Source organism: Ruditapes philippinarum, unplaced genomic scaffold, assembly GCF_026571515.1.
Source record: "Ruditapes philippinarum isolate M1 unplaced genomic scaffold, ASM2657151v2 ctg936_1_1_1_1, whole genome shotgun sequence".
Lineage (NCBI taxonomy): Eukaryota > Metazoa > Mollusca > Bivalvia > Venerida > Veneridae > Ruditapes > Ruditapes philippinarum.
Window position 1 is genome coordinate 1 of NW_026860785.1, and position 230,690 is coordinate 230,690.

Consider the following 230,690-nt stretch of genomic DNA (forward strand, 5'->3'; position numbering starts at 1 on the left):
CAGTATAAATAAATCACCATTGTAGGCCTCATTCAGATTTTACTTCTCTTTATTAGTCATTACGATATACTTAGATTACTTACATCGTGCATTACCTGTATACCTCCTCACAATCCGTCGGTTATCGTCCCATTATAACTAATTTAATCTTCATAACAATAAATCTATTAGTTTCTTTCTAAATTTGACCCTTAACATTGATCACAATTACAATTTGCTTCTTGCATTTTACCATTTATCTGTGTTAGTACACAGGTATATTTAGTTAAAACAACAAATAAATTTTTTTATGATCTTTATATATCTTTTGTTAAACGGTTTTTCAATTTCCCTTCCCAAAGGACCCCTGTCCACCAGAAGGTGTTATATTCACGACCAGCTTATTAGCTGCGGATCTCTACCTACGAGTGATCCCGTGCATTTAAATTTGTAATTGTATAAATAAAAATTTAGCCCCAATTTAAATCAATTAATTTTTTAAATTGCCATTACAATTAATTCATAGTGACTTTGTTTGAATACAGCTTTGTTTTTCCCCTTTAAATTTAAAGTCGCCGGTAAAAACCCGGGCGACTTTTTTGAAATAGTTTAATATTATACCTAGGGGAGAAAACCCCTTAAAAATTTTGAAAAAAAAGCATACCCATAAATTAACCCAATTAAAAAAAACAATTTTTTTTCCAGAATCAAAAAAAAAACCCAAACAAAATGATAACTTTCCCTCAGTGGAATAAAATATGAAACATATTGACGTTTTAAAAAAGCAACATTAAAATTTTCAAAAAATGAATCAAAACGTACCCCCGGGAAATTCATTTATAAATATTAGAAAACCTTTTATTTTTTTTCTATGTGTCAAGCATTGGCTATTTTATAATATATAAATCATGAATGATATTTGAAAATGACACTTTAGAATTATTTGGTTGTCTATTTTTTATGAGACCTTTTATATTTACTTATTTTATCTAATTTATAAACAAATGCTCCCTGGTCTTTCGTAGAATCACGTGACTACATGTTTATATATGTTGTATATCGTTATAAAATCTATTAAATAGTTACAGATTGCTGATAAGACAGGTAACTTGTTAATGGTGGTAACTGATAAGATGTAAATCATTGTAATTTTGTACAGATAATTACATAAGTTATTTTTCATTAATCATGTTCATACTTTATATCATTAGAGAAAACCTGTTTACATTTAAAAATTACATTTTCAAAACCTTTTCCTTTTCTTCTTGGTAAGGGTTTGACTTGGCCCTTTCTGTCAAACATTCGGACAAGAAAGTTCAATTTGTTTAGTTAAGGTTGAACATCCCAAAATAATGTTATGTTAAAAGGGCACATTTATTGAAATTTTATAAGGGTAATCTTTAAATTTCGATTTTCCCGTTTTTTTCCCGTCAGCGGGGGCCCAAAAGGGATGCTCGGGGCCCGGGAAAATCGTTTTTATATAATTGATACATAGAAAAAAAAAAAATTTAAACTAGTGTTTTTGTGTTTTATCCCCTTTAAAGGAAATTTAAATTAAATTTTTTTGGGGGACCCCGGTGGGGGGTTTCGTTTTTTGGGAATCCCTTTTTTTTTTTCCTTTTGGAAAGGGAGTGTTTATTTTACCAGTTAATTTCTGTTGTTTAAAAAGTTTTTTTTTTGTTCGAAAAAATCAAGTAAACAAATGTGTGTTATATTTTTTAATAATTTTAAATGAAAAAAAGAGGGGCATTTATTTTATTTTCACGAAAATTGCAGGTTTAAGTTTTAAACCACAGCTTGTCCCTTGGTTTTTAATGACAATACTAAAACCCGGATTTCAACATCGTTGTGGTCTAGATTGAGGCCGTATCAGTTCAGTTTCATTTCATTTATACATTTTCAAAAATTTTCTTACAAGAAGAAAGTTCACCTGCAATTGAGTATAAGGATAGGTAATGGAACTGTTGTAAAGATTATCCTAATTGATTTTATCCTTATTACATTTTATCTGTTGCGCAGAATGGTTGTTTTTACAAAGTGTACCAGTATCCGATGTTTGAAAGCTATCCGATTTTCTGCAATTACTGCTGACACATGGCCATCTATTTTTATGAATTCTTTACCATTAATTTGCATGGCTTGATAAAACTGAACCTGCAGCATTTCATAATTTTGCTGTTTAGGGTGTTCTTTTGGGTTTCAGGTTTTCTTTATTTTAAGGGGAAGTAACTTCATGTTTACTAAATTATTTGTTCTTTTCTGTCTATCTTACGGTATTACTTATAATACTATCTTTTGTTTTATATAATTCACCAGTTGTAAGGTCATCAAAAGCATGTTAATGTTAATGTTAGGATTTCATATTTATTTAATATAAACTGGGAATTATTAATTGTTATGTGCATACATGTATATCTTAGACAGTAGTATATTGATATGTTGAGACTTTATAATTTTTCTGCATTTAAAGAGATACAGTTATGTTTTATTATTATTAAAGGATGAGACTTTCATTAAAGTTATAAATGATAAAACATGTATTGATTTGAAAATGTCCTTAAAACTTGGATCAAGCCAATATAATTAATAAAGTCTCAAAAATCATATTCTGAATAGTTATTCTATTTTATTTTCTAACATGTGCATAGTTTGAAAAGGACAGCTTCTGTCTTATCTATTTGTAATGAAGAGACACGGTCTCAACCTCCAGGTCTCCTGAGTCAACGCGACAACAGACTGTACATAGAGTAGATTGTTACTTGCCCTTGAATAAATGTGTGCACTAAATTTATAGTGGGTGATTTGTGCCACATGAAAACCACATAGTACAAAAAAGTAACTGGGCGCCAGATGAAAACATGAAAATACAATCTACCACAAAGTGGTTTGTTTGTTGCATTTTCATGTTTTTTGCCCGGTGCCCTTGATGCAAAAATACAAATCAGCCTTCATAAAATTCTTATGTTGGTCACAGGTTAATGAGTTCTGGTCAAGCTCAAAGTTTTTCTCATCCTGTGACTGCATATAAGCATGAGTTCAATTTCCTATGCTCTGTAACATAAGAAATTCACGAACACAAATCGATATAGTGGGAAATATGTTGTGGTTTAGAAACTGTTTCATTATTAAAGAAAATGTGTAGCAGGCCGGATAGCTGAGTTGGTCTTCTGAAAGTCATGGGTTCGAGTCATGGTCAGGCAGTTTCAGTCAGAGTTTAGAAGTGGTTTTTCAATTGACACATGTTTGATTCATTTAACAGATTGCATTATTTGAAATGGACAAAGGCAGTATTGCATGATACTTTTAGATCTACAAAGGGCATTTGATACAGTTGAACACACTATACTGCACATGAAGAAGTTGTTTTTCTTCTTCTTCATGAAACTTCAAGCATCTGCCATATATAATGACATTCTTACATGGTTTAAGTCTTATCTCTGATAGTAGCTGGTTGATGTGGCTGGTACTCATTTCTACTACTGCTCTGAGTACCTATGCTGTCCCCCTGATGTTCATTTTAGGTCCTCTTTTATGTCTAATATATGTCAATTACATGTCTTCAACCCTAAGCAATAAGCTTTTATTATAATGCACAGGCACGAGTATCAGACCTTGGAAGAAAAAATATGGCCAGATTGATAAAAAAAACCTGTGTTCATCTTAAAAGTGTCAACAACCAAAATAAAATGTAAATAATGACCCCCTTTAAAAAATATACTTGAGATAGTATATTTTTAAAGGGGATCATTATTTACATTTTTGTTTTGGTTTTTATAAACACAGTTTTTTTATCAATCTGGTCATCTGGTCATATTTTTTCTTCCCAGGTCCGATACTCGTGCCAGTGATTATATGCTGATGACTCAGGAATCCTTGTGTCTCATAAAATAAATCTGAAGAAATTCTTTCTTATAGCATGAGTCTTATAAGATTGCTTAATTGACTATAAATTGTCTTTGCATCTTGGCAAGACAGAGTCTATTTTTTTTTGGTTTAAGTTTCAACTTAAACTGGCCCTAGCCTCCAGGTCACATGTAATGGTACTGCTATAAAGTACACATCTTTTGTTAAGTATTTAGGTTCAAATCTGGATCAAATTCTTTTGGCGTCGCCCTTTGATGCTTTGCATCAATGCTTTTCTTGTATATCGTATGTAACGATTGGAATACGTGTATTGATTTCAACTAAATTATATATTTTTTCTATAGCACATAATAATGATGTACAACACTTTTACAGTAAAATTGTATTGTTTCATGTAATGATTAAACATATATACTTTCATAGTCACTTTGCAAATATTCGATGATCGGTAATTATTTGTCGGTAATTATCTGAATCTGAACTAGTAACCTATACGGATTTCAATGTATGGTACAACAGTATATGTATTAAAGTATAATTACAAGAAGAAATTACCAGCATAGCACTTGCCTTACAAGCCTCAGTGGCAAACATTACTCAACTTATTGTTCCTCTTATTTTTTTATACTTGAACCATTAAACTTATATTTTCTTATATTTATGATAATACAATCATTTTTCTATCCGGCGACTTGATGCTTTAGCATCAAAATCTCTACTTGTTTAATCTGGGTTTGGTTATTAACAACGTGACTGTGTTATACCTATCATAGGGCTTTCCTTGTTGAAATTGACAAATAACTAAAAACAAACAACAAAAAAAACTTTTCATTGTGAAATTTAGATAATTTGACGTTTCATAACTTTATCATCATTACGCCTTCCTCATCCCAATTTTTTTTAGTAAAACACTTTCTTAATCTAACGATTTATCATTATGCCTTGTAACACCGCACTTTGGTGTCAAACGCACTTTGGGGTTGGACTCCAAAGTGCGTCACGCACTTTGGGTTCAAATTTTGACCCAAAGTGCGTTACACAGATACATACGCAATTTCTAACATCAGACAAACGACCGCACTTTGGGGTCATAAAAATCTAACCAATTAAAATGAATTTTAGTAATCTTTTCAAGTAATATGTTGTTGTTAATGCCAAGGGTTAACTTGGCGAAATATCGTCCGAACAACTTCGACCACGACAAGGACAAATACCACGTCTATATTTTTGCGACATTTAATTCGGCTCCGATCACTACGACTTCGATCACGACCACGACTACGTCTTCTACACCATTAACGACTACGAGTACAGTTATGACTACGATAACGACTTCAACTTATACGACTACCCACGACTTTTAGGAATTCGCCACAAACGATATTTTACAAAATAAAGATTGCGATATTGAAAAAAGACGTGGAATGGTCAAAGTATGTGCTACCGATTCATTTCCGAACGTTTTTATGTTTGTACTATCCTTAGTTTTCTTGAGGCTGCTAACTTCACAATTTTCGAAGCGTCAGAATGAAAAAAAAGATGTTATGATAAAGTTCAAACATCTTAAAAAGCAAAGATCACGATATTGAAAAAGAGGCATGGAATGATATAAAGAAGTGATACTTATGTTTTTCCGAACAATTTCATGTTTATACTATTCTTAGTTTTTTCTTAAGGCTGCTAGGCTGTCAACTTTAGGCTGTTAGGCTGCCAACTTTAGGCTGCCTAGGCTGCCAACTTCAGGCTGCTAGACTGCCAGGCTGCCAACTTCACGAACATGCGACAACATTTTGATCACTTATATCGTCTACTAATACATAAACAATCATTAAGATATTTGCACACTTGAGAATCATCTTATAGATTTGCGAATAATTTTCTTTATATTTGAAATCATTGCTCTGTCAAATTAAAAGATTTACCAAATTTCAGCGAAAAAAATAAGGCAAATTATACAAGTACTTGCGCTCTCGAAATATTTTATAGATAAGCAATTACAATGTAATGTCTTTGTATTTGAACTCATTGTTCTGTCCCAATCAGTCGTATATAATGTCTTTCATGACATTCAAATATAATACTCATACATATCTATGTAGTATATCTAATGCGGTTACAAACCACAAAAGAAGAAAGAAAACTTACTTTACAGGGTCAAGACGATCATATATATATATATTGATCCAAGTCCAAAATTTCTTTGCCAATTTTAAAAAATATCTGTAAATATTTTCAAAAAATTTGGGTTCAAGAAAAACAGGGCGGGTTTTTCATCAAACCCTTTTAGATCCCCTTAAATGAGCCGCTTTACACAAAAACCCAAATTTTTTTTTCTTCTTTAAAAAATATTAAAATCAAAGCCCTAAACCCCAAAAAAATTTAGGAAAATTTGGGATTTCGTTTTTAGACCGGAAAGTAGCGCCGATATATTTTGACTTATCTGATTACCGGGGGTCTGCCGGGCTTACCCGGTTTTTGTCGGCATCTATCTGGGGCCGGTTTCCGGGGCTCTGCCCCGGGGTCATCCGGGGCCTGCCGACAAAACATCCCGGGGGTGTGAAGGGGTTTTCAGCTTTTATTGATCTTCTTTGACGAAGACTTAACAGCTCTTTGAATACCGGTTAGGTCATCCGTTCGTCCACTTTTACTGTTCTGCATTATCCGTAATTTCAACTTCACTCTGCATGGATGGCCCCGGAGTTCATCAAGGTTGTTTTAAGTATGGACATTGGGTATCGCCGTAGTGTTACCGGGGTTATTGCGACTGCAAACAATATTTTCATCCCGGATCGTCTGGGGTGGTTCCTGGGCTTTGTCGGGATGCTGGTGAGAACGCTACACTGATAAATGTAAATGTTCAAGAATAGAACACATCTTGAACGCCTATTTGCAACAGATATTTTGAAACGCCAAAGACGCGTTTCCGTTTCTTAAATACTAGTGTTCAACTTTTGTCTCCAAACCGTTCATATACTAACGCCTTATGAACATCTAGGGTTCAAAATTTTAACGTTGACGTTAAAAATCTTAACACCAAACCCATTCCATTATAGAACATTGTTATGAACATTCAGGTGTTCTACTTTTAAATGCCAGACGCGTTCAAGTTCGATGCAACAGATATTGAACGCATAGAACATGTTCAAAATTAGGTATGTTAAAAGTTAGAACACTGATGAACACTTATGTTAACATTTGAACACCTGATAAAACAACAGATCTAAGTCATAAAACAAAGAATCATATTGAGATTTTTTAATTATTCTTTAGTTATTCACAATAACAAAATGAATAATGTTATCCAAATTTCTTATTATTTTCTAACTCTTAGCCTGATAAACAGTTATAAAGTAAAAAATGAAAAGATTTTAAGACTAACAATTATGATCAAAATGTAAAAAAATAAATACTGTTTTTACAAAGTTCTTTCAGTAATTTGTTTGTACATGTTAACATGAATCTTGCGTTTCCTATCAGACCACAAAAATACGAGTAATCACACAGCAACATAACCTGTCTCTCAATATCCTAGCATTGTTTCACTTATTGTTATTACATGTTGCATTTTTATGTGTTATATTCTTGTATGCATGAATGCAGTCTTCTTAACATAACACATGAATTAAGGATAATTTCCTAAATTTCTTCGCAAATACGAACTGCTGCGAGAGTACATAAACAATAATCAATATTCTATGTCGAAACACCAAAGGACAGTTGCTCTCCTCTGTAATGTATGTCATCAGTTTGTGCGGGGTGTTTTCATTTGTCTCCAATTTAGCAGGAAAATCACTATTCTTCACTATCCTGAAAAACATTAATGGAATTTATAAACATGCTGGTGATTTAAAGGCTTATAGTTGCTTCCTATGAGATAAATCATTCTTTACAGTTCTGATATAGAGAATAACAGCCTAAGTGGTTGACATACATGTAAATAATATATATTATGTTTAAGCATTATCTAACAATTTATCAGACACCATATTCAAGTAGATTATCTTAATACAATTCTGACATCACCAGAGCCATGCACAGTCTCACAAAGTCGATTTGAATCCGTAGCTACGACTCTTGTACGACACAATTTATTTGTGACACAATGTCAGGCCATCTTTGTAACAGTTATGGAATGTAAAATGATTTGATTAACAATAAAAGCTCATTTGGAAATGTTAGAAAATAAATATTTTCAACCTAATATTGTTTAAGGAAACAAACCTCAAAGATATGTATGGAAGTCTGGAACAGTTTCTGTAGATCTACAGTCTATAGTTCAAATCTTTCATCACTGCTTGAAACAACACTACTTACTCGCTATCCTATTAAAATATAAAGCAACAAAATATATCATACAAAGATCTATACACAATTTCTAAATAATTCGTTAATCTTTGCATTTAAATAGATCTAACCCCTACTCAGAAAAATCTACAATATCACATCTAGATCTTCTCCTTGTATAAAAGGAGAAACGTTAATAACTACAACAATATGACGACCAAGTTCTTTTCAGAAAAATAAAATAATTATGGATAAAAAAGAATGCTAAAGAAGTAAAAGTTAATACCGTTTTTTTTTTCTTCAATTTTAGTCATTGTTAGTGTAAAGTGTTCAGCTTGCGTTTCGCCAACGCTTACTTGTTGTTGTTGTGGTTGTTGTTGTTGTTGTGGTACTTGAATGACGTCAGAAATTGTAACACATTTATTTTTAGAAACGTTCTCAATTAGAACATTCGATGAACGCTACTGTTCACATCATGTTCCACTTAAAAATGTTTTAATTATTAAAGCACCATTACTTGTTAAATTGCGTAAATGTAACCCCAACTGACAATATATTGACCAAAAACCTTACCCAAGTAGTCAAAAACTCAAATTCTTTCATGTTGTCTAGTCAGAAGGACTACCATTGAACACTGACGTTCAAATGATAAGTGTTCAACTCGTAAATAGAACTCCTTTTCTGAACACAGGCATTCAAAATATAAACGCGCAATGTTTCAAAATTGAACAAGTGTGAACGCGTCAGGTGTTCTCATTTACAGTGTACTTAAATCGGTACTTTTAATCCCTATGGAAACCTTTTATAACTGGCTGATGCATAACTGTTGATCATAGAAATAAGTGCAATTAACATATGAAAAGTTGAGACATTTACCGTCAATTTGGACATTTATGAGCACCTAATTTGTTGCGACATTTTTCGTTAATTTTTGGACATTTATCGTTAAAGGAGTTTTGGACATTTATCGGCGATTGAGACATTTATCGTCAATTTTTGGACATTTATCGTCGTTTGGACATTTTTCGACGTTTGGACATATATCGGCGCTACATGCATAAAGCATAAAGATTTACAACCGTTTAAACACATTCTACTCGTACTTTAATCACTTTTCTTTATCCCTTTCATTTATGTATCATTACATGTATCATTTCATCTTAATAGAATAAGACCTTATATCATTTAGAGAAATGGAATTAACTATCAATAAACCAGAATAAAACCCATATGTCTCAAAAGTGTTACATGTACAACCACGCAGAAACTTAATTTCGAGTAATCCTTTTTGTTCTTTATCTAAACAAAAGATAAAGATAAAGAATCCTTGACAGCTTGACAAGGGGACAAAACATTATTATAGCCTTGCAGTTTCCAAAATACATTTAATATATTAATTATATAACGTGTTCTTAAAAAATCAAAATCAGAATTTTATCTAACAGGATTTATCTATGACGCTCTTAAACAAAGTTTCTCCCTCTCTCTCTCTCTCTCTCTCTCTTTAAAAATAATAATAAGAGGCGTGAAATAAGCATATCTATCAGAGTTATATAACTACAACTTTCTTTTAATATATAAAAATATAATTAAGACAGGTGAATGATATCAAAACGCAATGCTAGCCTATTGTAAAAAGAAAATTAGGTTGAAACAACAAACGTGAAAAAAAATCGTTGAAATAAATGAGAAGTACAGGATCAGCAGAAATTGTATGACATTATGTCGCATTTGTTTAAAAAATTCTCGACAAATTATTTCAACTTTCGTCATCACAAATAGCCCCAGCGAAATCCGTTCATTCTCAAGATTTCTTTTACAATTAAATAAATAACGGTAGGTTAATGTCTCCTTGATAATTGCAGATAATATAACATTTACATTTCAAATCTGTATCACAATAAAGTTAGAAGAGGCCAATGACACAAACATCATTCATATTGTTAAAAATAGCACGCTGTCTAACTTACGGTAATGAATTCCGTCAGGTCTTTGAATCTTATTAAATATTACACTTCCTAGACTATAAATTTGTAATATCAGGCACTATTTCTCAATAGAAAATGTATTATCTTATGTTCTTTTTGGCGTCTGTGGTATATAAAAAGAGGTTTAAGTACAAATGGAGTCAGGTACATTGCAAGGCGCCTTCTGTATGAGCCAACATTTTGTCTTGAAATATGTTTATATACACCAGTACATCTTGCGTTTCTTGTTAAAACTGTTACAGCTATAAGTTCATATCTTTATTTCAAATCAATTATTCTAATATGGCACTGTGAATAAGTGCAAAATGTCTCAACAAATATGTTCTGTTTAAGTTTTATATCCGTATGATAAAACAAGTAAGTTTAAAAAAACATTTAAAAAGGGAAAACAAGTTGGCGAAATAATATAGTCAAAACAAATGCCAGGAAGTATTGGCAACATGCACACCTTCCGAAGACTGCATATCTAATGTATCTCACATATTGAGATAAAATTATAATCATTTTACAAAATGAATGTCTGTAATTTAAATACTGGTTCTGTGCACCAGTCGTATTTTGATGATTTTAACATTTGAATATGATACAGTCACAGTAAACACATATCAATATCGTGTGAATTGAACCATTAGCTGCAAGACTGCTATGCATACTACACAACTTCATTAAAGCGATGCTGTTGTAAGATTGCAAACATTCTTATACTGTTGTATGTTTAGAACGATATATTGCACATGCACATAATTTTGTAGAAATACAAATTCACCAAGAAGTTAAATAATGGCATACAAACAAAATATGAACATGACAAAGAACATAGTTAACGTATAAATGCACATTGACATTTCCTTAAGACAATTCTAATGAGTTTCCCTAGCCCACGCAGAAGCTTGATTTGAGAGTACAAGAGGCCGAATCATGTTTTGTAAAGGTTAGCGTGTAATTTCTTTATCTAAATTATTTATCCTTGTTATTTTGATTTTGTCTCTGTGACATAGTATCATATTGTTTATTTTTGCTGCTGATACTGTTTTTATTTTACTTTTTTATTAGTTATGGTGTTGATGGTTGTGGTGGTCAACTTATATCGTTTTTTTACTTAATCATATAATGTTGCTGCTAATTAAGTAGCTTGTTTGTTTGTTTCCAGAAGGTATCAGATTTTTAAAGTGGTATCGATACATTGTTATAAGTTACGAAGTTTATTCTAACATTACACCTTCTACGAAACAAATATTGCAAAACCTTGAACTTCGCTACAATGTATAATGTCACTGATACGATTTATATACACTAAGAAGCCGGTTTCTGCTATAGAAATAATCATAGGTTATGAGCTACTAGATCTGTCATGAGGGACAAGAAAGCTGGGAGATTTGACACGCAGTGTCCCGATTTTTACCAGAAAGTTGCATTAATCCTCACAAACAAAAGAAACAACGTGAAAACCATGCATTGTCAAGGTTTGGGTAATGGAACAGGACAGCCTTTAAAAAACATGTTTCCTACATGCTAAAATTGTTATATTCAGCGCTATATTGGGAGATAAAACGTATGTTTTCATGTTTCGAATGTCATGTTTTTAAGGAATAATGACGGAAGCATACAAAAAGTTGTCAGGTACATCGCATGGCGCCTGAAAGCATACAAAAAGTTGTCAGGTACATCGCATGGCGCCTGAATTATGTGCCAAGACCTCCAATAATCAACCTAGAAAAATCTTAACATTTTACACGGGGATTAGCCAGCTCTCTCTGTATTTCCAAAATAAACTCAATGATGTATGTTCGTGCGAGGGGTGGTAGACATAAAGTTCATACGATTTAATGTCATTTTTGTAAAAATATTTACCAGACTTCGTTCGCCTTGATTTGGTGTTAATGCACTTTGTTTTATTATAAAATATATAAATTCTTAAGTTATAAAATTCATTAAATGACCGAATATGGACGTGTCCAATCTCTTTCAACAGCTTTATTGAACATGGGCAATGATGGTGGGGGGAAGGCATTAAGAATGACGAACCAGTTTCTTAAACCTAAACACAAATAACGAAACGCATTATATTACCAAACCATATTACCAAACCAAATGTATATTTTTATAAAGGAATAGCGCTTGTGCAATTTTCTTGTGCGTCATTACGGTATCTGCATAAATCTTGCGACTTTATTAAAAAAAAATTGTTAACATGGCCATCCCCCGCGGAATGTGTTTGCTCATTGGAAGAATGTATATGTACGAGCAGTAGTAGAGCAGAATAATTTAATTTTAAGAGGTCTTTTGGTAATAAAAACTGATAGCTGAAGTGATTACAGATTTGAAACTTATGTGAATACTGCTGGCTGAAAATAACAAAGGGCAATAACTGAAAAATAATGCAGGGTAGGTTATCATTCTTGAGTACTGCACTCCTCCTTAATGAGATCTATCCACCTATGAAGTTTCATTTTGACATCTCAAAGACTTTTTGAGTTATGCTCCACTCACGTAAAAAATTAAGTATGAAAAAATAAATAGGGCAATAACTCAAAAAAATTTAAGGGTAGAGTTATCATTCTTGTGCACTGCACACCTCCTGAGTGAGATAAATCCACCTATGAAGTTTCATGTTGATATCTCAAAGGCTTTTTGAGTTATGCTCTGGACAAAAATTAAGTTTGAAAAATAACAAAGGTCGATAACTGAAAAATTATGCAGGGTAGAGTGATCAATCTTGTGCACTGCAACCCCCTCAATATGATCTATCTACATATGAAGTTTCAAGTTGATACCTTAAATACTTTTTGAGATATGCTCTGGACAAAAATGTCGGACGGAAGGAAGGATTGACAGAAGGACGGACAGACGAAGACTATTTATATATCCCCTGCCGCCTTTCGTAGGGGAATAATAAGCTCTTGTGCTTATGCATAGGGAAATAATGCACAAATACAGGTTTTATTGTTATATATTATATCATTTTATACATATGGCATTAAGTTGATATGTAACAGTTTCTTATTGGTATCTTTTTTTTTCAATGATTATCTTCTTTATCTTATCTACAATGTGCTATCAATAGATCTTCAAAGAAAAAAACGCAAGTAAAACAACATTCACATAATCATATTAAAATTGTTTAATTCAGCTATTTTTGTCATTTGCCACAGTAAACAGATCTTTTAAAAATTAATCCTTACGCAGTAATTAATCTTGATGACTCAATAAACTTAATAAAAATGTGAAATACTTTTATAATAATACACATATTTTAAATACATGTTATGTACTCTTTAAATGCATAAATTCTGTAAGATGTTTCTAGTTGTCTACATATTATAGATGAATATATCCACTATCAGTTCTTAAATTGCTCAGACTGGTTCAGAGCCTTTTATTCCGAGTTTTTATTGGACCAGTCAGGATCTCATTTTAACTTCGGAGACTGGTTACTTAGACTGGTACAAGACTGGTTCAATGTAAATAAACTTAAGTTCATGTTTGAGCCTGATCACCACCTGCCTTCGACTGCTTGTCTGTCTCTTGGCCTTCCACAGTGTTTTCATCCCCCATATCTTCTTCCTATGATAAAAATAAACTTGTTAATTTTTTAAAAATTAAATTGTCATTTGGCAGGATTTCAACATCAAAATTCTAAAATTTGGCAGTTTAATTTACAAGGAAAGCAATATCAACTTTCAAATACTTTTTAAGTTTTCAAATCAAATTAAGATAAGGTTATTGATACTTCATTAAATTTATTTGTGTAGTATACACAATAGGCTTTCTTTGTATCAGTTTAAAACTTAATGCCTGCAGTTGAACAAACTAATCTTCAAACTTACGAAACAAATACATAAAGTTTAAGTCCTAAGTCGCTTGCAAGTTATTCACATGCAATACAAAAGTGTTCATCTTTTTTTTTCACTATTTTTAGTTTATACAAATTTATTTTAGTTTGATTGCCGTGGAAGAAATTAATAAGCTTATTGAAACGTTCTCATATCCATTCCTGGAACCAGCAAGTACATGTACAAAGCAATGAGTGTAAAGTTTCTTGCTCATGGAAACAACAGCTTGTCCCTGACATCACTTATATGCATGCAGTACTACCTCTATTATAGTAAGTATAATAGCCATCTATAATTGGTTGGTAAAACTTACTGCCTTTCTTTTGCGTTTGCCTTGATTTTTTATTCTTCTACTTTCTAACGTGTCACTATCTTTAGATTTTTTGGCTCTTGGTTTTGGTCCCCAGTTTTTCTCTGGGTTTGGTTGCCATCTTGTCAAATTCTGTGACCTTGATCTTGGATTAGCTTTATTATGAGTTTCAAAGTTCACCTCAATAGATGGTTTCTGACTGAGTATAGCATGACATGGTGATCCTGGTTCATTTTTCTTAATTGGGTTCTTTTCAATCCATGCCCTCAATATATCCTGCAAAAACAGTGTTTTATAATATAATTTACAAGATTGTGCAGGGTTAAAGTCAATACATTCTCAGCATATAGGAATAAGAACATGTCTTGTTTTCTTTTTCAATGAATCAAGATTATTTCAACAATCTTGGTAGATTGACACTTAAAGAAAATGTATCCATCTAAATCAAATTCAACATTTTTTAAAGAAAATTACATAAAAAACTTTGTTTATTCACATTGAGACTAGCAATTTTGCATTTTAACAAATCAAGAGATGATTTTTTAAATCAACTAGAACTGTGTCTAAAGGACACACATGCCCCCACTGTGCAGATGTGCTCGTAAACAAGAGCATGCATATCTGTATGGAAGTTTAAGCAAAATCTGCCATCCGGTTTAAGAGGAGTTGCGTTCATAAAATTTCTATTATGGTATATAGTGAAAAAATCAACAAAGGGCCATAATTCTGTTAAATTTGGTCGCAGCAAATATTCTTTCCTTTACTTCCATCTACACATTAAGGTTGTTCATCCCTGGAAGTTTAAGCAAAATCTGCCATCCGGTTTAAGAGGAGTTGCGTTCACAAAATTTCTATATGGTATATAGTGAAACAAGAGCCCGGTTTGAGACGGGTAATGCTCCCCAAATAGGTTTTGGACACAGGAAAGTACACCTCTTGTAGTTTCAGAGTTATGTCCCTGGAAAAAGTTCAAAGTGCAATAATTCCAAAATTAGGCAAGGCAGAGTTACTGTTCTTTGCACTGCACTTCTAATCAATGTGATCTATCAACCTACAAAAATTCTTGTTGATATCTCTTATTGTTTCCGAGTTATGTCCCGGACAACTTTAAAAAGTAAAAATAAACAAAGGGCAATAACTCCAGAATAGAGTAATGATTCTTGTGCACTGCACATCTACCCATTGAGAAATATCTACCTTCAAAGTTTCATGTTGATATCTCTTATAGTTTTACAGCTATGTCCTGGACAAGATTTTTCTAAAAGGGGAGATAATTCAAAAATGAGGCTTAACAGAGTTATGGTTCTTTTGCACTGCACTTCTACTCAATGAGATCTATCTATCTCCAATGTTTCATCTTGATATCTCTTATAGTTTTAGAGTTATGTTACGGACAAAGTTCAAAGTGTTAAAATTAACAAAGGGCAATAACTCCAAAATTAGGACAAAAAGAGTTTTTTTTATGCACTGCACATCTACCCATTGAGATCTATTCACCTACAAAGTTTCATGTTGATATCTCTTATAGTTTTAGAGTTATGTCCCAGACAAGATTTTTATATAAGGGGAGATAATTCAAAAACCGGGCAAAATAGAGTTATGGTTCTTTGACACTGCACTCCCCCTCAATGTCCTCTACCACTGTATGAAGTTTAAACAAATTATCTCCAAGGGTTTTCAAGTTATGTATGCTCCGGACAAGACAACGGACGGACAGACGGACGGAAGGACGGACGTTCCAACATTTTGGGTTTAGGGGCTATTTTCTTTGTTTTCTTAAGGGCTACTAGCCCATAAACCCTTTGATCACGGAATGAACCTATTGTTCTCTTTTGTTCTCTTTACTGTTATATAGCCCCTAAACTTAAAATGTTTGCTCGGATAGACGGACAAGGCGCCGACTATATGCTCCCACGAAATTTTTCGGGGAGCATAAAAATCAACAAAGGGCCATAATGCTGTTAAATTTGGTCGCAGCAAAAATTCCTTCCTTTACTACCATCTACACATTAAAGTTGTTCATCCCTGGAAGTTTAAGCAAAATCTGCCATTTGGTTTAAGAGGAGTTACGTTCACAAGATTTCGGGACGTACGGACGGACAAGTGCAACGCTATATGCTCCACACTTTGTAGGGGCATAAAAATAAGTTTTTTATCCTCATTTTAACAAGTTATTATAGTTCAAACAATCTAGATAGAGCTTCATCCAAAGATCATTTTATTTAACATCTCTTACATTAACCCACTATATGAGATGTTATGTAAAGGAAAATGTGGACGGACAGGTAAACAGACAACAGACTTTGAGTGATAACAAAGCTCATTTTCAACTTCCCTAAAAACATAGTGCTATATTATCTTAATATCTTTATAGTAGACAGTAGACAGGATATATATTGTAGATATTTTTTAAATCTTGTATAAGTAATGTTTATAGGCTTACCCAGATCACAGAGTTGGGAGCATCTGTTTTCAGTGAGTTTTTGCAGGCATGTGAAAATGATACCTTGTAACCAGCATTCAAAATGGCTGATCTGAAGTGAGAGAGCAAATTATTGTTTGTTACATAAAAAACAGTCTGCATGTGGAAACTGATTTTCATTTTGATAAATCAAGTGATGAAGTATTAAGCCTAAAGTTCAGTCAGAAAACTTCTTATTTCAAACCTCAAGATCATAATTGAGTTTTATGATTTTTTATGGTGTAAGAAATCTTTAAACTACAAAAACTGTCAGGTCTTTGGCTCCTGTTATCCACAAAAAATAAAAAACATTTTCAGACAAGCTAAAATATTAGAAAAGGTCCATAAAAATTGAACAAATGGAGGCTTCATATTATATAGTAAAAATTGGCATAGAAACTGATCCCAATTGTTTTTATTTTTAGGCATTTTCACCTTATTAATGTGTCAAGTAAAAATAATCTATAAAAACATTTATGAAAACAATACAACAGAATAGTTTACCACATTTGCATATGATCCAAAAAAATATTTTAAAAATATACAAAAAAATAGATAAACATAAGTGTTTAACTCATCAGCATCTAGCAGCCCAGGACAAATAACAACCTGAAAAGCACTAAACCGGACATCAAACGCACACAGGGTAGTAAACTGGAAGAACACAAAGAGCAAGAGAAAAGACAAACATTTTTGGAACCTAGTACAGTAGTCTTTTTCTTTTCCTGGCTGTATAAGGGAGATAACAATCATTATTTTAACTGATGATATTTTCAACAGTTGTCTCCCTTCAAGTACAAAGATGTTTTATAAATACCAGACAATTTTTAAACTTCATTTATAGAATCTCATGTGACAATTACACTTATACGGCGACTTTTCTGCTGAAGCATGAACCAACTCAGTATTAGCCTCTCAAAATGCAGCTATAAATTTCTACATGTACTCGTAAAATATTGAAAGGTGGATTGTAGAGCTGTCATCGATAGAGACCATACTGTTGATATTTTTTGTTGATCAATAATCAATACACATTTAAAACTTTTAAAGAAATGATAACTTTGATTAATTATTTAAATGTCTATAAATCATGAAAATTCATCTGAAAATATATACTTGTATAAAACTGAGCCGTTGTTACATAATGGACATATGACATAGCAGTGATCAGAAACAAATAATGCAAAGGACATAAATTATAAACACTGAGGACACAATATATTTGTATGAACAGAACATGCATTTTACTAAAATCATTTAAACAGGTATGAATTTTAAAGCAAATAATATACAAAAATTAGGAGTATTTATGATGATATTGATATATTGGTGTATCGCCGATATTCAACATCTGATATTGATGTATCGTCAATATGCTTTGCACTGAATCAATGACAGCTCTAGTTGAATTATTCATCATTATTCCTCAGAAATGGTTTTATTGTTTTCATTTAATTATTTCTCAAAAGAATTTTTTTGTGTTCTTTTTGTAGTATTCAAAAAGTTTATCATTGTCAATTTTTTGCTTCTGATAAATTCTGGCAATTACTACAATTAAAGTGATTTGGTGCAACTTATGTGGATGTCAAAATACTACTTTGCTAAGAATTTCCTATTATTATGACAAATAATTTCACTTTTAAAGCTACTTTCTTCAGGCTACAAGCATCTAAAATGCTCTAATACTGTTATTTAAACATTATAACTCATATTTGCTCTTTCTAAAGAACAAATGTTTTTTTCCTATCTGAAGCACAATGTGGCTTTCTATTATATGGATAACTTTGCAATCACTCTTATAGTGTATTTAAAGAAATATAACCAAATTATTTAATTTTACCCATGAAATATGGTGCTATATCAGTCAAATATATTTCATATTTTTTAAAATTAAATATGAAATATAAATATGAAAGTGGGCGGAGTCAAAACTCATATTTATTTTAAGGGACTTCTTTCGCCGTTTTGTTTGAAAAATCTGATAAATACAAAACAACTTTTTCTTGAATTTTGTTTTGAAAACTATCTAGCATGATAGAAAATGGTCTAACTAAGAAAATTAATCCGAACACCAATATCTTTAATTCAGTAATTAACGCTGTACAGACGTTTAAAGAGTTGTTCATGTGACGTCACAATGTAGCGCTAAATATCGCGTGCAAATCAAGACAATTATTATATCACTGCGCGCTTAAATTGCAGTTGCGTAGCAAGCAAAGGGGTTCGTTACCAGTTTTCTTTGATAATGAAATTAAATAAAAAGGTTATTTTTTTCGTTTTCGTGAAATATGGTATATATTTTCACTCAGCATGATAAAATGCCACATATTTTCACTTGCCATCCCGGCTCGTGAAAATATGTGGCATTTTATCATGTTTCGTAAAAATATATTCCATATTTCACTCAAACGAAAAAATATCCTCTTATTATTTATATCAGCGTACAAGCTGGTAGTAATTTTGTTCTTATTTTGCAATACCCTGTGCCTTTTTTGTTAACAAGAGCGATCAGTAATCACATGTGTCGCCTCATGATGGCCAATTTCATGTTGGGACAAATTTTGTGACAGACGGACAGACAGACGGACAGTGCACAACTAGACTAACCACTTTGTACTGATCATTCCTGTAAAATTTGGATAAAATTGCTCCAGTAGTTTATGAGGAGTAGTCCGGACAAGCTTTTGCGTATCTGGCAACACACAGAAAAAAACACCTTTTTATCAAAGGGCCATAACTCAGCCAAAAATCATTCAATCGGAAAACCCGTGCAATATGCGCAAGGACTTGAGCTACAGATCAATCCTGTAAAGTTTCATTGAAATTGCATAAGTGGTATAAGAGAAGTAGTCTGGACAAACTTTAAAAATAAAAATTATTAAAGGGCCATAACTCAAACAAAAATCATTGAACCGGAAAATGCTGACAATATGCACAACTAGACTTGGTACTGATCATTCCTGTAAAGTTTGGATGAAATTGCACCAGTAGTTTATGAGGAGTAGTCCGGACAAGCTTTTGTGTATCTGGCAACACACAGAAAAAGAAACCTTTTTATCAAAGGGCCATAACTCGGCCAAAAATCATTCAACCGGAAAACCTGTGCAATATGCGCAAGGACTTGAGCTACAGATCAATCCTGTAAAGTTTCATTGAAATTGCATTAGTGGTATAAGAGAAGTAGTCCGGACAAACTTTAAAATTAAAAATTATTAAAGGGCCATAACTCTGACAAAAATCATTGAACCGGAAAATCCTGACAATATGCACAACTAGACTTGGTACTGATCATTCCTGTAAAGTTTGGATGAAATTGCACCAGTAGTTTATGAGGAGTAGTCCGGACAAGTTTTGTGACGGACGGACGGACGGACGGACAGACAGACGGACAGACAGACGACGGAGAATTGACCCCTATATGTCGCCACTACTCCGTAGAGGCGACACAAAAATTGGTAACATGAGTGTGGCACTGCAAACATAGGAGAATTAAGAAAATTTATATTTTTAAGCAAACCAACATCACAGTTAAACTGGCAAGTATACTATTTGCTCACCTTACATCCATCATTTTTGGTGGGCAACAATGTAGGACCTGGTAGAGTCCATCAACTTCATAATAGAGAGGTACTTCAATCTCTTCTGACACAACAGACAGCATTCCTTCTATTCTATTTGCAGTATTGAACTTTTCTGACTCAGCTGCTGCCCTTCTAATGATCTTGTCAACAAAGTCTGTATCATGTAGGGGTCCTAAATAAATCGGTCCACCCATCTGATGTTGGAACCCACAATGTTCACAATTTTTACCGACAGGTGGTCCCCGCGATGGAATAAATTTATATGTGTCATTTTTCCCAGGCTGGGTATCACATAATGGCTGAACGGTATATGAGCTGCATCCAACACACTGATACACCATGCCTGTATGTGCTGCTGTAAATTTTGTTTGCAACTGCCCACTGTACACACGGACAAACAAACGGAAATAGAAATCCACACTAAGTGATAAAACAGGCACTATATATCTAGAGTAAGTTGCAGCATGTGATTCTATAGAGTGTAAAATTATTCTCAATGCCATTTCATGGCAAAATTTACTTCTCAGTGGTAAACCACCATACATTGAAAACGATTTTTCACCAAAATTTCCACAAAGCGTACCACCATCTGTGCATGTAATACATAGTAATCCCCCATCCCTGATTGACTGTACAGCTGCATCCAAAAAAGGACCTGCAGAACCATACGGATCTAGATCAATCACATCAAATCTATCATCCACTTTTTTATTCAGATACATTAACATAGCACAATCATTGTGACTAGCCTCTACAAGATTTTCTAGTTTATTTCTCTTGATATTCTTCTCTATCACCTCTACAGCATGTTTATCAAAATCATTGGCAATGATTTTCTTAACACCAGGAATCTCCAGTCCGAATCTCATTGATCTGAGCCCAGATGCAGACAGACCCTCCAGTATCTTCATGCCATCAGGGTGCTGTTGCCCGGCCACAAGAGGTTCTTCAGCATCTATTCAACAAAGATATATACTGATAAAAATAATAATACATGTATATACAGTGGCTATTTTATTCTTACAAGTGAAGACAACATATCTCAATGGATAACACATACAAAACATTTTTGACCTTGACCTTTGAGCTGGTGACCAGGGAAATACTACTGAAAGCTTAGTTGAGTCATTAATTTCACAAACGTATATCGAATTTTGTCCAACACTGCTAAAAAATTCATTTGCAAGTTTATCTAATTAATACACTCTTCTAGGAGGGGGGCAAAATATTAAATCATTGACAACTCATTTTGTTTATGAGCCTGAAAAATTTCTTCTTCAACAATCAAGCATTTACTGGTCACATACATTGTATCATAAGCATAATGAACTTACCTTACACCACAGAAAGTAAATGGAGTTCTGCAAATAATGAAGTACTCTCATAAATTTGGGCTTAACATTATTACCTTCAATTAATTCCTTCCCAGGATTCTCTTTTTGCCAAATCTTATGCCTCTTTTCTCTTGCTTGTTTAACATGTTCCTCAGCAAACTCTGACAGGATGGCTATGGTAAGGTCTCGGTTGAACTCTTGTACAGGGTTATAGAACACTGATGCTGGCTGGAGAACTTTAGCTTTGCCTTCTGTAACGAGGCTGAATTTTGTAGATAACCCTTCCATTTCAATATCTACATTCTCATTATTATCTACCTTCCATACTTCATCTGCCATGGTGCTACACTTCCTCTGTAACAATAAAAAGTAATCTCTCTATATTATTGCAGTAATTACAGTAGCATTTTTTCACTACAATGTTGTTTTTTTACAAATTTACAGATAATTCAGAAAATGTCAGAAGTATTTTACTTTCAGGTAGAAAAAAAACTGTTCTAAACTGTTAAGTGTTCATAATTTGTTCATTTAGCTGACTTATCATTACATCATAAACAATGAAAATACAGAAAACAAGACTGGAAATTAACACTCGCAAAATGCAAGTCGAAACAGACCAATGCGAGTAACTTTTCTTTACACAGGAACATTTTTGCGAGTGAAGCAGATAGTGATTAATATTAATAATTTCATAAATATAGATCGATATAACTTGGTAAAAAGAGATGAATTTTTAACAAAAATGGCATCCGTAATAGGGGTGGTTTCAGTACATTCAATAATTTTACTCTCCAAGCACGGAGAGGGTCAAGTAGACTCAAGCAGATTCTGGGATTGTTGAATTAATTTAATTGAAGGCAATTCTTTCGAAAATTATGCCTCAATTATTCAAATTTTGCTCTTTTTAAAACAAGAGCCGGTTGAACCGGGTGATGCTCCCCGAATAGGTTTTGGACACAGGAAGGTATACCTCTTGTAGTGTCAGAGTTATGTCACAGGTCAAGTTCAAAGTGTAAAAACAACCCAAATGTTGTGCACGACACATTGTCTCAATATGGTGATCATTTCTGTGAAATAGTTGTAAAATCAGACTTCAAATAAGGAAGTTATGGGCTAGACATGATTTTGCTGCAAGGTCATGCTGTGACCTTGACCTTCAAGGTAGCCACCCAAATGTTGCATGTGTCACATCGATTCAATATGGTGATCATCCCTGTGAAATAGTTGTTAAATCCGACTTCAAGGAACGAAGTAACTGGCCGAACGCGATTTTGCTGCAAGGTCATGCTGTGACCTTGACCTTCAAGATAGCGACCCAAATGTTGCGCGCTACACGTCATCTCAATATTGTGATCATTTCTGTAAAATATTTTTAAAATCTAAATTCAAATAACGAAGTTATGGGCCGGACAAGATTTTGATGCAAGGTCATGCTGTGACCTTGACCTTCAAAGTAGCGACCCAAATGTTGGGCGCGACACGTTGTCTTAATATGGTGATCATTTCTGTGAAATAGTTTTAAAATCTGACTTCAAATAACGAAGTTATGGGCTGGACAGGATTTTGCTGCAAGGTCATGCTGTGACCTTGACCTTCAAGGTAGCGACCCAAATGTTGCGCGCAACACGTCGTCTCAATATGGTGATTATTTCTGTGAAATAGTTTTAAAATCCGACTTCAAATAAAGAAGTTATGGACCGGACACGATTTTGATGCAAGGTCATGCTGTGACCTTGACCTTCAAGGTAGCGACCCAAATGTTGCGCACGACACGTCGTCTCAATATGGTGATCATTTCTGTGAAATAGTTTTAAAATCCGACTTCAAATAATGAAGTTATGGACCGGACACGATTTTGCTGCAAGGTCATGCTGTGACCTTGACCTTCAAGGTAGCGACCCAAATGTTGCGCGCGACACGTCGTCTCAATATGGTGATCATTTCTGTGAAATAGTTTTAAAATCCGACTTCAAATAATGAAGTTATGGACCGGACACGATTTTGCTGCAAGGTCATGCTGTGACCTTGACCTTCAAGGTAGCGACCCAAATGTTGCTCGCGACACGTCGTCTCAATATGGTGATCATTTCTGTGAAATAGTTTTAAAATCCGACTTCAAATAACTAAGTTATGGACCGGACACGATTTTGATGCAAGGTCATGCTGTGACCTTGACCTTCAAGGTAGTGACCCAAATGTTGCGCGCGACACGTCGTCTCAATATGGTGATCATTTCTGTTAAATAGTTTTAAAATCCGACTTCAAATAACTAAGTTATGGGCTGGACACGAGTTGGGACGTACGGACGGACGGACGGACAACCCGACGACTATATGCTCCCCCGAAATTTTTCGGGGAGCATAAAAAAACTAGAAATGTGTCATCATGCCACGGATGCCCCCGCATGCAGCCAAAATTTCAAATGTTATAATATTTAGTTCCAAATTTGTTTGCACAAATTATTTTTTTCATTCTAAGTTCAAAGCCCTTAAAACTTTTTAATGTTAACACAAACCATTTTTATACAATGTTCAAGGCACTGAAATTATTCAGTCTTAACCATTTTTATACAATGTTCAAGGCACTGAAATTATTCAGTCTTAACCTTTTAAAAATAGCATATTGCATATTTGTAGCCAACATAATGGCTATATACATTTCCACAAAAGTATGAGTGCTGAAACTGAAAGTTCAAAATTTTTCCAACATTCAGGAAAGATAAGTTTGTCTAAAATCATTGAACCACGACCAAATTCAAACTTAAACTGCTTATTCCTAAGATGTATCTATATTATTTTCAAAGTGAAAGGGACATAACTCTGCCAAAAAATCATCGAACCATGACCAAATTCCAACTTGACCTGCGCATTCCTTTGACATATCCATATGTCAATTTTGAGTTGAATATGTAACACTGTTGGGTTGATAATGAACAGAAACTGTAAATTTCATATCATTTTCAAAGTGAAAGGGGCATTACTCTGCCAAAAATCATTGAACCATGACCAGATTCGAACTTGGTCTGCGCATTCCAAAAACATATCCATATGTCAAATTTGAGTTGAATGTGTAATATTGTTGGGGAGATAATAAACAGAAACTGAAAATTTCATATTATTTTTAAAGTGAAAGGGGCATAACTCTGCTAAAAATCATCGAACCATGACCAAATTTGAAATTGACCTGCCCATTCCTTTGACTTATCAATATGTCAAATTTGAGTTGAATGTTTAATACTGTTGGGGAGATAATAAACAGAAACTGAAAATTTCATATTATTTTCAAAGTAAAAGGGGCATAACTCTGCCAAAAATCATTGAACCATGACCAAATTTGAACTTGGCCTGCGCATTCCTTTGACGTATCGATATGTCAAGTTTGAGCTAAATGTATTGTACGATTGGGGAGATAATGAACGGAAACTGAAAATTTCATATTATTTTCAAAGTGAAAGGGGCATAACTCTGCCAAAAATCATTGAACCATGACCAAATTTGAACTTGACCTGCGCATTCCTTTGACGTATCCATATGTCAAGTTTGAGTTGAATGTGTTGTACCATTGGGGAGTTAATGAATGGAAACTGAAAATTTCATATTATTTTCAAAGTAAAAGGGGCATAACTCTGCCAAAAATCATCGAACCATGACCAAATTTGAACTTGGCCTGTATTTTCTCATGACATATCAATATGTCAAGTTTGAGTTGAATGTGTTGTACCGTAGGGGAGATAATGAATGAAACTGAAAATTTCATATTATTTTCAAAGTAAAAGGGGCATAACTCTGCCAAAAATCATCAAACCATGACCAATTTCGAACTTGACCTGTATTTTCTCATGACATATCCATATGTCAAATTTGAGTTGAATGTGTTGTACCGTTGGGGAGATAATGAACGGAAACTGAAAATTTCATATTATTTTTCAAAGTAAAAGGTGGCATAACTCTGCCAAAAATCATCGAACCATGACCAATTTCGAACTTGACCTGTATTTTCTCATGACATATCCATATGTCAAATTTGAGTTCAATATGTGCAAGGGTTATTAAGATAATGAACGGAAACTGATGATGACGGAAGGACGGAATGACGGAACAGGGTAACACTATATGCCCCTGCCATTATATGGCGGGGGCATAATTAACTACACTGAAAACCTTATTTCCCAAACAGTCCAATGAGAAGGTATCCGCTCATATGATACTTGTGGAAAACACGGTTGAAAGTACAGAAACAATATAAAGGTATTATTACATTTGTATCATGACACTCGATATACATGCCAAAGCAAATAATTCTTACCACAATGTTAATTGTAGTTCTGGATAAGAGCAGCTGTGTTGAATTCAGCCCAGATTGATTGAAACACCTTCTGAATAAAACCTTTACCAACTGGTTCATACTATTTATGCCATACCTGTAAAGATTTGAATTTACTTGTGAACATTTGTTATAATTAATAAAACAAACATTTAAATAAAGCAATTTTGAAGAAATGCGGACAATAACTAAGTGGCCCCCAAGGTGAGGCCAATTTTTACTGCCGGTTCACGATTAATATAGCTTTTATAGATAGAGGCTACGAAGCAAATGCTACATGCCAAGTATCTAAGCTGTATATAAGTCTATATAAATCAAGTGACCCAAATGGGGCCAATATTGACAAAAAGGGGCATGATTAACATTAGTTTTGTATCTGGACCTCATAAGGTGAAACTGATGTTACATGCCAAATATCTAAGCTCTGAGCATTGTACAATGTTGTTTCACTTAATAAGAATTATCAAATTATTCAAGCCAGAATAGGTAACATGCACTGCAAAATTTGAGTTAGCAAATAAAGAAAGACATCAGAACTACAACTTATTCTGTCTAAAAGTCTGCCAAATTACTTCCCTTGCATATATCAGAAGCGCACATATTTATAATATTCATCTTGTTGACATTTGATTTTTTTTTCTAAAAAAAAAAAAACAATTTTCTAATAGTTTGTGTAAGTTCCTTGCTGTTTATATAAGGTTGTTAGGGGCCAGTTTCACAGACGGTCGGTCCCCAATCAGTCATTTAATTTTAAATTTACTCGCTGTTATGATCGGTTGTCATGCATGATTTTATTTCTGGTTTTCTGTGTAAACCGCCATTGGTGACAGAAAGCAAACTCAAACGGGGTTGGATCGGTGATAAAATGCTGAAATACTGTAAATCGGAGCTTAATCAGGCGTGACGCTGATTAATCAGTGTTTGATAGCTATTCATCAGTGGTTAAACACTTTCCGTCAGATATGGCCGGTGATTCATATTTGGTTATTTTTGTCCGATCGACGATATCGGTGATTAAGAGCTTGCATATCTTGTGATATAGGTTGCTGTCGGTTATTTGTAAAATATTTTCACCGATCCAGATTTTTAAACATGTTTAAAAATCGCAATCGGTAATTATAATCGCGGGTAATTTTTCACGGATGAAACTTATCTTTCCCCAATAGCAGTTGATAGGTGGGAAACAGGTGACCAAGTGATATCGGTGTTAAATACGTTGTCATCGGTTCACTCCATAATTTGGCTAAAAAATCTACCGATCAATCACCGATGGCTCTGTGTAACTGGGGTGTTATGGGCCGAAACGTCTAGGGGCCGATTTGGCAAAGGGGCCGATTTGGTTTCGGGCCGAAACGTCCTGTTTGCGTTCTTACAACCCAGATTGAAATTTTGGACAACACATATAAAATATCGACAATAAAAACTTACTGTACGTAGGTATTCGTTTAAATCGATTGAAATAAATATTGTCGTACATTCCATAAAATGCTTACATTTAGTCATTTACACAACATTGCAAAACTCATGCAACTTTCTTTTCGGATCACCTTGGGTATCATCCTAATTCGAAGTTTGACGAAGAGGGCCGAGAAGTTGCGATTGACGCAAAAATATTAAGATTAGCGAACTGGACACTGTAGTCGAATAATCGAAAAGAACACAGGGTTCAAATAATTATATAGAAAATATAAAAAGAAAGGTAGCTCTCATTATTTCAAACACTAAAAAACATTTAAAGGTTTATTTATACAAATGTAAAAATTTACTAAAAAGATCTTTCAGGAAAAATAAGGGCTTTTCACCCTATCAAAGGGGCCGAAATAAAGCCACATACCCAATCCAAAATAGCTTTTTTTCTCTTATTTCAGAAAAAAAAATCCATCAAAAATTTAACTATCACCATTTTTAGAAGGATTTAACTGTTTTGACTTGGTCGTGTATAAGATACATTTCAACTTTTATGACATTTCACTTACTTTCCAAAATGTTGAATAATATTCACCTTTTTATGCCAGGGGCCTTTTCCTATATTTTTACATGATATATTTACTTGTATAATTATACACACAATATAACATTTCAAATTTTACAGACATAACCATCAAGTATACATACAAATGTGTTAGGCCAATAGTTCTTACAGCATTATCGTGGGCCTTTTCTGAAGTACATGTAAAATGGAGAGAAAAAATATGAAGTCAGTCATAATAAAGCTTAAGTTATTTGAATGTAGTTTGTGATATCATACTTCAATGAATTTTAATTTTAAGTAATATTTCATGAACAAATTGTTGGTTCTAATTTTAATAAGTATATAATTTATTATGTTAATGAAAAGAAAAGATTTGGGGGCGTCCGTGGCCGAGTGGTTACAATAGTTCACGCTGAAGGTTCGAGCAAGCAATTAGCGTCGTCATATTCTACATGTGAGAAAGCACTGGGTAGCTAGCTTAAAGAACGTCGGTAATACTATTCAGGTGCCCGTTTGTGCCTGAAAAAATGTACAAAGGAGTACATGAGGTCTTCTTTGACCAGTAATTTAAATGAAAAATCGCCATTTGACCTATACTGTGTTGGTGCAACTATAAAACCCAACAAGAACATAACAAAAATAATGAATTAGACATTAAGGAAGTAGAAATGAAAATGAAATAATCAATAAACTATTAATTGTTATAATAACAGAAACTATCAAAAAATGCCTGCTCTTTTTAGTTCTGTCTCTTAACGTCGTATCTATGATATGCAGGTTTCATAACCATTGATCCCCTTTCAAAATTCCATTTTGTTTAGTTCTGCCCATCGTTTTCTCGTTAAGGGCTAACTCTTTATTTGGGGACCATACGCCCCTTTAACAGTGAAGGTTCCATGATGATAACCGCCGTATGAACACATCTGCGGATGTTTCAAAAACATTCTAAATCAAACATAATAAGTATGGTATTACAGACCTTGTCTGTATATTTTAACAAAAGCAATGGTTAGCAGGTCCATATGTTCTTGAGAAATTGGCATTTATTTGCGATAATCGGGGCTATATGTTTTACAAAAATCTTTTGTTGTGTCCGGCACAAACATTGTACAAAAAACAAATACATCAAAAATAAGATCAACAAGCTTGTATACATATATTTTATTTATTTAGTTTTGAATATACATTGTATGATCAACTATAATAGCTAGTCCAGAATTGCAAAATTCCTGATAATTGTAATAATTTAGATAATGTTATACTCCTTAGATTTTTATGTCTTCCAAGTTATGATTAAATTGCTTGTTATATATTTACATTTCAATTCATAGTAGAACATGCCTTATTTAGTTAGGCCATTGTTATTGATTAAATTGTTGTTCGGACTTTTAGAAAGCAAAGAAAATGTGCCCACCTAACCTTTATATTGTAGGTCTACTGTCTGTCCTTTGTCTGTGTATCTGTATCTAAAGTTATTTAATAAAGTTTATTGAATCGTAAAGTACTGATTACTTCATTCAATACACAAATATATACCGATACAAAGCTCACAATCTTTGCAAAAAAGTCAATTCTTTATATTGTACAATCCGCATGGTCGTGTTTCAGTGGGTTTTAAAATATATACACATATATATTATATTGATAGGAATAGTGATTGGTTGTGTGATTTATTTGTTTCCATCAATCAACATCTTATATAATGTAGTTCAAAAATGAATTTTAAACAAAATCTGACAAGGTTAGGTACTATGTATTACTTAAAAGTAATTAATTGATCGATTTAAAAACAAGGTATCCTATATAATTTGATTTTTTGTATGGTGATGCACTGTACGAGATCACGGTCGGTATAGAGAGTGATTATCATATGCACGGTAAAAATATCTGGGCTACCACATGTATGTGTAAGTTATCAAAATTAACAAGTGGAAAAAGGAAATCATCTTAAATGTTCGCACCCAACAGGTTGTTGTTGATGGTCAAGATTTTAAAGTCTACCTGTTCTCTCCGGCGTACCTCAAAGATCGATATCTGGACATTGTCTCATCTTATCTTAAATAAATGACCTTACTGACAGTGTTTAATAAGGGAAGGGTAAACCTTTCAAAAGTATCTCAACAGCCTTGAAAACCGGGAATTTGATTGGTTCAAGAGTTTGCTAAATATAAAGGCGTTGCAATAAGTAAAGATCTATCTTATAAATAATATAACAGCAAAAACAAAATACCAAGATTCATAAAAAGAATAGTCAAAACTTTCAACAAACAGGTCTTACGAATTTAACTGCTTATGAAACATATGAGAGCCCCAACTGTCAGTTAGATTACCTTTCTATGATTGTGGCATCCTTGTCGAAAATATCTGGTTTACAAAATAAAACAAGTTCATGCAAGTATCAGCTATCACAGATGTATATAATGACTACAATTTAATAAGTCATGTATCTTAGATGTTGCAAGATCTTAAATACAGTAGAGCAGTGATAAAACATCAGCTCTGTACATTACTCTTACTTTCCTGTTTAAAATCCAACACGAATTTGAGGCTGTAAAATGAAGATGTAGGAGAAGATACTCAGCCTGGATATCATTTTTAGTAAAATATCGAACGACCCGTTTCCTGAAGACCGCGTTGGAACCATTAGTTTTATTTCCGTGTTAGAAATCTTTTCGCTAATTACAAATCACGATCATTAAACGCATTTGTTTACAAAATGACCAGCACTAGAAATCCAACATGCATTCTTGTTTTAAGTGGGAAAAGAAAATCTGGGAAAGATTATTTAGCTGACTTGCTATTAAAAAGGTTAATATACACAAGAAGTATATCATTTTTAATTGACAATCAAGACGAGCGACTCTTTACTTTATCTGTAAAATTTTGAGTCCACTCGTCCCTTAATTAACTCGCCCCGTTTTCAACTCGACAACTCGTTACGTTGTCAACTTGTTCACTTACTCGTTACTTTTTTTTTATTTCATATAGTTGAAATATTATCAGAAAATTCCATCTTTGGTTCCAGAAGATTATGTATCTAAGGAGTGGAAAGTATACTAAATACACATGCAGATTGACAGTTTCCGAACTAGCAGACGACTAGTCCTATAATATAAGACGTTTCCGTTTGTACTATGTGCACTCCAACGTCTTATCGACTTCTTCATATGTTCCTTTAGCAAAACGCGCAACGATTTTGAAGCGCTGTATAAACCATCGTAATTTACTACAAAAACAATATTTTGAGTCAAAAGATATGCAGACAGTAAATGTAAACATTTTTGCATCAATTCACGAATTCGAAAACCTAGCTAAACGCCGTTTTCCGGTACTTTCTGTACATAGCTCTGGGGAATTCACCTAATGGAGTGTAATAGCGAAATCGATGTTTTCGGCCTTTTTTTTAAATTACATTGAAATAAAACAGTTATTTCTTTATAAGAAAATAATTAAATATCATTGTATGAATAATTCCATACAAAAAATAAAGTAAATACACAAGTTTACGCAGAAAATAACTTTATTTATTATGGAGGATTCCACTACGTCTGTTTGAATTTTATTGATTTTCATTATAAATAATTTATTTTTTTGAATTATTTGCAATAGATATTAAAGGAATATTGATTATTTTCAAAAACATCAATTTTATCACCTTTAACGCTTAAATAATATTAGAAAAATAGAAATATCACGTAACTGAATAATGTACCTCATTTGGTGTAATTCCCCAGAGCTAAAACGGTAACGTACCGGAAAACGGTGTTTAGCTAGGTTTTCGAAAAGGTCAATGTGCAACAAAAAAATAAATGACTCACCTTCGAATGTAAATAAATCCAATCCAATACAATTTATACCACTTTCACCGCTATATACATTTGGCTATTTTGCCTGTAAACATGTGGGTGGGTTTTGCTAAAGGAACTTATGAAGAAGTCGATAAGACGTTGGAGTGTACGTAGTACGAATGGAAATGTCTTATGTTATAGGACTAGCAGACAACAGGCTTTTCTTATCAGTAGAATTGCTAGTAAAGATAACTAATTGTGTATCTCACTGTATAAAACGTATGTAAAATGGTCTGACTTGTATTAGGTTTAACTGTAAATTTAAATACCTCCAGTGTCAAATAATGTCATGAAATATATACTGAGATGTAGCTAAGATTACAAGCTTTTCATTGGTGTAATAAATTTTAAAATCGAACATTAAATCGCCCCAAACTAGCAGTTTAAAAATGTCTTAATTTGCATTGTTTTGCATTAGAGATATTGATTTTACTCGAAGCTAAGGGAAACAACTCTTGTTTTTTCACTTGATATACCTCGGTTATTCACATAGTACATATAGAGACTGTCAATGGGTGTATTTACGATAATGCTTGCCCCCATGGCATAGGGCTGGTCCAGGACTACCTATAAAGGGAGACTATTGAGCTAATGGACTGGCCAGCTTAATAAACTGACTTAAATCCAAAAAAACACATTTGGAATGAATTTCAGCTTATCAGATGCAACCCAAAACCATCCAGGAGCTTGGAGTCATGTTGGCAATGGCCGAAATACCCGTTAGAACGATCAAAAACCTAATAGGGAGAATGAGAAGGCGCAGCCAAGCTGTCATTGATAGTCACGGGTCACAAACACTGTAATAAGTCTAAAACTATAAACAAAAAATCCAATTTTCAATGTTCGATGATTTTTGGCAGAGTTATGCCCCTTTCACTTTGAAAATAATTAGAAATTTTCAGTTTCCGTTTATTATCTCCCCAATAGTTGTACACATTCAACTCAAATTTGACATAAAGATACATCTTCCATGTCTTAGGAATAAGCAGTTCACTGGTTTAATGATTTTGGACAAAGTTATCTCTCTTGAATGTTGGAAAAATTTTGAAATTTTCGGTTTCAGCACTCATACTTTTATGGAAATGTATGTAGTCATTATTTTGGCTACAAATATGCAATTTACAAAAGGTTAACGCTGAATAGTATCAGTGCCTTGAACTTTGTATAAAAATGGTTTAATGTTTTAAGGGCTTTGAACTAAGAATGAAAAAAAGTCTGTGCAAATAAATTTGGAACTATCTAGTTTATTTTGAATTGATAATTACACTGTTTGCGATTTTTTATTAACGATCGAGCATGAAATTGAAAGAATATGTGGGGTGTCTGTGGCTTAGTGGTTAAGGTCTTTGACTTTAAACTACTTGCCCTTCACCGCTGTGGGTTTGAATTCCGACAGGGACATTGGATTCTTTCATAGCTTAATTTGAAACGTCAGTGATTCTGCTCTGGTTGCCGTTCGTGACTGACATAATTCAAGGAAGGCACCCGAGGTCTTCATCCACCAGTAAAGCTTGAACATCGCCATATCACCAATACTGTGTCTGTGTGACATAAAACCCAATCAAACAAACAATCAAACGAAAGTATATTTGATTTATTTTTATGCCCCCAGGCATATAGTAATTGAACCTTCCGTCTGTCAGTCTGTCCGAGCAAACATTTTTGGGTTTAGGGGCTATATAACAGTAAAGAGAACAAAAGAGAACAATAGGTTCATTCCTTGATCAAAGGGTTTATGGCCTAGTAGCCCTTAAGAAAACAAAGAAAATAACAAAGAAAATAGCCCCTAAACCCAAAATGTTGGAATGTCAGTCCGTCTGTCCGTACGAGGTTAACCTAGAACGGCAAGTTGGATTTTTCTTAAGTTCTACCTGTACCAATGGCTTCATAATTTACACACTTACTAATCCATACAAAGTATATAATCTGGGCAAGTTACATAACTATGGCTTCCATTTGCACCAAGTTATGGCCCTTTTCAGCACTTAAAAAATGAATAATGGTTAACCTAAACCGCTAAAACAGCAAGTTGAAAATATCTTATGTTCTATCTGAACTAATGGCTTAATAATTTTCACAATTACTTATCAATACAATGTACATGATATTGCCAAGTTATATAAATGTGCCATCCATTTTCCCAGTAATTTCCTTTTTTATCACTTTGAAAATAGGGCCTTGTATGGTTAACCTATTCCGCCAAGTTGGATTTATCAAAAAATTTCACCTAATTACTTAATTTATTTAATGATATCTTTCATATTTGGTAGGTGGATACCTTTAACGGTCCTCTAATTTTTTGTGGCATTAGGCGTCTCTAGGTCAAGGTCAAGGTCACTTGCTCATACAGCCTTTATTTTTAAGTTAATGTCTTTCATGTTTATAATAGTCATACCAAGGAAGGTCCTTTTCCTTTGGTAAGGGGTCATTTGGGTCAAGGTCACCAATGTCAAAAGTAGATTTTTTACACTTTTACAGGTGTATTAACCTTATTCTATCGACAGATGTCTTGTATATTTTGTAGGAACATAAAATTGAGGTATTCTCATTTGGATGGAGGTAGGGGTCAGTTGGGTCAAGGTCACCAGTGCTAAAAATAGATTTTTACACTTTTGCTCATACAGCCTTTATTTATTGACAGATTTGTATTATAATTGGTAGGAAGATAACTTACATGGTATTCTTCCTTTGGATGGAGTAAGGGGTCAGTTGGGTCAAGGTCAACAGTGCTAAAAATAGATTTTTACACTTTTGCCCATACAGCCTTTATATATTGACAGATCTATTTCATATTTTGTAGGAAAATAAGTTGCATGATATTCTTCCTTTGGGTGGAGTTAGGGGTCAGTTGGGTCAAGGTCACCAGTGCTAAAAATAGATATTTACACTTGCCCATACAGTCTTTATTTTAAATATTGTTACTGACAAGAATCTTAGGCGGGGGCATTTGTGTTTAACAAACACGTTCTTGTTTTTTATTAAAAGGCAAAACATTAGACATATTTTGATTTTTTTTTGCAGCTATGCATTTATGAACAATATCTTTAAGACTCTGGGCTTGACCATCATAAACTATAACAAGCCTGTAACATCTAATAAAATTATTGGACTAGAGTGTACATGTAGTGAGTGAACAGGTGAAAGTGAAATAACATCACATTTTTGCCATTTTCACAGTGTATGTAACAAGTCTACTTCCAATTTTTGCAAGACAGGTTAAAGTTAAAATATATAGTTCCCATGTAAGGTACACTGATCAGAAGTAAAACATGCTAGTAATCGCAGGACTTGGGACACATTGAATTGTATAAGCTAACAAGACAGGGCAGGGCACAGTGATTTGGATTATCTACTGTAATAATTCCTTTCAATTCTATAATTTACTTTGCATGAACGATTAATAATTTCGCACAGCCAAAGGAAGTTTTTGTAAATATCCATTGAAATTTACCTGTCAATTTATAAAAAGAGTGGGGCAGTCTTTTTATATTTTAAGCAGATTTATATTTTATCATAAACATTTTCCATTACCAACTATTGGTCAATCATCATAATTCTTTATAACAGTCAATCTTTTTTGAAATATATAGTCAATGCAGTTCAACTTGAAAATGAGCCTAAAGTCACTTTAATAAAGTTAATTGTTCTAATCTTTGAAGGTGAAGACTATTAAATCAAGTAACAATAAACATGTAAAATGTCATTTTTCCTGTAGTGGCGACAATAAAACTCATCTTAACTGGTCAAAGTGCACATACATGTAGATCAATATACATGTAGGTTTACCCTTGTTCACACTTAAATGACAAACCTGCTTTGTTGTATTTCTTATTAACTGCTATTTATCACACATTTAAAAGTGCGGCATTGACAAAGGACTCTGTACTGTACTGGCAACTAGTCTTAATTGGCATTAGGTCACTCTCATCTTTCAATTATTAGTAATTTATTATGACCTGTACCTTGGTATTTAATCAACAAGCATAAGAATTCTATCAATATTTACATGTATGTTTTCATATTGAATAAATCAAGATACAAATAATGCTGAAAATTTTGGCGAATGAAATGTATGAAATTAGAATTCAGTTAATGCTTGTTTGTTGTATTAATCATTACCATGCATTGCTTTTTTAGCTCACCAGAACCGAAGGTTCAGGGTCAGCTATTAGTATCAAAGGGGGATGCTCCGGCGTTCCTCATTCATTGTCATGCATCAACAATCGTTTTCTTCTTTGAAACTGCTGGGCAGATTTATTTTAAATTTGGTCTGTAACATCCTTGTGACAGTCACACTTGAATTTGCCTATGTCATTTCAATTGGCCCCATTTAGGGGTCAACAGAGCTAAAAATAGAAAACACTTTAAACATCTACTACAGAACTAATTGATAGATGATCACCAAACTTTGTCTGTAGCATTCTTGGGTAGTCTTTTATCAAGTTTGCTCATATTGATTTGATTGGCCCCTTTTAGATGGAGCTAAAGCTAAAAATAAAAATACATTTAAACGTCTATTTCTACAGAACTAATTGATGGATGATTACCAAACTTTGTCTGAAGCATTCTTAGGTACTCTTTTATCAAGTATGCTAATATTAATTTGATTAGCCCCTTTTAGGGGCCACTAAAGCTAAAAATAGAAAAAACTTTTGAACATCATTTCCTACTGAAATATCAAATTCATAGGTTTGTTTGTTTGTTTGTTTCATTTTACGCCTTTTCCCAACAGTATTTCAGTCATATAGGCGGGTAGTTTCCTAACCATCGTTCCTGGAGAGTTACACCAGTACTAGACTACCTTCCTCCGCGCTAAATTCATAGGTAGTCTTTTATCAAGTTTACTCATATTAATTCAATTGGCCCCGTAGCTTAAATGCCCCAGGTCATGGCATTTCTTCAAATTATTGTTTAAACATTTTCTATGGTAAAATTAATTTTTAGAAAATATTGACAATGGATAATTTCCAACACTGAAAAGAAGTTGTTTCTGGTGAGTGACTCAAGGCCATCATGGCCCTCTTGTAACGTTTTCTTTTTTTTTTTTTTTTTTTTTTTTTTTTTAGAATAATGCATTTATGGCTATTAACCTTTATTGGCTTTTAACCTTTTTTTACCTTATTTAGACATGATTTGATGGTTTTTCAGAGCGGGAATAATTGTAGCCGCATTCTCATATGCAGTTAAATGCTAATTAGTGGACGAAATAATAGGACAACCATCTTGCTTTTTGTCTCTTTAAATCAATAAAATCTAACCCGCGGACCTGACTAGCATACTAGCTATTGGAAAACAATATTTTTATCTTTTTTCGGTGAAGCTTGTGATCTTACATGTAAATTATAAGCATTAGAGTTGCGGCCAAATTTTCATATCTTAGTACTAGAACAGGAAAAGATAATTCAAAGACAATAAAAGGGGCTTATTAGTGAGTGTTTTGTTTAAAAGAACCAAATATTTTGCTTTTGATGTCCAGTGACAATATACTTTTGGTACAAAAATGTTGAGGGGCTTTAAAGTTCTTATTAATTATGCATCACTTAGATTTTTCATATGTCCTTTGTATAGACTTATTTGTTTAACTAATTTGGAGGCTTAGGTTGCTTTTTATGGAAATTTCTTAATGCTAAGTCCTAGGACTTATGACAAACGTTAGGACAATTTGATCACGCATTTATGAACTTAGGACTCTCCATGAAATGTTGCTTGTAGCATTAAATTAATTAAAAATGTAGTTATATCATTAATTTTATGTCTCGTTGTTTTTCTCTTTATTGTAGGCTTGGTTATGAAAGCTGTCAGGTATTACGATTGTCAGGCCCATTGAAGAAACAATATGCAGAGGTAAACCTGTGAACTGTTCATTGAACGCCATCTTTCCTTGTTGATCTTGTTGATCATATTTTATGATATTAACTTTTTAACTATATTATATGATGTCACTAAAAGTCCGCCCACGAAGCTCAACAGGGAGATCATATGATAATGTAATCCAGATGAAGCTGGGTAAATCCTCTGGTGAGGCAATATTTCTCCGTGACAATTAATCACGAATATGACATCATTGGTCATTACTGGTTAGTTATTAGGTGGATTGACGCCAGAGATAAGACCTAAAATATATTATAAGACCAGTGTTGTAGAACAGAAAAAAAATGAACTAACACACGAAGGAGATTATTTGTAAACTTAGTTCCTTCTTATAAGGTATTTTATTTCATCTACTGACGTATGATGAGTCAATTAGTTCATATCGTGTACCATAGATTATTAATCATATTTTTTTCTGTGACAATTTTGTTGTCTTAATTATATTATAACCTGATGGCTTATATAAATGTTATTTGGTATTTATTACTCTTTCCTGAAATTATAAAAACGCCCACGTTTGCGAACTGTTGACTGGTCAGTTGTTTCGACTCGCGTGCTCTGATGGCCTACGGCCTTGGACAACATTTCAAAACACTACCCACCTCAGGCCAACAGTTTGACTGTTCCCCAATCACATAATTTATGAAATAACTGTATACTATTTATTTATATATAATGATATTTATTATCCTCCATTCCTGCTTCTAATGATATTGTTGATAACATATTTTTCAGCAAGTTGGTAATTTAAATTATAAAGATTAGTTAGATTACAAAATATAACTTTACCTGGTTACCTATAGATGGTTTATGTTTGGAGTTTGTGACAAGCTCAGCAATCTTTGGCCAAAAATGGCTGGATATTAAAAATGGCAAATTATCTGGATGAAAATGATTTATTACCAGTTCCATGTGCAACATATCTGCTGAACCTTTTTACCTTTAAACTTGTTTGATTGTTAGCTGACGCAATGAAGTCAAAAATTGCTGAATGGAATATCTAAAAAATAAATGCCCAAAAGATGTCTTTAGACGCTTGTCTGTGTTCATACAAACATATTATCGATTCTTCAGTGGCTTTGAGAACAATAGGCAACTGTAAATTTTCTTTGATGCTATTCATTCATTAAGTTCATTTGCTGCTGTGTTTTCTCTTATGTAACTGACAGAACAATGGGAGAACAAAAGAGTAGCCACTTAAGTATTATTTCAGAGTTTTTTTATTTATTTGTCCATCTATTTGTCTGTCGGTTGATGTCCCCACAATAACTTGAAAAATATTAAATGTGCTGTCTACATACAAAGTAGGTGTTTAAATATGAGATCAAAGGTAATGGTCACAGTGACACAATGTAGAAACTTTGCCAGCTCAACAACTTGAGAAGAAATGACCAAGGTTAAGAAACTTGATAGGATGTTTTAAATTGTCAGTAGATGGCCCTTTTTTATTTAAAGTTTATTAGGTCAAAGAGCGAGGTGGCATTGAGTCTTCATAGAAAATCTTTTTCTGCTAAATAATATAAGAGAAACTGGGTCAGGATATTGTCTATGACATTTTGGTTCCCCCTGTCAATTTTTAAGTTCTGTTGGTTGGTCAAAGCCCCTGTAATGCTTACTGGAAAATCCTTGTCTTTCCAATGTCATAAGAGGGAGTTGGCCTGGTATAGGTCTGTGCAACTTGGTAGGGAGATTGCCCATTTCCAGTAGATGACTTTTAGTGATTCTGTTGTCATTAGGTCAATGTCATTGCCACATTGACACTGTGTGTCCTTGTCAGCTCTTTGACTTGAGAAGGATTAAGCTTAATTTTGGGACATTACTGTTGCTATGTTGATAACCAGACAAAGGTCACATTGACACAAAGTGTAAAATCTTTGTCCACTCATAAACCTGAGAAGAAAACACTTTTGTGAAATTTGGTAGAAAAATTGCCTATGGCAAGTTGATAAGTCTTATTAACTTTGAGGTCATTAAGTCAAATATCAAGGTCACAGAAACACTTGTGTAAAATCCTTGTCAGTTTAATGACTTATTCCTTGTTTAATTTTTCAATTGAGTACTATCTGATTTTAACAAGTTGCATTACTTGTCTCATGACAACACATATACATAATGCAATGACATGTTTAGCTCTTGCTTTAGTATGTTTTGTTTTAGACTGCACAAGATTTTTTTTTATTTTTAATAATGAAAAATAAATTTTAATTATTGTTTCCAAGTGATGCAAAATTTGTGAATTTAGTCATGAACTTTGATACTTATTTCAGGAAAAAGGATTAGATTATAAAGAACTCCTTAATTCGTCAAAATATAAAGAAAGTTACCGAGCTCACATGATCAAATGGGGTGAGGATAAACGTAACTTGGAGTCATACTTCTTCTGCAGGAAAACAGTAGAGGCAGCGGACATTTTAAAACCTTTATGGATTATTTCGGATGCAAGAAGGAAAACTGACATTAATTTCTTCAGAGAACATTATCCTGATGTTGTAACGTTTGTTAGAATAGAAGCATCTGAGAGTGTGAGACAACAAAGAGGATTTGTCTTCACAAAAGGTTTCCATCTATAATTTCTAGAAGTTTATTAGTATAATCATGCAAAAACAGAAATTGATTGATATTTTTTTGCATTGTTGAATTTGATTGGTAAAAGAATCATACAGATAATTGATGCATAAATTTGGAAATGTTCAAAATTCAATGCAAATGGTATTATCTTGCGATTATCAAATTTTCATTGGTTCAATTATACAATTATTACATTTGATAGGTAGTATCAAGAAATTACAGAAACTGATTGGTATCAAGCAATTATGCAATTTGATTGGTATTAACATGAAACTATGGTATTTGATTGGTGTTTTCATGAAGTTATGGAATTTGATTGGTACTGTCAATCAATATGTAATTTGATTGGTATTAATATGAAATTATTGACTTTGATTAGTATTATAAACATGAAATTATGTAATTTTATTGGTATTAACATGAAACTATGGTATATGATTGGTGTTTTCATGAAATTATGGAATTTGATTGGTACTGTCAATCAATATGTAATTTGATTGGTATTAATATGAAATTATTGACTTTGATTAGTGATTAGTATTAACATGAAATTATGGAATTTGATTGGTATTAACATGGAACTATGGTATTTGATTGGTGTTTTCATGAAGTTATGGAATTTGATTGGTACTGTCAATCAATATGTAATTTGATTGGTATTAATATGAAATAATGGACTTTGATTAGTATTATAAACATGAAATTATGTAATTTTATTGGTATTAACATGAAACTATGGAATTTGTATGGTTTTATCATGCAGTTTGTACTGTAACGCCATAATGGAATTTGTTAAGTCTTAACATCCAATTATGGAATATGATTGGTACTATCATGCAATTATTGAAGTTAGTTAATTAGTAAATAAGTATGGAATGTTCCAAATTCTATCGGAGGCGTTCTATTTTGAATATGAAATATAACTCACTTTTATCTCAATAATTTCAGTCCCCTACTGTTTTCACTGGAGGAATATATACACTCAGGTTTTATTCCATCTGTCAGGAAGACATCTGGATCCAGCCATAACTCAAAAAGTACAAAATCTAGGTTGATGATTCTTGGAATATGGGACCATAATGGCAATAAGACATTATTTATATAAGCATAAGATGTTATTTTATTTAGCAGAAAATGTAAATAAATAACTAATATTAAAGTTATGGAAATAGTAAAAATCATGAAGTTGGATTCGTATCTGCAATCATATGATAACCCTAAAAGTTTACATATGTTCCCTTTCCTGAACAAATTCCTTTCTAAAAAAAATTATGTCTACTCAGAAACAAATTGAGACAAATTGTTTGTAAGTCAATTTCCACTTAAATTGAAGATTGACAATCAGACAGCATAATGCTGGTGGGGAAGTGCTGCATATTGCCTGCGATACACTGACATGTTTACGGTAACTATTGCATTTATAAGATTAAAAGTTTATATTATTTTAGGTGTGGATGATGCAGAGTCTGAATGTGGACTGGACACAGGTATTGACTGGGATATTGTGATTCAAAATGATAATGATGAACAGGTGTTTAATACACAGGTTGAACAAATAGAGAAACATGTCAATAAAATGATGAATAGATGACGGACTTCAATGGGATTAACATAGTAACAGTAGCAGTAATGTGATCAAGATTAAGATAGACTCTGTCTTACAGGAACAGGAAATAAAACCATATTAACCAGGGATTGTGAAAAAATAAAGTGAAAAAATAGTGAAATAATAGTGAAAAAATAAAGATTGAAGTCGGGTATGAATTAAATCCTAGATCATAATACTTATATGCCCCATGTTTTTGTGAGAAAAGAATATCTTTTAATGTTGTTGTATTTTTATACCCCCAAAAACGAAGTTTGGGGGGGGGTATATAGGAGTCACCCGGTGGTCGGTCGGTCGGTCCAGACGTCCCTTGCATTTTCCTTGTCCAGACCATAACTTGAAGACTAATGGTTGGAATTCAATATAACTACATACAATGGTCAAGCACATTGAGAGGAAGTGCAGTGCACAAGAACCATAACTCTATCTTGACTAATTACAGAGTTATTGCCCTTTGTTACTTTTCCTTGTCCAGGGCATAACTTGAAAACTACTGGTTGGAATTCAAAACAACTTCATACAATTGTCAAACACAATAAGGGGAAGTGCAGTTCACAAGAACCATAACTCTATCTAAAGTAATTACAGAGTAATTGCCCTTTGTTACTTTTCCATTGCTTTCTTTTGTCCGGACCATAACTTGAAGACTTATTGTTGGAATTCATTATAACTTCATACAATGGTCAAGCACATTGAGAGAAAGTGCAGTGCACAAGAACCATAACTCCATCTTGACTAATTACAGAGTTACTGCACTTTGTTACTATCCATTGCTTTTTTTTGTCCGGAGCATAACTTGAAGACTAATGGTTGGAATTCAATATAACTTCATACAATGGTCAAGCACATTGAGAGGAAGTGCAGTGCACAAGAACCATAACTCCATCTTGACAAATTACAGAGTTATTGCCCTTTTTTAGCTCGACTATTCGAAGAATATGAGAGCTATTGTAGTCGCCCCGGCGTCAGCGTCCGCGTCGGCGTCTGCGTTGGTTAAAGTTTTTTGTAAAGTCAAATATCTCAATTATTACTTGAGATATTCAATTGAAACTTACAATACTTATTTATAGTAACAAGGTACATCAGATTGACAAGTTGGATAACTCTGCCTACAATATTGACAGAATTATGCCCCTTTTTAACTTAGAAATTTTGGTTAAAGTTTTTTGTAAAGTCAAATATCTCAATTATTGCTTGAGATATTCAATTGAAACTTACAATACTTATTTATAGTAACAAGGTACATCAGATTGACAAGTTGGATAACTCTGCCTACAATATTGACAGAATAATGCCCCTTTTTAAACTTAGACATTTTGGTTAAAGTTTTTTGTAAAGTTAAATATCTCAATTATTGCTTGAGATATTCAATTGAAACTTACAATACTTATTTATAGTAACAATGTACATCAGATTGACAAGTTGGATAACTCTGCCTACCATATTGACAGAATTATGCCCCCTTTGGAACTTAGAAATTTTGGTTAAAGTTTTTTTGTAAAGTCAAATATCTCAATTATTGCTTGAGATATTCAATTGAAATTTAAAATACTTATTTATAGTAACAATGTACATCAGTTTGCAAAATTGCATAACTCTGTCTGCAATATTTGCAGAATTATTTGCCCCTTTGAAACTTAGAAATTTTGGTTAAAGGTTAACGGTCTTCAAAGATATTTTCTTGAAACTTTACACATGCACTTAGGGTCATAATTGGAGGGTCATAATTGTATGTCACTGACCAAGTTCCATAACTCTATCTTGCATTAAGGCTGATTCATATCCCCTTTTCTACTTAGTCTCTTGGTTAATGTTTACATGCAAGTTTTACATATCTCAATAACTATTAAAGATATTTATCTAAAACTTCACATATGCATTTAGGGTCATAATTGTAGGTCACTGACAAAGATCCATAATTCAATCTTGCATTTAGGCTGATTTTTCTCCCCTTTTTCAACTTAGAAATTCATGGTAAAGTTTTGCTTGTAAGCTGTTATCTCAATAACTACTGAAGGGTTTGTGCCTTTTTTGGGACAATTTTATGCATTCATAATAATAAAGCAGTGATTTACTTGATAAAACATCTTAATAACAAGCCTTTGTACCTTTTCTGTCAAATTTATGTATTCATAGGTAATTAGTATTATTATACTCAATAAAAAAAACCTTGTGACATTACCTTCCGAATAGTCAAGCCAATTCTGTATAATTAGACTCTCTGTAAGGCCTATAACATGAATTTATAAAAAAAAAATTAGCCCTTTTGTGAACTTATAAAATTTAACAATATCAAGGCTCTTTTACTATCAAGCACTTAGAATAGTCGAGCGTGCTGTCCTACAGACAGCTCTTGTTACTTTTCCTTGTCCAGAGCAAAACTTGAAAACTACTGTTTAGAATTCAATACAACTTCATACAGTTGTCAAGGACATTAAAAGGAAGTGCAGTGCATAAGAGCCATAACTTAATTTTGACAAAATACAGAGTTACTGCCCTTTGATACTTTTCCTTGTCTGGAGCATAACTAACGTACTGGTTGAAATTCAAAACAACTTCATACAATGGTCAAGCACAAAAAGAGTAAGTGCAGTGCACAAGAACTATAACTCCATCTTCAGTATTTATAGAGTTATTGCCCTTTGTTCCTTTTTCTTTGTCTTTCTGGACTTATTACAGAGTAATTCAATAAAACTTCATCAATGGCCAACCACATTGAGAGGAATTGCAACATACAAGAACCACAACTATCTTTAATTGCCCTCAACCATAACTCTATATTTCTATTCTTGTACAAGATATTCTGTTACTAGTAACATCCTCATTTCCGAAGCGGTCTTGTGGGGGTATTAATCACATTTAGTGATAGTTCTAGTTTATTTTATTTTTTGTTACGCATTTAGTGGGGGTATTAATCACATTTAGTGATAGTTCTAGTTTATTTTATTTTTTGTTACGCATTTTCACATGGTCTTGTCACATTGTTGTCGGGTTGTTGGTCCATCCCTTCAGCAATTAAGGTATATCACAGGTGGCCAATGGGAAAAAGTGATGGTTCCAACAGAACACCATAAATTGTTGAAGGGAAAATGATAATAAACCATTCACATTTCAAAACAATGGTTTTCCAGGTTATATAACAGTTAAATATTGTATGATGTAAATGTGGAATGTATTGTTATTGAGTTAAATTGACATAGCTTATAAAATAAAAACATTAAAAAAAAAATGTATAAAATTTTAAAATGTATATGAAATTATTCTTATTTTTAGCTCACCAGAGCATTTTGAGCGAAGGCCATCACTAAAAAAATCTTGGTTTGCAGTTGTGTGACCAACGTTTTTAACAGTGAGTTGGAAGGTCAGGATTTTCTCTGATATTTAAGTGTTGATTCAAGGGGCATATGATTATTTTTTTATCCATAAAAAAATTGCATGCTCGGTGAGTCAAAAAAAAAATTGGAAGTCGTGTCAGTTTCATTGAGTTGGTGGGGCAACTACAAACCAACAATTTTTAGCTCGACTATTTGCTAAGAATAAGTAGAGCTATTGGAGTCACCCGAGCATCGGTGTCAGTGTCACTTATGTTAAAGTTTTTGTAATACCTCAAATATTGTATGTCCATTGACATATGGCTTTGAAACGATTGCAACTTGTTCACCATCATGACCCCAAACTGTAGACAGGAGGAGATAGCTCTATGAAGCATATGGTAGAATAATGCCCCTTTTTCAACTTAGAATTTACATTTAAGTTTGCATACCACCTCAGATATTTTCATATTCTATTGACATATCGCTTTGAAATTGAAGTTGAAATTTTATATTCTACTTTGAGAGCATAATAGGACTCTTACCAAGGCCTATAACTGTAACATGGATTTAAAGAGAAAATTTGCCCTTTTGTTTACTTAGAAAATTTTACATTATCAAGGCTCTTTAACTATCAAACACAAAGAATAGTCGAGCATTGCTGTCCTACCAACAGCTCTTGTTTAGTAATTGCATAAGAGATGAGCTTTTTTGGTGGCAAAAATTTTTGTTTTTATTCACATTTTCTATAAGCAGCATCTGCTAAACTGCATGGTGGATTTTTACCAAACTTCACAGGAATGATCCTTTACTGGCATTCAACAAAAAAATTATAAAGGATTTCAGTGTGATGCATAAGTAGGTCACAAGAGCTAAAAATAGACATGAAGAAATATACGTTTATTGTTAAGAAATTAAATTTTGGACATTAATTATCCCAGTTTCAATAACTATCAGTAATAATTGCTTGATACTATGTTTGTTTAATACACAAGCAGTTTGTATGGTCTTGGAAACCTGGTCACTGTCTTAAAATTATACATCTTGTCCATTAAATACGCTTCATACCTCAAAAATCTTACAAAATGAACTTCTGTTTGAAAGACTTTGATACCTGATAAAAGTACAATAAAAATTTCTGCTTATTAAACATGTTGAAAGAAAGAAAAACATATGTCACACATTATCATACATACAAATCAGGGAAGAATTTTGTTAATTTCTAAGCAAATATTTACTAATATTTAATAATTTTTATATGGTTGTCCGTCTTAGGACTACTGATCAAATCTGAGTAAGTCATGTCTAATAATCTCACAAGGATGGGTTTGAGTCGTATAAGTATCATAATTATAACGACTATGATAAGTGACGTAATTTCGTGTAGTATTTTAACACTGTATCCTAGCTATTAGTGATGATAGGGCTTAGTGCCGCTTATATAGAAAATAAGTTCAATGACAGTATTAATTAAAGTTCATCTTCAGCCCACTATACTAGCAAACTCCCAGACAGTCCCCTTTGCTTCTTTTTTTCCGACTGGAAAAGGCCTTCATGTACACCACACTGGATTGGCCTTCACTCAGAAATGACCTTGACTTTGAAGATCAACTGTTAGAAATTTGATAGATTTTTGCTATAATTGGCTCTAACTTTATTATTTATGCATGTATTGTCATCACAATTGGACGCAAAAATCTTTATCCTTGGACACAAAACTATTTTGACAAGACCTTCAAGTAGACCAGTTGATTATGATCTTTAGTCATACTTGTAAATGACATTGACCTTTAAGGCCCAATTTTTTATTTCCTTGAATATTGCATAAATTGGCTATAACTCTGTTGTTTATCAATGATTTTTTTCATTCTTGAACAGTGAACACATCTACATTAATGGCAATATGTCTTTAAGTAGATCATTCTCCATTTTACCTTGACTGGTAAATTATCCAAACTCAATGGTCAAATTATAGTTTATTCACATTTTTGCTATATTATACAGCCAAAATGATACTTGGTGATGTACAATGTATATGATTTTGCCAATAAATTATTTGACTTGACTTTACTCATGGCTATAATTGGCTTTAAATTTGTTCTAAACAAAAAGATTGTTTTTTTATATACTTGGGCACAACGATCCTTTGGACGAGAAGAAGATTTATTAGAAATTTACATTGACTGTAACTTGACCTTTGCACTATAGGTCAAATAAGTGCATTTTGTGACAATTTTTTTTGCAACGTCCCCATTACCGAAATAAATTTGAAATATTTGTAATTCAGTCAACGGGCTTATGGAATAAGTATTTATGCTCAAGTCAAAATGTTCATGCTATATTCATTATTGAACTATTCGTATTTTGCCAACAGTGGAAAATATATAATATCCCCCATTTACTTTTCATCCTGTAAGGGAGGTTACTCTTTTATTACCCTTATAGCTTAATTGATTTGCTTTCCTGTAGTAAACTTGTCATTATTTAAAAGCTTGTTCTCTTTTTAAGTTTTATTGCACTGGATCTCAGGTGAACGATATAGGGCCACCATAGCCCTCTTGTTTACGATTACAATATTTATGTATTTATATAAAATAATAATGTTTAAGGAATAACGAACTCTATGTATATTCAGTAGCGCTTTCAATGCTTTCTTCGCATATCTTCAGCCGAAACTTTAATAAACAAGAAACATATATATGTATATAAAGTCATATATTTAGATACCTGTGCTTTATGGTCGTATAAATTACAGAGTAAGGATATTTGCAACATGAACGGGTGCCAGGACTGTTGGTACACTGTTCCAGAGCTATGCGGACTGATTTCCCCTGCCTTTTACTCTTAATCAACCCGTACTTCCTCACCTCACTTCTCACTCCTTCCTATTAGTGATTGATCAAAACCTGACAGGCATCCTCCAAAATAGGCTGTGAGAGCAATTTGTATTAATTAGGACATATATGTGGCAGGTATTGGACAATGAATGAATGGTACTGATATTTACAATAATGGATAATTAGGAAATGCACTCTTTAGGAAATGTCGAATGCCACTTTGACCTTTGATTATTGAAACAGGAAATATGCGTGTATAATACAATTATAAATGTACTCTGTGAAATTAATTTTATATCTGCAAGTATCATGTGTAGGTGGTATTCAGTTAAGTTCAGTTCTACAAATTGTATCTTTTAATGGTTTCGCCTTAAATATGTCTCGCATATATACAATGTATAAGGTATTTGATAACCAATCTGTGAGATAACTTTTTAATATCATGGACATTACAATCATATGGGTCTTATCTTAGCAGCTGTTAGGCAGTTTAAATAGGTTGCCGAGTTGTTCATCTTAATGTTGTTTTACCTTTTTGGTCCCTTTAAGATCGTATATTACTGATTTAATACTGTTATTCTGGGGGCGGGATAGTCTTTGGATGGTGGTATAACTTTTTAATATCATGGACATTACAATCATATGGGTCTTATATTAGCAGCTGTTAAGTAGATTAAATAGGTTGCCTAGTTTTTCATCTTAATGTTGTTTTACCTTTTTGTTCCGTTTAAGATCGTATATTACTGATATAATACTGCTATTCTGGGGGCGGGGTATTTTTTATATTTAAATGCGTGTCTGCTTCACAACTAGTATGATGGAAAGGTTACTGGTACAATGTAGCGCCGTTTGACACTCAACTGTACAGGAACTTTTCCACTTTTTTTCTCGGATGTCAATTAAACTCTTTAAAAAATTTTTAAAAAAATGTATAATTCCTTAATGCAATTTACATTGATATAAATCTTAGTGGAATGGATGTTAACCAGTAACACGAGAGGGTCCATGGTAATGTTCCAAAATATTTTGACAATATAATTTAATATTATTAACATATTTAAAGTTGCACGCCTCCAGATGAGCCAAAGTATTTCAACAAAATCAATACTGAGAAAAATGTACTTAAACTTTAAGTTAGGTAAAACATTCAAGATCCAAATTATATTTTACATGTTAAATGCGATTTAAGACTGCTTTTCAAGTATATTTTATCACAATATTTCTACTGTGTTACTAAAGCAATAAGGGCTGATTTTGCATATGTTGACTACTTTTTGTAATTTTCTTGGAATGTAAGTGCCAATGCAATATATAAATTGCTTTGTTCACCTCACAATATTATACTTTTAAATAAAAGAAAATTAACATTAATCTGGAGGCGTGCTGCTTTAACGGCAGACCTTGTTGCTTTATTTATCAGCCACAAATCCAAACCCAACCAAAAATATTCTGATAGTTAACAAATTAGCAATGTGCATTTTATCTTTGAACTTTCATCATAATTATAATTTGACACAACTTCAGTTTTAAACGGATGAAGACGAAAATAACATATGCATATCATGATAAACAAAAATATATCTTGTGGTCTATAAGTTTTTCTCTAGTCTTGGTTCAATTTTTCATAACAAGTAAGTATAACAATTATTACAAATACTTATTCTATGGTGAGAGTAAAGATAAAGTAATATAAAGCATTCCATACTCCGACCAAATCTAGCACTTTTGCATCCTATGCATTCGATAAGAATATTGTCGAGTTTCCATTGTGTGGAGCGATGTCGGGAAGTTGAAAATACAATCGTTTCATTTTTAAGTAGCCCGGGGTTCTATGATATCACGTTGAAAAATATTTAAATATAGATATTTCATATGAATTTAAATATAGATATCATATCTGAATGAGATTTTTCTTGTTTTTAACAAGGGAACTCCTTCCATGACTGTTTGTCAAAGATTTATTTGAAAAGATCTCAATTAAAATTACATTTTTAAACCATTTCCATTTTCTGCCATTTTTGGTGATTTCACAGGAGGTTCCTGCAGTACCACGGATTTCCGGAAAATAAAAGTATGGAAGGATATATGTGTCATAGTCTTCGAATTAAGTTGTGAAAAACTTAAAAAAAATTAACTTTGTGTAAAATTCAAACAACATGAACAGACGATATGTCAGTATATGGCATTATAACATATACTAATTGACTGTGTAAAACATTTAAAGGAAACAGTAGATATAGTCAAATATGAAGATTTCATACAATAGTTCGATTACCGCATATATATTTATTATTCACAAAATTAAATTTATTGGCAGTTGCGCTATGCGATTTAGTGTGACAGTTTTTTAAAATATTAGCTAATCATGTGTTGCTTTTACTAGCTGCCGTGATATCATGGAACCCGTGATATCATGGAACCCGTGATATCGTATGAACTGAGTATAAATCAATCTTCTTCCTACCAATCTTCGACCCGACCTACTTTATACTGATTCTGACTGTTGAACTCTTCTTATAACTTAGAATGAGACTTACATAACCTACATTGGTGTAGTTTTATATTGAACAAGTTATCAAGTTTTCTGAAGATCATTTCAATGTTGATAACTTGATTTTTTGTTTCCAATAATGCAATGTATTCGTGAAAGTAAATGTCCTGTTCGTATATATATATAACTGTTTTTTAACACACCATGCAAAACCGGCCAAATTCTGTAGGGTTTCCCTATAGTTGAAATGCATTTGAATGAGCCGAAATATTTGATATATATGCATACATGTTAGAACACATTATCTGACTTAATTATTTAGAACATATATAATCTGACTTAGTCATTCAGAACACATTAGCTGCCATATCGGAGGGCATTCATATCTCATTTTCTGACATAGTTATTCAAAACACAGACGGCATTCATATCTCATTTTCTGACATAGTTATTCAAAACACATTAGCTGCCATATCGGAGGGCATTCATATCTCATTTTCTGACATAGATATTCAAAACACAGACGGCATTCATATCTCATTTTCTGACATAGTTATTCAGAACACATTAGCTGCCATATCGGAGGGCATTCATATCTCATTTTCTGACATAGTTATTCAAAACACAGAGGGCATTCGTAACTCATTTTCTGACATAGTTATTCAGAACACATTAGCTACCATATCGGAGGGCATTCATATCACATTGTCTGACATAGTTATTCAAACACAGAGGGCATTCGTAACTCATTTTCTGACATAGTTATTCAGAACACATTATCTGCCATATCGGAGGGCATTCGTAACTCATTTTCTGACATAGTTATTCAGAACACATTAGCTACCATATCGGAGGGCATTCATAACTCTTTTTCTAACAAAGTTATATAGTTAGTCAGAACACACAATATATATTTTAATTTGGTACCCGACTGAAACCATAAAAAATAACCAAGTATATATCTGTTTTTGTTTTGTTGTTTTTTTTCATGTGTGTCAGTCTTATCCGTCTTCCCTAGAGACACGCTAATACATGTTAAATGATTAGATATAGAAAATGAATAATAGAAGAACGTCAAAGTAAATACAACATATTAATCTTCTTAAATGTTTATTTGGGAGTATAAAATCAGTTAGAATCTTAATTAACAAAACTGGTCGATATGGTAATATAGTAGAAAATATATTGTATGAATTGTAACATTGAAGACCTAAAATGTATAAGATATCATTTCATCGCAATATTACTGGTAAAACATTACATTTCTATAGCCCACATAGAGTAAGATCTATATAACTTATGATCTATTTATTAACTTTTCTTTAGTATGTACAAAAGGCATTTGTAATAAGACATAGTAAACAACTTTATAATTATAATTTTTATGGTCGATCCCTATAACATTATAAAGATTTGTGTACTATTGCTTAACCATGGAAATTGTCTGTAATAGAATATTATCATATGGTCAGATGTACATTATCTTTTGCAAATGATTAAAGATTTTAATGTTGTGTATGTTTACAATGAAAGTTCTTTTATTTCAAATCAAAAATAGAAAAGTTTCCAAATCAATTTCTTTGTTTGTATTTGTCATTAAGTATAATTGTTAATTGTATTATGTAATTTCAATTTATTTTTTATATCTATTTATTATTATAGTTTCGTCAATGTACACAATAATACACTTTAAACATCAATAGAATATACAAAATATAGTACATTGCTATTTTGTATTATAATTATAAGAGACTTATACATATGGTAAAATGGTAAAAAAAAAGGAATGAAAAAAAAATCAAAAATAAATAAATAGAAGTACATATTACTAAGGTACTTAATATTTAGTACATTAAGTCTTAAAAGACTAATAACCGGCATTGAATGGAGGTACACGTGTTGGTTGAGGTTATTTGTTGTGGCTATCTTTTAATTTTTTTTTTAAAGATACAAGTATACTATATATGCTCAAATTTGATATTTAAAAATACTGATAAATGCTACACAGTCTTTTTGTAGATATATAATAAACATGTTTTGACTTCACACGAAGTACAAAATGTAGATAAGTAATTCTCACTGTAAGTGAACACACTATGAATATATAGTGTCATTTAAAAAAAGTCTGACAGTTCTTTAAAGAAAGGACCACGTGGTTCACTTGACACGTGGTAAGGAACGCAGATTCCCATACATTGTTTGCATGTTTTTTATTTAAATAATACATATATTCGGTACAAATAATATAGATTTCAATAAATTTCTGCAATGAAAATATTTTACTCAAAGATGAGCATATTATATCTTAAAATCATATATGTAGAAAAGAAATAGCATGCTTATCAAAGCCGGTGGCCTTGTGTCTGCTAGCCCTCTCGACAGCTTCGTAGACTTCAGAGATCAATCGGTCAAACTCAGTTTCGCCAATGTCTCTCAATATATGTAGAAATATCACAATTTAACAGATTACAGTAACTATCCTTCCAGTGGTTTAAAACTGAATGTACATTTGTTTAACTATACCTTAAGTTCTGACAAATTGTATAGGTACGGTGAAATCTTTATACTAGCTGCACCATTAGTTCCAATAGATTTTCAAAAGGTATCTTGGTTCTTCTCCACAATACACATTATTTTCCAAATTGATCGGTCATAAATTGTTACAAAATCAAGTTCATAATAAATAAAAAAAAACATCACGTCACAATATTAATAAGCTGTATATCAATACGTATTGCACGGATACGGTGTTACCATAGGAACCAACTTTATTTGTCTCTTCATATTGAGACAGGGATAAAAAAAAATATGTCTTTCGAGTAATTCATAAATGTCATGCAACATTTGCAGCAAAATATGTCATTTTCAAAAAGACGTGGATGATGTCTGCAGGTATGTTTAAGATATGCGAATCTGAAAACGATAGCTGATTGGCTCGCATGTTGATCACACTGATTCTCGTAGTAGGCTTTCATGTTTCTAACAAGAAATTAATATTTTCAATTTAAGTTAGATTATTGCAAGATTAACCATTTTTGTTTCAATGTCGGTAAAAAAAGTATTTCATTTTTTTAATTGTAGATTATTGGAGATTTTCCCCCATTTTTTATATATAAATTACATTTTAGAAGAGTTTCATACTTCTCCATTGTTTGATAATACTATATACATGTATTGTAAGTTGTTTTTATTAGAAAAACAATACAGACAAACATATCGGGGTAATTCAAATGACAACCAAAAAACGGTTGGCAATAATCAACTTCATTATTTAGCTCACTGTAGCTACGGAGCTGCTTATACAGGAACATATATTTTTATGTCTTTTCTGAAGAATGACCTGGTTGATCTCAACAAAAGTTACAAATGCGATACCCCTAGGTTCTTGGTGCTTTACAAAGTTATATGAGCCGCGTCACGACAAAAACAACATAGTGCGTTTGCGACCAGCATGGATCCAGACCAGCCTGCGCATCCGCACAGTCTGATCAGGATCCATGCTGTTCGCTTACAAACACTATAACAAGTAGAGAAACTGATAGAGAATAGCATGGATCGTGGTCAGACTGCGCGGATGCGCAGGCTGGTCTGGATCCATGCTGGTCGCAAACCCATTATGTTGGTTTTGTCGTGACACGGCTCATATATTAAAAGTTGAAATTTGGCCCGCCCTGGAAGTCGTTTAGTTTATATAGACTTGTATAGGAAAATACATTTTGTGAAGCTACAATGCCAAGATCTTAGATATACAAATGTATTGCTTGTAGTATTGCCGGATGAATCTCTACAATAGAGATATAAACCATGTCCCCCTGGGGTAAAAATATCTCTCCGTGGGGTCAATTAGTTTATAAAGACTTGAATAGTAAAACTGTCTTAAAATCTTCTATGTTCAGAATTTAAATGCTTCGCATGTAAAATCGCCATATGGTCCTCTACAATAATTATATAATTCATGTCTGCGGGGACAAAATTAGCCCCACCCTGGGGGTAACTTAATGTATATGAAAATGCATTAAAGACTTCTGCTATGAAGCTGCAATGCCACGAGTGAAGAAATTTTTCATGCAACATTACCTTGTTGTCCCCTACAAAAGTAATATAAATCAAGCCTCATAAATTCAAAATCACCAACCTGGGGTCATTTAATGTATTTAGACTTGTAACCTTGCCTGGGTGACATCTACAAAATTTGAATAAGTAATGCCCCTGAGGTCAAAAATGGCAACGCCCTTGTCACTCTGGTATAAGAAAACGGTCTTAAAAGTTTTCTTCTCTGAAAGTATAATGCCAATAGTTCAGATATTCTGCATGTTGCATCACCTTGAGGTCCTCTACAAACAATACACAAGTACAAATAATAACCATGTGGTCAAAATTGTCTGGGGCCATATAGTTTATATAGACTTTGACAGTAAAACACATTTAATTAAGTCATCTTGACTGTGTGAAATTAAAATCAGTTAAAGTTTCGCTCGGCATATCCTTACTTATCACAATCATCACCGAGAATGAATAAATTATTCAATACAAGATATCATTACCATGGAAGAAAAGCAATAACATATAAGCTTACATCAGGCGTATTTTGTTTTTAATATGTATACATGTGTTACTCTCCGTATTGGGTACAGATTTGTCCAATCATCAGCACCATTGGCTAGCTTTATTTCATCCAATCGCCATCAGTCAATTGCAAGTTGTCATCGAGAACAATTTTATCCAATCACTTAGTCACTGGCATTCTGTTTGGAAATACATAAATAAATTACTGACATTTGTAGATATTATATCGAAAAGCCATGGAGAGCACAACTAATTCCAGCAAAACTCTTCCGATGCTGAACCAGAGTGTCGTAAATGGTTTCATTCTGAACCAGAGTGTCGTAAATGGTTTCATTCTGAACCAGAGTGTTGTAAATGGTTCCATTCTGAACCAGAGTGTCGTAAATGGTTTCATTCTGTTTGTGACAGGACTAGCGGTTTTGATCGTTTGTTCCTATATATGTGCAATGCACATATTAAGACGTTGTAAAAGAATACCAAAGCAAAGCTCGAAGTTATATTTTAGTTACCTCCTCAGTGATTTTGTTGGAACTGTTCAAATTATTATATCGACGTTGGTAATAACTGGCTTCGGTATGGAGACGGATCTTGCCTATTGTATACGTATTGTATCTTTCGGAGTTTTGCATAACATCTCATCGGCATCAATAACTGCAGTCATTTTAGAAAGAGTTTTCACTTTAAAGGCTTCTCTGAGAAATCAGCATAAATTGAAAAGAATGAACATTACTATTTTTGTTGTATCTTTCTGGGTATTTCATATACTGGAAGCGTTGGCCTTGATGCTGATAAGATTTCATAATATTTGTAACTTTGAATGGTCAAACTGTGATTTACACGAAGTTATCAAAACAACGAAATATGCATGCGGTTTGACGATGATCGTATATGACGTCATTTTGATATGTGCAAATATAAGTATTATCAGGATAGCAAGGCGTCAATCTGTGAAAATAGCATCACTAACGCCAAGCGCTTATGTAACCCGATCCAACGAGAGTGTGAGCAGCCGACAACTTGCTGTCTTGAAGATAATTATTAATCTTGTAGCCTCGAATATACTTCTGAAAGCGCCAATTATCATCGTCATGGTAACCAGCACAATTGAACCAGCTTTACGAGACATCCCTGTAATGAGGTCATTCCGAGCCCTTGGCTACTTGTTTATTCAAGTGAATTCATTTATCAACTTATTTCTTTACATATGGAAAATGAAAGAATGCAAGATGAATCTTTTTTTAATTTTGTCAAAATTCTCAAAAAAGTTTGAACAAAAAGCTATTAGGCTTCGTTTCGAGATATTTGACATTCCAGTCTATGAAAATCGTTTTATGCCAGCAATAACAGCGGCGTCAGATCAACTTTGAATAATATATATGTTTTTACGTTGACACAACGTTGAATTAATAATGGTTTTGAACGTTTGAATCAGCGTATGATAAACCCTGTTTGGACTAAAGTTCAGATCTACTTAAATAATTTCTTGCATGCAGATGATAGATCTGATTGTCGTCGTATTTGTTTCGCCTTCAATGTGATTCGGATCAAAGTGACCTCCTGTTGGTGCCCGTCAGGTCTTAATGTGTAGCGTTATTAAGGCTCGATTTTAATCACATTGTGTTTAAATGGACATATTACCAGTACATTGAACACTGAGCTGACTTGAAATAATTACACTTAGCGAGTGCAGCGACCGTTGAAAAACATTCATTTCCTTCACTTTTTCATGATGAATAATTTACACGACAAATATTATTAGTTATATACGATTACATGTTTACTTAATATAGAATTCTAAACGATTACTAAACAGCAGATTATAAAATATTTTATAGATATATATGCAGTCACATTAATGCCTTTTTAGAAATTTCGTAAACAGTTTTCTTTAGCTAAAATCTTTTTTATAAGATTTTTTATAAGATTAAGAAAAGAAAAGTCTCAACAGTACAAATTTGTGTTATCAGAAGTCATAATGTGAAAATTGTTTTTAAAACATTAAAATGTTTTTTGTTATTGAAAAATTATGTTAGGTTTATCGCCCGAAATGCAAAAGTTACAAGATTTGTTATGTAAATTTTAGAACAGGTATGAATATTTTAGACAGATGACATTATGATATTATAAAATAAAGCAGACGACAGTTGAGTTATATAATTAAAATATTTGTATAATTAAAAAAACATGTCCCGCACTGTGAATGCGAGCAAGATTGACTGGGTCCTGACGCGAGTAACGACGATTGTTCCACGGTGAAAGCGCCAGAATGTTTCTCTACGAAAAGATCCAAACACATATAATATTTTTATTTCACAACCTTGAGCATTCAGAGATACACATTATCTGACCGGAAATTCCAGAAAAATGCGCACATCAAGCGCAATCAGACTGTGAATTTTTTATTGTAAAAAGTAGTTCAAAGATATTTTGCTGTTTTGATACTTGCAAAAGTCGATTTTGTATGAGTGTATATGTAAAATGTCTTTTTTTTCTCTAATTTAGGGAGGATAACTGTGTTCAAATTGAATTTTATTAATTAAATTAAAGATGCGTTATTGCTTGTAGTATTTATGCAAGAAAATTGTAATTGTATATTTTATGTTTTATAGATTAGCTGTGTTTTTTTTTAATAAAGTAACACTTCTACTATAGTATTTTCTGTGCATGTTCCTAAACGAGAACAAAATGTGACAGTGTTGCTCACAGAGGGCGAGCATGTTTAGCACAGACGACAACTAAGCTATTTTACTTACATTTCAAGATGACCTAAATAATATCTATAAATAATTGAACACTTTTAATAGAGTTCTCAAGTTGTTTCTTGGACATGTTTTAATCATGTTAATGTGTTGAAAATTTTGAAAACTTAAGCTTTACTAAGGAAAATCATGTCAACATTCATAGAGTATACACTAAGTGTACTATAAGCCTTACATTTCTTGTAACATCGTTGATGCTTTCTCCTCCTCAAATTGTATACTTTTGTTGATACAGTGTGGACGGGAAAGTCGCACAAATAACCTTGCTTCGTAGACTTGTGAACATGCATATCAATTATCTTATTTCGTTTTATTTCCTAAACCAAATACCGAGCCCTTAAAGTGATAATATTCAAACTTTTTCAAAAGCCTTTCACTCTTGATGTTTTGTTTTAGTTTAGTTTCCTAAATAGAGCTTATAGAGAAAATTATATGTATTTATTTCTGATTCATTGCTCTTGTTATCTGTTTAAGCGCGCTTTTCATCGGGCTTCAGTTGAAAGAGCGTTATATTATACTCTTGATAGTCTTCTACGAGACTATCGTATTATCTTAAGAATATGAAGAAAATTTTGTCTTATTAAAAATCATTTATTCAAGTTGCTGACGGCTTAAACAGGATAATATAGCCTGACGGACAAATATATTATTCGCCTAGCGCCTTGGCCTATATTACTCTCATCCATTCTATATTCTCCCTTATATCAGATAAGCAATATGTTTAACTAATACTACTATACAACTTTGAAGCATTTACGTGTTTACAAATTATTTTTCTAACCACTGTTCATAATTAAGCCCATGTCGTATGTGGGGAAGAATCTGTTTTGTGATCTAACTGTCGATTCGTGATGGCATTCTGTAGTCTGGTATGTTGGCCTTTTTTCTTTTGGGCTTCCTTGTCTCAGGTTTAGGAATGTCAAATGTATGAGACATAGAAATTAATAATTTACCACTTATTTCAGCAAACGTCAATTCGTCTGCCTTCAGAGCAACATCTCGGGCAAATACTTTAAATGTTCTTCCACCCTGCTTATACGGAACTTTACAAGCCCTTCTTACTCAATCACGTAGGGAAGGCAATCCTTGTGGTGTTCATAGGCTCCGTGACATATTGCTGCTTGAAATCACGCCTTTGAAGGCCAGGCTCCTGAAATATGAAATGTTTTCGTTGATTTACGTCCTCATGAAAACTGTTTTCGTTGAGCAACACACATTTTTGCGAAATAAGACCTTTTTTAGTTCTTCTAGCGTAGAAATTAAATAAAACTGGTATATTGATAGTATTGTTACATATTTCAAACATCAAGGAACATTAACAATGAATTTCATCGTTGAATATGTTACTTATACTAAAACTAAAGTATCAAAAAGCATGACACGTGTTTATTTTGCATAATATGTCTGTTTAACTAACAATAAATAAGACAAACAAAACAATAATGATATATATTTACCATTAAAGCACTTTCAACACAAAAGTTTTTAGAACAATCCATAAAGAAATCAGGACACGGGCATCTGCTCAAGAAATGTAAACAAACTTTCGCGCAACCTTCACATGTTTTCGTTGTGGAACATTTTTCGTTACTTGCACGATCGTTACATGTTATACAATAACTTGCAATTTTTCGTTTTGGATACTTTTGGATAGCTTTGTTGACAACGATATCCACAAACTTTACGAAGGGCCTTTGTATCACTGAAAATATTCAATAATTGTTCCGCGACAATACATTTTATTCAGACATTTATGTAACCAACTGTTTGTGTAAAGATAAAGAAAAACAATTGATTTTAATAAATCTACACAAGGGGTTTACTGAAAACTTTTTTGTAATATTCTTTATAAACCTTTTCGTCTGAATATACACATGACAAAATCAGTCAGTACGTCCGTGCCGTCCGATCAATCATCGTCTATTTAAGAAAAGCTTTCCTATAATGACAGCCAGTGCATGTATTTGTCATCCCAATTTTTCTTCAAATGTTACAATTCATTTCAATTCCATATATCATTCACTTGACGTCTTTTCCTTCATGTCGATAGATAAAGTTCATGATAATGTGGGGAGACTTTTGAAAGAGACATAGTTAGAAACTGTTTATTTTATCAATGACATATTTATCCTCTTTTTTTCTTACATTATGTATAAAAGATTAAATGACAATTTAAAGATAGTATATGTACCATGGAATAAGTAATATCACATAAATATGAAATCACAATCATTGAGAAATATGATAGACAAAAACAATAATAATTGTGCAGTGTATACTTTTTATGTACGATCAAAGAATACACATAATAAGTTTTGGTGTATTATTTTTACTTCAATGTCCACACCCTTTTTTCAGAAATCATGTCTTATCTAAAGTCTAAAGAGATTTTCTTCATGGTCAGTCCTTGTGCATGATGGAACATACATTTGAAATTTTAAGGATGGCGCAAGAAGACTGACATTTCTGATGGTTTGTGGTGCATTGTGAAACAATAACTATTTGTCCTCCGATGTTATATGTTCTTCTCCTTGTCTACTCAATTTTTAAAATTATACTTTTAAAATGAAACTTTTGCATGCATGTTACCAGAATAATATTTGTCAAAAAGAATTATTGAGTGTTAGAAAAATTATGGGAGTAAAGAGATAGAAATAAAAGCAAAGGTGGTGTATGCTGCAACATGTCGAGTAAGTAAGTGATATAATTTAGAATTACCTGAAAACGAAGAAACAGTCCGCCATATTGTCAGTACTAGTTACAACATGAGTCCCTACAAATGAGTAATATAACTTAAAAATCATGACTTATTGAACCCAACAATGAGTAACATAACTTAGCCATCATTACAGACTTACTGTTACCACAAATGAGTAACATAACTTAGCCATCATTACAGACTTTATGTTACCACAAATGAGTAACTTAACTTAGCCACCATTACAGACTTACTGTTACCACAAATGAGTCACATAACTTAGCCATCATTACAGACTAACTGTAACCCCCAATGAGTAACATAACTTGGCCATTATGACAGACTTACTGTAACAACCAATGAGTAACATAACCTGGCTATCGTGACATACTTACTGTAACCACCAATGAGTAACATCACTTGGCCATCATGACAGACTTACGGTAACCACTAATGAGTAACATAACTCGTCATCATGACAGACACACTGTAACCACCAATGAGTAACATAACTTGCCATCATGACAGACTTACTGTAACCACCAATGAGTAACATAACTTGCCATCATGACAGACACACTGTAACCACCAATGAGTAACATAACTTGCCATCATGACAGACACACTGTAACCACCAATGAGTAACATAACCTTGCCATCATGACAGACTTACTGTAACCACCAATGAGTAATATTACTCGGCAATCATGACAGACACACTATAACCACCAATGTGTAAGATAACTTGCCGTCATGACAAACTTACTATAACCATCAATAAGTAACATAACTTGTCATCATGACAGACTTATTATGACGATCTATGAGAATGATAAATTGGCCATTATGACAGACACACTGTAACCACCAATGAGTAACATAACCTGGCCATCATGACAGACTTATTGTAACCACCAATGAGTAACATAACTTGCCATCATGACAGACTTACTATAACCACCAATGAGTAACATAAATTGCCATCATGACAGACTTACTATAACCACCAATGAGTAACATAACTTGCCATCATGACAGACTTACTGTAACCACCAATGAGTAACATAACTTGCCATCATGACAGACTTACTGTAACCACCAATGAGTAACATAACTTGGCCATCATGACAGACTTACTGTAACTACCAATGAGTAACATAACTTGCCATCATGACAGACTTACTATAACCACCAATGAGTAACATAACTCGGCCATCATGACAGACTTACTATAACCACCAATGAATAACATAACTTGCCACCATGACAGAGTTACTATAACCACCAATGAATAACATAACTTGCCACCATGACAGACTTACTATTAACCACCAATGAGTAACATTTTAACTTGTCATCATGACAGACCATACTATAACCACCAATGGAGTAACATAACTGTCTTGCCATCATGACCAGACACACTATAAATTTCCACCAATGAGTAAACCAAACTTGCCATCAATGACAGACTTACTGTAACCACAAATGAGTAACAATAACTTGCCCATCATGACAGAAACCACTATAACTACCCAATTGACTAAAACATAACTTGCCATCATTGACAGACTTATTGTAACCAACAATGACTAACATAACTTGCCATCATGAACAGACTTATTGTAACCACCAATGAGTAAAGAAACTTGCCATCAAGCACAGACACCAGCTGTAACCACCCAATGAGTAACATAACTTGCCATCATGACAGAGCACACACTGTAAAACCACCCCAATGAGAAATACAAACCTGTAAACCCACCAATGAGTTACCCATAAGTTAGCCATCATGACAGACACACTGTAATCCACCAATGAGTAACATAATTTGCCATTCATGACAAGACACACTGTAACCACCAATGAGTAACATGATCTTGCCATCATGACAGCACATGACTGTAACCACCAAATGAGTAACCATAACTTGCCAATCATGACAGACACACTGTAACCACCAATGAGTAACCATAACTTGCCATCATGAAGACACACTGGTAACCACCAATGAGTAAACCAAACTTTGTGCATCATGACATACACACTGTAACCACCAATGAGTAACCAATAACCTTGCCATTCATGACAGACTTACACTGTAACGCACCAATGAGTAACATAACCCTCGCCATCATGACAGACTTACTATTACACCCAATGAGTAACATTAACTTTTGCCCATCCATTGACAGACTTATTGTAACCACCAATGAGTAACATAACTTTGGCCGTTCATGACAGACTTACTTATTAACCACCCAATGAGTAACATAACTTGGGGCCCATCATGACAGACTTAATTTGTAACCAACCAATGAGTAGTAACATAACTTGCCATCCATGAACTAGACTTACTATAACCACCAATGAGTAACATAACTTGCCCATCATGACAGACTTATTGTTACCACCAATGTGCTAACATAACTTGCCATCGATGACCAGACTTATTGTAACCACCAATAGTAACATAACTTGCCATCATGACATACTTATTGTAACACCAATGAGTAACAATAACTTTTGCCATCATGACCAGACTTACCTGTACCAACCACCATATGGAGTAACATAAACTTGCCATATGACACACACTGTAAAACACCAATGAGAATAAACTCTGGCCACGCATGACAGACTTACTATAACCACCAATGCATAAACATTTTTAACTTGCCACCATGACAGAGTTTCTATAACACCCAATGAATAACATAACTTGCCACCATGGACAGACTTACTATAACCACCAATGAGTAACCAAATTTGTCATCATGACATACACACACTGTTAACCACCAATGAGTTAACATAACCCTGGCCATCATGACAGACTTACTTTGTAACCACCAATGAGTAACATAACTTGCCATCATGAACAGACTTAACTGTAACCACCAAATGAGTAACATAACTTGTCCCATCATGACAGGAAACACTATAACCACCAATGACTAAACATAACTTGCCATCATGACAGACTTATTGTAAACCATCAATGAGTAAAAATAACCGGGCCCCATGACTATTTCTGTTTAATACCAAAGATTTAAAATAACCCGGCCCTTTATGACAACTTATTTTAACCACAAAGGTAAAAATTACTTGGCCCTTCCCTGACAGACTTACTGTAATACCCAATTTTTAATAACTTTGGGGCCCTCCCCTGACAACTTTCTGTAACTACCCACCTTTAAAATAAATTAAAAATCGTCATCCCTGACCCGACACACTGTTTAAAAACCCAAAAGGGGTAACATAACTTGTCATCATGACAGACTTTCTAAAAACCCCCTCCAAAGGAAAAAATTTTAAAATTTCCAAACAGACAGACACACTAAACACCAATGAATAACATATTTTGCCCCTCCCTACAAACCTACTTTTTAAAAACCCCCAAAGGTAAACATAACCTTTTCATCATTGACAGACTTTATATTAACCACCCAATGAGTAATTTTAAATTTATCATCTTACAAGACACACGTATAAAATCACCAATTGGAATAACATTAAAATAACCCGGCCCTCCATGACAGACCTACTGTTAACCACCAAAAAAGTAACATTAACCTGGCTATCATGACAAGACTTACTATTAACTACCAATGAGTAAACATACTTTGCCGTCATGACAGACTTACTATAACTACCACATGAGTAACATAACTTGGCCATCATGACAGACTTAACTATAAACCACCAATGAGTAACATAACTTGGTCCATCATGACAGACTTTACTGTATTCACCAATGAGTAATAATCATTACTCGGCAATCATTACAGAAAACACTATTATAACACCCAAAGTTTTAAGATAATCTTGCCGTATGACAGATTACACATGTACACACCCAATGCGTAGCATAAACTTGAAATCACTGGTAGACTTAAGTGTAACCACCCCATCATGAGTAACATTAAACTTGAGGCCATCAATTGACATTATACTATTACTGTAACCACCAATGAGTAAGATAACTGGGCCATCATGACAGACTTATCTGTAACCACCAATGAGTAACATAACTGGTCATCATGACAGACACTTACTTATTCCATGTAAACTACCAATGTAAGTAACAATAACTTGCCATCATGACAGACTTATTGTAACCACCAATGAGTAACATAACTTGCCATCATGACAGACACACACTGTATAACCACCAATGCGTAGCATAACTTGCCATCATGACAGACTTTACTGTAACCACCAATGAGTAACATAACTTGCCATCATGACAGACTTACTATAACCACCAATGAGTAACATAAATTGGCCATCATGACAGACACACTGTAACCACCAATGAGTAACATAACTTGGCCATCATGACAGACTTACTGTAACTACCAATGAGTAACATAACTTGGCCATCATGCAAGACTTACTGTAACCACCAATGAGTAACATAACCTGGCCATCATGACAGACACACTGTAACCACCAATGAGTAACATAACCTGGCCATCATGACAGACAATTATAACCACCAATGAGTAACATAACTTGTCGTCATGACAGGCTTACTGTAACTACCAATGAGTAACATAACTTGTCATCATGACAGGCTTACTGTAACTACCAATGAGTAACATAACTTGGCCATCATGCAAGACTTACTGTAACCACCAATGAGTAACATAAATTGGCCATCACGGCAGACTTACTGTAACCACCAATGAATAACATAAATTGGCCATCATGCCAGACTAACTGTAACCACCAATGAGTAACATAACTTGGCCATCATGCCAGACTTACTGTAACCACCAATGAGTAACATAAATTGGCCATCATGCCAGACTTACTGTAACCACCAATGAGTAACACAAATTGGCCATCACGACAGATTTATTGTAACCACCATTTGATCGCAGTAATTGCCATCATGGTAAGCTTGCTGGTAACAACATCGAGTAAAAATTGTCCATAACCATAAATTTGGAGGGACTTTAACCAAATAGGAACTATGACAACACAAGGGAGCTAACAAGCTAATATTTAATACCTTTCACTTTAGAACTGGTAAATAGTAACTTCCCTTCTGTTTCAATCTTATGAGGAAGTATATACTTTAAAGCAAGTATATACAGAAATCGCTGTATGTTTAAATGCATTATTTGCTGTAACAATTTTACATTCATAATTCGAGGACACTTAATGTTAAGAAAACACAAATGAAATATCTAAATATAAACAACCTGAGTACAAAGGCAAATGAAATGCGTAAGTATTATGTTCTATAATCTATCCCGAATCATAAAAGAAGTATTTTAAAATATAAAACATTTATTCACACGTAAAACATTGTATGCACATTTGCATGGGCGTGTTTCATTACCTTATGTAAACATTGTATTGTTATCAAAAGGTCTTTAAGTTGTATCAGTCTGTTCGCAAGTTTGGTAAATATTATATTTCTTTAAACTACCACTAAATGAATATACGGGCGCACCTTAGAAAACCTGGCTTCTCTAAAATGTGGTGTGGTGACAGGACCGTTTATGATATAATGTATTTTGAATATCTGTTACAAAATCAAAACATTTCACACTTACATATGGTAAATTTATAGAGAAATGTCCTGATATCTTTCTATACAAACGATTTGTTGCAGGGAAAAAAGGCCTAAAATTTAAGCGTAACATTGAAACCGAATATCAATGATTAATGAATCAAAATAATTCAGTTTTGTATCAATGTTAATAACTATTTCAATCTTTTTTTATTTTGGGGGGGGGGGGGGGGTAAATCAAGAAATTTCTCAAGAACATTCCATCATCTTATGCCGTTTCAAACTATCAACACTTTTATATATAACCTCAAACCATTTACATTTATATATGCCCTAGACGCATAAGAAGAAAATTAATATTAAATATAATTATATTTATGTCTCCCAAATTTTTTTTTGAGAAATATTGTTTCTGCCTACGCCGTCTTACTGTCTGTCCGTCCGTCCGATCTATCCGTCCGTCCGGTCGTCCGCATTAAGCTTTCCAGTCTTCACAGGTCAAGCTACTGGTGGGATTTCAACCAAACTTTACAGGAGTGATCAGTACCATTCCTAGCTGTGCACATCACCGACATGTTCTGCTCTGCTGCACAAAATGGCCACCAGAGTTAAAAAATGTCCGTCTGTCACATGTCAAACTGCGGGCGGGATTTCCACCAAATTTCACAGGAGTGATTAGAACCATAATCCTTTGTTTAGATAATAATTATTATCTGTTGAGACGCGATCAAAATTATGCAGAGCGGTCTTCGATAACTCCTGCAGAGAGCGGCCTTCCGTAGAGCAATAACTCCTGCAGAGAGCGGCCTTCCTTAGAACAATAACTTCTGTAGAGCGGCCTTCCGTAGAGCAATTACTCCTGCAGAGTGGCCTTCCGTAGAGCAATAAGTCCTGCAGAGAGCGGCCTTCCATAAAGTTATAACTCCTGCAGAGAGCGGCCTTCCTTAGAGCAATAAATCCTGCAGAGCGGCCTTCCATAGAGCAATAACTCTTGCAGAGCGGCCCTCCGTATAGCAATAATTCCTGCAGAGCGGCCTTTCGTAGAGCAATAACTCTTGCCGTGCGGCTCTCCGTAGAGCAATAACTCTTGCAGAGTGGCCCTCCGTAGAGCAATAACTCTTGCAGAGCGGCCCTCCGTATAGCAATTACTCCTGCAGAGCGGCCTGTCGTAGAGCAATAACTCTTGCAGAGCGGCCTTCCGTAGAGCAATTACTCCTGCAGAGTGGCCTTCCGTAGAGCAATTACTCCTGCAGAGTGGCCTTTCGTAGAACAATAAATTCTGTAGAGTGGCCCTCCATAGAGCAATTACTCCTGCGGCCCTCCGTAGAGGAAATACTCCTGCAGAGCGGCCTTCTGTAGCTATAGCAATAACCTATAACAAAAGAACCATTTCTTCCCAAAGCCGGACTAAAAATGATTTACCGATAACCTCTCCAGAACAACACCTCTCGGCAACAATCAACGTTTTCTCTCCCAAAAACGGTTGTTCTGCAGAGCCTGTATCGTTTATTTTATATTGATAATAACAAACATACAAGAAAGGTTTGATTTAGGAAGGGCTAAAGATTTACATATAAACGTATCTTTATAACACCAGAATAAAGGTTTGTTCTTAAAGTATTAAATACATGTAGTGTTGGAAATTATATAAAAAATAATTGATTTTATGTATGAACGTCATATGATTATATACAGTACAGGATGTTTCGTTTCTCGTGTGAAAATCAAAGTAAAGTTATGTTCACTTTCATCCTTTTCTAAATATAGTAGAGCAAAAGTAGCGACCAAATGCACTATGCTTCCCCTGACCTCGTGTCATTGTAATCTAGTACACCAACATAAACAACATACCATTTACTGATACCAGTTATCTAATCATTGTAAACAACACTAAAAAATCAGGTTTATATCGTAATCTAATTACTTTTAGTATTCTCAATGTTATTTTGGTTTAGTTCCGGCTGTCTGTATATATTTTTGTCGCAATATTGGTCGATTATTTTACTATAATATAGTCAAACCTTGAGTTTGTGCACTTCTAACCGACCATCGTTCCAGGCATGAAAAATAGTTACGTTTTAACAGATATACATATATTTGAACATACCAAACGAAATATCACAGTTTCTTTTGTTAACAAATTCAAATTGTTAAATTATATTATGGCAACATATCATCATTGTGAAGATATAACCGTGTAGGACAACATTTCATATGATCCTTTTGAACCGAAATATCGTACCCGTTCCGTGTTCGAGGTCCTTATCCGACCTTCCGCGGAGAGAACTGAGAAGTTGTGATTTGGCCATGCCATACTGTTCGGGAAAGCGGAATAAATAATCTGATTTATTTGCTTGAAGATACTCGAAAAACATCGTAACTTTACGTACAAATAATTGATTAATTATCTATTAAGTCGCTATTTTGCTCTTAGTACTGTCGACGTATATCTAACCCCAAAAATTACCAGACGTGAAATGACTAATAAGCACATTTAACGATAATATGCACAAATAAGAACTTTTTTGTCACATTTTTTGTAGCGATTTATTATCCGGAACACCTCGCCAATCATCAGTAATTAACTATTGAAGGTAGTTTTACAACGTGACTTTTGATGCAGAGGTAAATATTGAAATCAAATAGAAAATAAAGTGGGTTTTTTTTTTTTTTTGGGGGGGGGGGGGTAATAAATTGATAAAATTATATGTCCTGCAATCAAAATCAACTCGAAAACCACTGATATACGATTATAAACTACAAACAGGTTTATGTCGGTAATGTATATTCTATTTCTATATCTATGAATTCTCATCATATTAGTCGATTGAAACAACGTATAACTTAAAAAATACCGAATATACAACAATGCTAATCAATTAGTTATTATCTGTTTACATCTTTAAATAATGTTTTGTTGCCTACGTGAAATCGGAATATCATTTCATTCTGTGTATTCTTACTCTTGTGTCCGAGCTCCGAATTATAAAAAGGGACGAGAAGTTTTACCAGAATCTTTCACTCATAGTGTAACACACACTCGTGGACGTACAACTTTTGATGTCGTGCGTTTGCTCACACGCGCATTTCGTAATTCGCCATGTCAATAATAGCAACAATTCATTACATGCAGTATTATTTACTCATTTTGATCATTTAAGAGGCATATATACGTTTTTATATGCGCTCATTGAATATATTTCAAAAATGTGGAATGTATAATATAAACTATAGTATTTTTCGGGTTTCAGTGGGAAAAAAACTGTAGACATTTTAAATGCACGACAATTAAAAGCTCTCTGTGAAAAGAAAACATTTATTTAAGAGCGAAAATCGTTCACTGTCAGAAATGCATGCCTCAGAGTATACATTTACGATCAGTAGAATTTAACTTTTTATGCTAATGTATTAAATACTATTTTGATAATTGATCTGTATTAGTTGTTTAATCCTATGCCCTACTGAAATTGAAACTTGGCATGGATTGACACCACTATTATTACAGTTTAACCTCTGCAAATAAAATAATAATGGTTTAAATATATGTTATATAGTCATATTTATAGTGCATACACGTTTTGTAAGATGAGCAATACAAAAAAAAAATACGCGAGTACCTTGGAGAAATTTAAACATTAATAAACACAATCATGATAGAATTATCTCTCGTCTGCAATGCCTGTAAAATTGCCGTCATTGCCGTTCGAATCCGGACAAACATTTGATTTCGTGTTGACACGAAGATAAGAGTTCACCTGTATTACGAAACATGCGATGACAAAATAATATCTCAAGTTCATTGCACAAGTTGTTGATAGCAGTTAAATTGATAAAAAGCAAACGTATGTATTTGGGTCAGCCGTGAATGATGTAAAATGTATTTTGTAGCGGCTTTACCGAATCGTATGTTTGCTTTAAAACGATTTAAGATTTAACTGCCGATTAAAAATTCCACCACCCTTCTCAATAGGAGGGAATGTGCCTCTAATAATATTATTTTCAATGTAATATAAACTCTTTACTAATTGGGATTAAAGTGTTGACGCTAGACTAAATCGGCGCGTGACTTTAATATATTAATAGACCGATACAATTCGATTCTTTGATCCGTTCAATATAGTTATTTCTCGATATAATAGCATTACTGTGAACAACTCTTCAAGACAAATTAGTTGCAGAATTATTTACTTCTTATTTTTAATCTCACAACCGATATATAGGTAAAATAATGTAAAAAGATGCGAGGGACCCGTGTGTATTTACTTTGATAGTTTATGATTCGAATGGAAAATGCCGATAGAATTCGCTGATACGGTAGAAAATAGCTTAAAATCCAAAACCTGTTTTCTGCATAAGATAACCGACTAATATAAGAAATAGTTGTAAAAGTTCTCCAAATAGTGTCTAAAACGTCAAGTGAACAAGGGTTTACGTTGTGCTCAAGTGGAGTTGTGGACAATAAATTAATGTGTGCGAAGAAAGAAGTTACATTCGGGTGATAAGAGCACATTCTTCATAAATGAAAGAGTGTTAACTTGACGCGGATCATATTATGGAATATGATTTAGTGTCGACATATCCGTGTATCAGGATTAACTCCCGCCACAATAGGAATTTCGTTTTTGACATTTTTAAGATGCTGATTTTACAGAAATAAACACGAACGTACGTATGTTTGTTTTATTTTAAACTTGATTGATACAAAGCAGACAATGTTAAATGATATATAACAAGCTTGAATATACATATTAAATCAATTGCTTATTCAATTGATTAGATATAACTCGAGTACCTTAGGCTAAAAATATGTTTGCTTTTTATTTTACTTTTTCATTCGCCCGAAAATAATATATTTATTATTGATTTATACAGATATCTTAAGTAAATGTTGAAGGAGAACGATCACCTAAACTGGACATACTTATGTCATTGGATTACGTTTGGCTTTTGTTTAACTCCGACTTGTATGTCAGATCAGGTTGGCTTAACCGAAAGATTGATTAAATCATGAAATTTATATTTTGCATCAACTAGCTGTTTATAAAATTTTAGAAATATACTGTAACAAGTATATAAGAAGTAGGATAAATGTGTTACAAAGTCACAAGGTCACAACAAGTCTTTCTAGACATAGAATGGAAAGATAAGGAGTAAAGAGATATTGGTGAGGGGGTGGGGGATCTCTTACCACATAGAGGGTCAGAAAACACAGTTATATATCCCCCGCTTGTGACATATATATGAAACATTTTATAAACCAAACTTTATTAACAAATCCGGAGTAAAATAGGATTACATTGTTAATACTTTGATACGTGCAGCTCGAGTTATAATAACTTTATTACAATGTTTCTTCAAAGCCCTCAAATTACGACAGCATCCTAACGAGACCCATTCAACCATATTATTCAAATTCAATCCATTGTAAATGTCTTTTGAATGCTAATGTTGTTATTTATTTACTTATTTATTGCTTACTTATTTATTCATTCATTCATTTATATGAAAAGCATTATATATACAGTACTAGGATCAGAAAGAAGGTTGTGTGTGACCATGTGGGATACTTATCTGGAGGACGGCTGTGATCAGCCGACCCCTGACCATGAAAAAGAACACTGTATTTGATAAATCATAAATAAATTAATTACAAAGACACTTATATAATATAACTGCATACATGTATGTTTTTGTATACATGTATTTTGTAAACCATGTCATGATCGAGGGGTACTTGAATTGCCGATTAGTGTATTTACATAACACACCTGAAAGGCCATTAGAAAAATATAGAGTAAATAGTGACACAAGATCGATGCCAAAAATGTGAAAGGAATCTCTATATAGTAGGTTAATAGGATATAAGTCAAATAAAAAACATGCCGACATGTAAATAGTGAAAAAATGTTCCGACGCTTTTAACGCCCATACATAGTTTTTTGTAAAAAAAGAAATAAATAAACAAGAGAGCTAAGATGGCCCTTTTATCGCTCACCTGAAATAAGATTGCCATTACTTTCATTTGATGCTCTGGGTGTATAAGCATAACCGTACAGTGAAAGTTCATGTATTTTAGCTTAAATGACATTGACCCAAGCTAGAGTTCCATACACGGTACCAACATACCAAATATTTAAAAAAAAGTATAGATGATTTTTTCTCAAAATAGTAAAAATTTTTGCACGCTAAGGTGAGTTTAATCCCAATCGAATTGAAAGGGTTAATGCAAGTTGTCTGTGTATAGAAACTTGAGATATTGGTCATTATTAAAAGGCGGTACGTCTTATATCTGTCAGATGCAAAGAAAGAACGTTCGATGTTTCGTTAAATTTTCATAGCAATGTAATCAAATAAAAAGCAATTATTTTGTCTGTTTTTGCCTCTTATAGGGACCATAACTCTGTAACGCCAGACGGAAATCGATCCAAAGATTTCCGCTGAGCATGATAACAAACATTATGTCAATAGTGATCTTGTGTCTTTATACCACTGGAAACTCCAGCTTTCGGTCGTATTACCACTGGAATAATTATTTTGCCAAATTCCAGCATATTTTTTAACAGAGGGAGGGGGATAATTTCTGATCTTAATAAGATCCCGGACTTGCACATGACACTGATATGTCACGTCTCGGTACAAGTTTGACCCAGGTATATAGTCTGACTTAATATTGTTTTAGATAATATGTTTACAAAGAAATATTTTATGCAATTTTGCATGTCTGATACCGAATATAAATTTAAAAGTCAGTGAGTCAGTATTACGACTACCTATAAGTTTTGTTATCTTTCTAATTCCTTCTCAGCATGACTATTAAACATTTATTCTTTTATTTAGGATTTTGCAATATATGTATTTTGTGGTTTTTAAAGACTTTTATGATAAGCTCAACAGTTTTAAACAAGAAACTGTTTAAGAAATGAATGATGATATAAATTTTAACATAAGGTGCGGATAATGTTTTATAAAATACGATAACAAAAACTTCTGAATTTTAAAAGCTCATTTGCATGATGATTTGCCACCAGTTTACCACCACGCCACACCGCTAGCCATACGTCTGCATAAGGTTAAAGCTGTATGTTTGAAATCCCTTTGAGAAAACAATTCTAATGCAGAAAAAGTGTATTATGTTTATCTAGAGGGGTCAATTAAAACAATTACTTCCGGTCATGTTATCAGTGCATCATGTTACGATTAGACTTTCAACTTATATTTTTCTTACACAGCTGTGTGAAGGAAGACTGACAAATATTTTTTGTCGTCTGCTCACGTTTCTATTGTACTGCCAGCCTCTTCCCACCTCCTCACTCGCCAGCTACTTGACATCTCTTTCCCTCATCATAAATTGGGCAAAATTGTTTAAAATATATTAATTTTAGACAATTTACTACTGTGCATTCAGCGAAATGATTTTTCAAGTAGCTATTAAATATGCATTATGATTGTTGTCAGCTATTCACAAATGAGATTGTTTCGTTGGCAACATTATCATTTTAAAAACGAGATCATTATCATTTCAAGATGTATATATATTTTAATAAAAAGTTTGAAATGTAAGGTTTCAGTGTGGTTAGTTTATAAAATGATTATTCTCAATGATTCTGCATTGCGATGATGTTACGAGATCTTGTAATGATTTCGTAACCTACACCTGCCTCATTTCAACACCTTGTCACCAAGGATCGTACATAACAGTCGTTAATACTATTAATGATGGTCGTTTTAATTCTAATTCCTAGTATTGAGCAGTAGGACGGAATGTCCAAAATGTTGCGACTGCATACTATTTTCTCCCGCCAAAACTCTATTAAAGGCTCACGAAGTCTATGAAAATATTGCTAGCTTTCAAAAAGATTCTCATCGGTCATTTAGCTGAACCATCTTTGCTCTAAATTGGTATAGTGATTTTGTATGAAGAAATACTATTTTGTTTACATTTTTCTACATTTCCACTAGTATTGCACATTCAGTGCTACTCTCTTCAGGTAATTAATATCTAGCATGCTCTATTAAAAACATTATTAAACACATGTCTACCTTTTGATGAAAAGAAAAAAAATCATTTTTAAGGCTTAATGTGCATTTAACTGATTGTGTTGAGTCTACAGCAAAGTTTCATCCAATGGAATTATTGCATTTGACTACAATCTATCAACAGACTATCAACACTTTCGTCCGTATGTCTCCTAAGGTACTATCTAAAACTGTCTGTCTTCAAATCTAAACGTGCTTTTAAACATTTTTCGTTAAACACTCTACGATTAAAACCGTGATAGCACCCCTCATGGATATATTTAAGACTAAATAAAACAATTGCATGCATTTTATCCTCTACGAAAATCAATGATTATTATGCCATGAGCGTTCCTGAAGATTTCCAGATTCAATTTTGTTTACGGACTGTGTAATTAAATAGGTCTCTCTGAGATAGTGTTAAAAGGTGAACTCCACAACAAAGAGCGTTCGATCGTTCTCTCAATATTTTATATATATACCGTGATATCTTACTCATTAATTGAATCTATTTTCTACATGTTTTACTGCAATTACTAGTGGACACGCCTTTTTTGGAAAGTAAATATGTCATTCAGGTGTGGTCTAAATAATTAAAAATAATAAAAATGAATAATTGAATAAAACATTGAATGGCCAGCATCCAGTGTCAATGAGAATAGTTTTAATTGAAATTTGACCTTCCGTTTGACTTAAAACGGATATTAAGTGAGATTAAAATTATGTTACAGCTTTAAAAATCACTCATTTCTTTGCTATATTTTTGAAAGTTTATGTCACACTTGGAACATATTTATGAACTATCTTCGTTGACTGGATAAAAATTTGACAATTTAATCCCGGCATCATAATCACCGTTTGATGCCCGCTTATACTAAGAGTATATCTATAAATAATTTATATGCACACGAACGGAAAATTTAACAAAGTAAGTATCCTTTCGATTATACAAAAAGGTTAAAGGTCAATGTTATGTCGAGTCGGTGGTCATCATAATAATAATACAACTGGAAAACACACAACGTTACATTATAGATAAGTGATTGAATGATTTGAATAGAAACATAATACATATTAGTTTAATGGATATTTATATATCCAAAATAGCTCTTGTCTTAATTACATGATTTTAGTGATAATTCGTCACAGTGCTAGAACTTATGTCGCCACTTAAGTTGGAGAAGGGGGTAAGGTTTGTATACTATTGCCCGTGTCCATCCGTCCTGCTTGTCCGTCCGTACACTGACAAAACAACCAACAGATAAATGAATATTCAATGTCTTTTACAATATATAAAAGTGATTATGCCCTATTTCGACAACCTACAGAAAACGAGATTAAATTATTTCATCATCATCTAAACATACAACCAAATTGCTGCTATCTGGGGAACAGTCAATCAAAGAAATGCTTTTTCACTTGTCTCACATGTGTTACAACCAATCAAATAGCTGTTCTCTAGGACAACAGCCAATCAAATAAAGGATTCTTGACTCTTTTCTCATGGAGTTAGGACGAATCAAATATCTGTTCTCTTGGACATCAACCAATCAAATAAAGGGTTTTTCACTTGTCTGTCATGGCATAACAACCAATCAAAATTTTCATCTTTCATAACCAATTAAGGATTTCTCTTTTAGGAACATCTAATTAGACATTACCCAAGCCTGAAACATTTGTGTTGTGATTAGATGCGTTTTCGTGCATCATTTCTGTGAAGTCTAAAAAAGTTTTAAAATTCGTAAAAAGTTAATTGTGCGCTAAAATTCCGAAACGTTTTAATGCAAGATATCTAGACTTATGTCAGTACAATTTCTTTACAAACGTATTAATATGACGAGGTCACGCCCTTTGATACTTTATGTGTTTCTCGGTGACCCAAAACACCCTGGCAAAATATGTCATACAGTGTACCGCCATTAAGTGCCCGTCTACACCTATCCAAGTCTTGAATGCAAGTATCATATTCTCTTGTATTGGATAGTGTAGACACCCTACTTGAATGAGTTTTAAAGAGAAATTATGTGACATCCAAGAAGATAATTCCTTGCAAGAAAGTTAGAACTCGTTCTATTTTTCTACAAGTTTTTGGCTGTCAAGACACTGATAACACCGGTTTGACACAAAACATGTGCCCCGAAGGTGTGATAGTGTTGTTTTTTTATTATTTTCTGACTTTTTGTTGTGATTCAGTGTACATGTCCTTTGAATTTCAGTTAATGATTACAATGTCTTGGTCAAAGGAACAAATCAATACGCTGATACACAGAAGAGCAAAAAAAAAATAAAAAAAATAAAAATAAATACATTGTAAAAAAATAAACAAGAGCTCTTTTTCAAGTAGAGTCAAAGTGGATTTAAAATGATCTTGTGCATTTAGTGAATAAGTTTCATCAAACAAAATAAATTTTTGTCACATTTTTTCAATTTTAAAAAAGAATGAACGCATTTACTCCATTCTGTTTTAGCTAATTGCATCATTTTCCCCGCTTCTTTTCACATATTTTACAGAAACATGATAGTCTTGCAAAGACAAAGGTATAAATCGTGGGCTATCTTAATGAGACATTTCAGTAAAAATTGTGCCTGAAAAAATGTTGAAAGGGCCGTTTATTTAGCTTATCTAAATGTGACATGTAAGAAACTTGAATAGGTGTAGACACGGCCTAATACGATACTTTTAATATAACTGGATTCACGTTACGAGTAAAATGAAGCGACTGGTTGTCAAATTAGATAATCTTTTAATTGTCCCATTAGGCAAGAAATGGAAAAAGAAAATTTAATCGGGGTGATCTGTCGCCTTGACGAGACATTTTGCTTAAGAGAGATCATTTCCTATAGACGTGTAAATGACTTTTTTAAACAAATTGAAATACACTAATGAAGGAGAATAGCTGATGATTGTAAAACTCTTCTATCCATGTCTCTACCCCCTCTAGTTTCTAAAGATTGGCGGTTTTATAAAAGGCCTATTAAGCCTAAGAAACTACTTTTTTCATCTTTTCAGAAGCTTTTATTTTGTTGTCCTGCTATAATTTTCAAACAGTTATTCATGGACCATATAGCTGAGCGTCAATCAGTACAGTCTGTTCTAGATTGGAAGTCAAATATACTACTTCTGTTTTCATTGTTTACCTTTATCACAAAACTTATTTTATATTCAGTACTATTTTCTTCATGTAATAAGCATCTCGCATGTTCTAAATCCATTATTACATCAATATAAAACACATGATTGCCTTACAATTTAATCATTTCTGGAGTTTTTAGCTCTTATATTTTATCACTGAAATTTGAAAATGTACCAAAGATATTTCATACATATCATACTGTCATCTTTTATTTAAAACCACTATAATAATGTTTAAAATGTATGAAAACCACGCATGATTTCAGAGACAAAATTACAGTTTTAGGTGTGTGATACTTGTTCACTGTGTATTCATATATTACTTGTTCTTAATTAATTTTCTTTCCGTGAATTCAAAATAATTGATAATGTGAAATTGAGCTAACTTTACGAGAGTGAATTTTGAATTAAGATTTGTTTATAGAATGCTAGAATGTTTCGTCACAACTATGAGTTTTTATCCTTTATCTTAATTCAAAAATTTGCTCGCCGTTAAAGTACTTGAAATAGCGATAAGATATGTTTCATGCAATATTAGAAAGTTTGTAAACGCGATCATAGAGGGAGAAAAAATGAGGGAAAAAGAGAGTCATAATGGTCTTGAAAATAGAAGTATGAAAATTATAACAAGTGCGATATCAGATCAAAATTGCAAAAAAAATGACTTCTTTGCAGAATTGAGAAATATGTAATTTCCAGGTTTTGATTAAAGATATAATATAAAGATAGTTAAAACATATCTCTAAGCTATAACAACAAAATTTATAAGTAGTTATATTTCTTTGTATAAAGTTCTGTCATTTTCCATATTGTATTAACGTCACAATTAGGGAAGCGGTGTGTAGGAGATAATAAGTCTCCACGGGAAAGCGCATTAAGCCTTCTAAAGTTGTTTGTTTGTATATTTGGCTCGGTAACAATTTGACATACATGTAGTTTGAAAGCATATATTATGTTATGCAAATTTTTAAAGAAGCTGCACAGAATTCGTGTTAATTTCTAGGAAATGAAAAACGATTATTCTAAATTGTAAAACGTTTGTCAATTGTGCTTAAAGTGTGTTTTGCACTTTTTATTCAAAAAATAAACTTGTTATCCAAATATTAACTTGTCATGCAAAAATTGCTGCAACTCCGTAAGATTTTTTAATTTAGACGTACTGTGAACTAGCATCACTATAAAAAATGTATAGTGCATGACATAGCTGCTACAAGTACATTTTCCTTCAAATTGAATATTTGTTTGTTTGTTTGTTTGTTTGTTTGTTTGTTAGTTAGTTTTTGTTTGTTTTGTTTGTTTGTTGAAAATTTGTAACTTGACGTGAAGGCAAGCAACTTTAAGTCATTTTTACTTTTTATCTAACTTTTTTCTATCAAAGTTCCGAACCACCAGTTAGACATAAATAAATCATTTTGAGTTGTTTACAAAAGCGGGTATGACACGGATCACGTATTGTGTAATAAAATCGTTTAATTGCTATCATTTTCATTTTATATTCAATTTTATATACGCGTATGATGATTTACTATTAAACAAGATAACCGGGTAAAAAATTAATAATGGCTTAAATTGTGATAAATGGACTATCTATATGGTGTATAATCAGGGACATAAATCAAATTATGATGCCCCAAAGCCTTCGCTATTTTACATAAAATGGTAATAACCGATGTTCGTACTTTTATGACAAAAAACGGGTGACTCGAAATATTAACTGAATTATGGTATTAAAGTGTGACATTTTGACTGGCGCAGTCAATATTTGTAGGCAAATTGTCCTTTACAGGAATCAGATTTGAATAAACTGATAGTGTATTCCTTATTCGTCCTCAACAATTTTAGAAAATATATTGCGAGTTAAATAACCTATCCCGGAAGCAAGAAGAACACCATATGCTTTAACGATTTGATGAGCCCTTCATCAAGAAGAAAGAAAAAACACATTCTCGTGACTTCTGTTAATTTTGTACATGTACGTATCCAAATTTAGCAATTAAAGCAAATGGTAGTGACCGATTCCTGGACATTTTCTTTCGTACAGTGGAGAGAGAGTGTGTGTGTGTGGTTGTTTTCCCTTGCTTCAGCACCGCCCAAGTCACTGGGAAGATTATTTTCAGGAATAATTACACTTGTGACATTTTGATGACTGTGTACGTAAATCAAAAAAGTGAATAGTTGAGCCGCAGCTTTATTACTTTTTGAACAGCCCGTTCTTTCTAAAGATGAGTATGTATACGAATTCAACATAAAACATAAGAAGTTAATGAGAAGTTGAAATGCACAACTATTCACAATACACGTGATGAGATATATGTTTAATATAAGATATGGCTGTCTTAACGAAAAAAATCACCATATTTATAACCCGTTACTGGCGCACTGAAGTCTATTTTTTGTGCATTTTGGACACGATTTGCGTTATTTAAGTAAATTTAGGTGCCTTAAAGTAGTATAATATGTTGCATTATTTGTGAACAACATTTTCTAAACTTGCATCTTAAATAGCATATGTCTTGGGGCGTTCATTTTTTTCTGTAAAAAGGGGGGATCAATATTTATCTCCCTTTCTGTAGTTTATTACCATTGCATGAGATCCACAATCGTCATTACAAACCGTTCTGTTTGTTTTCTATCAATTAAAATTGATATCGAACGATCAATTATCTATTCAGATGGCTGATAAAGCCTTCGTTATGACAGGGCTTCTTTTTAATTTGTATTTTATTACGGTAATTTACATTGGAGAACATTTATCTCAGATTTGCTACTTTAGCCAAAAGGCGATTTATGATGATGACATGAAAAATCGTCACCCCCAAGATGTTTATCTTTTTATGAAGACCTAAAAACGACCATACCCTTTCTGTATCTTAAAATCAAAATTTCTTTCTATAAAATTGATATACATGTATATGTATATATAGTATCGGATATTAAATCAAATCAATGTATAAATTTTCCAGTCAGACTTAAACGCGCACGTAATTTTCGTGTTCACTGACGAGCCAGGCCTGCTAGGGAGACATTGCAAGGTATTGCACTCACACTATGTTATATAATGATAATCGACATAGTTTGTCTTCTTCCGTACGAAAATTTTTATTTGAATAAATGATGTCATATTTCGGCATTCCTGATAAGATAGACGATTATTTTCCTTCAAAAGACACAGAAAGTGGCGTTATATACTGAACTATATCAGTACTTTATTATTTTGATGTGTTTCTATTCACTGATATGCATCAAAAATGGTATATAGTTGTTTCTACAACAACAAATCTCAGTAGAGCATGGCTACAATATCATTTGGCAAATTTATATTCCTATCTATGGATACATAACTTTGCACGTGTCATCTTTTTCTGATTCTAAACTCGTTCGAATGACAGCTATAAGGTTTTTTTCCCTTTCTATAGATTTATGTTAAGATTTATTAACGAGAAAAAAAAACAACAACACCGCCATGCTCTATTCTTGTCTTTTGATTAAAACAGACACTGTCATACCTTTCATACCACTGATTAGATTCATTCTCCGTTTTTAGAATATGACAGGAAAACAATATTTGTCAATCTCATCATACATATTTCAGACTAATGTTTCAATTAATGAATCGCTAAAAATGAAAGCTAGATCTACCTGTTTGAAAGGTGTAATGAAAAAATATAATTATGACATTTGGTTAATACAATGCCATAGATGGAGATTGTCTAAAGATATGAATCATTAAAATGTCAAGAAATAATCCAAAATGAACACAATCGCCAGATCGTTTCATTCCGTTCTTGCTTTTTTAAACCAGTCATAGCACGGACACACGAACATAATGTGCAGATTAAATTAACGTTTATTTAAGGTATAACATGCATATATCGTTTAATTCGTGATTTATTTTCAATTGGAAAGCGCTTATTTGACAAGACCTTTATCTGTTCATCAAGTTTCTTAAGACCCCTTTTTTACTTGCTTTTTAAAAGATACGGAAGGTAGCGAAATACGTCGAATGTTTACGACTTTTTGATGGATGTGTTACCTTAATCTTAATCATATAAATTTTATTACCATATTGTAAACTGCTCTTATCAAATCATATTGTAACGAAATAATCGCCTGATGCATGATCGACACCAACTGTTTAATGTATTTTACAAATGTTTTACAATATTGTTCCTTGGGCTTATCAGTTACATGCTTGGTTATATCACGTAAAGAATGTATTTATTCAAATTACAGAACACATAGACTCAATTATCAAAAATACTTAAATGGCTTATTACATATTAAACGGTTGTTAAAATTTTCAAACATAAAATATTTCATAAATATGCGAACGTTAAATGCGTTTTTTTAAAAAAGAAATAGCGCACAAAACACTGCATTGTCATCAGTTTTATTGTTATACATATTTAAAGCTTTTAATGTAGGGGTAGGGGTGTACGATACAGTCAGAATTTAAGAGTATATAAAGGTCAACACCCGTTAATGTGTAGAGTAGAGCGCTGAACTGTTAATCGGACCTAAGTTCGATTCCCGCACGGTGCAGGTCACTTTCGTTGTAATTAGTTTATGAAATCCTTTCTACGGTCATTCGCACAATACCTCAGCTATGGCATGATGTACAAAAGTTAACCGTTCCTTGCGAAAGTGAAGGCAACTAGTACTGGTAAACTGGTAAATTCAATATAGTTTACTGCTCTGATCCGGGATGAAAACTACCACTACAATCACCACCAATGTATAGGGGTATAGAAAAACATTGTAGTTCAATAATCAAATCATATATATTTCAAAATCTGACAAATAAAATCTTTATCTCACGCCAGTGTTAACTATATTTGTTTACAGAATGTCATACAAATTACATTTTTGTAATGATAATCACTGTAAGTAGCGATTTTGAGCGAATCTGTGCAAACTGTCGAGATATGGATAGCACATATAAAACATGTCATATTATCTAAAATGTCTGTTGTTCTTATTATAATTTTGAAATATCAATTTATGTTTCGTGTTTATTAGACTCAGTACGGTTATTACGAAATTCGAGTTGCCAAAGCAAACTGTCTGCCTCATTTTAAGACCTGCCACTGTTATATAACATGAGGTGAATTTTTTGTCATCAATAAAATACTTACATTCTATGTGTTTTTGCTTTAATCGTTTTACAATCGAAACTGTATTTGCATATGTTGATCATCATAAACTATTTTAAAGATATCTTTTAAACATCGATTTTCTTGGGGGTGTTTTTGTTTGTTTTGAAAACGAAACTGTTATAATTGTTTTATCTTATGAAACCCTAATGCTGACACCATAATGCTGACACCATAATGATTTTCTACGGTCATGTATTGTGTTAGAGTATTTGCTTTTTCGACAATGCGAAAACAAAAAAAAAGTCAAACTATTTCGTCTTTTTTTTACATTTTAATTTTTCCCCGCATTGTTTCATTTCGGTATTGTTGCACCTTTGCAATGTTGCATTTTGTTTTGCGGCATTGTCGCATTTTTCGGACGAAACCCGTCTATTATCAGTTTGACTTCCTGTAAAATTAACAGGGAAGGACTGAATATAAGAAGAATTTTCATTGCATATTAAACAGACTTACTTCGGACGAGTATCTCTTGATTGAGTTCCGGTTATACAAATGTGATAATTCTGCACCGTCATAAACGTAACGTGAAGAAGCTTACACACAACAATGCGAGAATGACAGGCGAACACAAGAAACGTTTTATTGCTCTTATTGTGCCTGTTTTGTCATCATTTCGCATTTTCGACTCGAGAATGTGAAAATGCAAAAATACAAAGATGCGACAAGGTCAAACTTTGCCATAAATATTTTTGTGGTGTCGCATTTTCGCAAAGAAAAAGCGAAAATATGGCATAGCGTAAACCAGTCACAATAATTATGATGTAAATTTTAGAATAATGTAATAAACTTGTGTTTTACACCCTGTTAGGTCCCTGTTCTGTGAATACTTTTTAATATACTTACCTTTATTATGATTCAAAGTATCAAACACATTATATTTATCTGTTTATTTTCTGATTTTATCAAATCCATGACTCACATTGTACTTTCTCCTTCATGTTGTCTGATATTTTATAATGCTTTAGGGACTATTTATATTCTGACTAAGCGTATTAATATCTTCTTTTTGTTTTTCAGTATGCTCCTGGGTATAATCATCATAGGGTTTTGCTGTTGTATACTCACTTCCGGTACACAGGTAATTAACACCTTTATGAAAATATGATCTGAAACAATTTAAAAGTTGAACTTTATGTCCGTCCTATGCCTTTGTTTTAAATTTAGTTCCAGATTCTCCGTTCAAGAAATACGTTTCATCAATTTATGTTTGCGTAATAACATTCTATAGTGCAAAATAGAAAATTGATTTTCTGAAAATATATGGTTAACATAGAACTATGACTAGTGTACCAAAATCTAAAAAAAAAATATTTGTTTATAATTGCATGGCATTATCGTAGCATGTTCCTACTTGTTTTACAGGGTTTTATAAATTTTGAATATGTTTTCTTTAACTACCATCTAAAAGCTTTTTAAGTGGTGTTTATTGTTGTATTCGACAATTAGGGCAAATAGATGTACACTACCTCTTAGTTTGAACAGGGTCTTTCAAATAGAATATTTTATAATATTTCACGATGATATATGTTTAATTTGGTGCATTTTCAAAATGGCGCCGTTTTTCACAAGCAATCTATATTTTTCAACAGATTATGGCTTTAAAAACATTATTTTCTGAAATATTTATATATTTTTCTGAAGTTTAAAGTTTTTTAAAGAACATCATGTTGTTAGAACTTTCATTTTTACTCTTGTATTTAATTTTCATCCTTTTCTTGAACACTTGCATAATTTGCATATAGCAAACTATACCGAGTTATACCGTTGTACAAAGCGAGTAGGGTTTCCAGACCATTCTATTTGAAAGACCCTGCATGGTTTGAAAAAAAAAAAGAATCTGTAAGACAGCTATTTTTAACATTTTTAAGTCGCTGATAGTATTGATTTACGTTTGTATATTACATTTTTTCATTACTTTTGCTTTAAAAGGACATTGAATATATATATTATATTCTAATTCGAAATAAGATTTTTAAATCAAAGTTTCGTATTTACAAATATGCCAAATAGATCATTATCTAGATTTTGATTATTTTACAATCATAAAAGATCGGCTCTTTCCGTATACTTCGGATAACATGTCTCGTACGAGTACGTGGAACCCGAATTCTCCACTGCAATTCGCACGGGTTATAAGGCAGCGTTCGTTTTTGCGGGAAAGTAACACACTTTGTCTTTATCTGATTTAGAAGGGGAATTGACTATTGTCAGTTTTAAATTATCGGTTTTCTTTCTCCCACTGTATGAAAGAAATATATCTCTATTACTTTTGCCACAAAGGTGACACATGGAGGCCGCCATTTTACCATGTTCCAATATGTGTTGCATTAATTATAATGTCAGAGACCTATTGCGAAGCATAATATCCGAGGATTTCATATGATGGTGTGCCGTTTTTTGGTATTTTCATAGCATAGTTTTCTATTCGTAGAACTTACTGATTTGGATTTCAACATTTTATATATGTGATAGAATAGGCCTTCATTTTTTCTTCTTTTTTTTCCAACAGTAGGCTTCAAAATGTTTATTGATCATTTTAGAACAAATGGCACATTTATTTTGAACAACATCAGTTGACCCGGAGCAACACACAATATTTCATTAAATAAAATCTTATGGCTAAAAATATATTCATAAAGTGACACATGATCCCTTTTCAAGAAAGGTCCACATCTCTATGGTCTTGCTAGATTTTATTAGTGTACATATCGAGTGGTTTTTATTGTACTAGATATGCTCAACAATACCTTATAACATGTTGTATTTCGGTAAATGCAAAAATACCCGTGTTGTTCGTCGGTAACAGTAAATATCGTAACTCATGAAACACTTGGCAAAAAACATTCAATTTGTATTTGAATTGCGAATATTTATTTTTTTCTGATTTATTCAATAAATTATTTTCTCTTGAAAAACGTGTTTGCTCATCTTTAGGCGTGCAGCTTGATATTTTGTTGAAGGGTTGACCCACACGTTCACAAACCATTAGAAACGTGCCTGCCATTGACAAAATAGATAAACATTCCAAATTTATGCACAAAATTATAAACGATTTGCAGCATTCATGATTTGTATGGGCTAATTGTTGAATGTAAAACTTGAATCGTTACAAATCAGAAAGTGTGTGAAATAATATCATGCTTTAAGCTTTTCTTTAACATTTTTTTCCGAACACCACACCACCTCTTTTGAAACATGCATCTCTGTAATCAGCAGATATGTACAGCATTCAATCTTCTTCAGTGTCAGTTGACATGTAAACAATATAACATTTTGAAAATACATTCAGGTCAAAAACTTGAACACCCAATACTCCAGCTTCTGCGAAATTTAATCCAGCGTTCAATGTCCCGCTGTTTTGCTTAACGAGTCGTAAAATTTAAGATGACAACATGAAATGCGTCTGTAGGCGGGTCAGGCTAGTCACTTGATTGTGGTTAATTCAGCAACAAATTTGTCTAAGTGATTACTCCAATTTTTAAAACCCAGCACTTAAGCGTCCTTTTATACCATAAGCCTTGAGCTTCCGGAAACTTTAAACAACTAAAACATTCCAAAGAGTGAGCGTAATTATTTAACATGTGTTTCAAGCAATGAGGAGGAAATTTTTTGTCTAATTGTTTATCTATACGAAATTCAAATTCGTGAATCAGAGGAGTTTTTTTTTTTGCTTCTTAAAAATTGAAAATTCCTTACAAATGAAAGCCATGATCGTATCAAATGTAATAAATTAACTCTATAAAGATGAAAGACTGGTTTAGGTACAGGAACTATTTGACGTCTGTCGAAACAGCTGTGTTTACAAGCTAAAAAATATCGTATATTGACTCTAAAAATAATCATAAAGTTTTTTGCACTGGAAACGAGTGGCTTATAAGAAGTGTTCTCATACTTTCGTAAGAGGAAAAATGAAACCTGACAAGAAATTCGTGAAATGATGTAACACAATATATGTATTTTCTCTGATTTCTAGTTGTCAAATTATTACAATTTCACAGCCGCAAATTCTGCAATATAATTATGCAGAATTACAAATTGTTCTTCATAGTGCATCTACAAAATAATCGCAAAGTCTAAATAATTCGGAAATGCCGAGCAATATGTTTTTGACACTTCATTGTTTATAAAAGGTCCATACACCTTTTTGTATGAGTCAAAACTGTGACTGATGAAACCAAAAGAAGAGTATTTAATGGGACCTTGTTATGTGTGTACAGTGTACCTTGAATGAGACAAAAAAATCAAAGAGTAGAGCTGATTGATCGACCCAGCATAAGCCCACCACCAGCCTTACTTGTCGGCAATGTCGCCTTGTAGCCTTTAAATATGTTATATATTCTCGGGCGACTCGCTGCACATGACATGTTTGTATCTCGGATACTCAACATTCTAGAAGAAACAGCGTGGTTTATACCACAGCAACATATGTAATGCGGTGGCAAATGGCGGTTTTCTTATGTGTGTGGTTGATGGCTGCCCGTTATATAGATCTATTAGTTAAAATTTCAAAAGTCTTTCAAAATAACGGATTTACATTGAATAATGTAGGAACAAATGTTTAAAAAATCGTCTTCTACTTCTAAAGCTTCGATACTTTGCATGAGGCATTACCTAGTGGGCCTCAAATCATAGCCCCTTAGGTACTCATGTCCTAAAAGACAAATTTTACATACGGACTACTCTTAAGAACTGCAAGGCACAGACCTTTGATAATTTACATGAGTCACTATCTAACGGACCTTTAATTTATTTGTTCAAAGCATGACCCCTGAGGTCAAATTTACCTCACTACAGGAGTATATAGTTTAATATAGAGATATATAAAGAAAATATTTTAAAATTTAACATTCTTTTTCAAAATTGAAAGACGTAGATCTTTGACATTGTTCATAAGTCAGTGTCTTGTGGAGCTTTTCCTCTAATAATTTCTTAAAGTCATGAGTCCCAGGGTCAAATTGGGATTTATAGGTCAAATTGAAGAAAACCATATAACTTAATTATATTTCAGCTTCGTATTTAGTCGAATGGTGATATGCTGAAATATGACATTCACCGTCGAAAAATTAAAGACGCTATATTGCATAATTATGTCTTTGTTTTTTAATACAACAAATAATAAACTACTGCAATTCAGTACAATTTTGTGGTACTACAGCCTTGTTTGTTTGAACGTGCACTGTATAAAACAAGGTAACATGAGACCTAAATTTTTAGCTCGACTTTAATTTTTTTTATGAACAATAGAGGTATTGTTACAGTCATAGCGGTGTTGCAAACGTCATAACTTTTTAACTTCTTGGTGTATTGTCTTTATATTTGGCCACAACAACCCTTTAAGTAAACCACACTAATCTTGACCTTCATTCATAAATGACCACGAACTTCAATGTTAAATGTCTAAATTTTGCTTGATTTTTATTGATTTTTGCTATAAGTGGCTATAACTTTGTGATTTTTGAATCTTAAACTAGGATAGACCTTTAAGTTGACAAGACAGACCTTGGCTTTCACTCATATATGACCTTGACCTTGAAGGTCAAATTATTTTCTTTATTTTTTCTTGTAACTGGCTATGACTTTGTTATTTATGAATGTATTAACTTCATATTAAAACACAACATCTTTTAGGTCATGTATATGAAACTCAAAGTGAGTGGACTCATGTGTGGTATTGACATTGAAGGTCAAATTATTGAATTTTCACTGATTATTGGCTGTAATCTGCTAATTAATTAATGGATTATCTTCATACTTGGACAAAACGACCTTTTGAACTAGACTTTCTGAAAAGTTGAACTGACCTTGACCTTGAGCATAATATGACTTTGACAGTCAAAGTCAACTTTTTGAATGTGGTTGAAATTGTCATAATTGTGTTATTTATCTACGGATTCGATTTATATATGGACAAAACATCACTTGTAACCAAACAAACATGTTGAATGTGTCAGCCATGACCTTGACCTCTAAATGACCTTGACTGTCAAATGATTGAATTCTGCTAATATTTTCTTAACTTATCATTTATTTTTAGAAATGGTTCATACTTGGACAAAACAAGAAGTGTGACTAGACAGACCTATTTAAATTTTAAAAAATAGATCTAGTACTTTTTTTTCTTTAATTTTCTTTTTAAAGATTTGTTTAAACCTTTTATGTGTTTGCTTTTAGAAAAAGTAAAAAAATCGAGCGTTGCCCCCGCTCGGCGTAGGCTATTGTTAAATTTTCAACTGAAATAATTGCAATAAATATTAGTTGGAAAAGCGGGGTATCAAACTTGCGATCCCTTGATTAGTTGTCCACTGTCTAGAAACGCATCTCTTTTCTGTAATCGCAAAGAAATGACAAAAGTTTAATTGTATAAGCTTGCAATATATTATGATACAGTATTCGGAGGTATGAGCTACTAACAATAACAAATATACACTGACTCACTGAACTACTGCATTCGCTCTGAACCGCATATCATCCTAAGTTCATTACGAAACCAATCCGCGTAACATAAAATTATATTTGACAGTCCGTTCATTACTATCAACTTATATTCCAAATATAGACCAGCTAAAAAAACATATACATATTTGGCATTAAGAAATGTGTACATAGAGTTATGTATCAATCATATTTATTTTTTATTGCAATATACATGTAAGCTTAATTATCAGACGTCTCCCAAAGATTGTTATACATTATGTAAACTACGGAGGAAAATACGTTGAGTATATCAATCATGGTTTGTTTACTCTGATTTCCTGATTAACTAATACAGACATGCAAAAATCCCCGTGATTAATTTCTTTATTGATCATGTCTGTATAGATTTTAAGTATACAAATACTTTGATTTAATGATGTTTAAATTCCGCAACGTCTATACCACAGATATGCTGATTGCAATAACCTGCAATCTTGCATTTTATACAACGTGAAAACAGCAGAAAAAAGTAGCCGTAGTATAGTAAAATGATTGACAATCTACGATTAATGTCGTTTTGGAATTTGATATTTGTTTTATTGAAATCTGATTGGATTAATCCCTTTACATTCTGATAAGCCTTTGACATCACGCCCACCAGTATTGCACTGACGTGCAACTCAAAATTGAAGCTTGCTAAATCTATAACACAAATCCACTAGGATAAGGGTTAAAGCATTCTAAAAGAACAAGTTGGCACATAGCGTTTTTTTTCTACCTTTGCCAAGTACACACGCGAAGTTTTATGCAAAATATCTGAAATACAAAACAAACCCATATATTTTACAGTTAACTCCAGACACTTCGAGCACTACAGACAAATCTCGAGGGTTTGGACCATGGTCCCAGTGGTCGGATTGTCCAACATCTTGTGATATTTTACTCACCTCAAGAACACGATCTTGTCAACAATCTAGCAGGTGAGTGATATAGCTGACAAACAGTTTTGATATTTTCATTGCCACAGATCTATTTAAAGAAATGGGAATTAATTTACACAAACTAGAGCTCATCTTTTGATTTGTAATGTTTAATAACTTCTAAAAAATATTGAATATATCTAGTCTACCTCCTTGGTCAAACGATAATGGATGTTATTTTTTATAGTTTGACATTTGCCCGAGATGGTGGCTGAGTAATTCCATAGATGTTTGGGCGGGGAACGAACTGATGTAGAACATACCTTGAGGACAGTTATGTTTTCTATCTTGTGTTGGTTTTACACACACACACACAAAGAAACTTAAATAGTTTATGGCTTGCATGATTAGTATTGGGATTTACGGAAAATGGAACTTATTTGGTTTTACAGGCAAATAGTCATTCGGTTGGGTTGGGGGTCAAACATATTACCCACACCCAATATGTGTATGTCTTTAAGATCTCCCTGAGGCAGTGGCGACGTTTTAGTTCATTTGGAAAAAAAGAATGATAAACTATTTGTTTTCCAGTTCTAACCAGTATCGACAAGATCAAAGAAACTGTATTGGGGTTCGAAAACAATACAAACTTTGCAAAACTACGGTATGTATATCTTTTTGCTTATTGGGTTAATTGGCTCCTAAATGTGTTATCCTCTGCCTATCAATTTTTTAAATAAAAATCGTAACTGTCATGCTTTGGGAATTTTACTTGCATTGTTACAATAGTTTTCATGACATGATTGCAACACGAAACGAATGTACGGTATTATAAATAAATAATTTTTTTTTCATGGAACGATTGTAATGATTGTTTCATGACACTATTGTACGCTATCTTTTCATGAAGCAGTTGTACCATCATTACATGGTTGATTTATGAAACTATTGTACGGTATCATTACATGATTATTTCATGAAAAGATTGCACGATATTTCATTACATGAAACAGTTGTACCATCATTACATGATTGTTTTATGAAACTATTGTACGGTATCATTACATGATTGGTTAATTTTTATGAAACTATTGTACGGTATCATTGCATGAAACAGTTGTACCATCATTACATGTTTGTTTTATGAAAGGATTGTACAGTAGTATAATTACATGATTGTTTTATGAAACTATTGTACGGTATCATTGCATGATTGATTAATTTTTATGAAACTATTGTACGGTATCATTGCATGAAACTGTTGTATCATTACAGAATTGTTTTATGAAAGGATTGTACAGTAGTATAATTAGTTTATTAATTACATGATTGTTTTGTGAAATTATATTAAATGATACGATTGATATAAAAACAAGGATTTTAACCATTTTACTTCTTGTATTTTACTTGATTATTTAGTTATTATTATTCCTTTCCATAAAATTATATAAAAATGCATTAGTGCTGTAATTATAATTTCATTTTTGCAAATTCTGATCAGTTTTAAAGTAAGCCTTTCTTTGATAATATATGCTGATTAGTACAGCTCACCTGTTGACAAGTGAAAAAAATGAAAACTTTAGATAAAAATATATGTTCAATTGCCTTTAAAAGGCAACGTTGCATTGGAATATTGATTGAGTGGGTTATAAGTGTATATTTTAATTTAGCTGAATGCAAATATACTAAATCATTACAGCCCCGTGTGACATATGATATGTTTCAAACAATTCTTTATGATTAGTATCTGAATAGATATAAAAATGAATAATAAGACGTTCTGTTAAAATTGTCAAAAGCGTTCAATGTACTGAGAAGATAACGATGGGTATCCAAAAGATCCGTTAAAATTATGTCACTCCAATGAATATGAATTAAATCGAGCGAAAATTTATATACCTATTTAGCATGCATGATACGGCATGCCTCTGCTCAAAAAAGGGGGAAAAGAAGATACATATTGCGTACATATACAGCTTTAGAAAATTAGTGTAAAATATAGCACATGTATTTTCTAAGTAGACAACTGTTCAGAATTAAATCTTAGGCTTATAGTGTTTGAGCCTAATTAATTTGACCTATTTTTACAAACTTTTTTTCCTACTGTCAAACCGTTAAAACCGTTGGAAAAAGACATCGCCCGTCCAAAATTATCTCGATGTCTCTTTGACAAGTCTAATTACTTGGACTATTATTGTTTTTAAACATAATTCCGATGTAAAGTATTTTGCAATCATTGATTCTAATTTAAACAATACCTTTGCCAAGACGGAAGGAATCCGGCCTATTATCATAACATTTTGCTGTGGTTTGTTTTTGTCGAATATTTCTAACTCGCGGTGCGGGTTTAGTGGCTATGTACACTCCATTTTACTAGTGTTTTGCAAGGCATTAACCGAATATGTTCCTTTGGTGTGCATCGTGGTTATAATTGCAGTTAAAATCAATATTTAATTCCTCGAATGTTTAGCATGTGTGTTTGCAAACCCTTTCATATGGTGATTTAATTGTTTATTTGGGTTCTTTGTCTTACCAGGCATGTACCGAATTTCGTGACAACCACAGAAAAGCAGAATGTGACAGACAGACACACGTGCCATTTCGCGGCAGATATTATCACTGGCAACCTTATAATAATAGTAAGTATATTATGTACTGTTTATGCACGGGGATACACATTGCGTTTTACTATTCTCTGTCGGGTCGCGATAGCCTGAGTTACTCCCCTTGGTTTAAATACGGCATTTACTACCTGAGCTAGTCTCCTTGTCCGCTAAATTGTTTAATATTTATTTTGATTCAGAAAAAATGCATTTTGACTTAGAAATTGAATTTACAGTCAAACTATTGTTTTAATTAACATGTATTTAAGAGACGAATTTCGTGCATGATATGAAGATAGAAAGATTTACAAAGTTATTCCCCTTAATCTGTCATACGCCGCTTTCATTTCATTTGAGCAAACGACACGTTTCAACACGGCTTTACTGTATTGTACATTTAAAGCCCTTGATCACATTTAAAATCCTGATTTTATATAATGAAAATGTTGTTCTGTTTTTCTGAGACATATTAGTACAGAAAACTGACATATTTTTGTTGAAAATGTTATTTTATTAGTCAACATTAACTAGATGTATCAGGTAACAGTGTAACAGCCACATGGCAATAAACAAACTGTTTAAATCTGAAGTTGCGGTAATAACAATATTTGAATACATTTATATTGTATCAAAAGAAAATTAATTTTTTACCGCTTTAAATGATAGTGTGCTATAAATGATAGTGTGCTAGTTTGAAACCTTAGCGGGCTATCTCGCATTTTCACAGGTATTAAATAAATGGGAAAATCACTGAGATTATTCAATTTGAAGAAAATTGTTCATCATGCAAGAAATTCATACTGGTCAATTGGTCATAGACTAGTCAAAGATATCATATGCTCAAATTTGACATTAAAAGAATTTATTGACAGTTGCTACACAGTCTCTTGGTAAATAGAAAATAATATACAGGTTTTTGAGTGCATACAAAGTAGAGTGTTTTGTTTAAAATCATACTCCAGTACAGATGGTCACAATTTAAATATACTGTATAGTGTCATTCAAAAAACTTGCAGTTTTTTTAAGGAAAGACCAACTTAACGCGAGATAAAAATCATAAAGTAGGGAACGCAGGTTCCCATACATAGTTTATCGATCTTTTATTCAGATTAGACATATTCAGTAAAACTTTCAAATATTTCAATAAATTTCTTGATTGAAATATATTTTGCTGGAAGATGAGCATAGATCTAGTCTATATATTTAACATATTCTTATATCTAGCAAAAGCTACATTCGGAAATATTTTTTTCTGGCTAAAAATCTTTCAGAGGGGAGATAATTTGCCAATACAAAAAAAAGCACAATATCTTGAAGCAAAGTACCATTAGTTGGACTTTTCAGGCACCAACCAAATCAGAAGACCATCAAAGCTGGACAACCCAGTGAACTCTTGCTTTATTTGTTGTTGTCAAAATTTCAGTCTTAAAATTGGGAAATCTGTATGGAAAAAAGTTAAAAATTGTCTTGTTGATGGTCCCTGGAAGTATTTTGTTTTCAGTCAAAAGTGTTTCAATGTGATCTGCTTTTATACATTGTAATAAATTAAGCAGCTAACACTCTATTCTATGAATCCAGTCATGACTATTCTTTGTTTGTTATATCAATGTCTTATTCTTCAGAGTTGAAGCCTTGTGAAGTGTACTGTAAAGCAGGAGGTTATGGGTTCTATTCTGGTTTCGGGCGACTATTGAAGGATGGAGTATCGTGTTCTGGTACAGGAGTCAGTGGAATTTGCCTGCATGGTAGATGTCAGGTAAGTTTCTTATAGATTATAGTAAATACATAATTGAGCCGCGTCATGACAAAACCAACATAATGGGTTTGCGACCAGCATGGATCCAGACCAGCCTGCGCTTCCGCCTTCCATGCTGTTCGCTATCAGTTTCTCTACTTGTAATAGGGTTTGTAAGCGAACAGCATAGATCCTGATCAGACTGCGCGGATCCATGCTGGTCGCAAACGCATTACGTTGGTTTTGTCATGACGCGGCTCATATGTTTTAATTGAATGCTTTTCATGAACTACAATGCATACTTGCCATTATTTCTGGCCTTTTGTCTAGGATCACTTAATTTCATTGTGTGCAGGGTGGTTAGAGGTACAAACATGGAGGGTAGGGGTGTTTTAGTTCAGGCAGTAACATCTGTATTACCGTAATGTTTATAACTTGGTATCAAGATGTTAAGACTACAAGAGCTGATATATAATATGTTTATAATTTGTGAATGAAAAAGACTTGCACTGTTCTTGGATGAATGTTCAAATTCTGACAAAGATTGAAAAGATATAAAAATGAAATGCAGATTTGTTGTTTTAAGAAATGAATGCTGTAATGTCCGAATATTATTGTCAAGAATGCAGCCATAGTTAATGCTGGCATGAAAAGATACCTTAGCTGACATATAAGTTTTAGTTTGATTGAAAAACCATTAAGTCATCAAATAGAAACAGGTTAAAACTTTGCCAATATTTGTAAGTAAAGGTTAAAGACTTTGGTTTATTTCAGAAGGTTGATAAAACTTGGTGTGAATTATCAATCAACTATTTAACTTTTTTAGAATTCTTTCGTAATATTTCTTTAATGGCAAAATGCTTTATTGTGGGAATTTTACAGAATTTACGAAGAAAATAAAATATAAAGAGAAAACCATTCTAACCCTGTGAATAATGTGCATGAAAACTGTAGAATAAAAACTGACTTTGATGTTGTTTTAATTTGTGAGAAATTTTCTTTGATAATCAGTTTTTATAGGCATGTCTGCTAGATGTCATGTAAGTAGCAGTAAGCAAGACACAACAGGTTGAAATTTTGTCTGTAGATATAATTATCCCCTTGTCACTTTGATAAATGGAATGGGACAAAGATGAAAGCTATTCCTATGGTAGGGTCGTTTAGAAATTTTGTATATTTGTCTTGTTATTATTCATGTTTATATATTGGTTTAATTTTTTGATACATTTTTAATTTCAAGGGGTCATTGGTTAAGTAACTTAAGGAAACACCTTACATTCCATATTCATTTATCTACATGCTGAACATAAATGTTATTTTTCTATATTACTTTAGCTCTTTCCATTGATTTTAGCAGATGCCTAATTAACATTGTACAATCTAAAGATTGCTTTATTAATAATTATTGGTACTCAATTCAGAAATGCTCAACTTTGATCAGAATCAGATAGTACAGTTTCATTAATTATCCTTTTTAAAACATTCACTGTTTTTTGTTGTTGGCGAAAATGTATTAGAGAGAAAACCTTTGTTCTTTTAAGATTACTAATATGTGTCTGTAAAAGTGAACTGTATTTATATGTTTTATCAAAGAATAAAACAAGTACAAATTGTTGTATGTATCAATATAGGTTACAGGAAGAGACAAAAATATCTTAACATCAGCATATGTAAATATTGGTGTGAAATGTCTTAAGAAATTTTCACAGTTTCCTCCCTTCCGCAGTAGATGCATAATTATTACCAATTAGAATTTCTGTTAGGTAAGAGCAATACACATGCTACACCGATGTTATAAATCAGGCTGCATTTTTCTGTGTGTCACAAATTTAGATGGTATGCTGAATAGAAACTTTTGTATGTTGTATATTCAAATATAATAGTTATAATGAAAATTAATTTTAATGCAAATATATCCCATAAAGTATTGACTGTATTCTTAATTCACAGTCATATCTCACAGTTAAGCACATCATGTTTTACTTGTCATGATTCTACATCAAAGGAAACTGTGTCAGACACTGACTATTTTACATTATTAATGTGCATATTATGCAATGATTAACTCTCCATTTAAGATGAAAGTTTTACTAATTGATGTAGTAAATGTTGTAAATGTGAAGTATTTTGTTAATGTGAAAAAGATTTATGGTACATCAATCATAAATATCATATTTACTGATAGGCCCTCTTTACGTTTGATACTGATGTAAAATCATTATATTTTTGTGAGGAATATATTAATGGTCAAGATCACAGTGGCATTAATGTGTTACATCATGTTCCAGTCAATAGTGTAAAAAGGTTGTGAAACTTAGTTGGGACATAGCATTTATTTCGAGAATGTTAAGGTCACAGTGACACATAGTGTAATTTTTCTCCAATCAATAACTTGAGAATTAATATTAATAAACTGAATAGGGACATTGCCCATGGCCAGTTACTAACCCTTACTGAGTCTCAGGTCAAAAATAGACCAAAAGTCAATGGTATAATGACTCTGTGTATATAGCATCTTTAGAGATCAAATACTTACAAAATATTAAACCTATGTTTTTTAAGCTAATTGGTTGGAATATTGTTATAATTTACATGTATATTACTTATTCATATAAAACTTGACCTTAATGAAATGCGCATAAGTATGTGAATATACCAACGTGATAGTGGCAGAAAGTCAGAGCCTATATTAGTGTCCTTCGGACACTTGTTTATTTTTTTTTCAAAATTAAAACTTTTGGTGCTAATTAAAAACATTCCTTTTTTATTCGTTATTATCTGACATTTATTGCATGAGCATTGCTATTATGAAATGCTTTTAGGTATAAAACTTGAAAAATAATGCCTTTGTACTGTAACAAAAAACTTAAGGTTTAACAGATTAAATTTTTTATACTTAATTTAATGCTATGAAAACAAACATGATTTTACAGTAAATTTTAATCACAATTATCCTTTTTTATTTTTACTGTCAAAACTTCAAAAGGAGCATTTAACACTGTAATGAACTTAGTCAATCTAATTGGTATGCATGTATATCAACATGTAAGGAAAATGTGATAAACTGTACTTAATACAAAGTATTTTAGAAAAACTTGGTTGTAAGATGATCAAAGGAATATTTTATAAATATTTGCAAGCAGCAAAGCTAATGTTATACTAGGAGAATCTTCATGTTAAGACTTTCTAAGTTCCTGTGGCACAAAAGTGACTTGCTTCTGTATGTGCAAGGCCAACCTGCACTAAGGAAAATAGGTTTGAATCCCATTAAGGGATTTGAGTATGAGTTAACACTAGCCAGCTTGCTTTGGCTGAAATGTTTGACTCTCCAAAAGGTTTGAATCCCACTAAGGTATTTGAGTATGAGCCAAGATGTTAGACTCCCAAGAAGGGACATTTAATTAACATTAAATGTCAGGATGTTTTCCAGCTCAAATTCTGAAGTTTGTTGAAGTTTAAGATGCCTCACGTATAAAGGTGCATTTTGAGTGAGTTCCTTTACTTACCAAGCTTGGAAAAATCTGTTGTTAAATGTGATATTGTTTATAATGTGATATTGATGATGGTAAGACTGTCAAAAATAATAAGAGGGTTTTAACCCAAATCAAAGAAATTTAGTCAGCCTTTTATATATACATCCTTACTTCCTACCTCATTAGAGATGAATAAAAAATGATTTTATTATGTTAACAAAATTGGTTATCCCTTTTATAGGTAATGCCATGATTATAAATCTGTGTCACTGAACAGTTTGCCTTTTTCCACAATTCCTGTGTCTTTTGAAGTTTGCCTCATTTTTCTTTATCTTGCCTATTATACTTAATTTAGCATACTTTATAAGGGAAGTAATTAGTAACTGATTAAATAAACATAAATCAATTTTAGATGCAACACTTTAATTTCCAATAAAAAGAATAATTATTTTGCATGTCAATTAAAGTAATAACATATCATTAAAATGTAATATAGACTTAATGTCATCAGGAAATATCAGGACCTGATGGTAAAGGTCAACGGCAGAGGTCAAGATTGTAGCATTAATAAGCTTGAGTTAGCATGTTTTATTGTATATTAAAGATATTCCTTGTGTGTGTAAGTAGTTCATTCATTGCGACTGAATATCATTATGTTATGACAGTACCATAATATATCCTTGATCTTGATTTTGTCTTCAGAGGCCTCAGAGAAGCTTGATTTGTGGAAAGTGGTTGCATGATTTACTTCCCATGATTACTCTTTGTAATTTCAAATTGGAGCTCCCAGTTCATTGTTTGGTGATGTGTTAATGACTTTGATATCAAATTGTTATGGGATTATTATAATACACTGATATAAAAGGCTGGCCTGGCTCAAGGTTTTTATTCAATGGAATACTGGAAACTTCTTCTCAACCATATATAAAATGCTGAAATATGTAACTTATTGCATGCCAGTTACCAATTTGCAAGTTTGACACCAGCATTTATTGCCTGTTCAAAACAGACACTTAGTTTACAAAAATTATGTAACTTAACTATTTGTTACCTTATATCAAGTTTATTTTGGAGAGAATTGATAATATTATTTAAGAAAAACATAGCCCATATGTATACACTGACTATTCAGAAATTTAATAGAGCAAAAAAGTATGTAAAATAGCTAGCTAATCAATAGGCAAAAAAACTGCTATTTTTTCCAGGCCTTGATAATAAAATATTACAAAAAGAAAAGTCATTGAACAGGAAAAGAAAAAAAGGTGCAAATTATTCAAAAATAGTGCAATCTCAATTATTTTGACAGTGCTATATTAAAAAGAAATATATTTATTTATATACTGCAAAGACATTAGTGACTTTTAATGAATGTAACATGTCAATTTTTAAAGCAGCATGCCTCCAGATTCATGCCAATTTTGTTATGAAAATTTTTGAAAATGTATTTAAAGTAAAATATAGTGAACAAAGAAAAGTAACTAACATTTAATTACAAATGCCGGGCTTATACTATCCATATAAATTACAAAAAAAGAGGTCAAAATATGCAAAAATGGCCAACACTGTTAATATTGCAGTAGAAACATGTAGATTAATTCTTGAATATTGCTTGTTCACCAGTGGAGGCAAAGAGCTTAAGATATATCCATCATTTTGTCATGATATGGCTATTTTTTAAACTCATTATTGTGGCACTTTCTAAGAGAGGAATTTTTTTATAGTTTGATAATAAACTGTATAACTATAAACTAGAAATATGCTCCTATAATGTAATAAATTAATCCAGACTATAGTCTGCCTATTTTTGTAATCTCAAGGTTCTTGCAGCTTAAGTATTTGGTGTGTTCCTGTGTATACAAGCATGATAACATACAAATGCCATGCCTGGGTGTACTCTCACTCACTTTGATTCCATACATCATGAGGGTCAGCACTCATAGAGAGAACTTGGGGAATACAATTGTAATTAAAATTTTAAATTAATTTACAGCCACAAAAATGTAAAGTGAAAATATATATATACATATGTATCATATTAAGTCTTTAAGTAAAAGTATACAAAATAATGACAGAGGTCAAGGTCATATTTTGTTCCCAGTTATTTACCAATAACAAAATTTGTACCTGTGATTTCCTGGAAGTAAGGTATGCAAGCTTTTGCATTATGCAACATAAAACTTAATAATAATTTTATTTTTGATTTTAATATCTTAGATAGCAAATGGATAAAACAAGTGTGAGAGATCAGATATAAGGATGGTGAGGAGCAAAGATGCTGAGTCATTCAAGCATTTTAGATAAAGAAAAAATGATATCTAACTCACTTCTTTTAAATGTAAATTTAAAAAAAGTTCATGCCATTGAATAACCAGTAGTTTTGAATATTACAAACTGAATTTAATGGCTCATATCTTATTTATATATTAAAGACGACCACGTATACTGTTGTGAACTTTCTAGTATTTGTAAACTATCAGAAAATATAAATTTTATTCGATTATCTTACGTCTGCTTTTACCTTAAATACTTGGGGGGAAGAATTGGCAGAACAATCAATCAATCAGTCTATTTATATCTCAAGCCAGTATTTATGAAACTCTATTGCATTTCTCTGATAAACAATGACAGAATGTGTTCCCTTGCTGAATGCTGTAAGAATTTCATGAATGAAGAATGTTTGCACTCATCTTAGTCTGTTCTGGTGTGTGTAGGAATATCTCTCCCATGACACCTGTCAAACTATGAAAATTAATTAAGCTTTCTTAACTGGGTGGGGTATAAGTTTATATTGTTTTTTCTTGATGATAAGTGTACGAAATCTGGAAATAGGTGCTAATCTGTCGCTTGAAATATTTACAATATATGAAATTTGGATGTTTGATATATTTTATATGCTGATAAAAGCGTACAACTATTTCACTAATTGGCTAATTTATACCACTTGCAAGTGGTATCGCTGAAGCTTTTTATAGTCAAGGTATTATATAATACTGATTATAAATGGTTTTAATACACACCAGATGATGTACGGTTTCTCCTTGAAGAAACACGCTGCATGTTTCACTTCTCGGCCTGTCATCTTCTCATTTTTTATTGGCGGAAGGTTGTTTTTTGCATAACCGATAATTGCATTGCCATATGTTACCCACCTACGGTTGTATTATAATATTGTCTAAAAATATTTTACCCTTGTTTCAAATTTAAGATTCTTGAGCTTTTATTACCATTTCTTATCCTCAAGGAAGTCATTGTTAGCAGCCAATGAAAATTCCAAGGTAACAATAATTATTCATACAAAAGATACATATTGTAAAAGTTGGTTATTTTAGTATCAGGATAACCTGACTTGTAAAAGGTTGACTTGCCATCTTGTGCAGGGAAAAAAGACCTTTGATGTTGCAAATCATTGCCCATCATCTCAACCATGAGTCATTCAACTCTGAGCAGAAGCTGAGGCTCAACTTTTGTAAGAAAGCTGGATAACTATCTCACTTGAAAAAATTTCAAATTATTCTTGGCAGGATTAGAAGACAAAGCATATTGAAGTATAAAAGGTGTGGTGATAGTGATTGTAACCACACATGGCATAGGTCCACATAGCACCTGCATTTGAATTATAAAATATTGTTTATTTTAAAATTTAGTTTAATTTATTTATTTATTGCTGCTCACTTGACAGCCTATATAATCTTTATTTAAAATTTAGAATTATGCTCAACAGCAAAATGATCATAGAAATGTGACCTTCAAGATAATGTCAAGGACATTTAAGTGTCTGACCTTCAGGAACATGGAGAATGTAGGTCAAGGTCGCAATGCAATTTTTATTTAGATGGAAACATCTCAGTAACTTGTGAACAGAGTTAGTTCTGTGCTATGTCTGCATGGCTCTGGGGATCCAAAGCATGGAGACAAGTATAACATTCTTTTGACTACTAAATTTTATCAAAGAAATTTATGAAAAATGTTAAGAATGCTGAATTTATCAAGACATTAAATTGAACATATGTTTGAAGAGCCTGCAGGTAAAGTGCCTTTATTTCCTGTCTTAATTTTTTAGTTTACCTGACTAATATAAATGTGAAATTGATGTTTCTTTTGCTTGAAGATTTGGGAATAACTAAAGAATAACATTCATTTCATTGTTAATTCATGTGAAACTTGATTAATGTAATTGAGAAAAATAGTTTTAGGTTGATTTTTGTGTCGCCTCTACGGAGTAGTGGCGACATATAGGGATCACTTCTCCGTCGTCTGTCTGTCTGTCCGTCCGTCCGTCCGTCACAAAACTTGTCCGGACTACTTCTCATAAACTACTGGTGCAATTTCATCCAAACTTTACAGGAATGATCAGTACCAAGTCTAGTTGTGCATATTGTCAGCATTTTCCGGTTCAATGATTTTTGTCAGAGTTATGGCCCTTTAATAATTTTTATTTTTAAAGTTTGTCCGGACTACTTCTCTTATACCACTAATGCAATTTCAATGAAACTTTACAGGATTGATCTGTAGCTCAAGTCCTTGCGCATATTGCACGGGTTTTCCGGTTGAATGATTTTTGGCCGAGTTATGGCCCTTTGATAAAAAGGTGTTTTTTTTCTGTGTGTTGCCAGATACGCAAAAGCTTGTCCGCACTACTCCTCATAAACTACTGGTGCAATTTCATCCAAACTTTACAGGAATGATCAGTACCAAGTCTAGTTGTGCACTGTCCGTCTGTCTGTCCATCTGTCACAAAATTTGTCCCAACATGAAATTGGCCATCATGAGGCGACACATGTGATAACTGATCGCTCTTGTTTTATTCGCATTGACACTATAATTAGCATATGGCAGCTTTACAGTAAAAAAGGTGAGAAAAGAGCGTAGAAGCCCCTCAGTTATAAACTTAAGACATGTGAGAAGAACCACTATCTTTCCTCCTGATTATTTGGGTAAGTCCCTAACATGTCAATGGCATAATTCAAACCCACAATAGTGAGAGACAGGAATCAGAGGTTCTCCCATTTGCTTTCTTGGCCACAGACACCCACAGTTTTATCTGAAATTTGCTAAAGTTGTAAAACACTTCAAGTATTCTCCATATTATTATTCTTTGAAATACATGAATAATTAGCTCGACTTTTTTTGAAAAAAAAGTAGTGGTATTGTTATAGTCCTGGCAGCGTTGCCATTAATTGCCGATACCGTTGCTGTCCGCAAACTTGTACCTGGATCATAACTTTTTTAGTTCTTGGTGTATTGTCTTCATACTTGGCCACAACAACCCTTGGGACAAGACCTTTCAGTAGACTACACTAACCTTGACCTTTATCCATAAATGACCTTAGCCTTCAAGGTCAAAAGTCCAAATTTTGCTTGATCTTGCTATTATTGGCTGTAACTTTGTTATTTCTGAATGGATTGTCTTCAAACTTGAACATAATAATCTTCAAGGATATCCCTTTAAAATAACCAGACAGACCTTGACCTTCACTCATAATGACCTTGACTTTGAAGGTCAAATGATTGGAATTGTCATTTTTTTGGCTATTATTGGCTGTAACTTTGTTATTTTTGAATGGATAATTTGTCTTCAAACTTGAACATAATAATCTTCAAGTATAACTGTTAAAAATAACCAGACAGACCTTGACCCTCGCTCATAAATGACCTTATAAGTAAGTAAATTGTTTATTATAGTGACATTGTGCATTTATCATTTCACATACATTATAAGAATACATACAAAAACACCCGGCCCATTGGACCTATAAGTCACCTTATTATTTATATACAAATATACAAACTGTGAACAGTACATATCTTTTAAAATGGAACATTTAAATGAGATTAAAGTTGCTGCTCGATCTGTAAATTACAGTATCACATTTCAGAAAATGGACAGTCAATATATCATCATGTTGTCACTATTATAATGTCCAGTCTGATCATCTTTGCAATCATTGTCAGATTATAAAATGTACATGACATAAATATGTGGTACTGTAACAATGTGTAATTAGATCTTAAACCCATCTGACAGGAGGGGGAGTGTTTTGGGGTGCATTCATTGACATATTTATTCTAGTTTTTAGCTATTTTCTTAGTAATATGATAATAAAAAAATGATTTGTTGATATCTTATTACAATTTGCTGGTAATACTAATGTTTTTCTCCAAACAATGTGTTATATTTCAAGATCAGTTTATGTTCATTTCCGGTTAGATTAGTTTTTTGGGGAAAAAGTCATATTCCTCAAGTTTTAATGAGTATTACTGTATCTTAGATACTGCCACTGCCTGATAGTAAAATTCTTTAATTTGTCTTTATCTTACACCAAAAGCCTGTGAAGTAAGCCAAAAACATTGCAATAAGTCAACATTAATTGGTCTAAATTGAGACGTTCACACTTTTCCCCACACAATAAATCGTGTTGATATAAAGCACCTGTTTTCATAATCAATTGATGGTTATCGGATTGAAGAAAACATTGCTCGAGCCATGTCCCTTGCCAGAATACTTTGATACGTTTAAACAGATTAACAAACAGAATGATTTATATCTATAGATTATAACCATAAGAAAAACCTTCACTTTTTGACATGAAAAATTAAGTCCTGCTCTCATGATTTTTTACATGCTAGATATAAAACAAATATGATTGTAATCAAACAGAAACATAATATACTGATAAGTGTTCAAAATACTGAGTATGCCAATATGAATTATTTTACTGTTTCTTGTATTTTACTCATTTTTGAAGGGCGATATTGCTCAAGTTTTGTAAGGTTTACTGAAAGTAAGAAGTAACAACAGGGTCAGTGGTTTGATCCTGAGCGAGGCAAAAATTTCTCTTGGACAGTTGATCTCAGATACTGAATTTGATGGTAATTGGCCTTTTAGTTGGCCACTAATGTATTATGACTGAAGTTATCCAGGAGAGCTGGTAAGGAGGACAGTGATCACCCTGATATTACCAAAAATGTTTGTAAATTGCCATTAAAAACAAAAAACCACAACAAATTAACCGCATATAAGAACACTTTTCTTCCTTTGCAAATGTTTCAGTTTCAATCTTGCACAATTTTTAAATTTTTTATCCTGTTGCTTGTTACTTGTTACCAGGTCTGTTCAATATTCCAATCCATCATAAAATAGATTTGGCACAATATGGAAGATAAATGTTGTACAGAATAATCATACAATTGTCCTGTGATTGTTTTTTGTAACCAAAGTGAGAAAAGATTTTGTACAATTTGTAACTTTTATCAAGATTTCTTGCTGAAAGCCTGAAATAGTTTCAAGAATGTCTGTTCTATGTGCTATGATGATAAAGATTGAAAATGCTAGTGGCCAACTTTTCACCAAGGAAGAAACAAAATTGTTTGAGAATATCTCATTTCATTAGTTTAGTTCCTAAATATTTTGAGTAGCGGCATGGCCAGTGGTTAACATGTTGGACTAGTTATCCTAGGATTGCCAAGACAGCGCGGGTTTAAATCCTGTCAGGGGCAAGCCGTTGTTTCATTGGGCAACTAAGCATTGCTTTATAGTACTAGTTGGTCCCAGGAACAGATTCAAGAGTGATGCAATAAGCTTATAGCAAACTAAAATAAATTTGTATAAACTAAGTTTTACTAAGTAAATGATGCCATTAATTTGATATTACAATTAACTCTAAGCACTTGCTATTAAAACCTCTTAAAACAACAAAAGACACTTTTTTCAAATTGGAAGCAATGGGCAAGTCCATTATACAGTGTAGTTAGTTGTTCAAGGGATGTTGAAATTATTTAAGTTAACAATTATCTTTTTGGGACATCATTTTAACATAAATAGACCTATGAATTACCAACTTGTATCTGATTGGTTCTCCTGACCACCCTAAGGTGGGGATAAAGCTCACTAAGGTCAAGGTTACACAGCTGAAAAAGTTTCTATTCACTATCATCATAGAGATTTTGTTTTTACAGAAACTAGCATTCACAGGGACCATGGTCATAAAACACATTTTCTACTGTTTTCTACAATTTAATCTTTTATGCACTCATGATACCTTAGATAGTATCTGATATTAGGATGTACTTTGCATTGACCTGTGTCCTTGGATTTTAAGCATTTAGGGTCAAGGTCACAGAGGTCAAAATATAAAAACTTTCCTTACCATTAATCAGATTTAAAGTAATGCTCTCCTTCAAAAGGAAGGCATACTAGGCCATGTTTGAATATAATAGTGGTTTCACAGTAGGGAAATTTAAACAGCTTTAAAGGTACTCCACTGAGGTTTTTAGACAAGGAGGGGCTGACAATATTTCATCGAGTTTTGTATACCATTTGATGACGCTCTTGACCAATAACTTGGAGATCTAGACCAAAAAATTTCAAATCATTTGCTCACTTCATTTTTCCTTAATAATAATTCTTATAGCTTAAAATAACGCAAAATTGAAAAGTGTTGCAATTTTAATTTATTTTTATTTCTACATTATCTCTTTTCAGTGAGCCAGTCGATCTATTAAAGAAATCTTTGTACCTCACTAGAGCACCTTATGTATTAAACTTTAGTAATTAAATTCCAATGAACAATTTAGTGACATATTAATGATCTTCTTTCATTTTTATCCAAATAAAGGGAAATAACTCAAATCTCAAGCCTTCACACAGAAAATGTTTTACTGTTTCTTTTCTTCATAAAACACACGTGTCTTGCATGATATCCCCCCTCCCTCTTTTCATAACTTATCATATTTCATCATCATCATTGACAACAAATTTTATTACAAATTAGATACCTGCACTATATCTGCTGAATAAATAAACAAGTGCACTTACTTGATATAAACCCTTGCTGTTAATGGTATGCCTAGACATGTGATTAGAATAAATTATAAAAAGAAAAATCATTTTAATTCAAACTTTAAAATATATTGCAGAGTAATATAATTCAAGCTACAGTGGAGCCTTGCTAATCCGAACCCTTCTAATCCGGAATCCTTTCTAATCCGAACGAAGTGGCCGGTCCCGATTTTATTCGTTCTATTTTCAATAGTAAAAAACCTTTCGGATCCGGAACCTGTCTACTCCGAATTCCGGACGATTTTTTTAATTTTTGTTCTTATTTTACTATAAAATTTACCTCTCGGATCCGAACAGATTTTGCCAAATGTCACACCTTCATTCAAAATAACAAATAATCGCACATCTTTCAGGTGTAAACATACACCAAACTGATAAGTGTTATTTCGCTTGATTAATGGGTGAAACGTATGATCTGTGAAAATTACACTTATATTGCCTTGATATCTTCTATAATTGCTTAATTGATTGCTTTTCGTCAACTTCTATAAATATTTTTATATAATTCAAAAGAAATATATTTTAATCCTTTGTAATGGATTCAATGATACGTGATTAAGTAATGAAAATTAATGGAAACTGTCAGTGAATTCGGATAGTCGCTGATTCGGATATGAGTAAACAACAATTGACAAATGCTGGTACGAATATTCAATCATGTCTCGGCCTCCTGTTTAACATCGTAGGTTAACTTACGCTTGAGGACATAATATTTTTGCTTATTTATTTATGTTTATTTCTTTATTTTTGTATTCACATGTATTAAAATGAACGAAAATAAAATATCTAAATTGCAATTTCAAATGAATTCCCGTTTTCTTTCCTTAAACTATTTTGCAAATAACATGAAAAAACATGTAAAAAAAACCTTCTAATTCGGAAACCTTTCTAATCCGGAAACCTTTCTAATCCGAACTTTTCTTCTGGTCCGGACGAGTTCGGATTAGACAGGTTCCACTGTATTTACAATTGTGACCAAACATTAATGTGAAAATCTCATCATGAGTTTACATAATTCTAATGTTATTTATTTCAGTGCTTTGTATTTTGATGTTTTTTTTAAAGGAATTTTGTTTTATGATCATAACTATTAAAGAGACTTTCTCGCAGTTTTTAGTGGGACAAAATTTCCTAATTATTTAAACTGTAAACTATTAAAAGTCATATTTTTGCAGATTTTAAAACTGTCTATAAGGTGCATCTACATGTTTTCAATGTAATAATAATAATTGCTTTCATGACCATAAATTATGACAATAGCTCCACTTCTTATAATACATGAAGATAATTTCTGTCTAAATTGGAATGGATGTTTGTCCAATGGTCTGTCTGTCTGTTAGCCATATTTATATATGCTTTACAACTTGATAACTTTATCTTCCATTTATGTATCTTAGATTAATGTCAAACCCCTCGCGGGGACATAGACATGACAAGTCACTTCAGAGACAGCTATGAGATACAAATGGGAATCCGGGAACCTGAGTCCCTAGCATTTATTGAATAGACCCATTGGTTCTTTTACATGCCCATTGTATAGCACTGATACATGCGAGCATTACCTGGATTTCTTCCAAGTACACCTCTGATTAGGTGGGAAACACTGAAAGTGACTCTGAAAAATCCCAAGGGTGTTACCCAGGATCAAACCTGGGACCTCAGGGGTGACAGCCAGTGGTCTAACCAACTGAGCTATCGCGCCACCACTTTTGAGTGTTATGTCTTCATACCTAGTAGAAAAGATGATTGATTTTGAGAAAAGTAGGTCAAAGGTCAAGGTCACAGTGAGATTAAGCTGTTTAATGCATCTGGAGTAAGAATAAGCTTACATTTGTGAAACCTTATAGGAATATTACTCATGGCAAGGTGATGAAAACTGTTGAATGTGAAGACATTTTGTAAAAGGTCAAGGTAACAGTGATGATCTAGTTTTGTAAAAATTTTGTTTGATCAGTAACTCATTATGGTTGTTTTCTTTTATTTAATTATTAATCGAGACGTGTTACATCATAATATCTTACAACAACACATTCTGCAGGTGTACAAATGCTCCGACATTCAGGGCTCTTGTTCTTTAAAAAGTGGAGCTAATATTGTTCTGATTCCAGAAGTATTCAAACCCATATTATGACATTTTCCTTCTTCTTTAGATTTAATTTCATTTTCTGTCTATCAAATTAAGTAATGACACGTATTGGATTAAATGATATGAAAGTTAACAGACATTTGAGTCAGAGTTTTGGCCCTTTGAGTATTGCTCCAAAATGACATGGGCATATTTCAGTGACAAATAGTGTGTGTAGTGTCAATAATCAAATTAATTTGTTTTTAAGTTTCATTTGATGATGTACATTATGTTAGATGTGTACATCTTGATTTTCCTTCATCAGTTGTATGCGAGGAATTTGTTGTAAATTGATAAACAGAAATAATTCATGGAACCACCCTCTTTTCATTAAAAACCTTAGCTGAAATTACATGAACTTGGCTTTTATGATATTGCCAAGTTATCAAACGTCAAACAAATGCTGCTTGTAATGGTTGAGGTTATTTGTTTATTTAAAATAAACAACAACAAAACATTTGATAGATGAAAATTGGAGTGCTAAAATGATGTATGAAGTAGATAGTATATCTGCTTTAATTATAATACCCCTGTGTGGAAGGTAGCTCTCATTTCACAGCTTATTAAAATTTTCTATTTCTGAAATAATGATTTACTAGGTATATATCACCTTCTCAAAATAATTCACAGGTATTCATAACGTAAAAATAATGATACCTCCCTGAAACCCGAGCTTCTCCCTGGGAGCAGTCTAGCTGTTAGGAAGAATTAAGAGGTATTTCACTAATGTCTTCAATGCAGGCATAAAAATGTTAGTTTTTCACTCTCACAGTGATCATATTGTTCACTTTTGTAATAAATTTATGGATTCCTGGGGAAAAAGAGATGTTGAAATGAAAATGAGCCGCGTCACGACAAAACCAACATAATGGGTTTGCGACCAGCATGAATCCAGACCAGCCTGCGCATCCGCGCAGTCTCGCTATCAGTTTCTCTACTTGCTATAGGGTTTGTAAGCGAACAGCATGGATCCTGGCCAGACTGCGCGGATGCGCAGGCTGGTCTGGATCCAAGCTGGTCGCAAACCCATTTTGTTAACCAGGTTTTCAATTTTGAAAATCCTGGTTATTAGATTGGGGTATGGCGGGCGGATGGGCGGATGGGCGGGCGGGCGTCAAACGAAATTGTGTCCGCTCTGTAACTCTTCAACCCTTTGAAGAATTTTGATGAAACTTCAGACAAATGTTTACCACATCAAGATGACGTGCAGAACGCATGTTCCGCATGGCTGGCTCCAAGGTCAAGGTCACAGTGACATTAACATTGAAAATCCTGTCCGCTCTGTAACTCTTCAACCCTTTGAAGAATTTTGATGAAACTTCAGACAAATGTTTACCACATCAAGATGACGTGCAGAACGCATGTTCCGCATGGCTGGCTCCAAGGTCAAGGTCACAGTGACATTAACATTGAAAATCCTGTTTACATGATTTTAACTTCGGGCGTCAAACGAAATTGTGTCCGCTCTGTAACTCTTCAACCCTTTGAAGAATTTTGATGAAACTTCAGACAAATGTTTACCACATCAAGATGACGTGCAGAACGCATGTTCCGCATGGCTGGCTCCAAGGTCAAGGTCACAGTGACATTAACATTGAAAATCCTGTCCGCTCTGTAACTCTTCAACCCTTTGAAGAATTTTGATGAAACTTCAGACAAATGTTTACCACATCAAGATGACGTGCAGAACGCATGTTCCACATGGCTGGCTCCAAGGTCAAGGTCACAGTGACATTAACATTGAAAATCCTGTTTACATGATTTTAACTTCGGGCGTCAAACGAAATTGTGTCCGCTCTGTAACTCTTCAACCCTTTGAAGAATTTTGATGAAACTTCAGACAAATGTTTACCACATCAAGATGACGTGCAGAACGCATGTTACGCATGGCTGGCTCCAAGGTCAAGGTCACAGTGACATTAACATTGAAAATCCTGTCCGCTCTGTAACTCTTCAACCCTTTGAAGAATTTTGATGAAACTTCAGACAAATGTTTACCACATCAAGATGACGTGCAGAACGCATGTTCCGCATGGCTGGCTCCAAGGTCAAGGTCACAGTGACATTAACATTGAAAATCCTGTTTACATGATTTTAACTTGATTTGGCAGTCAAAGGTCATATCATCTTTGGAGGTAATTTAAAAAAGATATGATATATTATTTCATGTCTACTTTGTAACTTGTTTTTCATTATACAGAATTATCAATATAATTATAGTGAACAAATTCTTCTGTGCTGAACTCGTCCTACATTTCTCAACGGATTTTGTTCAAACTTTCACAGAAGCTTTGTCATCAAGCACCCTGGCACATATTGTCGGGGTTTTGTGATTGGATAGTTTTTGACCTAATTATGGCCCTTTGTTTTTTTCCTTATACATAATATTATAGTGAACACTTCTTCAGTGGCAATTCCTCCTACATTATTCATGTTTTACATTGCACATAGTTACATTGTTTGTTGCTTGTATTTGTATTTCAAATACAACATATTTATCTACAATGGTGATAATTGAAAACCTGGTTTCATGGCATTGCCATGTTTCTTGTTGGTTTTGTCGTGATGCGGCTCAAATGCTGGGGGAAAAAATGAAAATTGATCACTATGAGCATATCATATCAGGTAGTGTTGTATATTGATGCTTTTTTTTTCACATGATATAATGATATCCCATAATACATTTGATATAAAGAGAGTCTTTATACTACATTTGTATACTTGCATCATAATGAACTTTGAATTGACTTTCAATATATCAAAGGTCAAACCAGTTTATTATAAGTTTGGTTATATCTATACTGTTTGTTGCATGTTATATTTATATATCTCCTTGAAAAAACAATGTAACAGTTCCATTAATTAATAGGAAAGTATTTGCTTCATGGGTGGACTCAGATAATAAACTCAATTGTCAGGCTTGTTATGAGAGGGGTCCCAAAATTTGACAAGGGGAATTGACAAAAAATAGTGTTACGTCCATTTCTCCAGAAGGTTGTTGAGTATTTTGATATTAGTTTTTGTATGATTTTTTTTCTTAAAAACAACATAAGTTGATATAAGAATCTCAGAGGGGTCTATAAACTAACCAAATCCCAGAGAAAGTCATGACCACTCACCCTCCTTCTTAACATACCAGGTTCTTTTTTCAGTGATAAAAAGGAAATGATTGAGGGAAACTGGGTGACACAGTTATGTAGCTTGTTATTTAGGTCAATTACTTTGTTTTTTTAAAAATGTGTATAATATGAAGCCATTGGTTAAATAGAACATAAGATATATCCAACTTGCTGGTTTAGGTAAAAGTGTGTTGGACTCAGATGAGTCACAGAATAGACAGATGGTTGGTTGGTTCAGTAATTACATACCTAAAATAGAGAAAAACAGAATCCTTAAAGAAAGCCCAACACGACAAAATTGGCTCGGTTTGATTGAGCCTGATCATGGACGGTACTGGACACTGGACAGTGCAACTTACTGTCCACACCCAAGAGCACCGGCTTAAGCAGATTTCAACATTTAAACACGAAAATGGTGAAATTTTGAATTTACGGCAGTTTTATCATAGAACCTTCAATGTGACACAGCTAAGCCATACTGAACAAATCGTAAATCCTTGAGTAATCATTCCATTAATTATGATGATAATTATTTTTGTTGTGTGAAGAAAAAAAACATATATGCAGTTTAAATCCGACTTTTATTGCTAGAAGATGAGAATATTAAATTCAAATTACATAATTATGACTATTAATACATTACGTAACAATGTTAATTTGAATTTTAGTCCAAAGATATATTTGCTACATCATGATGTCCTATATCAGCTGCAAGTTCTTATACTTTTATAATATGTTGTTAGGCCAAAGTAAAAGTTTCTGGTGCTTTTTTAGTAACCTATTTTGTTTACATTTTTAATTTCACTGTTAAAACATGAGTGCAGTATACCAACCTTTATTGAGATACGTGTTATCAGCAAGGAGCACTATTTAGCTACAAAAATTATTGTTTGAATTTTAAAAAAGTATTTCCAAAATGCATGTATGATTTAAGTATGGTAGTAAATTGTCTTAAAAGGAATGAAGCCTGCAGGAAATCATTGCTAAATGGAGCAGAATAATATTTTGTTCCGGAACATTTTATTCTATGTTCCATGTTACACCTCTTTTGAGAATCGACCATCATTAAAGATTAATGGAACCAATATAATTTTACTCTTGATAAATTTTATGAAAATATTTCATATGATATACATGTAGCTTTAACTTCCCCATGTACATTTCCCCTGTTGATGATACAATGCCAACAAACAATGAAATTTAAATTTAGCACAGGCAAACCAATACCAAAAAAATAACTCTCCAAACATTTTGTATACTTGTACAAAACTACAACCCCTGTAAATTAGTTATTTATATTTGCACTGACTATAGTCTTACTGAAGTCTCATTTATAGTGCTTTACAACCAATGTGATGAAAGTTACTTCTTGGATGTAAGTCTCCAAAGATTAAAATGACTTTAATTCTTCTATGGAGAGTGGCCCTAATATTTTTCCAGTGGTGAGTCCATCATTCTGTTATTCATACATCAGACCATGCTTCTTTGTTAGATCCTGGCTGAAACAGGAGTTCTGATAAGAAGTTCAGTTTGTACAATGGCAGGTCATCCAGAAAATGTGCTCCTACAAAATTATTTGATCATTTAGTGACATAATGGCAAACTGAATTATTTAGTAAACTAGTTGGCACAGAATAAAAACATGTCCAGGAAACCAAGTTAGTCAGGCAAATCTCAATGAATTTAAGTTATCATTAATTATAACTAGTTGTATATATACTAGTTATAATAATAATAATAATAATAAGTATATTATTTTTTTCTCTGTATGATAACAAGTAAAGCCAACAGAACAGTAATATATATTTGTTTACTTTTTTTGAAGAAGAGGGGGACCGTATATTGTTTTGCTAATGTTGGTCTGTTGGTCTGTCTGTTCGTGGGTAGACCACATGGTTTCCGCTGATTATCTTGAAAAGTATTTATAGAAAATCTTCACATTTCACATAGTAATTGGTCATAACAAGTAGATGACCCCTAGTGGTTTTAGGGTCAGTAGGTCAAAGGTCAAGGTCACAGGGGCCTCAAATGTCAGAATTGTTTCTGCTCATTATCTTGGTTACAATTTATTGCAATGTCTTCATATTTCACATATTGATTGGTCATAACTAGTAGATGACCCCTATTGAATTTAGGGTCATTAGGTCAAAGGTCAAGGTAACAGGGGCCTTAAATGTCTGAATGGCTTTCGTAAATATTATCTTGAAAACTATTTATCACAGAGTCTTCATTTTTCACATACTAATTAGTTGGTCATAACTAGTAAGTGACCCCTATTGATTTTGGGGTCACTAGGTCAAAGGTTATAAGGTCACATGGTTCTTGAATGTTAGTATGGTTTCCCCTCATTATCTTGAAAGCTTAATATATCACAAAGTCTTCATATTTCTAATATTGATTGGTCATAACTATTAGATGACCCCTATCGATTTTGGGTCACTAGTTCAAAGGTTTAGGTCACATGGGGCCTTAAATGTCTTATTATCTTGAAAACTATTTATCACAAAGTCTTCATTATTTTTCTTTTTTCCATAATTGAACACTTCCATGTACCCATTTATGGCAAGTTTCTATAACAAAATTACCAATAATGTGAGTCAAGGGCTAGAAAGGGGGGCATATGTGTTGTTCAACATTTCTTTTTCCAATTGGATCCAGAAAAAGCATATATTATGTAAGTGGCCTTAATTTTGAAAAAAAAAATTGCATTACCATAGTAAAAGAATAAAATAAACTTAGAATAGCATATTAAACCATTAATAAGAAGGATTAAGATAACTAAAGTATCTACCTGATATGGGGAATTAATTTCAAATAAAATCTGTCATTTTAATTACTTTTTAAGTCATAAAACATTTTTGTTAAAGACCGTTTTAAAATATGAATGCCTTTTGCAACACGAGTAAGCAGCATATGTACACATGGATTGGTTGCCTAGCAACAGGTCACAAAGTCCCTGCTCTTTGCTTACACTCCAGGCTTATGAAGATTTAAAAGGGTTTGAAAGGTGGCTTAACTGTTTTTAAAAGAACTTTAAAAAGCTTGCTTTAAGATTATCATTAAATTAATACAATGTTTCACCTTTATAAAGGGTGTTTAAATAAGGTTGCCCTTTGACGCAAATATTTCATTTTTGGCTTTTACATAATGTTCGCATTTGATAAGCAGTCCTTCACTGGAAAGTTGGGTTTTTTTTGGCTATGGTTTCAAATCTAAAGTGAGGTTTTGCAACCTTTGTCATAAGCTCTACTAGATATAAAAGTATAGATTAATTTCATTAAATTAATATTTTTGTAATGTACTCAAAATTTTTTAAATTCAATTGAATAAGGGCATATAAAAATTAAAAGTTTAAATTTAAAAAGAAAGCATTGCTTTCCCAAAGGGCAGATAATTTGATACAAAAAGCTTTTTGTCCCAAAAATTAAAAAGGGCATGGGCAAAAAAAATGTTTTGTTTAAAAAGCACCTTTTTTTTTTTAGTAAAATTTTTTTTTTTAAAATCTTCAAGGGGGGCTATACCTTTTTGGGATTAAAAATTTTGGATTAGCCTTTTCATTTTTTAACCTTTTAAATTTTTTTCAAATTTGCTTGTGGGGTTTTTTTAAAGAAATTTAAAATGGGTTTAAAGGTGTTATTTTTGTCCATTTAAATTTTAATAATAATGCAAGAAAAAAATAAAGCAAGGAGAAAAATTTCAAACCCAATTTTTTTTTCAAATTTTTTTCCCGTCCTTTGGAAAAACTTTTTTTACCGTTGATTACTTTTAAAAAATCATAACCTTTTTGGGCCAAAAAAATTTGGGTTTATTAAAAAGGGGGTAGAAAAACTTAAAATAAGAAAAATTCTCATTCAGAAAGAGAAAAGGCCCTCAGAAATCACTCCTTAAAAGTATTTACCCCCCACAATTTTGATACTCCGGGGATGTAAGCCCCCCCAGTGATATAAACCCCCCCCTTGATGTATGGCCCCCCAAATGATGGGAAAGCAAAATCAGTGGGTGGGAAAACCCCAGTGATGTTTTGCAACTAGTGGGTGGGATTTCCTTTTAAAAATCTTAAATTTCCCCCAGAGATGTAAGCCAAATGGAAATGTTTTCCACTCAAATGTTTTTTTTGCCCCATTTTATCAATGCACAAAAAAGTGATTTTTGTGGGCCACCCGCATCTAATTGCCTTTTCACGATATATTACTCAAATATAAAATGTTTTACCTTTAGAGGGTCTTGCCAAATTTAAGAAATTTGGGCCCTTAAGGGGTGTTTAAACCCCCATTAAAAATATTTTCCTTTAGTCATGTAAAGCCATTTCCCCTGGAAAGTTTTGCCACTTAAAGGGTCTATTGTTTTTGTCCCGGGATTTCAAACTCCTTTTAATGAACCGGGATAACCTTTGGTGAAAGTTTTTTGCCCCCTTAAAAATTTTTTTTGCCCTAGTGATGTTAAAAGCCCCTTAAATTTGTAACTTTTTAAATTTGGGCCCCAGTTTAAAGTTGGCCAAATTAAAAATTTTAAAATTGGGCCCCCCAGAAATGGTATCCCTCAGTAAAGGGATGCCCCTTTACATTTATGATCACTTTTGGGGATGTGGGGGCCACTCGAGATCTAATTGCCACTTTCCCCAGATATCATGCCCCTCAGTAATGTATGTAATAGAAAGAGGCATCGAAACACGAGGCTATCTTGATTTGTACGAAGGGGCGTAGCCCCCGAGTATTAATCAGATTGCCCAAGTGTTTTTGTTTTTCTTTCTCTTTGTATCATAGTCAAATATAAAAACACGTTCCCATGTTGTCAACAATATGTGAAACCCTGGGAAAAAAGTAACCAATGAGCATCTGAATATGATATTTCTGTCGCAGTCTGATAGGATCCATGAGGGGGGCTGTTCGCTAACAGTTTCTCTACTTGTTATAGGGTTTGTAAGCGAAAAGCAAATGGATCCTGATACAGACTGCGCGGATGCGCAGGCTGGGTCTGGATCCATGCTGGTTGCAAACGCATTACTGTTGGTTTTTGTCGGGACGCGGCTCATTTTTGAAGTTTTTCTTTTTTTCAAACGATGATTATGCTGGTTGTGTGTAAGGATAGTAAAATTTTGAAAAAAAAATTACTTCAAAGTTTTTACTTTTATATCAAACATATTTGACATAAAAGAGACAATTCACCCAGGATGTGCATTAAGTTCAAAGGTTATTGTTAAATTGCACATACTTACACATACTTATACATGTATATTATACTTGTTCAGCGAGCAATAATCACTAGAAAAATTAGCTGTCCACTAAAGGAGTTAGCTGTTATTTTCTGCATGCAACTTTGCTTTATCACCATATACCAGGAATGTGACATTTAGGTTTTTTTTTAGTGTATAAGTAAAGTGTTGGACTTGGGGTTTGGTTTGGCTCAAATTTTAAAATTTGGGGAAAAGTTTTTTTTGATGGCCCAAAAGGTTCTAACTCTTTTAATGTTTTTTTGGCTTTCATTTTTGGGCCCTTTTAAAAAGCTGGGTGAAAACCAAACCAAATTAATTTTTTCAGAAAAATTGGAAAAATTATGTCTCAGAACTTTCCGGCATTTAAAGAAAATCAAATGCCCAAAAATGCTAAATGGTTTTTAAAAGGGGATATAGGCATAATAAGGGGTGGGGGGTGGGAGAAAAGGGTTTTTTTTTTACACCCTTTTAAGGATCAAATTGGGTTTTTAAAAAGTATGAAAATTTTGGGGGAGTCTTTTTGGGGATTATTTTTAAACCCCGAAATTCCCGAAGGGGAAATTTCAAAGAAGAAATAATTTTCCCGCCCGTCAACCCCTTAAATGGGGATTTTTTTCTCAGGCCCTTTTTAAATCCTGCATCTACTTGTTTTTAAAAATCTTTAAGGGGAATTTTTAAATTTTAAACCCAAAAAAGAAAGTTTTTTAAAAAAAGCACAGGGGGGGCCCCCCCCCCGAAAATTTGGGTTTACAGCTTTAAATTTTCAAAGCACAGAAGGGACCCGAAATTTTTTTTGGGTTTTTAGAAAAGTCAAAGGGAAAGGGGGAAGGGTTTGTTTAGATTATAAACCAGGGAAATTTAAAACCCTAAAAGGTGCATTTGAAAAGGGGTTCGTCCCCCCAAATAATGGGCCCGGAAAAATTGCCCCCTTGGGTAAACAAAAAAAAGGCCCCTTTTCCTTAATTTAAAGGGGCAAATTTTATAAAAACATTGGAAATTTTAAATTTAAACAATACTTGATATTTAAGGGTTAGTTGTGAAAAATTTTAAAATTTGGATCCTGAATATTTTTAAAAAAAAATAAATGCAATAATAATTATGAACTTTTGATTTTCAAGAGGCTGCCTGTGAGTGGCAGCGTGGCCGAGTGGTTATTTACACATCAGACTGGCTGCATGGGTTCAAGCCGTTGTTTCCATGAGTAAGAAACTTTACACTCATTGCTTACTAGAACTGGTTGATACCAGCATTTCAATATGCTTATACTGCTTCCACCACAATTTAACTGAAATAAGTTAGTATAAACTATAAGTGCCTGCCTCTCAGTCCATGGTGTAAGGGTTTGGGTCATGCTTGGGTTACATCATTTATGTTTGTTTCTTTTCTTCAGTGTCAGGAGTATGATTAATAAAGTCAAGTGTGGGTTTTACAAATGGATTATTACTGAATTATTCCCCTTTAGGAAGTTAAATAAATCCATTTTCTACATTTTAGGCTCTTTGTTCACTTCTGTGACAGTTCTTAAGAAGTACTTATTTATATTTGGCAAGTGTTTTAAAAGTCATTAAGTACTTATTTATTTTGGCCAAGTGTTTCAGAAGTCATGATTTTTTCATCTTTTGACTGTGAGGTCTTACTATTCCAACTTGTTTTCCATAAATTTTATTTTAAAAAAGGTAAGAAAACAGGACTAATTGGGAGAAATAATGCATGACTTTTGTGTTTAATATTACTAGGATGTGCAGCAAATAAAAATTTTGACAGTTTTAAGACTAATTTTATGGTATATCATGGTGGACTACAAAGTTGTTTAGACTTTTATTGTTTAGATTGTTGGGTTATATTTTTACCTTTTTCAGAGCGAAAATTGTGACCTGTACAATAGCTTAACTTGCAATTGTGTCACAGTGTGTACAGTTAGTTAGTTTGTTAATGTAACATCTGCTTAATTTTAGAATTTTGAAAAAATATGTTAAAACATATTTATTTTAGCTTGGTTATAATAAAAGCTGAGTTAAAAGCCTTTTAGAATCACTCTATAGTATGTCACCTTGATCTGTTTCACCTGTATCAGTATTATATAATAAAACATTGATGCTTGTGATCCTGTACTTGACAATCAAGAATTGATATCAAAAGGAAAGAACTCTTGTTTAATGAAAAATTTTTTGAAGAAACCTTACAGATGTGTTTTATATACATACATGTATTGTAAATTAAAAAAAACAACAAGAAATGATTTTTTTTATGAAATTGAGGGCATACTCCAGGAGGGAAAGTCTCTCTCTGAGTCTATACAAATGTCATGGTGATGGTCATTTTACTTTCATCACTAATTTAATTATCAAAAAGACATTTTAGTATTTTCAATGCTTATTTTTCCTTGAAATATTTTTCTTAAAATTCAGGGAAGAAAACACCAACAGTCACCTTTTTGTTTTGATAAGAATTTAAAAAAAGTAAAAATGCTGTATTAAAAAAGTTTCCCAAATTTTTCATGGTGATCAAATAAAGTTTTTATATTTCTTTAAGTTCAGGTCTGCACTTTGGTCTAAAATCATGGAAAAGAGCAAGGGGTTAAAGGGGCAACGTCTTTTTAAGTATATCTGATTTTGACAGCATAAAGAATTTCATCTGGTAAATACTCCACAATTTAACAGGCATTGTATGTGAAGTCATGATTACAAATTTGTTTAAGCCATTAAAATAATTGAAGAGTAGAAACATTGAACTGTAAGATGAGTAATGAAGTATTTATTTAAGATTTAGATGATAGTAAATATGATTACTATTTTAAACTATTTTACACATTCTGTTTGAACAGTTCAACAAATTCGGCAATTTTCTTTCTTAATTGACAATATTAAAATGAAGAGCACTCAAAATATGAAATTTAAGATTAGTTTTTATTGAAGAAATCATTTGATTTGATCTAGGGAGGGCTACCTTGTAATCAAGTATACAGAAATGTTCATTTACTTTTAATTTTATAGGCTTCATTCTGCAGGTGGGCTCTCAGTATATTTTCAGTCATAATATAATGTTTTCAATTGCAGCATGGTTATAATTAGTTTAAAACTTAATCAGTGTATATTTTCATTTTTAGCTCCACTTTTTATATGCCCGCAAGAATTTCGGGGATATTATGTTATACCCCCTGGCATCCGTCTGTCCGTCCGTTGGCAATTTGGTTTCCGGAGCATAACTTAAGTTCCATTTGGCCTACAATATTCAAACTTCATAGGAGGATTACTATTTGAAGGAGGTAATACTTTATTTAATTCACATGTCTTACAAATGCTTCATCCTTACTAAAAAAAACAAAAACACTTTCGGGCATATAATGCTCAGCCTAGCGGTGCTCTTGTTTTGTTGAGGTGATTGTCATGACCCTGAACTTGGTGTTGTTGCTTGTATTGTCCACTGAAACTAATTCCCTTCAGAAACTATGAAAGCTACCTACTGTCCAGTACTTTGAATGTACACTGGTTTGTCCAAATGTATAACTGCAAGAGCAATGAACTTTTCTAAGAAAAGTAATGTCAGCATGATTGTGCACTGATGAGCACGCATATTTATCAATATCGGCAGGTATAAGAGTCAGTCTGCCTGCATTCTGATTTTAGGCAACTTTCAAATTTTCATCTTGATATGTAAATTTTCCTCAGAAAAAAATTATGGACATTATGTCACTTTAGTGCAATAGCTGGTTAACTCATGTTTAATTTAGAAGGACTTAATCCATTACTGCACTAAGGTGATGATTAGTACATTTAAGAAAGCTAATATTGAAACACGTGTGAATCTGTTCCTGGAACTAACCAGTACTAAGCAATGAGTGTAATTGTAATAATAAGTTTCTTGCTCAAGGAAACAAGGGCTTGCCTCTGATGGGGTTTGAGCCCAGGCAGCCAGCAATCCTAAGATTACCAGTCTGAAGTGTTAACTAATTCAGCCACACCACCACACATTAAGATTCTTAAATTGAGCTGGTATATATAATATATATAGGTACATTTTATTAAATATAATGTTTTGTACTTTATTTTTGCTGATTATATCAGTGGGTTTTTTAAATTTTTTGTTTGTTGTTAAAGCAAATATCTCACTTGGACCCCCTGTGTTTTGCTAGTTGATTTAGACAGTCTCTTGAAAGTTTTTTTAATAGAAATCCAAACAGAAGCATTAATCATTCCTGTCTTATTGTTATATACTGCAATGCCTGGGTTAAAACCCTGTCTATTATACAATTGTCAGGTGATTATATATATAATGGTAGGTTTATGTATTTTGATATGATGATCTGGCAGGCTTCTGTTGGGTGGTCCATTCAACCGTAGGTGAAGCATTGTCAATGCTATTAACTAACTGTCAGTAATAAAAACTTTTATAATTATTAATAAGATGTGGTTAGAGATTTAATTTGTTGCTATAACAAAGGGGGTTGATAATGACCAGACAGTTTTTTTGGTACTTTATGATATTTTGGTCGTCCATATAATTGATTTACATCCAATACTCACTCAAACATTCAAACAAGGTACATGTAAGTCAGTTTTATGGATATATTTTAAACATTTATAGGTCTTTTAACATACTTATTTTCAAATGATATTACGCTTTAAATCATTTCAAGATTTTTGTAGTTTCAGAAATATAATAATGTATCACCGATAAATGATGTAGATTGATAACTCACTGATATAATATAAAAGTTATCCATCAAAATTATTTTCATAAAGAATATTAACTAAAAGAAAAATACCAAATTTTCTATCGTAAAAAAATGAGAATTGTCATGCTTCTTATTTAAAATGGTTCGTAGTTTCTTGTGATGATGATGAGCTGTTCCTGAACACATCAAAGCTTAGCTTATTCTAAAATATTTTAACAAAAAATAAAAGAGCTTGATAAAAGAACTATAAACATCAAAATGTCACTTGCATGAATACTGCGTTGATGTAAGGCTTGCCAAGCTTGTGTAGATTCTGGTCAAATATACAAACTGCCAGGCTTGTGTAGATTCTGGTCAAATATACAAACTGCCAGGCTTGTGTAGATTCTGGTCAGATGTACAAACTGCCAGGCTTGTGTAGATTATGGACACAGGTGTACAAACTGCCAGGCTTGTGTAGATTCTGGTTAGATGTACAGACTGCCAGGCTTATGTAGATTCTGGTCAGATGTACAGACTGCCAGGCCTGTGTAGATTCTGGTCAGATGTACAGACAGCCAGCCTTATGTAGATTCTGGTCAGATGTACAGACTGCCAGCCTGTGTAGATTCTGGTCAGATGTACAGACAGCCAGCCTTATGTAGATTCTGGTCAGATGTACAAACTGCCAGCTTGTGTAGATTCTGGTCAGATGTACAAACTGCTAGCTTGTGTAGATTCTGGTCAGATGTACAGACTGCCAGCCTGAGTAGATTCTGGTCAGATGTACAGACTGCCAGCCTTGTGTAGATTCTGGTCAGATATACAAACTGACGGGCTTGTGTAGAAACATGCTCATGGGGATGCTTGTAAGATGTACATTCTTCCAGGCTGGTTCTTCTCAGGTGCTCATTTGTACCAGAAATACAATGTAATGAATAAAGGAGCACCAGAGATCTTCCACCATCAGTAAAGCTGGAAAGTCACCTTATGACCTTTACAGTGTTGGTGCAACCCAACTACAAAAAAAGATGAAATAGAAATTAAATAAATATTGTACGGTCTGCCAGGCAGGCTTGTGTGGATACTGGTTACATTATACATGCTGCCAGGCTTGTGTGGATACTGGCTAGAGTGTACCTACAGCCAGATTTGTGTAGATTCTGGTAATATTTGTACATGCTGCCAGGCTTGTGTGGATACTGGTTACATTGTACATACTGTCAGGCTTGTGAAGATACTGGCTAGAGTGTACCTACAGCCAAATTTGTGTAGATACTGGTAATATTTGTACATGCTGCCAGGCTTGTGTGGATACTGGTTACATTGTACATACTGTCAGGCTTGTGAAGATACTGGCTAGAGTGTACCTACAGCCAAATTTGTGTAGATACTGGTAATATTTGTAACATGCTGCCAGACTTGTGTGGATACTGGTAATATTTGTACATGCTGCCAGGCTTGTGTGGATACTGGTTACATTGTACATACTGTCAGGCTTGTGAAGATACTGGCTAGAGTGTACCTACAGCCAAATTTGTGTAGATACTGGTAATATTTGTACTTGCTGCCAGGCTTGTGTGGATACTGATTAGATTTTGCAGTCTGCCAGACTTTTGTGCATACTGGTTATTAGGTTGTACAAACTGCCAGGCTTGCGTTGATAGTTGATACTGATTAGGTTGTACAAACTGCCTGGCTTGTGTGGATACCAATGAGATTGTACAAATGGCCAGGCTTGTGTTGATACTTATTACATTGTACATACTGCCTGGCTTGTGTGGATAACAATAAGATTGTACATTCTGCCTGGCTTGTGTGGGTACCAATGAGAATGTACAAACTGCCTGGCTTGTGTGGGTACCAATGGGATTGTACATTCTGCCAGGCTTGTGTGGGTACCAATGAGATTGTACATCTGCCAGGCTTGTGTGAATACCAATGAGATTGTACATTCTGCCAGGCTTGTGTGGATACCAATGAGATTGTACATTCTGCCAGGCTTGTGTGGATACTAATTAGATTGTACATACTGCCAGGCTTGTGTGGATACTAGTCAGATTGTACATTCTGCCAGGTTTGTGTGGATACTAATTGGATTGTACATTCTGCCAGGCTTGTGTGGATACTAGTCAGATTGCATATTCTGCCAGGCTTGTGTGGATACTAGTCATATTGTACATACTGCCAAGCGTGTGTGGATACCTATTACATTGTACATACTGCCAGGCTTGGATCTGCATTAGTGTCATAGACAAGTAACTCATTATTATTACTTTTAGCAATCAACTTATATTGTGATGCTGTATGAGCTCTTTATATGGTGATTGTATTGTCATGTATGTTGAAGATGATCATTTTGCTTATGTTACACTCATAATGTTCTACTGATTGACCTGGTCATACTGAAAACAATACACTTATGGCATATGAACTAAAATGCATCATTGTAAGTATTTCTATTGTGAGTTTATTTCATTATTGTGTTCAATAGATTTTCTTCCCATGAACTTTACTAAGCATGAATTTTGGTATTTTTTTTACAATTTCTGATAATTTTCACGATCTTTATATCAAAGGGGAGCAACTTTGCAAAGGATTGAACCAAATGACAGATATTATTAAACAAATCAGTATGTTTTTTCCAGAGTACACTGATAATTGTTTTATCAAAAAAGCCCTATTTGCAAATGACTCATTTGCATCAAAGGGAAACAACTTTTGTAAAGGAATGTTAAAATTCCTTTATCAAAAATGTAGACATAATAAAGTTCAATAAAGTATTTCAATAAGTTATTGTTTACATTTAACTAATCCAATAAATAATGTAATGTAATACAGGGTTGAGAAATGATTAAGTAGGTGCTTCACTTGTTATGACAAATAATTCAATTTTTCTGAAAATTATGATAAAAAATGAAATTGATGTAAAATTGAAAGTGTCAAAGGATTTGTTTTTGCAAGTGTGTCTAAATAACTATCATTTTCACATTCCAGAGAAAGAAAAAAATCTGTCATTTTTAGCTTGACTATTCAAAGATTTCTACTCATACAGCTAACATTTTGGTTGAAGTCATATTTCATTTAACAACTATTAGTGATATTTGCTTGAAACTTCACACACTTTTTTGAGTCAATCTCCAACGCCCATAATACTAGGGTCAATTTTAACAGAATTATGGCTATTTTTGAACTTTGAAAATTTCTATTTTATAGTCAGTCTTCAAAACTACTGAAAATATTCACATGAAGCTTTATACAAGTCTTCGAGACCATAATTGGATGTCACTTTACAAGGGCCATAACTCTAGCAAAGATCTTGACAGAATTGTAGCCCTTTTTTGACTGTTAATGTCATGCAATTTTTTGTTAAAGTTTTGCATGCAACATTATATATTCTTTAAAACTTCCAAAGTTATTAATACTTGAAAGTTTTTAAATGTAGTACAAGTCTTTGAGATCATTGATGAAAGTCAATTTTGCAAGGGCCATTACTCTCTCAATTTATAAAAATTTTGATTTAAGTTTTGCTTGCAACATTAATATTTTATAAAGCTACTGAAGGTATTCACATAAAATTTGATATATGCTTGATATATGTTTACAATTCAATTTCATGGTGACACTATCCAAGATTCATAACTCTGGCATGGACTTTGAATAAAATAAGGCCCTTTGTGAACAACCTAGCAAAATTCTTTGGTCAACAGCGAAGTCTCGTAACTCTGTTGTGTACATTATTAGTATTATTCTTGCATTATCCAGGCTCTTATTTTACTTTCAGTTACGAACTGAGTAAAGTCGAGCACACACTGTCCTATCCAGAGCTCTTGTTTTGAATGCAAAACCACTTTTTATATGTACATTGTATTTAACTTTTTATATCATTATTTATATGATAAAAATTATCAAAAAAATAACCCATTATAGAAGTATGAAACAATTTCTACAAATTCATGTTTTTGTTTTTTTTCCACTTTTGTTGTCAATTTTTTTCCCCCATTTTTAACTCTTTGCTTTCTTTTTTTCTCATTTTTTTTGTGATAAAACATTTCTGTCAATAAAAAATTCATTTTTATTTGACTATTTTGTGACTGGATGTCTCATTAAATTTGTCAATAAAAATCAATTGTAGGTTAACCAGTACATTAAGCTGTAAACAGGATCTATTTTATAGCCGTTCTTTCGTTAAAATATGTTTTTCCTCTAATACCCAAAATATTGTTTTTCTGGATTAACCCATTACTTCATATACACGCCTTTTAACGCCTTTTTCACCCCCCCCCCTTTTTTGTTGTCTCAAATGATGAAAAAATGCCTTATTTAGGCCCCAAACACTTGTTTTTGTTTGAGAAATGTTGTTAAAAAAATTGACCTCTTTTTTCGGCGCGGCCCCCCAACCAAAAGATACATCAGGGGGTTGCCAGAAGGGGGATGTGCCCCCCTTCTGTTTTGGGGGGTTTGAAGGGGGGCGGAGTCCCCTCATCGCCAAGAAAATTTTGGACTTGTGAGAGGCTGTAAATGACCCCAGATTGATCATAAGGTAACGTGTAACCAACGCTGAAAAGCATTTGACTCTATCTCAATCCATTGAGAAGTTGCAGCACTTTGAAATCAATTTTGATGGAAAAAATCAACGCAAAATAGTGATTTTTGGCAATTTTGAGATGTCCCCTCGTTGCCATGGTAACAGAAAATTTAAGTCTGAGCATGTTGTTGCAAGGACAATGGTCCAGTCAACATTTGTGCCAAGTTTGATTAGTGTTGAAGCAGTTTTTATAGTATTATAGGCAATTTGAACTTGTAACGGGAGACTTTTCAATGAAAACAGCCATTTTTCACAAAATGCTCATGAAGCAATGGGTTAATGAAAAAAAATAAAAAAATCTACAAAACAACAATTTTTCTTCAAATTTAATATGACATGCCATGTTTAAACATGAATAAACGCAATTTAGGGTAATTTCAAGTATTTTCATCATTTTCAGTTAACCCATTACTTCATATACACGCCTTTTAACGCCTTTTTCACCCCCCCCTTTTTTGTTGTCTCAAATGATGAAAAAATGCCTTATTTAGGCCCCAAACACTTGTTTTTGTTTGAGAAATGTTGTTAAAAAAATTGACCTCTTTTTCGGCGCGGCCCCCAACCAAAAGATACATCAGGGGGTTGCCAGAAGGGGGATGTGCCCCTTCTGTTTTGGGGGGTTTGAAGGGGGGCGGAGTCCCCCTCATCGCCAAGAAAATTTTTGACTTGTGAGAGGCTGTAAATGACCCCAGATTGATCATAAGGTAACGTGTAACCAACGCTGAAAAGCATTTGACTCTATCTCAATCCATTGATAAGTTGCAGCACTTTGAAATCAATTTTGATGGAAAAAATCAACGCAAAATAGTGATTTTTGGCAATTTTGAGATGTCCCCTCGTTGCCATGGTAACAGAAAATTTAAGTCTGAGCATGTTGTTGCAAGGACAATGGTCCAGTCAACATTTGTGCCAAGTTTGATTAGTGTTGAAGCAGTTTTTATAGTATTATAGCAATTTGAACTTGTAACGGGAGACTTTTCAATGAAAACAGCCATTTTTCACAAAATGCTCATGAAGCAATGGGTTAATGAAAAAAATAAAAAAATCTACAAAACAACAATTTTTCTTCAAATTTATATGACATGCCATGTTTAAACATGAATAAACGCAATTTAGGGTAATTTCAAGTATTTTCATCATTTTCAGTTAACCCATTACTTCATATACACGCCTTTTAACGCCTTTTTCACCCCCCCCTTTTTTGTTGTCTCAAATGATGAAAAAATGCCTTATTTAGGCCCCAAACACTTGTTTTTGTTTGAGAAATGTTGTTAAAAAAATTGACCTCTTTTTCGGCGCGGCCCCCCAACCAAAAGATACATCAGGGGGTTGCCAGAAGGGGGATGTGCCCCCTTCTGTTTTGGGGGTTTGAAGGGGGCGGAGTCCCCCTCATCGCCAAGAAAATTTTGGACTTGTGAGAGGCTGTAAATGACCCCAGATTGATCATAAGGTAACGTGTAACCAACGCTGAAAAGCATTTGACTCTATCTCAATCCATTGATAAGTTGCAGCACTTTGAAATCAATTTTGATGGAAAAAATCAACGCAAAATAGTGATTTTTGGCAATTTTGAGATGTCCCCTCGTTGCCATGGTAACAGAAAATTTAAGTCTGAGCATGTTGTTGCAAGGACAATGGTCCAGTCAACATTTGTGCCAAGTTTGATTAGTGTTGAAGCAGTTTTTATAGTATTATAGCAATTTGAACTTGTAACGGGAGACTTTTCAATGAAAACAGCCATTTTTCACAAAATGCTCATGAAGCAATGGGTTAATGAAAAAAATAAAAAAATCTACAAAACAACAATTTTTCTTCAAATTTATATGACTGGCCATGTTTAAACATGAATAAACGCGATTTAGGGTAATTTCAAGTATTTTCATCATTTTCAGTTAAGAAAATACCGCATACTCTAACTTCACAATGACAAACTAGAGGAAGGTTTGCCAGTATATTGAATCTGTTTTATTTTTTGTCGGTTAATTTATCATCTGCTAAAATAGCTGCAACAATTCAAGTTCTATCAAAAAGATATTATTTTATTTGCGTCAAGTATTAAATAGTTGTGACTCTAGGTATTTTCTACTGCCTTTTATCTTTCAGGTGTTGTCGCTAGCTTTATAAAAGCTCGGTACTAGATGTCTGTATAGTTTAAAAGCACTTTTACCTGCAGTGAAAATGGTTTGCCGTTACATTCACTTATACAAGATTTAAACTTTTGTATAAGTGTTGGGGATTGAAAAAAAAGTAAATCCTATGTATGGTTAAGGGTTGTGCCTTGCATAAAAGTTAAATCTCTCTAAATTATGTGTTTATATTTAATTGGATAAAAGCTTTAAATAGAGGCTTTAAATTAGTAAATAATTTTTTTTGTGGTGGATTATGAAATTGAAAAATAATTAAAAACATAAGGTATTTTGGTCACCTCTAAAGTTAATAAAATTTGATTTAATTTGAAATTAATGAGTGATTTTATTCAACATGATAAATTATATATACAAAAAAAAAATGAAATAAAATTTGGCAGGAATTAATATAGGAACTAATATTTCTGCATTAGCAGCAGATTTTTTTATCTCTTTTAATTATTTTCAATTAATGATTTATTGACATAATATTGACAGGATAGACTGTAATTATTTATAAGATTTATCATATAAAGTCTTGATATTTAACGGACAGAATCATTGTTGCTTAGGGTATGCAGACATCTTAATGAACAGAATCTGTTACGAGAGAACTTCACTGTGTAATTCAAAATGAATAAATAAACTGGATTTTAATAATTATAGTGATCATATGAATACGAAAAATGGATAAATTTATTTTCCTTGGAGTTAATGCTTTGATTGTAGCTATATTATTGGTAAGTGAATATTATACCCCTGTTTTATGATTTTATACTTCCACATTGTAATTTTCACCAAATTATTTATATGATTTGTCATTTGAATGTTGAATATTTATCATTTATCCTAAAGCTTCTGTTTCAAAGGTTGAATATTTTTACTTTAAAGTATATTTAAAAAGGAAAAAATCTGTCACAGCAGTTTTAATTATTGGTTTATTAATATTCTATGGAGATTTGTGTGGAAAGTAAAAGTTATTGACTGTGTTGAAATAGTTGTAGTGACATGCAGCATGCATACATTTAAGGATATTTTATGAAAATTATAGTTTGCAAATTAAGTTAAGTCAATTTGCTGATCTAAACATTATTTTTGGGCAATATAATTTACAGTGTGTCATAATGTTACATAATTATGTTATATTACAGTCTGTTGACTCATTAATTTAAACCAATTTATTTACTTATATCATTGCAAGTATGTACAAATGCAGTATTTTTTTTAAACAATTTAAATTATATAATACAAATATTTTATGTTAAAATTGTGTGGACTTGGAAGTTTGCTTGCTATATTTGTATGTATTGTAATTTATCTCCGCAGTTTATGTATTTTATGCTGCAGTAAAATGTAATTACTTTTTTTGTCTCTGGAAAAACCGTTAAACCAATACACTTTGCGGAGTTTAAATTTTGCGCTTTTTTTCTTTCAATATTAATAAATACAGGTAGAATTTGACCAATTAAATAATTTAAATTATCAATATTAAATGGGTAAGATGCTCTACTTTAACCTTTTTTTATTTATACATAATTTTGAATAAAAAAACATCACGAAATGAATTGCTTACAAACAAAGATGGTTTATGGTAAATGTGATGAAATATTTACCAGCAATGCAGTTTGTTTTGTAATTACTAAAAGAAGTTCCCCACCTACTCTATTTATTTTTTCTTTATATAAAATAAGTGAACTCAGTTTTAGGGCCATCAAATAATAATGTTTTAAAATGTTTAAACATATTTTTTTTTTCGTTATGAAAATATTTTTCAATGTTTGATTTGGAAAGATTTCAAATATAATTGTGATAAAAAACCAAAACCCTATATATATATATACATGTATATGTAAAGTTTATGTGTGTTTTTTTTTAATTTATAAAAAAATATGTTAGATTTCATAATGATATTGAGTATTTTAGTTTAAACAAACAATGTTTGATACTTAAGCCAGTCATTAAAGGAGAAATAAGAAATATGTTTATTTATTCAAGTTTTGATGTTGCATGTTCGATAACTCACACATTTATTGTCTGAATAAAATGTCTGCAAAAATCATTTGTTAAAAATCACAAAGATGTCTTATTCTCAAAAATTGCAACACTTTTAATTTCATTTTGTTTTAAACCTGTAATACTTAAGCAGGGTTGTCATTAAGGATGGGGCTTTTAAAAAGCCAAACTTTCTGCATCAAAATATAATTAAAACTTTTTGTTGTGTGTGATCAGATCAGAAAAGACTGTCTCAAATTCACAACAAAGCTCAGTAAAATTGGAATGACCACCCTGGTATTAGTAATGGACTTGCACCACAATTATACAGTCAGGTTTTTGGCCTGAAAGTACTTGTACTCCCATGTAGTCTTCATAATCTTTACTGCTGCTGATAATGAAATACTTTCGATGTCAGACTGATCATAATGGGATCACTCCTCCATTGTCTGTTTGTCTGTATGTCTGTCACAAAATTTTTGTGGACTATTCCTCGATCAAAAACTACTGGTGAAATTCAGTCAAACTTTACAGAATGATCAGAACCAAGTCTAGTCAGCATTTTCCAGGTAAGTGATGTTTGTCAGAGTTATGACCCTTATATGTTTGTCCAGACTACTTCTCTTATGCCAGTGATGTATTTCAAATGGTTGGAATTACCACATGGTTGGAATTACATTTTGGAAAAAAGAAAAACATTTGACAGGAAACAAACAAAATAATATGAGTGGTCTTAAATATGAAAATCCGTGCAGCTGCATAATTGACTTGTTAATTACCTTGCAAATATATCACAGCGACATCTATTCAGAAATATGTGTATCACTTTAAATAGGCTCAAAACAATCTTTAGAAAATGTAGAAGATAAATGAATGTCAGGCAAACTGTTATTGATGATCATATACTTTAATTGCATCATATGGTACCAACATTGTTTGTTAGCAGGGAGCCTAAGAAAGGGTTGAAATAAGATGTCATTTCAATATTTTTCTATTCTATTCAGAATGATTATTAAAAATTGTGTGGCATTAATAGGGCTAGGTTTTAGTGTTATTTTTTTTGTTGTTGACTGAATATTTTGAATATTTTGCTATGTAGTTTGCTCAAAAGAGGCTCTCTCAAATAGGTGTATTGTAGTTTGGTAGGAAATTGTAGATCAAAAACTAAAATTTAATACTTTACCTTGCTAATAGGCTTGTACATTTTCATTCTGAAAAAAGAACTATTCATCATTTTAAGGGAAATTTTTATAACAAAGTAATCATGGCAGACAATGATCAGACAGATTTGCTGACTTATCTTTGTTTGGACGGACTGTTCGCTGCAGCGGGGGAGAAATGGTTGCAGCCAGCAATTGCTTAAACGTTAAAACTACACTCAGTTCAAGAAATAAATGGACTTGCTTTGCTCAAATCTAGAAATGTATTATAATGTAAATATACAAATACTAAAGCAGCTTGTAAAATTAGTCAGACTGTTGACATAATGACAAGACTGGCCTGGTGATATAATTATTGTAATTTAGTGCTGCTTTGACATGCAAAAGAAGCACCTAGCAAGTTCAGTACCCAAGTAATCATGTTGAGTAAATTTAAAAGGAATACTTTCTTAGCTATAAAATGACCTTGAATTGAATAATAAAGTAAATTATTGAAGATTTTGCTGAACAAAATACCTCCAATGCCATTCTTTCTTAATGTTGTATGTTTATTGAAAAAGAATATTTGAATAGTGTAAAGTCTTGTTAGACTGGTTGAATGATACTTATAAGTCAGTCTTTTAATACTGCTGTTCTGACAATTACTCTTAGGGTTAACAAAGGCTGACTAATAGATTTGTAGAGCAAAAGAATTACCAGATTCCAGTCAGCTCACTCTTTTCATTTATTCATTTTCAATGTTTATATGTTTCCTGCTCTAATTCATGAAAAAATTCTGCATTGTGTATCTCAGAGGCATAAAATATCCGTGCCATTATCTCAAATGGGAAATTGAAAAATAGCAACACGATGCAATTATTAGCCTGTTTATCCGCTAGGTAATTGATTTGAAGAAAAAATTTACATTAAAATCTGAAGTCTGGCATGTATTAATTTAGATAAAAAAAAAGAATGACAAATATTTATTAAGAAATGCTAACAGTGTTTTAAATATAGGATGAAGAAATAAAAGAGAATAGTATTTTCTTTGGAGATTTGAACGCATTGTCTAAGATGGGATCGTTTTTCGGTGTTTGTCTCCGTGTGTCGTAATAAAATGTTAGAAGTAAAAGGCCTGAAGGTCGGTAATTGACTTTATCGGAAGATAATCTGTAAGTTATTTGAAAGTTGAGTGATAGATAAAATCAAAACTAAATGGTATGGATTAATAAAACGACAAAAAGGTCTGCATAACTGTTAATCAAGATATAAGCATTATATACATAATTGGCTATAATATGTTTACAATGTTCGGGGGACCTTTTAATATGTCTGTGTTAAATTGATAGACTAATAGATCCCCTGATAGGAACTTTATATCATTGAAGTTAAATCTGTTTTTAAAAAAAGAAAGAGTTGAAGCAAACTTTTATTCATTCTCAGCATATCTTCTTGGTCATTAAACCCGACATTTGTTTACATAGGTTTGTACTTAACTTTAATCTGGTTCATTAGCTAACTTACAGCACAAAATGATTATAAAATGTTAGGAAAGGATGTTTCTTTGTAAAAGATTCAAGTTTGTATCACTACAATAAAATATTTTCATACAAGCTTTGTGAAGAGCTTGTCACAGTAGAAGGTGCAGTTGGGTCTCATTGGCCAAGTGGTGAAAGTCGCTGACTCAGTGATTTTCTTATTTATCTCGATCAGCTGTGTGTTCCAATCCTGCCCATTTGTCAAACTATTTTTTTTTACGAAGCTCTAAATGTTTTCAATCTAACACTTCTAATGTGGTCATCCTTGCTTGATTTAAAGGATACCATAAGAGTTAATATAGAATGTAAAAAAATCTTGATAACCTCAACCCAGGTATGTGTGCCGTGAGATTTAAACTTGAGAATTTAAGGCCCTTTATAATTTTAAAGACTTATCAAGCACTCTTCTTGTTTTCTAAGGCACAAACTATCTCATCTAACTTTTAAAGGTCACCTCTCAGTTTCCTTTAAATATTTCAGATGAAAAAGAAAATATAATTTTAAATCATTTAGAGGAGTTGAATAATTTGTATATTAACATTTAATGATTGGGTATAATACATCTGGGATCTGCATCATTATAGAAATATTATAGCAAATTTACGAAGGTCTGTGCTGTGTTTAAAAGTGGCTTCAATGTAGATGGATTGTTATATAATGATGATGTTTATACTGGTGAGTGCAGTGTATGTTTGAATTAAAGATTTATTTTATACTTTTGACATATTTGCATTCATTTGTTTAAAAGATTATCAAATGAATCTTTATAGTACAGCAACAGAAATATGTTTTTTTTTTTACATTAATTAATTCATTTACATTTAAGGAATTTTTTGTTGATAAATGATTGGCCTTGTAAGCTTGGTCATATGGGTTGCTATATATATTATTAAACAGTATCTGTATATCCTTGAGACATATATTGTTACTTTCAGTTTAGGGCAGCAATATACATGTGGAGAATATTACAAATGCTAGCAGGTGGGCGGGGCAATTGTGGGCAGGGGTTAAAATTATAAGTGGTGTATCATGGCTTCAGACTAAAGCAGAGATTTGGCAATCTGATTGCCCATGTAGGGCAGGGATTAATTTTACCAGGGTGTTGCTGGTCCCTGTAATTGTGAACATTCCAGCTAGAAAGCACACATTATAAAAAAATTCACATTTTGTAAGGTTTAATAATAAGCTTAGATATTTCTAATGTGGGGCCAGACAGTCATTTTAAGATCTACAGTCTTTAAATTTTGACCTACAGGGATTCTGTAAATTGTTCCATAAGATTTTGAGCAGGAATTAAAGAAGTTTATACTTTCAATCCATGGTCTGTTGGTGACAAATGAATCTGCTGGTGTGATTGTGTGTAAAATAAAGAATGAAAACTCGAACAAAGTATAGAAATAAACCCTCTTTACAAAATAATACATGTATACAGTAATATATTACTTTTACTGAGAAAAAGAAATATTTTTCTCAAAAACTAATTGTTTGTTTCTGATGATTTATGTGGGATTTGAGCCTTACTACACTATTGAAACAAGTTATAGTTTCTTCATGTTGGCCTGTCATAAAACCATCATTTATAATGTGCCATTACAGACAGAAGTTGTGTACAAAGTCATGTAAATGTCTGTCAAAATCAACATAATCCTAATTACGTCTGATGTGAACGCTCTTTGCGGCACCTCTGACCAATATCGTCATTTGTTAACAACTTACATGTATACATGAGAAAGAATGAGAGATGATGATAAAATGTAATTGTAATTTAGCAAGATTGAAGTGTTTAAGTTTGATTGTGAACTGGTGATCACATGTTTTTTACCCTAAAAGTAAACATAATAGCTTGGATTTAATTAAATTTTAGTTTAATGTGTTAGGCAATTTATTTAAGAGTGTAATGTGTCAAGTTTTGCATGTTGATATTTGTCTATCTGTATACAAAACCTTGATTATTTAAATCTAGATTTATAAAAAAGCTTGATATGTCTTAGCTTTACTCAAAAGCTCAATATGTTTAGCAGCTTTTTCTCAAATGCTTCAATTGTCTTGATCTTACTCTTGAGATACAATTGTTAACTAGTTGTTAACTTCTCATTTGAGACTCAATATTTGCTCAGGTTTACTCAAAAGCTTAAAGTGTTAAGCTTTATGAAATAGCATTATCTAGGTGCAAGTTGTCATTTTATACATGTACATTGTATATTCAGTAATATATACTTAATGACTTATATAAGTTTTTATTGTTTCAAATAAAAAAAATGAATGACTATATAGTGCAAAATGGCATATAAAGAATAGCTTATGTTCAATTTCCTGCTGTTAGTATTCACTAAAAAAAAGTCATAAAATTTTGATGACATCTCCATATCTTATCAAAATTGTAAGGCTTGTTTTTATTTTAAAATATACTAACATAATTATGTAGCAAATTTCATGGCCTGTCAGAAGTAAAGAAAAAAAAGTTTAGTATAAAGATGTCAAATTTTCATGTGAATGTAAATTAATTTGTTAGTGTATGCACCATTATATATATATATATAATTTGTTCAGAGCTGAAACTTTTCATGTCATTTTCTTTTATAGAAGTTTTTTTTTCTACAGTAAAATAGAGAAATTTCAAGTTAATGAAACTATTTGATGTACCAATAGAATATAACAGACGTGACTACGGTAGTCATATATAGTTTATTTATTTGAGAAGAAGATGGCATTAATATTTCACAGTTTGTCACCAGCGGAATGTCTTCATTTATATATTTATTTTATATATAATTTTATTACCCCAATGAATTATATTAGAGGTCCTGTATAATTTACTTGTAAAATGCCTGCCCTGTCCTATTGTGGTTTATTAGTTCAAACCCTGTGATTCAACTTCAGGTTTTTAACTGGGCTTTAATCACATTGACACTGTAATGCTCATATAAAAACTTGATCTCCAGTTTCTCTTAAGTCAGGAAGATTAGCTGATGCCTGTCTTTACATCATTTCATGTAGGCACGAGAAAACATCTTAGAACATCTTAGAAACACAATCTTCAGTGTTAAAGCTAGCTGGATAACTTCTTCTAATAAAAAAAGCTCCTAGTGGGATTTGAACCAACGGCCATGAGGAAGAAGTGATATTTATTATGTAGACAGTAACATTAATCAAATGAGCTTAAAAGCCTCGTTGTTTAGTAAGAGAAGTAATTATAGGTGTCATTAGACACACATTGTGCCTCAGAAATTCATAGTTTTTTCAATTCTCTTGAAATGTCAAGCATGTGATTGATAAGGTTTTAATGACTAAGATTTAGACCATAATTATTAGATGTATGACAACTGGAGAGGTAGCACTGAATGTGCATTAACATGTCATAATGGTAGCAAACTGTAAACAAAATAGTATTTTATAAAATACTTATTCACTGTAATTATACCAGTTGCCAACAGAACATTAAAAGAGGCAAAAACAGTTACTATGAAGCAAATGAGTAAATTTTTGAAAACTTATAATAACAGGATACCAAAAATAAAAAAGTTTCTGATTAATGAAAATGATTGCATTTCTGAGGCATTATAAAAGGGCCTTTAAACAAACTGAGCTTATTTTCAGTTAATGATATTTGTTATCAGAATACATCATCTTATATCATTTTCAAAAGATAAAGATCCAGTGTGAGATAATTTTGTAACAGTTTTATATTTTGATAACAGTCTCGGGAGAATGTCTGAGCTTCAAAGTTATGTAATACCCTTCCTTTCTATGAAGATATTTTTAGTAACAGGCCTTAAAACTTGGATTATGTAAATGACATGTAAAATCAAAGCACTTAAGCCCCAGTGCCAAAACTTACTTTTTGAAATTTCTTTTATGTTTGCTCCATGTTAAAGCTTTACATGATGTCTGACATCAGCAAAGTTTTATTTTGTTATAGCAAATGACAGCCCTGTGAGAATAAAAGTTAACGGCCCCGATGCAATACTGCGATAATTTATTCTTTAAGATTAGTTGAGTTACAATAGGACTCTGTTAAATCTCCAAACGTTGTTTCATGAAAATCATTCTGTATGATAAAATACCTGAGAATTCCCAAGAGATTTCAATAAAAGCTTGCAGATTCTATAAATCTTCCATGTTTTTCACTCTTTGACTACTGACAATTACTATGTTGGCAACACAAACATACATTATTGTGTTATCAGTGTTTAAGTTATTTGCTGGGTGTTTTCTCAATGGGTAACCACCTACACTTTGTCCTGAACACTGCTATAAAATATACATCTTTTGCTTTAGTATTTCTAAATTTCCCATATTTTATGTTCAAATTTCTCATCTGTTCAAATTTTGCATCAGTTTAAATTTCTCATCTGTTCAAATTTTGCATCTGTTTCCATCTGTTCAAATTTCCCATATGTTCAAATTTTCCATTGGTTTAAATTTCTCATCTGTTCAAATTTTGCATCTATTTAAATTTCTCATCCGTTCAAAATTTACATCTGTTTCCATCTGTTTAAATTTCCTATCTGTCCAGTTTTACCATCTGTGTATTGATTCTATTTGGTCAGTTTAATTTTCATCTGGTCAAAGTTTCCAGTGGTTCATGTTCCTATTTGTTCGAAATTTCCATCTGTTTTGTTGCATTAAAAATTCCATTTTTGTTTAAAGTTTTATTTATCAGTGGTGAAGCTTCTTATAGAATATGTAGACTGTGGCCTACAACATTTTCCAGGAAAGTGAGAAAAATAAACAAGAGGTCCATGATGGCCCTGAGGTCGCTCACCTGTATATAGGCCTCTACTCCCCCCGGCAGGGCCAATTTTTGGACAAACTTGGTAGACACCCATAAGAAGATGTTTCATGCTAAACATCTAAGTTCTAGCTCATTGGGTTTTTAAAAGAAGATTTTTTAAGTTTTACTATACACATATAGTTAAAAACAATGACACCCCTGGGGTGGGGCCAGTTTATGAGGAGATGTCATTTAAAGTAAAAGTTTACGGACGCCGGACGGACGACGGCCAGACGCCGGACGAAAAGCAATCACAAAAGCTCACCCTGTCACTTTGTGACAGGTGAGCTAAAAATAATTCATTGTCTACCTGTAATTTATAAGAATCCCTGAAACAATATGATAATTGTACTAAATATAAGCCAAAATGCACCTCTGACAATTTAGAGCAAAACAATTTTCTTGTTGCAGCATGCCCCTCAAACCCTCCTAGAAGTAGCTTTCTCATAGGCTGAGCCCTTTTTATGTTGTTGAACATCATTTTGCCTTTTAAATTAAATATTTCTTAAGATAAAAGCCAGTGTATTATTTATTGTCAGTATTATTGTTTTACTGTAGCATGAGAAAACCATCTGTCAGGTTGACATTACAATGTGCTGTAAAAAGCCATACCTGTCTAGATGATTGCATCCCTGGAGTTGTTTAAACATAAAGCAATCAAGCAGACTATTATATTGACACTTGGATTTATTTGACAAATCTCTTCATTCAGGTAATAGCAGGAATATTTGCCATAGTGATAGATTAAACTTATTTATGAAAATAACAGTTAACTTTGTTAACAGAAAGCAGAGTGTGCCCATTGACAGTAATTTGTGTACCAATTAGCTGTTGAATTAAACAGCCTACTGTAAGCTTTATCCTGAAAATCACATAGGGCACCATTCAGTCATAAGCAGTATGTTGTTATGATGAATCATTTATTTATGATTCTCTCATGAAAAACAACAACAACAGCAACAACAACAAAACAATATGAAAAAATTATTAGAGGAATGCATTTTTTTTTGGTTTCTAATCTTATTCCTTTCAACAAATACCACAAAAAACGTGCATACTCACACATTTGTTTGACAGTCATCTGTTAACAGAACGGCTGTCAGGCATTAATGCAAAATTGTTTGCTACAGAATTAATTCCTTAGGTATGTGATGTTGATGAAGTATTACAATTGTGGACGTGAAGAATTTGAATATTTCTTTTTGAAAACATTGAAATTATAAACAAATTACAAAAAAATGAATAAATATAATAAACAAATAATGTATAAAAATGATATAAGAGATTCAAAAACAAGTCTATTCAAGTTTGTGTGAAAATGTGATGATATTTTCTCACTGAAATATAATCAGAGTTAATAAATTCAGAAAATAATTTATAATTAAAGCGACACGCCTCCAGATGACTGAAAAAAGCTTAAAAAGTTAAACATTAGACAAGCAATGTGCAAAATATGACTGAATTTTCTATTTTTAGCACCATTACCTTTAACCCATCCGAGTTTACTATTTCTAGCACCATTACCTTCGACATATCTGAATCTACTATTTTTAGCACCATTACCTTTGACCCACCTGAATTTACTATTTTTAGCACCATTACCTTTGACCCATCTGAGTTTACTTTTTAAGCACCATTATCTTCGACCAATTACAAATGAAGACTGAGGGCTATTTTGCAAATAATTTACTTTATTTGTTAACTTGACAACCTTTTTACTATCAAAAGCATTTTTCTTAATTTTCATTTTAAAAAAGACATGAATTTTGTGGTGTGCTGCTTTAAAGAATACTTATGCAGGGGTTTCATTTGTCAATAATCTTTAATCTATAAATATTACAACATAGAAAAGTCACTTTATAAATAGCCACATAATCAAATGGTAATCTAAGAAGTCAGAAGGTGAAAAAACCAGGTAATACTTGATCCGAACCCTTTGATCAGAATATATCGCACAGGTGTTTCAGATTTAATGTAACATTTTAATATGTTTTGTTAAGTTCTCAATAATCCTATTATCCTAATCTAATGTATTACTCCTTGACATAGGGTACTTTGGGTACTACATTATGAATAAGTATGTCGCTGAGGGTAGCAGGAAATTTCTCACCACAGACATTTTGGACAAGACACATTAGACAATCTAATATAGGTTTGAGGAGATTCTGAGGGACCTTTTCCATATCGAACCAGAAACTTTAGAGAAAATGTCTTGTTTAAAACGTCCATAACTATATGAAAATATATCACAGACTACCATATGCCCCTCACAAAATGTCACATTGACTAACTAAGAAATCTGCACTTGATCTGCCCCAGATTACGGAGGGCTTTAATCTATGCTGCCTTTCCATTGTCACTGTAATTCTTATAATCCTCCTTAAATTCCTTTTGACATTAATTTCTTTGATCAATATCTTTTTATAAATAGCACTTCAATTTATTTGGTTGTTTTTTTCTAAATCAAAATGAATTTAGAACTTTATTTTAGAAATGTTTTCCAACAGGAATGCTTTTAATGGTGAAAAAATACACTTTAAGCATTTGTTTTGTTAGCAAATTCTTTTTCATAGTGATGCTTCAAAAGTTTACAAATTTATGTCAGCATTTATGATCATTTTAGTATAACATGATTGAAAAACACTGGATGTAATACTCAAGAAAGTTAGTATGATACTTTTTGAATTACATTGAAATAAGATAAGGAACGAAGTCCATAAAAAAGGCTAACCTGTGAGGCTCAAATGGTTTTCATAATTAGATACCAATAATGAACGTGCATTGTTATTTCAAGAACCGTAACCCTGCATTACTGTTTTTGAATTATCTCCCTCTATCATATTTGCTTACATTTGTCCAGAGGACAACTTGAAAAGTATTGAAGAAACTTAATTAAAGAACATTCCACACTTAAAAATAGAGGTCCAGTAAAAGGAAGTGCAGTGTTCAGGAACCAAAATGCTACCTTGCTTAATTATTAAATTATCTCCCTTTATAATACTGACACTGGGTAATTATTTATGACATTGACTCTCATTTCTCTGCAAGAATACTGTCATGCATATCTACATACATGAAGTTTAGACCCTTTTTGTGTCGCCTCTACGGAGGCATATAGGGATCACTTCTCCGTCGTCTGTCTGTCCATTTGTCTGTCCGTCTGTCCGTCACAAAACTTGTCCGGACTACTCCTCATAAACTACTTGTGCAATTTCATCAAAACTTTACAGGAATGATCAGTACCAAGTCTAGTTGTGCATATTGTCAGCATTTTCCGGTTCAATGAGTTATGGCCCTTTAATAATTTTTATTTTTAAAGTTTGTCCTGACTACTTCTCTTTACCACTAATGCAATTTCAATGAAACTTTACAGGATTGATCTGTAGCTCAAGTCCTTGCGCATATTGCAAGGGTTTTCCGGTTGAATGATTTTTGGCCGAGTTATGGCCCTTTGATAAAAAGGTGTTTTTTTCTGTGTGTTGCCAGATACACAAAAGCTTGTCCGGACTACTCCTCATAAACTACTGGTGCAATTTCATCCAAACTTTACAGGTCGAATGATCAGTACTAAGTCTAGTTGTGCACTGTCCGTCGGTCTGTCCGTCTGTCACAAAACTTGTCCCAACATGAAATTTGCCATCATGAGGCGGCACATGTGATCACTGATCGCTCTTGTTTATTTTTATCAAGGTCTCTAACCAAATTATTGTTTCGGCTATCATGCTCTCAGAATTCACAGTGCATACTGCTTCGTTTATTTGATTTTTGTTATTGTTGTTTTTTTATCAATAAATTATTTTGTTCTTCAAATATATAAAATCATGGGAAAAGCATTTAAATTCTCTTGGCAAAAAACAAAATCGTATGAAAGTTAAATGTAACAGGATAAGTTTTCATGTCTTCTTTAAATTGGCCTCTGTCTTTCATCAGTTTTTTGAACGTCTTCTTTCAAAACCAATTTATTTGACTAGATTACAAAAAATATTTGAAATATATTTAAGATCAAAGAAAGAAAATGTTTGCTTCTGTTGCAAATTTTTTCAGTAATCCCCCAAGGAGTTTGCTGTTAAATTTAAAACTTTCTTTTAAATTTATGTTCTCCAAATGAGAGGCATTATAATTTGTTATTGTTCGGTCTGGTTTTCTGTCAACCTTAGCATTACATCTTCATACATTGTACTGTACTAAGCTTCTGCAACCATACAATAATTAAAGGGACTCCACAAAGGTATTTTTGACATGACAAGACTGGAAACAATTTTTTGAGTTAATATTCCATTTGAAGAAGGTCACACAATAACTTGTGTGCAAAAAATTTCAGATCATTCCTCACTCTGTTTTTGCAGAATAACTATTCCAATTGTAAAAAATTACACAAAAGTGAAAATGTTTGTTATGCATTTCACTCAGATGACAGACTTATTAAAGAGAACACAAAAATATAATTTTCAATTTATATTTAGTATATTTCTTAGTTATCTTTTTGCATATGTTTCTTTATTTATATGCTTGTTTTCTCATTTATGGACATGGACATCTGATAAATCACTGATTTATGAATTATGTTTTTTTCTTCATTGTTTAGAGGAGAATTTCATAATAAAGATTTAAAACAGGAGACTGTGGACCATATGAGACAAAACAATGCACTGAATGTTTTTTAAGACTTTATATTATATAAGAGGCAATAAACAGACAAGTTTTATTTTGGCCTTACATTCAATTTATTTTTTCCTCTCTATCAAGTAATTTAAACTCTATGATGTCTGTATCCCACTGAGAAGTTATGCTGAAATTTGACTGTAAGAGGTCTTAAATTTAATGTCTATCTAAAATAATGTGTCCACTGTTTATTTTATCAAAAAATAATATTGGTGTCATTATACTTAATTCCTTGGGTTTAAAGCCACACTGTACTAACTGTCATGAATTTAGAGAAAAAGTTACATCATTTTTGCTATGAATGTTAAATAGTCTTTTTAATACAGGGATATCTTTATAATCCTATGAATTAATGGACTAATATCTTTGGCAGAAAAATATTTACTTAAAATGTTCTCATATGGTAAAAAGTGTATGAAAATAGTGACAAAATGACTTCTCCCTCAGTGAGTTTGAATATTTAAATCTTCTCAAAATAGTGACAAAATTACTTCTCCCTCAGTGAGTTTGTATTGTTTGAATGACTGGGAGGAGAATTAAATCTAGATTAGATAAATGAATGACAAAGAAAACACATATAGATATGAACTAATGATACTGTAAAACTCTTTGTAAAGTTGGCAAAGGATTTCATATTGTTAAGATATGTTTTTTCAGTGGTCTGGCAGTGTAACTTTTCAAAGATTTAATCTGGACTCAGACAATTTATATAAAAATGTTATTTTAATATTATACTTTAAATTAAGTACATATTTATACAAATAATTACATGTTAAGCTATCTTTTCAAATGTGGCATATATTCAAAATATTTTTTTCATCAGTAATTTAAAAAAAAATCAGCAATTTAACTTGTTAATTTTACTTTTTTAACTAAGCATTAAATATTAAGCTGAATTTGCTTGAGGGGGATGGGGGTTAAGTGCAGGACAGCTGAGCTAATTCTTTTAGCTAAAAAAGTGTCCTAGACCTACATGGTGGTGTATGTTTTAAACTCTCAGGTCATTTTTTCAACTGATTAAAGTAAACATAGAAAATAATGCACATATCATTCATTTTCAGATAAATACTGGACACTGGTTTCTAAAATGAAAAATTTGCACATTGATAACTGAATTTGGTTAAAGTAGTAAGATTTAACTTCATTGTACTTCAGTACAATTTTAATTGCATATGACCTTGTAATATTTGTGCAGTTATTAATATGGATTTAAAAATAGAATATATCTCAGTTGAACATTTCACAGAAAGTAAATTAGGTTGATTATAATGTTTATATTAAAATATTGGTTGCCTCAATTTGTTAAGTCTGTTCAGCTAATTTAATTACTGCAATATTTAATTTCATCTTATAAAATAAAGGAATATGTGGGTGTCACTTAATTGGAATCACTTTTGGAATCGCTCAAATATTGCAAGGGATTTTTTCCACCTGGGGTAGATTATCCAGGAATGTTACTGAAGGTCAGTGGTGACTTGTGTTTCCAGTTCTTGCCCAGGGTGCCTACTTTGTGGCTCCTACTCAGGTGCCTGCTTTGTGACTCCTACTCAGGTGCCTACTTTGTGGCTCCTACTCAGGTGCCTGCTTTGTGACTCCTACTCAGGTGCCTACTTTGTGGCTCCTACTCAGGTGCCTGCTTTATGACTCTTACTCAGGTGCCTGCTTTGAGACTCCTACTCAGGTGCCTACTTTGTGGCTCCAACTCAGGTGCCTGCTTTGTGACTCCTACTCAAGTGCCTACTTTGTGGCTCCAACTCAGGTGCCTGCTTGTGACTCCTACTCAGGTGTCTGCTTTGTGGCTCCAACTCAGGTGCCTACTTTGTGACTCCTACTCAGGTGCCTGCTTTGTGACTCCTACTCAGGTGCCTACTTTGTGACTTCTACTCAGGTGCCTGTTTTGTGACTCCTAGTCAGGCTTCTAATTGTGACACCTACTCAGGTGCCTACTTTGTGACTCTTACTCAGGTGCCTACTTTGTGGCTCCAACTCAGGTGCCTGCTTTGTGACTCCTACTCAGGTGCCTGCTTTGTGACTCCTCTTCAGGTGCCTACTTTGTGGCTCCAACTCAGGGTGCCTACTTTGTGGCTCCAACTCAGGGTGCCTACTTTGTGACACCTACTCATGTGGCTACTTTGTGACTCCTACTCAGGTGCTTGTTTTGTGACTCCTAGTCAGGCTTCTAACTGTGACACCTACTCAGGTGCCTACTTTGTGACTCCTACCCAGGTGCCTGCTTTATTACTCCTACTCAGGTTCCTGCTTTGTGACTCCTACTCAGGTGCCTATTTTGTGACTTCTACTCAGGTGCCTGTTTTGTGACTCCTAGTCAGGCTTCAAATTGTGACACCTACTCAGGTGCCTACTTTGTGACTCCTACTCAGGTGCCTGCTTTATTACTCCTACTCAGGTTCCTGCTTTGTGACTCCTACTCAGGTTCCTACTTTGTGACTTCTACTCAGGTGCCTGTTTTTGTGACTCCTAGTCAGGCTTCTAATTGTGACACCTACTCAGGTGCCTACTTTGTGACTCCTACTCAGGTGCCTGCTTTATTACTCCTACTCAGGTTCCTGCTTTGTGACTCCTACTCAGGTGCCTACTTTGTGACTTTCTACTCGGGTGCCTGTTTTGTGACTCCTAGTCAGGCTTCTAATTGTGACACCTACTCAGGTTCCTGCTTTGTGACTCCTACTCAGGTGCCTGCTTTATTACTCCTACTCAGGTGCCTACTTTGTGACTCCTACTCAGGTGCCTGTTTTGTGACGCCTAGTCAGGCTTCTAATTGTGACACCTACTCAGGTGCCTACTTTGTGACTCCTACTCAGGTGCCTGCATTATTACTCCTACTCAGGTTCCTGCTTTGTGACTCCTACTCAGGTTCCTGCTTTGTGACTCCTACTCAGGTTCCTGCTTTATTACTCCTACTCAGGTGCCTACTTTGTGACTCCTACTCAGGTGCCTGCTTTATTACTCCTACTCAGGTTCCTGCTTTGTGACTCCTACTCAGGTTCCTGCTTTGTGACTCCTACTCAGGTTCCTGCTTTGTTACTCCTACTCAGGTTTCTAATTGTGACACCTACTCAGGTGCCTGCTTTATTACTCCTACTCAGGTTCCTGCTTTGTGACTCCTACTCAGGTTCCTGCTTTGTGACTCCTACTCAGGTTCCTGCTTTGTTACTCCTACTCAGGTTTCTAATTGTGACACCTACTCAGGTGCCTGCTTTACTACTCCTACTCAGGTGCCTTCTTTGTGACTCCTACTCAGGTTCCTGCTTTGTGACTCCTACTCAGGTTCCTGCTTTGTGACTACTACTCAGGTGCCTGTTTTGTGACTCCTAGTCAGGCTTCTAATTGTGACTCCTACTCAGGTGCCTACTTTGTGACTTCTACTCAGGTTCCTGCTTTGTGACTCCTACTCAGGTGCCTGTTTTGTGACTCCTTAAATTCAGATGCTTATTTTTGCCTTATTTAGGCATTATGACATGTCAGTGACCTATGCTTATTTTTGCCTGATTTAGGCATTATGACATAGAAATACCAAAAGTTAACAATGGACAGGTCCAAATTAATATCAGGGTAAGTCCATTACATGACATTAGGTGATTAAAGGTTATTGTGATATTCCAACAAACATTTAATGTTTGAATAGTGAACAACATTTAAAATTGATAACATCTAATGATGTTGCATATTTTCATAGTTGGGGACTGAATACAAATTATTGATTATCAAAAGAGATTTTAAATCAGTGAGCACATCATTTGATTTTATATTTAATCTTCGATATTCTCAAATAAAAATGCTACCCTTTTTTGATGTAAATGCAGCGTGACATGTTGAGAAAAAGTGTGAATCAGTTGACAGTCAGTTAAAAGATATTAACAGCTTATATTTCATTTGCAATTACGGTGATCAGGTGATCGTAGCAAGCATATATATTGCTTTCATTTGAAAATTTTACATTGCTTTTTAGCTCACCTGTCACAAAGTGACAGGGTGAGCTTTTGTGATCGCTTTTCGTCCGGCGTCCGACCGTCGTCCGTTTTACTTTAAATGACATCTCCTCATAAACCACTAAGCCAATTTCATCCAAACTTCACAGGAATGTTCCTTTGGTGGTCACCTTTAAAAATTGTTCAAAGAATTTAATTCCATGCAGAACTCTGGTTGCCGATGGCAACCGAAAGAAATTTTTTTAAATATCTTCTTTTAAAAAACCATAAGAGCTAGAGCTTAGATTTTTGGCATGAAACATTTTCTAGTGAGTGTCTACCAAGTTTGTTCAAATAAAAGCCCTGGGGTCAAAATTGGCCCCGCCCCAGGGGGTCATTGATTTTCCCTATATGCATATAGTAAAAACTTAAAAAATCTTCTTTTAAAGAACCCAAAGAGCTAGAGCTAAGATATTTAGCATGAAACATGTTCTAATGGGTGTCTACCAAGTTTGTTCAAATAGAGCCCTGGGGTCAAAATTGGCCCCGCCCCAGGGGGTCATTGATTTTCCCCATATGCATATAGTAAAAACTTAAAAAATCTTCTTTTAAAGAACTCAAAGAGCTATGGCTAAGATATTGAGCATCAAACATGTTCTAATAGGTGTCTACCAAGTTTGTTCAAATAAAAGCCCTGGGGTCAAAATTGGCCCCGCCCCAGGAGTATCATTGATTTTCCCTATATACATAAAATTATAGTAAAAACTTAAAAAATCTTCTTTTAAAGAACACAAAGAGTTAGAGCTAAGATATTTAGCATAAAACATGTTCTAATAAGTGTCTACCAAGTTTGTTCAAATAAAAGCCCTGGGGTCAAAATTGGCCCCGCCCCAGGGGGTCATTGATTTTCCCTATATGCATATAGTAAAAACTTAAAAAGTCTTCTTTTAAAGAACCCAAAGAGCTAGAGCTAAGATATTTAGCATGAAACATGTTCTAATGGGTGTCTACCAAGTTTGTTCAAATAAAAGCCCTGGGGTCAAAATTGGCCCCGCCTCGGGGGGTCATTGATTTTCCCTATATGCATATAGTAAAAACTTAAAAAAAATCTTCTCTTAAAGAAATCAAAGAGCTATGGCTAAGATATTGAGCATCAAACATGTTCTAATAGGTGTCTACCAAGTTTGTTCAAATAAAAGCCCTGGGGTCAAAATTGGCCCTGCCCCAGGGGTATCATTGTTTTTAACTATAATTATGTGTATAGTAAAAACTTAAAAAAAATCTTCTTTTAAAAAGCCCAATGAGCTAGAGCTAAGATGTTTAGCATGAAACATCTTCTTATGGGTGTCTACCAAGTTTGTGCAAATAAAGCCCTTGGGTTAAAATTGGCCCTGCAACGTTGTGGGGGGCCTATATACAGGTGAGCGACCTCAGGGCCATCATGGCCCTCTTGTTATCATGTCCTATACTGTATTTAAAATAATTCATTCCATAATTTTCGCTTTTGGTTGTACAAATTGAAATCAACTTAGACCAAGTATTGTGTTAAAGTCAGCCTACTATCAGTATTGAAATTAGCCCTGACCTAAATTCTTTTTTATTTCATTTGCTTAACAATCGTAATGTAAATAATAATTAACACGCCAATGAAATTTTTTACGAAACCGTTTGGCGAAAAGCTAACGTACTTAAATTTCTGCTGCTTCGTGTCTTTGAATATATTATTTGTAAAAGTATTAGTTTTAGAATGAAAAGAATTTAATAAATTGTATATGATTATGGCAGGTCAACAGTGAAAATTTAAATTAAATGTCCGCGTGTGTGGATTCAACATGTGTATTTGTTTAGTGCCGACAGTACGTCCAGTCTAGACAAAGTAAAATATTATCATTACAATGCATGAGAAGAAATAATAAAGGCATTAAAAGTCTTAAATTTTTTTATCTCACAATTTTTTCATAATTTATTTATTCTATTGTTATTGATTTAATGTTCAAGTTGTAAAACCATATTAAGAGTGTTTTAAGGCATAAATATGACAGGCTCTGTTACGGTATTCAAATTTTACCTGTTGCTTTACCAAATTGTATTTTAGGAAGACTTCATTGCGCATTTCACAATATTGTATATTGATCTGGATAATTCTGATATAATTACTTACTTGATAGTTCATTACTTTTAGTTTAAAAAAGTAAAAGTCTATTTCAAGAACTTCAGGAGAAAAGGCAAAAACAATAAGTGCTCTCTTATCCAATTACTTGAAGAGCGTCTGTGGCCGAGTGGTTTAATTTTTTGTAAGTTACTGACATCTAAATTACTGGTAATTGCCGCCCACCACTAATGTGAAGAAGCTTAAGGTTACGAAAGGTCGGTCACGGCTCTAGTTTAATGCCAGTTATACCTGAAGTACCTGTAGTCTTCCTCAACCATTTAAAGGTGGAAAGTCACCAAACCTTTAGTTAACAGTAACATTCTGACATGAAAACTTCACCTTATATACAAAAGTTCTCTAATCTTTTACTATAATAATTTTTTTTTTACATATATTTGCTAAAGTCCAGACTTACATCATAAGAAAATTCAACCTGTTGTTAAAAGATAAGGCCAAATTACATTCAGATTTGGTTCATATTGTATGAGAAATGACTGGTACATTAAATATGTACATATTGTTCAAATGAATGATATTTTGTTAAAAGTGTTTTATAAAAGTTAACTATAAATACATGACATAACCAAAATTTGATTGACCTCCCTGAAATGGTTTATGTATTCATATATGGCTAGTCAATCTTGTGGGTTCAAATCCCATTAGTGTTAGTTTGTAGTAGTATGAAATATGGAACAAAATAGATTAACCATTACAGGTGTACCTTAAATAATTAAACTATTAAGACGTACTTGTGTATTTTTATCATGTACAAAATTTTATGTTATCTGTTGATATTTATTTTCAGGCTGTCGGCTGTGATGGCGTGGTTGGGTCAGGACTAAAGAATGACCATTGTGGTGTATGCGGAGGAGATAATGAGTCGTGCCGGATCATTGCGGGCATTTATACACGCAGGACTCTTAAATACGGCTACAATCAGATCACTCGTATACCTGCGGGTTCCTGCCATGTCAACATCACAGAGCTTGAACGGAGCAGAAACTATCTAGGTATAGTGGAATGACTGTTGTATAATCTGCTTGGAATATCTAATTTGTTTCATCCATAATACTCACATTAATATAACTAAAGATATATGTACATATAATTAGAGGTTACATTTTTATATCTGAACATTAAACTTATGGATCTTATTTACTAAGTGATTAGGTTTTCTAAGTTGATATTCGATCATAACCGAGTTTAATTCCTGGGAGGCACTTCTGAGAACTAGTGCTTCAAGATAAAAAAACTTTGAAAAGTAATGCATGTGACCTTGCTGAGGGGAGACAAATTAAACTGAAAAAAAATAGATAAAAAATAGATAAAAAATGATAAATTTAGAACACTGGTAAATAGATTTAAAAAAAGTAAATGAACAGAAATTAAGTTGCTGGTAAAGGGAACTTGAAGAAATTTGGATACTTCATTTGGCAATATTGACTTGAGACATTTGAATATTCAATGACCTTTTATCGGTAATTATCGAATATGAAGGGAACAATATGGATATATAGTATTTTGACATTTTTTCCCACATCTTTATTATAATAACAGTGCCAGTTTCTTGAAAGGAGACTCAAAATTTAATATGATTGAAAGCAAGTTACATTATAATTATAATAGCCAATTCTCCATTTTAAATACAGGGGTGCTAAAAGATGTTTATTTATCCCAAAAATATCTTACAGAAGGAGATAAAAATCATAATTAGGGCTGCATTAATTACTTATTAATAGGTGTTATATGATATCTGTGATGATACAAACAGCTCTTGTTGAAGACAAATTTGTAGTTTCCATACATATAACAAAAGTCCAGTATTCTGTTAATATAACACCTAAATGCTAAGTATACATTTTCAAAGGGGCTCTCTTTTGATTATAAAATTTGATATGATGATAAAATAGATAGAACATGGTTTCCTATTCTGAAATGGGAAGAAAAACGTTTTGTTAACAAGAAAGAAGATAACTTTCATGTTAAGGTACAAATAATACTGCTTTACTACAAACTTTATAAAATCAAAGTGGCTTGGCACAAGAGTCTTTTGAAAAGTTTGTCAAAAATAAAGTAACAGATATATGGAATATTACTGAGCCTCATTAGTACATAAGTGGCATCTCATTAAATATTGACCAATAACCAAGTGTCACCACATAAAAGTTAGTATAATTTAGAGACAGAGATTGTAGGTTAACAAATTATAAACTGATCACATGTTACCAGTGGCGTTACGTTACTATTAGGCCATGTAGGCCTGGGCCGACAAGTTGGTCAAGAAATTGACATTTTCAAAAGTCCCAAAAATGCAATAAAAACAGGGGTGGATGGGATTGGTAGTGTGTTCCAGCCATATGTTCGAATCAAGTGTGTTTTAGGCTTATGCATGATTTAATTACCGTCCTCAATAAAAGTTTGCATCTAAGCAAATTCATAGTTTAAAATTATTGTTTCGATAATTTTCATTGAAAATACTTTGCTCTTTTAAATCTGAACTTGTTTTTGGCTTCTGGGTACTAAGCCCTTAGGACTCTTTTATGGGCCTGCTAGTTGAAAAAAGCTGGATACGCCCCTGGTTATGTATGTCATTCATCAAGGTCAAATTTGAATTTATGAAGGTCACATGGACTCTCTTTTATCTTAAACATTTTTTCTAATATCAGACTGGCATTTATCTAGGACAGCTTCTTATTCATTAAATTTAAAAGATAATCATACAATTAGCTAATTGGATCCCTTAAGGTCAAATTTGATTTCATCAAGGTCACATGTTTGTGATAAATATTTGTCAAAGTCAGATATCCTAAGGAAATCATCAAGGTCAAAATGGTATATATCAATTTTTATTAGAAATTCATTAAGATTGGCTTAGCATTCATCAGTGTCAAATTTGAATGCAGTGTGTACAAACTGCACCCATTCTGCAAACAATAACTCTCCCTTTAAAGATTTTTACCTTTATATTATAACAATTTATCAGAAAAGAAGGCTTGGGGAAAGAACAAAGTAAGTTTTGTTTTAGTTCCTATTCACCCTATGAGATAATGATTTGGCTACCAGCAAGTTTAAGCATGGGCAGCATGTGCTAATAAATGATAATATGTACTTACTAATGTAAGTGGGGCCCAAACATTGAGGAGAACTGACACAAGTTGATCATGTTAAGCAGGGGGCAAGTATGACGCTTCTCATATGTCATGCTACAGACAGCCAGTTAAAAGAATCAGACGTCTTTGTTGTGTTTGATGAGTTATAGGGGAATTAAAATATTACTGACATATTGATTAAAAGTACTTTCCATTCTTTGCAGGAATTTTGACCTTAAATTGACCTTGTTTCCTCAATCTTTTTAATATGAGGACAAGAGAAAGAGCAGAGATACCCCTATTGTTGACTTGCCTACTTTGATAGTTCAGTGGCATCCTAGAAACGGTGGCAGTCATACCAGCGGGGCTCATGGAATATTGTGATTTATTGTTGTCACGTAGCTTAAAGAAGCATGTCTTTCCTGTGCTAATTTGCGGGATTGTGTTTACTTTTTATTTGAGCTTGGTGAAGATAACATTGATGTGGTGAAGATAAAGCAGACACAGTATTTATGAGGACAGGTTAAGCTGCTCTAAAACTGCCTTAATCTTACCATAGTGTACCTGGATCTCTTCAAGTGTAATTATGAATGACTTGTGAAAACATGCAAATGTTCTCTATTTCATTGAAAAAAATTGAAAATCTAAAGACTTGAGGCCAAGTTTTTTATCAATGCAGGTTCATTCAGTTAGTTATTTATAGAAAACACATAAATGAACCCCCTGGAATAAAATAAATTGCTTTGAAGACTTGTAAGATATAAAAACAAAGAAGCATTTCCATGAAAGTTTTGTTTACTGCCATGCCAGAAATACAAGCAGATCTGTTTATACAAACTTATACTTTACTGCTGTGTCAGTAGGAAAATTTATTCAAAGGAAAGATAACTCTGTACCATTGAATAATATGAGGTATAGGAAAATCTTAGGCGCAGAGCTAGAGGATTTTGTATAATTTTGACTATCCAAAGTGGGTTTGGCATTTTACTAATTTTATGGAAGGGGTCAAGAGTCACATTTGTGCCTGATTTCACTAGGTTTTGGGTGATTTCATTTTGAAAAAAAGGGTTAAAAAGTTGTAAAAGGTAAAAGGTGTTAGTCGATAATAAAAAAAAGAGGGGTTCCACATACTAGCAAAATCCAAGGGAGGTTGTGTGATGACCCCTAACCCCTCCCTGTATGTACTTCGATCCTTTAATTAATGCTAATGAATGGTTAATCTCCCAGCATATAGAGACCAAAGCTGACCTCTCTCAGACAAGACACTGGGATTAAGGTTCACATGAATAGCATGTATCAACGGGTATTTTCTATGAAGAATAACTCGATACAAGGTTTTTTTTTGTTGAAATTTGGTCTATAGCGACATAATTTAAGTTCTCTATAACAAGTGTTCATGCCCTGTTTGGTCACATACAGTCTACATAAATGTTGTACCAGTACTAACAGATCAAAAGGTCTTTTTGTTAAAGTTTTATTGTGCTGAAAGTTAAAATCAAGTTAAATATGTAATTTTAATATAAAGGTTATTTCATTTTTTTTTTAATTTTATCAATAATTCCTTTTAACTAATAACTAAATTTTATTTAATTATACTTTTTAGCTCCACTTTTCGATAAGAATAAGTAGAGCTATTGCAGTCACCCGAGCGTCGGCGTCGGCGTAACCACTTATGTTAAAGTTTTTGTAATAGTTCAAATATTTTCAAAGTCCATTGACATATGGCTTTGAAACTTTGCACACTTGTTCACCATCATGACCCCAACCTGTAGACAGGAGGAGGTAACTCTATCAAGCATTTTGACAGAATTATGCCCCTTTTTCGACTTAGAATTTACGTTAAAGTTTTTGTAATAGTTCAAATATTTTCCATGTCCATAGACATACAGTTGAGTTCACACTAAACTTCCCACCCTTGTGCACTTCTAGTGCACTAGAGCTGAACTAGAAGTGCACACCGTGTGCATTTCTATGCACTAGACCATATGACCAGGCTGGCCAGAGAAGGTGACACCTAAATGGTTCATTGGATAATTGTATATCAAGTGAAAGGGGTCATCTTTGTTAAGCTGCTGTAAGAAAAAAAAAACTTTGAGAATATTGGCCTATTCATGAATATAAATAAGTAAATTTTAACATTTTAGGTGATATCATGTTAAAGCTTAAAATTAATTTTTTTTTATTGATTGTAATCATATTTTTCTTAACCAGTATTTTACTGTAGGTGTAAAATAAAACCCCTTAAAATCAAATTTATAGAATTAATAAGGTTAAATTTAAATATGTTCCGTAATGGATTTTGAATTAAATAAGTGTTTTCAATGGCCATGTATTTCAATTTTTCTAGTGTACAAATGGGAAAATCAATGTGATAATTCTGGTCCAAATAATTTAGTTTGTAACAATATAAACTTTTTTCCATAAGCTCAAACAAATCAAGGAAAAGTTTTATATTTAAGCTAAAATATTATTTTTATAATATATAACTTAGAGACAGTTCCTCAAGAGAATATTAATACATTGATGCTAAAAAACAATCAATATACTGTGAAAATTTAGTATTCAACTGTGTATAATGCCTGCATATGTTTTAAAGATATAAATAATTAAAATATTATCCAAAAAAAAAATTGATTAATTTTATTCATGATTTTCAATATTAAAAATTATGATTAAGGGAATACTTTTATTGAAGAGGAAATCACAAGTCATGCTGTTGTATTGGTATTTTCTGAGAGGAACTAACAGTTTTCGTTATTATAACCACTCTCCTGCGATAAGAAGGGCCTCAGGGTAAATGACAAAGACCAGTCAATTTTGCAGATTATAAGTATTATTGAAATTCCTGGTTTTCTTAAATGCATGTTAGACATAAGCTGGAATTCCACGTGTTGGCACTCAGGCTAGTTTGACATATAGATAAATGACCATAATATTTGTATAATCAAATAATTCAAAAAAAAATCATAAATGGCATAAATGCGTATTAGATATTTATTGTCTCTAAAGCAGAATTTTCTATATTATACACATTTCTTGCCATTCTGCATAATCATATATACTTAAGAGAAAATTCGTCATGGGTTCAAGATGAAATTAAAATATTAATTCATTGATTTTAAAACAATCCATACACTGGTGATAGTATGTTTTTCAACCATTAAAATGCTTGCATACTTTTTAAAGATATAAATAATTAAAAAATTTCCATGAAATAAAAAAATTGATAACTTTATTCAAGATTTCTATATTTAAAATTTAATGTATAAAGGGAATGCTTTATATAAGAAAAAAGTTTCAAGTCATGCTGTGTATTGGTATTTTCTGAGAGAGCGACTGCATTCATTACACTGGCTCCTACTGAAAAGAGGGCCTCAGGGTAAATAACAAAAATGCAGATGTATGCAATATTATTAAAAATTTCCTGTTTTTTCCAAAATACATGTAAGACATAGATAAATGACTATAAATTTTTGTTATAATAATCAAATGTAAAAAAATAATCATGATGACATAAACGGCATGTTAGATATTATTGTCATTATTGTCTTTGAAGTCGATTTTTCTAATCTTATCATAAAAAAACTGGTTTAAATCAATATCAGTGTTAACCATTCTAGAAAGACCTCATATTAATATTTATCCACATGTCTTGCAATTTTGCATTAAATCTGCAGCATCTTTTAGTTTCTGAACTGGAAAATGTTAATTTTTCTATTATAGATTTGACAAATTTGCCTAGTGTCAGTTTTTAACACATTTATAGAAGACAATAATTTTAAAGAAAATATTTAAATACCATGATTATAAAACTTTTGCAACTTCCTTTTCACATTAATGCAGATCTTGTTGTTTTTTTTTGTTTTTTTTTTTTTTTTTAATAAAATATATCATACATGAGCAGAAAACAGTTACAGAAGATTAAAGTGTCAAAAGTCATGCCTGGTTGTATTGGTGTTTTAATATAGTACCCCTGCTGATAAGAGAGCCCCTCAGGGTAAATAACAAAAGGCAGATGAATAAATATAAGTAGGCAATGTAAATTCTGTATTCTCTGGATGTTGGTGCAAATAAATTTCATATCAAGTAGTACAAAAAGAAAACTGAAATATTTTTGAATTTTATAAAAAACTATTTTCAGAATAATATAAATTATTTATATTAATCTTAGGTAAATCACAGTTTGAGAAGGTAAGAGAGATTATAAATGAGATAAAATTGACAAAATCTAGGCCAATTATAAACATATTAATTATGTCTCCCCCACCTCGGGGGGAGACATATTGTTTTTGCCCTGTCCGTCCGTCAGTCCGTCCGTCCGTCAGTCCGTCCGTCCATTCTTCGTTTCCGGACGATAACTAGAGTTCCTTTAGACCTACAGACCTCAAACTTCATAGGATGATTGGTCTTATTGAGCAGATGATCCCTATTGTTTTTGGGGTCAGTAGTTCAAAGGTCAAGGTCACAGTGACCGTTGGTCAATTTCTCGTTTCCGGATGATAACTAGAGTTCCTTTTGACCTACAGCCCTCAAACTTCATAGGATGATTGGTCTTATAGAGCAGATGATCCCTATTGTTTTTTGGGTCAGTAGGTCGAAGGTCAAGGTCACACTGACCGTTGGTCAATTTCTCGTTTCCGGATGATAACTAGAGTTCCTTTAGACCTACAGACCTCAAACTTTCATAGGATGATTGGTTCTTATTGAGCAGATGATCCCTATTGTTTTTTGGGGTCAGTAGTTTCAAAGGTCAAAGGTCACAGTGACCGTTGGTCAATTTCTCGTTTCCCCGGATGATAACTAGAGTTCCTTTTGACCTACAGCCCTCAAACTTCATAGGATGATTGGTCTTATAGAGCAGATGATCCCTATTGTTTTTGGGGTCAGTAGGTCAAAGGTCAAGGTCACAGTGACCGTTGGTCAATTTCTCATTTCCGGATGATAACTAGAGTTCCTTTTGACCTACAACCCTCAAATGGGGGGAGACATATTTTTTGCCCCTGTCCGTCCGTCAGTCCGTCCGTCCGTCAGTCCGTCCGTCCATTCTTCGTTCCGGACGATAACTAGAGTTCCTTTTGACCTACAGCTCTCAAACTTCATAGGATGAATGGTCTTATTGAGCAGATGATCCCTATTGTTTTTGGGGTCAGTAGTTCAAAGGTCAAGGTCACAGTGACCGTTGGTCAATTTCTCGTTTCCGGATGATAACTAGAGTTCCTTTTGACCTACAGCCCTCAAACTTCATAGGATGATTGGTCTTATAGAGCTGATGATCCCTATTGTTTTTGGGGTCAGTAGGTCAAAGGTCAAGGTCACACTGTTGTCTTTCAATAGTGTAAAAAATCTGACAATATGAACGTTTTTTTCAAGTATCATCAAAATCCTTCAAAGGGTTGAAGAGTTATGGAGCAGACACAATTTCCTTTAATTTCGTTTGTGAAACTATATATGATATGACATTCAAGTGCAATTTCGTTTGACGCCCGCCTGCCATACGCTGATTGAATAACCAGGATTTTCAAAATTGAATACCTGGTTAAAAACAAACAGTTTAGGAAGCATCTTCTCATACAACCTTAACAATAGAAACCATCCATAGACAGCCTTCATTGAAGTGACTACCGGGTATTTACATTATCTTATCTCCATTTCCATTCCTGTTTCCATTCACAGTTATTCTCAGCAGTGGGGGAGACATGCGCTTTTTTACAAAAGCATCCTCTAGTTCTTTAATGTATTAAAGGCTATTAATGCTTGAAATCATTACCTTTAACTAAAAAAACCATAAGTTTTAATCAAAAATAACTAATTTGTATAATTTGCCCCCCCCACAAAAAAACCCCAAAAAAACAACAACAACAAAACAACAAAAACAAAAAATGACTGAACTTTGTTTAATTAGCATTTCAATGTTTCATATTTCATTACCAGATTATAATAAAATAGAATCATATTAAATATCATTAATTTTGTTTATTTACGCACTTATCAACATTTAAGTAATAATTATTTATATTTACTTATTCTAACAATTAAGTTTTAAAGTACAAAATCAGTAAAATTAATGACTTTGAAAAATTATTGTTCTAATATTTTACGCCATATTTTACAAAATCCAATATTCTCAACTTCAAAGTTATTATGAAAAACAATTATACAGATATCTATATTTATCTATCTTTTTGTAAAAGTCAAATTGCTATTCATTGAAATAAAAGTTAACTGCTTAATACATATAATAGGTCTGGTGCACTACAAAGTGCACTTATGAAGTGCACTAGTAGTGCACTACTAGTGCACTTTGAAGTGCACTAGTAGTGCACCTCTAGTGCACTCCTAGTGCACTTTGTGTAACCTTTAGTGTGAACTCAACTGTATGGCTTTGAAACTTTGCACACTTGTTCACCATCATGACCCCAACCTGTAGACAGGAGGAGGTAACTGTATCAAGCATTTTGACAGAATTATGCCCCTTTTTCGACTTAGAATTTACGTTAAAGTTTTTGTAATAGTTCAAATATTTTCAAAGTCCATTGACATATGGCTTTGAAACTTTGCACACTTGTTCACCATCATGACCCCAACCTGTAAACAGGAGGAGGTAACTGTATCAAGCATTTTTTTTACTATCAAGCACTAAGAATAGTCGAGCGTTGCTGTCCTACTGACAGCTCTTGTTTTAATGGCAATTTTATATTAATCAAATCATGAAGGACTGCAGTTTACCAATATGATTCTCCCGATTTTATTTCAATGTGTGGTCTTTAACTTGAGATATAACTTCAATTTGATAGCAAGTGCCACTATTTTGTTAATAAAATGAATGTTAAATCAATTTATTACACCTATCCCTGTAATTTTCACTGGCAGTAAAGTGGTGAGAGACATCTACATAGAGGTGCATTATATTGTACTGTCTTTCACTGCTCATAATATACGCCCCCTTCTTTTAAATATTACAATACAAGCTTTGTTTGTAAGTGCTAAGTCAATGTATGAGAGATTTTTTATGATTTACAGATTTTCATTATGAGTTTTCTGTGTCAATACTATGTACATATACTGATGTTTGTAAATTCTCACAAATTACTATTTTATGTCACAATTAATCACAATAAATAAGAATTAGCAACATTTTTATACAGGTTTGCCAAGAATATATCAATCTAAATTGACACCATTGTATTACGATATTTTGATATATTAAAGTTCGAGGTCAGCCGGGCCGACCTTGTTGAATATATCAGAAAATAAATATTTACTCTAGCAGTATGAATGGCACATTAATAAGCGTAAGTTGTCAAGATTTATGCAAGATTTTCAACTTCTGTGGACATAGTACAGGTTTCATAAGACTGATTCAAATAATGAGAAAGGAATATCTCGACACATTGGCACGTGTAATTTGCTTATTTAGCAACAAATGATATAGAGCAAGATATATAGATACATTTTTGTTGTATACCTGCTAATTATCATTATAAAGTTGACGTGACACGGACATATTCCGGACACAAACATTCCGTTATTGATTACAAGCAATTTTCATATTTTTATCAACTATATTCAATGTTTACTAGAGAATGATACCTTTCATAAATGCAAATGAGTTTAGATATATAATATATATTAGGAAATTTGAAATCTTGATCAGTTATTATCGTTTGGTTGTGAAATAGGTATAGACAAAATTAATGGAAAGTTTGAATGGCGCAATGTCAATTTGTATAAGGCTTTTCATATGTACTTCAACAAATCATTAGATATATCTCAGTTGTAACTGTTATTGAAATATCTTGTCAAATTATGTAAACAAGTCTGAAAAAGAAAAAAAATGAGGCATTTGTTAAAGAGGCAAAACCATGTAAAAGAAATAAATTAGTTTTACTTTTTTTAATTTGCATGAATTTTTTTTTTAGGCGATATAATGAAAATTTCAGAAAAATGAATTATATTGTAAGGCAAACTGGTATCCTCCTGTTTAATTTATTTTTAAACTTATTGGCATGGGAATCATCATAGATCCAGGGTTCAAATCCAAGTGTAGGCACAGCAGTTGTTTCTTCTTACAACTCAATTAATGGTTAGTTAAAGAAGCTACAAGTGTTCTTCACAATCAAGCTAAAATAAATATTGTTTAAGCTAAAATAAGTTTGATTTTATTTCGGAGATGTTCATGGGTCTTAAATTTAATTGTATGATGCACTGGCATGCAGTAATATGGTGAGGGTAATATAAACGCAGATGTTTAAAGAAATAAAGTTCCAGTGTCGTCCTATACAGGTTCTAGCTGGATGTGATGAAAACTTGACATGTTTTATTTCATTGCTGCAACATCTGTGCAATTAGAAAAATTGCCTTTGAAATAGTGTAAGATTTAGGCTGCAGGTGTATGCATGTGAATGCATGTGAATTAAGGTAAATTAATGTGAATTGATGGGTTTTTATGGTGATGATTACTTCTTATTTTCAGTTTTGAAGTACAGTAATGGTACAGGTGTAATAAATGATGATAGAACAAGAATGAAGAGGCCGGGAACCTACCTGGCTGCTGGTACCATGTTTACGTACAATAAATACGCCGGGGACAAATGTCCTGGGGAGTGCTTGTATGCACCGGGGCCTCTCACATCTGATATGGATATACAGGTATGCAAATATATTGCAGCAGTTGCCAATGAATAATTTTCTTATATGTCTAATTTAAAAGCTGACTTGAAAGTGATTAATATTGTTGAAAACTAGTTGTGGGTATAATAAATTTAGTGTCTACTTTAATAAATAATGTTAAAGGTACTTCATTCTTTGACAGAACAGGACAGGAAATGATATTTTTCAAGATATGTCTGTATAGTACCATTTGATTTAGTTTTAAACCATGAAACTTATGTTCAAAATTACAGGCCATTAATTTTGCTCTCTCCTTTTTCCAAAGTACATGTAATCATTTTATTGTGCCAAAAAGTGAAAAATGTTTTAAAATTTTTCACTCAAAACAGACTAAGAATTGCATAAAAATGGATTTTGTATTATATTCTGACTGTATTTTTGGATATCTTTTTGCATATTTTTCTGTTAGATCTAGTGTTAGAATTTCAAAATATTGTTTGTAGGCTTCAGTGGAGTTTTCTTAAAACTAAATAAACTGGAAACTAGTCCAATCTTGTGTCATATCTTTAAAGTGCAACACTACTGAATTTATGTATTTTAGACCTGTTCTGATTTTATCATTGTTAGTTCTTGATATTTGAAAATCAAACAATAAAAAAGAGTTATTATCAGTGAATTGTTTGATCATACTTCTACGGAGTGCAGGCTGTCTAAATAATAATAATAATGGACCTTTGTACTCGTGCTACCAGCTAAGCTTATTATTTGCCTGCAAAGCATGCAACTCCAAATGTATAAACTGCTACAGTCATGGAACTTTCTAATAATACTGTATAAGTGGTTAAGTTACCAACACGGAAATATTGCAGAATTTCGTGAAGTTCAATAAAAATTTTCTCTACTGTAAATATCATCCAACCTCTCATTAATTTCTACCCTTGCACGATTCACTAATATTTCCTTACACGAAATGTTTGGAATTTTAAATTTGCAAACTTTTCAACACACGGAAATATCCACTTATACAGTAGTTGCCAACATGAGAGTTTACCCACATTGAAAATTTCTCACAAGTTCATTGGTAAATAGCAGAGTTGTTGTCCTTGATTTAGCTACAATGAGCATAATATTATATGGATTTGAGTATAACTTCATAGGTACAATGTATATTAGCTGTGTTTATAAACACCAGAAATTTGAAGGACTTTCTTTTGTGATTAGTGAAGACTAAGTGAGAATGAAATTAGCTCCAAAATTCACAGACAGTGCAAGTTTATTATTCAAATTGACTGAAGAAATGGAAGTCCAGTCATTCTTATTCTTTAAATTTATACTGAGGATTCAAAAAAAGAGTCTTTTTATAGTGTAGAAATCTCCATAAAATTCTATATCATTATAACTGTTAATAAATCATTTTGTGTCAGATAGTATAAACATTTCTACTGAAAGTGTGTAAAGAAAGTTTCTTGAACAATTCATTTGCCAAACTTTTTTCTAATTTTATATCTGGCTCTTTCTTCATGTCTGACAAGTTATGCCAAATAGTCACTTCACAGTCCATAAACATTGATGGTTTTTATAAATGGTTGTTTTTTTTTTCTTTCCCTGATTTCACCATTCTGAACTGAAGTCGAGGTGAAAAAAATTCTGACATGAAAACAATTTATTTTATTTTTTTGCCATTGTTTATTAAAGAACAATGATCTTGATGATTTACGACACAAATATTTCATTCTCGGCTTTCAATCTAACTAAATACAGATAAACGGTTTCTTGTGTTTTTTTGCATTTTCGTAAAATTCTTAGAATGCCTAAAATGCATTGTTTTTAGTTTGTCTTTCAACGATTTTTTTTCCTGCTTAAAATTATTGTACAGTAATAAATTGCTTTATATCGTTTACCAAGCCTTCATTTGAATTTTTTGTTCTTGTATTTTTGTTGAATGTGCAGTAAAAGTTTTAATGAGATTTTCACGAAGGAATGGTGTTTACTTTGTACGTATAAATCTTGTACTCACACAATGTTATGAATAAAGTGCGGGCATTATCTCGCCACTTATCGTGAGTGTTATTTTATTAGATCGAGTATTAAACTCCGATGTTTGTCGCGTAAATTGCATCATCTTCAATATGTAAGAGCACTTTGATACACATTTTCCTATCCGGTACTTGGGGACTAAACAATATTTTTTTATTATTTATATTCATTTTCAATGCTTTATAGGGAAAAGAGAGTTATGCACTAGATTGGCCGCATTTGAATTTATCGGGAATGGGAAGAGCTGTAAAATTTAAAAACCAGGGAGTGGTGGCCTGGTGATGAAAATGCTTCGTTTAATCATATCAGTATTTTATTTAAGCCCTCATAGGGACATAAGTATGATTTTTGTTTGCCTGTACTTCGGTCCTTTCAGAGAGAAACAATAATTAAAACATGCTCACATCTGTCACTGTGACCCATCTTAAATAAGTTAATACTACTATTAAAGTTTAACAAAATAACAAAGTGTTGTTCAGAGGCATAAAGAATATAAAAGTAATTGTATAACTCTTGAGGAAAAGAGATCATTCAATTTGCATGTTTTATGAAAATCCTATATTGAGTGTGTTTTATTAATGAAAACATAATACAGCGAATGACAATCCACGTGCCATGGCCGCTGTCTTACCACAGTGTCTTAACTGGTATCATTATTGTCAACATACACATTAAACAGTGTCCTTATCTCAATATAATATTTGTTAGTCACAAAACTTATCTCACACTTAAAGTCCTTCAGTCAACAGTATACCATGTTGTTGAGAAATGATAACTGTTTATCTAAAATAAGATATTTGTGTGTTACCTCAGATATAGACACTCAATTCACAAGAGGATCATTCTAAGTCTATCTGAACTACAAACTCTTTGATGTTCTCTTTCATTTCTTTACATTGTTTTTCTTTGGGGTAATTTGAGTCCCTTTGCTGTACTCAACAGTTTGAAAAGTTGATTCTTTGTTTGACACCTGTAAGTGATTTGATACAGGCTCTAAAATTGGATGTGGAGTTTTATTTTATGCCAAAAAGGAAATGTTTGTGTCTGGTTTCCTTGTCAAAAATAATGAGGTCAGTAGGTTAGTAGAAAAAAAAATACATTGCTTATAGCCAAATAGTCAAAATATATTGACATGCCAAAGATAGATTCTGAGATATTTTTGTTCTGGGTCAGAATCTCGCTTCTATGTAGAGGGGAGATATAACCCATACACAAAATTGCACAATATCTCATTGTGTAGTACAATTAGTTGGACTTATGGCCAAAGAAGAACAGAAACTAATAAATGTATACCATATACCAAGCGATATTTGCCTATGCAAATGGTAAATAATTATGTCGCCTTGAAAAAGGCGACATATAGGAGTTACTTTTGTCAGCGTCCTTGTCTGCGGCGGCAGCATTGCCCTAAGGCTTGTCCGAAGCATAACTCAGCCACTTTAAGACAGATTAACTCCAAACTTGGTATGCATGCTCAAAGTGCAGTGCACAAGAATCGTTACTTCTGAATTTTTGAGTTATTGCCATTTGTTAATTTTCATACTTTATTTTTGTCTGGGCCATTTCTCCTAAACTATAAAAGCTATGGACTTGAAACTGCATAGGATGATAGATCTTATTAAGAAGAAGTGAAGTGCACAAAAACTGGTACTCTACAATGTTATTTTTGAGTTATTGCCCTTTGTTTTTCATATTTCATTCTTGTCCGGGCCATTTCTCCTAAACTATAAAAGCTATCAACATGAAACTTCATAGGATGATAGATCTCATTGAGAAGAAGTGCAGTGCCTAAAAACCGGTACTGTGTACTTCATAATTTTAGAGTTATTGTCCTTTGTTAATTCTTATACTTTATTTTTGTCCAGGCCAATTCTCCTACACAATAAAAGCTTTTCAAGATACATCAATCCTGCGGTAACATTGTTACAATCAGTTCAAATGCCACTAAAGTTCAAGGTACATGTACATTGTAAGAGTTGTGTTTATTAATGAACTATATTTAAGAAAAACGCCTAAGTGACAGCTATACTGTTCACAAGGAGACACATCTGATTCACGGAGTTCTAGTTATTTTTGCATTGTAGCTCTTCTACTTTTCCTGTTATCATTGTTATGCATGAAGAAATTTTTTTGTGCGGCAATATTTTGATGGAAATATGCGATAACATATTGTCACAAATTTTGCAAGCATATTGGGCAAGTACAAAGTTACATTGGAATATATGCCTGAAACATTAATTTGTCCTTGGGAAATGTACACAATTTTGGGGCTTTTTTTCATTCAAGTTGAATTAGAAATTTTACAATTAGACATCTGAGATACGATTTCTTTCTTTCCGTTCCAATCATATTTTTTGTTTTGTTTTTCAGTTGTTGACATATAGAAGAAATCCAGGAATTAAATATATGTTCACAATTCCAAAAGACAAAATAGACAGTGTAATGCAATCGTTGGCACCTTCAGGAAATACAGCTACAAGACATCAAGGTCGTAACCAGGGAGAGTCTCAAGCTTCCAGTACCAGTTCTATAAATAGTAACAACAGAAATGGAAATCAAGGGAGACGAATAAGTTATGACCAGAAACCACAGTTTGTCTCCCCTGATACTGTTGGGTCTCCATACAAGAGCTACCAAGCTTTAGAAAGTGGTCCTCATGGCACCCAAGAAGCTATAAATAGATACAGGCAAAGTTATGGCGGTGATGTAAATAACAGAAATAATTTACCTGACAGAACCAATAATGTAGCAGCATTTAGTAATAGAAATAATCTACCTCTAAGTAATAGACAAACTGAAACAAGGTACCAGACCAATAGTATTCCAGATACCGGGTACCAGGGTTCAGTGTATTCAAGGGGATCCAGCAACCAGATTTATGATAGAACAAATTCTAGGACGGGAACTGCATACCAACAAAACTATGGAAATAGAATAGAAAATAGAAGACCGGAGTTGATAGTGCCAAACACGATAGATGAGGTGAATTTTCATTGGACGATTTCTGGATTTACAGAATGTTCCACTTCCTGTGGGGGAGGTAAGTTCAGTAGATAACAAATCAGTATCATCAAACCAGTCTAACAAAATTAACTGTAGGAATATTGTAAAACTTGGCTTTAGCCATCAGTTGGCCAATGAAAATATGATTAACTTATCTTTGATTGTTAAATGGCAAGTTTTCTATATAACGGTCCCTTTGCCATGCTTGTGTAAAGACTGTGTTCTACTTTGATTTTAGAATTAGCCATTGGTAGTTTCATAGATATTAAAAGTAAAACTATATTAGGAAAACTACAACAGTAAAGAATCTATACATTTTATAAAATGGTTAATCAATGTCATCATTTTGAGGTCATTAATTTATGACAGAAAATATCTATATTGATTACTGTGAAAATCATGAAGTAACAGCAGTTTAACATATATGATGAAAATACAATGTATATTTCACTTAGGAAAATAGCATTTATTGGTAACTTGCATCATTCTTTACTTTTGGATAATTACATGTTGTATGTCACTTGTGAAATGCTGAGCTCATTAATTTTGGTGAAAATTATTTTTATATTGCACTGAAATGAAAATTTCCTTTGTAGGTAATTTTTTTGCTTGATACAATTATTAGAAGTTGAATTGGGCTTGACCCTTTTTTAATATTTTAGAAATTGTGGGAGTGCATTGGGACTTTAGTGAAAAAAGTTATATTGATTTTTAAGATTTTTATCTTGACCTCATTATTTACTTGTATTTTCCCAATTTAAAAAACTGAAATTTGATGGTCCATTGTTCATTGAATTCTAATTAAATGTGAAGGAGAGACGCTTGAAATAGAAATATTTTCTTCAAATATTTACTTAATATTTCTATTATTGACTCGCTAAAAAAAAATATTAAAACGAAAATTCAAGTATAAGAATTTTTTTTAATCGTAAATTCATTTTATTCAAATTGAACCTATCTTTTTTTCAGCAAAATAAACTTTTTTTTACACTACTTTAACTTACTGTAGTGATAGGTAAATAATTGGTACAGTTGTATATTATGATATTAGGCCACGTTGAAAAACTTTTTTTGGGGTGAAGAGAAATTATCATATTAAAATTGGTTAAAGTTTCTCTTTAAAATAGAAGTAAATTGAAATATTTATAGCTTATAGGATAGGTTGACAAAATGAAGAAAATTGATGCCAAACAACTCTATGTCAAAAAGCCGTAGTTTAAATTAAGGGACTCCACTGAGGTTTTTTAACATAAAGGGGCTGGGAATATTTATTCCAGATTTGAGTACCATTTGATGAACGAATAGACCAATAACTTATGTGCAAAGTTTCAGATCATTTGCTCACTTCATTTTTCCTGATTAATAATTATGTCCCAAAAATAAAAAGCATTACAAAGCTTTTACAGAAACCTACAAGAACTAAAATTCTCAATTATACATGTATCTCTTAATTTTTTTTCCAAAACTCTTGGCTTGCCTTAAGGCTAACACCACACTTGGTTGGTCTTAAAGGTTGACCTCACCCTTGGCTGGTCTTTAAGGAAAGTCATTCTTGCTACCAGAGTGCAAAATGCAGCTAAATATCCTAATATTAAGGATGTTTAACTTAGATAAACAGAAAACTTTTATTTTCAAATAAAACAAAAAAAAACTTGAAAAGAAATCTTAACATTTCATGATAGGCAAAAAGTGTTTCCTGTCTGAATTTCAACAACCATTTTAACAATGTAGATTGGATAATTTTAGATCTTTTCTTGTATTTAATTGTAAAGAATAAACTTGAATAAATATCCTTCAGCCATCTTCCCCTAGTATTTATTAGTACTAGTTTTTCTCATATTTACTCAGGTGTTTGGTAATTCTGGGAGAGTAAAGGTGATCCTCCCGTCTTGCTGTATTTTTGTTATATTTTTAACAATGTAATATTGAAATGTTCATGTAATTAATTCAAGCATACGCTTCTTTAAAAAGTGAAAGACATGATAGTAATTTGAGAATAAAATAAATTAGAATTTTCAATAGCTGTCAGGCATTTTTGTAAAAATAAATAAGTTAAACATTAGTACTAGATCAAATTTCTTTAATGTTTGTTTTGAAAACACTAAATGTCTTCTCCAGTCATTCAGTTAAACAAGTTACTATATGTCATCAAGTCAATAAGTGCTTCCTTCAGTTTTTTTGGTAATTAAAGGCCCCTTTGTGATGGTATAATGAATTGCAAGTGGTTGTCAGTAGACTAGTTGGTTGGTTGGCAGCGTAGGGTAGGGTAGAGAAGGGTAGGGTGCATGGGATGTGTGGAGTTGGGTGGGCGGGTTCACAGTTGGGCAGGGCAGGGTAGGTAGACCATTTTATTTCCTGTCAATGATGAAAAGAAAACATGTGACTTAAAAACTTCGAACTTCAAAGGATGATTGCTCTTATTGAGTATATTTCCCCAAAAATGATTTTTTTTTATTTTGAAGGTTAAAGGTCAAGGTCAAAGGTTTTTGTTTCAGGTCAGTCTGTATCATTTGGTTTGAAGTAGGTATTTGTTTGTTTTGGTTCATATTTCAAGTAGGTTGATGAAGGTTTTTTTGTCACTAGGTGTTGTGTCAAGTTGTTTAGTGTTGTCTCAAGTTGTTTCAGGTATTGTATAAAGTGGCTCAATGTCATGACTTACACCGCTGCACACTGAGATGGTTAATGTGCTGACATGGGGAACATATTTAACATTTTGTTAACATGTGAACTGAGCTATTAACTGTGCGGGAGGTCCATGAAATTGGACCAATAATTGTCATCCACATCCAATTTGTCAACTAACATTTACTGATATAGTGTTGGTTGTTTACAGCAACTGCTGTCACATTCAGTGTCAAACACTTACAATAGATGATGGGGGTCATGTGACCTAGAATGTCTCACAGTTAATATCTAGTTACTAAGTTTTATGAATGGGAAACTTTTTTCCCCCTTGTGTCTTATTTTCATCTTTGGGTTGATTGTCAGGACATATCAAGATGAGCCCAGTGTGCTGTGTTGACTTAATGTCACCTGACTTTGGTTAAGTTTATTTATGTTCTATTATGGTCACTCCAACTTTGATATTAATGTCATTAGATAGGATATCATATTTAAATGATATCTCTTGGTTTAAATCTAGTGTTTAAAGCAAAGATTAAAACATTGAATCACTATTTATTATCATTATTATTCTATTAATTTTGATATTGAAATGATTTAAAATTTAAATGAAATCTCCTAACTGCTTACTTAAAAGCAAAGCAACATTTTATACAATGTACATGATGAATTTATTGTTAATTTGCTACAGAGTTTCAGCATCTGTCTGATTGCCTCAATCTTGTTGATGTTATATTAATATCCTCAACTTAATTTTGTTTTAATGTGTAATTACATGATAAAAATCTGTTTGTTGTTACATGATAGTATTAATGTAGCAACAGTATAATTATTTAAATTATAGAAAAACCTGCAAAATGATGATTGTTATATCACAAGAGTGTAATTAATTTTACATTTATAAAAAGAAGTTTCTGTCGTTACTGATGCAAAAATGTAAATAGTTAGTATCAACATAAAAAATGCACATTGTTACATTGCATTTGTTTGCTTTTCACGTTTTTTTTTGTTTTTTTTTAAGCAAAAAGAATTTTGTTTAAACATTGCATATCTCCCCCTAGAGTATGAGATGCTTATGGCTGAAGTTTTATGATGGGTTGATACCTGTAGTCTGTCAACCCTCATTATCATTTTGTCAGTTTGTGACTCATTGTTTCTTTGAACACTGTCACACTGAGTAGATAATGATAGATTGATCCTGCATGAAATAAATAAAACAATGTTCTCATGCAAAAGTATGCCCTCGCTATTATCTAAATAAATAGTTTTTCACATTGCCTAAAGGTTTTCTACATAAGTTATATCACCTCAGTTTAATAAAGCATAATACTGGGTCCAGGTCTAAGATATTTGGTTTATACCAGTAACTAGTGGGCGTCATAATATAGTCGTATATGTCCTTGATCCTCAGGGAACATTTTTATATCTCTCTTGATCGAGTGATTATTGTCCTGTAGTCATTACCATCCAGCATAATGTACAGTAAGATGATGCAGTTAAAAAATTGCCCTTTTCTTCCTGTACTTCACTTCACTTTGTTATATTTTTACGGTCCTTTGGGATCATCAAGTCCAGCATTTTAGTGTTGAAGATTGATTACCTTAAGCCCTTGCTAGGGGGCAAGAGGGATGTTGCACTTTTACATTATCTATCGTAAACAGGCTCAGTCAAACCAAGTCGTCAATTTTCATCAAATTTTGTTGTTTGAATACTGTTTGCTAATCAATTTTAATGTTTTTATTATAACTTCATAAAAGTTGATGACGGACAATTTCATAATGTTTGTTAGAGAAGTCCACTCAGCAAATTCAGCATGTTTTTTTGTTTTTGAAGCTTGACATATTTTTGTATTTACAGGAACACAAGATACCATTGTTGTATGTATGAAGAGAAAGTTGAATATAATTGTTACAGATGAGAACTGTGATCCTAATAAGAAGAAAGTTCAAACTATCAGCTGTAACAGATCACCATGTCCACCAGAGTAATTATCTCTTTTATATGTGAATAATCACATTGATTTACAATTAACATAATTAACCTTAAAACTATGAAATTGTAGAATTTTTGTTAGGCCTCTGTGAAGGATTGGTTTAATGTTGCTGGCATCAGATTACTTGCACCATACCACCTTACTGTTGTGGGTTAGAATTCCATTGGTTCTATTCCATTGATGATTCCAGTATGGAGCTGGAATGTTGCCATATGATTTTAACAATGTTGCTGTGTCTATAAACTAAAGATAAAGGAAGACTTTATTATTATTTGAATGCCAGTGGCAAAAGTAACTTGCCTGTGCTACTAGTAAAATGTAAGGCCACTCTATCTGAACAGACTGTCTAACTCTAAATAGTGTTTTGAAATATAAATTTTAAGTCACTTTCAATAAAGTACTCTACTGTTTGGAGTCTTTTTCTAATTAGTTGTATATAATAGCAATTTTCACAGCAATAAGTGTTAACTTAAGATTATTTGCTAAAACAAGGCTTGTCCAATAAAGATATGCTAAAGCTTAACTACGTCCTTATTTTCTTCTTTGTGTTTTTGTCTAATTATGTGACTAATATTTTTTTTGTGTTATTTCAGTTGGGATGCAGGACCATGGTCTGTGTGCAGTAAAACATGTGGTCAGGGTGTACAAACACGTAAAGTAGAATGTCAGCAGAGATATAGCCAGAATTACTCTGTGCCAACATCAGCTGGACAGTGTAACCTCGTAGCTAAACCAGATACATCTAGAGGGTGTGAGGTGAGGCCATGTGCTGACTGGAGAGCTACTAACTGGACACAGGTCAGTGTTGTTTGTGTTGATTGATTGTTCTAGAATATAGATGACCCATAATTTTGGGATCAGTGGGTCAAAGGTCAAGGCTACTCAGAAGTCTTGCGGAACAAAGATCTAGAGAATGATTTGGCCTACAGTCTTTAGATTTGGTGGCTGGTCATAACTGGAAGATGAACCCTGTTGATTTTTGGGACGTAATTACAGTCATGTAATTGGTTTTCATTAGGGAGGCATACATGTTTCACAAATATATCTTGTTACATAAAGTGTTAATATTTGTATGGCCTGCAAGGAATAGAAAGAAAAGGCTATTTTTCTGAATGCTTCATTTTGTGACCATAATTATGCACTGACGTCATTCTTGGTCATCAGACTACAAAAATTCAATGATCTCCCAATGAAGTCAACATTTTTGGTAACACAGATTTATTATACAGGCTGTCCAGCGTCCCTAAAATTCCTAAAAAATCCTAATTTTTTTCAGTTTGGCTAAAATTCCTAAAAAAATGAAAAATTCAAAGGGAATTCCTAAAAATGCCCTATTTTTTCACTGAAATTCCTATTTTTTTTTATCTTTTGTTATAACATATCCCGAAACAACTATTTTTCAATCACAATCTAAATTTGAAGACAGTCGGTGGTGCTGATTTCATGTCTGACTAAATTGCATAAAGTGACATGTTGTATTAACTTCAACTGCAATACTTGATTAATTGCCAGATGTTATCAGAAAAACAATTAGAAACTTGTTTTTAATGGAACAATGAAAATTGTCCAACATTGACCATATCAAAATAGTCAATTGTTTAAAATAGAGATAAAAAAAATTCCAAGCAAGTTAAATTTTTCATTGGCTACAGAGTTTTACCATTTACCTCAGTCTTTGGTGTATTTAAAGCAACTATTTATATGATGCACCACTAAATTTCATTAAACTTTATGTAGGGGTCCTTTTTAATAAAATCTTCATTTGTAATCAAGTTATTTTCAAGTGATGACTGTAGAATAGATCTTTTGTAAGTGATACCAGCTGGCAGATCTAGACAAGTGTTCATATTTGGTAATATTATGAAGTGGGTAAGGTAAGCTGGCTGTAATGATTGGATGCTTTTACCATTTTGCACCCCAATGAGCATACTATGAAAGCCATCAGCTGCCCTTTTTGTACACATTAACATTAGTCATACCAATGCAATGTACTACTGTACAATTATGTTATAATATTTAGTGTAAATTTTTTAAAATCTCATTATCTGGGGGAAAAAATGGAAAAAATCGTTAAATAGACTGACACTGTTGTGAAATTTTCTACAATTTTAGGTGCCCTGATTTATCTTGAACAAATTCTTAAGTGGTGAATACCCTGCTGTATGAATTTAGGTATTAATATATTCCTGGGAATGACCTGAGAAGGTCATTCCATTTTTATTGTTTTTTAAGAAAGATCAAGACTTGTTGAAAATGTACCAACCTTAAAATGAATAAATGTTGATAAATGCATTTATAGCTAAAATAAATTTAAAGCATACTTTTCCCCTTCCATTTACAATTGACCAATAGCAGCTTAACTTATTGAATATTGGTTGTTCTAGGATACTTGTAACTTTGAAAATGTTTTCATTCTACTTACGTTTTAATGTAGTTTTTTAACTTGTATTCAGAGAAGGCAGTAAAAGGCAGTTGACCAGTGAATCCATTTATTCACGGGTGACTATGGAACACTGGTACACACCTTTGCTATAACTGAACTAGAGCATTATTTGTGAGTTACTTTTGTGTTAAAAATGCAAAGTTGAGCCCATATCATGGTCTTTTAGGGCCATAATTTAGTTATAAAATTCCTAATTTTAGCCCTAAAATTTCTTAAAAATTGCCCTAAAATTTGCCCTATTTTTTTGTCAGAAGGTGCTGGACAGCCTGATTTATACAGCCATCTTATGTATCTGTGCAAGTCTTGTTGAAGTGAAACATTACTGGTGAATGCTTGAGGAAATTTTTAGACCTACAAGTTGAACACTGCTTCCTGTGTGATTGACATAGGATTTATTTCCTATGGAAAACCAAATTAAAATTTGCAAAAGTCATAATGGAATCAGACTGTTTGATATATCATAAGTATTATGCTATTTCAGTGTTCTGTGGAGTGTGGTATAGGACAAGTATCACGTGATGTAGACTGTGTCAATACAGAGGGAGAAGTGGTTCCAGACAGAGAATGTTCAGGCTTGGAACCAGTCAGTACAAAGTCATGTGACATGGGAACCTGTGCCAAGGGCTGGTTTCAGACATCCTGGTCTAAAGAGGTAAATGGTTTGTTGTGAAATTAAAGGAAAGAAGATGAATACTTTATGCCATACACTGTTCTTTCATTCCTTTCCTACATTCAGTGGTTTGTACAACTTTTATAACAGTGAAACAAAGTTTTTTACTGTCAATCCATTTTAAAAATGTTCAATGAGTATTTTTTGGCCAGGTTGCAGAGGTGCAAACCCGGGTTATAAAATGGTGAATGTAGGGCAGCGGGCAGATGGGCAGGCGGGCGGAGAAAATATTTTCGTAACAGTTTTCTCAGCAACTACTTTTCACAGCCTTTTGATATTTGGTATACAGCATCAACACATGGTCCCATAATGTTGGATTCGATTTCAGGTCTGTCACTCATCCACTTCCTGTTTACCGACTTAGTTAAATTTTCAACATTAATGGTGAATGGTAGGAAATGCTCGTAACAGTTTTCTCAGCAACTGCTTATCATAGCCTCTTAATATTTGGTATACAGCATCAACATGTGGTCCCATACTGTGGGATTCATGATATTTGGTATACAAATGCAACCGGGCCTTTTCTGTCTTTGACCCATTTTTTTATAGTCATATGACAATTATACTAATGCTGTAATTGGCTTGAAAAATGAGACATTAGTCATAGTATATGATTTATCAGACATGAGTAAAAGTTTCCTGAGCTCCTCTTTTGTACTATTGAACAGGTTTGTAAGGATATTGCTGTACAGAGCATGATGGTCCCATCTTAATCTTAATTTAAGAGTTTTTTTTGTGTTAATATCCTGTTAAATCTGTTATTATCATGTTAATTGCAAGATATAAAAAGAATTGTCAATTATACCACCCCACAGACTTGAAAGTTTTATAATTTTAGTTGAATCTGTCAGCATTGTATAAATTGCTTGATAATTACTTCATCACATCCACAATGCCTACATGAATTTTGCTTTTTTTCAGTGTTCATCAGAATGTGGGAGGGGCTACCACACAAGAAATGTGTATTGTTCAGCAGAAGATGGCAGTCCTCTTCCAGAACATAAATGTGGTCAGAAACCCAAGACCAGAAAATCCTGTAAGAAGAAGCGACCATGTGGAGGGTTCTGGTTTGAAGGACCTTGGTCAAAGGTGTGTTAGATATGTCCAAACTCTGTGATTTAGGTTATCTGAGGGTCAAGCAATATCATTATCAATTTATTACAAGAAGATTAATAAAATTGAAAACAATCTAGAATACTTGTGCATGTACTACATGTTGTTATTTACCCTTAACCTACCGAATTGGTGAAATGTATTTGTCCTGTTTTGAATAAAGAACATTCCAGTTAAAGTTTACAGATATTGAGCTATAGGGCTTGGTCATTCTGAATGGAAGTAGAAATAGTATCAAATATATAATGACAAATTAATACTTGTACAGAATTTAGGAACACTTGTTTTGAAATTGCCCACTGTAATATATGATGAAAATAATGTTCAACAGGAATAATTGTATTTGTGTATAACACAGATGTATATTTCATTATTGGTTTTCCTATCATATTGTTATGCTTGTTTTTTGTTTATTACCTGTAAGTGAGTATGTCAGCCTGCTTGGCTCAATAATGAGAGCATTTGATTAATATCCAGGGGACACTCAGGTGTGATCCTCCAGCCAGGCGTAACAATTGAGCCGCGTCATGACAAAACCAACATAATGGATTTGCGACCAACATGGATCCAGACCAGCCTGCGCATCCGCGCAGTCTGATCAGGATCCATGCTGTTCGCTTACAAACCCTATAACAAGTAGAGAAACTGATAGCGAACAGCATGGATCCTGATCAGACTGCGCGGATGGTCTGAATCCATGCTGGACGCAAACTCATCATGTTGGTTTTGTCGTGACGTGGCTCAATTAATCTTGGACATTGAGTCCAATGGTCATTTGTCTTTCTCCACTCTTTCAGGTATCATGTTGGATTAGTTGTCAGTTACTTGTGGAGAAGTTTGTAATAACTGGTTAGTTATCCAGGAAAGCTGATTAGATTGATCAATTGCCAAGATATGACAAAAAAATATGTTAAAAATCAGACAAAACAGATAAATGAATTAAGATTTGAAGGGCTATAAAACTATAAATAATTGTTTGAAATATCATTACATGTATTTTAGTGTACAGCAACTTGTGGTTCATCAGTACAGACAAGGGATGTTGTATGTATGAAGAAACTAGAGAGGAACATGATTGCTGTGGTTGGGGCAGAGAATTGTAAGGAACATCCAAAACCTGAAACACAGAAACCTTGCCCTACATTGCCAGACTGCCCAGCCATGTGGTTCATGACCAAATGGTCACAGGTATAAATTTGTATCATTACATAAATGTTAATATCTACCTGCGATTTACAATGAACGCAACCTCTTAAAAATGTGGCTGAGTATATACTCATCTGCTCAGTGGTCTAAAGCATTTTAACTTCTTGTTTGTGGATGGGAGGTAATAAGTTTGAATACCAATAGCTGTAAAAATATTTTTTCACTTCGTAAAAAATTTGAAATGTTCACAAGAATTACATAAGGATTATGTATTGTTATTTCTCTTTTGTTGTTTTTCATTTTTGAAAGAAAGATGGTTAGAAAAATGTGATAAACATTACAGTTTGATGTAAAACAGTTATTTTTTGCATTTCGAAAAGGATTATTAGTTTTTGACTTGTTGTCTAACATAGAGGGCAATTTAGACTTACTATTTGTTGAATTGTAGTATTTGTTTTTTGGAGAAAGTGGTATCATATAAAATTAAGCATTTAATGAAAAGCATTGGTCAATCTGGGGGAAGTAAAAATGTAAAAAAAATAATTTATACTTTTTGTGTTATAAAATACTGGTATGTTCCCAAATCAAACCCTTATCGTTAATTATAAAACATATATAGAAAATGTTAATGTGAATAATTTTGCAGTGTTCAAAGAGTTGTGGTGTTGGTATAAAGACAAGAGATGTAAAATGTTTGGACACTGGTATGACACCTAGCGCAGAGTGCCGTAAACAGAACAAACCGTCATTACGACGGACGTGTAACACGCAAGACTGTGATCTTCCACAGCTGGATGAAGGTACAGCAGAATTTATACATATGTTGATTAATCTCAATGTGTATTAAAACTCGGCCCTTATGTAATCTGTATTTTATGATATATAATCAGATAGATGGGCTTATTTTATGGTATTGACATACTTTAGTGTTCCTGGAAATTGTTTGATGGAGCATAAAGAAGTGTTTGTCTTTGAAATCTTACTAATTACTAACTTCTTTTATGTGGCTATGAGAACAATTTGGGATAACAAAACAGTAGCCTCTTAGCATTTGATAGGATGTCTGACCTTACCAGTCTCTTGTTATTTCATTTCTTTTATTTGCTGTTTTTGTGGCATGTACTTTCACTGATAATCGTAGATAATTTGTCTTTTTTGATTTTCCAAAGACCTCTAACATTTAATGGCATATTTTGATAGGGCCAAGGTCAAAGTCATTAAACTTGAAAATAGAATTAAAAATCACTAGTAGATTGAACCCTAGTAAAAAATTATTCTTTCAATATTTTAGAATAAAAAATGGATCTGTTTAGCTACATATGACATTTGTTGTTGAGAAAAATCATTACAATTTGGGCAAATAAAATCAATTTTGGGACTTCAGGACCAACCACTTTGTGGTGCCACACAACATTAGTGCCTTTAGTACTTTGATCATGGTTGCTTTTCATTTTACACAGTCTATACATGTATTTATCAGCTTAAAACAGCATATGGTGCATTTGTTTACTTCAGAATCCAGACATTGTTTAAAAAATTTGAATTACAAGGTTGCACTAATGTTGTATGAAAGGAAAATGTGGAGAGACATGTGTGTCAGTTAATATTTCTCATTTAACTATGCGAAACATTGTCGTTGTTTTTTGTTGTTGCTTTCAAAAATATACTGGATTACAACAATAACATTGCAGACAAGTATGCAAGTTGAATACTGTTGAAATTTCAGAAATTGTTATGTTTCATGTACTTGATTATTACTGGTTGACATGGCATAAGCTACTGTTTGATAAAGTTTATTTTGGCAGGAATTTTCCTATTTTCTCAGCTGTTAGTGGAGAGGAAGTTTACAGCATATTGTTAACATTACTGTGATACTGTACAAGTGAATCTGGATAGGTGTCACATACCTAAATGTTTTAGAGGGAACAAAATCTTGAACGTGACATTAACCTTTTTACATTCCGCAGTGATTCTGAGCTGTTGGGTTTTAAACCTATGTTAATTTTCTTAAACATCCGCTTCTACCTGTTGCCAAGCAACCAGGGTGCTCATACCTATGTTTCCATGTTTCATAGATCGACACGCCAGATAAAAGTTTCCTCTGATTTCTTTATAAGGTAATAAATGATGTCCGGTATTGCTTTAATTATTTGCAAAATGCAACAGGTAAAGAGAAGATAATGTCAGGTAAAGAAAAGTTAATTGTTGAATCTTAAAAGTACTCTCAGGTATTTTATTGGTTTTTGTTTTGAAAGAACAGGCCTTATCTTATTATAGAAACAAAAGTATTTACAGAATCTTTTGCAGCCTAATAATTTAAGTTTTAATTTTCAACATCAGTTTTAATTAAAACCAATGTTAAGCTCTCATTACCAGTATAGTTTAACAGAACTTCAAGGTTAAAGTATAGTTTGCAACATTTACTTTACAACTAGTGAAGGAACTTTAACATTTGTGTCAAGATTATAAATGTGTGTAAATCAATTAGCAATACATTGGCTATTCCTTCAGTATCCTTGCTCATAGTTTACTGTACATGAGGCCCGGCACTCTGTTCTTCAGAAAGGTTTTTGTTTTAGAGGCCTTTTATCTGACATCAACAATGAAGGTCTGTTTAGATTTATTTCAAATTAGTCATCTAGCATCCTTTGCATACTTTTGATTGTAAGCTAAAATTTATTCAAGTTGCCCCTTTTAGGGCCATCACAGATAAAATATATAATGAAAAACATCTTCAAACCAAACTTGTTTAGTTTCTATTAAGTTAGCTCAATTACATTTTATCAGCTTTCCAAGAAATAGGAAAACTACATCATATTGGTCCACAACATTATTTTGTTTTAGGTGAAAGCTGAGTGCTATCGTGGTTCTCTTGTTAAATTAAATTTTTAATTGTTATGCAGGAATTGGTCTATTGGTTTGATTAATTTTTACATTATTTTTTTTAAATGACTAAAGCAAGTGAGGTGTAGTCAAAATACTATAATTTAGCAACCTGCATGATTGCATCAGTCTGTTCTGATTAATATTCTAGGTGTGCTACAGCTCTTAGGTCTTAAGTCTTGACCTGTCACACTTGCCTTTAAAGTGGATTGGTCTACAATGGGTACATTTTCCAGGAGTGTTTCAAAAAATGATAAAAACAATAGAAATGTATTATCTAGTTATTCTAATGAAATATTGCATGAAAATATTGACTGATATAGTATGAACATTTATCTGATGAATAAAAATAATTTGTTCTAGAACATTTTATTATCTGCTATGTAAAATATACAAAATGTATATAATATCAGATCATGTAAGTCACACTTGCCAACAACATTCATATACAATATATAATTCTTTCAAGGTTTGTTGTGATATCTAATACTAGATACTATCAACATAATTATCTATTGTATTACAAAACTTTCATTATCAACCAATTCACTTTAAAACTCTTATATTTGTACAGAAGTGTAGTTTTGAGTAAGAAAATATTTTTGGGGGATTGTGTCATTATATAACTTCATGGGAAATTGTAAAATGTGTAAAAGTAATCATGGTTAGTAATTCATTCCTGATTTGTTGCAGGATTGTTTTGCCACTCAGAACAGGTTTATTTATGTACTTCTGCAAAAAATATCCACGCAAAACCTTGAATGGAAACATGAAAATGTATTTTAAAACAGGATATAATGAAGCTGTCAGAATGTAAAAAATGTGACTGATACAATGTTAAAAAAAGGTGGAAAATGTGATCTATAAAACCTTTGATGTAGGAAAAATTGATTTTAAGAATGTTGCTTGGTTTTTTATGTGTTCCGTTGTAGTTTTATATATTAAATGAATGTTCCATGTGTTCACATTTCTGTACATTATAGATTTGATAGCATACCTTTGTGTGTTATACAAGTTCAAATGAACTTCTGAATTTGTAATGGGTTGATTTTCATGATATGTTTAGATATGGTTTTTAGAGTTTTTTGGGAGGGAGGGAATTTTGGAGGAAGTGAATGGATTGCTTTATCAAGCATAATTGCCAACAACTTACTTACAAAGTCTTGCAAAATTTTAGAATTTAGAAGTCAACCATTTGAAAGACACAATAAATACTTCTCTTCAATCATGATTAATCTTTTTAGAAATAAAAAAAAAGGAACATTTTGATTTGTTGATTGTGTGAACTATGTTTTGAAATTTTAAAGATTTCCATAACCAGATTGGTCTTAAAAATCCTAATTGTGACCTTCAGGTCCTAAAATTACAGCTTTCCTGAAAGAAATTTAGTTATCAAAATCATCTCAAGATTTTAAGAGATGTTTTAAAGAGATGTTATGAGAAGTTGTTGATTTTTATTCAAATTTTATATACCGGTACCATTTTCTTCTTGATGTTAATTTGCAGATCCAGGATGTAAAGATAACTGGTCCCAGTGTCATATGGTAGTTCAAGCCAGACTGTGTCCCTATAAATACTACAAAGAACAGTGCTGTGTAGCATGTAAATTACACCATCTAAAACACCAGAAACAAAAAGAGGAACAGGAAGCTGAGAAACAACAACAACAGGAAGTTGGAAAAGAACAACAACAACAACAACAACAGGAAACAGAAGGGGCATAGCAGACGGACGTTTTAGTATATTTATGAAAACATGTTGAATTTATGTAGCAAGCTTAAGAAATTATATAATACTTAGATGTAGCCAAGTTTGTCATGACTAAATAGTTACAAGAAACGTTAATTCAGAAAGGCTTCTGAAGCATATTGATTTATAATGAAATGTACGTAGCTTGAATTGACAGATGAGTGGATCTTGGCATGAAGGCATATCTGGTGAACTGTGTTGAGAACAAGATCTAGAGCGGAACATTATAAAGAAATGGCAAAGAAATATACAAACATTCAATATTCTGTTTGTTGTGAAGTGAACATTTAAATGCTGGGATGATATTCAAAATATGAGGTTTGTTATGACTCCAGTGTACCAAATAGATTTTAAATGATGTTTTGAAAGTGTGATTAATACTAAAAACATCAAACATTTGGTTAAGTGTTTGTAGAAATATATATATATAGCAATAGGAAATGAGGAAAGGGACAGTTATATTTTTTAGGATCTAGCTTATTTCTGGTTCAATTTGTGACAGGACAAAGGTGAAGAATAAGAGTAGAATTCCATAACTGTGTTCAGAAGATAGTAACAAATTCTGAATGTCTTTGTGATATTTTGTTCTATAAGATGATGTACATGTGAGTCTTTCAACACCACCTGTTTGTAATTGTGTGAATTATGGACCATTTACCTATTGAAAGATATTTAGTATCATTTAATGTCACTTAAATGCTAAAAACTTAATCAGTGTACAAAATATGCATAGTTTTTGCCAAAATGTTATGAATGTGTAAATTATGAAAAGAATATTGCTACTTGAGCTATGATAGACATTCCTGTAGATAATATGTGTAGGGCAAATATATGTGTTAAAGGGCAACTGTGTGTAAATGGCAGAAATTCCTTTGAAAAGAAGGGGCTATATGTGTTGTATAGTTATGGTGAAAGTTAAAGAAATTATCCTCACAATAATTGCTGCAAAATGTTGACTTTTGTTTAAAAAGTATACATGTAAAGTAGAAATTATGCATTTTGTTCTTCTACCCCTGTCCCTGACAGTATTTTTTGATTACTTTTCTATGTAGAAAAGTTCTAAAGTTAACACTCAGTAAGATCAACAGAAAAAACGTTAACAGAAAATATTAAATAAAAACTCATGAAAAAATATCGAGTTTGGTGATTAATTTGCTTTGACTACAGAAGTGAAACATTTCCATAAATTTTCTTTACTACTTTCTTGTTTATATGTTCTTTTTACACAGAATGGATTTCAAAATGATCACCACAAAAATTGATTATTATCTCCCTTTAGTATCATTTGATAAACCCTTATTTTCAGAAAGTTTGTCAGTAGATAATATTTAACTTTGACACAGGAAGATCTTAGTTTCTTTCCATGATTGTTTTAATAAAGTAAACATAGTTTAAATTTGGTTTCTATGAAACAGAATAAATTGTGTACATGTTCGGTATGTAAATTTGAATTACTTGTTTATTTTGTGAGGATATTCTTAAAGTGTCATATACAGTAAACCCCGCTTATAACGAACTTGTTGGGACATTTAAAATCTGTTTCTTATATCCGGAGTTCCTTGTAAGCATATAGCAAATTAGTTCCTTATATGGGGAGTTTTGATAGCGAACAGATTTGCATATAACGAACTGATTGTTTACCATCGTCCTCCATTTTTAAGAGTATTTAATTTTGAAGTAATAAACAAGATTTCGATTTTCCCTTCCTTTTATATTGAATATTTTCTCTTACACATATATTTTATCATTTTTATAATATTTTACTTCTGAAAGTTATAGATTTTTTTCCTTTTCAATCAAGCGTACTTTGTACTTTTCAATGGATTTTACTCAAGAAATAGCATGCGTAATTATGTTGAAAACGGACTCTAAATGATCATAATTATTTTCCTCAAGTAAAACTATTACACAAAAGAAATAATGGAATAAAATGAATAATCGTTTTATCTTGGTGACAAAAACTTATACTAAAATATCCTAGATAGAAAACTACGACGTACTGTAAATTTATACAAATTCATTTGCATAGCTGTATTGAAGTACATATAATAATAAACGTACTAGTTGTAATCAGCGCCGATGAAAACAAAAGTAGAAAATTTGGCGATATTTTGGAGTTCATTATAAAAGTGAAATTTTCTGTACATTTTACTTAATTGGGACTAAAAAGTGAGTTCCTTATAAGCGATAGTTCCTTATAACCATGTTCGCTATAACCATATATTTTTACATTAAATAAAGAAGGGCAAAATTCGGGCCAAAATAAATTGTTCCTTATAACCGGAACTTCGCTATAACCGTGTCCGCTATAAGTGAAGTTTACTGTACATTGGTAATAATCTGTTTTTAAACAACTGCTCAACTCAAAATTTATATACCATGGATAAATGGTTTCCAGGGTTTTCCTGCAATGATGTCTTAACCAGTGATCATAACCCCTTAATTGCTGAGTTTGTATATTAATGGACTTGTCCACAAAATGTATTTGGAACCATTCATTGTTAAATTTAGGGGATTCAGTAATGAAAATATTAAAGTGATACTGCCAGTGGTCACATTGCATGGATAGTACAGGCTGGATTGTCTCCTTACAGTTGGCATACAATCATTTATATAAGTCACTAACATTCAAAAACTTCAATGCAGCCCATTATTTAAACTTTTTAAAAGGTAACAACATACCACTTGATATACTTGCTTGATATATCTTGACAAGGTGCAGTTGTAAGACAAGGGGCATAATTCTTAAAATTATAGCTTACGAGTAATGCTCCTTTTAGCTTTTTTTGTCAAAATGGTAATTTTAACAGACGAGCATTTGCACTGCATGCGGAGCTCATGTAATCTCATTTAGTAATTGCAGAAATAATAAATGACAGGTCTTAGCCATCTACATAGAAACATAACATCATTTGATATAGGTGCATTTTTTACACTTTGTATAATTTGCTGCTCTGTTTATTTCAGTTACCTGGAAATCCTTGAAATAACAATGGACTGTTTTAATTATTTTATAAGATTTATATATTATGTCAGGTATTATAAATAAGAGACAAAAATGACTGAATAAGTACATATTTCAAATTTTGTATTATAAATACAAAATTTTTGCTTCAAGTTTTTGTTTAAAGCTGACATTTATTTATAGTTGACAAATCGATTTTCAACACTATGACTTGAAGTAAAGAAGGTGAAAACAGTGAAAGTACTTTTTTAGGGTAGTGTAACATGTTAATTATTTTGTTAGTTATTGTGTAATTAATTATGCTTATATGTATAAAAGCATTGTAAAGCTGATTATTATATTATGTTATCATGTATCTATATGTTTGTCTGAATTATTACCTTAAACATACACTGTTGGTCAACCTAACTTACCATTCACCATTTTCAGGGGAAACTGGTGGTCAAGTAATACTTGATAGACTGAAATAATTGCTTGAATAAGTTTTTTTCTAAATTGTCCTGTCATATCATGTTTAAATCAGCACCAGTTGCTTCCCATTTCAACATTAAGGAGTGGCTTGCTGTTTTTGTCTTTCCAGGTAATTTAAGTTGAATTAGCTGTACAGCACAGTTGTCAGAATTCTCTACTGATATTGCATCAAGTTTAATTAACATGATGTGCTTTTTCTCTTATAGGCATTCCTGGTGACACGTCTAGGGCCCTTAGTGTCTGTACTAAGTATGTTGAAAGGTTTCATGGTCTGTGATTAAACAGGAATAAAGAAGCAGATATATTTTATATTTTAGCTGTGGCCTTTCATTTTGGTTGGGTTTAACATCACACCAACACAGTAGAGGTCATATGGCAACTTTCAAGTTTTACCGGTTGAGAAAGACCTCCTGTACCCCTTTTTGTGCATGATTTCAGGCATGAAAGCAAACCTAAATAGAACCACTGACATTCAGTAAGCTGGCTGGATAACTTCCTCCGATAAAAGTATTCAAAATCCTTTGCTAGATTCTAATAGGCACAAATGCCCCACCTGTCTTTTTTCCAAATATTACCAATAATTAAGGTAGTTTACATTCTATTTCCATCTATTGCTACATTAATTTTTGCTCTCATGGGTTTTAAGTTACACTGACATTACAGAGGTCATATAGCAACATTCCAGCCTAACTGGCTAAAGAAGACCTTATTAGCTTGATTAAAATAAAAGCTTGTAGCTTGTTTGAACAACTCATAGACACCACTTCCTTGAACTTACCGGTACTTGTGATATACGAGGATATAATGGTTGTGACCAGATTAGGGATCTGACCCATGACACCTGGGTTAGGAGACAGACAAGTTAACTGCTAGGCCACTGCTTCCTTTTAATTTAATTAATTATAAACTGAGACATGGCAGGAGTTTTAAAACTGTCAACAACAAAAAATTAATACTTGAATTCGGAGAGGAAAATTGTTGATGACATCCAAAGGGCAGAAGAAATAAACCAAAAAGATGAGTTTTATTTTTTTTAAAGACATTTAGTTTGAAATATTTTGTATTAATTTGACAAAAGAATTAGAAATACAGAAATAGAGGAAAAGTCAGAGGTTACTAGTTGTATACATTATTATGTAGGGAGATAATTCAGACAAATTTATGGATACAGTATACCTGAGTTGCCAGTATTTTTGCTTTATTATTTTGTATGGTTACAGCTCTAATATTTTATACATATTACAGTAAACATTTTCATTTCATCACTTAAGGTCCTTCACCTATGTAACTTCAAATTTTCCAAAGTCACTTCTCTTAAAATCTTTAGTGCATGAAATATGTAACAACCAAAGACTAAGCTCAAAAGTGAGTTATTGTATTTTTATGTTTTTACCTTTTTGCTTCTTTGTTTCTAAAGAACAAATATTCTTTTGAAACTTTGATTTAATAGTTTAGTAATTTTCCATAAAAATCTCTGTAGATATGTAAAAGTCTTCAAAATAGAACTACGTTGTACTCTTCTTTCATTTTTCTAATTAATTTGTTAATTCTTCAAAGGTTCTTTATAAAATGAAAATAATAAATTTCCTAATGCACAAGTGAATTGCTAAAGACCAAAGAATATAAATCACAGTTTGGGAGAATATTGACACTTTGAACATTAGGTGAAACATTTTTTTGTCATTCATTGTAAAATTACCAGTAGTTTATTATTCAAAATTCATCAGTGTATTAAATAACACATTTCATGTCATGTTTTATTTAACTAATTTAAATGTTTTAATGTCACGTATAGAGTAAATTACTGTTCATATAACAGTAATTTGAAAAATAAAAAATATATATAAATCCAATTTTTGTTTTTATGATTTTACAATAAGACCAAACTAAAATGATGGTAAGATCTGAAGCAAAATGTTGGATTCCAATTTTATCTGGACTTTTCAAAGCATGGTGGAACTATCTATTCACCAAAGCATCCAAGTCTATTTTAAGCTAGGCTACTTGAAGGATAGTGCAACTATCTTACTCACCCAGACGTCGGTATCTGCATAACACTGGCAACTACTCGTAAAACATATGTCATCCAGTACTGAAGAGGTTTGCTTGTAAATTACTTTGATATCATATCGACAGGTTATTGTCCAAGTGCCTTAACTTGAGCATAGATTTTAATTGAATAATGGCCCTTTTGTGAACTGGTAAAAGTTTCTAATTCCCAATTACGGTAGGTAATCACTTCACAATGTCCAAGACCTTTAGGGACTTTGACTAGACATATTAAAACCCTTTGTGAATTTAAACTGGTTTAAATTCGTTTCTTCAAAACTACTGAAAGTAACATAAAGTGTGGCAAATGTCTTTGGATCATAATTACAGGTCAATTTCTAAGTCACATAACTATGTCTTGTATTTTGAATATTAAATCTTTGCCATATGTAAATTCCAACATAAACTAGACTCTTTTCTTGATCAAGCTATGAGAATAGTAGGGCAGACTGTCCTACTGACAGCTCTTGTTTGGTCCTATTACTTGAAAAAAAAATGCAAATTGTCTGCATTCTTGTTAATAAACCAATTACATGTAAATATGTTGGTACATGAATCTCGTTCACAATTTAAATGTGGTCAATCTCTTGTATTTTAGTGAAGTTTCATGGACACTTTAAAGTATGATGGCAATTTGGCTTGCTTTTGCATGTGATGGAAATACTTGATGTATTATTAAGTATCTGTGAAGATCTATAGACCTCAAGCAAGCTTGCTTTCCCACTTTTGATATTTCTAAATGAAAGATATTATATGATACACCTCCTGGTAGGGCATGGAAAGATTTCTCTTTTAAATGTATACGCTTGGGGACAAGAACTTGCCTATGCCACTGATATAAAGACTGGCAAGCCTGAACATAGCTCTACTAAAAGTTGCTAACTATCATTACACAGTTTTTCAGTATTTAATACCACATATGAACATTGGCAAATTCTGCAAAGGTAAAGCAATGATTCCTTGTTTCAATGTCATTATCCAGACGAGTCTTCCCTGAATTGAGAAAAAAACAAGCCGGCACACCACTCATCTGCTAGGATAAAGTTACAACAACACTATAAAGTTCATATGATGATTTCCATGATCATTGGAGGTTTAAATCAATTGTGCCTCTGTATATTATTTCTGTCACAGGTACCCCTGAGTTGAACAGTCGACCTACAGTAAGCTAACTAGATAGCTTCCATGGCTTCTTCTCGGGTAAAGCTGATTTTTGATAGACAAAGTAAAACATATAAACAAAAAACATATTCTTTTTCTTATTCAGTTTAATATTTTCAAATAAAAGCATAACATATCATAAATAATATTCTATTTTTAGATAAAAAAAAAATGTTACATATATTCATTTAACCATCACAAATAAACAAAATTTAACATAAATTAAAATGTCCACTTTTTTACATGATCATAAACCCCACTATGTTAATATATGTCTGACATATTCAACACATACCAACTATAAATAAACCCTAGTATTTACACATTAAGTAAAAAAATATGCACCAAAACATTATGTGATAAAGTTCATCCATGAAAATCCCATTTTTCACAATATTGTACATCTGCAACAAGTTCTTACAGGTTGTATACTTCTGTACAAATGTCATAATCAAGAATCATGATCCTGATATCAGAAGTGATGTGCTCAGAGAGACTTCACCACTTTAGCCACTGTACACAGTCTCAACTCTTGTTACTCTATGACTTGTGTGCAATGTTAGAAAACCAGTTAGATATGTCGGACATACTGCCTATACGATCGTAGAATGACGAGCTCGTGTTCATCTTCTGTTGAACGTTATGTGGTAATACAGCTGCAGCGGTCTCTGCTAGACTCGGACCACTTGTTTCACCACCCTGTAATTATAACACATGTTTTATTTTTCTTGTTGTCATGGCAACAAACTGTAAATCAATTCAGATGTGCCTTTCAATTACTAACGTCAACATAAACTAATGTAGTTACAAATATATGAAAATAGGTTTTTCACCTTCTTTTTTTTCTTCATTTTTATCTTATTTGCTTATGTTAAATACATGTAAATGAAATTTAGGAATATATAAAACTGTAGCTTGTATTGCTGGTGAAGTAATACTTCTTTCAAATTAAATCAATGAGGATCTTTTTATTCAATTTTGAATATTCAAAACAAGAGAAGATTGATTGCCATAAAATTATCATGATTACCAGAGCAATAAATAATATGTATCTCATAATACTAGTATATGTAAATTGGTGAAAAATATTTTTTATCAATGTGTTTTTCGGTATCATAAATTTAAATTGGCTTATAAAAACTACCTCTGAAGGATAAATAAAACTTCTTGCATGTCAAACAGGATTGTTCATTAATCAATGATTTCTTACAAGAACCTAACATATTACACCCTCTATGCAAGTTCGAGTATTTAATGATGTGATTTTGCTTCTATAACAAAATAGTGCTCAATAAGGAATGTGTCTTAATTGTCTTAATTTTCAAAACATGTACAGGCAAGTAAGAAATCCAGCCATATCTCCTGGATAGACAAATGTTAAAAGATAACTCTTGAGTTGCACTACCCCTATATACAAAGTAAGTAAGAGGTCAGTAATATCTTTAATGCTCAATATCACAGACTTGATCCACATGCAATCTTTCACACTCTTAAATTTTGCTAATAGTTTCATAAAGGTCCAGCAAACATCACAATTATGATATCTGCTTACCCTGTAAAGTGTCTGACTAATCACAGGTTGTGGTACTCCCATCCTTGACTGTTGTACACTTAGTGGTAGCAATGAGAATCGGCTGTGACATGTAGACAACATGAGTACATTATGTTGTTCCTGCTGGGAGCTGGGAGCCGGCCGGGTTGTAAGTCCATACAGTCCTGACTTGTCCAAACTTGTCAGTCCACCTAGTAGCACCTACAACACATTGATGGCCACAAAAATTGATGATTAAATGATCTAAAATTGTTAAATATAAATAAAAACTGTTCACATAACTCTTTTATTTTTTATGTATATGAAAAATCCATGTCCAATTAGTGTGCACTTTTGTTTATGTACTACTCAACAGATAACAGAGATCCTGCTTTTACACACAAACAATGTTACCTTCATTAATAAGATCTGTTACAATGCTTAATTTATTTTACAAACTTGGCTTGGTTTTAGTATGCTAAATTCAATGATATTTAGATATCCAAATATTAAGTTGGTAATAACATAGGATCTAGTCAGATTACTTATCAAGATTTAGACAGATAAAATACATACAGCTGATCTTTGAAGCACTTTAGTCAAGTTTGCCTGCATGAATGGTGAGAAAACATCAAGGTCAAAGGGGTCAACAATCTCCTCTAATCTGGTCAGAACTTCTTCAATAGTCTTCTGATACCTCTTGCTCTCCTGTTTAACATAACATAAATTTTTTATTATCTTAATATAATTAAACTATGATTACTTTGGTTATAAAGATAGCCTGAAATTATGAAAATAAAGTGTGAAGCTTTTCAATTTAAGTGTTTCCTAGTGAAAGTTATTGTAACTACATGTGAGCCCAGTGCTTATCAAAAAGGAGCTGTAACCTTGAGATTCAGGTGTCTGCTTTACAACATGGTATAGTAGGTTTGTGCCCTACTTGAGTGACGACCATGCCACCTGATTTAACTCCAGTACATATCTTTTAGAGAGGGTTCTAGAATGGTTCAAATATAAATAATGTTCATAAAATACTACATGTAAATCTCACCTTAGAAGAGGGCCAGACATGAAATACACATACTTCAATAATACAATATCCAGTTACATTATGCTTACACTACACAGACCGTCCAAGACCTTCCTAGGAAAATGACACTTTAGTATTTTTAAAGTCTAATCAGAAAGACTTGTTAGTAATTTTCGCTTTTGGGATCAAACAATAGGTATCTATAACTAATTTCATAAAACAAAATTGTATTTTAAATTGTACTAATCAAAATTACATCATCTGAAAGTGTTCTCAAAATAAATAGGGATACAAATTGCCATTCCTGCAATGTTGGCAAAATAATATTTTTTAAACATTTTTTGTATAAAATGCACATACAATGTTATATTTTATATAATTATAGAACATACTATTCTCATATTGTCAATCAATGAATATCAACCTTAACCACTTTCCTGACCAATACACTTAGTATTGCAGTTAAGATATCAAATATATCTCACCGGACTATCATCTTTCCTGGGTATGATCATACGTAAAAACTTCACATCAAAGATAAGTTGAAGCGCCCTCTGTTGGTTAACACAATGTTCCTTATCAGTTGACGACTGGTTTAACAATGCTTTATATGTGTTAATTATCCCATCTGACAAACTACACACCAGGTGCTCCAGAACACTCCTGTTAATATTGTAATACAAACAAAATAAACTATAATGAAAAGACACATAAACAGAAATGTTTTTTGTTATAACATTTAGAAAGTATTATTGCTTTTCTTTGTTTCCTTTATGTCAAATAATATTAACTCTATCATTGTGTCTTTTAGGGATGTAAACAAACATTCTGCACAATGGCACACATTTTGAGCATTCACATGTTCGTGTACATTCATAGTAATAATGTGAAAATCATCATTTCCATTTTTAGAAATCTATTTCTAAAACGGCAATCAAACTCTGTAAAAAACAAAGGTACTGGTATAATTTGATTTTACCTGGCTACAGCATGTCCACCAATATTGTTTAAATCATTACACAGACTGTACAATAATGACATCATGTACCAGGAAGCCTGAAATATCAATGGGTCATGTAAATAGTAGCCTAGTAAATAGATGAAATGTAAGAAAAAATAAAGATAAAACTGACAAGGTAGGTGGATACTCCTGATTAATGAGATTCAAATAGTTTAATTTTTTGTCAATAAATGTGCCGCGTCATGACAAAACCAACGTAATGCGTTTGCGACCATCGGCGCAGTCTGATCAGGATCCATGCTGTTCGCTGTCAGTTTCTCTACTTGTTATAGGGTTTGTTAGTGAACAGCATGGATCCTGATCAGACTGCACGGATGCACAGGCTGGTCTGGATCCATGCTGGTCGCAAACGCATTACATTGGTTTTGTCGTGACCCAGCTCAAATATTATTCATATCTGAATTTAAAAGGAAAACTGATAACATACATTTATGTTATATCAATACTTATATAAAAGACAAAATGTTTTGTTTGATAAATCATTCAGAAACTCAACAAAACAACAACAAATACTGTAACAATAACTAAGTATATTCAATCTGTATTTCAAATAAACTTTTAAGCTTAGGCATACATGTGTGAAAACATAATACACTACAGGAGTACTTATGTGTAAATAAAATACAGTGTACACGTTACACTATCACTGCCAAATCACGAGCTTGAAAAAAGTACTCAATAATGCCACATGTAACATATCAATCTTACCTGCATGGGAACTGATATTTTAGACATGATTTTCTTGCCATCTTCAGTCTCTTCCTCTATAGATACTTCATCCCACCTCTGTAATACAGTCATACTTTACTTATATGTAGTGCTATTTTGTAAATTGCTAAACATATTGTGGCATACAACACAATACATATAAGATTTTAGAGATGCAGCATTATGTATTGACTTACAATTTTAACAAAGTGGCAAGCTGTGCAACACTCAGACAGGTTTAAAGTAAGTTTAAGAATGTAAGATATTGTGATCTTATGTCATGTCATATTTAAAATGAGGTTACCCATCTTGATTACATCATGAGGGTTTTACATTAATTAAGTGTAAAATAATAAATATGTTGCCTGTTTTACTACGAATACATGTCAAGCAATAAACTTTTTGTTTCTTAAACAAAATCAGTCTTCTTAAGGCTTGGCAATTACTAACACATTTACAAATCTGAGAAAATTTCCATTACTCTACTGCTGGAGACTCACTACAATGTCACAAGGGCAAACTAATTTGTGCATTTGACTGTCAGCAAATGAAGTGGGATTAAGAGGTTGGAAATATTCATTGGCTTACAAAATATTTTGACCTATCCAACAGATGGGTAATAACTTACGGAACAAGTTGCAATCAGCTCTGCAGGTGTTACAGCATTGACTGCCATTGTAAACTGTCCAAGTCCTACCTCTATCACATGGTCTATCCATAACCTAGATAACATATATACAATAATCTTACATTAGGTTTTGAGTAATAATCAATCTATAATAATTCATGAGGTTTTCCAGAATGCATTCTTCTAGTATTTTACATAGCATACCTGAAATTAATGAAAGCAGTCTGCTAATACCTTACCCTTGACCTGCATCAAGTCTTTATCTTATACAGGGCTACGGTTCATGGAGAGTCCTAAGTCTTAAGTCGGTCCCAAGATAAAAATTGAGACAATTTTGCTTTTCAAAGAAAGTCTTAAAAACGGTCCTAAATTTTGACTCCTATATTTATGACTAAACATATTCTAGGAGTGTTTTAAAGGTATCCTAAGACTGTCCTTAGTCAAAACATATAGTTTTTTATATTTAAAAAGAAACAAGAGCCATGTCAACATGGCCATCCCCCGCCGAATGTGTTTGCTCATTGGAAGAATGTATATGTAGTAGAGCGGAATAATTCCATTTTAAGAGGTCTTTTGGTAATGAAAACTGATGGCAATAGTGATTACAGATTTGAAACCTATGTGAATACTGATGGCTGAAAATAACAAAGGGCAATTACTGAAAAATAATGCAGGGTAGGTTATCATTCTTGTGTGCTGCATCCCTCCTCAGTAAAATCTATCCACCTATGAAGTTTCAAGTTGATACCTCAAATACTTTTTGAGAAAAAAATTGAATTGAAAAATTAAGTATGAAAAAGAACAAAGGGCAATAACTCAAAAATTATAAAAGGTAGAGTTATCATTTTTGTGCAGTGCACACCTCCTGAGTGAGATCTATGCACCTATGAAGTTTCATTTTGATATCTCAAAGGCTTTTTGAGTTATGCTCTGGACAAAAATTAATTTTGAAAAATAACAAAGGGCAATAACTCAAAAATAATGCAGGGTAGAGTTATCATTCTTAAGCACTGCACTCCTCCTCAATGAGATCCATCCACCTTTGAAGTTTCAAGTTGATACCTCAAATACTTTTTGAGATAAGATCTGGACAAAATAGCATGAAAAAAAACAAAGGGCAATAACTCAAAAATTGTATAGGGAAGAGTTATCATTCGTGCGCACAACATTCCTCCTCAATAAGATCTATCCACCTATGACATTTCATGTTGATATCTCAAACACTTTTTGAGTTATGTTCCACTCAGGTGAAAAATTAGGTATGAAAAATAACAAAGGGCAATAACTCAAAAATTATGGAAGGTAGAGTTATCATTCTTGTGCACTGCACACCTCCTGAGTGAGATCTATGCACCTATGAAGTTTCATGTTAATATCTCATAGGCTTTTGGAGTTATGCTCTGGACAAAAATCAATTTTGAAAAATAACAAAGGGCAATAACTCAAAAATCATGCAAGGTAGAGTCATCATTCTTGTGCACTGCACTCCTCCTCAATGAGGTCTATCCACCTATGAAGTTTCAAGTTGATAACTCAAATACTTTTAGAGATATGCTCCGAACAAAAATGTCGGACGGAAGGAAGGTCGGACGGACGGAGACTATTTCTATATCCTCCGCCGAAAATTTTCGGCGGGGGATAATAAGATTGATTTATAATTGGTAGATGTCCTCATTATATGCGAAGTTATTGGATATTAAGAACTAAATAAGCTTATATTATAGTAATTTATACATGTTGATGTTATTTGCAATCATGTTATTTTACAGTTATGTCCCCATTCTATACAAATCAAATGGATATATAAAAATGTTCATTAATACAGGTCATGGCGTATTTTTAATGTAATAAATACATTTATCATAAACATGTGCTGCTTTTGCGGCACTGCATCAATGAAAAGATTATTCATTTTTACTGTAAACACTTCTTATTTGGATATGTGATAAATAGAATATTCTAACACAACCACTTTAATCTGTATTGAACATAGGACTGAAATTGTGTGTTATTTATATATAATGCAATTAAAATCACTGTTGATTTTCTATGTTTAGACATGTAATGTAACTATTAGACATTCTATGTAACCACTAAAAATATGTCGCGCTGAAAATACAATGTAAGTATGGAAAAACACAAGTTATGGCAATGTAGGTCACAGGAAGAATTTTGTCTTTTAACAACAATTACAGTTGTTCCGTGCATTTATAAGTTGAAGTTTTGGATATTTACTGTTACGTTAGAGCCAAACCATGTATTCAATTTGTCTAGCTAAATTCTCTATCTATCGTGCCTTCAGCTTAAATAGGCATGTTTTAATCAAAATTACGTATTTTTCAATGCGATCACAATTACCGCTATATTTTATGTAAATAATGTTCTGCCATAGAAAAGAGTTCTGGTATAATTCGCTAAAAACAAAGATATTTTCAACAAATGCTCAAATTTATTCCAGTGAAACAATTTTTACTTTTTGAATATAACAAATTGTAGATAGCAATTAAATATCATATAATAAAAAAGTAGAATACAGTATGTTTGTGTACATGTCTGGTGTGCCATACAATAATTACTTATTTCGATTCTAACATGACAATGCTGCCATACCCAGGGCTTTAGCAACTGGGCGATTTCGGCGACTAAGTCGCCTAAAGTGTCAGAACTTCGCCAAGTTTGAACATCAAAGCGAAAACGATTTCGCCGCATTTTTTTACTGACCACATGTACATATATATCATACAGTGCATGTTTATTAAGTAAATCCTCGCCTCCAGGCATAAATCAAACTGAATTGGTGACCCACATGCAGTTACTGCCGATAATTGACATCAATTAACACATTTAAGTGACATGATATGCAGATGCATCAGAGATTTGCCGATGTAAACATTACATTTTTTAGGCATAATTTTACGACACCTGCCACTATATTATCAGCGAGTGTAAAAAGATTACACCCAGAATTGCTTTTACCAGTTTGACAGTAATTACACGCAACCTCACACAGACCGTGTAAATTTACATGCATATAAATTAATACACAAAGAAGCACAAGTAAATGGTTTGATAGTAAAAATGAAATTTGTTAAAGAACTTAAAAAACATTGACCCACATAAGACAAATTTTGGACAAGTCAAAAGGATTAACTTAGGACTTTCCATGTTTGTGTTTCATTTTACGCCTTTTTCCAACAGTATTTCAGTCATATAAGTGGGTAGTTTCCTTACCATCGTTCCTGGAGAGTTACACCAGTACTAGACTACCTTCCTCTGCGCTAAACTACCAAAGCATCTCCTGGGGATCAAACCCACACCAGAGAGGTAACTGGATTAGAAGTCATCAACTCTAACCCCTCGACCATGAAGGCGGTCAGGACTTTCCATGAAACGCAGCCTACATATACCTTATAGGGTTTTAAATTAACTAAAGGCATTGAATAATGTTCAGATATTTCAATATGACTAAGCAATAAGGCTGATTGTTGGTACATATATTTTAAGTGGCTTATGTTATTAAGTGTCCTGGTATATTTTTATAGCTTACCTGAAAGCAGTCTGCTGGTATTTTATGAGTTGAGATTTAATATTTTCCCAGATGACATTAGATTCTTGTTTCCCTATAACATGCCTTCCTGATGTGGACCTCTTTAACAAAGATCTAGTAAAACAATACAGTTACTTTTATCAACGTTTGCTGTTTAGGACAAAATACGATAAAAATTCTAACTTATTTGGGCATATTATTATTTATTATTTAATATAATTTTCCTAAGACTGTAAGAGGCAACTAAATGTTTGAATTACTAGAGTTTACGCATCTATTAGCTTCAGCAGATAAGTTAGTTTTGACCACTGGTGTTACTTTAAGTTAATAACGCAAACAACAAACTCTCAATATAATGTATCAAAACAACAAAAGAACATTTAAAGATGATATAGCTTGGATTATATATTTTTTGCATTTGAATAAATCATGAACATTATTACCTATCCATTCTAGAGACTTGTTCACTTCCCATCATACACTGCTGTAAGTGTGGGGTAAGGTCACACATGGCTGCACACAGTCTCCCTGATAATAACAGTCTGAAATATTGGAATGTTACTTCAAATTTCAGCCAGCACAAATATAAAGAGTCAAAACAAATATCTGAGTTATATTCAGGATAAGTTGTCAATGACAATGATTTGTTGTTTTGTTAACTGCTGACTTCAAGGCATTATCTATCTTTCTTCAAAATGTATTTTATTACAAGATTTGAAATTCTTATTTCTTCAGAAATCCAAAATCTCTTCATACAAATATCCAGTTAACTATTGTCTCATTTTTTGGACTACTATAAAAAGGATGTTATAGGTATTGAAATGCAAAATTAATCTTGGGGCTGAAATTTTACCTTTAAATACTAGTAAATTACAGATAAAAAAGTTCACACAATCATACATGTACAGTTGAGTTCACACTAAACTTCCCACCCTTGTGCACTTCTAGTGCACTAGAGCTGAACTAGAAGTGCACACCATGTGCACTTCTAGTGCACTAGACCATATGACCAGGCTGGCCAGGGGAAGGTGACACCTAAATGGTTTTATTGGATAATTGCATATCAAGGACATATGCAAACTCAACTGTAATAATTAAAAGGGAAAAAATAAGGACTTCTTTTTATATATGTTTCAAATGACATTCTGAAAGTTTGGGTCAAGACAACAAAAAATTGAAATGTAATCATATCAAGAATATTATTTACTACAAAATTTGACTTACTTGTTACCAATATTTGAACATCTCAGCTTTGATGAAGATAAATCAGCTCTGCAGTCATCCAGTAACTTGGTTAGAAACTCTAAAATTCTGTAATTAATCAAACATAATTTCTCTCAAATAGTTTGAATGAATTAATAACACAACATTTTTCATGGAAGAAATGTTAATAATAGTAACCTTTCAAGGTTTCAATTACAATATCACAAATCTAGCAGTAAAGGGAGTCAAGGGAACTGGTATAACCCATTACCCAATATACATGCCTTTTTTATCCCCCCCCCCCCATTTGTTGTCTCAAATGGTGAAAAAATGCCTTATTTAGGCCCTAAACACTTGTTTTTGTTTGAGAAATGTTGTTTAAAAAAGTGACCACTTTTGTTGCCAGAAGGAGGATGTGCCCCCTTGTGTGGGGGGTTTGAAGGGGGGCGGCAGTCCCCGTCATCACCAGGAAAATATTTGACTTGTGAGAGGCTAAAGATGACCCCAGGTCGATCATAAAGTAACGTGTAACCAATGTTGTAAAGCCATTGACTCTAGCTCAATCCAGTAAGAAGTTGCAGCACTTAAATCAACGCAAAATTTTGGCAATTTTTAGATGTCCCCTCATTGCCATGGTAACAGGAAATTTAAGACTGAGCATGGCGTTACAAAGGCAATGATCCAGTCCATGTGTGCCATGTTTGATTAGTATTGAAGCATTTTTTATAGTTTTATAGCAATTTGAACTTGTAACAGGAGACTTTTCAATGAAAACAGCAATTTTTCACAAAATGCTCATGCAGTAATGGGATAATAGACAAGAGTAACCTATGATAAATCAAAACTGTGACACAACGATAGTTAAAGAACAGTTTCATTGTAAAAGCTCTCTTTTATATTCAAATAAATTTAAAAACAAGAACTTCCAGTAGGATGACACCATGCTTGACTATTCTCAGTGCTAAACCTGAATAATGTAAGAATTCACAACAGGGACAGAGTTATAATAAATAAGATCAAAAGGGCAATAATTAGGTCCAAATCCAAACTATTCTTTGAATAGTCAAGCTAGAAAATGTAATGTTTATCACTATATAAAGTTATTGAATTAATATATTATGGAAAAGTGTATCTATGCTTGAAAAATCAGAGAAATGTAAAACTCTAAGTTAAACATTTGTCAAATAACTCAATTCTTTAATACATAGACTGGTTCAAAAATACTTTTGGTAACTTATACAGTACAAAAAGACTGGTTGCTAACTTACCCTTGTACACATTCCATACATGATGTCTGTACAAATGTAAGCAGGCTAGTAGAAACAGAGGAATCTGGTTGAATGGTGTCGTTTCTATGGCAACACTCATTGTCTCGGCATCTGTGAAGATGTAGAACTTGTAATCCTCACTGACAGCGTCTAGTTCTCCGTCAAACGTCTTACAGAAACTGAAAAAGCACATCAAGCAAAAAAAATTTACCTTAAAAAAGGGAAGGTTTGTAAAGTTCCATATTTCCTTAGGCAAAATCTATATATAAATAGCAGTTCATTGATAAATTTCATGAATATGAAAAATTTGAATTCCAAGGTCAAACTTATTCAGGTGTTAAGGTCATATTTTGAAATATCAAAATGATGCTCTTTTGAAGAAGTATGACTGAATCGTACTTAAACCGAGATATATCTTTCAAAAATTATGCTAAATACACTTTCTTGGATATGCATCTAGGGAAAACAACAGCTAAAAAATAACAAGTAAATATGACTCTTTTTTTTAAACCAGTCATGACTATTGATTAATTAATGTGTTACGAGGAAGTAATTGTACATGAAAGAACTTAAAATCTTATAATGGTCAAAATAGCCATGCTGATGTACAAATTAAGACAGTTCTAAGCTCGGGAGCATAAAAATGTTGATTTATATAACCAAGGATGATATTGAACAGACAGACTAATATGACACAAATCAATAAACATCCTCTAATGATCAAAAAGAGATCATGAAAACATTTGTTTGTAGTTCATCAAATGTTGAAATTATAAACATGATAATCTAAATTTGATCATGTCTTTACCTAAAAGAAAAACATATATACTCAGACACATACATTTAATTATGCCCAAATCATCTAAATTTTCATATATGATATTCATGTTAAATATGAGAGAAAACATTAACCTTTTTACACTCGTACAATGTGAGGAAGAAATAAAATATTTACGTTTGTACAATAGGAGTATAAGCCTTTGCTTTCATCATCAGACCTCCACTCTCTAGCAATGACCTTGACCCTGCCATACCCCAGGCAGTGTTAGCAGCTATGTCTCCTGGGACTCTCTGACCAGATATATCCGGCCAGATCTGTATCAACACATAGTCGGCTGTAATCATAGAAAAATAATTTTAACATATTATCGTAAACATTATAACATGCTTTGAAGTGACGTATTTTACATATACAGTCGACTCCACTTATAATGAACTCGCTTATAACGAATTATTGTTAATAGCGAACTTAATCTAACATCCCCGGCCAATTCCTTCTTTACTTTATATTAAATCACATCGCTTAATACGTACTCGCTTAAAACGAATGTTCGGCTATAGCAAACCATTTTTTCAAGTCTCAAACCACGAAAAAGATGTAAACTTCCTCGATTGAAACAAACTGTTATTATTGAAATATCGGGATGCTCTTGATTAAGATCAGTACATGAATACCACCGTCTGATAATTATTTAATCAAGTGATTGCACAGGTAAGATTAAGATTTTGATAAAATTTTCTCACAACATAATTTCCTACTTGTTACGGAAAATTTGTATTTTGCACCCTAAGATGATAAATTGCTGTCAATACCTGATAATTACCAAATAACCAATTTTTTGTTTGCAATATTAACCAAACAAATAGAAATAGAATACAAATGGTAAGCACTTTATAGACAAGAACTACATGTCTAAATACATGTACCATGTACATAATATATTGTTCAATTAAATGACCCGCATTAAATTTCCGCTGCCATAAAATACCGATTATACTGGTAACCAGTGACAGGTATGCCTTTTTCACGACAAATTTACCCACCAAACAAGTCAGCAAGCTGTTGCTACTTCGCTTTTAGCGAACTTCGGATATAACGAACGATATTTAAATATCCCATTGAGTTCGTTATAAGCGGAGTCGACTGAAGTAGTAATTGAAATTATCAAATATAGTTTCAGTGTAGCAAAAACTTAAGTAGGCTGTAAAATAAATTACAACATCATTTTTTATTATATACAATACTATACAGTTTATTTGCTTTAAACATTATACAATGTTGCTAGCAGTAAATTATAGTACAGTCATTGCATGCTTTCAGTACTACGGTATATGTATAAATCTACACTGAATATTTACAGTGAACTTATCACTATATTGTCCGATATTATTTTATTATAGCATAACTTTATTTGATTGTTGATGAAACAGCATATGGGACAAATGAATGGAAATATGCTACATTATAAGTTCAAATATAAAGATAACTGTCAGGATATAAATCTACAAATATAACTATAATTTACCTGCTATTTTCATCATCTAGTTCTACGATAACTTTATTCATTTGTCTTTCTGTGATCTCAACTGTAGCTTCCAACTGATATTTTATCAAAGCCTAAAATAACATACCACAAACTATAATGTCTAGTTTATATAAAGTCATCTGAATTGTATGTTATTATTCCATACAACCTTTGAGCACTAGAAGATTTTCCAACAGAGAAAGTCAAAGATCTGTATTCTTTTTTCTCTAATTTTAGTTTTTTAACTAATATAATAACATATAAGTGTAAACTTTCATTATTTAAACACTGTTTCCATCATTTCCTCCTTCAAGTTATAAAATAAATCAACACTGTAAATGGCATTTAGTTTCTTTCCAGCTTTACTGGTAAGACCTCAGGTCTTCCTTAATGTTAATATCCCACATGATGGGTCAAATTAGTACAACATGATCTTCCCCATGCAAGCTTTCAGCATATAAAAGAATCCAAAGTTTTTTATGGCATTCAAACCTAAAGTAGTTAGGAGCAAAAGATAGGAAGTCAGAAGTATTGACCACTATGGCTATGTCATGTAAACCCTTCTAAATTCCATCATCAAACTAGATAATTCCATTACAAATAAGGCCCTAAAATCTTGATTGAAAAATGCTTAATAACAGCACAACCTGCCAAAATCTTCCAAAGAACGTCTAAGATGGTTTTGAAGATAGTATACATTTAAAAATAGAAAAACATACCTTGACTCTGTCAACAAAGAGTGGGCGTAGGAGATCATCCCAGATATGTAGAGAATTACTGAGGACACTCTCACATACAACTGTCCAATCCTTCAAACTTATATCCTGTATCAACATATAATACATTAATTACACTTTAATAATTTATATTTTTCTTTTACTTGTCGAACTGATCCAACAAAAACGATTCTGGTCACTAATTTGAATAATTCAATGTCTGGTCAAATATGTTTTTCTATGTGTCTGTCAAACAACTAGTAATATGTCAATAAAAATGGTAGATAATTTCCAACAGCATATAACACAAGTGTGCAGTCTGATTATAAACTCTATGCAGTTGGCATCTGTCTAATTTTAGAATTTTAATACATGTACCCCTAAAAAATTGAAAGTTCTCAATTTAAAGCACTGAGATTTCATTTTGCAAATTAAATCAGCATGAATGTAATAACATTAAATAATTCCATAAAAATTGTTATGATGTATGAAATAGATATTTATAGGCCAAAAAAAAGAGTACTGTAACAAACCTGTGACATAAGCTCCCACACTGTATCTCTGATGGAGGCAAGATGTTTCACAGTATTTACAAAATTCAATAGTGTAGTAACACCGGACTTCACATCATTTATACACCTACAAAATATCATGCACTAAGTAATTTAGCAAGATAGCTTCAAAAAAAGGTTTAAAGTAATTTTTTAACAACACAATATACATCTATGAGTAATTTTCAAGTGTACTGGTCTACAAAGATACATTTTCCATAAGTATTTCAAATATTGATAAAAACAACATCACTGTATCATTTTGGATATTTCTATAAAATATTTCTTGAAAACAAAAATTGACAAGACTTCTAAATGATTTAGTATGAACATTTTATATGATATATAATTTTTGTTCTTGCTTTATGGAGATATGTAATCAGATCATGTATCGCACACTTATCATCTACATTTATATAAAGTTCTTACCTGGTTTGTTTTTATGTATGATACTAGATACTATCAACTTAATTATTAATGGTATTATAGCCCTACCATCATAAACCAGTACATTTAATATTATAACAGTTTATACAAGAACACCGCCAGGTGGAGTATTATATGCCCAAAAGTGTGTTTTTTTTTAGTAAGGATGAAGGATTTGCAAAACATGGGAATTAAATTTAGTATTACCTCCTTTAAATAGCAATCCTCCTATGAAGTTTGAATATTGTTAGCCAAATGGAACATAAGTTATGCTCTGGAAACTGTTTTCAGTTTTATAGTAATAGTGACCTTTATCTTTGACCTTGTGACCCCAAAATCAATAGGGGTGTTCTACCCAATATGGACAATCATCCTATGAAATTTGAACACTGTGGGCCAAATGGAACTTAAGTTATGTTCCGGAAACTGTTTTCAGTTTTTAGGTAATAGTGACCTTGACTTTTGACATTGTGACCCCAAAATCAATAGGGGTGTTCTACCCAATATGGACAATCATCCTATGAAGTCTGAACACTGTGGACCAAATGGAACTTAAGTTATGCTCTGGAAACTGTTTTCAGTTTTAAAGTAATAGTGACCTTGACCTTTGACCTTGTGACCCCGAAATCAAAAGGGATCTTTTACCCAATATGGACAATCATCCTATGAAGTTTGAACACTGTGGGCTAAATGGTACTTAAGTTATGCTCCAGAAACTGTTTTCAGTTTAAAAGTAATAATGACCTTGCCTTTGACATTGTGACCCTAAAATCAATTGGGGTCTTCTACCTAATATGGACAATCATACTATGAAGTTTGAACACTGTGGGCTAAATGGAACTTAAGTTATGCTCTTGAAATTGTTTTTAGTTTTAAGGTAATAGTGACCTTGACCTTTGACCTAATGACCCCAAAATCAATAGGGGTCTTCTACTCAATATGGACAATCATCCTATGAAGTTTGAATACTGTGGGCCACATGGAACTTAAGTTATGCTCCGGAAACCAAATTGCTAATGGATGGACAGACGGACGCCAGGGGATATAACATAATATCCCCGAAATTCTTTTGGGCATATAATAAAATAAAGGAGATACTAACGTTTGTATCCACTGTGTACAGTTGTCATGGAGATGCTGCTGTGATACACCCAGTGAGACTGACTTATGACTGGGACAAAAATCTGTAAATATAAACATAACTATCTTAACCCTTACCTTGCTGGAACTAAACATGAATAACTTTTGACACAAATATAGAGCCAGGCTGACCTGGATGTTTATGCAGTCTGATGAGCATCTATATTGATGGCCGACTTATTTTTAATTTTCATCGTGATTCCCACAAAATTGATAATGAAATGAACAATTTCAAAAATGGAACCTAGCCCTGTACATTTAAGAAATTCACCAGATTTAAGTTACTTTAAACAGTAAATAAATGACAATATAATTTACATTATTATAATTTTTGTCAAATATTTACATTTAACATAATGTATTCAGTCTACAAAGATGACATCACATGAAAATTTAGTTGGTAAAAAGCTATTTGGGGGGAAAATTTCTTTGTATTGTCATCATGATCATATCAAAGTATTTAAACTAGAAGAACGATATTAGTAGATTTTCCTGACAATCATCACAGAGTAATGTTTTATGCCATTTTCTTGAAATATCCAAGCATTTAAAACAAACAGAGACCCTCTTTGTTAAAACTCTTTGAGATATGACCATTTACCAACATGAAAGTACAGCTTTTGTTATTTAATTTTACATATTTCCCAAGTGATAGCTTAGAGGTCATGTGGCAATTCTCCTAAAATACTGAAAGAGACATACATTATATGCCCCTCTGAGTGAAAGTCCTATAAATTTACAGTAAATAATGTCATGAAAAATGAGGAATTTTACCTGTAACAGATGTTGGCAAACATCTAGCTGAGACAGAGCTGTGTAAATCTAATAAACCACTCTCTGAAAACACACCAAATTATATTTTATCCTTGGTTATTGAATGATACCAATGAGCCCATTTTGTTACATTGTCAATTATCTATATGCATGCTAAAAACATATAAATAGATGCAATACCCTACCTAGAGCTTAGCTAAATCTTTCATATATTTGAACAAAGAGATTTTTGCATATCCTTGTTTTTAAGCTTTTATTTGAATTATAAAATAAATTATTCCTGTAATAGTGTTGAATCTTGGTCACATACAGTCATTTTCAATGGATAAATAATACCTATCCAAATTGATTTGCCTTATTTCATACTATGTATAATGCATTACTTGAGTTCATACTACTTAGTAATATGCATGTCATTAAAAACACTCGTGTAGTTTTTTTTTTCATTAGGAATTATAGTTCTCATAGTAAAATGAAAACAATACAAGTATATTTTTCTGCTGGATTGGATGGCTCTAGTTACTCACCATAATCAATGGTCTACAATCACATCGAGTCATGAAGGAAATCATAGTTAAACATTCATGTGCTTTATCTATCCCTTACAATTGCTGTATTAGTAGATCTTTAAAATCTGAACTGGCCATTTATATATTATAGATTTCCATCAATAAAATAATAAACTAAAACTGGGCATTAAAGAATATTGAGTGTTGCTCTACTTTATGGATGGCTTGACATTATATAGGTTGCATATAGAAGTATCCATTGCATTGATTCAGTGTTGTTACAGCAAACTAATATTACTCACCATGTTGTTTCTGTGTGGTCACTTTTGTGAGGGTTCTCAACAACAGATTTGTGCATTCTGAAAAAAACATTAACATTGTTCTTATAAAGACTTATTTCTGCATAGAATTTCTTGCTATGATCCTATGACACTGTATATGAAAGAATAGACTTTTTTATTAAAGTAGCATGCCTCTAGATTTATGCATTAAAAAAAAATCAAATTTCAAAAGTGCTCTAATTACCAATTGTTAAAACATTGTTTAATATTTATTTAACTGTGGTGACTCTATGATTTAAGGTTATGGACTCTTTTCTGATGCCCCTCTGCTTTAAACTAGAAATGTGTCCATAGGACACGGATGCCCCCACACGCCACTGTTCTGTCAATCTTATGACTCTAGGTCAAATATTTTTTGGACTACATGTGCCACAAGTTGAAAACTAAAAATCAAACAAGGCCATAATTCTGTTAAATTTGGTCGCAGCAAAAATTCCTTACTTTAAAACCATCTACACATTAAGGTTGTTCATCCCTGGAAGTTTAAGCAAAATCTGCCATTTGGTTTAAGAGGAGTTGCATTCACAAAATTTCTACATAGTATATAGTGAAAAAATCAACAAAAGGGCCATAATTCTGTAAAATTTGGTCGCAGCGAAAATTCCTTCCTTTACTACCATCTACACCTTAAGATTGTTCATCCCTGTAATTTAAGCAAAATCTGCCACCCGGTTTAAGAAGAGTTGCGTTCACAAATTTCTACATAGTATATAGTGAAAAAATCAACACAGGGCCATAATTCTGTAAAATTTGGTCGCATCAAAAAAATTCCTTCCTTTACTACCATCTACACCTTAAGGTTGTTCATCCCTGTAAGTTTAAGCAAAATCTGCCAACCGGTTTAAGAGGAGTTGCGGTCACAAAATTTCTACATAGTATATAGTGAAAAAATCAACAAAGGGCCATAATTCTGTTAAATTTGGTTGCAGCAAAAATTCCTTCCTTTACTACCATCTACACATTAAGGTTGTTCATCCCTGTAAGTTTAAGCAAAATCTGTCATCCGGTTTAAGAGGAGTTGCATTCACAAAATTTCTATATAGTATCTAGTAAAAAAATCAACAAAGGGCCATAATTCTGTTAAATTTGGTCACAGCAAAAATTCCTTCCTTTACTACCATCTACATATTAAGGTTGTTCATCCCTGTAAGTTTAAGCAAAATCTGCCATCCGGTTTAAGAGGAGTTGCGTTCACAAGATTTCGGGACGTACGGACGGACGGACTGACGGACGGACAAGTGCAACGCTATATGCACCCACATTGTGGGGGCATAAAAATACAGGGCATGTCCTGAGACCTAGGTCAAAAAACTATCGTGGTATATTCAAACAATGACACAAGGTCTTAAAATAAATTTCTTATAACTTTTGTAATTGATTTAATCACATATAGTTTGTAACAGATCAGTAATCAGTGTACCTGTGTCATCACTGGTATCTTGTCCCTCAGCTGTATAAAACACAGCATAGATCTGATGTATGGTTGTAGTAATCAACTGAACAACTGTACATATCTGTTCCTTAGTTCCCAGTGAATCACTGTTCACATGAAACAACTGTTGTATAGCAGACTGAAATACATAATAACAGTGTATTAAAAAGTCTGCATTTTTAACAAATATTACTTTTTTTATATAAAAAACACAATATCAATCAAGTTCAACACTAGATGCTTACTAAAAGTAGCATAGGAGAATAGAAAGAATAAGTGAGAGATGGAGGAAAGGAGCAGTTAATATATACATTCAGGTTGTGTATATTTTGTTATTTTCAGAATAAGTGTATTTTATTATTTTTTAAGCCCCCAATATTTAGTGGGGGTGAAGGCATATTGAATTGCCCCTGTTCATTCATCCTGCTGTATGTTAGCAGACTGACATAGTAGTGGAATGTTAGGGCATCCATGTTCTATAAACATATTTTTAGTTGAGTTTTTAGTCACACAGAAACTGTAAATGTCAGAAGGCAACTTCCTAGCTTTGCTGGTGGAGGAAGACTTCAGGTGTCCCGTCATACATTATTTCAGGCACATAAAACAAAGAGATATATAGTATTAGTTCAGAAGCTTTCAATGAATCCAAAAAAAGTTTAAGAATGAATACTTACTGTTCTAGCTAGGAGGAATTCATTAAACACTTGTCTAGGATTAGAGTTCTCCAGCAACAAAATCGAACACAAACTGTCAGCTATTTTCTGTAAAATTAACTATTATTTTTAATACTTAGGTTTATTTGTATAACTCTCAAGGATGCATACTGTATATGGCTAAAAATTGGTGATGATTTAATTAAGGCAACATACCAAATCTAACACCACCATTTTAAAACATCTCTAAGCAAGAAAGATTTTCTGTAATTGAAATTTGTCAGTATAGCAAATATACTTAAGTTACTTCAAAGTTAAATTGAGCAAACCTGATCAGATACTGTGGTCTCTTTTATCAGTCTTCTACAACCCTGCAATATATAAAACATTTACATGTACTTAAAATATGGTCATGCTGTTAAAATATTTACCATATTTATCCTTATTATAACTCCCATCATAACTGCCGCTTCCTCGTGACATGTGAGTGTTATTTCAAAATTGCCAAAAGTTTACATTCATGGCAAGTTGAAGTCTTTTTTAACTAAACAATTTGAGTATTTTCTACTTCTTGAAAATGGCACAACACAAAGTCTAAAGTTTTCTAAATTAATGATCTGCCTAAGATACTATACATTCTACATATTTAGTTGAAATGCTCATTAAAAAACTTCATTTTTAATATAATTTGTTCAATTTTTACCTTAATATTCATTCAATTTATTTACCTGCAGTATGGTTATTTTAAAGTGACTGATGGCGGCCCACTGTCTATTGAGCACAGGGAACCAGTACAGGAAGTTGGGAGCATTCTGGGAGGTGAGCTGTAGACTGGTATTGATATGTTGAGCTAGAAGATACAGTCTGCTGGCTGATAAATAGTCCTCACAGTCTAGACATGTCCACATCTGTAAAATTATACCATTATATGATAAAAAATCATAAAGAAATGTTTCAAAGTAATCTATTAAGCTTCTATATTTAGACAATTTACTGACATGTGCATAAACAATCCTGAAAATGTTCTATATTTAGACAATTTACTGACATGTATATAAACAATCCCGAAAATGTTCTATATTTAGACAATTTACTGACATGTGCATAGAAGAGGTTTTTTTATAAACAAATGGGGATGGGGTGAACTGACTGTTTCAATTTTCTTTTGACTACAACACTTAACTTTTGAAATTTAAATGGCAGGAGTTGATGCAAAAATGTTGAAACTAATGATGCAAGATTTACATTACCAAGTGGACTCAACAAGCCCTACCTTCTCTGGGATATCCAGTAGAAGTTTAATTTGTGAGGCAACCTCGTGAAACTTCGCTTCTTCCTTCCTTCTAAAGTTTAATAAAACAAATCATAATAATAAACTGTAAATAAAAACACTGAAATGGAAAATGCCTACATGATAATTAAAAAAGGAGCTTTCAGTAGGACAGCGTGTTTGACTATTTTCAGTACTGGATAGTTAAACAAGAGCCTGGATAATAAAGAACTTTTTAATTTCAAAAAGGACAATAATTCTGTCAAAATTTATGTCTGAGTTATAGGCTACAGTGATCTATTATGCTCTTAAATATGTGTGTGAAGTTTTAAGCCATTCCCGTCAGTAGTTTTGGTGATACCAACTTGCAAAAATCAACGAAAGTGTGAAGTTGATTCCCTAGCTAATGCCTTGGGTGATTGAAATAGCTCTCCCTTTTCTTCGAATAGTCAAGATAGCTTTCTTGATAAGACTGTAGCTACTCCTTCACACATCATTTCTTTCCAGATCAGGAACCTGAATAAAACCACTGACCTCTTGCAAACTAGCTGGACAGATTCCTCACATGAACAAATCATGATCTCTGGAGGCATTTAGACCCTAAGTGATCATTGCAATGTGATTGAAAATGGTGACTTATATAATTTGGCCACAAAGACGTCACACATTAAATAAATCCTGAAGATGGCATTAACTAACAGTCTAACTGTTTGTTTGTTTGTTTGTTTCATTTTACGCCTTTACCCAACACTATTTCAGTCATATAGGCGGGTAGTTTCCTAACCATCATTCCTGGAGAGTTACACCAGTACTAGACTACCGTGCTAAACAACAAAATATCTCCCGGGGATCAAACCCACGCCAGAGAGGTACATGTAACTGGATAAGAAGTCATCGACTCTAACCCCTCGGCCACGGAGGCGGTTTTAACTAACAGACATGCAAACTTTTGTAACATCAAGTCCATTAATTACCTTTAAATCAAAGACAAAGCACAAGATCTGTTGACCATTTACATGACACCTCCCTAACTTCAAATCAAACTTGCAAAAATTCATCCTAGGATAAAATAAGAAAACTAAACACCTCAAAATTATATGTAATGTACCTTATTTCTATTTCCTGTTTCTTTTTCAGCTGTAGAGAAGAACTTTTCACCATTTGGTTGTGTTTCAACTCTGTACAGAGTGTCTCAATCCGTCCTATTGTTGACATCACCTTTAATCAAAAAATGTTTTTGTATACTTTTCCATATGTATACAATTCCATATTTTGATGTACATATTTCAGGGTAAAATTGAGAATGTTTGTTTGTTTTTAGTCAATTATGAAATATATTCTGATTTAAAAAAGAGCTTTTGTTTAAATATTTAAAGTACACAAAATGCCAATGAGAATATCACACTTCCAAACAAGATATATCTAATAATCACAAACTTTTTTAAATTACACAAAACAAACCTAATTTTTATCCTATTTCATAACCTACAGCTTTTGCATGAAAACCACTAAGGCATTATCATTGCTTCAGAAAAAAACCTATTTCATACCACACTAAAATAACATTCCCATGATATCATGAAGGACTTTATGCCAAGTGCTTTCTTCTTTGCTACATCTTTTAATGTATATGAGAGTAGTGGCCTAGTGGTTAAGGTTTCTACCTCTCCACCAAGTTATCACAGGTTCCAGCCCTACATGGGTTACAACTATGTTTCTAAGACACTAGTTCTGCATAGTTTCAGGAAAATGGACTCCAGAGAGGTCCAATTTAGCTTCAAGTTTTCATCACAGACCAAGCCAAAATCATTTTATCTTTCCTATAGGTGTTAAGATGTCAGGTTAATTAATTTCTCCGTAGTTACCAAAATAACTGTTAACAGGAACACTTACTTTCTCTGCACTATTTTTCATCTCAGCTATGGTATCAGCTGCTTCTATCAAGTCCCTGTACCTCTCACTGTATATAAATACAAAGCAAAAAAAAAGTTTTAGTTCATGTGTCTAATATTCTAAGTTCAACACACATTTACTCACTCACTGACTGTATAGCTTATTTTATTATCGATGGGTTTCTTAAATATTTATTTCAATGTCTCTGCAGTCACTCACTGACTGTATAACTTATTATATTGTCAATGGATTACTAAAATCTAACTTTCAAATCTCCCTGCAGTCTTTTTGCAGTCTTTTACTGTTAGCAGCCCACATTATGACATCATGCTTAACTTGCACTATAGTGTCATTAAATTATAAAACCTTCTTAAATATCCATGAAACCTAGATGAAGTCAGAAGTTGAGTAATATTGAGTAAAGTAATTGTAAACAATAAGAATTACACCTGGGAAATTACTATCCCAAAGTAAATGTCCTACCAGTGGACAACTGCTAGCTACAATATATAGACAATAAACAATGATAATTTTTCTTGTCTTAATCAAAATACATTAGGAGGAAACATAAATCATATTTTTCATCTGCACAGGATCTTGATGAATGCAAGCACTGGATTTATTTTGCTCTTGACTATGCAAATGTCCAACTACCAGAACTGATTTAAATGTTAAAATTTAAGATCTGTGCATCTTTCTAAATTAAGCCCATAAATTCCATGGAATAAATAATAGTTTCTCTAGCAGTGTGTTGTTGACACAAAGATTCTTTAATTTAGATTTGCATTAATTTAGATGTATATTTTAGACTAAAGGGTGGGAATTTTACGCCAGGTGGCATTTAAAGGGTGAAACACTAATGTGTTTTTATCAATAGTGTGACAATAGTTCTTTAACCCATTACCCAATATACACGGCTTTTAACCCCTTTTGCCCACTCCCCCTTTTGTTGTCACAAATGGTGAAAAAATGCTTCATTTAGGCCCCCAACACTTGTTTTTGTTGTTTAAAAAGGTGAGCACTTTTTTGGCGCAACTCCTTATCCAAAAGATACATGAGGGGGTTGCCAGAAGGGGGATGTGCCCTGTTTTGGGGGATTTGAAGAAAGGCGGTAGCCCCCCTCATCGCCAAGAACATTTTGGACTTGTGAGAGGCTAAAAATGACCCCAGATTGATCATAAATTAACGTGTAACCAACGCTGAAAAGCGTTTGACTCTATCTCAATCCATTGAGAATCAATTTTGATGGAAAATATCAACGCAAAATAGTGATTTTTTTCAATTTTGAGATGTTCCCTTATTGCCATGGTAACAGGAAATTTAAGCCTGAGCATATTGTTACAAAGGCAATGGTCTACTCAACATTTGTGCCAAGTTTGATTAATATTGAAGCAGTTTTTCTAGTTTTATAGCAATTTGAACTTGTAATGGGAGACTTTTCAATGAAAACAGCCATTTTTTACAAAATGCTTATGAAGCCATAATGGGTTAATTCTTTATAACATTTTTGTATTATATCTTAATCAGTTTAGATAAAACACTACATATGTTTTTCAAAATAGCATCCGAGCTACCAACCTTAAGATGAATACAAATACAGGTGAAATAACCCCTTTTTACATAGAAATGTTAAAAATTTCATACCCAACCATGGTCCTTAAATCTTCTTTCTTTCTTTCAATATCAGCTCTGAAAAAAATTGTAAATTTTATTTTATCTTTTGTCTTGAATTTTCAGGTACTAACTACTCTTGTTTAGATAGTATAACTTGTATTTTTTGTAGGTACTGTTTAATTAATTGTGTTAATTTATATGAATATCTGCCTGCTACTCAGTGGCCAATGAAACAAGATAAATGGTCACTAAATTTAGGAAAATCACTAAAAGGACAAACAATAATGAGATGAATTATTACCTACATGTACATAAACATGTATAATACATTTATATGTATAAGTGCATATACATGTACATGTATTTAATAATTCATCTCAACCCGGTTTGACTGTCTACTACAGTCCCAAGGTGGCTGTAGGTCAAATATCAAATATTCACAATCATTAGTAAAGATCAATAATATTTTACTTGTATATCATACATGTATATCACAGTTTGAACATGGTGACAATAACTGGCAAATTAAACTTTCTATGATAAACAAAGTAAATGGGATAATCCTGATTATCCACTTGTTGATCTGAAGTGAAAGAAGAAAAACAGGACCAAATTGAGATCTCTTAACTTTACCTTGTCCTTTTTTCGATATCCCTAATCTCATCAACTGAATATTTCTCAAATAATATATTTGTGTCCATTTCATGGACTGGCAAACCTAAAAATAAAATAAAATTACTTATATATAACTAATATAAGTTTGATACATTAAAAGCTAATATGCATGCAACTATGCCTATATCAGTATTTTTATAAGACGTTCACTAGCCATGAAATCCTGAGGGTCATTTTGAACATTATGGACTAAGTTTACCCAACTACAAGGTCAAATCCCATGATTTGAACAAAATTTGACAATCCAGTTAAAATCCTGAGGGTTAAATCAGAACTTTTGGAAATTTGAAGGGTCAAAGAGTCATTTCAAGGGTCAAACGGACACCCTGTAAGATATCCAATGTTGTCACTGCATAGCATTTGTCACATTAGAATTTACATGTAACACATGGCTGTCAAAACTAGAACTGCCACTATCATGGTGTGAATACCCCCGCATACCACTTTGTCATAATCAACAGTGGCCATTAAGAGCTCAAGGAAAACCTCCCTGCCAAATCTGAGGTTACTAAGCCAGTGCATTGCTAAGTTATGTATTCTACATGCTTCAAATGTGAAAATGTCAAAATCAATACATTGCGGACAGGACATTCTTTAGCAATTGAGAAGAAAAGCTTTTGTCAAAGTCCCTGTGACCTTGACCTTTGACCCAGTGACCTCAAAATCAATAGGGGTCACCTTATAGTCATGATCAACATCCATGCCAAATAAGAAGACTGTTGGTCAAAGGAATCTAAAGTTAATGGGTGGACAAACTTTTTGAAGTCAAAGTCCCTATGACCTTGACCTTTGATCCAGTGATCTCAAAATCAATAGGGGTCATCTACTAATCATGACTAACCTCCATGCCAAATATGAAGACTGTGGGTCAAAGGAATCTTAACTTATAGGGCGGACAAGCTTTTTGAAGTCAAGGCCCCTGTTACCTTGACCTTTGACCTGGTGACCACAAAGTCAATAGGGGTCATCTACTAATCATGACTAACCTCCATGCCAAATATGAAGACTGTAGGTCAAAGGAATCTTAAGTTATTGGGCGGACAACCTTTTTAGAGTCAAGGCCCCTGTGACCTTGACCTTTGACCTGATGACCTCAAAGTCAATAGGGGTCATCTACTTATCATGACTAGCCTCCATGCCAAATATGAAGACTGTGGGTCAAAGGAATCTTAAGTTATTGGGCGGACAAGCTTTTTGAAGTGAAGGCCCCTGTGACCTTGACCTTTGACCTGGTGACCTCAAAATCAGTAGGGGTCATCTACTAATCATGACTAACCTCCATGCCAAATATGAAGACTGTGGGTCAAAGGAATCCTAAGTTATTGGGTGGACAAGCTTTTTGAAGTCAAGGCCCTTGTGACCTTGACCTTTGACCTGGTGACCTCAAAGTCAATAGGGGTCATCTACTTATCATGACTAGCCTCCATGCCAAATATGAAGACTGTGGGTCAAAGGAATCTTAAGTTATTGGGCGGACAAGCTTTTTGAATTGAAGGCCCCTGTGACCTTGACCTTTGACCGGGTGACCTCAAAATCAATAGGGGTCATCTACTAATCATGACTAACCTCCATGCCAAATATGAAGACTATGGGTCAAAGGAATCTTAAGTTATTGGGCGGACAAGCTTTTTGAAGTGAAGGCCCTTGTGACCTTGACCTTTGACCTGGTGACCTCAAAATCAATAGGGGTCATCTACTAATCATGACTAACCTCCATGCCAAATATGACGACTGTAGGTCAAAGGAATCTTAAGTTATTGGGCGGACAAGCTTTTTGAAGTCAAGGCCCCTGAGACATTGACCTTTGACCTGGTGACCTCAAAATCAATAGGGGTCATCTACTAATCATGACTAACCTCCATGCCAAATATGAAGACTGTAGGTCAAAGGAATCTTAAGTTATTGAGCGGACAAAAAAAAAAACGACAGACGGACGGCCGGACAAGCTGATTCCAGTATACCCCCCTTACAACTTTGTAGTGCGGGGGTATAATAATATTTTATAGTTGTTAATTAATTTCAAAAACACAATTTTCCATTTGATGTCTTACTCAAACCTGATACTGGTATATCATTTTGATTTATTTGAGCCATGAATGAACTCAACTAATCGAATTTGATATTTCATTCTGTATGTCCGTGTCCTTTCAATTAATAAATCTTTACCTGTTAACATATGGGATGTAGAATGTCATACGCCAATATATCTTTTTTTTTTACATTTTCACTGAATCAACTGACTGCCTATTGTGAAATAATTTTTTTCTGTGTTGTACAAATTTTCTCCCAGTCATTCATCAATAAAATAAAAGCAGATAAAACATTTTTTTTTTCATTTTATTTCTAACTATGTAAATCTAAATAAAACACTTGTCTAAACCTGCCATTGATGTGAAAGTAGAAAAGGAAGTGTTGCATGGTTAATGACTTGATTAAATTATGATTGTCGGCATGCCTTTTGAAGGCGTTGAACCACAAATGAAAGGTCTGTTGGATCTCAGGACTGTGTCATAACCACCAGTCTGCATCATGTTCATGTTGGATTCTTTTATTTGGAATAATTCAATAACAAACATAAGTGATTTCAAAAAATGTAACAGAAAAAATACTCTGTAATATGAGTTACATAGAATTTTTCAATGGACCTGGAAAAAACTTATACTCATTGTAGTATCATTTAACAACCCGCTAGTCTCCAATTTTACGCTCTTGTTAAACTTTGGAAATATCCAAGAATTATTGTTTACATAGCTGACATAGTTTTTCATCGGAGAAATATTTGTATTGGAAAGTGTGTCTTGTACATTTTATGATAAATAATTGTTACTTCTTATATAAGGACAAAATGCTTGGTCTTTTTTTTTGTTGATGTATCTTTGGGAATTCAATATTGCGGTATTTCGGTTACTTTTACCATTACCGTTATTGACCGGTCTTTGTAGATCCTGAAATTCTACCCAAAACAAAAAAAGAGAACGATTTAAATAAAAATCCCATATTAAATACTACTTTTATTTATATGGGATTTTTACTTAAATCGTTTTTTTATATTTTTTTGGATAGAATTTCGGGATCTTCAAAACCGGTCAATAACGGTATGACGGAGTTTATCGCTTGAACTGGCAATGGAACCGCAATTAGAGAAGAGCAGTGATATATTCATTCAATTGGCATAAAAGTTGGATAGTTGTTAAGAGTAAGTTGTGTTTCTGGTAGATTTTAATGTGCTTTATTGATTTAGTGTGCTCGGAAGTAAATTCCAGGAGTTTTTACGAATATCCCTGGTAAATGTGGTGGTGGGTGGGGAAATGTTGTTGCCTTCCTTGTGTTTTTTTATAGTATATGTATGGGATTTTTTTTAAAATCGTTATTTTTTTGTTTTGGATAGAATTTCAGGTTCCTGTGGTGTATTCTTCTTTCTAGTAGATTTTCTATTTTTACGAAATATTTTTTTCTTTTCGCAAAAAATGATGATTAAAATACAATGATATATGATATAACATATACAAGACATAAATGTGCGGTTTATAATTTATATTCTCTATAGACTGTTTGCAGTGTCCGATTCATGTTATGTCCGAAACACACACCACTTGGATTTAAGAAAAAATCAGGCATGCAATACCATAATCATTTAATGATTATGGAAGAAAAATACCCTAATACACACATATTTCTACAAATATTTCAGAAAAGTATCATAATGTGAATAAACCTTACTTTTAGTTTCGTTTTTTGACATGTTGGCAAAATTTGCAGAGTGGTCTACCTTCCGTAATGAGCTGCACTAAACTGCTGACGAATATTAGCTGGCGATTTAATTTATAATTTATGTGGCAGGAGAGGCGACAGGTTGCAAAACTTTCACAGCCTGGCTTCGCAAGTTCCTCATCCCATTTTTAGAGCCTGAAGCTTGGACTCATCTGTATTAAAAATTTCATAAATAGAAATTAAGAATGATTATCAAAAGCAAAATAAATGAAGTTTTGTTCTATTTTAACAAATTAAACCTCTACTGTACTGTACTGTAATTATATATACTTGATCATGGAGCTAAATATAAGATTGCTTATATATCTGTGACTTGATATACTGTGTGTAAATTTTAATTCAAAATTTAACAAATAATAATTTCACGTACTACTAAAAAGGGAAATAACAAATTTATAACTTAAATGTAAAAATCAGATCATTTATTTATGTACAAAGCAAGAAAATAACCTGCCCTGCTAAACACCTCCTTCCTTGTAAAAAGAAAGATTCACTTGTCTTTTTTTAAATAATTAGGCCTACACTGTTACATAAATCTGGTATTTATCTTGAACATCCGTCATTCAGCTTTATAAGCGATCCATCACAAAATTGGATAACTTCATTTCCATAGGCGGATTTTTTGCTAGTATTCGTTAGGAAGAATTTTCTCTGCTAGTGATTTTCTTAGTAGATATTTTCTTCCTGGTTAAGATATTTTAGGCGGATTTTTTTCGACTAAGAATTTTCATAAGGCAGAATTTCTTCCTGCTAGTGCCTTCCTTTAGCTGCATTTTTGCCTGGTTAAATTTTCTTAGGAGATTTTTTCCCCTCTACCCTAACCGTTTCATCCTAAGAAAAAATTTGCATATTTCGCAGTGTATTCCTGCCTATAGGAGGAATCTGTAATATGTAAGTCTGGAATTCCCTAGACAGCTAGATTAGGCCTTGTAGCTAGGCATAATTTTTGCTTTTTTCAGGGCGGAAGTTTTCGTACGGGCAAGCTAGAATTAACTATGATTACCGTACTTAAAAAATCCTGAACTCTTTGTCTTGATATAGATTTACAATTACTGCATGTTTACTCTATGGTCACTCCTATTTTGTTATATGGTGTAGAAGTGTGGGGTGTAGGTAGCCCAACAAATTGTGCGCTTTTGGGTTTTTTATTATTATAGAGGAATCGGGCGACAGACATCCATGAAAATCGGTCGGTATTGCAGTCGAAATATTGAGACTAATTAGTTTGCATACCACCTCAAATATTTTCAAAGTCCATGGACTGGAGGTTTGCACACTTGTTCACCACCATGCCCCCAACATGTAGACAGGATGAGATATTAAACAGAAAGGGAGGCAACATGTATGCCTGATGAACAGTTTCAGTTTAATTGGCAATATGCAAATAATTTTCATTTTATTTTTACAATAAAGATATAATATAAATGGAAGACGGTATACTAAATATGAACTCATAAATAAAAGAAACAAAGAGCTGTCTGTAGGACAACATGTTCCAATTTTCTCGGTTCTTGTAAAACAAGAAACTTGATAATGTAGAATTTTGTACGTTCAAAAAGGGCTATAACTCTGTTAAAATCCATGTAAGAGTTATGGGCCTGGGATAGTGACCTCCAGTAATGCTCTGAAAGAGCAATTATTATTCTTTTTGATTTATAACAAACAATAATCAGATAAGTTTTCAAACATTCAACAAAATAAATGATCAAGTTTTTTATTCTAGACAACAAACATAATGTGAAAATGGAAAACTGTCAATGCTTTAGGAAGGGATATAGCATCAAAAAGCATTTACCAGAATGATGTATTATCTTAACTCACATTGTGTGTGTAGTTCATTATAATCTACGCCAAAGACTTTAATATCCAGTAACATACAAGTTATGACCTACAGAAAAGAACATGTGTGGGGTTTTATGTGGATATTTTACCATGACCGTGGAAAGGAAAAATACAGCATGGTAATTTATAAAATCAAACTGAGCCAACATAATGAGAGCATGGTAAGTTAGGTTAAGGCATTACATAATGACAGGATAAACGGTAAAGAATTCCGAATTAATTAAGAAAATTATTCAGATAGATTAACATCAAAGTCCGTTTAAATTAATATATAAAAGAAACTTTAAATAGATAAATGTATTTCTTATAGACTTATAGAAATATTGAGAAATGTTGATGAAATAAAATGGGTATTTACATTTTCCGTATTTTCACTGTAAAAATGTATTTTTCACTGCTGTCAAACAGATATTTCATATTTTCACTAGTGTCTTGCCGGACTACTTTCTTCTAAATTCAGCATATACACAAAATTTGTATATGGGGAAGTATTTGAATTTTTAATGATAAAAATCTATATCAGTAACAGAAAATCCAAGTTCTTTTTTTAAATATAGGATTTATTTTCTTCTTGTTGTACAGACCTCTCGTAATGACAAGTAACAGATTGCCAAATTATCACCTGATAATGGGTGTAATGAATGAAATTCCAGAACAATTAGGGTTAATAGTAAAGATGGGATAAAAATGATAATGAAAAACTCTCCAGAACCCCCAAAGTTGTGGTATGTTCGAATCCCAAATTATTCCGAAAATGATTATGTCACAGTATTGAACTGTTCTCTAATCAGGGGAGGTATAGTTTGTAGGCGGTCGGATAGCTCAGTCAGTAGAGCCGCAGTACGGTATTCCACGGGTCCAATGTTTGAGTCTCGGTCAGGCTGCACATTAAAAAATAATTTAGTGAGTAAAGTATGTAAGGGATCAATTGGGAGGGAACTCTTTTTTAGGGAAATCTCAGATGATTCCTACATCTGAATACAAGTATTGTATTGCTTTAAAAATTGTACATCTTATCTCTAATTAGTGTTACAACTAAATCCTACCGTCTGTTGAGGCCTTATCCTGTTGTACTGTTTGACAGCATGCCATAGTACCATGTGTTTTAATATAATTATTTATTACCCTTCCAGATTTTTTCCGCCTTTTTGATTGGATATTGATCACCCGAAAGAAATTGATATAACCGAGCCAGACGGGTAATATACACACTAAATTTCCCCGTTGGGTACCCAACGTTGTAAACGACATGCGCTGAGGTGATGCGCGTACGGTTCGATTTTACGCGGTGTAAATTCCGATTTACAAGCACTTTTTAACTGTCAAATGATAAATATTTACCAAAATAGAGTAATGATACACTCCCATCAGTATAGAAAACAAATATGACCTTGTGAAAGCTTGATATTAATTACAAAAAAAATGCTTTCAATAGACTATTCCTTTTCTCTTGTTTACATTCGTTAGGTACGGGAAAAATACGTCATGTATTTATGTGACGTCATGTTGTGATGAAGAGGTACCCTAAAGGGAATCTTATTTCGACGTTTCATTTGAAACAGCAATGATTTTTTAAAAAATCGTCTAAACTCGGCAGGGGAAGGGTAATAAAATTATTATTTTGGTTTTGGAGTGATATATGTGGAAATATTACCTGCCAAGATAAAATATCACCCTCGCCTAACGGCTCGGGTGATATAAAATCTTAACAGGTAATATATCCACATATATCACTCCAAAACCAAAATAACATATATTATTACCCTTCCAGATTTTTCCGCCTTTTTGATTGGATATTGATCACCCGAAAGAAATTGATATAACCGAGCCAGACGGGTAATATACACACTATATTTCCCCGTTGGGTACCCAACGTTGTAAACAACATGCGCTGAGGTGATGCGCGTACGGTTCGATACGCGGTGTAAATTCCGATTTAAAAGCACTTTTTAACTGTCAAATGATAAATATTTACCGAAGTAGAGTAATGATACATATTACCATCAGTATCGAAAACAAATATGACCTTGTGAAAGCTTGATATTAATTACAAAAAAAGTGCATTCAATAGACTACTCCTTTTCTCTTGTTTACATTCGTTAGGTACGGGAAAAATACGTCATGTATTTATGTGACGTCATGTTGTGACGAAGAGGTACCCTAAAGGGAATCTTATTTCGACGTTTCATTTAAAACAGCAATGATTTTTTTAAAAAATCGTCTAAACTCGGCAGGGGAAGGGTAATAAAATTATTATTTTGGTTTTGGAGTGATATATGTGGATATATTACCTGCCAAGATAAAATATCACCCTCGCCTAACGGCTCGGGTGATACAAAATCTTAACAGGTAATATATCCACATATATCACTCCAAAACCAAAATAGCATATAACATTGGTTTAATATGTCATATATATGTAAGGGACGTACATACGCGTTTTTTATATTTTGTTTTAAGGCACACACCGTATTACCGGCGGCAGTGATGGCAGATCACTGCAGTGATGGCAGATATCTGAAAATTACCGATCGGTACAGGTAGGTTATAAATTTGGTTGGTTTAATTATATTACACAAATACGGCCCATATCATTGCTATAAAACTATTGTCCATTGAATGGAGATACTGTAAGGTAATTTTGGACTCGTTTTTTCCTGTTTTAAGACTATTTTGAGCAGGTTAAAAGTGAAAGCCTTGGAAAAAAATCCGTGAAAATGTCTGTTTTCTGTTCAAAATATCTCAAGTTTTAAGTAAATGGCAGGGTTTCCTGTTATCAATATAGACGTTCATCCATTGGGGTCACGCAAGCCAAATATCTACTCCGTGAGTCTTTTCTTGAAAGTTTTACAGACGCTCAATCTTGACCGGTCGAAGAAAAAATGCTGCCGTTGTAGGCAGATACATATCATAAATGCTGCCGTCGATGGCAGAAATACCACGAAAGTGGCTAACATTCTGACAGAAAATCAAGTTCAATCTTTTATCAATTCCTCTTTTCTTTGCGTCCTTTTAGTCGGAATTGAGACGTTAAACTATCATTTCTAATATTTTCTCAAGATAGAAAAGTTATTAATGCGGTGTGTGCATCGAAAAAAGCTTTTTAGCAACATGCAGTTACAATACAAAAAGTGATGATTTAGTACGACAAAATTTCACTATAAATAGAGAAATGAACATGAAAAACTTTATTTTTCTATATTCATGCATGTGTGCTTGATCTGTTCATATGAATTGAAAGGTCAAAAAAGAGAAAAAGAATATAACAAATCAAAAAATTCTAGTTTTTTTCCTATAAATACAGGATTTATTTTCATCTTGTGATATGAATCATCGAAAGGTTCATCTTTATAAGTTGTCATGGTTACAACTAAAATGAATGAAAAAAATATATAGTTAAATGGGAGCACGTGATGTTAGAACTGTTGTTAATAGTTTAGCATAGTAAATGTAATTCAAAGGCAAACTACAACGCTATTACAAACATGAAAATTTAAAGAAATGAATCCACGTTGTCGTGTTTTTTCAAGAACTTGATAATATAGGAAAATATTTGAACTGTCAATAATATTATCTTTCCATTTTACATTAACATACATTGTTTTATGATACACTGATGCCAGTTGCGAGGTTAATAGTCTCCCCTTTATTACATCAATTTAATAATTTATAATCTGCGCCGATTAAGTAAATTTCAGCCTTTATTTGTCATAAAGCGATGAACATTATTACCTCGAGAAAATAATGTCATATGCTAGCAAATGAATATCCACTTACAGAAGTTACTTGCTGTAATATGCAATTGGCGTTATGTCTTAAAAAGGGAGTGCGCTGCTAAACTTAAGATACATATAGTATTGTATGCATGTAACTGACAGACACAACAGATGAAGCACACATGCATGAATATAGAAAAATGAAGTTATTCATGTTCATTTCTCTATTTATAGTGAAATTTTGTGGTACTAAATCATAACTTTTTGTATTGTAACTGCATGTTGCTAATAAGCTTTTTTTCGATGCACATACTGCATTAATGAAAAAAATAAAAAAAATCTACAAAACAGCAATTTTTTCTTCAAAATTATATGTGAGACCATGTTTTAACATGGAAAAACGCGTTTTTGGGTAATTTCGTTTTTTTATCATTTTCTGTTAACCCATTACCAGATATATACGCCTTTCTACGCCTTTTTCACCCCCCCTTCTTTTTTGCTTTCTCAAATGGTGAAAAAATGCCTTATTTATGCCCCCAAACACTTGTTTTTGTTTGATAAATGTTGTTTAAAAAATTGACTACTTTTTCGGCGCCCCCACATCCCCATCCAAAAGATACATCAGGGGGTTGCCAGAAGGGGGATGTGCCCCCTTCTGTTTGGGGGGTTTGAAGGGGGGCTGAGTCCCCCTCATCGCCAAGAAAACTTTGGACTTGTGGGAGGCTAAAAATGGCCCAGGTCGATCATAAGGTAACGTGTAACCAATGCTGAAAAGCCTTTGACTCTATCTCAATCCATTGAGAAGTGGCAGCACTTTTGAAATCAATTTTGATGGAAAAAATCAACGCAAAATAGTGATTTTTGGCAAATTTTGAGATGTCCCCTAGTTGCTATGGTAACAGGAAATTTCAGACTGAACATGTTGTTACAAAGGCAATGGTCCAGTCAACATTTGTGCCAAGTTTGATTAGTATTGAAGCAGTTTTTATAGTTTTATAGCAACTTGAACTTGTAACGGGAGACCTTTCAATGAAAACAGCCATTTTTCACAAGATGCTCATGGGGTAATGGGTTAATAACTTTTCTATCTTGAGAAAATATTAGAAATGATAGTTTAACGTCTCAATTCTGACTAAAAGGACGCAAAGAAAAGAGGAATTGATAAAAGATTGAACTTGATTTTCTGTCAGAATGTTAACCACTTTCATGGTATTTCTGCCATCGACGGCAGCATTTATAATATGTATCTGCCTACAACGGCAGCATTTTTTCTTCGACCGGACAAGATTGGACGTCTGTAAAACTTTCAAGAAAAGACTCACGGGGTAGATATTTGGCTTGCGTGACCCCAATGGATGAACGTCTATATTGATAACAGGAAATCCTGCCATTTACTTAAAACTTGAGATATTTTGAACAGAAAACAGACATTTTCACGGATTTTTCTAAGGCTTTCACTTTTAACCTGCTCAAAATAGTCTGAAAACAGGAAAAACGAGTCCAAAATTACCATACAGTATCTCCATTAAATGGACAATAGTTTTATAGCAATGAAATGGGCCGTATTTGTGTAATATAATTAAACCAACCAAATTTATAACCTACCTGTATCGATCGGTAATTTTCAGATATCTGCCATCACTGCAGTGATCTGCCATCACTGCCGCCGGTAATACGGTGTGAGGCAGAGGTCTATCAATACTCATCATCAACACAAAACCACACTAACTTCTATATTTCACCCTCGGAATTCATGCCTAGTATCTATCGCGGTAAAATCTTATGTTTATCAGAAGTAGGTCATTAACCTAATTGTGCTTATAAATGTTTTGGTCGACTGCTTTTGTTTGCAAAATGTATGACCTTTGTAAACGCACGTTCTAAAATCAAACGAAGATCTTCACTGTTTTGCATATTTCGTGTGATAAACTTGTCATAGTATTTGAACCGTGTGTATTTTTTTCTTTCTTTCTTAAACGTAAATATTGACATTGTACTTCATGTTGATATATAACGCTGAAGTGATGTGCAGCGAACAGTTATAATTAATAAATTAAACGAGACTTACCTGGAAGTTGAAGTTCAATTATTATTCTACTGCTACTGGACCACCTAGGGTTAATGAGATGAACATATGATCTTATCAGATGACCAAGCAGAACGCTAAAAGTATCCTATCAGAGTGGCCGCAGTTAATTTCTCTTAATTTATGTGTTTATGTGTTATTATTAGAATAAGGATTTATTCAATTATTCTTGTTAAATGGATTGATACAATAACGTAATAAATTTTGTAAAATGGATTAAATACCGGATTTGTTTGTAATTAATTTGATTTAAAGTGGCAATGTTTTGGATATAACAATTGACTTCTGCTTTTGATTTGATTATCCATTTATATTTCCACATGGATTGCTACAAGAATGGGCAAAGTGTTCAGTTCCAGTAGGGAATTTCACTTTTCAAGAAGCCCAACAGTCGCTATAACCAGTACAGTAGGTACTGAGGCGTACTGCGACGACCCCAGAGTTTTGACGGACAGTAGGTCCAATATAACTCTGCAACAAAAAATTTGGAAAACTCTAGAGTTTGCGGACAGTAGGTCCAATACTAACTCTGCAACAGATTAGGAAAATCTGTTTCGTCATCATGGAATGATGGACAACAGTATGAAGCATTGGCCATCTGCAACACAGATGATTGACCCTTCCAAGTTTTATGCTACAACTACTACTACAACAACAAAGAAAATATTGCTTTAACTTAAAGTTAACAAGACATAAAATTAATAATAAACTATTTAAACAATTTAATTTCTTGAGCCACGAACATACCAAATTCATGTTTCTTAGGCCAACGAAATGCACATGTCACAGCTTATAATTTATAAGACTTTTTTTCTATTGGTGAAAAAAGATCTGCAGTATCTCACTGTTTTAAATCTTACTTGATATAAGAAAAAAGCTAACAAAAAAAAAAAAAAAAAAAAAAAAAAAAAAAAAAAATTCTATGATACCAATTGTGTTTAGTTGGGGTAACTGTAATGATAAGTTATAATAACAATTATTTGATTTAAAGATATAATATGCTCAAAATTTGTATTTTTAAAATATTGATAATTGCTGCACAGTCTCTTTTAAATATAAAATAAACATGTTTTAAGATATCTTATGTCTTAAACTATACTCAATTTAGAGCAAATAAGAATGTTTATAATGTCTCAAAAAAAAAAAAAAAAAAAAAAAAAAAAAAAAAAAAAAAAAAAAAAACAACAACCAAAAAACTGGCAGTTTTTTCTTTTAAGAAATGATCAACTTTACTTGACCTGTAATAGGACATGCAGCTTCCCGCCACACAGTTTGGTACATTCTTTTTTTTATAAAATTAGACATATTTAGAAAGAAAAATACATAGATTTTCAAATAATTTCTGGGATAAAAAAATATTTTACTCTCAGATGAGTTATAGTATATCTTTAATATGGCTTTGGGCGGGATTAACAGTAACTTGCATTTTACAGTATTTATCGTTGAAACAGGCTCATTCAAAACCAAGCCTGCAACATTTTCAGTTTTGCTGTTTTGGGCGTATTGTAGAGAATTTATTTGCACACAAAAATGGTTTTATATAAGAGGAATATTCTGGAGTAAAGTTTTGCCTAGAATGTCAAGAACTGTGTTACTCCAAATTGTTACATAAGAGGAAATATTTTGGAAGCTAGTTTTGCCAAAAAATGTCAAGAACTGTGTACTCCAAATTTTTTATATAAGATGGAATATTCTGGAGCTTAGTTTTGCATAGAAATGTCAAGAACTGTGTACTCCAAATTTGTTATATAAGAGGGAATATACTGGAGCTAGTTTTGCAAAGAAATTCAAGAAATGTGTACTCCAAATTTGTTATATAAGATGGAATATGCTGGAGCTAGTTTTGCATAGAAATGTCAAGAACTGTGTACTCCAAATTTGTTATATAAGATTGAATATTCTGGAGCTAGTTTTGCATAGAAATGTCAAGAACTGTGTACTCCAAATTTGTTATATATGAGGGAATATGCTGGAGCTAGTTTTGCATAGAAATGTCAAAAACTCGGTACTCCAAATTTGTTATATATGAGGGAATATGCTGGAGCTAGTTTTGCATAGAAATGTCAAAAACTCGGTACTCCAAATTTGTTATATATGAGGGAATATGCTGGAGCTAGTTTTGCATAGATATGTCAAGAACTTTGTTCTCCAAATTTGTTATATAAGAGGGAATATACTGGAGCTAGTTTTGCATAGAAATGTCAAGAAATGTGTACTCCAAATTTGTTATATAAGAGGGAATATCATATGCTGGAGTTAGCTTTGCATAAAATGTCAAAACCGCGTACTACAAATTAGTTATCTATATAAAAGTGAATATGCCAGAGAAATTTTTGCAATAAATATCCAAACCGGAGTTCTCCAAATTTGTGATATAAGATGGAATATTTTGGAGCAAGTTTTGCATAAAAATGTCAAAACATGCGAGTGCTCCAAATTTGTCATAAAAGAACGAATATGTTGAAAGCAAATTTTGCATAGATTGTCAAAACTTGAATACTCCATGCTGGAGAAAGTTTTTGCATTGTTATTTCAAAAACTGTGACTCCAAATTTGCTCTTGGGAAAACGCACCGTTTGGAGCTGATCTTATGAAGGAATTGTTATTTTCCTCACAGAAAGTAAACATGTGCACATATTAAATAACATTGGTCGTATATAGTGTGAGGTAAGAATAGCAGTGAGTGAGCACATTTACAAGAAAGAAAACAGAATGTGAGTATGCACTGTTTTTACAATACTCTGGAAACACTTCGAAATACCCTGAACATTGTAAGTTGATAACTTTCAATATTGGTACATGCTTGAGACAGTTCAAATCTTTGGATATACATTATCAAATGTAAGTAAGTAAGTATATTTTTTTCTTCTTTTTTTTAGAAGATATACTTGCTGCTTGTTAATTCGTTCATGTAAACATCGTGGATAATGCACGGATAACACGTGGGTACCTGCGTGGGTAATTGATATAAATATATTTTTTAACTCGATCGCCTCTGTTTATCATGTTTTGTTTTAGCGTATTTTTTGTGTGGAAATGGGAACTATCAAACACAGAAATCTGTTCTCATTCTGAAAACACTTCTTTACAATATCACAATGGTATGATATAGCACAAATGTCAGGTGCTGAAAATATTAGGAAACGATAGTGAAAACACGACCACAACGGCCCTGCGCTGAAAAAGTCGTGATAGTTTGATGGTATGGTAATAAAAAAGCAGTGCCCAATATGGTATCACTGTGATTTAAAGTTATATGCTATCAAGAACTGGTATTGCAGTATTTAATTACGTTACTAACGCAGTAACGGCTAGTTTTGCTTACTTTGACCTCGTTTTTTGGTAATTTGCGTGCATTTCAAGTGCGGTTTACAATGTGTAAATTATTTTCTTTGTTCACTTTGCAAAATACATTTCTTATGAAAAAAAAACACAAATGTAGAGGCATGTTGCTTTATATAACGACAATACTTTCTCAAAAGGTGCCGTTTAATTCTTACAATTTTAGCTAATATTCAATTATATGCATGAACTAATTAGCTCTGTTTCGAGGAAAAGTCGTGCTTTTATGATCGCTGCGTATTTAATATAAATAGGACTGTCCTTGATCAGTAACATTAATGTATCAGCAGTAATACATTATCCAGGATAACTTTTCAAGTGTCAACCTGACGTAAAACGGAAGTAAATAGAATTTCAAGATGTGTTTTAAGTAGATTTCAATGTGACCCTCTAGTAATCTTTACAACCATCATATTATCTCTATGAGGTAAAAACATTTAACTACACTTCAAATGTCTTACAATATGGTCAAGAAAATATAACAAATATTTAATTGTCATTCAAGTAACATTTCAATAAAAATCACTTGAAAATTTTATTCGACACTTTTATTTGGTAACATTTGACTAATATTGTATGATCATCATGAAATCTATTTTTTAAACGTAAACATAAGAGCTAATATCAAATTTCGCCTGAATTAGGGTTCTGATTTTATTCAAATATGAATACCTTATTGAGCTGCAAAGTTTTATCTCATCTAGTAAGCATATGAATTTGAAAGCTAGTTTTACAAAGTGCAACATAAACTCGTCCATTTTATATCGTTTATGATTGTCAGAAGGTCAATATTGACCATTGTTTGTCTTTGCAGTAACGATAACGTTTTCTACATTTTTAATAAATTAATAATATCTAAACAACAAAGCAAAACAAACAACACAACTTTATATAAATTTCAGTTTAAGTCTGAAATGGGATTTTTTTATAGATGTATTTTTTTCTCTACAAAAGACTTTTTTCGTCTTCAACTGTAAACAAAACAGGATATTGAGTACAACAATGTCAGTATGTTTCGCACGCACATAAGAATATCATTTTTTCTTGTTCTATTTTTATGAACAGAGTAAGTTTTATCAATCAGAATGCAAAAATAAACTTTTACTATGTTGCTATATTGCAGAACTAGAAATCAATATGTGTTACACCAAGGACATGCTTGTTACTGCAAGGACTAATGAATGTTACTGAAAGGACTTATAACTGTAAATTTACGTTTATTTTGTATCATTGAACTAACAATTAAATGTTAACAACATACAGAAATGAAAATAAGCTTTGAATTATTCTTAAATAGATCTTGCATTTGAATAGCAAAAGTAAGGGAAGCTCTCTTTTAAAGTTACAGGACGGACATATTTGTTACTGAAATGACAAAAAAAAATTATATGGGGAAAAGTTACAAGTCTTTAAGGTAACCAAGCTATGTTGTGAGTTCGCATAATTCAGTCTAAACTCGTCCCAGCCAATTTTATAAACAAGTTCACAGAGAATACCATTAGAAATTTTGAAGATTGTTATTACATGCTATATTTTTAATCAGGAGTTTTCTAAGTTAAATAATTAAAATTAAATGCAAAGTTCTTGACCTTTTAGAATGCATAATTTTAATCCTCCTGAATGACTGTAAATAAATTTCCAGAGATTCTTTCTTGTGACAAAGCCATCATTTAGCTTACAAATTGTCAGTGGCCCTTCTGTGCCTGAAATAACCTGGTGTCTTTTTCAACCATTCAAGCTTGAAATTTGCCAACTGACCTTAAGAGTTTTGGTGCAGCATTTTAAGCAAACAAAACAAAATAGAAACTAACTGTGTTCACAAAGTACGATAATGCCAGGAATTTTACATGAGGCCAAAATAGGACTCGGAAAGTAAACAAACAGTCATGTTCTAAGTTTCACGGGACTACTTTTTAATGACTAATTTTAGTAGTTTTGAAGACAACAATTTTCTTTTGTAAAAATGCCTTAAAGGCTTGCTTGTGAATGATATAAGTTAGGTTTGATTTCTATTTTGCAAAGTAAACTGTAATTCTATGCAAAAAATAAGTCTCTGTAGAGATAAGTACTAAGAACTTTCCTTCAATATACTGGTACTGCCTTATTACTTTTATTTCTAAAATCGCTACAGTTATTTTGTGAAATGACATGCATGTCAATAACAACAAGATGTATATTGTCCTTACAGTAACTTAATGTTGAGGATTCTAAAGGGTGCAAGATTATTCAGATTTTCCTAAATTTTACAAAAGCATGTACTGTAAAAGCAAAAAATAACCCAATTGAATATATATACTGAAACAAAAATGAAACTTTCAATGTTTTAATGTAGATATGTTAGTACAGTACATTGAGTTTGAATTAAAAAGTCCTTTCAATAACACAGGTTGTCCTTCGAATAACAAAATAACATAACGCAGAAGTTTTAAATGGCATAAATGTCTAATTATAGAATAAATATATTAACGATAAATATATTATGCCAACAAGAAAATGTTTATCGTATCTTTATCCATAATTATATGTTAAAGAAGAATTGTGTTGTATTTTGTACTTTCAGTAACAGATTTTGTACTTGCAGTAACGTTATTGTAAGGACAGTTACTGCAAGGACTTATTCGGGTTATTGTACAGCCTGTTTACACAGATAAGATAAGGGAGACAATTTTGATCATTTAATTCATGACTGAAACACATTTGCTAATAGCAGCAATACAAAAGGGAATCTTTCTCATAAGTTATATAATAAGAATCTCGTTACTTAAAGGACACTGTTCGGAATCATGGTTCCAACCTTTAACCAATGTCTTTCAATTTTCTAAATCCTATTTAAAATGTCCATATGTTTTGTTGCTGTAGCCATGTATTATACCTATCACCTTCTTTTGAAGAACACGCTGCAACAATTTACTTAAACTAAAATAATCTTTTTTTTTTTAATTTTTCAGCAACATAGGTTGCCCATTTATTTTCCCCGTAATTGGTGCAGTGGGGTCGGAGAGCCATCCCCTACTGTACCTTACATTATCAATTCATGGCATATATCATCATATTAAATTTAAAACATTTAAGTGACATTAAGCTCATTTTTTTTTTCAATGTCAAGTTGAGTTTTATTGACTATAAATTTCAATATTGACAATAATAATGGTGCTTGACAACAGTTGATATAAGAAAAAGATTTTGGATAAAATATATATCTGCCTAAAACATAAAGACTGCCCCATACTTTTATTAAGTATAATTTTTCCCTCTACAGATATTTCCAAAATGTTCCTTGAGCCATAAGAGTTACCGGAATATATTGAAAAACTGAGACGAATCATGGCAAAAATGTATTTCAACTTTCACTGTTTATTCACTATTTGCTTTGGATGGGCATAATGTCACTTTAACTAAATAGATACAATATTGATATGCTAAAATAATTATTAATAGCTAAAATGGGGTTTTTGTGAATTTTTAAAGTAGTCTATTGCTGAATTTACATTTTCCTTTATATTCGAATTATATATACAAAAAAGACAAAGTAAAAATAACCTCATTTTAAAACAAAATACTAAAGATATTACTACACAGCAATGTTGCATATTCATGTATGTTATTGAATTTAATAAAGCAACAAGTATATGGAAAAAGGAAAAACAAGTTTGAGGTTAGAATTCATCTAATTCAGAGGAAAATGTTTTCATTTACCTATATAAGTCTTCTCTAAAAAGTAAAAAAGAAAAGGTTGTTGGTGTAAACTTGGAGGATTTACTTCCAAGTTATTAATATTCTCTAAATATTAGTAAAGGTCCCTGATGGAAGGTCTGCCAGGAAAGTAAAGTGTCTTAATAATATTAATAATTAAACAAGGGGTATCTACTACTTAAAAATATCAATATTTACATAGTCTCACTAACTTACTAAATTTTTAAACATTTCCCATGAGCGTTCAAATTTTTCATATTGAAATAGCTGTTTGGCACTGTATTTTTCAGTAGTATAACTAGAAACTATTTGTTTCTTGAAAATTTCCAAAGAAGGCCTTATTTTCTTCAATCTGTTATAGTATATGTACTGTTATGCTAGCAAAATAATTTTATTTAGGATGATGTTTATATTAACATTCCCAAATAAGATATCAAAATTACTCCAATTAGTGAAATTTATATTACATTTTTCTTTGATATATGATTGTAATTGTTGCCAAAACTGTTTAATAATTTCACAATTACAAAACAAATGTATTAAAGTTTCTGGTTCATGTTGGCAGAATGTACAGTCATTTTCTCTAACAATATTCATTTTTTTAAGAAGATAATTTGTGGCTAAAATTCTATGGTTGATTCTGTATTGAAACCAGATCAGTTTTGGGTCTTTTGTTACTCTTAAAACATT

At 32.7% G+C, this 230,690-nt stretch overlaps 5 protein-coding genes across 9 annotated transcripts; 3 read left to right on the forward strand and 2 right to left on the reverse strand.

Moving 5' to 3' along the window:
* Positions 1-13,218: 13,218 nt before the first annotated feature.
* LOC132713381 (tRNA (guanine(26)-N(2))-dimethyltransferase-like) lies at positions 13,219-27,563 on the reverse strand. Of its 2 annotated transcripts, none has more exons than XM_060695951.1 (7): positions 27,451-27,563; positions 25,940-26,054; positions 21,709-21,988; positions 20,277-21,255; positions 16,702-16,792; positions 14,262-14,534; positions 13,219-13,679 (listed from the first exon to the last, which is right to left on the reverse strand). In XM_060695951.1, coding segments are annotated over exons 1-7 (1,827 nt in total). In that variant the 5' UTR covers positions 27,453-27,563; the 3' UTR covers positions 13,219-13,592. The 2 variants fall into 2 exon arrangements, with proteins under 2 accessions (XP_060551934.1, XP_060551935.1); XM_060695952.1 differs by having other exon boundaries at positions 27,386-27,542.
* Positions 27,564-30,595: 3,032 nt separating this feature from the next.
* Positions 30,596-45,046, forward strand: LOC132713382 (phosphomevalonate kinase-like). 2 transcript variants are annotated; one of them, XM_060695953.1, is made up of 5 exons: positions 30,611-30,737; positions 32,432-32,576; positions 37,558-37,621; positions 39,916-40,204; positions 41,665-45,046. In XM_060695953.1, exons 2-5 carry the CDS (start codon positions 32,440-32,442, stop codon positions 41,805-41,807), a joined length of 633 nt encoding a protein of 210 aa, XP_060551936.1. In that variant the 5' UTR covers positions 30,611-30,737; positions 32,432-32,439; the 3' UTR covers positions 41,808-45,046. The 2 variants fall into 2 exon arrangements, with proteins under 2 accessions (XP_060551937.1, XP_060551936.1); XM_060695954.1 differs by lacking the exon at positions 32,432-32,576 and having other exon boundaries at positions 30,596-30,737.
* A 10,412-nt stretch (positions 45,047-55,458) lies between these two features.
* On the forward strand, positions 55,459-56,541 carry LOC132713386 (uncharacterized). The gene has a single exon (XM_060695960.1). The coding sequence runs from the start codon at positions 55,474-55,476 to the stop codon at positions 56,392-56,394; it is 921 nt and encodes a 306-aa protein (XP_060551943.1). The 5' UTR covers positions 55,459-55,473; the 3' UTR covers positions 56,395-56,541.
* A 13,321-nt stretch (positions 56,542-69,862) lies between these two features.
* Positions 69,863-184,957, forward strand: LOC132713383 (thrombospondin type-1 domain-containing protein 4-like). Of its 3 annotated transcripts, XM_060695955.1 has the most exons (16): positions 69,863-70,676; positions 83,334-83,394; positions 89,580-89,710; positions 90,242-90,314; positions 92,187-92,289; positions 93,876-94,009; positions 149,116-149,320; positions 159,873-160,048; positions 164,417-165,086; positions 169,529-169,655; positions 170,258-170,462; positions 172,589-172,759; positions 173,699-173,866; positions 174,893-175,078; positions 175,683-175,836; positions 179,426-184,957. In XM_060695955.1, the coding sequence occupies exons 2-16, from the start codon at positions 83,335-83,337 to the stop codon at positions 179,641-179,643; spliced, it is 2,781 nt and encodes a 926-aa protein (XP_060551938.1). In that variant the 5' UTR covers positions 69,863-70,676; position 83,334; the 3' UTR covers positions 179,644-184,957. The 3 variants fall into 3 exon arrangements, with proteins under 3 accessions (XP_060551938.1, XP_060551939.1, XP_060551940.1); XM_060695956.1 differs by lacking the exons at positions 69,863-70,676; positions 83,334-83,394; positions 89,580-89,710; ... (1 more) ...; positions 92,187-92,289; positions 93,876-94,009 and adding exons at positions 128,148-128,245; positions 128,681-128,864; XM_060695957.1 differs by lacking the exons at positions 69,863-70,676; positions 83,334-83,394; positions 89,580-89,710; ... (1 more) ...; positions 92,187-92,289; positions 93,876-94,009 and adding exons at positions 128,170-128,256; positions 128,681-128,864.
* A 1,446-nt stretch (positions 184,958-186,403) lies between these two features.
* LOC132713384 (conserved oligomeric Golgi complex subunit 1-like) lies at positions 186,404-215,376 on the reverse strand. The gene is given in 30 exon segments (XM_060695958.1): positions 186,404-187,013; positions 187,867-188,067; positions 188,422-188,553; positions 189,361-189,538; positions 189,855-189,931; positions 190,605-190,682; positions 191,233-191,326; positions 194,780-194,893; positions 195,223-195,321; positions 196,004-196,090; positions 197,251-197,312; positions 197,315-197,429; positions 198,206-198,315; positions 198,317-198,365; positions 199,557-199,648; positions 200,276-200,380; positions 200,806-200,911; positions 202,352-202,433; positions 203,164-203,226; positions 203,975-204,031; positions 205,434-205,584; positions 206,120-206,206; positions 206,428-206,469; positions 206,827-207,006; positions 207,372-207,441; positions 208,477-208,586; positions 209,262-209,328; positions 210,906-210,950; positions 211,509-211,593; positions 215,271-215,376. Coding segments are annotated over 30 exon segments (2,919 nt in total). The 5' UTR covers positions 215,293-215,376; the 3' UTR covers positions 186,404-186,854.
* Positions 215,377-230,690: the final 15,314 nt, after the last annotated feature.

Coding starts and splice junctions, on each gene's coding strand:
- LOC132713381 (XM_060695951.1), bottom strand. Junction 21,989..25,939: donor GAACTACAATTAACATTGTG/GTAAGAATTATT, acceptor TTATTGTTACAG/AGGAAGTGTAGCACCATGGC. Junction 21,256..21,708: donor TGGGAAGGAATTAATTGAAG/GTAATAATGTTA, acceptor TTTGTTGAATAG/ATGCTGAAGAACCTCTTGTG.
- LOC132713382 (XM_060695953.1), top strand. CDS start 32,440: ATGCAACCCAAAACCATCCAGGAGCTTGGAGTCATGTTGGCAATGGCC. Junction 37,622..39,915: donor TGAAGAAACAATATGCAGAG/GTAAACCTGTGA, acceptor TACTTATTTCAG/GAAAAAGGATTAGATTATAA. Junction 40,205..41,664: donor AGGATTTGTCTTCACAAAAG/GTTTCCATCTAT, acceptor ATATTATTTTAG/GTGTGGATGATGCAGAGTCT.
- LOC132713386 (XM_060695960.1), top strand. CDS start 55,474: ATGCACATATTAAGACGTTGTAAAAGAATACCAAAGCAAAGCTCGAAG.
- LOC132713383 (XM_060695955.1), top strand. CDS start 83,335: ATGCTCCTGGGTATAATCATCATAGGGTTTTGCTGTTGTATACTCACT. Junction 89,711..90,241: donor TCTTGTCAACAATCTAGCAG/GTGAGTGATATA, acceptor TTTGTTTTCCAG/TTCTAACCAGTATCGACAAG. Junction 90,315..92,186: donor ACAAACTTTGCAAAACTACG/GTATGTATATCT, acceptor TTGTCTTACCAG/GCATGTACCGAATTTCGTGA.